This window comes from Phocoena sinus, chromosome 4, assembly GCF_008692025.1.
Source record: "Phocoena sinus isolate mPhoSin1 chromosome 4, mPhoSin1.pri, whole genome shotgun sequence".
Classification (NCBI taxonomy): Eukaryota; Metazoa; Chordata; class Mammalia; order Artiodactyla; family Phocoenidae; genus Phocoena; species Phocoena sinus.
This window is the reverse complement of record NC_045766.1, coordinates 78,352,476-78,640,833: the sequence shown is the minus strand read 5'-3', so window position 1 is coordinate 78,640,833 and position 288,358 is coordinate 78,352,476. Positions and strand designations below refer to the sequence as shown.

General features: G+C 41.6%; 3 protein-coding genes and 1 non-coding gene across 14 annotated transcripts; all 4 read right to left on the bottom strand.

Annotated features, from left to right (window-relative positions):
- Positions 1 to 48,989: 48,989 nt before the first annotated feature.
- GPR156 (G protein-coupled receptor 156) lies at positions 48,990 to 143,379 on the bottom strand. Of its 3 annotated transcripts, XM_032631654.1 has the most exons (10): positions 143,285 to 143,379; positions 109,034 to 109,511; positions 108,682 to 108,818; positions 74,295 to 74,430; positions 73,965 to 74,075; positions 68,801 to 68,926; positions 67,703 to 67,798; positions 64,125 to 64,361; positions 56,605 to 56,763; positions 48,990 to 52,091 (listed from the first exon to the last, which is right to left on the bottom strand). In XM_032631654.1, exons 2-10 carry the CDS (start codon positions 109,127 to 109,129, stop codon positions 50,742 to 50,744), a joined length of 2,448 nt encoding a protein of 815 aa, XP_032487545.1. In that variant the 5' UTR covers positions 109,130 to 109,511; positions 143,285 to 143,379; the 3' UTR covers positions 48,990 to 50,741. The 3 variants fall into 3 exon arrangements, with proteins under 3 accessions (XP_032487545.1, XP_032487546.1, XP_032487547.1); XM_032631655.1 differs by lacking the exon at positions 73,965 to 74,075; XM_032631656.1 differs by lacking the exons at positions 64,125 to 64,361; positions 67,703 to 67,798; positions 68,801 to 68,926.
- TRNAG-CCC lies at positions 87,258 to 87,330 on the bottom strand. The gene has a single exon. It is a non-coding gene; the product is annotated as a tRNA-Gly (tRNA).
- A 22,251-nt stretch (positions 143,380 to 165,630) lies between the features above and the next one.
- LRRC58 (leucine rich repeat containing 58) lies at positions 165,631 to 187,949 on the bottom strand. 2 transcript variants are annotated; one of them, XM_032631079.1, is made up of 4 exons: positions 187,366 to 187,949; positions 176,609 to 176,737; positions 174,949 to 175,226; positions 165,631 to 171,858 (listed from the first exon to the last, which is right to left on the bottom strand). In XM_032631079.1, the coding sequence occupies exons 1-4, from the start codon at positions 187,863 to 187,865 to the stop codon at positions 171,650 to 171,652; spliced, it is 1,116 nt and encodes a 371-aa protein (XP_032486970.1). In that variant the 5' UTR covers positions 187,866 to 187,949; the 3' UTR covers positions 165,631 to 171,649. The 2 variants fall into 2 exon arrangements, with proteins under 2 accessions (XP_032486970.1, XP_032486971.1); XM_032631080.1 differs by lacking the exon at positions 176,609 to 176,737 and having other exon boundaries at positions 187,366 to 187,913.
- A 24,411-nt stretch (positions 187,950 to 212,360) lies between these two features.
- FSTL1 (follistatin like 1) lies at positions 212,361 to 263,176 on the bottom strand. 8 transcript variants are annotated; one of them, XR_004349586.1, is made up of 13 exons: positions 263,034 to 263,149; positions 249,225 to 262,872; positions 248,760 to 248,875; positions 248,453 to 248,525; positions 229,995 to 230,099; positions 227,185 to 227,314; positions 226,317 to 226,349; positions 224,901 to 225,031; positions 221,204 to 221,322; positions 219,777 to 219,889; positions 219,343 to 219,453; positions 218,342 to 218,418; positions 212,361 to 215,071 (listed from the first exon to the last, which is right to left on the bottom strand). XR_004349586.1 is itself a non-coding variant. In XM_032629732.1 (11 exons), the coding sequence occupies exons 1-11, from the start codon at positions 263,034 to 263,036 to the stop codon at positions 215,027 to 215,029; spliced, it is 924 nt and encodes a 307-aa protein (XP_032485623.1). In that variant the 5' UTR covers positions 263,037 to 263,176; the 3' UTR covers positions 212,361 to 215,026. The 8 variants fall into 8 exon arrangements, 3 of the variants coding, with proteins under 3 accessions (XP_032485623.1, XP_032485622.1, XP_032485620.1); XR_004349584.1 differs by having other exon boundaries at positions 248,760 to 262,872; XR_004349585.1 differs by lacking the exon at positions 248,453 to 248,525.
- Between the last annotated feature and the right edge of the window lie 25,182 nt (positions 263,177 to 288,358).

Here is a 288,358-nt window from a genome sequence, read left to right as displayed (position 1 = left end):
TCAACTTTACCACATTGATCAGTAAATATTTACTGAGCAGTCACGGTTATATGGCATTCCACTATGTTCTTGGAATATATTTTTTTAAAGGCATGAAGGTATGCTCTGAGCAGGCAAGAGAAGTCTCTCATAAAATGAAAGTAGCTTACAATGTGACATCGTTTTAAAAATTTTTTTCATGGGCCTTCTTTTTCTCATTGGTCTATTTACTCCCTTTATATGGTATAGTAATTGGTGTTTAATAACTGCATTAAAATAAACAGACCCCTTGAAAACAAATACTGTTGGAGTACAGAACACTATTCATGGCATCTACCATATGAATCAGAGATTTTTTTTTTTAAAAAAGATGTACATATAGAGTCCCACCAGATTTGAAATACGGTTGCAACTGGAGTTTAACTAGTGAACACACTGAATACTTATTATGTGCAAAGTGGTGTTCCTTTTTTTTTTTTTTTTTTTTTTTGGTTTGCGGGTCTCTCACTGTTGTGGCCTCTCCCGTTGCGGAGCACAGGCTCCAGATGCGTAGGCTCAGCGGCCATGGCTCACGGGCACAGCCGCTCCGCGACATGTGGGATCTTCCCGGACCGGGGCACAAACCCATGTCCCCTGCATCGGCAGGCGGATTCTCAACCACTGCGCCACCAGGGAAGCCCCAAAGTGGTGTTCTTAATGAGAGTGAATCAAAAAAGAATATGAGACATGATCACTGCCCTTAATTTTTTTATAAATTTGTTTATTTTGGCTGCGTTGGGTCTTCATTGTTGCGCGCGGGCTTTCTCTGGTTGCAGCGAGTGGGGGCTACTCTTCATTGCAGTGCACGGGCTTCTCATTGCGGTGGCTTCTCTTGTTGCAGAGTATGGGCTCTGGGCGCATGGGCTTCAGTAGTTGTGGCTTGCGGGCTCTAGAGCGCAGGCTCAGTAGTTGTGGCGCACGGGCTTAGTTGCTCCACGGCATGTGGGATCTTCCTGGACAAGGGTTTGAACCCGTGTCCCCTGCATTGGCAGGCAGATTCTTAACCACTGCGCCACCAGGAAAGCCCTTACCCTTAATAATTTCTAATCTGTGTAGGAAGGGATAAGACAGATATATTGAAAATAAACAAACAGTCCTACTGTATAGCAGAGGGAACTATATTCAGTATCCTGTAAAAAACCATAATGGAAAAGAATATGAAAAAGAATATATTAAAAAACTGAATCATTTTGCTGTATATCAGAAACTAACACACAAAAAAAGCCTCAATAAATATTTGTTGAATGAATAAATAGATGGCTAACTATAATAGTTCATTATTGGTCCATAGTAGCATATGATAAATACCAAGAAAATGAGAGAATGTCTATATATAGATTGGCGTTCAGGTGATAGTTGGAATAGAGAATGGAATACTCTACTGGTCAGACCCATCTTGCATACTCACTCCTGCACATAGAGTAATGTCCCCACAAGAAAAAGAGGAATTCTGTTACAAAAAAAATTTTAAGGTGAAAGGCTGGGACAGCACACTGACAAAACTAAAGTTACCCCTGGCCACTATAGGCCTATTTAGTTTAAATTTTTCAGTAGGATATTTGCCATACCCAGAAAGCAGCAAGAGGTGCAAGGCCAGTGCCTAGAAGAAAATCTGGAGCTATATCAAGAGAACAAGGGATTATCCACTAACTCTGTAGGATGAATGAAGCATCTAAGAAACAGTGGAATTTAGAGAACAGAGTTGAGATGTTGACTCCCTCATTTTTAAGGATTGCAAAGGTATGGAAATAGTAGAAAGAATGGTTCGAGAGGGTAAGCAGTGGACCATTATATCAATTTTTTTAAAAGACTGCAAAATGATATTATATATATCATTAGGAAGTCATTAGAGTCCTCTATAACTATGTAGAGTCAGAATTATGAAGGTGAGGTCAGGTTGCAGATCAATTCTGAATAGCCAAAAGAATAATTCAGCTGAAGAAACCAGGAATTACAGGTAAGTAAGAGTATACTAAGAAGATATGCGGATACTAATGTTTATCTTGGAAGCAAAACAGAAATTGTTCTGATACCAGTAGTGTCTTGGAGGAGCAACTTGAGGTCAGTATGATGATCACTCTAGAATCCAAGAGTTGGCACAGAGACAGGTATTCTTCTAAGTTAAGATTTGCATTACTTGGTCATACAATGGAAAATTGAGCTTAGTCTGGAATCTCCTTCATGGAAAAAGTACAATTTGAGATAATCCACGTTGATGTTTTATACATTTACAGGGAACTTGGTACTCTATAGGATTTTGGAAAAGACACACTAAAATTTATCTCCAAAGTGAATGAGTCCAAAGTTGCAAATTTCAGAGACTGGCTAAAGCTTCATCAAGCAATTTGATAAGATTTTTTTTTTCTTTTAGAAAGTGGCTCAGGACCCAGTGAATCTGGGGACACTCTTGAGTACTTCTGCCAGGTGCCCATTTAAAAGACTGATCTCTGGGACTTCCCTGGTGGCACAGTGGTTAAGGATCCACCTGCCAATGCAGGGGACATGTGTTCGATCCCTGGTCCGGAAGATCCCACATGCCACGGAGCAACTACTGAGCCTGCGCTCTAGAGCCCATGAGCCACAACTACTGAGCCTGCGTGCCACAACTACTGAAGCCCGCACGCCTAGAGCCTGTGCTCCGCAACAAGAAAAGCCACCACAACGAGAAGCCCGCGCACCACAACAAAGAGTAGCCTCCGCTCACCGCAACTAGAGAAAGCCTCCATGCAGTGAAGACCCAACGCAGCCAAAAATTAATTAATTAATTAATTTAAAACAAATAAAGACTGATCCCTCTCCTTGAACTTTAACGTTGAGGCCATAACCTATTGGCATTCAGATGACAATTTATGAAAGAGGCCTCATCATGCTCCCAAAAGAAACAACTTGTTCCCTGCCAAAATTAGGATTACTTTGCTTTAGGAAGCGGGTGCATACTATGCTGACAGCCAAATGATGATTTGCCAAAAATATCAAACTGCCATAGTGGATGGCAAAGGAGCTTCATATAACCCAGAAGGGAGAGGGTATTAGGGATGGCCTTCCAGGCAGTTGATGAGGGACCTGCTGAAGTCTGTGCTGAAAGCAAAATAGTCATAATTGGGCATGGCACTAACTTAATGAGCTGGCAAATCGGAAACCACATTGGTAAAGGTAAATCACTGGGTAGGGGTTTTAAGCCCTAAGTGTTAAGGCTTAGGGCAGGCATAGCAAAAATGAGGACCTGTGGCACCATTTATTCCATTTCTATGCACGTAGAGACATGGATGACAGATAACTCAGTCTCAGGGTCCTTCTCAAATCAACACAGCATTTTAAGTAGGCACTGCCTATTAGTGGGATCCGTCAGGTCGTTCGAAACCTATTTCCTTGCCTGTGAACTGCTCCCATATGACAGATGCCTGGTCTACCCTTAGGTGAGAGGATAATGGTCCTGAAGAAAAGGACTTGGCTGTGGGAGGGGCTTTCATCTCACAAGAGGTTGGGCAACACAACTAAGTGAATGTCCACTCATGAGGATGTCCAGGAGCTCAGGGATCCACTTGCATTCAGCTTACCCCCGGAGGTGGACTGCCATGCTTCATTACTCACGGCCCACTGCCCAAGAGTACCTGATCTGAGTAGACATCAGCTAAGCAAACTTTTCCATAAAGAGATGCTAATGCAGCCAGGCTGCCTGTGGTTGGTTGCTTCTTGGCCTTGGCTTAGGACTGTTTCTGCTGTTGGAAAATACTTGGTTTTTGAGGAGATGTAATGAGATAACACCTGTGAAAATTGTTCGAAATCTTTAAAGGCCTGTACTCATGTAGGGGATATGGGTGAGGATGATTATTGGGAGATAACAAAGATTTAAGCCCAGAATTTTTCCTTAGGCTTACAATTCCTTATTTAATTAGTTCTTTTCCATAATACTGGAGTGGAATATTTTCCCCTCTGGGAGGCAAAAATAATGAGATGAATGCTTGACTTTGTTATTATTGTATATGTATAACATCCTTACCACTCCAACACATCCTACACACTTGTCAAATTAACTCTCACACCACTGTCATCACTTCACCCAGCTGCTCAGGAACCTAAATTGATTCCCCTGTCTGTTGTAGAAAATGTAAGCTCTTCTGTCTTGCATTCAAAGTTGTCCTTCAAACATCACTAATCATTAGAGAAATGCAAATCAAAACTACAATGAGATATCACCTCACACCAGTCAGAATGGCCATCATCAAAAAATCTACAAACAATAAATGCTGGAGAGGGTGTGGAGCAAAGAGAACCCTCCTACAATGTTGGTGGGAATATAAGTCAGCAGAGCCACTATGGAGAACAGTATGGAGGTTGATTAAAAAACTAAAAATAGAACTATCATATGACCCAGCAATCCCACTCCTAGGCATATACCTGGAGACAACCATAATTTGAAAAGATACATGCACCCCAGTGTTCATTGCAGCAATATTTACAATAGCCAGGACATGGAAGCAACCTAAATGTCCATCAACAGAGGAATGGATAAAGAAGATGTGGTACATATATACAATGGAATATTACTCAGCCATAAAAAAGAACAAAATAATGCCATTTTCAGCAACATGGTTGGACCTAGAGATTGTCATACCGAGTGAAGTAAGTGAGACACAGAAAGACAAATATTATATGATATCACTTATATGTGGAATCTAAAAAAATATGATACAAATGAACTTATTTACAAAACAGAAACAGACTCATAGACTTTGAAAACAAACTTACAGTTACTAAAGGGGAAAGGTGGGGGAAGGGATAAATCAGAAGTTTGGGATTAACGTATACACACTACTATATATAAAATAGACAATCAACAAGCACTGACTGTATAGTACAGGGAACTCTACTCAACACTCTGTAATGGCCTATATGGAAAAGAATCTAAAAAAAGAGTGGCTAGGGGCTTCCCTGGTGGCGCAGTGGTTGAGAGTCCGCCTGCCGATGCAGGGGATGCGGGTTCATGCCCCGGTCCAGGAAGATCCCACATGCCGCGGAGCGGCTGGGCCTGTGAGCCATGGCTGCTAAGCCTGCGCGTCAGAGCCTGTGCTCCGCAACGGGAGAGGCCACAGCAGTGAGAGGCCCACGTACCACAAAAAAAAAAAAAAAAAGAGTGGATATATGTATATGTACAACTGATTCACTTTGCTGTACACCTGAAACTAACACAACATTGTAAATCAACTATACGCCAAAAATTTTTTTTTAATTAAAAAAAAAACAAACCAAAGTCCTCATTCAACTATACACTGCTTCCACTCACCCACCAACCTCCACCACCTTTCCAGTCTCACCTCTTCCTGCTTCACATTGTAGAAGCAGGTACTGTTGGAACTGGCAATCATCAAAAAGATGGTGCTCCCAATGTTCATAGCAGCACTATTTACAAGTGCCAAGATATGAAAGCAACCTGTGTTCATCAACAGATGAATGGATAAAGAAAATGTGGTATATATATACAATGGAATACTATTCAGCCATAAAAAGAATGAAATTTTTCCATTTGCAGCAACATGGATGGACTTAGAGGGCATTATGCTAAGTGAAATAAGTCAGACAGAGAAAGATAGGTATGATATCATTTATACGTGGACTCTAAAAATATAACAAACTAGTGAACATAACAAAAAAGAAGCAGAGTCACAGATATAGAGAACAAACTAGTGCTTACCAGTGGGGAGAGGGAAGGGGAGGGGCAATAGGGGTAGGGGAGTAAGAAGTACAAACTATTATGTATAAAATAAGCTACAAGGATATACTGTACAACACAGGGACTACAGCCAATATTTTATAACTATAAATGGAGTATATACCCTTTAAAAATTGTGAATCACTGTATTGTACACATAACATGTAATATTGCACATCAACTATACTTCAATAATTTAAAAAAGATGGTGCTCATCCAATCTTCGTATTTTATAGTTGGGGAAACTAAAGCCCAGAGAGGTGAGGTGATATTCCCAAGGCCATACACAACCCCTCCACTGTAGCCAAGACAACATGCTTTCCATTCCCCACACAACTTGTTCCTCTGGTCCTAAGCACTGGGATAGGATGGGTAGAACCCGTACCTAGGGAACAGCGTGGCATGGGATAAATGATGCATAAAGCAATATTGAGAATTAAAAACCCAATGTGCCTTCAACATACTGTGTTTGCAGCAAATGTCCTTTATGTAGAATTTGCCACCCTCTTAATAGGGAATTCACTAAAGGTGGAAATTAATCTGCAAAACTTTTGTTCTACTGGCTTTGGAAGGAATATTTGTGACAATTGTCCTCTATCTAAATAGAATGAATTGTTCAGGTCTAGAAATGATTAAAGATATGTCAGGGTTTCCCTGGGGAATGGCCCATTGAGTTATTATTTGCCCAGTTTTTTCTCTGAATTGAAGCTAATAAGGTCATTTCAAGGGTAACTGTATTGAGGAACCTCGGTACAATCACCCTGTTACAACTTGCCCAGCTAGAAGCTAGGAAACCACACCTTCTTTAGAAGGTTTATGTGGTTGAAAATGGGAGGTGGGTAGTGATTTAAACCTTACTGATTATCATGAATGGCAGGAAGAGGAAAAAAGTGAAGGAAAAGCCTTGATTATAAAAATATTGTTCAAGAAAATCAAAGGAAGTTTTATAAATGTTCAAATACATAATGTAATTCAAAGTGAGACTGATCAACTTTCTACATCTGCTTTGATGAGTAGATAAGAATACTTACAATTCATGTATTAAGTATTTGAATATAAATTTCTCCTTATAAAGTATTTGAGAGTGTTTTTTAATAAGTTTTCTTTACTACTTAAATCATCGCCATGGAACTTAAAAAAATAAAATATTTCTCATCATCATTTTTACATATATATAGACTATAATACTTATTCAGATTATTAAAAATTCCAAATAAATGGAGCCTGAATTAATGAAGTTTTAATATGCCTACAAGTAAGGGCATTAGTCTGAGTGTCTTGGTCAAGATATAGTACTTTTCACATTTTACCACTAACAAAAATATCTCTATTCCACTAGGACCTGCCCACAACAAAGCCCAAAGAAGCAGACTGTCTTCTACAACTCTTTCTATTTTCTACAAAATAGAAAATGGTTGTTTTAGTATAAAAATTCACCCTTCACCCCTGCTTACACACACACACACACAAATCCTCAAGTAATTGACTCCTCAGGAAGCTGCTTCATTTCGGCCATGGCTTCCCTCTATCCTGGCATGTGGCAGAGGAGCCCTCCATGACCCAGGGTGAGAAGCAGGGTGTGATTGATCTATATTTAGGAAGACTTGACAAGTCAGGTCATCTAATTTGAGTGGGGAAGAGTGGTCACACTTTGCATAAGCTAAATCTCAGTAAATGTTTATTAACTGGAATATTGTTGACTATTGAGAACTTTTTGTAGCTGAGAAACTCTATTTAGATATAACGTATTAATAATATAAAGATCAATATTAGCCAATCAGTCTCTTGGTACATAATTCTTTTAAGCTCATGACTCAAGAAAAACAGCAAGATGTGCTTTACCACTTCTCCTCTTAGGTGGGCTCCAGTCTCTTCTGTTTATTCTCACATCTGCAATTGAACACCATTCCCCTGCTTGAGATCAAAGTAACTTTACCTCTTTTCAATGTTTTCTTAACACCACACCACTTCTCAAAGAGCAAGGAGGTGAGGGCTATGCTTCCTGATTTTTGCTTCTTGCTCCAAGCATAGATTGAAAATCCTTTTATTTTATTATTATTATTTTTTTGGCCATGCCAGGCAGCATGTGGGATCTTAGTTTCCAGACCAGGGATGGAACCCGTGCCCCCTGCAGTGGAAGGGCAGAGTCTTAACCACTTGACCACCAGGGAAGTCCAAAAATCCTTTTATTTTAAATTGAAGTATAGTTGATTTACAATGTTGCATTAGTTTCAGGTGTACAGAAAAGTGATTCCATTTATATACATATTCTTTTTCAGATTCTTTTCCATTATAGGTTATTAGAAGATACTGAATGTAGTTCCCTGTGCCATAGAGTAGGTCTTTGTTGTTTATCTATTTTATATATAATATCTGTTAATCCCAAGTTCCTAATTTATCCCTCCCTCCCCTTTCCTGTTTGGTAACAGTAGGTTTGTTTTCGATGTCTGTGAGTCTATTTCTATTTTGTAAATAAGTTCATAAAAATTCTTTTTTGCTTGGCTTTGGCATTATGGGTACATCTTGATCCATTCCAGGGTTTGTCTTCCTGACACACCAGATGCAGAATGGTGTAGTGCTGTCTTTCTTCTCCTGGGTTAAATGCACATCAGACAGGCCTCAGATCCTCCTTGCCATGCGCACAGCCTTTCACAGAGGGAGCCCTAGATAACCTTCACCTGCAGGCCCCAGCCTGCCTGAGCCGTGAGTCGGTTCTCCCTAAGGCCGGAAGAATATCAGCAGCCTCTGCCCTAACAGTCAAATTAGGCTTGCTGCCCACAGAATGCTAGCAGTGAAGAATTGGGGCCTGTGAGGCTTTAGAGTAACATCATCTCTAATCTGTGTTGACTTCATTCATGTAGCTGGGAGGCAGCAGGGTGCAGTGGAAAGAGCAGTGGCTAAGGAGCCAGGCAGACCTGGAATGTTAAAGTGAGTCTGCCCCTTCTGACCCTTAGCTGTGTGACCTTGGACAAGTCACTGAACCTCTCTGAACCGTCTGCTTCTTTTCCATAAAGAGGAGGTTGTCTCTAATGCCCATCCCATAGGGGCTCTTGCTGGTAACTATATTTAGTTTTTCTATTACGCTATTTAACAATTCAATACAAGTAGAGGCTTCCTTCTTAACTTTATATCTCAAATTATCTTTGCCTGATAGGATGATGGAAATTTTCCCTAATATAAAATTAATATTTAAATCCTTTAAACCATAAAACTATTGGAGGGCAGGATGCCTAACCTTAATAATAATAATTGCTAATATTTAGTGAGGGCTTATTATGTGGTAGGTACTGACCTAGGCATGGACTGTGGTACTTAATCCTTGCAAAAATCTTAGAAGCAGGTACTATTATTCTTGCCATTTTATAGATGAAGAAACTGAGGCATGAAGATGTTAGGCAACATGCTCATCATAGCTAGTAGGTAGAGAAGGATACAGCAGAGATTGGGAGGGAAAGTTATTAGCTAAACCAATAGGTTATTCATTTTCTACTTAAAGCAATCTAATTCACTCCAAGTAATAATGAGTACATATATTGCCTACTGTCACATTTGTTTGTTGAATATCTTCTGGGTGCAAAGCAATGACTAGGAGGTTTGCACTCTGGAACATTATAAAAAGAGAAATATATGGTTCCTTCCCTCAAGAAAATCAGAAGCTAATAGGGAAGCAGACTGAGAAATAGTGAACTCCAATACAGGTAAAATACAGTAAGTACTTTAATAGTGCTGCAAGCCAAGAGCCACTGGGCCCAGAGCAGAGAACGACATATTTCAGTGGTATCCAAAATGCTTGATTACAAAGTTTATCTTTGAGTTGAGACTTGACGGACAAAGAGAATTTTGAGAGGCAGAGAAGTGAGAGAAAGACATTCCAGGCAAAGAAACCACATGGGCAAATACTCACACGGAGTCACTGTTGACTCACCAACCTCAGTGCAGGGCTTGTTCCTGGAATAGCAAGGAGTTTGGGGTTCCTATGCCTTAGGTTATCTATGAGGAAGTCCTAATTTGGTAGATGATAGTAGAACCGTAAAATCTTGGAGTTGAAGAGTCCCCTAAGGTCATCTAATCCAATAAATCATCCAATGGCTAAACCTCTTCTAAAATCCTCCTGCCAAGTGATCATAAAATCTAGGCTCATACCATCCTAGCAAAAGATAATTATCTCCTAAGGCAGCTGATTCTATCACTATCTGAAATTGTATTACTCAGTTATTTGTTTACTCGCTTATTTTCTGTCAGACCAGAACTCAAATTCCAACAGGGTAGGGACTGTCTTGCCCATCAGTGCCTAGCACAGAGTAGGCATACAATAAATATTTGTTGAAATGAATGCATTCAATTTCAGGACAACTCTGACATTCATAAAGTTTTCAGGTGATTTCCACAAGATGGTCTTTTACATATATGAAAACAACTATAATAACTCCCTTGTATTTTCTCCAAGCTAAATATCTCCAGTTGGGCAGCAATTCTTCATGAGGTCTTACTTTAGGGCCCTTCGCTATCCTAGTTACTCTCTCAAATAAACTCTACTTTATCCCTTTATTTTAATGTGTTGTTCAAAGAACAAAAGACAGTAGTCTAACTATGTGACACCCTCCAACTAAAGAGGTCCGCTCACCTCTCATTCTAGGTCTTACAGCGTGACCTAAGTTGGCCTAACTTTGTTGAGGTCCACTTCACACTGCTGTCTCATTTTTCTAACCGCCAGCTAAGCACACTCCTTCCCACTCCCTCTACCCCTACTATGTTCTGTTGCTTTCTCACATCAATCCTGTTTTAACTTGTTCAGGTAGATTTTGAAAATCAAGCCCAAGGCCTTACGTTTAGCAGGCTATTACAATAATTCAGGAGAAAAGGCACAAGGCACTGAACCAGTGCAGTGTGGCCAGAAAGGAACAGTCAAAAGAGAAACATACTTGAGGCATTATCAACGGTACTTGCAATCCACCGATTTAGCGACTGTTAGCACACTTTCTCAATGGGTGCCTCTCCCTCCAGACCATTTATGAATTAGGAATTAATTCCCAGTTTCTCCCTCCCTCACTGTCTCTGAAGCAAGCATACTACTCTTTATAAGGCCTTAATATATTTTTTCCTAGTTACTATATAGAAGCATGTTGGAAAAAGTCAAAGGCAGCAAGATTTCTAGCCTAGATGAACTAAGGCTAGATAATCCCATTAACAGAGTTAGGAAAATTCAGGGGGCAGACTTTAAGGTGATAGTGAAGCTTTTGGTTTGGAACATGTAGAATTTGAACATGGATATCTAGAAGCAGATAGACATTATTTTTAGTACTTTGGCTTGGAGCACAGAGCTAAAGTGTAGGTTTACTAGTCATCAACAGAGATGCTAGAAGCTTTCCCCAGAGAATAAGAATGTTGATCATCTAGACCAGGGGCCCCCAACCCCCGGGACGCAATTAACGCACATATGGTCGCCTTATCTTTGATAAAGGAGGCAAGAATATACAATGGAGAAAAGACAGCCTCTTAATAAGTGGTGTTGGGAAAACTGGACAGCTACATGGAAAAGAATGAAATTAGAACACTTCCTAACACCATACATAAAAATAAACTCCAAATGGATTAAAGACTTAAATGTAAGACCAGACACTATAAAACTCTTAGAGGAAAACATAGGAAAAGCACTCTTTGACATAAACCACAGCAAGATCTTTTTTGACCCACCTCCTAGAGTAATGGAAATTAAAACAAAACAAAAAAAACAAATGGGACTTAATTAAACTTAAAAGCTTTTGAGCAGCAAAGGAAACCATAAACAAGACAAAAAGACAACCCTCAGAATGGGAGAAGATATTTGCAAATGAAACAAGAGACAAAGGATTAATCTACAAAATATACAAACAGCTCATGGAGCTCAATATCTAAAAAACAAACAATTCAGTTAAAAAATGGGCAGAAGACCTAAACAGACATTTCATCAAGGAAGACATACAGATGGCCAAGAGGCACATGAAAAGATGCTCAACATCACTAATTATTAGAGAAATGAAAATCAAAACTACAATGAGGTATCATCTCACACCAGTCAGAATGGCCATTATCAAAAAATCTAGAAACAGTAAATGCTGGAAAGGGTTTGGTGAAAAGGGAACCCTCCTGCACTGTTAGTGGGAATGTAAATTGATACAACCACTATGGAAAACAGTATGGAGGTTCCTTAAAAAACTAAAAATAGAACTACCATATGACCCAGCAATCTCACTACTGGGCATATACCCTGAGAAAACCATAATTCAAAAAGAGTCATGTACCAAAATATTCATTGCAGCTCTATTTACAATAGCCAGGAGATGGAAACAACCTAAGTGTCCATCATTGGATGAATGGATAAAGAAGATGTGGCACATATATACACTGGAATATTACTCAGCCATAAAAAGAAACGAAATTGAGTTATTTGTAGTGAGGTGGATGGACCTAGAGTCTGTCATACAGAGTGAAGTAGGTCAGAAAGAGAAAGACAAATACCGTATGCTAACACATATATATGGAACCTAAGAAAAAAAAATGTCATGAAGAACCTAGGGGTAAGAGGGGAATAAAGACACAGACCTACTAGAGAATGGACTTGGGGATATGGGGAGGGGGAGGGGTGAGCTGTGACCGGGTGAGAGAGTGGCATGGACATGTATACACTACCAAACGTAAGGTAGATAGCTAGTGGGAAGCAGCTGCATAGCACAGGGAGATCAGCTTGGTGGTTTGTGACCACCTAGAGGGGTGGGATGGGGAGGGTGGGAGGGAGAGAGATGCAAGAGGGAAGAGATACGGGAACATATGTATATGTATAACTGATTCACTTTGTTATAAAGCAGAAACTAACATACCATTTTAAAGCAATTATACTCCAATAAAGATGTAAAAGAAAAAAAAAGACACAATTGGGCCTCCCTGGTGGTGCAGTGGTTAAGAATCTGCCTGCCAATGCAGAGGACATGGGTTCAAGCCCTGGTCCAGGAAGATCCCATATGCCATGGAGCAACTAAGCCCATGCGCCACAGCTACTGAGCCTGCGCTCTAGAGCCTGCGAGCCACTACTACTGGGCCAACATGCCACAACTACTGAAGCCCACGCACCTAGATCCTGTGCTCTGCAACAAGAGAAGCCACTGCAATGAGAAGCCTGCACACCACAACGAAGAGTAGCCCCCACTTGCTAAAACTAGAGAAAGCCGGTGCACAGCAACAAAGACCCAATGCAGCCAAAAATATATAAATAAATTTATTAAAAAAAAAATAAAGAGAGACGTATGACAATGTTCATTGCAGCACTATTTACAACAGCCAGGACATGGAACCAACCTAAATGTCCAATGACAGATGAATGGATAAAGAAGATGTGGCACATATATACAATGGAATATTACTAATCCATAAAAAGAAATGAAATTGAGTTATGTGTAGTGAGGTGGATAGACCCAGAGTCTGTCATACGGAGTGAAGTAAATCAGAAAGAGAAAAACAAATACTGTATGCTAACACATATATATGGAATGTAAAAAATAAACAAAAAAACTGGTACTGATGAACCTAGTTGCAGGGCAGGAATAAAGAGATAGACATAGAAAATGGACTTGAGGACATGTGGTGGAAGGGCGAAGCTGGGGCAAGGTGACAGTAGCATCAACATACATACACTATTGAATGTAAAATAGTTGGCTGGTGGGAAGCAGCAGCACAGCACAGGGAGATTAGCTCGGTGCTTTGTGATACCTGGAAGGGTGGGATAGGGAGTAGGGGAGGGAGGCTCAAGAGGGAGGGAATATGGGGACACGTGTATGCATATGGCTGATTCGCTTTGTTGTGCAACAGAAACTAACATGGTATTGTGAAGCAATTATACTCCAATATGGATCTATTAAATAAATATATATATATATAAAATGGAAAAAAAAAGTTAAATCTATTGAAAATTGTTCTTTAAACTATACTAATTCCAGGCAACCATACAGAAGGATGAAAAAAGTCATCAATTTGTCAACTTCCTACTACAAGCAAGTAAATACTTCAAGAAAATCCCAGGAAATCATTTAAAGAATCAATAAAATGAACCGGCAGTTTTCACTAATAGATAAACAGTTGATGCCATTCATCAACAGAAAAGAGAAGAGAATCTGGAATTTCATTCCACCCACTACTCTTTATTGATTTTTAAAAAAGGCACTTGATTCCATCAACCATAACTCAGTTCTTTCAGCATTACTGGAAAAAAGAACTGCCAATAGTAATGTATGATTTAGAAACTCAACATGTAAACCACAAAAGAACCCTAAATTACAGAATATTCTAGTATCCAAGAGAATGAGCTGATGAACAGTAATAATTAAGAAATGTTTCCCCTTGTATGGAGAAATTACATAGGGGTGTGTGTGTGGGTGGGTGTGTAGTGTGTTTTCACATCATTATTATTCTCAATGTCTGGAATCCAATAAAAATTACCAGGCATGAAAAAAAGCAGGCTATTTTAACCTATTGTGAAAAGATGTATCAAACAATCAAAACCAACCCAGGATTGACATATATTTTAGAATTACTGGATAAAGATATTAAAATGGTATTCAGTAGGTTCAAAACTTAAATTGAGACAAGAAAGTTATTTTTAAATTTTTATTTATTTATTTTTTTTGCAGTATGCAGGCCTGTCACTGTTGTGGCCTAGCCCATTGCGGAGCACAGGCTCCGGATGCGCAGGCTCAGCGGCCATGGCTCACGGGCCCAGCCACTCCACAGCATGTCGGATCTTCCCAGACCAGGGCACAAACCCATGTCCCCTGCATCGGCAGGCGGACTCTCAACCACTGCGCCACCAGGGAAGCCCATGAAAGTTATTTTAAAAAGATTAAGTCAAACTTTTAAATATCAGAAGTACAATGTCTGAGAAGAAAACTACCATGGATGTGATTAACAACTGATTAGACATTGCAAAAGAAAAGATAAGTAAACTTAAAGACAGCAATCGATGCTACCCAAAATAAAAAGAGAAAAATGAATTGAAAAATAAATATGATGGAGCATCAGTGAGCTGTAAGACAACTTCAGCAGTAATTGGACTTCCTGAAGGAGAGAAGGAGGGTGGACAGAAAAGTATTTGAAAAAACAATGGCCAATATTTTGATGAAAATCATAAACTACTTCTCCAAAAAGTGTGGCAAACCCCAAGCACAAGACACATGAAGAAAATGACATGAAGACACATAATAAGTTGTTCAAAACTAGTGGTAAGGATAAAAGCTTAAAAGAAGTCAGACATGTTTTTTTTTTTTTTTCAGTACACGGGCCTCTCATTGTTGTGGCCTCTCCCGTTGTGGAGCACAGGCTCCGGACGCGCAGGCTCAGCAGCCATGGCCCGTGGGCCCAGCCGCTCCACGGCATGTGGGATCCTCCCGGACCGGGGCACGAACCCGTGTCCCCTGCATCGGCAGGTGGACTCTCAACCACTGCGCCACCAGGGAAGCCTGAAGTCAGACATGTTTTAAAGAGAGAAACAAAGATAAGAATGACAGGAAATTTCCGTTGGAAACAATATAAGTGAAAGGACAGTATAACAATATCTTTAAGATACTGAAAGGGAATAAATAACTGTCAACCTAGAATTCTGTATCAGGGAAAACATCTTTCAAAAACAAAGATAGATAAAGAATTTTTCAAACATATAAAAGCTGAAAGTTGAAAGAATTCATCATCAGCACACATTCATTATAAGAAATAAGGAAATTTTTATTTCTACCTTTCCAATCCAAATGCTTTTATTTCTTTTCTTGTCATATTGCACTGGCTAGAAGTGCTAATACAATGTTGAATACAGAATGGACATCCTTGTCTCATTCCTGATCCTAAAGGGAAAGGCATCTTTGTAAATGGTCCTTTTAACAAACTCTTTAGTCATCGATTTTGAACATACCATCTATTTCCTATCAAGATCATATCAATTTTTTTTTCTCTAGGTAGAAGGTAAGTAAGAATCACAGGGCAGAAATTACAGAAGACAGAAAGTGACTTGACATTAAAAAAAACAAAGCAAAACAAAAAACAAAAACCACTTTCTAATAGTGAGAACCATTAAGAAACGGAAATGGTTGCCTTGGGAGAGAAAGTATCTGTCTAGAAGTTCCAGAGGACCCCATGCTATGAATAGTGTGGCACTGAATTTAATCCTTCACTGAAGAAGAAACTAGTTGAATTCTTCAGTTTTCTTATGGCTGTGATGATTCTGTGATAATCTGAGGCTATGAGATGTTTCTTCATAAAAGGGAAATTATAAGCAAACTATGTATTTAAATGCTTATGGATAGTGTTACATACAGGCAATCCAATATATCACTATTTTTCCAAGCTTTTTTATAGTTTATTAAACCCAAAATTTTCTGTAGTTTCGTTTCTCATCTTATTAACTAGATTCTGTCTTTTTTTTTTAAGAGTAGTTTTAGGTTCACAGCAAAATTGAGAGGAAGGTACAGAGATTTCCCATGTACTCTCTATCCCCCACAGGCATTGCCTCCACATTATCAACATCCCCTACAAGGGTTGTACATTTGTTTCAACTGATGAACCTACACTGACACATCATAATAACCAAGGTCTATAGTTTACATTAGGGTTTACTCTTGACGTTTGCTGTACCTTCTGTGAGCTTGGATACACCATTTTACACAGATATATGTTATGTTCAAATTATGTTTTAAATGCCCTCTTGAAATCTTTTGCAGGGAATCTTTAGAAGTCAGTTCATTGTAAACCCCCAACACTTCATGGCTCAATAAAGAAGTTCCATTGTTCCATTGCACAGAAGTATTTGTACCTGGTAGGATTCATGAAGCTTGCTAGAAGAAATTCTGGCTGTCAAAAGAAATTCCTGATTGGATGAGACCATAAGAAAAGATGGTGCCGAGTGTTCTGATGGTACTGGACTCTGAGGTGTGTTTGTTTGTTTGCTTTGATGGGTGTCTCTCTGACCTCATTAGGTCAGTGGAAAGAGAACAAAGGCCTCTTCTCTTGCTGATTACACCACCAGGAAGCCCCAGGTAGTTGAAATGAGAATGCTTCAAAATACAGGAATAGATATATTCCCAGAGAGAAAATAGGACAAACAACTAATTAAGAGCTGAACACGAGCAGAAAGACCAACAGAACAGCCCTAGAAACCAAAGCAGTGACGTGAAAGAGGCCTGCAAAAGATCTGTAGTTGAGTGCCAAACTCAGATCTGGGTTGACACCCCAGAAAATCTGGCAGATTGGGACTCCATTTGAACCTAATTAGTCCTATTTTATTATTTAAGAGTTAATAAATGAAAGTGTGTAGAGCAAAGTCAATCTACTCTTTTACCTAATCACTGTAACCTCAATCAACCAAGTCCGGTTCCCAGAGGCAACTTCTGTTACCAGTTCGTGGTGTCTCCTTCCACATATAATCTATGAACATACAAACTGGGGAAGTGGGGGAGGCATAACCCTAACACAATGGACACACTGTTCTGTATCTCACATTTATCTTTTAACAATATATCTTTGAAACATTTTCTATATGTACATAGAGTTCTGCTTCATTTTTTTAAACAGCAGCATAGTTTTCCATTGTGTGAAAGTACAATTATTTATTTGACCAGTCTGAAAATGATGAATATTTAGATTGCTTCTAGGCTTTTGCTAGCATTTTCTTCTGCTTTTTAAACAGTAGGCACCTTGATGGTGCCTTTTAATGAATATGCTCAGTAAACACATCGGCTAGGAAATAACCCTTCATACTTAACAAATTAGCTAAAATAAAAGATTTTATTTTAGGGGTTATGGAAAACAGGCATATATATATATATATATATATATATATATATATATCAAGTATCATTGCAATTATTCTCAAACATAGCTGTTTATCAGAATTTCCTTAGAGTTTTTTCTCAAAATACAGATGAGGCTTGGGTCACTTTTGTGGCAATTCTGATTTAGAAAGACTGAATTAAGTTTTCTACACCTAGGAGCAGGGTTGAAAGAACCTCTCTACAATCTTAACCCCAAGCTTGGATGTGTAAATACATATTGGCAGGTACCAACACTCTAGAATAGGTTCTTAAAGGAAATGACCTTTATAGACCTTGCTTCATGAATTCAGCCTTATTAAGGGATGATACACATCACTGTCCCTGTTATTACACATTTTAAAAAATTTTATGGAAATAAAGCACAAAGATTTTATTGTGCTAACAGAGCTAACTATTTATATAAATCTCTTGGTCCTTATTTGTCATAGCAAAAGTATAATATAGTTTTAATGTCTGTGTACATATTAGTTTGGTTCTTTTTCCACATAGGTTTATTTCATATGCACGTTCAGATACACAAATATAGATCACCAAGTTATCATTTTAATAGTTATATGCTTACATTATTTTACTTTATATTTTGCAAAACCAGTCGTCAAATCAGGACATTTGTGTTGTGCCCAGTTTTTTCCTGTTGTTAATGGTGCAGATATAAATAGCATTATTCAAACGACTTTTTTGTTTTAAATTATTTCCTCAAGCATTACTAAAAGAAGTTGTACATCAAAAGACAAACAGTTTTAATACTTTTACCTGTATAGGCTGCTCTACAGAAAGATTCTAAGTCACTGTGTTCTGAGGAATGGACAGTGTGCCTGTTTCCCTGTTGCCTCTCCAGCAAGGGGTTTTATTGCTTTTATTTTAATCTGATAAATATTGTTTAATCTCCTTCCTGATGAATTTCTTAAACATTTATTAAAAGGCATTATAATGGTTTAAGTTGACTGCCAGGGTTCAAATTCTTGCTCAGATATAGGACTTTCATTAAGTTATGTACTTTCTTTCTGCCTCAGTACCCTATGTTTAAAATGGCAACAATAATGGTACTTACCTCAAAAGTATATTGTGAGGATAAAATGAGTTAAGCCCTTAGAACTCTTCTTGGCATTTGGTAACCACCATGTAACAGAGGCCATTATGAGTGCCCATGAGTGCCAGGAACAGTGCTAGACTCCAGAGATAAAACTGTAAATACAACAGACACAGAAAGAGTTTCTGCACTCACAAAGCTCACAGACTAGTTGAAGATACAGGCAATTCCAATCTGTATGGCAGGCATATGGCAAGGGAACATGTTGGGAAGAATGTCTGACGCGGATATTTGACTTTTGTATTACAGAAGCTACGTAAATGTTCTAAATGTTGGTTGGAGGTTCTATTTCTTCTCACATGAGTTCGTCATAGCCATTGTCTACTTGCCTATGGAGTCTAAGTATTTATTACGTATGTGTATATCAATATTTTTCGATATATGAAAGCAATGCTTATTCTGTTACAGCCACACTGGCCTTTGCTGTTCCTTTAACAACCCATTCTCCTTCCACAGAGTGATTGATTCACTGTTCCCTCTGCCTGGAAAGCTCTTCTCCCAGTATTCACATGGCCTGTTCCCTCTCCTCTTTCAGTCTCTCTCCTATTTAAAATTGCAAACTTCATCGCCCAAGACTCTTTACTCTCCTTCCCCGATGTATTTTTCTCAATTGTACATTTCACTTCTATACTAGGAAACATTTATTTTGCTTCAGTCTCCACCATTAGAACTTAAGACCCATAGAATCAGGAGTTTTGTCAGTTTCATTCTTCGCTAGATCTCCAATAGTTAAAATAGTGTTCAGCACTTAGTAGCTGCTCGATAAATATCTGTTGAATAAATAAATTGTCACTCATACAAAATTGATATAACATACATATTCTGGAACTTACTTTCTCATTGAAGGATATATCTTAGATATATTTTCATATTGGTACATACAGATCTCCCTCATTCTTTTTAACTACTATATAATTCTCCAAAGTGGTATGAACCCTAGTTTATTTAGTTTTTCGTTAATAGACATTTGAATCATTTCCAATTTGTTGCTGTTAGCAACAATAACATGTAACAGCATATCTATCTTCATGTAATTGTGGTTTTCTTATAGGACTTAAAATTTATTTTGAGATTTGTCCACTATATTTATTGCAAATATTTGTTTATTGCTTATACTTTCACTTTCTGAATGTGTTAAAACTTCAAACTGAAAATACATCTCTCTTTCCATCTCCCACTGCCCCTTTACTTACATATCTCAGAGATAGTGCATATAAAGCTTATGTAACGGAATCAAAAGTTTCATAAAACATACCCTTTACTACATTCCATATACTTTGATACCTTCTGTTCTATTCTATTCTATGCATTTCATTTCATTAAAAAATGCTTGTAGAGACCCTCTAAATTGATATCAAATCACTAGTTCATTGAAACCCACGGTTTGAAAAGCTCTGCCCTCTTCTCCACTACCCTGGGATGAACTAATCTATAGAAGCAGGCACCCATTTGAGTTTCCCTGTCTGGCAAGCTGGTAGCCTGTTAAAACTGGAGACCTACCATGTACCTCAGCCCAATTAAGTAAGGTCTAGCTCTTATCCATCTTTTTTCCAAGAGTTGAGACCCAGCTACTATACCTGCCAAGATTGAACAGATGGTGTCAAACTAAACCACTGCTACAGATGGCAACCACCTGACTTGGAATGTCAGTGTTTGCTGCCATACCTTACCTACCAGGTTGGTATTAGCCCCACTCACACCCCATCTGCCTAGATAAACAGGGATATCATTTTAAGACTGTTTGCTCACTTCCATGTTGATACTTAAGGGAGGTCACTCTGTCAGATGGGAATTGTTTCCAGGCAATGCTAGCACTTAAAGTCAGGAAGGGACAGGATCATAACTTTCCAAGTTCACTTTATTCAAATCCCTGCCCAGCCTGAGTCTGGGAGTGCAGGGTGGCAGCGGTATGGGAATGCGCTGCTGGGATCCAGGTAAAGAGTTGGGACTCTAGCCAAAGGGACCAGAATCCAGGGCAGAAATCTGGGCAAACAAGAGGAGGTCAAGTACAGACGACTAAGCATGGCATGTTGGGGTATGCGGTAGCATAGTTACACTTGGGTTGCTAAGGCCCACTTGAGACTCACAACAAATGACACGATTGTGTCTAGGCCCCACCAGCTGATGGAGCTAGGCTCCTGCCTTGATCAAGATCAGCTCAGGAACAGGGTGACCCTTAGCATGTATATTAGGGGCATCCAGGCCTTGAACTGAGAGTGACAGGTCAGGCAGGGACTCAGGAAATAATAAGAAAGATTCCTTGACTTCTACATTAAAGCTGGGAAAATAACTCCTCTCCTGGGCATTTGACTCAGGACCTGTGAGGTGATCATACTGGGTAAACAATTTTAAATGCAAATTGATATGATCAGGATTGGAAGAGCAGATCAGATCAGATTTCTCAATTAGGAAAAGAAGGAAAGAAACATGTTCTATTCTTGGAAAGAATTTTCTGATGGGTAAGTTTACTCATTCACTCACTCACCCACCCATTCATTTATTTATCATGTGGGACACACTTTGCTTTCATTCACTTTTGCACTGTCGGATATGCACACTTTCATATTTTCTCAGTCTCTCTGGACGTTACGGGCAGATGGGCAGGTATAAGGTACTTGCCCAACTTAAATATGCAGATTTCTCAGGCAGCATTATTTGAGTTTAGTGTCAGTGGGCCCCTGAAGACAATTGAAAAGTGCTCAAAAGTCAGTTCTCATGAGAAGTAAATTTGTTTAATTGTGTTTTTCTCTGTTGGGTAGGTAACTCCTTTTACGGCAGCAAAATACAGATAGCGATAAATGACAAGCTCCTGAAAGTAGATTGTAGGAGATGAAAATATTCAACACCTAAACCCAGATGTCAGCAGAGATGACATATGTCCTTCAAGATGTAAGAAAGGGCCGGGCCCTTACTCCACTTCCTGCCTGCATTCTGAGGAGGCCGCACTGCACCCTGCCATCCTCAGGTAGCAGGGGCAGGAAGCTCATATTGTCATGCTCACGGCTTCAGTTCTCGTTTCCAATGTGTTGTTTTCATCTCCCCTTTGGCAGCTCTTTCCTCCCTGTGTTGTTCTGTCCGACCCAATATGGAGCTCACTTCTCTTGCTCTCTCTCTCTCCTTCTCTCCTCCACCTCCCAAATCTCACATGAGACATTTGAGTATACGGTAGAGTCCACTGCAGACTTATCCTACATCCCTTCTTCCTCTACCTTTTGGCTCCCCAACTAAAACTCATGGACCTTCAGTCTGTGGGTGGGGGAGATGTTGGTGTTTGCTTGGTCTCATTAAAGCTCCCTAAAAGCTAAAAGAGAGTGGCCCTTTCTGCAATTAACAGCACCCAGTAACTGGTAGATGTTTTGACCTCTCAATCTTTCTTTCTTTCTCTTCCTATATCAATTAGAACAATTCATGCCACCCCATAAAAGGGGAAAAAATGGTCAGTTGGGTTTAAAACATACTTTAAAAATCATTATGCTAATAATATGGACAAACCCTATTTAGCTGTCAATGGATTGGATGTGGTCATAGTTATAATACTGTTTAAAAATACATAAAATTTTAGTATAGACAACTGCAAAGAAGAAAACAAAAATTGGTGCATAAATTTCCCAGATTGCCTCTGTTGATATAATACCCAGATTTTGATGATTTTTCTGCTACTTTCCTGTTCCAAGCTTGCTGGAATTATAGGGTACTCATTGGTACAAGGAGAAATGACACTTTGACCAAGAACCCTGACCAGGATCTGTCAATGGGACCCAAAACACCAAATCACAAGTCAGGAGCTGGCTAAGGTAAGGCAACAGAATAATTGAAGGTAGAAAGTCTATGAGGAAAGAGTGAAATTAAAGGTGGTCCAGGACCAGAATTCAAGACAACCATAGAAGATGCCAGGCCCAAGAAAGGACAAGCATGGGAATCAAGATCCACTTGAAACTCTTAGATCTGAGCAGGAAGACTTGCAAAGAGACTAGGGAGGAGAACCAGAGTGGGTGTTACAGATCCAGATGTTGTGGCAGGAAGCGGTTGTCACGGCAGAGCTCTACTAGAGGCCCTCAGGTTTTCCCTATGGGTGAGCCTCTGCTGGTCCACAAAGCTTGGGCCTTGGTAGACAGCTTGCTGGTGCTACATTCAGTCAGGAGGCAGTCACTGTGGTTAGTGGAGTCCAGGATCTCCTGGCTCTATGAAATGATATTGGTAGATTTATAATAGGATCAGGCCAGCCTGGATCATTAAGGGTGGCTAGGAGGTCAGTCTGTATTCTTCAGTCTTTGAGGCCTAGGTGAGGTTGAAGGTCAGGAAGCCAAGAATAGCAACTGTTATAGACAATTTGAGTTGAAGTTTCTGTTACTTGCATCTAAAAGCACCTTAACTAATCGTGTGTGTGAACACATGTGCATATGTGTATTTTAATGTATATAGATGTATGAAACACATTCTGAATGGCTTTAGAAATGTTAAAGGATGTTATCATAAACGAGATTATGAGTGATTTTATTTTTTGCCTTTTCTCTCTCTTCTTTTTCTTTTTAATCTTTTTTTTTTTTTTTTTTTTTTTTTTGGGTACGAGGGCCTCTCACCGGTGCGGCCTCTCCCGTTGCGGAGCACAGGCTCCGGACGCGCAGGCTCAGCGGCCGTGGCTCACGGGCCCAGCCGCTCCGCGGCACGTGGGATCCTCCCGGACCGGGGCACGAACCCGTGTCCCCTGCATCGGCAGGCGGACTCTGAACCACTGCGCCACCAGGGAAGCCCTCTTTTTAATCTTTTTAAACAATGAACTTATATATATCAGCCAAGGTTCCTACAAACAATAGAGGCTAACCGACTCTGATGTAAGTGGAAAAGGAACTTATTTAAAGGATATTGAGAACTCACAGAACCACCTGGCAGTCTGTAAAACCAAGTTTAGGAGGAAGGCAATAACCAGGGACCCCAAACTGCACCTGGAACCATTCTGGTAAGGACACTGCTGTTGCTGCCACTAACTCCTGGCCACCAAAGCTCACAGAGCTGCCCAGCTTTAAGTGCTGGATACCACTGCTGCTGACTAGAAGCTCTTCCGCCTTCACCTGTCACCAAAATGGACACATGCCTCTTTGTGACAATAACCGCTGCTTCAAAGTCCAGGGAGTTCACATTTGTTTGACATTTGTTTGATCTTAGAGCACTGTCCCATGCTCAAGGACAAAGAAGCTGGAAAGTGAGAATCTGCACTTCCACTTTCTATAGTGGAAGGCAAGATTTGCTCCCATCAAGACTCATAGGTAGGGAAAATATAGAAAGCAAAAAGTAATAAAGCAAAACAAAGCGAAAAACCCAACCCATACCAAACCAAAGCAAACCAAACCAAAATAAAAGTCTAACATCAATGTAAGCACTTTAAGAAATACCACTATTTTTGTAAATAGGAAAACTAGATGCACAACATATTTTACACATTTGAGGAAAAAATTTATGAAGTCATCTGAATTTATGTACCTTTCATATTTGAAACACATTTATCTCACATTTTCTGGTTTTCTAACCAAAAGTTCAATTCAGAATACCTGCCATTTTTACAATCTCTCTGATGAATTTATTGTTACTAGAAGCTATTTATTCTAATGTACCAATAGGTAAATTATATATAGTCTGATGTTTTAAGCAGCTGAGCTTCCTATAAGCATGGTTAAGGGAATCACAAAGAGTGCTTCTCTACTCAGTATTTTTTTTTAACATCTTTATTGGAGTATAATTTCTTTACAATGGTGTGTTAGTTTCTGCCTTATAACAAAGTGAATCAGCTATACATATACATATATCCCCATATCTCCTCCCTCTTGCATCTCCCTCCCACCCTCCCTATCTCACCCCTCTAGGTGGTCACAAAGCACCGAGCTGATCTCCCTGTGCTATGTGGATGCTTCCCACTAGCTATCTATTTTACGTTTGGTAGTGTATATATGTCCATGTCACTCTCTCACTTTGTCCAGGCTTACCCTTCTCCCTCCCCATGTCCTCAAGTCCAATCTCTACAGCTGTGTCTTTATTCCTGTCCTGCACCTAGGCTCTTCAGAATTTTTTTTTTTTTAGATTCCATATATATGTGTTAGCATATGGTATTTGTTTTTCTCTTTCTGATTTACTTCACTCTGTAGGACAGACTCTAGGTCCATCACTCAGTATTTTTTTTTTGCCATCAAAAATATAAATTTTTTAATTGTCAAGAAAATATGTACTTGGTACATTCACTAGAATTAGCAATAACTATATTTAAACAAGCAATTTAGAACAAGATTCAAATAAATCAAGTTGGACTTATTCCAGGGATGCAAGTGTGATTCAACATTCGCAAATCAATCAGTGTGCAACACCACATTAACAAAAGGAAGGATAAAATTAACACAATCAATTCAATAGATGCAGAAAAAGCATCTGACAAAATTCAACATCCATTCATGATAAAAGCTCTCATCAAAGTTTGTATAGAGGGAACATATCTCAACGTAATAAGGCCATTTATAACAAACCCACAGCCAACATCACACTCAATGGTGAAAAGCTAAAAGCCTTTCCTCTAAATTCAGGAACAAGACAAGGATGCCCACTCTTACCACTTCTATTTAACATAGTATTAGAAGTCCTAGCCACAGCAATCAGACAAGAAAAAGAAATAAAAAGTGTACAAATTGGAAGCAAAGAACTAATTGTCACTATTTGCAGATGACCTGATACTTTATATAGAAAACCCTAAAGTCTCCACCCTGAAACTATTAGAACTAATAAACAAATTCAGTAAAGTTTCAGAATACAAGATTAATATAGAGAAATCTGTCACATTTCTATACACTAATAATGGACTATCAGAAAGAGAAAGTTAAGGGGAATTCCCTGGTGGTCCAGTGGTTAGGACTTGACGCTTTCACTGCCAGGGCTTGGGTTTAATCTCTGGTTGGGGAACTAAGATCCCCAAGCTGTGTGGTGCAACCAAAAAAAAAGAAAGAAAAAGTTTAAAAAAACTAAAAATGGAATTACTATATGATCCAGCAATTCCAATTCTGAGTAGAAATCTAGAAAAAAATGAAAACACTATTTCAAAAAAATACTTGCACCCCAATCTACATAGCAGCACCATTTATAGTAGCCAAGATATGGAAGCAACCTAAATGCCCATCAACAGACTGAATGGATAAAGAAGATGTGTGTACACACACACACACACACACACACACACACTGGAATGTTAGCCATAAAAAAGAATGAAATTCTGCCATTTGCAGCAACATGGATGGACCTAGAGAATATTATGCTTAGTGAAATAAGACAAAGAAAGACAAACATCATACAATGTCACTTATATGTGGAATCTAGAAAATAAAATAAACAAGCATAAATAACAAAACAGAAACAGCCTCACTGATACAGAAAACAAACCAGTGGTTACCAAAGGGGAGAGAGAAGGGGGAGGGGTAAATTAGGGGTATGGGATCAAGAGATACAGACTACTCTGTGTAAAATAGGTAAGTAACCAGGATATATTGTATAGCACGGGGAACTATAGCCATTATCTTACAATAACTTTTTTTTTTTTTTTTTTTTTTTTTTGCGGTACGCGGGCCTCTCACTGTTGTGGCCTCTCCCGTTGCGGAGCACAGGCTCCGGACGCGCAGGCTCAGCGGCCATGGCTCACAGGCCCAGCCGCTCTTCGGCATGTGGGATCTTCCCGGACCGGGGCATGAACCCGTGTCCCCTGCATCGGCAGGCAGACTCTCAACCACTGCACCACTAGGGAAGCCCTACAATAACTTTTTTTTTTTTTTTTTTGCGCTATGCGGGCCTCTCACTGCTGTGGCCTCTCCCGTTGCGGAGCACAGGCTCCGGACGCGCAGGCTCAGCAGCCATGGCTCACGGGCCAGCCACTCCGCGGCACGCGGGATCCTCCCGGACCGGGGCACGAACCCGCGTCCCCTGCATCGGCAGGCGGACTCTCAACCACTGCGCCACCAGGGAAGCCCCTTACAATAACTTTTAATGGAATATAATCTGTAAAAATACTGAATCACTATGCTGTACACTTGAAACTAATACAATATTGTAAATCAGCTATACTTTAATAAATAGCATTTTAAAATTTATCAAGAACATTACAGGGGACTTCGCTGGTGGTCCTATGGTTAAGACTGCCTTCCAATGCAGGGGGTACAGGTTTGATCCCTGGTTGGGGAGCTAAGATCCCACACGCCTCACCGCCAAAAAACCAAAACGTAAAACAGAAGCAATATTGTAGCAAATAAAATAAAGATTTAAAAAATGGTCCACATCAAAAAAATCTTTAAGAAAATATGTATTCAATATTCACTAAAATTAGCAATAACTATATTTAAACAAGCAATTTAAATCAAGATTCAAAGAAATCCAAAGACCTAGGTACAATATTTGTCTTTATCTGCTTCAGATTTTCTCTCCTATATTTTCTGAATACAAACACCAGAACAATTTTCTTTAAAATGCCAATTTCATCATGTCATTCATGTGCACAAAATCTTTCAATATCTCTCTGTGCCTTTAGGAAAAATCCAGACTCCTGAGCTGGCATTAAGACTTCTCTTCAATGTGGCAGTCCCAATCTATCTTTCCAGCTGTATCTCCCACTTCCATAGTTAAAGCCAAACGAGCCAATGAACAAGCCTTATGCTTTCCTGCCTCCAGGCTCTGTTCATACAGTCTTCTCCATACACTAAGCTTTCACCAGCTCTTCCTACCCATATCAATTTTACTTATCTCTAAAAACCGGGCTCATACCTCATGTTCTGTGCAGAGACCTCTCTGACTCTCAGATTAGTTGAATCAATACTTTGAATTCCTATAGCAAAAACCATCCAACTATCCAGTTTAAAATTTTAATTAATTTATGGCTGCATTGGGTGTTCGTTGCTGCACGCAGGCTTTCTCTAGTTGCAGCGAGTGGGGGCTACTCGTTGTTGCGGTGCACAGGCTTCTCATTGCAGTGGCTTCTCCTGTTGCAGAGCACAGGCTCTAGGTGTGTGGGCTTCAGTAGCTGTGGCTCATGGGCTCTAGAGCACAGGCTCAGTAGTTGTGGCGCACGGGCTTAGTTGCGCCGTGGCATGTGGGATCTTCCCGGACCAGGGCTCAAACCTGTGTCCCGTGCATTGGCAGGCAGATTCTTAACCACTGCGCCACCAGGGAAGTCCCAGCTTTCCATTTCTTAATGGTGATGTCAGGTTGTATCGCCATTTGTTACCACTAAGCATCAAAGCAGGAGATTGTAAATTTTAAAATAATTAACTGAAGCAATTTTAAGATTCTCTCCCACATTAACACCACCCTCCATCACTTGAGTCCCAATAGGCTTTCTAGATGGGGAGCTACCTTTCTGCACTGGTGATTACACATAACCATGGGTCTGCCCAGGTGTGTGCCTCACTGTATGATTCTAAGTGTGGTATCCCATCATTCACTCAGCCTGCCTTTTCACCTAGTACTCAGGGATCATGTTGGAGGCCCAGAGGCTTGTAAGACATTGAGAGCCCCATGCAGAGATAAAGGCATGAGGGGGGGGCCTTTGAGATGACTCTAAATCTATAATGGGCATAGTTACCTATGGGGTGGAGATACTGGGGAAGGAGTTACAGTTTGTATGTAGAGACATGCAGGAGGTAACACCAAAACTTTCAGAACAGATAGGGGTAGAAGGATGGATGGGAAAGATCACTCTGTAACAGAAAAAACCTTGTTTGGGAAAACACAAGAGACCACCTCCACCCCAATCCTAGCTTAGGGACTCCCAGAAATAGGTGGGTGGACTTTGAGAGTGGTCAGATTTCTCAAAATTGAAGGTGACAGCAAAGCCTGAGAAATGCCATTTTTACCATTACTGTGACTCTATTTTATTTCAGACAGGTGTGGCCTGGGACAACATGGGTTATATTCAGATATGTTTGTCATTTTAAGGCACACAGGAATGATAGAGAGATAAAAATACCTGTATTTAGGTGAAGGGGTTATGGGTAATTTTTGTGGTTTTACAACAAAGTTTAAATAAAGAATAAAAAGTTTAATAACAACTATATATAGTTATTATTAAGCTGTTACCACACAATAAATATTAAAAATTAAAATGTTATTAAACTGTTACCCTAAAATTTTACATATAAAATATACATATTCATATATATGTATGTATGTAAAATGTATACACATTGTTCACATTGGTCTGGGAACAGTTTCTGACAGGACACTTCATGGGTCAGTGACAGCTTCCACACGAGGGACTGTTGGCAGATTCTGTCAGGAAAGCCAATGGGGTTGGAGACAGAGGAAGAAAGGGTTCTATTAGGACCTGAGTGGGAGAAAAGGGGCAAGCAGTCACTTCCTGCATACCAAGAGAAAGATAAAAAGGAGAAAGGAAACAATACAAGCTCTCTACACTCAAGGTCAGCTCAGGGTAAAATTGGGTTGTAAACAGAATAGGTCTTCAGTTCCAAACCCATTCTATTTTTATCTCCTTGGATCTCATTTTCTTCCACTTCTACTTTGTATCTTTATTAAAACTTATGAAAGTATGCTTCCTTTCTTTGCCCCACTTAGTTCTGTTTCTTTGAACTTGCTTAGCACAACAGCTCATTCTCTGCCTGTCTCCTGAGGACAGTTCTGGCTTTATTGTCAAGTCTGCACAATGCCTTGCAGGCCCTCAGGAGAGTCCTCACATTAAGCTGGCCATGAACAACACACTGGCTGCCTAACCCCCAGGCTGCCACCTGCTGTCCTGCCCTATAGATGTTCCTTTACCAGGGATGCACCCTGGCAATCTGTATACTTTCATGAATGGCATGGCCTCCTTTCCCAGGTGGACTCAATTCCTATCATCCCTGAGAACATGTTCTGCTCTGACCCCTTACTCATCTGACCTCCAGAAGGCCTGGGAACAGTGTGTTGCCCCAATTACAGAAAGCAGAGTGTGGTTGAGGTCAGCCCCAGGCCATCCTTGCTGGACTACTACCCTGTGGAGGATTCCTGGGGTTGACCACGGTTTAGTTAGGGGCCTCTTCAGACTCCATGAATATCACTCAAGTAAGCCCAGGCTGTAACTCTCCACAGGTCCCATGACTCCCTCACTCCCACCCCAAGTGGCCTGCTAATTCTCAGACCTGTTTGATACAGTTACTGAGAAAACCTCACCTGGACTGCAGTGGTTCTTCAATGCCTGTGAGAAAACCTTCATTTTGTCTTTACCTGGTCTATATGCTATGCCAGGTGACCACAGGTATCATGGCCTGGTTAATGTTGAAGAATATTCTGAAAGCCTGACAGAGACCATGGTCTGGGGTACAGGTTGCCACCAGTTGGGGCTTTATAGTTAACTCCTAATAAACTAAAGAAGTGTCCCGGCTGTTTAATGTCTGAACATTGCCAAATAACGGGCTTTCTGTTAAACACCTAAAGCGTGCAGAATTTGACTAACCCCACTGTGACCCTGACTTTTTGCGATGAGACAGAGCACCCCAGAGTTTACACAGACACCACGCCCACTATGAAATACTGTGGCCTCAAGGTATGCTGTAGATCAGTCTTCTTACACTTTATTGTGCATGTAAATCACCTGGGGATTTTTGTAGAAATGTAGATTCTGATCCAGCAGAACTGGGTGGGGCCTGAGATTCTGCATTTCTAGCAAGTTTCCAGGTGATATTAATACTGCTGCTCTGAGGACTATACTTTGAGTAACAAGACTCTGAAGGAAGCAGAGCAGGTGGAAAATATTCTAGGACATAATTCCAAATTGTGTCCTTCTATGGACAATTTTCTTGCAGCTAGAAAGGAAGTCAGCTTTGAGACAGACGGAAATGGCCTTCGTCCACTTGGCCACTTCTCCCAGACAGATGACATTTCCTTGTAAGCAAGCAGAGATAAGGGAACTGATTAGCGTCCAAAAGGAACCCAGCCATATGTCAGCATTTCCACACCACAGCGCATATACCTCCTCAAATCCTCACCTAAACACACCCCATTCCTCACCCACCCACCTAGTGATTCAGTTCTTTAGGCCCTAGGACAGGGCAGAAGAGATGACATGAAATTGCCCAGTGACTGGATAATGCTTAGTTCTGATAGCTGGGATTTTCAGAGAAGGTAACAGGGTTCTCTTCTCTTCAGTCTCCATCTGCTGTCCAGGTGGTGGTTGGCAGTTCGCTGGGCTGGGCACGATGAAAATCAGAAATGAATAAAACCTTGTCCCTGCTCTCTAGACACTTGCCATCGAGTAAGGAAGACACATGGGCAAATAATGATGGAATGATGAGTTAACGCTTTATAAGTCTTATGACAAGTAACTGTTTTGAACATATCTGGTGAAAGGGTGGGTCTAAGGTTTGGGAAAGGATGTAGAAAAGGCTTCACAGAAGAGGGGCATGGGAGCTAGGACTTTTCCAGGTGGAGAAGGAGGCACGGGAGGGTAGCCTAACCGGAGTATCCTGACAGGGCTCCTTGAGAGGAAGGCTGGGAAGAGAGAGCAGCTCCAAAGAGGAGTCCCTGGGACCAAAGTTTTCCAAAGCACACAACATAAGGAAGGCTCCTGCTTACTTATCTCCTACTGAGGTATAAGTGTTTTCTCTTTTCATTTTTAATGTTTCTCTGATTTTAGAAGTATTTCTAGTAAAGTTAAGGTAGATAAGAAAGAGTTGATTGCTGTAATGAAAGGGTGTTTATGAGCTTCTCAAAGATCTTTGTCCCAGAAAGACATGCAAGTCAGACTGCAGTGCTCCAGGAACAGGCCTGTTATCCAGGGCTACCTGCAACAGTGGAGAGGGGTATAATTGCCATGTAGTGGCCCAAACCCACACGTGTGAGCTCCATTCGAGGCATCTGTAGTCTCTTCAGGTGTGGAATCATTATGGCCTCTACAAGTCATTTAGCATAACTTCCTCTATCCTCTTCCAGGGCCTAGCCCCTTAGTTTGCTTACTGGAGAATATTGATTCAACTATGAAAATATCAAATGGGCAGTATACACAAGAAATTAATTCATACTAAAGTGTAAAGAATTACTGAAAACATGTCAAGCGGCGGATGCTGCGCCCATGCCTAATTTGATGGAGGAGAGGAATTGATGGCCAAACCGTGGAGGGTAGGAAAAGCGGTGGGGTGGGGATGGGGGAATGGGTCCTCCCTGAGAGAAGAAACAAATACAGGAAGAGGCTGCTGGAGCAGCAGCTGCCTTTGATTTTACTTGTTTACCTTCTCCTGGGAAGGGGCAAATAGAAGCTACTCATGATACTATTTTTAGAGCTATTTTCAAACAGTGTGGCTAGAAAGGGTTGCTGTGCTCTTTGGCTATGAAGAATGTTTAGCATGCCTAATTTTCTTCCAGAAGGGCTTTGTCCCCGGGTGCACCAGCAACGTTAAACACTCTGAAGTGTTTAATCCATATCAGTGCCCCCGAATGATGTGAGGTGTCTCCTTTGGCACCGCGAGGGGCCCTGGCATGGCCTTCTTCTGGTGCCAGCAGGGGGTGGTCTAAATTACTGTTTTCCCCAGACTCCACTTCTTCAGGGTCCCTTACTATTTGCCAAATCCTTACATTACTCAGAGAGAGACTAAGGGCTCCTTTTAGCCTCCGAAGAAGGTCATTTCGGATGAGGACGCTATAGCGAGGTAGAGCCGTTACAGAGTAGGTGAGAGAGAGGCCAGGGAGGCTACGACAAGGAAGCAGAAGGGGCAGGGACCAGGGATTTGACAGCCAGACATCCTGGCTTCTTAGGACCTGCGCGACCATTTAGGCAACTTAGCTCATCTCCCCGGCCGGCCTTAGTTTCCTCTTCTACAAAATGGAGGTTAAAAACAATTAGTGTTATTGTGAAGATTTAAAGGAGAAGAAGAAAGTTAAAGCAGAGAGTCTGGCACCTAGTAGGTGCTCCATCATTTCCTTTCAATGCCTACCTTCAAATCTCCCTTCTAGTCACCGCATTTCCTCCGCCGCTTCTCTTTACTTCTTGTTGGAAGGGTACCTCAGTCTCCAGTGTTGAGCCAAGATCCCCGCCTTCTAGGAGTTCTCATTTGGTGCTAAACAAAAGGATGTGCTACTGCTGAGACTTTGGCGCGCCGCCAGGGGGCGGGGCCTTCTTTCAGAATGTCCAGCTCTGGCTTTGGAATCACTTCCTCCCTCCCAGGCTCTGGGGCTGTCAGGGGCCCCTTACCAAAAGGGGTGGGTGGCTCAGTCTGAGCGAGAGATGCTCTTTCCTGGGGCACTGATTCTTTGGTGCCCTTTCCAAAGGGGGTCTTTTCACCTTCTGAGCGTTAAAACCTCGGAGGTCTAGGTTAAGCATCTAGGCTTGAGGGGAAGATCCCAGAGAGATCCTCAGCTGCTCTTAGTTTGGGCTGGGATTTCTCATATTTAAGTAAGGTAGAGACCTCTCTCTCTTTTTAATTTGGTAAAATAGAAATAACATAAAATCTACCATTTTAACCATTTTAAGTGTTAAATTCAGTGGCAGTAAGTGCATTCATATTGTTGGGTAACCATCATCACATCTCTCTCCAGAAATCTTTCATCATCCCAAACTGAAATTCCACACCCATTAAATAATAACTCCCCATTCCCCCTTCCCCACAACCCCTAGTAACACTATTCTACTTTCTGTCTCTATAAATTTGACTATTCTAGGTACCTCACATAAATAGGATTATAAAATATTTGTCCATTTGTGTATGTACAGGCCTCTTTTTTTTTTTTAAAGCGGTACGCTGGCCTCCCAGTGCCGCGGCCCCTCCCGTTGCTCCGGACGTGCAGGCCCAGCGGCCATGGCCCACGGGCCCAGCCGCTCCGCGGTACGTGAGATCCTCCCGGACTGGAGCACGAACCCACGTCCCCTGCATCGGCAGGCGGACCCTCAACCACTGTGCCACCAGGGAAGCCCTGTACAGGCCTCTTTTAAAGGAAAAATTATACATTACAGATAAACTCGGTTGCCTATTCTGATGTTGCACACACAGATGCACACATACACATATGTATATGTAAAAGTAGGTATAGAATCCTATGTGTACAGCTCTGTTTACAGGTTAGGCAATTAGAAAACCAAATCATCAAACTGAACCTAAAAATCCACAAAATTCTATGTAATTATTATTATTTTTTTTTTTTCGGTACGCGGGCCTCTCACTGCTGTGGTCTCTCGGGTTGCGGAGCACAGGCTCCAGACGCGCAGGCTCTGCGACCATGGCTCACGGGCCCAGCCGCTCCGCGGCATGTGGGATCTTCCCGGACCGGGGCACAAACCCATGCTCCCTGCATCGGCAGGCGGACTCTCAACCACTGTGCCACCAGGGAAGCCCTATATAATTAAGTTTAATGTGAGAGATGATATTTTGTTTTAGCAAAACAAAAGTTTTAGACCCAAAGTTGTTTAAAAATAGAAAACGTTTTGGTTCTGGGTCCATGTTTAGTTTTTGTCTGCATTTTGACTTCATTTTAATGCAGAGAATAACTGTTTGCATAAGTATGTTATAGGGAATGTCACTAGTATCATCAAAGCTTGGTTTGATAGTTCAGAATAATCAGACCACACACTTAACCATAATGATGCCAGCAAGCAAGTCTTGAAGACCAATTTTAAAGAAGTTTTACTAGATAATAATGTAAAATTATCTTTGTTTACAGATAAGATTAGCATTGTGATGTTATTGAAATCTGAATTAAAGGAGGCATCTAATCTAACCCTTACAGCGTTGGGAATGAAAAAAAATCCTTTATTGTAATTACTTACTATACTTGCTGCTAATGAACTGTTGCAAGTTGGTACATACAAAGATAAACTCTGAGCATTAGAATCTGAATATGAAATCATCTGCTATGGCAAGGTCTTCTTGAATCCAGCATGCTTATAAAACTGTTTGAATCATCTATTGCTATGAAATAAGCCATCCCAAAATTAGTGGCTTAAGACAGCAACATTTGTTTTGCTCAGAAATCTTTGATTTGGGTTGAGGCTTGGTGGTGACAGCTTGTGTCTGCACCCTAGGACTTACCTGGGGTGGCTTGAAGACCAGGGGCTGGAATCATCTAATGCAGAGGTTGGTAAACTTTTTCTGTAAAAGATGAGATAGTAAATTATTTTTGCCTTTGCAGACCATATAGTTTCTGTTGCAACTACTAAACTCTGCATTATAGCACAAAAGAAGCCATAGACAAAAAAATGGGTGTGGTTGTATTCCAATAAAACTTATAAAAACAGGCAATAAGTCAGATTTGGCCTACAGGTAAAAATCTGCTAACCCCTGATCTAAAAGCTTGTTCACTCATGTGCCTGGCAGTTGACGCTGGCTTCTGACCCTTATCTGGGTCTTCCAGCCAGAATACCCACGTGTGGCCTCTCCATGGGGCCTGAGCTGTGTTCCAAGGGCAAGTGTTCATAGAGAAAGAGCCAGGAGGAAGCTCTATCTTTTTCATGACCTAGCCTGAGAAGCTATGCAGCATCACTTCAACCACGTTCTATTTGTTGAAGCAGTCACAAAGGCCCACTGAGGTTAAAGGGGAGGAAATATAGACTCTACCTCTTAAGGGGATAGTGACAAGGTTCTGGAACAGCATTTAGACCAGGAATATCGCTGAGCCCATTTTTGGACAATACAATCGTCTACATTTACTATCTGCCATGTGATGATTCAATTCTCCCACTAGTTTTTTTACATTCAAACCATTTCAAAATCCTCGCTTATACAGCAAGCCCTGACGTCATTTGAGCTTCATTTATTATGAAAACATTCACAAGCACAACCTTTGGTACTGAAGTTTCATGGAACATTCTAAAAGTCATCCAGATGATTCAAAACAAGCTAAAATTTGCTTTTATATTATCACTAAAATAAAAAGCCAAATTTCAAAAAAATCTCAAAGAGATCTTGAAAATATCTTCTCCATTTGAGAAACACTAATTCAAGCCTTAGGCCACAGGGGAAAACAAATTCCTTCCGGCCTTTACAGGATCCAGTCCAACTTCCCGGAGTGAAGGTCGAAAGTCCTGTAATTATAAGCTGTGTGCATTTGCTGCCAGAGTCCTCTCCCCAGAGCTCCTGGGGGAAGCTGTAGTCCAAGGATTTGGTCTCATTCCCTCAGAGACACTACTAACAGCCCCTCATTGTTTTTAACCATTTTCACTTGCACTGTGGTTCTTCGGCAGCCTCTTCACAGCAGTGAAAATGTTCTCTCCTTTATTATTGGCTGGAGTTTGGATTGATATGCCTTAGCTTTCTGGATCATCTTCCAAAAGTTTCTCTTAGGGTTTTGCTTGGTGTCCAACCTGGAGAACTGAACATCTGCTATAGATGGAAGAGAAAGCATGGGAACTCTTTCCTGTGTAACCATCTGACTTCTTTTTTTTGATTATCTGAACAAACAGATCTTAAGAATGCTGCCCCACTTTGACAAAGCCTTGCTAAGATCTTCATTCAACACTTTTAGTGGTGAAAAAAGACATGGGAAGCATGTCTTCAGGTCTGGAATACCCCCAATTCAGAGAATCTGAGGTGGTTGGACAGAGATGCCGTATCTGAAGTCTGTAGGGAACGGTGTAAGCGCATAATAGAGCTCAGTGAGCGTCAGGCAGGATGGAGGTAACGGCTCACACCTCTCACATCCATGTGTCTTGTTTCTGCGTTGTTGGATGTTGAGCTTTTCACAGTTGGTCCAGGGACTGAGGGCGGGTGACTCAGCTGGTGTGGAGCTTTGGAGACCTTTATTGAGCAGCTGGAAGGGAAGTAGCAGCATATCCTGAAGGTGGGAAGACACTTGGTTAAAGCTAATTGCTGTTTCTATTGCATTTGGTAACTGAGAGGCTGAGCTGTGGGCCCTCCTTTTCTCCTGTACATCTTGGTAAGGGGTCTCTATCTTAAGATGCTCTCCCTCTTTCCTGCTGTTCATTCCCCTACTGAGAGCCAGACCTTCTCTCTGTGACTCATGTAGTTGCTGTAGAGATAATTCTGATGTCAGAAAAAGGAGGCCATTGATGTGAGAGGAAGAAAGTAATGACTATTCAGAAACAAGTCTCCTCTCATCATGCAAATACCCCTAATTAAGAAATCTAGACAGATTCTGTGTCATGGAAACATAATTTCCATTGACTCAGAGAATTCCAGGAATTGCTGTAGGCTATCAACCTTTCTTGATTTCCTGAGTTAAATGGCTTTGCCTTCACTCTGGGTTTTCTTGAATAAAAGTGAATTCAATCTGACATTTGTGAAATATCTTGCATGTGCCAGGAATGGTCCTAGTAACCTGAGAGATAGGTATGAACAAAGAGTTCCTGCCCTCAAGGAGCTTACAACTGAACAAAATAATCTTTAAGTGGTAAACTCTGTGGATCCTGATAGAAAGGTGAAATCTTTGTTTGGACACTGTAATGGGTTGAATTGTGTTCCTCCAAAATTTGTATGTTGAAGCCCTAACCCCCGTACCTCAAATGTGACCTTAACTGGAGATAGGGTCTTTACAGAGGGAATTAAGTTACAGGGAGGTCATTAGGGTACACACTAGGGAGAGAGGCCTGGAACAGATCCCTCACAACTCTCAGAAGGAATCTTGCTGACATCTTGATTTAGACTTCTAGTCTCTAGAACTGAGATAATAAATTTCTGTTGTTTAAGTCACCCAGTATGTGGTGTTACCACAGCCCTAGCAAAATAATATAGACACTCAGTGGCCCACTTCTGCTTTTGTACAAGCTGGTGAGGAAAACCCTGGGTGGATGTAAATTAAATGTTTGTGGAATTTGCATTTACTAGACATTTGATAAATTCACTCATTGATTTATTTATTCATCCATTTCCTATCTCTTTACCCTGGTTTAATTATTTTTTATTACACTTACCACTATCTGGGAAATTTTATCTTTTACTTACTTGTTCACTGTTTCTCCACCTGCTTTATGATAGAAGTGCAATAAATATTTGTTGTATAAGAATTTATCCTCTCTCATTCCCTTCCCTCTCTCTCTCTATTAATATTTAAGCACCTCTTATGTCTATTGTGTACACAGCATTCCATGCTTATCCCTGTCAGAGCATAAAGACATTCAAAGAATGGCTCTTGGACTTCCCTGGTGGCGCAGTGGTTAAGAATCTGCCTGCCAATGCAGGGGACACAGTTTCGATCCCTGGTCGGGGAAGATCCCACATGCCGCAGAGCAACTAAGCCCGTGCACCACAACTACTGAGCCCAAGAGCCACAGCAACTGAGCCTGCATGCCACAACTACTGAAGCCCTCGCGCCTAGAGCCCATGCTCTGCAACAAGAGAAGCCACAGCAATGAGAAGCCCGTGCACTGCAATGAAGAGTAGCCCCCACTCACCACAACTAGAGAAAGCCCACGTGCAGCAACGAAGACCCAAAGCAGCCAAAAATAAATTAATTAATTAATTTTAAAAAATGGCCATCTCTCAAACCACTAAAATTAAAAAAAAGAATGTCTCCGAGGAGTTTGTCATTTCGGGAGAGGGATGAATATCCATGTGAGGGGCTGCACGCCTCACATGAGTGAGTGTGTGCTGGGCAGCTGTTGGATCATTACTGTTGCAGAGGGAGGGCGAAGTGGGCTGAGGTGTGCGGGAAAGGGTCATGGAGGAAGAGGGACCTACACCTGAGATGAAGGGAGAGAAGTGAAGAGAGTAAGGGGAGAATAGAATGTTTATAATCCACCTACCTTCCTAACCCCTGCGGTCTATGCTTAGGAAGGGGTAGGATTGCTCCAGGCCAGGAGTTGGGCAAAGCGTAGGGATGGAGATGGTGGCAGGACCCAGAAGCTTCATTCTGGTGTCCCAGGAGATCAGAGCCAAAGCCCAGGGGCTCTCAACTCTGGCTGCACATGAAAATCACTTTGGGAACTTAAAATACTAATGTAAAGACCCTACCTTGATCTGGGATGTCCTGGAAATTATAGGCAGGACTTCAGATGGAAGAAAGTTTTTAGCATGTGGCTTGAGAGCAGTGGCTTCTGTATGCAAGACTCAGGCCACTCTGGGCTAGTCGTGAGACTCCTGTAGTTCCAGAGTGACAGGGATAACTGTTGGAAATAAGACATCTGGCTGCATTCCACTGGTACAGCCCGGCCTCCTTTTCCTGAGTGTAAAAGTGCCTGCTTGTGACATCAGAAGAATGTGTTGACAGATCGGTATCCTGTGTCCGACTCTCCATTATATTTTATGGTGGGAGCAGTAGCAACAACAGCAGAAACAGCCTGGTGTCTCTTTTTTTAAGGATCCTTCAGCTTTCTCTAGGTGTTCATAGATGGGAACAATCCAGAGGAGTGGCTTTCACCGCTGCTGATTTTTATTTGTTTGTTTTTGAGGATGTTGGGGAAATTGGGTCCAGAGTTTTAGGGATCTTACTACTTGGGTCCTGTTAGCTTGATTTCTTCCGGCATTATCTGCAAGCCTCTATCATAATGCTTAGCATGTAATGGACTCTCAACTAATGAGACAGCAGAGATCCTCTGAAATGCTATACTTCAAGTACAGTCTGAGAGAAAAACACTGCAAACTCCTGTTTGTTTGCTCAAGACCCACTTGGTACAAACAGAAAGGTGGGAACAAAGAGAGAGTTGGTCAGTCTTCAAAATAAACCTAGAAATGTTGATTGAGATCTATGAGGCATCAGGCACTGCGCAAGATATTGTGGACGTGCAATGATAAATTGGACATGGCTTTTGACCTCTAGTCCCTAATAATCTAGTAGGAGAAGCAAGAAATGAACATGTGAAAAGTTAACAATGAAGGACTTATATAACAGCTCAAGATAATAAATTCCGAGACCAGTTGAAACTGGTCAGAGGAACGCAAGGTCACTTTAGGCTGGGGTGGTTAGAGGGAGGGAGGGGCTGGTGTGAACAAAAGTGAGAGCCTGAGGTGGGTGCTGGCATGCTCTGCATAACGTACTGTAAACCCATTTGGCAGGAACCAGGAGGGGAGTTTTAGGCAAGTTGAGAATGGGGGAGGGTTGAGATCCATAAGCGAGGGCCTCGAATCCGAAACCAAGGTGACAGTTCATCCTGCAGGAAGTGGGAACAATGAAAGTTTTTCAGCAATGTAGAGACTTGGGTGGAAGAGATTCTATGGCCCTCCCCCAGTCTCTGCAGAAGCCCTGTGGTCTGCACCACTTCTAGTCATCATGGGGTCTTCTGGGACCCTTGCCTAGCATCATCTTTTTCTCCCACTTAAAGGGCATGACACTTGAGAAAACACTTTCAGCTTGGAGGACTTGGTTTTGTCTTTTTAAACAAGGGACTTGCTTGTTTTCAATATCCCGTGTGTTTGGCATTAACTTCCTGAAGGGGGCAGGAGTGACTGGGTAGCTTTAGAAAGTTCCCTTCCAGGGAGTGGCAGGACGTATTTAAAGTGATGAAAGGGAAAAAACCTACAACCAAGATTACTCTACCCAGCAAGGATCACATTCAGATTTGATAGAGAAATTAAAACCTTTACAGACAAGCAAAAGCCAAGAGAATTCAGCACCACCAAACCAGCTTTACAACAAATGCTAAAGGAACTACTCTAGGCAGGAAACATGAGAAAAGGAAAAGAACTACAGTAACAAACCCAAAACAATTAAGAAATGGTAATAAGAACATACATATTGGGGCTTCCCTGGTGGCGCAGTGGTTGAGAGTCCGCCTGCCGATGCAGGGGACTCGGGTTCGTGCCCCGGTCTGGGAGGATCCCACGTGCCGCGGAGCGGCTGGGCCCGTGAGCCATGGCCGCTGAGCCTGCGCGTCCGGAGCCTGCGCTCCGCAAGCGGGAGAGGCCACAACAGTGAGAGGGCTGTGTACCGCAAAAAAAAAAAAAAAAAAAAAAAAAAAAAGAACATACATATTGATAACTAATGTAAATGTAAATGGATTAAAAGCTCCAACCAAAAGACATAGACTGGCTGAATGGATACAAAAACAGACACATATATATGCTGTCTACAAGACCCACTTTAGACCTAGGGACACATACAGACTGAAAGTGAGGGGATGGAAAAAGATATTCCATGCAAATGGAAATCAAAAGAAAGCTGGAGTAGCCATTCTCATATCAGACAAAATAGACTTTAAAATAAAGACTGTTACAAGAGATAAGGAGGGACACTACATAATGATCAAAGGATCAATCCAAGAAAAAGATATAACAATTATGAATGTTTATGCACCCAACATAGGAGCACCTCAATACATAAGGCAAATGCTAACCATGAAAGGAGAAATTGACAGCAACACAATAATAGTAGGAGACTTTAACACCCCACTTACACCCATGGACAGATCATCCAAACAGGAAATAAATAAGGAAACACAAGCTTTAAATGACACAATAGACCAGATAGATCTAATTGATATTTATAGAACATTTCACCCAAAAGTGGCAGAATACACTTTCTTCTCAACTGCACATGGAACATTCTCCAGGACAGATCACATCTTGGGTCACAAATCAAGCCTTGGTAAATTTAAGAAAATTGAAATTGTATCAAGTATCTTTTCTGACCACAATGCTATGAGACTAGATATCAATTACAGGAAAAAAATCTGTAAAAAATACAAACACATGGAGGCTAAACAATACAGTACTAAATAACCAAGAGACCACTGAAGAAATCAAAGAGGAAATCAAAAATACCTAGAAACAAATGACAATGAAAACATGACAACCCAAAACCTATGGGATGCAGCAAAAGCAGTTCTAAGAGGGAAGTTGATAGCAATACAATCCTACCTCAAGAAACACGAAACATCTCAAATAAACAACCTAACCTTATACCTAAAGCAATGAGAGAAAGAAGAACAAAAAACCCCCAAAGTTAGCAGAAGGAAAGAAATCATAAAAATCAGATCAGAAATAAATGAAAAAGAAATGAAGGAAATGATAACAAAGATCAATAAAACTAAAAGCTGGTTCTTTGAGAAGATAAACAAATTGATAAACCACTAGCCAGACTCATCAAGAAAAAAAGGGAGAAGACTCAAATCAATAGAATTACAAATGAAAAGGAGAAGCAACAACTGACACTGCAGAAATAAAAAGGATCATGAGAGATTACTACAAGCAAACTATATGCCAATAAAATGGATACCTAGAAGAAATAGACAAATTCTTAAAAAAGCACAACCTTCCAAGACTGAAACAGGAAGAAATAGAATATAGAAACAGACCAATCACAAGCACTGAAATTGAGACTGTGATTAAAAATAATCTTCCAACAAACAAAAGCCCAGGACCAGATGGCTTCACAGGAGAATTCTATCAAAATTTAGAGAAGAGCTAACACCTATCCTTCTCAAACCCTTCCAAAATACAGCAGAGGGAGGAACACTCCCAAACTCATTCTACGAGGCCACCATCACCCTGATACCAAAACCAGACAAAGATGTCACAAAGAAAGAAAACTGCAGGCCAGGGCTTCCCTGGCGGCGCAGTGGTTGAGAGTCCGCCTGCCGATGCAGGGGTCACAGGTTTGTGCCCCGGTCTGGGAAGATCCCACATGCCACGGAGTGGCTGGGCCCGTGAGAGCCATGGCTGCTGAGCCTGCACGTCTGGAGCCTGTGCTCCACAACGGGAGAGGCCACAAACAGTGAGAGGCCTGCATACCACAAAAAAAACACAAAAAACTGCAGGCCAGTATCACTGATGAACATAGATTAAAAATCCTCAACAAAATACTAGCAAACAGAATCCAACAGCACATTAAAAGAATCATACACCATGATTAAATGGTGTTTATCCCAGGAATGAAAGGATTCTTCAATATATGCAAATCAATCAATGTGATAAACCATTTTAACAAATTGAAGGAGAAAAACCATATGATCAACTCAATAGATGCAGAAAAAGCTTTTGACAAAATTCAACACCCATTTATGATAAAAACCCTCCAGAGAGTAGGCATAGAGGGAACTTACCTCAACATAATAAAGGTCATTTATGACAAACCCACAGCCAATATCGTTCTCAATGGTGAAAAACTGAAACCATTTCCTCTAAGATCAGGAAAAAGACAAGGTTGTCCACTCTCGCCACTATTTTTTTTTTTTTTTTTTGCGGTACACGGCCTCTCACTGTTGTGGCCTCTCCTGCTGTGGGGCGCAGGCTCCGGATGCGCAGGCTCAGCGGCCATGGCTCACGGGCGCAGTTGCCCCGCGGCATGTGGGATCTTCCCAGACCAGGGTGCGAACCTGTGTCCCCTGAATCGGCAGGCGGACTCTCAACAACTGCGCCACCAGGGAAGCCCCTCACCACTATTATTCGACATAGTTTTGGAAGTTTTAGCCACAGCAATCAGAGAAGAAAAAGAAATAAAAGGAATCCAAATTGGAAAAGAAGAAGTAAAGCTGTCACTGTTTGCAGATGACATGATACTATACATAGAGAATCCTAAAGATGCTACCAGAAAACTACTGGAGCTAATCAATGAATTTCGTGAAGTAGCAGGATACAAAATTAATGCACAGAAATCTCTTGCATTCCTATACACTAATGATGAAAAATCTGAAAGAAAAATTAAGGAAACACTCCCATTTACCACTGCAACAAAAAGAATAAAATACCTAGGAATAAACCTACCTAAGGAGACAAAAGACCTGTATGCAGAAAACTATAAGACACTGATGAAAGAAATTAAAGATGATACAAACAGATGGAGAGATATATCATGTTCTTGGATTGGAAGAATCAACGTTCTGAAAATGACTATGCTACCCAAAGCAATCTACAGATTCAGTGCAATCCCTATCAAACTACTGATGGCATTTTTCACAGAATTAGAAAAAAATACATCACAATTTGTATGGAAACACAAAAGATGCCGAATAGCCAAAGCAATCTTGAGAAAGAAAAATGGAGCTGGAGGAATCAGACTCCTGGACTTCAGATTATATTACAAAGCTACAGTAATCAAGACAGTATGGTACTGGCACAAAAACAGAAATATAGATCAGTGGGACAGGATAGAAAGCCCAGAGATAAACCCACGCACCTATGGTCACCTTATTTTTGATAAAGGAGGCAAGAATATACAATGGAGAAAAGACAGCCTCTTCAATAAGTGGTGCTGGGAAAACTGGACAGCTACATGTAAAAGAATGAAATTAGGACCACTCCCTAACACCATGCACAAAAATAAACTCAAAATGGGTTAAGACCTAAAGGTAAGGCCAGACACTATAAAACTCTTAGAGGAAAACATAAGCAGAACACTCTACGACATAAATCACAGCAAGATCCTTTTTGACCCACCTCCTAGAGAAACAAAAATAAAAACAAAAATAAACAAATGGGACCTAATGAAACTTCAAACCTTCTGCACAGCAAAGGGAACCATAAACAAGACGAAAAGACAGCCCTCAGAATGGGAGAAAATATGTGCAAATGAAGCAAGTGACAAAGGATTAATCTCCAAAATTTACAAGCAGCTCATGCAGCTTAATATCAAAGAAACAAACAACCCAATCCAAAAATGCACAGAAGACCTAAACAGACATTTCTCCAAAGAAGATATACAGATTGCCAACAAACACATGAAAGGATGCTCAACATCACTAATCATTAGAGAAATGCAAATCAAAAGTACAATGAGGTATCACCTCACACCAGTCAGAATGGCCATATCAAAAAATCTACAGACAATAAATGCTGGAGAGGGTGTCAAGAAAAGAGAGACCTTTTGCACTGTTGGTGGGAATGTAAATTGATACAGCTACCATGGAGAACAGTATGGAGGTTCCTTAAAAAACTAAAATAGAACTACCATACGAGCCAGCAATCCCACTACTGGGCATATACCTTGAGAAAACCATAATTCAAAAAGATTCATGTACACAACGGTCATTGCAGCACTATTTACAATAGCCAGGACATGGAAGCAACCTGGGCGTCCACTGACAGATGAATGGATAAAGAAGATGTGGCACATATATACAATGGAATATTAGTCATAAAAAGAAACGAAATTGAGTTTTTTGTAGTGTGGTGGATGGACCCAGAGTCTGTCATACAGAGTGAAGTCAGTCAGAAAGAGAAAGACAAATACCGTATGCTAACACATATATATGGAATCTAAAAAAAAAAGGTTCTGAAGAACCTAGAGGCAGGACAGGAATAAAGACGCCAACGTAGAGAATGGACTTGAGGACATGGGGAGCGGGAACGGTAAGCTGGGATGAAGTGAGAGAGTGGCATGGACACATATACACTACCAAATGTAAAACAGATAGCTAGTGGAAAGCAGCCGCATAGCACAGGGAGATCAGCTCGGTGCTTTGTGACCACCTAGAGGGGTGGGATAGGGAAGGTGGGAGGGAGACGCAAGAGGGAGGAGATATGGGGATATATGTATACGTATAGCTGATTCACTCTGTTATAAAGCAGAAACTAACACACCATTGTAAAGCAATTTTACTCCAATAAAGATGTGAAAAAAAAGAAAGCTCCCTTCCAGCCGTGAACATGCTGTTCAGTGACTCAGCAATGGAGGGTTTTGCAATAGGCTTACAGAACCGGACCGGCTTGCTTTTCCTAAGGAAACCTTGGTGTCCTGAGAAAACCTCAGTCTGGGTCCCTGCCCTGCCAGGTTGAAATTCCTTCTGTCTTCTGGTAGCACGCCTGTAGCACATGCTCTGGAACCAGCGTTGGGGTGTCCTAAAAGGGCTTTGGAATCAAGTCAGATTTCAGTTAAACTTTGGCTCTGCCTCTAACGAGTTGTGTGACTTTGGGCCAGTTACCCAACCTCTCCCAGTTCCAGTTTCCTCATCTGTAAAACAGAAATAACTACCTTGTGGGGTTGTTTTAAGTCTCGAATAAGACAAGTATTAAGTGGCACATAGTAGGTACCCTATATATTTTTGTCTATTATAAAGTGCATAATATTTCTGTAAAGGAAAATAGTTGTCTTTGGCTCCACCCTAAAAAATCAGATTTCCTGACTTTCAACTGTACTTTTCCCTAGGCCTGCCCTAATATTTGAGTCCTACAGGTGGATGTTCACCCCACAGTAAGTGAACCTGACCTAGAAGGGGTTCAGGGAGAAATTTCTGCTGTCCTAGAAGTGGGCTGAAGGGGTTCAGGGAGAAATTTCTGCTGTACTACAAGCGGGCCATCCTCACGTTACCAGATCTGTTTAGAAGACCCTTCCATCAGGAACAAATTGAACACAGGAATGGGAAATTTGGAATAAAGCAAGAAAACATAAAGAGGCTTTTAAAATATAAAGCTGTGTTTCCCAAACAACTTTCTAAGACAAACACTTATATACTGTTTACTATGTGCCAGGCAGAGTTCAAATCAATAATTAATATTAACTTATTTAACCCTCATATCTGTATGAGGTAGGTGTTATTATCCCAGTTTACAGTTGGGGAAACTGAGCTACAAAGAGGTTATGCAACTTGCTGAAAGTCACACAGTCACATGAGTGACTCTAAGCCCTGGCAGTTCATGGGGAAAATTACTGTACAAAATTTAGTGGAGAAGAGAGCCCATCTGAAATGCCTTCTTTTGAGAAAGGGTCCGGGCACTATCACAGAGCATTTAAACTTCAGTGAATCAACAGCACTGTAGTTCAGTCCGCGATGAGACATCTAAGCCCTGCTTCCCAGGTGACCTCAGCTCTTATGAGTGGCCTCCCTGGGGTCCCCCTTGAGACAGTTCTGGCGAGGCCACTCTTTTCTTGATTTCTTTTGACAAACATCTGCTGAGCATCAACCCATGCACCAAGCACAGTGCTGGGTGCTGGGGACACCCAGATAATTATAACAAGTTGCAGGCTCAAGAAGCTCACGGTCTAGCGGCAAAGTAGATAAATGAACCAATGGTTACATATACACTAAAGAAAGGGCTCTGCAAGGGTTTCCCTGCCCTTCTTCATAGAAGTGAGCCCCACTTTCTCTCAGCTCAGACCGGAACCAGCACATTCATTTACAAGAGAGGCAATGTCCACGGACAAAGCTAAGCAGGGTGCCTTTGGTTCTCTGTCTTCCTCCTTCACCCCATCTCCCTCATCTCTCTCTCAGTTTTCTGCACTTCTTGCCCTCCTTCCCTCCTTTTTCCATGCCCTCTTGCTTTTCTCGTAGTCACCCACAGACCTTTCCAGGGCCCTTCCCAAGCACTTATTCTCTGAACCTACATGTCTATTTAGACATCCAAAGGTAAGTCAAAGAATGAAAAGGGTTGGGAAGCATTGACCCCAGATCTTGTCAAACTCGTAACAGGTTATTTTGCCTCATGACACTGGCATTTCTTTTCTCTTTGTGACCTTGATAGTGAACCGAACATTCTAAGATGTTCCCTTATTCAAATGCAGTTCGGCTGGGGATGCTAACATCAGAAACAATTCACGGAGGAAGAGATCAGAGTGGGTACCAGATGTGAGGAAGAGCAAAGCTTGAGGACAAGTAACCTCTCTCCTGCTTTCAGTCCTAAAGCTGCCATCTCTGCATTAAGACCTCCCTTAACAAAGCCCAGAGGCTGTCACTGGGAGACATGCAGCAGCCAGAGGGAACAGAGACAACTGTTTTGTTTGGGGCTCTGGGAAAGGGGACTCAGGAAGATGATGGTGAGAAAGATGAACAGACTGTCCTCCTGCTAGTACTGCTGGCTACTTAGTTACAAGCCTGTGAGGAAAGCATCTTTAAGAGAACACCTTTAACACAGTAACTTTGTTTCTCTTCCAGTAACTCTGTCACTCTACCTCACCTCCCTCTAAGAGACGTAAAGTACTGTCTTTTTCAGAATTCAGTTACTTCTGGGTTCTTCAGTGATGTTGTTTCTTGCTCTTACCTCATTGAAAGGCAGTGAAGCCAGATGGCTCTGCCTCCCTTTTTGCTGCATTACAGGTTCTCTGCCTTCCTTTGTTTGTCTTCCTCTGTTTCACCCACTTATCTGCCCAGAAATCCATCCATCAAACATTTACTGGGCTCATACTCTGTGCAAAGCTCTCTGATGGCTACTCTTGAGGATACAAAGATGCAGAAGACACACTCAGTGCTTTCAGGAACTTGCAATCTGTGAAGGAGACACATCTAAATATAATAAAATAAATATAGACACAGAAGAGATTTTTGTGGAATGTGCATTGACTTTTCTCTTTACCGTTTTCAAAGTGAAATGGTTCGTTAAAAACATGCCTCCTACATCTGATGCTCTTTTCTCCTGAGCTCCGGGGAGGCCAAGTTGATCCTTTAAGGAAAGAGAGTTTGACCCGGGCCAGAGACAGGGGCAGACTTTGGGATCAGGATGGACACCTCCAACCCTAAGATTTCAATCAGCAAAGCAATATATACTTGGGTAAGAAGCAGGCTGGGCTTCATGCCAGACCTTACGACCAACAAAGACAGGCATAGCCCCGATGACAACAGCAGAGGCAATGTTTACTTCTCTAGGATTTCTTTGCACCAAGTTTCTGCCCTTTCTTCAAGAGCGTAACAATCAAGAGCAGGCCAGAAGTCATGGCATACTCATCCTTCCAAGAATTTCATCACTGGATTAGCTGGTCTTGAGTAAAAGATCTAGGGAAGAAGCTGGTGAGGAGTGGGTGCGGAGGTAGTACACAGCAATAGATTTGGAGACAGTTTTCTGGGGCAGGAAGTTGTGGTGCTTGGCATACAGTTTTCAAACCAAATGATAAATAAGGAAAATATAGGGTAGATTCTCCATCTTTTCAACAAAGTCTAGCAAGTGTTACAAAGTTATTCTAGGAAAAATGGATGCTAGAAGCTTCTATACAACTAAGTGTGAAGCATGGTCCCCAAAACATCTTTCTTCATTTAACTAGGGGATGTCATTTTTACCTGGGAATGCTCTACCTGAGCCTTGAGGGATGAGTCATTCACAAGATGCACAAAGAGGGGAAAGAAAGTCTAGATAGAAGAGAGATGGAGATGTGGAAGGGCTGGGATGAGGGAACTGAGGGTGTAGGAGCAGAGGGAGTGAGAGAAGCACTGCCAGGTTTAGAGCCTGCATATTCCACACTACTGAACAGTAGGCTGCTAGCGGTGACATACTGGGAGGAAAGGAGCTGAAGGAGGTGAAGCCCGACCACAGGATCCCCAGTGGGTGGGAAGAATTGAGGGTCTCCAGAGTTTCCTCTACCCACTGGGGCAGGTGTTTCTGGGATAGGAAGCTGCACGGGGAGACCACAGAAGAATCTGTTACAAATGGAGGTGTGGTAGAAGATACACCTGGAACCCAGGGTAAGCCAGCAGCAACTCTAATGGCTGCTGCATTTCCACTCCTTTGGGTGCTTCAGTCTTGTCTGTGCCCCTCCTCCCCAGCCCCAAACTACAATTTCTCTAGAGACTTGCCTTGAGAGCCATTTCTTTTATTAAGGTCTCACTTGGACAGCATACAAACGGCACAAGCAGAAACTACAAGCCCACACGCAGAATAAATTATGATATTTGTATTTAAAAGTAGACAACAGAAGAAGCTGTGTTACCAGGAGGGCCTCTTGGTCCAGTGTCTGGAGATTTACAAGGTGTCAGCAGCCACCAAGAGTCTGTGATACATCTTCTGTGAGACATTTAAAGCCATGTGCTCCCCTCCAGACATACCTAATGAGGCCCAAACTCCTGCACACAAGCATGTGTACACACACACATGCACGCACAAGTGAACGGGCAGGGAACAGCCTGTAAACAACAACTAGCTCAGCAACAAGTGAAGTGGACCCAGCTGTGTTCTCCGTGTGGCTCTGGCAGCAGATGAGATCCTGGCACTTATCTTTCACCAACTCCCCGGCTGCCGTGGGAGGCGTGAGTGGGCCCGAGGCAGTGAGGCAGTGGAGGGCTGCTTCCCGAGGTGAGGGGCCCAGTTTTGTCATCCTGGACTGCAGGGTGAGTGCACTGCAGCTTCCTACACTACCCCTGCTTTGCTGTCTGGCCTGCCATGCTCTGCCCGCCACTCCCAGAAGAACAAGGGAAGAGATGTGCCCCAGGGAAGTCTATCCACTTGGAGTCCTGTGAGCTGTGGCCAAGTCTCACATGGGCCTCTCCATGGGCCCCTCTCCAGCAATGTGACGCTGGGGAAGCTACCTCAGTTCTCTAAGCCTCATCATCTCCATCTGTAAAAGTGGGAACGAGAGTATCTACTTCATGGGGTCATCATAAGGAATTACCAGTACTTGATATTTCCAAGTACCATGCTAGACTCAAGGTAAATGTTCAAAACCTGTTTTCTTTCCTACCTTCTCCCCCATTTCTTCCTTTCTATTTTCCCATTTTCTGTTTTTAGGTTTATGTAGCCATCAGTGGTCATGTAGCCCTAGTTGGCCTCCTCTTGACCAATAGGGCCTCCCCAACCTCAACAGAGATTGTCAGCGCGTGCTTCCTGCTATTGCAAAACTGCACCACTGACAAAGTCAACGCGGTGGGCCTCCGGTGCCATCTGAGCCCAGGAGAGAGATCTGCGTCACCTGTGGCCCCATGGACACCTGACTGTCTCAGGGATGATGCTGAGGTGCCACAATGGTATAAAGACATGAACACCAAATAGAGGTGTACAGTTGGCTCTGAGCTGAGTCTGGCTGGAAGCTGGGACCTAGGGGTGGTGCTCTTCACAAAGCTGAGCAGAAACAAAACAACCCCCTGCCAAGAGTGGGCCACCCAAAGACGCAGGAGATGTCTTCCTAGCAGGTCTGCCACCAAAAAGCCAGTCTGATGGATCACAGTTCACAACTCTGGTTCTGCAGAAATTTTCCTTCCATTTCTCCATCTGTCTGTCCACCCAGCCATCCATCTGGTATATATGAAGAGTTCTGTACATTATAGGCTGACCAGGACAGAAGACCCTCTGTGCTCATTTAGCACCTTTTATCCAAGGGTATCCTTTATGGGCACTCGGCTGGAGTCTTTTACAGGAATGCGGTGAGGTAGGAACAAGACAGGCAATACCCCTCTTTGTATAGATCGAGAAGTGCTCCAGGTACCACAGTGCTCAAGTGAGCATAGCTGAAACATGGTAAGGGCCGGTCCAATGCAAGGCACTGGTCTATTCCCCGAAGGCCACAACAGGCCATGGTATGGCTTGTCCCGGACAGAGCTCTATGTCCAGACTTGCTCTGCTGTTCACACCAGTGTGGGTTTCAAGTCATCTTTGAAGTTCACGACAGGCTTCGAGCGGGCCCACAGCTTTTCCCAGGAAGCCAGCCTCCCAGCGGGCTCAGGGTCGCTGTCTGACGAGCCACTGTCACTGGAATCAGAGGAGCTCTGGAAGCAGATTTCACAGTAGGGCCTGTGGCAGCGGCAGAAGAACTCATCCGAGCTGCTGGATTCTGTGTCGAGGTAGCTGTGTGGAGGAGACAGGGAAGGGCAGCCTGGGGGCGCTGGGGACCGCTGCAGCCGCTGCTCAGGCAGGTCCGGCGAGGCTCTGGCTTGGCGTGGGGCAGCTGGGCACAGCACCCGGCCAGGACCAGAAGGCTGGTGAGAAAGGGCTGCGCGGCTCCCTTCGGCTCCCTGGGGCTCTGTCTGGCACTGTTTGCTGCCCTCCGGGGAGTCTGCCTTGCCTTGAGGAGCTGGGAGCAGTAAAGGCTTCCCAGAAGAGGGTCTTGCTACTCTGGAATCTGCAGTTTGGGGGTCCAGGCAGGGGCTGTCCCTGTCCTGCACATTTCGCCCAGTGCGTGCCCCAGAATCAGCCCTGTTTACCCGACGCCCCACAGAGGAGGGCACAGAACCTGGCAAGTGCGAGCGAGCCCGCTGTGCCGCGCCCCTTCTCCTCACCATGTACGGGCTGAAGCCCAGCTCCTTGGAGAGGGGCATCTTCTGGGGGCTGCGGCAGGCACTGCTCTTCCAGGGCTGCTGGGGACAGGATGGGGGACAGGGGACGGGAGCCTCAGGGCTCAGGCCCAGATCTTGGAGGACTTCCTGAAGCTTCTCCCTGATCACTGAATTCACCCTTGACGGTCGCGCTTGGGGCGCCTCTGAGTTCTCCAACTGCCCCTGTCTCTGGGGAACAGAGCCTTCTCCACCTGGCGTGAGACCCTGCTGGAGGGCCATGGGTACCTGGTCTCTTCTCTCCACACCCTGGCTTTGCTCAGCCCGCGGCTTCTGGCTGCAGCCCAAATTTAAATGGTCAGGAAAGTCTTGGGAGGCAGCAATTTTCTCCTTCTGCCCCGGGGAGGGGCTGGTGTCCTCCACAGGCCCCTTGACGCCTTGTACACCTGAGGCGGGTGCTGAGGTACTCTGGGGGTCCTGGGTGGCCGGGCTGGTATCACTCAGAGAGTCAGGGAGACATTTCAAAGACCCTTGAGCTGCTAGGCTATGGGGAGGGGCTGCAGCCAGGATGTCCTTGCTGTGGGAAGAGGCAGACGGGACAGCCCCTTCGGGGGGGTCATAGGTGCACTCAGCTGACATCAGCCTCACCAGCTTCTCTTTGGCGTTGTTTACTTGTTCTTGCAGGCTTTCAATCACGGCATTTTTCTGTAAAACAAAAGCAAAACCATCAACAAAAGATGCTGCTGAGGGCTTTCACACTGTCTCCCATGGTGGAGAAAGGGTGGCATCAGAAGACGTTGGTTTAAATCCCAGTTTCTCCACGTATTAGCTGGTGATCTTAGGCTCTGAGGAGGTCCCTCCTTGAGGTGAAATGAGATGATGCATACGAAGCATTTGGCACAATAGCTGCCATGTGTGCTCAGTAACGGTTTACTATGATTCACTGTTGTGTGATCTTAGTCTCCCCATTCATCCCCAGACTGTGGCACTGTCTGCGAGAAGGGCGGTCAGGGGAGGCACAGTCCAGCTGCCTGCTGGCTGCTGCAGCACCCGCTCAACTCTGCTCAGAACACAGGGGCTCCGGTCACCCTGCAGGACACCAGTCAGAGCAGTGTTGGGGATGGCCCAACTCTGGGTATATCACACTTCTGCAAAATACAGATGACCCTGAGGCATCTCTGAAGGGGATGACGGAACAGGGAAACAAGCATTTTGCCACTTGCTAAATAAACAGCCTAGAAAATGGGAAGAACAAGAAGGATGGAGATTCCTGGGCCAAAGTGAAAAGACTGGAGCCAGGGGTGGGGGGTGCGGTTTAGTGGGGAATGAGAATCTCAGGTTGGTGTTATCACCTCCCTTGGCTGGAACTTGTGGGTAGGAGGCCAAAGCTACCAATGTGGCACTATCAGCTGTCGGTATCTCCCAAAGGAGTGCAGGCATCAGAATTACCGGAGAAGCTCAAAAAAAAAAAAAAAAAGGATTATTGGGCCTAAGTCCCTGATAGCTTGATTCAGTAGAACTAGAAGGGAGCCCAGAAGATAAATGAAGTTGGGCAGTTCTGCTAGTGAGCTGCCTACCTGCTGCATGGCTGTCAGTTGATAAACAGGCAGCGCCCGGGAGGCTGGCAGGTGACAGCTGCAGAGATGTGCCTGTTCTAACTGCAGGACCATGGGGCATGAAGTAGGAGGAAGAGTAACAGCAGTGGGTGTGCCCTGAGCATCCTTCGTCTGGTTTAGACCTGATGTCCACCTTCTGGAATTTCTGATGTTCAAAAGCAGTGGAGCAGGAGAGAGATCATCGTGGGGAGCTGATGGGTCTTGGGGCAGATGACACGGGGTCGAGAGTTTGGAGAAGATAGTAAGAAGTGCTTGTCCAAATACCAAAATGCTGCCTCTCTGCTGTCATCCTCTTTCGAAGCTGAGGATGAGCATTTGGGTGTCCATTTATTATGCCCTAGAAGTAAAAGGATGTTTCCCTCCTTTCGGATTCCTGACGCAACTTGCCTATGAATTGAATTTGTGGTTTCTTCTCAAGTAGATATGGAAGAGTTGCCCAGAAGTGAACCTTTGAGGGAACAGTAAACTAGGTAAACTAGTCCAGCAAGAGTCTTCTGGCAGCAACTCCAAGGCAAACCTACTGCTCCCTACTTATAAGCAGGAAGGTGATCTTTCTGATTATTGGTACTCCCAGTTTCATCCCGGTTTAGACTTCTCTTATCCTCAGGAGAGAGTTCCGAACCAGCGAGCCACTGGTGAATAAGCGGAAGGACTTGCAGCTGAGCACCTGCCCGCTCATTCTCCCTTTTCCTCAGCCACAGGGCGGTAAGGGCTGGGCGTTGCCGCGGAAGTGTAGGTGACTCAAGGACTCGCCAGGAGCAGAGTGGGTGAGTAACAGGAAGACATTCACTCAGGCTCTTCATGATATCTGGGTGGCGCCAGGTATCTCTCTGAGCATCTCACGGGGGTGACTGCGCTGGCTGCGCTGGAGGGACCCCACCTCTCTTCCTCCTCACCGCCCTTCCTCGTGAAGCCCACCTGGTACATTCTCACGCTGGCTTCAGGAGGCCCTACCGCCTCACAGAGCTGGGAGGGGGCCGTCAGCTGATGACAGCTACCCCAGCAAGTGAACTCTGAGTGCTGCCTTTTTTTCTTTTTTAAACATCTTTATTGGGGTATAATTGCTTTACAATGGTGTGTTAGTTTCTGCTTTATAACAAAGTGAATCAGTTATACATATGCATATGTTCCCATATCTCTTCCCTCTTGCATCTCCCTCCCTCCCACCCTCCCTATCCCACCCCTCCAGGCGGTCACAAAGCACCGAGCTGATCTCCCTGTACCCCCACTATGGAGAACAGTATGGAGGTTCCTTAAAAAACTACAGATAGAACTACCATATGAGTGCTGCCTTTTTGTGCCTTATCCACAAATTCCTTAGAGTATAGGAAAACAGTATAAACCTTGAGTTGGGAATACTACTCTTCTCTAGCAAACCAAACACCTGAAGCTGGCTGGTGACAGATTTAGAAACGTCAGCCTAAGCAGTAAATCTCCCTTCTTACAGAAGAGGAAGTGGGACTCTGTTTTCACCATGGCCGCATAGTAATCAGCGTGGTTGGCCACGGTGAGACCAAAATCCGACTGACCATGGCAGCTGCACTGAAACGAGCTTATTAATGATCACGTTGGGCACACCCAGGGAAGCAAAACATCCACAGGCATGTTTCCTAAGGTGCAGGCCACAGGGAGAAATGGAATCTCCCCCTCTTTCTGTGTTTCAAGGAAGAAAAGTAAAGGCGAGTTTCCTCTGCTGCAGAGCGTAGAAGGGAGGTTCTTCAAGATCTGGGAAGCTGGCCTCCACACAGCTGGGATGTCAGGGGTGGATGCTGCCCCAAACAGCCTTTGGGGACCATTGCCATGGGGAAAGGGAGGCAAGAATGAGAAGATGGACTGCCCAGATGGTGCGAAAGTAGGAGGAGGACACTGGGGCAGCAGAGGGGCTGCAGAGGAGGGAAATGCAGCCGAGAAGCTGGGGTTACGGAGGCAGGAGAGATCCTTGTGCTCATCCACTGGGCAGTGCTGGAGCTGGGGATTCAGATACCAGAAACTCTCTAGGCCTGCCGCAGGGCTCTGGGATGGGCTGCTCTGGGAAAGGTGTTCAGGTGTGGGGTGTCGGGGACAGGAGTCCAGCATTTTACTACCTAAGCATCTGCTCCCTATTAGGGCCCTGCCTCTGCAGACTCAAGGCATCTTTTTGGTAGAGCGGATTCAGTCACTGCATGGGAAACAGGGTAGCATGGCAGGGGTACAAAAAGAACGTCACAAATTACCATAAGGCTAAAGAGTCAGGCCACTTGGCTGTTCCAACATTAGCTGATTGTGAATGAAAACCATCCTGGGTGTTCTCGCCAAGTTTCTGGCCTTCTGTTTAGCTGAAAAAAAAAAATGTTTCTTTGAAGACTTCAGAGAGTATCAATGGCAATGCTACTCCCTTGCCAGGTGGGAAGAAATCTGGCTCTGAAAAAAGGTCCTGAATGCTTGATAAATAGTAAAGAAATAGTAAAGAAAGGACAAGTATTACTCTGATGGAAAATAAGGTCCAGAACCAAGGGAATGGTGCGAGGGACTGAGGGTGCTTGGGGAGCTGAATCCCTTCATTGGTTACGTTCCTTAGGTCCCCATCACACCATCCTTTCACATAGGGACTATTGGCACCCAGTGTCAGTCCAATATGAAAAAGCATAATTTCCCATATAGCACCTACTCAGGTATGTTCTCTACTAAAACAAAAATATGGAATATAATTTAGTTAGTATGAAAAAACTGGCTAATTCCTCTGGGCCCCATGCCTCCTCTCTGAGGCAGTGCAGCCTCAAGCTTTCCCATGTGCTTTCTTCAAGCCCACATCACTCTGTCCAGTTCTGGGAGAGGTGCCAAATCTGGCTGAAGAACAGAGAAGAAAGAGGACTGGGGGCTCCCTTGTCTCTGCCTTGGTGCTACTGCGATATTCAGAAGCTCTATTCATCCTTCCTCCCCATCTTTAGACACCTCTTAATTTTCTGGGCTGGTAGGATGACTGAGATTTCTAGTTAGCACCTGGAAAAGACAGTAAGGAGCCCCATAGGATCTTGGAAACAAGGGCACTACTCTATGTAAAGAAAGAATGTATCACACAGCAGAAGCTAGCATCCACTACTCCTCAGGGCCTTTACAATGCTGTTCCCCACACTTGGAATGCTTTTCCCTGCACTCTTTGCCTGGATAATTTGTAGTTAACCTTCAGCTCTCAGCTCAGAGAGTCTTTTCCGACCCCTCTAAATTAGGTTCCCTTGTCCTCACCACTCTTTCTTCCCACTCTGATTTTTCCCTTCATAATTCTTATCACCATTTGTAACTATATGGCTACTTGATCCGTATCTATTTCCTCCACTACACTGTGAGCTCCATGAAGGTAGGGACTCTGTTTGTTTTGTTCATCAGCACTTAGCACAATGCCTGGCACACATCTGTCCAATGAATGAATGAAGTGGGTGAGGGTCAGCAATGGGAGGGGCACTGGGGAAATGTTGAGGTTTTGCTTGCTGCTAAGGGAGACCAGAATGGCTAGGAATTGGGGAAATGGGAGGAGGAGAAAGAATGTTAGCAATGAGGCATATGGGGCCCACCAATGCATGACTGGAGTTCTTTATAGAGAATCCAGCAGGCAGGGTCTCGCTTACTTCTGTGAGGAGTCTCTCCATGGAGTTTTTCTCTCCTCTAACGTGGCAACTCTGCTCCTCACCATACTGGGTGTGCAAGCTTTTGCTGGGAGTGCTGAAATATTTGGCCATGCGTCTGATTGTTTGGTTTTCCTCTTCAAATGCCTTCCATTGCTTCAGCTGTTGGATAAAAGAACACATGTTATTTATTTAATTACACACCCAGAAACACATTCTCTCACTCTTCCTCAAAAACACCAAGGAATGACAGTATCACAGATAAATGCACAAACTATTCTCTCCTCAAAATGTACTTTACTCTGGAAAGTTCACAGACAGCAATGACAGAAGGTTTAGAGAATGTAAAGGTCATATCATTTAAAAAATGCCAAAGGAAGAAGATGACAGGTTGATGAAACAGAACCATCGGCTGGACCCATCTACCAACCCACTGCTGGACTGGGCAAAGAAAACCAGAGCTGAGGTGGACTTCTAGAGGCACATTCTCAAGCCAGAGTTTAGGAGCTGTAACAGGGTTAAGCGATCTAAACACTGTACTTCAGATGACGCTGGTTTTAGTTGTATGCAGCTGTTCTTAATTATTCTCATGTGTTGAGCGATGGTGTGCTTACTGCTACTGAAAGCCCAGGCCCGGGCATCCCTGGTGGTGCAGTGGTTGAGAGTCCGCCTGCCGATGCAGGGGAGGCGGGTTCGTGCCCCTGTCTGGGAAGATCCCACATGCCGCGGAGCAGCTGGGCCCGTGAGCCCTGGCCGCTGAGCCTGCGCGTCCGGAGCCTGCGCTCCGCAACGGGAGAGGCCACGACAGGTAGAGGCCCGTGTACCGCAAAAAAAAGAAAAAGAAAACCCAGTTCCTTCTAGAGGACTCTTTTTTTTTTTTACATTTAATTTAATTTATTTTTTTATACAGCAGGGTCCTATTAGTTATCTATTTTATACAAATTAGTGTATACCTGTCAATCCCAATCTCCCAGTTCATCCCACCCCCACCCCTGCCTTCCTTGCTTGTGTCCACACGTTTGTTCCCTCTAGAGGACTTCTAACCCAAGGCTCAGAGAAACAGAAAACCACAAATGTCAGCAAAAATGAATAAAAACGATAGAACATCAGGTCTGCGATCTGTCTTCTTTCCTTGACAAATGAGGAAAGACTCAGAAGCAGGATGATTTGTCTAGGTCCACATGGCTACTTAGCATCAGAGTCACAGCTGTAACGAGGGCACTGTGCCACACTGCACGTCCTCAACACAGCTGACGAGAGAGACTGTCAACTGTGAGGGTCCTAGGGAACGGTTTTCGGGAGATACTGGTTTTGAGAACCAGTCTATGGATGCACAGGCTGGTTTCGTTTAACAGGGATGGGACTGAACAGAGAACATTCACAAACAGGGACACGCTCCTGAGCCCGTGGGGTACTGTCTCCTCCTGGCGAATGCTAGGGACGTGATGCCAGGGGAGGCCACAGTGCTGAAGGCATCTTTTCCCTTAGGGATTCTCATAATTAAGAGCCCTAGTGATGGACGCTGGGCACTCTGGGACCTTAGCTCTAGAAATGATGCTGAGATACCTGTGGGGAACCTCACAGGGATCCTGGGATGTCTTTGTTCGCTCATCAAACATTTACTGAGCTCTGACTATGGAAAGTAACCTAAATTTGGTAAATCTCAGATAGGATTCTAAATCCTGCCACCAATTTCAATACCACATTCTGCCCAAGTCCTCTTGGGTCCTCTGTTAACTCAGCATGAGTCCTTCATGGTACCAGGAGTCTGTGTGACCTGTGCTGGGTCGGGCCAGGAACCGCCCTGTCAGATGCCCTTCTTGAAGGCCCCCTCCCCAGGGTGCTGTCCTCTCAACACCCTGCTCAGGAGCTACTGGAGCCCAGCACTACAGGGTCACTGTACAGCCATGGGTGGATGGCGCTGACCGCCAGCGCTGCTCTCCTAGCACTGGCCCTAGCAGTGTTGCACTATCTCTATGTCTCCTCAGGGCCACCTCATTTCCCTAGCAGCACAGCTTTTCCTTTCTCTCCCCCTACCACCTCCAGACCAAGCCCTCCCTGCAGAGCTGCTGGAGGAACTGCTCAACATTGGTGTAAGGGCACTTCCAAGGCTTTTCGTCTGTCTCACCCTAAGCTGGCTGGGTGGAGCCAGGGTGGCCCCTGACTAAAGCCCCCTGGCCCTCCAACCCCCTCCCCCTTAATTCCCCATTTGTGAAGGTCCTGGTCCTTAAGACTTGACTCTTCAGGATTTCTGGAATATGGCTAGAAATGACCCTTAGGTCATAATTTCAGGACCTCCCCACGGCCCTTCCTTCAGAAGGACAGGGCGTCTTATTTTCTCAGCATCTGGGTATGTGTGTGTAGCAGGCAGAAAATGGCCCCCCAAAGATGCTTCCCTCCCAATCCAGGAGCTTGTAAATATGTTACCTTACATGGCAGAAGGAATTCTGCATACGTTATTGAGTTTAAAACTGTGAGATGGGGAGATTATTCTGGATCATCCAGGTGGGCCCAGTGTCATCACAAGAGTCCCTATAAGAGGGAGGCAGGACGGGAGATGTGACAATGGAAAGAGAGGTCAGAAAGAGAGACTTGAAGATGCTGTGCTGCTGGCCCTGAACATGGAAGAAGGAGCCGTGGATCGAAGAAAATGCAGGAAAATGCACGGAAACAGATTCTGCCCCAAAGTCTCCGGAAGCAACGCAGACCTACTAACAACTTGATTTCAGCCAAATAAGACCCATGTTAGATCTCTGACCTCCAGAACTATAAGGCATTAAATGTGTATTGTTTTAAGGCACTCTGTTTGTGGGAATTTGTTATAGCAGCAATAGGAAACCAAGCAGTGGGATTAAGTCTCGGGTCTTTAATGGGGTGCACCGGGGCATTCAGAAGTTCACCCCATGTGCCTCTCTCACCTCCTGCCACTCTCCCCTTGTTTCAATTTGTGCTTCGAAAAGAGCAAAGGCTCATGGTGTTCCAAACACCTCTTCTTCTCTCTTATACCTCTCTGCCTCTGTCAGAGGGTTTCCCCCGTCGGAAATGCCACCCACAGCTCTTCCCCAGTCTGAGCTGTGAACATTTCTTACTCCTCATTCAAGGTGGGCCCAAGCACCTCGTTTTCTGAGACGGTTACCGAGTTCCCAGACAGGCTGGGGTACCCCTTCCTTGACATCGTGTAACATCCTCAAACACTATAACACAAGGGTTATAAATCCTTTCACGTCAGCTCCCAACTAGACCTAGAGTGAGGCCGTGTGTTTAACTGCCTGTTCCCAACAGTTAATATTTGGATGGACAGATACATGGACAAATGAAGGAAGCTTTCCTTTAGAAAGCTCATCTGTCTGGTAAGGTGCTGAGACATTTACAGAGGACTATAAGGCAGAGTAGAAAGTCATGAGTACCTTCCTGGAGGAGCAGATGAAACACTTTGCAGGTTTAGAGGATAAAATAATGTCCTACCTCAGGACCCACCTGCCTCTCAGAGGTGGAGGGAGGGGTGTGTGTGTGGGGGAGGATGGGTCACATCTAAGTCACAAAAGCAGAGGCTGGCTCACTACTGGTGATGACCTCAGCGTTTGGCGTAAACACTTAGGCATTTCCTGAGGGCCTGTGGAGAAGGCTACCTAGTCCACTTAGCTCTTCAGTCACATCGTCCATTTCACTCAGCTTTCCGGCACTGCCTACCTGCCCTTGAGGTGTCTGTGCCTTTGCTTTCATAAATCCCTCCCATCACAGTCCAGTTTGAAGGCTCAGTAGCAAGAAAGAAGCCTGCCTCCCTGCTCCCTTCCCTCTCCTTGTGGCTCTCCTCACACACTTCTCCAAATCTGCTCAGCTGTCCTACTGTCCTGGGAATATCCAGTCTCTGGTCTCACAGGGAGAATATTTCTTCAACCAAAGGCCACAGAGTCAGAGGGGAAAATCAATTCAGGGGCACACAGAAAACCTGAAAAACCTCAGTTACTTTTATATTTTGAAAAACAATTTACCTCCTACACCTAAAATACAATTGACTATAAAATATATTTTTTTGTTTCAGATCATGGTCAGTTCAAGAGGAGGAAAAGCACGAGAGAGAAAATAGAAAAGATACAGTATGAGAAAGGAAGCTCAAGACAGCTAGGAGAACTGAGATAGAGAGAAGGAAAGAGAAAGGCCAACACAGTCCATCTGCCCGGTTCCGGTACCCCAGCCCCAATAATTCCATTTCCACTCCCACTTCAACAAACCAAGTGCCTGTCCTTAGTTCAAACCCGGAAGACCGATTCCAAGATCAACTTCATCTCGTATTTTTATGTCTGTGTATAAGATGGAAGTGCCCCTGAATATCACTATGGTCCCAGGTCCTGAGGATTTAAACACGGAGGAAAGTGGAAATCTTGTGTGTGAGGCTTAGGATACAAGAGGGACAGAGGCGAGTGTGGGGGGAGAGAGGAAACCCAAGTAGGGCCACATCAGGGAGTTTACTGATTCACTCAATTTTCAGATGGAGGTCTTGTGTTAGATCAGGAAAGCTTTCTTCTAATAAATAGCTCCTTGGTGATTACTTCTGCTCTAAATTATCTTGTTCTCTTTCAGAGACTCCTATTAGCTTTATTTAAATCATATCCTTAGACCTGCTCTCCATATTTTCTAGTCTCTCATTTTTTTCCTGTGTCCTTGTTTTCTGTTTCCTTAAATTAACCCACTAATTCAGTATTTTGCCATGTCCAGCTGCCTATTCAATGCTTCTATTGGCGTTTTAAATTTAACACAATCTTTTTCATCCTTATTCAATATTTCATGATCTAAGATTATGTCGTTTTCATAATGGTTTGCTTTAGTCAAAGAGGGGCAATAACCTTTGAATCCTATTGATAAGACTAATCAGATACCTTCTAAAAACATTCTATTTTACTTCAGAGGAAGGTAGCTTCTCTAAATCTTCAGAAATTTGTGGTCCTTTTATTGTGAACTGCAGAATCTCTTCATAGATCCTTTCCCCCTGAATTTATAGTCTTACGTGGGAAAAGCTATAGTTTCCTGGTATATAATAAATACATTCTCTTGGCTTTTCCCTCATCATCACAAGACGGCTGCCATAACTTCAAGCATCAAAAACATTCAAGGTAGGAAGAAAGTAGAAGAGGCGATGCCAGCCACCCCCATAGCTTCTTTTTAGGAAAGCAAAAGCTTTCTCAGAAGCCTCCCAGAAAACCTTTGGTGTTCAAAACTGTGTTACGTGGGTACACCTAGCTATAAGGAAGGCTGGCAAAGCAAGTGTTTAGCTCTTTCAGACTATATAGTAGAGATGAATCGAGGAACAAAGGGTTTGGCAATGGGTGGATGGGTTACCAATCAACAATGTTGGCCCCAGGGCCTAAGGAGTGGGCTTCCCAAAAGTCTCCTCTCCACTCTCTTTTACCCATCTCCCAGGGAGGAACAGCCCTGGCATTTCATAGTCCTTTTCTGCTACATCCTAGACAAATAAGACTCAGCTCTCAAAGGCTTCCTTCAATCCAGTTCTTATAACATTAAGATTCAACAAAAATTCCTCTAGTTTCTGGCTCAGAGGCAATGCTCATCCTTGATTTTTTTTTTTTTTTTTTTTTTTTTGCAGTACGCGAGCCTCTCACTGCTGTGGCCTCTCCCATTGCAGAGCACAGGCTCCGGACACGCAGACTCAGCGGCCATGGCTCACGGGCCCAGCCGCATCACGGCATGTGGGATCTTCCCGGACCGGGGCACGAACCTGTGTCCCCTGCATCGGCAGGCAGACTCTCAACCACTGAGCCACCAGGGAAGCCCCCATCCTTGATTTTTAGTGCTGCTGCTACAGATTTTTCCATATCTGTTCATCCTCTTGAGTATTTTAATGAGAATTTATGAAAGGGAAAAAGAGTAAAGGGCCTCTGCCTGTGCCATACTATCGTGCCCCAAAGTGCACTCTTCACTTTTATAAATACACTGCCACCCTCCATCAGGCAACACTTTAATTACCGGCTAGCTCCCTCATGGAGAAGTCATACATGGTCAACTGGTAACTGCACTGGGAATAAGGAAAGGGTAGTGAGGGTGTCGTGGGATGAGGGAAGCCTCGGGAGGAAGAAAAAGAGAACTAGAAGGGACACAAAACACTGCTTAATGCCAAGCTCATTAACTTGGATGTATGTGGCTCAGTGGTACCCTGGGGCATAACGTGAATAATTTAACATCTCTTTCCTTTCAGAGCTTATGGATTCCTTCACCTTTCTCTCTGACTCCCTTTCTTTCTGTTTGCTGTCTGGATATTTCTCCTTCTATCTTCCTCCCTTGTTTGATTTTTTCTTAATCCTCATAATAAGAAATACATTTTATTTTATTTTTTTAACATCTTTATTGGAGTATAATTGCTTTACAATGGTGTGTTAGTTTCTGCTTTATAACAAAGTGAATCAGCTATACATATACATATATCCCCACATCCCCTCCTTCTTGAGTCTCCCTCCCACCCTTCCTATCCCACCCCTCTAGGTGGTCACAAAGCACGGAGCGGATCTCCCTGTGCTATGCAGCTGCTTCCCACTAGCTATCTATTTTACATTTGGTAGTATATGTATGTCCACGCCACTCTCTCACTTTGTCTCAGCTTACCCTTCCCCCTCCCCGTATCCTCAAGTCCATTCTCTACGTCGGCGTCTTTATTCCTGTCCTGCCCCTAGGTTCTTCAGAACCTTTTTTTTTTTTTAGATTCCATATATGTGTGTTAGCATACAGTATTTGTTTTTCTCTTTCTGACTTACTTCACTCTGTATGACAGACTCTAGGTCCATCCACCTCACTACAAATGACCCAATTTCATTCCTTTTTATGGCTGAGTAATATTACATTATATATATGTACCACATCTTCTTTATCCATTCATCTGTTGATGGACACTTAGGTTGCTTCCATGTCCTGGCTATTGTAAACAGTGCTGCAATGAACATTGTGGTACATGCCTCTTTTTGAATTATGGTTAAGAAATACATTTTAAATTTAGTTTTTAACTTTTTCCTTATTGTAAAAAGAAAAGGAAGGTTCTACATTTTCCTCTTTTTATTAAAAAGAAAGAAAAGGCATTTTAAATTTCATAAAGACCCAAATGCACTTTTCTCTGAATGTGCAATTGCAAACAGGAAAGAAGGAAAGGTTCCTCACTGCCAGGCTAGTACAAGAAATGACATTATCAGGATGAAGGGGGAACTGGGGATGCATGCAGCAGACTGGAGGGTGGGTAGAAAAGCAGGTCTGTGAGGCACCCACCTGGGCAGAAGCGGTGCCACTACTTGGCTACTCTGGTCAGCCCTCCTTACCGACCGGGAGCAGAGTGGCTCCTTCAGGACAGCGAGGAGGGAAGAACAGAGGGAGCCAGCTCACTAGGAACCCCACCTTCCTTCTGACTCTCTCATCAATGGCACCCAAAAGTCTCAGTAGGAAACAAAGTGAACAATTTATCACACCCAGCAAAGTCTGTGGAATGATGGGGTGGACTGGTCCTCCAAGTTCTCCCTAGAGCATACCTGGGGAATGAAGATGAAGCAGTTGATTGTGGTTGTGCAAACAAAGATACTTCCAGATGTGAGTCCATAGACCAGGTTGGGCCAGGAGTGCAAGTATCTGGTGACCACAAAAAGAAGCCCCGCAGCCAGCACCACGAGGTTGACCCCAACCATGATGGTTAAAGACTGATTCACAGGAGGAGAGCTGACATGGTCAGTCAAGCCAGCCAGGTAGGCCCCATAGAGCAGCAGCAGGCCCTGGACAAAGAGGAGAAGAACCAGAGGCTCAGAGAAGTGAAATATCAGGCTTGGGGTCCAAGAGCAGTAGGGCTGGGACCACTTTCCTTACCTGTAAAATAGGGATAATAATACCTACCTTAAAGGGTTGCTATGAGGAGGATTTACTAAGATAAGCACTTGGGACTACCCTTAGGGTCGTCCCCTTACACCTCATGTATGCGTGATAAATTTCATTTTCCTCTCCTCTGAGAATTAGTTTATCAGAGGTCAGCAAGTCAGCCATCAGAGAGGACTCTGCCAGGATGAGGTACAGGATAGGATGGTACATGCAGGTCGGAGCCCTACAGAAAGGACTGCCAGGCACTGGGAGGGCAAGGGGTGCACCATGCTGCTGGTGGTGAGGGCTTCCGCATCCACTGTGTGCTTCTGCACTGCATGGAGCTGAGGGGCATGCAGAAGCTGAAATAGCCCTGTGGTCCCCTTGTCAAGCCATGTGCCACGGCAGGGGAAGCACTGGAGGAAGGGGCTCTTTTTTCTAATGTTCCCAAAGGCACCATCTGCTTGCCAAGCCCTGCACCTGCAAGACTGCATCTGCCCAGAAGGGATGCCTTTTTCTAATTCACACAAAGGATCTCTATAGGCTAGCAGCAGCTCTGTGCCAGTGGGTGTTTATGGGAGACGAAGAGTGAAAAAAGAAGAGAACAAAGGCAGGCCGGGACCTGGACAGGACCGTGGGACAGGCACAGGCAGCAAAGGCCTCATCTATACCCTTCACCCTCTTTGTGACATTCCCTGCCCCGCCCCCCCAGAACCCAGGGCCCTATTCTTTCCTCTTTGTCATGAATGTAAACCCGCTCTCAGATTTCTCATTTGTACTACACAGAAAATGGCTCACAGCTTCTTAAAGTGCTGCCTCTCCTAGAAGGAGCTACATTTAAACAGAAATCAAAGCTTTAATCAATAATACATAATATATAGATTCAATGTATGTTCGCCTGATTCGGGGCAAAGCTCTGTGCTGGGGTAGGTGTAGGGCAGGAAGCAGTGTTGCCAAGTGGAAGTCATGGTTCTGGCTTTTAAGAAGCTCAGTCTGGTTGGGAAATTTAAGGCAAGCACCCAAATATCAATGTTTTATGACACAGGATATGAAGCTGCCACGGGGGATGAGGTGGGGTGGGAACTACAGGGACTCAGAGGGAGAACTAATAATAAAAGTAAGGTCAGGTATCAGCAGGGTACCTGCCAGTGGCCCTGAAATCACACAATCTGACCAACTCCATCTGCAGGGATGGCCCTTAAGACAACTGTTTGGAGGACTGGCTGTGCCTACAGTGAAGGAGTAAGCACAGCAGAGATGCTGTCTGGGTGCCCCGAATGCTCAGTGTCCCAAAGGGGGCCAAATGTGGCCGCCCTGAGATCTTCAATGACTAGAGGACATACAAGTCAGCAGGCCAGTGGGGCCTGACTTTTGGATAACTGACGCCATCAGGCGGCATTTGGCAGAGTTAGATCATTAGTAATTTAATCAAAGGCAAATAAAATTAATTCTATGATTCCGAAATGCTTAAACCTGATTCTATTAAAATGCTTTAACTCCATTAAAATTCTTTCCAAAAGTGAATCAGGTATGAGTAAAGCATCTATACATGCATGACTCGTGTCTGAGTGAATCACATCTGATATTTGTGTGTCATTCGCCCTCACTGCTGAGAAGCGTGGGGTGGCGGTCCGGGGACTTAATGTGCAGATTTGGGGTCCTCCTCAGGAGCTGCCCGAACAGGGAGCCCATGGGGGCCTGGCTCAGTCACCTTCCTGATGGCTCAGCACTCTTTCCCCTTTTTCTTTCTTTGTCCTATAGAAAGATATTGCAGTGAAATAAAATGGAAATGGGATTATATAAAAGGCAATGGAGAAAATAAATCAAGTTGACTTGCAGAGGGAGTTGCTATGGGGGAAGTGCTGAGTTTCTGTGCCGGGAAGGACGTGCTCTTCTACAGGGGCTCGAAGAATGGGAAAGGCACGGTGCTTTCAAAACTGTCTGGGGGCAGGGGTGGGCAGTGGAAGATTAATAATAAAAGCATCTAACATGTATTTAGCTCTTACTATGGGCCAGGAGTGAACGAAAACTCAACATGCATTAATCCTTTCAAAACTCAGACCCCTTCTGAGAGGATGTTATCATCATCCCCATTTCACGTATGAAGGAATCGAAGCTCAGGGAGGTCAAATGAGGTTCAGGGTCAGCTAGGAAGGGGCTGAGTCATTATTCAAACCCTGTTCTGTCATATTTTGAAACTCATTTTCTTAACCACTAGTAAGAAACTAGAGATCAAAAGCTATTCACTTCCTACCATTTTCTCTTAAAAATATTTCTATCAAAGTAATACATGCACATGGTTAAAAAGCAACATTTCCCTGTCCCAGCCCTGCCCATCCTCAGGCCTATTTCTCAGAAGCAACCACTTGAACACTTTCCTAGTGGTGAAGTGAGTAAAGTTTACCTTTAGAGGCCATCTATTTCTACAAGACCTCCTTTTCCTCTGCCAGCAATCAATCAACCAGGCCCCTCTCTCCTAATACTCAACAGGCAGCCTCCTGCCATGCAGGGCTCGCCTGTTCATTGAAACAGACCTGCCCTATGCCACTCCCCTCCTCCCTCGCCCCAAGCCAGATTCTCTGTCCCTCCAAGCTGAAAACCAGCTAACAGGATAGTTGGTTCTCCTTTAGTGCCCTGTATAGTATCCTGTACCCTCTGGAAACAATATCCTCCTTTTGCCATCTAACAGAGATAAATGAGTCGAATGATGGGAGATTCAGGGCCGTACAGGAGACACTTTGAGGCAGCTGGAACCACTCAAAGGACACCATGGATGTTGCCATTTGTCTTAGGGCCAACCATGCTTCCAATCAGAGCAAGAAAGTTAGGCAAGTGGAAGGCAGCAGGTTACCTTGACACAAATCTTGAAGAAGGACCCAAGAGGAGTAATAAGGGCACTTAAGAGAATAGGTTAAGCTGGCTAGAATGTCTCCTTATAATTCCCCTTGCAGGTAGTTGGGGAGAAAACTGGTATTGACAAATCAATGAAAAAAACAGACCAAGAAATGGGAGAAACAGTGGGTGAATTCCACATGATTTGGGGGAGGACTCAATGAGGGAGTCCAAAGATTTCGAAACGTGACCCTCAAAACAGAGTACAGAAATAATAAGGGTCATGGCTTTGAGATGTATGCATCAATAGAGGTCTCTTCTGATTTCAGTACTCTTTGCAGAAATCACCTCATTAATTCCTATAATTCCTCTTTATAACCATTTTGTTGGTAACAGAGAGATAGTATCCCCAGGAGATGAAGTTACCAACCTTGCATCCCAAAACGAGAGCAATCCAAACATCAGAGTACCGGGAAGCACAGAAGTGTGTGCTAGTCAGAGAGCAGGACACGTCTCTACCTGTCACCTAGAAGGGACACAGAGTCAGGAATGAGGGCACCCACAGTTACCAGGAACACACATACACAGCAGATCTTTGTAAACATTCTAGTTTGTGAAATCCTCTATAGCATATAATTTCTCCCTTAATATGTAAAAACTATAACATTTAGGTGACTCCATTAGAATCTAAATGAGAGTAACCATGAGTTGGAGGAAAAGATGACAAAGTTGGGCTGACATGTGGATTCTTGGTGCCAGCAGGGCTTACCCCTGTTATGTGCTTTGCTACCACAGTGATTCAAATTAGTGCATCAGCAAAATTACAAATTATTTCACATCCTCTTTCTGCTATTTGTTAACAGTTAAAACCTTCAATATTGAATCTGCACTGTCAAGATTCCCCTGTATTCCTCAGCTCCTTTGTTAGGCTGGAGATATAATGCTTCCTATTAACTGAACACTATATACTGGGCACAGTTGAGTCCTTTACCTGCATTGTTTCCCTTAATCTTCACCACAGCCCTATGAAATAGGTAGTATTATTATCTCCATTTTACCTATGAGGAAATAGAGACTTAGACAGGTTAAATAACTTTCCCAAGGCTGGTAAGTGGTAGAGCTTGGATTTGAATTGGGGTTGACTGACTCCAAAGAACACCTCAAAATACTACCTTTACCTTTCAACAGTTAGGGTAAAGAAGCTCTCTGTAGCTGAAAACTCTCATTACTGATAAGGTAGAAGCAGAGATAACTGCCAGGCAGATCTCTGTTTGCTGACATCTCAGCGGTTGCTGCTGGAAAACACTTGGGGCGGGAGGAGCAGTGGGAGTGGAGCAGACCCTGCAGACAAGAGGCAGGTGTTCATGGTGGCCACAGCTCCTGACTCGCCAGCCTCTTTGGGTCATTTATCTTCTCGTTGGGAGGATGTCCACACAGTGAATGCTACTGGGAGAATGACCCCCGTGTACCCACAGAAGCCAGTCCCTCCAGTTCAGGAACTAGATTCTCCAGGGATTGGGCCCCTCACCGTCATACTGACACTGAGAATCTGGAGGCACTGGATGGGATCAGTCAGCACCCACGTCATGAGCAGGACCACATCTGCTACCACCAGGGCTGCCACCAACCCCAGGAGCTGCAGGTCTTTGATTATCTGCAAAAGAGTCAAGGTCATAACTTTCCTTTGCTCACTGGCTATACAACACAGGGGCTAGAGAGTCCTCTGTGCTCTGAGATAGAGGCTCCAGGGTTAACCTTTCAAAGGGGCTTCAAATCCAGCCATCAAAGATGAAACAGACACTAAACACATGCAGTGATTTCTATGTGCATAGATTAGCACATTAAACATTTTCATTTGTTTGTCCCTTCCATATCCTGCCTTTTCCCACAAAGGAATTCAAGGGATATTATAAAATAAATACACTATTATTTCTATATATTTATATAGCACATAGATAGATGTGGAAAATTTTACATAAAACTATTAACAACCATTAATCTGGAGGGTCAGACTGAGAGATGATGGTGGTGGAGGAGAGATTACTAGCATTTTCTTTAAACATATGTGAAGCATTTGACTTAATACAAAAAGAATGTGTTATTTTTGTGGTTACAAAAATAAGATTTAAAAAAATGTATGCAGCAACAGGATGAAAAATATTAAGGAAAGAGACAATAAGGAGAATTATGATGAATGCTCAGGTGAGGAGAGCACATACCATTCAAGAATTGGGGCAGAAACATGGGTCTGCATTTTTGACAACCAATGAAAAGAAGGAAGCACAACTAATTACATGATTCATGGTGTTTGTAAGATAAAAACAAATCAGTTGCAGAACCAAAATGCTCCAAACCAGTGATAAGGAGAAAATCTTCAAATCAACTAGCAAAAAATGACACAGTACGTATAGCGGAACAAAGATAAGGAGGACATCAGATTTCTCATGAGATACAAGGACAAGTGAGAAAACAGTAGAGGGAAATCTTCAGCTAAAGAAAATATCAACCTAGAATCTTATATCCAGAAAAAATATCTTTCAAAAATAAAGGTGAAATAAGGACTTTTTCAGATAAACAAAAGCCAAAAGAATTCAGCATTAGCACACTTGCATGAGAATGTTAGATATCCTTGAAGTAAAAGGAAAATAATACCAGATGAATATAGGGATATATACGAGGAAATTAAGGGCTCTGGAAATGTTAACTTCATAGAAAAATATATGATTGATATTTACTATTTAAATATCTTTAAAATATAACTGATTGTTTAAACAAAAATTAATAACAATTGTGTGGGGCTTATAACATATGTAAAAGTAAAAACAACACAAAGATTGGAGAGTGGGGAACTGGAAGCACACTATTGTAAATGAAATACTTATGCCATAAGTAAATGACAATTATATAATTATACACAGACTCTTCCAGAAATTGAATTGGAGGGAATACTTCCCAATTCATTCTACAAGGCTGCCATTACCGTTAGAAAACCAGAAAAAGATTTTATAGGAAAAGAAAGCTGCAGAGCAACATACCTTAAGAACATGAGCACAAACATTACAAACAAAATTTTATGAAAATGAATCCAACAATATAAGAGGGTAATACATAATGACCAAGTGGAGTTTGTTTCAGGAATGCAAGGTTGGTTTGAGATCCTAAAATCATTTAATGTAATTCACCATATGAGCAAGCTAAAAATGAAAAATCATACGATTAACAGATACAGAAAACACATTTGATAAAACCCAACATTAATTCTTTATAGAAACTCAGTAAAATACGAATAGAAGGGAACTTCCACAATTAGATAAAGGGCATCTATGATAAAACTACAGCTAACATCATTCTTAGTTTTGACTAAGATAGGATGTTTTCCCCATATGATCAAGAACAACTCAAGGATGTCTGCTCTCAGCACTTCCATTGAACACTGTACTGGTGTTTCTAGCCAGTGACATCATACAAGATTGAAAAGAAAATTTCTTTTACAGAAGATATGAATCTATATAGAAAATCTGATGGAATCTGCACAAAAGCTACTAGAACTAATAAGTAGTTTTGCAAGATTGCAGCATGTAAGATCAGCTTACAAAAATCAATTGTATTTTTATATATTAGCAACAAAAAATTGGAAAGTGAAATAAAAAACAGTAACATGTATAACAGCATAAAAAATAAAGTACTTAGGAATAAATTTGATAAAAGATATGAAAGACCTCCACTGAAAACTACAAAAAAATTGCTGAGAGAAATTAGAAAAGACCTAAATATATGAAGAATAATACTGTGTTCATGGGTTAAAAGACACAACATTGTTAAGAAATCAGTTCTCCACAATTTGATCTACAGATTCAACACAACCTCAATCAAAATCTCAGCAAAAAATTCGCAGAAATTGGCAAACTGATTTAAAAATTCATATGGAAATTCAAAGGACCTAGATTAGCCAAAACAACACTGAAAGAGAAGAACTAATACTCCTTGACTCAAGATTTAACATAGGACTTCCCTGGTGGCACAGTGGTTAAGAATTCGCCTGCCAACGCAGGGGACACAGGTTTGAGCCCTGGTCTAGGAAGATCCCACATGCCACAGAGCAACTAAGCCCGTGCTCCACAACTACTGAGCCCACATGCCACAACTACTGAAGCCCATGCACCTAGAGCCCATGCTCCGCAACAAGAGAAGCCACCACAATGAGAAGCCTACGCACCACAATGAAGAGTAGCCCCCGCTTGCCACAGCTACAGAAAGCCCGTGCGTAGCAATGAAGACCCAACACAGCCAAAAAAAAAAAAAAAAAGATTTAACATAAAGCTACAGTAATATGGTATTGGTGTCAAAATAAACAATGACATCAATGAAACAGATTCAACAAAGGTGCAAAGGTAATTCAGTGAAGAAGGGACACTCTTTTCAACAAATGGTGCCAGAACAATTGGATATCCATATATTAAAAATGAACTTCAATCCACAGATCACATCATATTTCAAAATTAACTCAAAATAAATCATAGACCTAAATGTAAAAACAAAAACTCTTAAAACGTCTAGAAGTAAACATAGGAGAAAAACTTGGCGCCTTGGGTTAGGCAAAAGTTTCTTAGATCTGATACCAAACATGATCCATTAAAGAACAAAGTAGTAAACTGGACTTCATCAGAATTAGAAACATCTTCTTTGTGAAAGACATTCTTAAGTGAATGAAAAGTCACAAACTGGAAGAAAATCTTTGTTTGATAAAGGACTGTATCTGGAATATAAAAAGAACCCTCAAAACGCAATAATAAGAAAACAAACAACTAAGTTAAAAAATAGGTGAGAGATTTGAACAGATACTTCATCAAAGAAGGTATATGGATGGCAAATAAGCATATAAAAAGATGCTCAACACTGAATCAGGGAAATGCAAATTAAAACATAATGAGAATCTATCATACATACCTATTAGAATGACCAATGTGAAAACGACCAACAAAGTCTAATGTTGGGAAGGATGTGGAGGAAAGGGACTGACTCATACACTGTGGGTGGGAATGTAAAATGGTGCAACCACTTTGGAAAACAGACATGCAATTTCTTTAAAAGGTAAACATATACCTACCATATGATCCAATCATTCTATGCTTAGGTTTTGTTTTTTTGTTTGTTTGTTTGTTTGTTTTGCGGTACACAGGCCTCTCACTGTTGTGGCCTCTCCCGTTGCGGAGCACAGGCTCCGGACGTGCAGGCTCAGCGGCCATGGCTCACGGGCCCAGCCGCTCCGCGGCATGTGGGATCTTCCCAGACCAGGGCACAAACCCGTGTTCCCTGCATCGGCAGGCGGACTCTCAACCACTGCACCGCCAGGGAAGCCCCTACGCTTAGGTTTTTAACCAAGAGAAATGAAAGCATATGTCTACACAAAGACTTGTACACAAACATTCATAGCAGTTTTATTTTTAATAGCCCCAAACAACCATCAATAGGTGAATGTATAAACCAACTGTAGTTACATCTACACATTGGAAAATTACTTAGCAATAAAAAGAAAAGAACCACTGGTGCAAGTAACAACATAGATGAATCTCAAAATAATTATGCCAAGTAAAAGAAAGATAAAAAAAATACATACTATATAATTCCATTTATATAAAATTCTGGAAAATGCAAACTAATCTATAGTAACAGAAAGCAGGTCAATGGTTGCCTGGGGACAGGGACAGGGGATGTAAGAATTGGACAGGAGAGGGAGATGACAAGGGTGCATGAGGAAACTTGTAAATTATATCCCACATTTCACAGTGTATACATATGTCAAAACATATCAAACAGTAAATATGTGCAGTTCATTGGAGGTCAATTATACCTCAATAAAGCTATTTTTTAAAAAAGGAATTAGTGTTCTAGAGGGATGAATGAACTTACTGTCCTTTAGGCAAACTTTTTCATATGTATGGTTACTCACAGTGGAGCTTTTGATTCACCATAATTTAACAATGTTTGCTAAAAAAAAAGTCTTGTCAGTCCAGAGAAGTAAACTCCAACTGAGTGATATGTTAGGTCTGGGCAGGGCCTACATAGACAAAGGGTTTGATGATCTGGCTTTGAGGTGTGGGCAGCTCTATCAGGAAACCTGATAAAATGGGGGAATGTGGTTAGGATGACACCTGATGTCAGGCAAATGTAGGTGGTCTGGCTGCCACATAGCTTCTAGGGTTGATTCTATCTGCTGAAATGGGTATGCTCTTCCTTGCTCACTGCTCCAGGCTCATCCTTCTTAGTGCAGAGAATGGCCTTCTTAAATAGAAAAGAATCAGGCTCCAGAGAGGGAAATAACTGCTTATCTGCTATAGCTTCTCTGTAATCACTCTCCCTCTGTCCACTTTCAGCTCACACCTGTGCCAAGCAACAGCCTCTCTGGGCATCTTGCTCTCCCTCAAACTGGTGCCAGATATGGGCCAGCTCACACATCCCCCAGAGCAGTACCAGGGCCTGGGGTGCATATGAAGTAGAACCTTTGTTTAAAGACCTATATCCCAATAGCACTGACACCGGCCATGTGACTCCAAGGTTTGAAGTAAGGAGCAGGAACTTCAGATCATCATAAAAGGGCCAGACCCAGTAATCTGGCACAAGTTTCTCTAGCTTTTAATCAGTAGTAGAGCTGCTGTCTGTGATCAAGCACTGTGTACTTGTTGCCTACTCACCACTCTCTTGTCTGGAACCCTCTGGGTAAACACCTTGTAGAGTCGCCAGCTCTTTCCCAGAATGGGGCCAAACACAAGGGAGGTCCCAATGCACAACATGGACAGTCTTACCTATAGGCGGAAAGGGACAGAAGCAAGAGGCAGGAGAGAATCCTTTGTGGTTCTCCATACATTCTGATCTGTAAAGCCTCAGTCCACAGAGGACCTGGGGCAGAAAGTGGACCTCACTGACTCAACGTTCCAGGGATTGCCTCTGAAAGTGTCCACAGCAAGGATAAATGTAACCACCACCCGCATCATATTCAAAACAAAATTGAAGACTTCACCTACCTGAATGAGAGTTTCCATTGACCTTCCTGCTAAAGCACCTTGATGGTGAATCCCAAAGAGGTAAGCGCTACTGTAAGTCAGACAACTGCCCAATAAGGTCACAATGTTCAGATTGGGACTGGACATCTTCACAATCCTACAGGAAACCAGGAAGAAAGACACCTACAGTCATGTCATTTGCCCTGGGAGTGGGCCAGAATAATCTCCAATGCAGCCTCAGAGTAAAAGGCCATAGGGGAGAAACCACTTTACAAATCTGTAAATAAAATAAATAAAATAAAATAAAATTTTAAAAAAATTAAATAAATATGACTTATTTAAATTTATTTTCAAAAAGAACTAAATTCTGGTATTTCTTGCTTGTATAACTCCAAGTCTTTTAAAAGAAGGTCACTTCCTAAAAACAGGTGGTATCAGAGAAGAGTTAGCATTTTTCCATGAAGTTTATGGTTGCTAAGGGACTGCTCTATGCAGCCTAGTGAATAAATAACTAGCAGGTAGATACCTAAAGAGATGCAGTTTGGAGCCTTTAAAAATGCACTGTAAGGTAAACTACTAATTGAAAAAAACAGACAAAGATACCACAAAAAAAGAAAATTACAGGCCAATATCACTAATAAACATAGACGCAAAAATTCAACAAAACATTAGCAAATCGAATCCATCAATACTTTAAAAGGATCATACACCATGATCAAGGGGGATTTATCCCAGGGATTTTTCAATATCCGCAAATCCATCAGTGTGATACACCACACCAACAAACTGAAGAATAAAAACCATATGATCATCTTAATAGATGCAGAAGAAGCTTTTGATAAAATTCAACAGCCATTTATGATAAAAACTCTCCAGAAAGTGGGTATAGAGGGAACCTACCTCAACATAATAAAGGCCATATATGACAAACCCACAGCTAACATCATACTCAAGGGTGAAAAGCTGAAAGCATTTCCTCTAAGATCAGACAAGAATGGCCACTCTCACCACTTTTATTCAACATACTTTTGGAAGTCCTAGCCTCAGCAATCAGAGAAGAAAAACAAATAAAAGGAATCCAAGTTGGAAAAGAAGAAATAAAACTGTCACTATTTGCAGATGACATGTTACTCTACATAGAAAATCCTAAAGATACTACCAGAAAACTACTAGAGCTCATCAATGATTTTGGTAAAGTTGCAGGATACAGAATTAATACACAGAAATCTATTACATTTCTATACACGAACAACGAAAGATAAGAAAGAAAAATTAAGGAAACAATCCCATTTACCATTGCATCAAAAAGAATAAAATATCTAGGAATAAGCCTACCTAAGGAGGCAAAAGACATGTACTCCAAAAACTATAAGACACTGATGAAAGAAATCAAAGATGACACAAACAGATAGAAAGATGTACTGTGTTCTTGGACTGGCAGAATCAATATTGTCAAAATGACTATACTACCCAAGGCAATCTACAGATTTAATGCAATCCCTATCAAATCACCAATGGCATTTTTCACAGAACTAGAAAAAATTTTTTTTAATTTGTATGGAAACATGAAAGACCCTGAATAGCCAAAGCAATCTCGAGAAAGAAAAATGGAGCTGCAAGAATCAGGATCCCTGACTTTAGACCATACTACAAAGCTATGGTCCTCAAAACAGTATGATACTGGCACAAAAACAGAAATATAGATCAATGGGACAGGATAGAAAGCTCAGAAATAAACCCACACACATATGGTCAATTAATGACATGACAGAGGAGGCAAGAATATACAATGGATATACACCCTCTTCAATGGGTGATGCTAGGAAAACTGTACAGCTACATGTAAAAGAATGAAATTAGAACATTCTCTAACACGATACACAAAAATAAACTCAAAATGGATTAAAGACCTAAATGTAAAACCGAATATCATAAAACTCCTCAAGGAAAACATAGAACACTCTTTGACTTAAATCACAGCAATATCTTTTTCCATCCGTCTCCTAGAGTAATGGAAAGAAAAAGAAAAAGAAACAAATGGGATCAAATTAAACTTAAATGGTTTTTCACAACAAAGGAAACCATAAACAAAACAAAAAGACAACCTACAGAATGGGAGGAAATATTTGCACATGATACAACCAACAAGGGATTAATCTCCAAACTATACAAATACCTCATACAGATCAATAACAACAACAACAACAACAAAAACCAAACAACATAATCAAAAAATGGGCAGAAGATCTAAATAGACATTTCTCTACAGAAGACATACAGATGGCCAAAAGGCACGTGAAAAGATGCTCAACATCGCTAATTATTAGAGAAATGCAAATCAAACTACAATGAGGTTATCACCTCACACCAGTCAGAACGGCTATCATCAAAAAGTCTACAAATAATAAATGCTGGAGAGGGTATGGAGAAAAAGAAACCCTCCTACAGTTGTTGAGAATGTAAATTGATACAGCCACTATGGAGAACAGTATGGAGGTTCCTTAAAAAACTAAAAATAGAGCTACCATAAGATCCTGCAATACCACTCCTGGGCATATACCTGGAGAAAACCATAATTTGAGAAGATACATGCACCCCAGTGCTCACTGCAGCACTATTTACAATAGCCATGACATGGAAGCAACCTAAATTTCCATTGGCAGATGATTGGATAAAGAAGATGTGGTATGTATATACGATGGAATGTTAGTCAGCCATAAAAAAGAATGAAATAATGCCATTTGCAGCAACATGGCTGGACCTAGATGATCATACTAAGTGAAGTAAACCAGACAGAGAAAGACAAATATCATATGATATCACTTATATATGGAATCCAATTAAAAATGATGCAAACGAACTTATACACAAAACAGAAATAGACCCACAAACATAGAAAACAAATTTATGGCTACCAAAAGGGAAAGGTGGGGAGGGACGAATTAGGAGTTTGGGATTAGCATATACACACTACTATATATAAAACAGATAACCAACAAGGACCTACTGTATAGCATAGAGATCTATACTCAATATTTTGTGATAACCTATAAAGGAAAAGAATCTGAAAAAGAATATATATAATACATATATTAATATATACATGTATGTATAACTGAATCACTTTGCTGTATACCTGAAACTAACACAACATTGTAAATCAACTATACTTCAATAAAAAAAATAAAATTAAAAAATAAAATAAAATGAGCTGTAAGGTAAACTACTTTTTGACAAAACTTTGGGGAAATTTTCATCCACTATTTACTTTATTTGACGTGTAAATTGTTTTCCTCTCTCTGTTTGACCAAGAGAGGAAGAGAAAGCAGGGATTGAAAGCAGGAAATTTGGGAAGGGTTGTTTCTTAAGTGATTTTTAAATGAGGTTATAGAGCACTTTGAAGATTATAGGGAAATGTGGACAATCATGGTCTGACACAAATCCTGGGCACCAGTAGAGACCTGGGACAAGACAGAAATGTGTGAATTGGTTAACCTAAGGAGAAAAGCAGGTTTACATTGGACTGTGATTGATAACAATTAAGAAATAAAAATAACTAGTAACAGTTAAGAAGTAATGTAACTGTACTTAAGAGTTTTAGTCTAAATAGTGTATTCTGCATAAATGCAATACTTATACAACTAGTCATTTGGTAATTATACATTTATTTTTTTCTTAAACTCACCTACATTTTCTTTAATTAATTAATTATGGCTGCATTGGGTCTTTGTTGCTACGCGCGGGCTTTCTCTAGCTGCGGCAAGCGGGGGCTACTCTCCATTGCGGTGTGTGGGCTTCTCATCGCGGTGGCTTCTCTTGTTGCAGAGCACGGGCTCTAGGCGTGCGGGCTTCAGTAGTTGTGGCACACGAGCTCAGTAGTTGTGGCGCATAAGCTTAGTTGCTCCACAAGATCTAAGGGAAGATGTGGGATCTTCCTGGACCAGGGCTCGAACCTGTGTCCCCTGCACTGGCAGGCGGATTCTTAACCACTGCGTCACCAGGGAAGTTCCCTATATGTTTATTTTTAAATAGTAACAAAGGGGGAAAGCATTCTTATCTATGTACCTGGATTACCTGGCTGACCACCTTAAAGGCCAGAGCGAAGGCAAAACCAGCTACTTAGTACAGCCTACTTTAAAGACAGGCAACGTACATAGGAGGCATTAAACAAACAGTTTGGCAATGCTGTACTTAGAACCATCACAACCACCATCGGCCCAGCTTGATTACTTCATAGCCGGCAACATAATTACGTCCACACATACAAGAACACCAAACCTCTGTCTGCGACTCAGGCCCCAAGTACGGTCACCGTAAGCCAATGAGTCCAGCTGAGCCTTACCCAGTCTTGGAGCAAAAATCTTGACTTTTTTCTCTTCCTCTAAAAGTGAGAACAACTGCCTTGTAAAATGGGGATAATAATAATACACGCTCCCCTCCTGCCCAAACCAAAGAGTTGTGAGGATTCAAAGGGGCAATGTAGCCAAGTGTGTGGCACAGGGCCCAGCATGTAGCAAGCATGTTGCAAGCATGTTGCCAACACAGCTGATGATACTGTTAACCTCATCATCTTCCAGGCTTTAGAAACCTGGGAATCACCTTTTCCCTCTTCCTTTTCCTTCTCCACCTCTACCCAATCAATTGCCAATTTCTTTCACTTGTTATTTCAAAAGCTCTCTGAGCTATCCCTCACTCTCCATTCCTGCTACCACATTTATCCAGGATACAGTCGTGTTAGGAGAAATGGAACTGGAGTCGGTATGAGATGGGAATCCTGGCTCAGCCAGTCACAGCTGTGTGACTTTCATAGCCTCATTTAAGTAGTCTAGGTTCCTGCTTCCTCATTTGTGAAATGAAGATAATATCTTCTTTTGTATCCACCCACAGGGTACTGTGAGGATCAAATGAGGTGTGTGCTAAAACTCTTTGAATACTCTAAGGCGATGCCAAAATGTTAATCTTTAGATTTTTTGGTGTAAGCTTCAGCTCTCTGTAACACCAGTTTTTCCCTGTCCTAATACATCTTGCGTATTGCTTTCACACTTATTTTCTTAAAATACCACCTTCATCACTTACCAAGAGAGCTACATGTATAAAGAACAATTTTCTATTGTTTACCTTAAGTCTCCTGTATCCCCATTTAAGATTTAGCCCTATCCTACCTATCCACTTCTTCCTTCAGGATTGCTTCCTCAGTCATCATGTCTTCAAACTGTGGGCTTAGAGTAATCTTCCCTAGTTTCTTTGTCTCTTCCCATAAGAAGGGGGAATATGTGCTGAATATTGTATACCAAAATAACAATGATTATCAGCAGCTTTGCAAAGCATTTGTTAAGAAAAGTATACATTAGAGAGACCAGTGCTGACACTGATTTAGAAAAGAGGGCACCGCTGACCGGGACTGGCCACTCAGTGCAGCCAGAAGCTTGGGCGGTGGTAAAACCACTGGGTGGGATCCTGCAGGACCAAGAACTGAGGCTGTTCTTCCCCATGGCCTCTCACAAACTCCTAGGCATCAGCTATGAATATCTGATGAGGTTCTCACCAAGCAAATGCCCAGGTTTCACAGCCACACGTCTGTGTTGTCTAGATCACTGATGTACGGTAGGTTTCTTTCTCAACTCCTCTCTGGACCATTTTATTTGAACACCACTGTACAATCCGGTCTCCTTTGTGTAATTCAGTACTGCATGAATCCTGATTTAGAATTCCTCCCCCTCCTGATTTAGTTAGGAGGAACTCAATTTAGTTTTTTTAAAAAACAAAATATACATTACATAGTCTTCACATCTCAGAAGTTGATGCAAATTAATTTTCAAATGGACATGTTATGGACTTATATATGTATGTTTTGATATTTTTCCTAAACAATGATACTGAAAACCTGCCTCAGAAAAAAAAATGAATAGAAGATGATTTACCTATTGTGTTTGGCCAAGTTAACACCTGTGAAGTCACTGAAAGGTGAATCATCTCCAATTCAGCAGGTGAATTATGTAAGTCTGGAGAATGTCTTTGCTACTTTGATAGGAATTCAACCACCTATATCATTTATATTTTTCTATTGAACTAAAAGATGAAGACTGCATATGCTGAATATTTTAATAACCACAAACATAATTTCTACAAGGGAAGAAGATTTAAATATTATCTACTTATAAATAGCTAGGCCCATCTAGATTACTTGTGTTTCATTTATGAAGAGACAAAAAGCCCAGACTGGGTTACTGACAGTCAGAAACAAGGTGGCATTTTTTTTAAAAAAAGGATTTTATAGCTACCTCATTATCTTTTTTACTTCCTTTACTGATTGGCAATATAAGGCAAGAGTTTTCTTGATTTCTCTCTTCTCAAGTAAGGTTTCAACACATAGAGATAAATATCCATTTATATCTGCAGAACCTATATAAACCTGTATTATCATTTCAAAGTCTTTAATGAATTCAGGTGCATAAATGACATCTACCAGTATGATGTTTTAAAAATCTTTATCAAATATCAGTTTCTGAACTTGGTCTTTCATTATACTTGGAGTTATAGAGACACTGGTATCCTGTTGTTTCTTCTTAATGATGTTAAGGACAGAGTTTGGAAACATAGCCTGTGAATGGGGCTGAGGGTACTTCTTGGCTTGCTGTTACTATTAGAAAACTTTCCTAAAATGTCACAGGGCCATGCTTTCTAAAATGCTACATGAGTCGATATAAATAGTATCATTGAGCTTTAAACATATCTAAAAACATACCCAAAAAGCTTTTTAATAAAACAATTAAGATTAAATTGTGAAATTTATTGAATTTCTTTTTCAGTCCACTGTTTTTGATCCACGCTACAATGGGATTATAAATCTAATTCATCTGGATATGTTCCAAACGGTTTTACCATAATTTTGTCTGGTGTGTTTCAGCAAATGTGATCACTTATCATTTTGCTTATTTCTAATGTATTAAGTTCAATTCAAATTCTGAACACCTCAAACTAATATTTGTGTGACCTGTAGCTATTTATATTCAAACTTTGTATTTTAAGGGTGAGAGCAGCCTGGCGCTGCTTCTTCCTCTCCTGCCTGGGCCACCATCCTAGGAGACCGTCCTAGGAGATTTCATTAACCTTTCAACTTCCAGAGTTTAAATGCTTTAATCATAACAACTTCACTTTATTCCACTTTCAGACACCCTGGATCACACCCTGGGTCTTATGATCATTCAGAATGGTTCCACTTCAGAAAATTTAAACGCCAATATCTCTGATTTCAATGCATCCAAAATTTAACTCCTGGTCTCCCCCCTCAACCTGTTCTTACATCCTTCCTCAGTTCAGATAATGGCAACTTCATCTTTATATTTGCTTGGACCAAAAATCGTGGAGTCATACTTGACTCTAGCTCACCTCCCACATCCAATCTGTCATGAAATCCTATTGGCTCTAACCTTAAAACACATCCAGAATCCAACTACTTCTCACCACCTCTGCTGCCATCACCCTGATCAAAGTCTGACTTTGCATTTCTCATTTGGATTATTACACTAGCCTCCTAACTGGTCTCCCTGCTTCTACTCTGGACCCTCCCGACTTCTATTTTCAACATAGCAGCCACAGTGATCATGTCACTTCTCTGCTCAGAACCCTGCAATGGCTTTCTATCTCACTCGAAAAAAGCCAAAGTCTTTACCAGGGTCTACAGTGCTTACACATTTGGTCCCCGTTATCTCTCTACCTCATTTCCTACTTCTTCCCCTTGCCCACTCCACTCCACACACCTCCTTGCTATTTCATGAAAACACCAGGTGCTCTCACACTTCAAGGCTTTAAAGTGGCTGTGCTCCCTGCCTGGAATATTTTAATTCACATATGTGCATGGTTCATTCCCTCTCTCCCTTCGTATCTTTATTCAAATGTTACCCTCTCAACCAGGGCTATGATGACAATCCCACTTAAAATCACACTCTTCCACTAGATACTAAATCCTTATTACCCCACACTATTCTCTCCATCCCCATCCCACCATAGTACTTATTACCTCTAACATGTTACATAATTTACATATTTATTATTCTTGTTGTTTATTGTCTTCTCCTGCCAATTAGAATTGTTCATGATGTACTCCCAGCACTATAACACCACCTCACATATTAAAATCACTCAATAAATTTTGCTGTACAGCAGAAACTAACACAACATTGTAAAGCAACTATACTCCAATAAAAATTAATTTTTAAAATCACCCAATAAATACTTGATGAATGAATGAGTCTCCTATCCTCAGCCCTCTACTCTCATAGGCTTACATCTAATACACTTGCCCACTGACAACCTCCAGACCTTCAGTTCCTTGGTTCTTTAGCTTTCTCACAGTCTCTCTTCCTTCCTCTACTCAATTTCAAACCTCTGGTTGGTTATTGGGACTGTTCTCTCAACAACACCCAATTCCCTTTCCAAACAGGCCCTTTTGTTGCACCTGCTCGACAAAACTCGCATCAAAAGTTCAATCCATTGATGTTACTCAGCCATAAAAAGAATGAAGTATTGCCGTTTGCAGCAACGTGGGTGGACCTAGAGATTATCATACTAAGTGAAGTAAGTCAGAAAGACAAATATCATATAACACTTATATGTGGAATCCAAAAAAATAGTACAAATCAGGGCTTCCCTGGTGGCGCAGTGGTTGAGAGTCCGCCTGCCGATGCAGGGGATATGGGTTCCTGCCCTGGTCCAGGAAGATCCCACATGCCGTGGAGCGGCTGGGCCCGTGAGCCATGGCTGCTGAGCCTGCGCGTCGGGAGCCTGTGCTCCGCAACGGGAGAGGCCACAACAGTGAGAGGCCCGCGTACCGCAAAAAATAATAATACAAATCAACATATTTACAAAACAGACTCACAGACATAGAAAACTTATGGTTACCAAAGGGGAAGCGGGGGAGGGATAAATTAGGAGTATGGGATTAACAGATACACGCCACTATATACAAAACAGATAAACAAGGATTTACTGTACAGCATAGGGAACTGTATTCAGTATCTTGTAATAACCTGTAATGCAGAAGAATCTGTACACTGGAAACTATCATAAACTGTAAATCAACTACAGTAAATAAAAAAAAAAATTACAGTTCACTGTCTGCTTTTACATCCAGGCTGCTGACTGCTGTGGGGGAAGATTGTAAAACCTTGTAGACCGTTGCCACCAAAATCAATCAGTCAAGCTTACTGTACTACCAGTCAATCTTTTTATTTGTTCTATGAGTTATTTCTTCATATTTCCTTTGAGTGACTCACTTCATTGGATTCAAAGAAATAAGAGCATGTGTCTGTCTGGATGATGCTCTCAGTCTAGGCTTGGTGCCCTCCTCCACGTCCTTCTACTACCCCAGGGTATATGTGCATCAATACAATTGTGTTATATTACACGACAATTGTATTGATTTTGTTGTCCCACTAGACAATTTATACTCCTCAAAAGGCAGGATGTTTCTTATTTGTCTGTATTTCAGCCCCTAGCACAGGCTTTGGAAAATGGCAAGTGTTCCATAATCATTTGTTAGATGGATGAATGAATGAATGAATGAACTCATTAATGGACATGGAAGGCCCATTGTTTCTTCCTTTCTTTGTTGTCTTCCCTAATCTCATTTTTCCCTGGCAATGCTCTCCTCTGTTAGGTGGAGGAAGGAGGCTCTCATCCCTCCCAAAGTGTGCCAAATGGCCATAAAGTGGCAGAGATCCTTGACAGTCAGAGGGAGAGTCAAGAGCCGGTTCAATGGGTGCTAAGGCAAGAGGGGTACATTCTGGGTAATGGTAGGAGCTTTAGGAGGATCCCCTTGGTCCCTCTTAGAACGGCTGGAAACTCCCTGGCATTACTGAACACAAAAGGGCCAAGATATTTTACGTGCCGTGGACTTCCACAGACATAGGGTTTTAACCACCTGGCAAATCCCCAGCCCCCAAACCCTCACTGAAAAGCCGCGTCATCTGGGTGACCCCCTCCTCTGCTTCCTCTCTCAGCATGGTGCCTAGGGAGTCTAAAAATAAATGAGAGAAAGGATCCTAATGGGATGCTTGTGAAGCTTTTCGCTCTCCCATTCTTTGTTTCTAGGAAAGCGCAGCATCTTGGGGATGTGTATACTCACACAGGCACACATGCATATGTGTTCACTTGTCTCCAGTGAAATCAGGCCACTTGAAAGATTCCTTTCCATTGGCTGAATTCATCTTGGAGAATCCCCCCGGGAAATGCCTTTGTCGAATATGTCTCTTACATCATGTGTCGAGGGCCATGTAGGCCCAGTGACATGACTGTTGATGGATGAAACCTCATCTTCATGACCACATAGGCTACAGGGTCTCAGGTGACATCTGCTCAGAGGTTAACAACACGCATCCCATTCTGACTTCAGAAAATCCGCTGATCCTGATTTGCTGCTTGCAGCTAGGCTGCAACGCATGCCTTCTCTTTACATCCTTGCAGGCAGTAAATGATGTTTTGTCATGAACTAAAACACTAAGCCCTGCTTCTTGTCCTGAGTGGGCCTGGCCTCTCTAAATGTGCCTGCTTTCCTGTAGCCATTAAGCGCTTGCAGAGCCTTGTTTTACACGGAGAGACCAAGGTCCCTACCAACTATTCTGTCAATTCAGGCCTATAGCCCTGAAGCTGGGGAGGAACTAGATGAATAGGGACATTCTGCCTGCAGAAGAGCCAAATGGTTAGCAGTAGTTTGACTTGATGAAATCTAGGGCCCCTTCCAGCTCTTCCCTTCTCAACTTATTCCAGAAGCAAATTTCTTTTCCCTGCTCTGGTTTATTAATAAGCCAGTCACACTTTGCATTTCTTTTTTTCAAAAGATTTTTTTGGGGGGGGGGTGTATGGTTGTTTTACAATGTTGTGTTAGTTTCTACTGTGCAGTCCCTGTGCTATAGAGCAGGTTCTTGTTAGTCGTCTACTTTATACATATTAGTGTATATATGTCGCTTCCAGTCTCCCATTTCATCTCACCACCACCCCCCGCTTGCCCCCCTTGGACCCTTTGCATTTCTGCTTCTCTAACTTAAGCAGGAACAATAGGCTGACCTGGTTACCAGAGATGCATTCGAATTTATGTCTCAATCAATGCATCAAAATATTTAGCGATTAAGTGCAAAAGAAAACTTGGTATGCATCCTGCCCCTAAATTTCCCTTTAACAGATGATCTTCATGTCTCCATGTTTTATTCATTATTATCTTTTTAATAAACTTTCTGCATCAGACATTAATTCAACAATTCTTAAATATCTACTTGTCAAGGTATTAAGAAGAACTGGAGACAGGAAAGCAAATGAGATCTAATTTCTGTCCTCAGCTCATTAGGATTCTACCTCTCTGGTTTCTAATGTTTTCATGGCAAAGACAATTTGCTTATTCTGTCACCTTTTAAAATAGAATAAAAATTTAATTTAATATTACCAGTTATTTTCTCAGTATACACTGAGCACTTTAACAAAATCTATGTATATGAATGTATGTTTAATATGGATATTTTTATGTGACTATGAATATAAATTTCTAGTATACAAATTTCAAAAGGCACAGCTCTCACGGAATATAAAAAGGCCTAAGGATCAATTTTAAAATGCAGCCTTGCAAATATTTTTAAAGCTGAAATGGGAATATTTAGATATAAGACCCAATGCCCATTAATTACTTCATTATACCAGCTCAAGTTTAGGACAGTGGTGAAAAAGCATACTGATAGATTCAAGATAAGCTGGTGATGAGAGGGAAAAAGGGTACCCTTACTAGAAAGGAGCTTGTATGGTTTTAATTAGGAGTATTATGGCCACATTCCACACAGATTTTTAAAAAATTAGTTTCTATGTCTCATGCACTTGTAATATATTTTAAATGTGTTTTTAAATGCTGGTGAGGGGGAAACACTAGAAACACAAAAAGTCCTCTTCTGTCATATAACCTCAGACCCTAGAGGGTAGGCATGTGCTATAATTTATGAAGCAGTGATTTCAACTTCCTTTCTCCCCTTAGCTGTGGGAAAGGCCTTGAGCAATTCCTAGCAGGAGACTTGTAGCACTTCCCAAAGGACAGAGCAGATGCCCTGATTTTAAGTAGAGCATAAAGCACAGCACAATTGGCCACGTGAAACACCCCATCACAGGGCATCTGCTGTGAACCAGAATATTATCATTTACCAGGTGACATGTAAATTGATCTCTCTGAGGCACCAAAGACTGGCCTGCCATCTTGGGGAGGTTTCCTTTCCCTCTTTCCCTTCTTTCTCATCCTCAGGTTTGTGGTGTTAGAACTTTGGGCCTTAGTGAATCTGAGTGAAATCCCCAACAGCTACAACTGCTGGAATCATTCCCCACTGGGCCACAATCTGGGAATTCATGATGTTGGGACTGGGTTTTACTCAGCTTTGTCTCTATCAGCACCATCTACAGGGCCCTGAACCTGGTGGAAACCTATTAAATGTCTCTTATCCTGGATAAATCATGAGTCTTGGAAGAGTACTCCAAAGAGAAAAAGGGAGACTTCTAGAAAGACAGGACCTGCTTGCTCCCCACCACTCTGCCCCCCACAAATTACCTAGGACAGGCTTTGAGTCTTAGGGTTCTAAGGAACATGGCTTAAACCACTGAGTGAACCTGATTCCCTTATTTTAAGATGAAGGGACCAGTATGCAGTTTTACAGCCAGACAGGGACCACGTGGGGACAGCTAATGTAGATGTCCTGACTCCTGGTTCCTTCTGGTGTTCTCTCACTTCCCTCCAGTCTACCCCAGCCACCTGGGATCTGTGTCCATCCAACTGATCAACGAACTTCTGCTAGGGCCTTCCTGACCCTGGTTTCTAACGTCCTGCACTAGCTCTGGCAGGCCCAGGGTTTTCTTTTCTTTCTTTCTTTCTTTTTTAAAATATTTATTTGTTTATTTATTTGGCTGTGCTGGGTCTTAGTTGCGGCATGTGGGCTCTTCATTGCCACATGCAGAATCTAGTTCCCTGACCAGGGATCGAACCAGGGCCCCCTGCATTGGGAGTGCAGAGTCTTAACCACTGGACCACCAGGGAAATTCCAGGCTCAGGGTTTTCACCTCTGCCTTCTCACCTTTAGCTGGAATTTACCATCAAGAGGAGATAGAGAGGTAGTCTGAGTTCCCTGGAGTGCCTTCTGCTGGGCATTGCCTGCCTCTTCCAATTCTGATTGCCGGCCTGGACCTCAGACCTTGGCAGCGTTCCCTACGACTCCTGGCTCGACCTACTGGCTACAACCCCAGACTGAATTCTTGCTACAGCTGGCTTTGGGCTCTTGGTTTCCATCATTGTCTAGTGTTCAAGTCTTGGCCCCAGCAATGGCCTGGAAGTATCTGCCTTAGGCTGACAGGAGTTGCATATTCTGTCCTGTAATCTGATGTGAAAGGAACAAGTGTTAGTCTGTGTGTATGTTTAAGCAGCTTTCATGGATTAACACTGAGGTTAATACTGAGGTTAATACTGAGGTAACATAAAGTTGTGGAAAAGGCGTGGCTTTGAAATTGGACTGACTAGATTGACTAGCTGTGTGTGATGGGTGATCTGTCTCACCATGCCAAGGCGGTTTCTTCATCTCAGTTTATCCTCCTGAGTGCTATATGGGTTAGAGATAATGTACCTAAAGTAAAAAGCAGATAAGAAGCCTGTGATAGAAAGTAACAACTAGCACCTTTAAGTTAAATTGTCTGTGTGTACACATACAGGGACTAAGTGCTCATTTCATGATGTTTGAAGTAGTGAAGGATCCTGAAGTGCCTCTGGATCATCAAAAATTACATTATAGTCAGAATCATATGAATACATGTTTTCTATACTACTTAGAATATTGATAATTATACAGAATAATATTAAAAAGAGTAGGCAACATCAATTATATATTTAATATGTGCTAGGCTGTGCTCTACATAAACTACCTAATGCAATCTTCATAGCCTTCTGAGATACACAGTATCATTACTCCTATTAAAAAAAAATTTTTTTTTTAACTTATTTTTAGTTTTATTTTTGGCTGCATCACCCGGCATGCGGGATCTTAGTTCCCAACGAGGGATCGAACCTATGTCCCCCTGCAGTGGAAGTGCAAAGTCTTAACCACTGGGACTGCCAGCGAAGTCCCATTACTCCTATTTTTAAATAGAGAAGTGGGATTTAGCAAAGTTCATTAAAGTGATCAAGTCACATGCCTAATAAGTGATGGAGCTGGGATCTGAGGTGGAGTTTGATTCCAGAGCTTGAGTTCTTATGCCATTTAATCTTTCACTGGGCACACCTTTAACCTTGTTAAGGGATGTTAACTTTTTTTTTTTTTTTTTGGCCGGACCACACGGCATGCAGAACTTCCCTGACCAGGGTTGGAACCCATGTCCCCTGCAGTGGAAGCAGAATGTCTTAACCACTGGACCACCAGGGAAGTCCAGGATGGCAACATTTCTTAACCCCTCTTTCCATTTTCCCACCTAGGCCTACTGAGGAAAGGTTTTCCTCCCACTCTCCCCATGTGGGAAACTGCTGAGGAGGAAGCTTTCACCTCCCTCTCCACCCCAGTACTCACTCTTCCCCGAGCGAGCAGGAGCCTGCAGTCACACTGGAGAGAGGTAACAGGCCTGGGCCACGTCCTACCAAACAGTCTCCAAGACAGGAATTTCCACTCCACTTCCCTCCTTTCCCATCTCCACCGGGCAACGAACTCGTCTCCCTTCCTGGGGCCCATTTTAGAGTTGTGTCAAGCAGCGCTTTCTAATTTAGCTTTCACCAGAGATCCCTGTGCTTTCTTTTTCTCAAAAGACTTTTTCTTTTGAAATTATTTGACTCACAGGGAATTGCAAAACAGAACTGAGAGTTTCCGTGTACCCTTCGCCCAGCTTTCTCCAAAGATAACATGTTACATAACTAGAGTACATTATCAAAACCAGGAAATCAACACTGGTGCAATACTATCAACTAAACTATAGACCCTATTCGAATCTCACCAGTTTTTACATGCACTCTTTGTGTGTGTAGATCTATGAAATTTACCACATGTATAGATTAATGCATTGATAACTACCACCATAATCAGGATACGAAACTCTTCCATTATGCAAACAAAATAAAACCTCCCTCCAACTACCCGCTCCAAGTCACACCCTTCCCTCCAACTATAACCCCTGGCAACCTCTGATCTGTTCTTCATCACTATAAATTCATCTCCTGAGAATGCCATATAAATAGAATCATACAGTATGTAACCTCTTGAGACTGGCTTTCTTCCCTTGGCATAGTGCCCCAGCTTGTTCCCTTTTATTGCTGGGCAGTGTTCCACTATATAGATGTACCACAGTTTGTTTATCCATTCACCTATTGAAGGATGTTTGGATTGTTTCTAGATTTTGATTATTACAAATAAAGCTTCTATAAACATCTGTGTACAGTTTTTTTTTTTTTGGTGAAGATAAGTTTTGATTTCTCTAGGGTAAATACCCAGGAGTGTGATTGCTGAATTACACAGTGAGTGTATGTTTGACTTCGTACAAATCTGCCAAACTGTTTTCCAGAGTAGTGGTACCATTTTACCCACCAGCAATGTATGAGAGATCCAGCTTCTTTGTATCCTTGCTGACACTTGGTCTTGTCAGTATGTGTGCTTTTGGCTAGTGTGGCACATGTCAGCTTTTAAGAGTAGAAACCTTGGACACCTTCTGATTATCAGCGCTGTGTGTTTGTATGCACTCTGACTGGACCGAATCCTGGAGGGGAGTAGAGTGTGCTTAAGGTTCCAAATTCTTATCAAGCGTCTCCTGTATGCCAGACACTGGCAGGTGCTAGGAAATAAACAAATATATTGTATTTGAATTTGAAGACTCAATATGAGGCAGAGGAAATAGATAAGTGGATGGGTAAATATGATTATGAAACAATGGAGCAACTACCATGGTATATGCAAAGTGCTGTGGATACTGATAAAGGAATTGTGCCTTAGAACAGTGGTTCTTAAATTTTAGAATTGGTAAGAATCACCTGAAGAGCCTGTTAAAGTACAGATCTGGTCATCATCCTCCAAAGTGTCAGATTCAGTAGGGTCTACTGTAGGGCGCCAAGAATTTGTATTTCTAACAAGTTCCCAGATGCTACTGATGCTGCTGGTCCAGGGCCCACATTTTGATGGACAAGAGTTTGTCTTAAAGGATGAATAGGAGTTTATCAGGTGAAAAATGAGAAGAGTCATGAAACAAGGAAGAGCATGAGCAAAAGCTGGGCGATGAAAAGTGCATGGTATGCTCTAGGAATGGCCATTATCTTGTATGATGCAAGTACAACTTAATTTAAAGGGAATAAACAGAAATTGTAGATTAAGGCCAGACTACAAAAGATCTTAAGTGCTCACCTTAGGAGTTGGGTAGGCAATAGAAGTCTATGTTTGAAGAAAAAAATGCTGGCAAGAGGGCAAAGGCTGAACTGGAAATGGACAAGACCAGTTAGGGGGCTCCTGCAAGAATTCAGATGAAGAGTAGATCAGTACTACACTTGGGCAACAGAGGTGGATAATAGGAGAACAATTTTAGAGACATTTCAGAGATTAAATGTCTAAGACTTGGTGACTAACTGGATGTGTAGGGAGACAAGGAAATCCAGAATGAGAAATGTGGATGGTAGTGCTATTAATGGAGACAGGAAATACACAGAGGTAGAGAAAGATTAGTGGTAAGGTATGAGTCTGTTTTTTGGTCACCAAATCTGAACTGACTGAGGAACATCCATCTAACAATATCAACTATGAAGTTAGAATGTGGGATTTGAAAAAGGCAGGGCTTCAGGATATGTCACAGGAGGGATTAAGACCAGGTGATGGGTATAGTCTAAGAAGTGAATTAAGACTGGAACCAAAGATGATATCAACATGAAATGGGTAGGTGGAATACAGGAGCCAGTGAAAGCAGCTGGTAAGAAGCAAAGAGCTAAAACCAGGACAATCATGTATGGTAAAGTGAAGAACAGAGAAGTTTTCAGAAAGGAGGAACAGAGGAGATGGTTAAGTGTTAACGTGGCTTGAGGCTAAACAGGATGGCATCTAAAAAGAGATGAGTTGATTTAACGACGTTGTCAAAGGCCATTTCACTGGAATCAGGGCATGGGTTGAAGAATGCGCTGGAGATGAGGAAGTGGAGGTGGCTGAATACCACTCTTCTAAGAAGCTTGGTGGTAACAGGAAGGAGAGGGCCAGGGCAATAGCTTCAGAGAAAGGCATGACTAAGAGAAAAATTTCTTCTGGAGGCCTTCAAAAGTCTCAAGACGAATGTCAACAGTTTCCAGTGGCTAATCAATATTTGTCTACCTGACTTGAAATATGCAAAACAGAGAAAACTATTTGATCAACTACTACTGATTCATTCATAGGAGGCAATTTGAATGTGGTAATCACTCTGGTATCTTTCTCAAGAAATTCAGAGGCACATAATTAGTTTAGACTATTGTCTTTTGGTCTCTGAGCACTCCCTGTGCCCCACTATTAACAGCAAAAGATCCCACTGTTATTCTAAGCTTCTTCCTTTTAATAGATTTAAATAATCCCTTTATGTGTTTTGGACTCTCTTCAAAGGTGCTTCTCAAAGTCTTTTTTCCTATTTTGTACTTAACCTGACATACTCTGTGGACTCCCTGATCTCTTCTGGGTAGCTTTTTACAGTCTTTGAGAGATGTCTTTTTCCCACCACAATAACCATTGTGACTATCACATTTTTAAGTGCTTGGATTTTTTTCTTTTTTTAAAATTCTCAGTTACTCTTTTAACTGGAAGTACTCAGTTACTTCCAATAGAATCTCTTAAAACAGTCTCCAATCTTCTTATGACTTTCAAAGCCTATGTTTCAATTTTCTCCTAGCTAATACTCACATTTTGTCATAGTTTCCCTTTGAACACTGAATGACTGAGATAAATTTTCTGGGCTTATGGATTGAATGTGTCATGATAACTCACCTTAATTGGCTCACCCATGGTTACCTCCTAAGACCAATGCCTAGTCACAAGGCAAGAACCACAGCCAGGACATTTTTCTAACTGTAGGTGGTTTGAAACCTCCTGTTATAGGAAAGTTCATTCTATCAAAAATCTCTGTTAAAAAGCTCACCTCTACCTCTTGACCTGATTAGACTTTTTACAATTCACATTTAGTGCAAGTTTTAATACCTGGCATAATTTCTAAGTTTCCAAATCTTTAACATTTGTATATTGGTATCATCAGCTTGGTCATCTAGTCTAAGGCACTGGTTCTCAAACACTGGAATCACCTGGAAAGTTGGAAAAAACTGCTGCTATTGTCCCACTCCCAGACATTCTGATTTAACTGGTCTAGGGTGAAGCCTGGATATCAGGATTTTTAAAAGCTCCCTAGGAGATTCTAATATAAACCAAGTTTGAGATATCACTGGTTTATATTCCTAAGATAAATAATCTAATTTTTAAAATTGTGAAAGGATTTGAATAGACATTTCTCCAAAGAAGATGCACAAATGATCCATAAGTATGTGAAAAAATGCTCAACATTATCAGCCATCAGAGAAGTGCAAATCAAAACCACAAAACCACTTTATACACACTAGGATGGCTAGAATAAAGAAGACAGATAATAACAAGTGTCGGCAATTATGTGGAGGGAACCGGAACCCTCAAACATTGCTAGTGAGACTGTAAAATGCTAGAGCTATTTTGGAAAAGAGCTCAGCATTTATGTAAACACAGAGCCACCACATGACTCAGAAATTCCACTCCTAGACATACACCCAAGATAAAGGAAAACATAATGTACAACAAAAACTTATACATGAATGTTCATAGCAGCATATTATTCATAACAGACAAAAAAGGGGAAATAACCAAATATCTCTCAGCTGATAATTGGATAAACAAAATGTGGAATATTCACGCAACAGAACATGATTCAGCCATAAAAAGGAATGAAGTGCTGCTTCATACTACAACATGGATGAACCCTGTAATCATTATGCTAAGATTATGCTAAGTGAAAGAAGCCAGATACAAAGGGCCACATGTTGTATGACTTTATACATATTGTCCAGATAAGGCAAATTTATAGAGATGTTAGACTAGTAGTTGCTAGAGGCTGGGGGAGGGAAGAAATAGGGAGGGACTGCTAACAGGTATGAGGTTTCTTTTCAGAGTAATGAAATTATTCTGGAATTAGATAGTGATGATAACTGTCCAATCTTCTGAATTGTACACTTTAAAAAGATGAATTTCCGGGTTCTCTGGTGGCGCAGTGGTTAAGAATCTGCCTGCCAATGCAGGGGACACGGGTTCGAGCCCTGGTCCGGGAAGATCCCACATGCCTCAGAGCAACTAAGCCCATGAGACACAACTACTAAGCCTGCGCTCTAGAGCCCGCAAGCCACAACTACTGAGCCCATGTGCCACAACTACTGTAGTCTATATGCCTAGAGCCCGTGCTCCACAGCAAAAGAAGCCACCACAATGAGAAGTCCGTGCACCGCAACGAAGCGTAGTCCCCGCTCGCCACAACTAGAGAAAGCCCGCAAGCAGCAACGAACACCCAATGCAGCCAAAAATTAATTAATTAATTTAAAAAAGATGAATTTCATGGTGTGTGAATTATATCTCAAAAGAATAAGTATATTCTTATTGTTAACTTATGTGTCTGAGGAATTCTTACCCGTGGAGATTTGAGAAAGACTCTCCTTGCCAATAACTTTTCTATTTTACTACTGTTTGCTGTATATCTCACACAAAACTAGGCCACCTCCTTCCCTTTCTGGTAAGAATCTAAAGCCCAGGGTAAAGTATCACAATGTGCCAGAAGGAAACATCTGGCTTTCGTCACCTTTACTAAAGAAGGATATGAGGAAAATAAATAAATTCTGGAGAAGAAAAGCTGAGTGGCAGGGTCTCTAAAGAATGAGGACAAACCACTCTGCAGCCTGGAAAGGAGAAGCCCAATGGGGATGTCATAGAAACCTATTAAATCACAAAGAGATCTTGTGTATACTAGAAGGAAATCCTGGAATACTTGAAAGAGGTGATACCATTTAAAGGTTCAGAAATGTAAAGTTAGGACATGAAAAATAAAGTAACAACTTCACAAAACAGGTAATGATCTAAGGATGATCATTATCATTATTCCCCTGAAAGATAGTACAGGCAATAAAATACAGTTTTAAGGAAATGGCCCTATAGTAGAGTATTTTATCAAAATAAGTTACTACTAATAGGAGTTTTAATTTTTCTCTTTAAAATTTAAAACGATTTTAATTGTGGTAAAATAAAAATAAAATTACATACAATAAAACAACATAAAATTTACCATCTTAACCCTGTTTAAGTGTACAGTTCAGTAGTATTAATTATATTGACATTGTTGTGTAACCAATCTCCAGAACTTTTTCAACTTGCAAAACTGAAACTCTATACCCATTAAACAATAATTTCCCATTTCTCCCTCCCTCCCCTCAGCCCCTAGCAACAACCATTTTATTTTCTATTTCTATGAGTTTGACTACCCTTGATATCTCGTATAAATAGATGCATACAGTATTTGTCTTTTTGTGAGTGGCTTATTTCACTTAATGTCCTCAAGATACGTCCATGTTGTAACATATGTCAATTTCCTTCCCTTTTAAGGCTGAATAATATTCCATTGCATGTACATCTCACATTTTGTTTATCCATTCATCTGTCAATGGACACTTGGATAGCTTGTTTTTTGGGGGCAGGGGGGAAGATGGGACCAAATACTAAGGTTGATATCCAGAGGATTAACCTGTCTTCTCCTAATAAGGTGCTTGGTATCACTATCAGAGACAGAAAGCTGGTAAGAATTGGGGCTCAAATGGTGGCCAAAGAGGTTAGACCAGAATTCAGGAGTCTAGGCAGACTCATAGGATTAAGACACACAAACCAGATACTGGGAGCATGAAAGGAAGAAGAAGCAGTGGTAATTTAGGGATTGAACATGCAAGGATGTCTAAAACCAGGAGATCTTGGTACAACATTGTGAATCAACTATATTTCAATTAAAGAAAAGTAAAACCAGGACATCACTTTGAGGAAGAGAAATACAGAAGAAAGAGTCAACAAGGGACTTCCCTGTCAGTCCAGTGGTTAAGACTTTGCCTTCCAATGCAGGGGGTGTGGGTTCAATCCCTGGTCGGGGAGCTAAGATCCCACATGCCTCATGGACAAAAAACCAAAATATAAAACAGAAGCAATATTGTAACAAATTCAATAAAGACTTCAAAAAAAATTAAAAAAAAAAGAAAGAGTCAACAAAATAGTGAAGTATGAGTGAGAATCAAAGTCCGCCAAGCAGGGTCAGGAAGTACAGAAAATTAGCAGAGGACCCAGTGAGTGAGGGGTTGTACCAGAAAGGGAGGATATACTACAGGCTAGTGTAGGTATCTAAGGGAGAGGTCTAGGATTCTAGCAGGCAGTATGCCACCAGGAAAGGAAAGAACAGACTCTAAATAGACACTGGCTGCTCCACTCTGGCCTCTGCCCTAGGGCATGTTGATTTGATAAGAGAGAGGGGGAAAATGAAAATAGATAGGCCATCCAGAGAAAACTGTAATTCAAAAAGATACACGCACCCCAATGTTCACTGCAGTGCTATTCACAATAGCCAGGACATGGAAGCAACCTAAATGTCCATCAACAGAGGAATAGATAAAGAAGTTATGGTACATATACACAATGGAATATTACTCAGCCACAAAAAGAACAAAATAATGCCATTTGCAGCAACATGGATGGACCCAGAGATTCTCATACTGAGTGAAGTAAGTCGACAGAGAAAGACAAATATAAGATAGCGCTTATATGTGGAATCTAAAAAAAGACTACAAATGAACTTATCTACAAAACCGAAATAGATTTACAGATATAGAAAATAAACTTATGGGAGCTTCCCTGGTGGCACAGTGGTTAAGAATCCGCCTGCCAGTGCAAGGGACACAGGTTCAAGCCCTGGACCGGGAAGATCCCACATGCCGTGGAGCAACTAAGCCCACATGCCACAACTACTGAGCCGTGCTCTAGAGCCCGCAAGCCACAACTACTGAGCCTGCGTGCCACAACTAGCCCACATGCCTAGAGCCCTTGCTCCGCAACAAGAGAAGCCACCACCATGAGAAGCCTGTGCACCGCAACAAGAGTAGCCCCTGCTCGCTGCAACTAGAGAAAGCCCGCGAGCAACAATGAAGACCCAACGCAGCCAAAAATAAAATAAATAAATTTATTTTTAAAAAAAAAGAAAAGAAACTTATGGTTACCAGGGAGTGGGAAGGGGAGGGATAAATTGGAAGACTGGGATTGACGCATACACACTACCATATATAAAATAGATAACTAATAAGGACCTACTGTATAGCACAAGGAACTCTACTCAATACTCTGTAATGGCCTATATGGGAGAAGAATCTAAAAAAGAGTGTATATATGTATTTGTATAACAGATTCACTTTGCTGTAACCTGAAACTAACACAACATTGTAAATCAATTACACCCCAATAAAAAATTTTTTTTAAGTAAATAGATAGGCCAGATCTAGGAAATTTATACTGCATTCTGGAGCTGACTCTCAACATCCAAAATGGTGTGGCTACTTTGATTTCCATCCAGACTAGTGTCAATATTGGCATGGGTTGGATTTGGTGAGGCTGCAGGGATATCTACACAGCGGGGATGCCTGGGGTCCAGAGAGTGTTAGTTATAGTCTGAAAGTTGTTAGTGGGGCCTGCTATAATATGAATTTAGTGCTAATTTACACCACTTATTTTCTTGTGCCTACAGCCAAACTATGCCCAGATTCCAGGGGTGGGACCAAACTGATAGTTGAAAGTTAATGGGTGGGGGGGCGGATACAAAAAGAAGAAGGGTATAGAGGTTAGAAGACAATCAGTTCTTTGCAATCCTAGGCTATACAGTAATGTTACTGGTCCACTGTGAAATTTCTCAGGATGAGACATAACTGTTCAGATATTACATAAACAATATTACCAGTTTGTTTTTCTTTTCTCTCTTTCTTCTTCTTTTAAAGAGTTTAGAGTACATAAGTACGATGTGCAGGAAAAACATGTTTCTAGAAAATTATATTCACAGATAAGCTTCTCTGATTTGCCAGTTCTACTCTGCTGAGGCATGTTTTCCAGCAAACAAAATGCACTAATAAATCTATCAGGGACAGAAAGGCAGTGGGGGACAGCTGCAGCCGCAGCATCCAGGAGTGACAATGATTAATTCCTACATCTGCTCAGTCAGATAGAAGCAAAGGTCACTGTGCATAGATTAGCATCCTGATCACCACCTCCTCCTAACACACACACACACACACACACACACACGGGTGCGCGTGCATGCACGCACACAGGAATAGCATCTTCCTCCATTGATCACGGCAAAGTTCAGAATATGAGCTGAAATATGTCTACTGTCTGAAAACTTCCCTCCCCCCAGAAAGCAAGCTCTTTAGTGGGACAGAGATGGAAGAAGGAATAGAATAGGATCAGCAACTGATTAATGTCAGATTACTGTCTAACCTTGTTAACATCCAAATTAAGTGAAAATCTGATGCTCAGCTACATTTACGAAAGCCAAGGGAACAGGAAATTTAAGAACAAATCCTGATGCAGGAATCTGATCAAAGTAAGAAAGGCTATTATGGTGAAGCAGCTGAACACGTGGACATCTGGCATTATGTAAGGAAGGTATTTAGAAGCTGACTCTTTGTCCTCATGTTCAGCAGTCTCCTGAAGACATTGCCACTTCCTGTTCATGACTTCTACACTTATAGATACCTGAGAGGTTGACTTTTTAAAAAAATAATCTTGGACCAGGAAAGGTATTTTTTAAGTGCACAAATTATAAATGTTTAGCTCAGTGAATTATTACCAAGAAAACATCTATGTAACTATCATCCAAGTCAAGAAAAAGAACATTTCAATACCTCAAAACCTCCACTCATAATTATTACCCTTTCCTTCCTCCCTAAAGGTACACCACTATCTTGACTTTTTTTTTTCCACTAGCTTGACTTTTAACACTATACTTTAGTTATGCCTGCTTTTAAAATGTATTTAAGGGGAAGCATACAGTACATGTTCTTTTGTGGCTAGCTTTTAAAATTTGTTTATGAGATTTGGTCATGTTTCGGGGTTTTAATAACTTGTTCATTTTCATTGCTGAATAGTATTTCATTGCAAGAATGTACCATAACATTTATTCCTTCTACTGTTAAAGGACAGTTGGGGTGACTACAAATAATGCTAGTGTGAATATTCTTTATACAACTTTTGGTATAAATGTGCATACATTTCTCATGGGAATAATTTAGAAGTGGATTTGCTGGATCACAAGGTATATGAATTGTTAATTTTAGAAAATATGCCATATAAGAAAAATAACTACTAGGGATGTAATGTACAACATGGTAAATATAATTAACACTGCTGTATGTTACATATGAAAGTTGTTAATAGAGTGACTCCTAAGAGTTCTCATCACAAGGAAAAAGTTTTTTTCTATTTCTTTAATTTTGTATCTATACAAGATGATGGATGGTCACTAAACTTACTGTGATAATCATTTCACGATGTATGTAACAAATCATAATGCTGTACACCTTCAACTTATATAGTGTTATATGTCAATTATATCTCAATAAACCTGGGAGAAAAAAAATTTTCACAGGAAAAAAAAAGAAGATATACCAAATCACTTTCCAAAGTGGTTGTACCAATTTGCACTCTCACCATGAGCAGACAAGAATTTCACAGTTTTGCATCTTTATCTTTAAAAATTTAAGTCATTTGGTGTATATCTCATAGTATTAATTTGCTTTTCCCTAGTTATAGGTAACCACTAACCTACTTTCTGTCTTTATAGATTTGTCTATTCTAAGTATTTTAATAAATGGAATCATAAAATATATGGTCTTCTTCTCAAAAAGGGAAAGAAACCCAAACATAACACTAAAGATAGTCTTCAAATCAAAAGGGAAGAGAACAAAAGAAAAAAGGAACAAAAAAGAACTAAAAAAAACACAAAAGAGTTAACAAAATGGCAATAAGTACATACCTATCAATACTTTAAAGGAACATGGACTAAATGATCCAATCAAGCCGCACAGCACAGGGAGATCAGCTTGGTGCTTTGTGTTTGCCTAGAGGGGTGGGATAGGGAGGGTGGGAGGGAGATGCAAGAGGGAGGAGATATGGGGATATATGTATATGTGTAGCTGATTCACTTTGTTATAAAGCAGAAACTAACACACCATTGTAAAGCAATTATACTCCAATAAAGATGTTAAAAAAAATGATCCAATCAAAAGACATAGACTGGCTGAATGGATACAAAAACACCACCCATATATATGCTGCCTACAAGAGACTCACTTCAGATCTAAAGACACACAAAACTAAAAGCAAGGGGATGGAAAAAAGAACACTCCATGCAAATGGAAATCAAACAAAAGCTGGGGCAGCAATACTTATATGAGACGTAATAGATGTTAAAGCAAAAACTGTAGCAAGAAACAAAGGAGGTCATTACATAATAATCAAGGGATTGATACAAGAAGATACAGCAATTATAAATACATATGTGCTCAACATAGGAGCACATATAAAAAACTTTATATTTATATATATAATAAAACATTCCATCCCAAAGCAGCAGAATACACATTCTTTTCAAGTGCACATGGAATATTCTCCAGGATAGATCATTTGCTAGGCCACAAAACAAGTCTCGGGAAATTTAAGAAAACTGAAATCATATCAAGCATCTTTTCTGACCACAATACTATGAGACTAGAAATCAATTACAAGAAAATAACTGCAAAAAAACATAAACATGTGGAATCTAGACAATATGCTACTAAACAACCAATGGATCACTGAAGAAATCAAAGAAGAAATTTTTTTAAAATCTGAAGACAAAAGAAAATAAAAGCACAACAATCCAAAAACTATAGGATGCAGAAAAAGCAGTTCTAAGAGGGAAGTTTATAGCGATACAAGCTACTTTAAGAAACAGCAAAAAATCTCCAATAAACAACCTAACCTCATACCTAAAGAAGAACAAACAAAACCCAAAGTTAGTAGAAGGAAAAAAATCATAAAGATCATAGCAGAAATAAATGAAATATGGACTGAAAAACAACAGAAAAGATCAATGAAACTAACAGCTCGTTCTTTGAAAAGACAAACAAAAGTGATAAACATTCAGCCAGACTCATCAAGAAAAAAGGAGAGAGGGCCCAAATCAATAAAATCAGAAATGAAAAATGAGAAGTTACAACTGGCACCACAGAAGCACATTCTAGCTGGGTATGGCCACAGGCAAGGCCCTGACTGCTCCTTAACTAGACCATTTCTCAGGGCTGTGTTTGCAGTGAGCAACCTTGAGAGATGAGGCAACATACCCCACCCCCCAGACAAAGAATAGGCTTGTTACGATTCACTATAAAAGTGATGAATTCCCCAGGCTTAGGTTCCTTTCCTTTAATGGTAGCCCCCTGTGTGTGCAAGTATCATCCATCATGGGCCCTGCATCATCCCCATGGGACTGATGGCATGGGAACCAGCACAAACCCAACACGAAGCTCTGACTACTGCTTTCTACCATGAGTAATGAAGTACTTTGTTTCTGACCCAAGAGTCTTGTGTCTTTTGCTAGCATAAAACAGTAACAGGCTAAGTTGTTAACTTATAAGTAGGGCAAAATCTCATACCCTACACAATTCTTTTTTTTTTAATTTATTTATTTATTTATTTATTTTTGGCGGCATTGGGTCTTCATTGCTGCGTGCAGGCTTTCTCTGTGGTGGTGAATGGGGGCTACTCTTCGTTGCGATGTGCGGGCTTCTCATTGTGGTGGCTTCTCTTGCTGCAGAGCACAGGCTCTAGGTACACGGGCTTCAGTAGTTGCGGCACGCAGGCTTGGCAGTTGTGGCTCATGGGCTCTAGAGCACAGGCTCAGTAGTTGTGGCACACGGGCTTAGTTGCTCCGCAGCATGTGGGATCTTCCCGGACCAGGGCTCGAACCCGTGTCCCCTGCATTGGCAGGCAGATTCTTAACCACCGCGCCACTAGGGAAGCCCCCCTACACAATTCTTATTACTCAAACTTTTTGATTTCCCAGGTAGTAAAACCCCAGCTACTGGGGATTATTGTGGGAATGCTACTTTCAATTCTGAGAAGTAACAATATGTAAATAACTACCATCTAAATCATTATCACAAATGGCAGTGAGATAAGGTCTTAGAATAAAAGATAGTCCTTTAATTGAACAAGTTTATCTTCATGCAAAACTTATGACATTGCCCTTGTTTTGTGCATTTCAGAGGAGGCACCAGGAGAGCCTCCCTTTTGACATGAAAGGTCTACTTTGCTCCAAGAGTTAATTTGGTCCTTATTAAACTGCATGAGGAATCTAGGAAAAAAGAGTGCATTCTCCCATATCAGTCATTAATACCTAGCACACTTCACAGATGGGTTTTAGGTCACCTAGCAGGGCCCTTTGGAACAGGACACCAAATATGGTATACTTTTTCACTCATGAGAACCTTCTCAAAAAAATAAGAATGTTTATGGACTACATTTTTAATAGCTTTAATGAGTGTAACTGACATACAATAAACTGTATGATTTTTGAGGATTATATGATTAAGTTTTGATATATGTATATACCTGTGAAATATTCGCCACAATGAAGGTAATGAACCATCACCCCCAAAAGTTTCCACATGCCCCTTGGTCATCCCTCCTTCCTGCTCTTCTGTGTTACCCCCAACCTGCAGGCAACCACTCATCTGATCTCCATCACTACAGATTAGTTAACAATAGATTAATTTTCTAGAATTTGTATAATTGGTATTATATAGTATACAATCTTTTTTGCCTGTCTTCCTTCACTCAGCATAATTATTTTGATATCCATCCATGTTGTTCCAAATATTAATAATTATTTTAATGTTGAGTAGTATTTCATTGTACGGATATACCAAAATTTGTTTATCCATTCACTTGTTGATGGATATTTTTTATTTGCAGTTTTTGGCTATTACAAATAAAACTGTTATGAACATGGTATACAAGTATGGTATACGTATAGCTTAATTTCTCTGGGTAAAAACCTGAGAGCAGAATGACTGGATCATATGGTAGCCATATGTTGAACTTTTAAAGAAACATTCAGGCGGTTTTCCAAAGTGGTTGTACCATATTACATTCCCACCAGCAGTATATGCCAATTTAGCCAGTCTTTTAAAATTTCAACTATTCTAATAGGTGTGTAGTGGTATTTCATTGTGGTTTTAATATGCATTTCCCTATGACGAATGGTGTTGACTATCTTTTCACATGTTTATTTGCCATCCATATATCTTCTGTGGTGAAGTGTCTGTTCAAACCTTTCACTCATTTTTTTGTTGTTGTTGGATTGCTTCTTTTATTATCAATTTTTAGTATTATTTATATATTCTGGATACAAGTTGTTTATCAGATACATGACTTGCAGATATTTTCTTCCAGTATGTGGCTTTCTTTTCATTTTCTTAAGTTTCTCTTTAGAAGAGAAGATGCTTCTAATTTTGATGAAGTTCAACTCATCAATGCTTTGTTTTATGGATTTTACTTTTATTGTTGTACCTAATAAATCTTTGCTTATTATAAGGTCACAAAATTGTTATACTATGCTTTCTTTGAGAAGTTTTACAGTTTTAGATTTTTTTAGATTTAATAGATAGGTCTATGATCCATTTTCAGTTAATTTCTAAACATGGCACAAGATGTAGATCAAAGTTCATTTCTGCATATGGGTATCCAATTGTTCCAGCACCATTTGTTGAAAAGACTGACTGTCCCTTCTCCACTGAATTGCCTTTGCACCTTTGTTGAAAAGCAGTTTCTCATATATGCATAGGTTTATTTCTGGATTCTATCTGTTCTGTTGATGTATATGTCTATCTTTACCCAATACCAAACTGTCTTCATTACTGTAGCTTTGTTAACATCTTGAAATCAGGTGGTCCTAGTCCTCCAACTTTATTCTTCTTTAAAGTTGTTTTGGCTCTCCTAGGTGCTTCGTATTTCCATGTGAATCATAGAATCAGCTTGTCAATTTATACAAAAAAAGGCCAGCTGAATTGTGATTGTGATTGGGTTTAGTCTAAATCAATCAGATCATTAAGGGGAGAATTAACAATATTGAGTCTTCTAACCCATGAACACAATATGTCTCCATTTATTTAGAATTTCTTTAATATCTCTCAGCAATGTTTTGCAGTTTTCAGTGCACAAGTATTTCACATTGTTGGTTAGATTTATCCCTAAATATTTCATATTTTTTATGCTACTGTAAATGGCATTACTGTTAATTTCACTTTTCAATTGTTTTTACTATATAGAAATACAGTTGAGTTTTGTACATTGATTTTGTACCCTGCAAACTTGTTAAACTAATTTATTAGTTCTAATTGTTTTTTTTAAAAAATAGATTCCATTGAATTTTCTATATAGATCAGGTGACCTGAAGGTAAGCCATTTTAGTTCTTCCTTTCTAAGTCAGGTGACTTTTATTTCTCTTTGCATTGGCTAAAACCTTCACTGTTGAATAGAACTGGTGAGAGCAGACATCTTACTTCTGGTCACAATGGGAAAGCATTTAGTCTTCTACCATTAAAAATGGTAGGGAAGGGGCTTCCCTGGTGGCGCAGTGGTTGAGAGTCCGCCTGCTGATGCAGGGGACACGGGTTCGTGTCCCGGTCCGGGAAGATCCCACATGCCGCAGAGCGGCTAGGCCCGTGAGCCATGGCCACTGAGCCTGCGCGTCCGGAGCCTGTGCTCCACAACGGGAGAGGCCACAACGGTGAGAGGCCCGTGTACCGCAAAATAAATAAATAAATAAATAAAGGTAGGGAAGGCAGCTATGCTCACCACTATACCACCAACGCACACCAAACATAAAATAGGTAGCTAGTGGGAAGCAGCCGCATAGCACAGGGAGATCAGCTTGGTGCTTTGTGACCACCTCGAGGGGTGGGATAGGGAGGGTGGGAGGGAGGAAGAGGCAAGAGGGAAGAGATATGGGAACATATGTATATGTATAACTGATTCACTTTGTTATAAAGCAGAAACTAACACACCATTGTAAAGCAATTATACTCCAATAAAGATGTTTTAAAAAATGGTAGGGAGTTCTTTTCTATTTTACTTTGTTGAGATTTTATCAGGAATGGATGTTGAACCTTGTCAAATGCTCTTTCTATGCCTATTAAGATGATCATATGGTTTTCTTTTTTAGTTGGTAAACATGGTGTATTATATTGATTGATATATGGATGTTAAAACAACTTTGCATTCCTGGAATAAACTTCACTTTGTCATGATGAATTATCCTTTTGATATTGGTTGTACCCAATTTGTTAAAATTTTGTTTAGAATTTTGGATCTATGTTCATGAGCCTATAGTTTTTTTCTCTTCTAAATTCTTTGTTTCCTAACTTATTAGAGTAAGTTAGGAAATGCTTCCTTATTTTCAGTTTCTTAGAAGACTTTGTGTAGAACTAGTAACATTTCTACAATACAGGCACAGTTTAGCAGGGTGCCTCTAGCTCAGGGTCTCTCACAAGTATACCCCTTGGTGAGCCACGGCTGCAGTCCTCCAAGGCTCGACTGGGGGAAAATCTGCTTCCAAGCTTACTCACACTGCTCTTAGCAGGACTCAGAAGATCTATTTTGAAGCTCACTGACATGGCTGTTAATAAGCCTCAGGTCCTTGATGGCCACAGACTGGAAACATCAGCTCCTGGCCATGTGGGCCTCGCTGCAGGGCAGCTCACAAAATGGAAGGTGGCATCCCTCAGAGTGAGTGAGTGAAAGAGTGAGAGGGATCCAAGTTGGAAGCCATAGTCTTTTTGTAACCTTATCCCAAGTGACTAATAAGCAAATCAGTCAGTCTAGCCCATACTCAAGGAGAAGAGATTTCACAATATTGTGACTACCAGGAGGTAGGACTTATTGGAGAACAATTTTAGAGACTGCCTACCAAAGTTGTTCATGATATTAACTTATTTTCCTTCTAATATTTATAGAATCTTTAGTGATGACAGCTCTCTCTCCCTTACTTGGGTAGTTATATATTCTCTTTTTTTTTCCTGGTCACTTGGTCTAGAAGTTGGTCAATCTTATTGATCTTCATAAAGATTTTGGTTTTGCTGTTTTTATCTGTTGCTTTTCTGTTTTTCATTTTATAAGTTTCCACTTTGATTTTTATTATTCCTTTCTTCTGTTTATTTGGGGACTCATCTGCTCTTGTTTCCTGTTTTGTAAGGTGGTTCTTTCTTCTTTATAATATGGAGTTTAGTGCTCTAATTTCCCCTGAAGTACTGCTTCAATGGCATCCAAAATTTTTTGATATATTGTGTTTTCACCTTCATTCAGTTGAAAATACTTCCTAGTTTCCCTTCTGATTTCTTCTTTGACCATGGGTTATTTTAAAGTGTTCTATTTAGTTTCCAAATATTTCAGAATTTTCCAGAGATCTCTCTGTTATGGATTTCTAATTTAATTCCATTCTGGTCAGAGAACATACTTTGTATAATTTGAATCCTTTTAAATTTAATAAGATCTTCTCTATGGCCCAGAAGATGATCTATCTTGGTAAATGTTCTGTGTGTACTTGAAAAGAATGTGTATTCTGCTGCTGTTGGGTGTAGGATTATACAAATGTCAATTAGGTCAAGTTGGTTGATGGAGTTGTTCAAGTCTTCTGTATCTTTACTGATTTTCCCTTGTAGACTACATTTTAAAATGTTATCAAAAATGCAGTATTGGTGACTGAACTTGAACATTGCTACATTATTTTTATTTTATTAAAATGTTTTTCTTACTCTGGCACACACATGCATGTGTATGCACACACAGAGTCACATTCACAAATTTAGAGACCACAGAACTGGAGTGAAATGAGGCATCTAACTGTGATGCTGCACCTTTGAACAAATTTTACTATTTAAGAAAGCACTTTTGAAACTGGGTTATTTTATGTTTCCTTGTCTGACCTTGTAAGCTACTTAACTGCAAAATGTGTTTTTACTCACAGTGCCTCTTAATATGTTATTTTTTATGCCAAGTCATGCTCCCGCTGCAAGCAAGACAAGGAACAAAGTCTTTAGTAGAATGAAACAAATATAGGTGCTTCTACTATAATACTGTTTACAAGTGTTCAGACATATAAATGCTTTTAAAAAAACCTCGCATTCTACAAAATTGTGGATAAAAGTAATGGCTTATGGGAAAAATAATGTAGGGCCATAACATATGAAACACATTTAACTTTGTAACCAGAATACTAATAAAAAATAATAATTATCTCAATTAAAATACTAGTACTCAGTAAATGTCCACTACCACTTGTACCCAGGATCACAGCTGATTTTTACAGCCTTAAAGCTGCAAGACATAGGTCCTTAAGGGCATTCACCTCCAATAGATAACATTGTCATCAAAATCTAATTTGGATCTCTGTTTTCTTCAGCAATCAATTGTTTTTAAGTACGAGGGAAATGTCTTCATGTCTTCATCTACTCCTGCAACTTCATCAGATAGCGTCACATCGTAGGTAGAATACCAGTTCTTGAAGCCATTAAACCAGCTACTGCTTGCACTGCTATCACAGTATTCTTAGCTTAAGGCTTCCTTCTTTAACTGTAAGAAAGCTTGCCCCTGGATGCTTTAAACTATTGATTAGCTGGGGAAAAAATTACATATGAACCAATGATGTTATTTTCTTATTTGCCAATTGGGTACTAACTTGCATTATAGAAATGTGTTGTAACTGAAAATAGTATACTCCATAGTTTTCTAACCTTGGAATGTGTGATTTTCCTAGTCATTTTCTTGGCAGCAGCTACTGCTGGGATTTAAATCTCCTTACTCCCAGGATCACTGAAAACATATTTACTGAGCACTTACTACGTTCCAGTCTGTTCTAAATGCTGGAAACAGTGGTGAACATGACAGACAAGGTCCTTGTGTTCACAGACTTTACATTCTGGTGGGGAATGCAGACAATAAACAGGTAAATCAATAAATATGGTATTATCAGAGAGTGATACTTGCTATGAAGAAAATAAAACAGGGTGATGGGATATGGCATGAGACGTAGGGGGTTGGGTGGCCATTCTGTAGAGATGCTACCTTAGATAGGATGATCAGGGAAATCCTCCCTGAAGAGATGACAATTGAGACAAGACCTATCAGATGAGAAGGAACTAGTCATGGGACGATCTGGAGAAGACTGTCAGGCAGTGGGAACAGTAAAGTGACAGTAAATCAAAGGCCTTAAGATGGGAGTGGGCTTAGTGTATTTGAGGAACAGAATGAAAAGTGGCTGGGGAAGCTTCAGGGTGCACCCAGGGCCAAGTGCCACTCCTCACTGCCATGCTGAGGTTGACCCAGCAGATCAAGCCACTGCTGCCTAACAGTTCCATGTCCTCCAAGCCTCAGATGGCCAGTGGCACCCCAAAATGCCTGCAGACAAATCCAACTGACTGACCCTCATCTGAGTGCCAAACCCAGGCAACAGAGCGTAATACACTTGATCGCCACAAAGTTTCAGGCTGCTGTGGGGACAGGCGAGTTTGGCATCTCTGAGGGGGTTGTTGAAATCTGACATGGGCTGCATCCAGAAATCACCTGTAGACCAGGGAGAGAAGGCTGGAGCAGGGCTTCTCAGGAGGGAGCCTGGGATAGCCGGGGCAGGAGGATGGCACAGAGTGGGAGAGATGGGGTGGGCCTTGAGGGAAGGACTGGATACCAGTGAAGGAAAGATTCTGCAAGTCCCTTCAGAAAAAAAGCCATCACTTTGTTTCTTTTGTCAGTCCTGGGTGCCATACGCCCTTACCTGGATGAGCCAGCGACTTTCCAACCAGTCACAATTGCCTAGCAGAATAGCCAGGTAGTGGGGCTTCACTATCTTTACGGAAACCTTAGCTTACCCAGACTGGTTCCAATTGTGCGGCCATAAACTTTAATGTTGCCTTGGAATATTTCTCTGCGTGCTCTCTATTTTTAATACAAATACCTCATCGTCTCGGAAAGATCTCACCATCCTTTATGAGGAGAGACTCTTCATTCTCTTCTTTGGATATCCTTGTAGTAGTTAGCACAAGAGTGGGCCAGACCTTTCTCGTTCTCAAGAGGGAATTGTACTGCAAGGCCAGGCCTCCTTCAGGGACAGCTTCTCACATAGTTTAATGCCACAGTAGAACACAAGCTTTGCTGATACCAGCCAGCAGCTCATGCTGCCAAAATGACACTAACACTCTGGGTTTCATGTTTCAGGCAACGAGATATGAGAAACTAGGCATGGGGCTGCTTACCTGTTCTTCCTGCAGCGAATTGTGAAGCCAAGAAAGAAGGCTATCAGCAGAAGTCCACAGCTGAGGAAAGTCAAAACAACACCCAAGAGGACAGGAGATAATGAAGAAATGGTCTTACTGCTGTGGTGGGAAGAGGTCTGAGAACAGAATGAAGAGAAGCTGTTAGGAACGAAGGCTCTTCTATAGATCAAACATGAACTGCCCCCATCACCCCCAGAGCTGGGACATAATGTCCTGCATAAGCATTTCCTCCTCGTACTTCTCCCCCCTCCACCACCACTACCATCATCAACAATAATAACAACAACGTGTACATCTAAGCAGCCCTGACACCCCATGGCTGCTCACTTACAATTGTTGTCCTGCAGAGATCATGAAGGGGTCTCCGCTCCAGCTCCTGGCCAGGAAAACCATCACACAATTCAGAGCAGTTTATTTCAGGCTCCATGTCATCATATGCCCCTCTTGGTATGTGCTTATTCACAGTCTTGGTTACCCACCAGTAGATAACCAGAAGATCTTTGAGTAAAACAGAAGAGCAACTCAAATCTTTTCTTCAGAGGTGCCATTTTGAAGCTGGCTCCTGGTGCAGAATCTGGGATGAACAATCCATTCAGGTGGAAGTGGAGAGTTATTTCACTAAGCTCCTTCATCAGACACCCTCCAGGCTCTCCTCGTCCCCTGCTGCCAGTGCAGACCATGTGAGTCAAGAGTGGGCATCTTAGTAACCATGAAGTCACACACGGCGATGATTCTGGCTTGCCACCAGATGGCAGTCGCTGCTCCAAGTACTCTCACACAGGTCTCAAAGGAGAAGAAAGCAATTAAGCCTGTTAAAAAACAAATGTTATTTATATATAACACACACAAATAAACCCAAACACACACATATATGTAAATGGCTTATTACAGAGGTTTAAAATATTTTACACATTTTAACTATATATTTTTATTATATGTAGTTATATACATTATATATAACAAAGGTTTAAAATATAGTATATATTTAAATAAATATATTTCAAAACCTCTTTAATAAACAATACTTTAAAAACAAAGACAAAGCACACCTAACAATTTATAGATATACAGCTCTACAGTCCCTCTTCTGATCCCTTTTATGGTCCAGCACTACAAGAATTTTAGTTTCAATATGTGAACACATCTTCTTTTTTTCCCTAGTGGAAACCCCCCCTGCCCTTCAAAGATCTTTCTATGCAACTTAGGGATTAAGCTCTGTCTGATCCTGGGTGGTGGTAGGCTCAGGTGCCCCATACTGTTTGCATACATTGTCTGTCGGTTGGTCCTGTTCACTCCTGTTAGCTCAGTGAAGGGAGGAACATTCTATGCCCAGTCAGCTGGGATCTCAAAAGGATATGCAAGCCCTTTGCCAAGAGTTTTCTGTTTGTTTATTTTTTAACTGTTAGACTACTAGAAGTGGGGTAGGCTACTCAGGTAACAGGGAGAGAAACTGAGGGTTCTAAGAATTCCCACAGAGTGAGCAAGTGGCCAGAGGATGGTGTTATTTCTCTCAGAAGATGATTGCAATATGAATACTGTGATCTAAAAAAAAGCTCTACCTTGCAGAACAAAAGTAGAAATGCTCAAAAGTAGAGAGGCTTAAATTAACTCCAGCAGAAAAGGCAGACATGTCCCCAATACTTTGAAGCAATCTACCCCGTAACAGAGAAACAGATTTGAAATTTTACCAGTGGGAATTTAAAAAAGGATGCCACTTCTCCTTTGTGTTTCTGAAACAGCTTAGCACAGTTTTCTTTTATTGTGGAGGAAACTTGGAAGAGGAAAAAAATCAATTATTATTATTCCAATGGCCACTGAATACAGGACTTGTGTTTAAGTCAGAACAATAGTGACTGGTGTAGAATGCCATCTTTGGATTCTGCATGCTTAGACAGGAACAATATAGCACCAGGTGCTGCCCATATATTGGCCTCTCATATCTTCCTGAATTATTTACCAGGCTCATTACAATGAAATCCCAAGAGAACTAAAAGCCACTACCTCCTGTCAAGACATTTAAATTCTTGTGAAGTCTGATCAGATTACTGAATGCAAAATTAAGGAGTAAATATAAAAATCTGACTATTTGCATCTTAATTTAGTTGAAAATTTAATTGCTAAAAAGATAATTTTTTTTTCTTAAAAGTTAGACATCCCCTATTGTGCTTTCTAGCATACAGCAATACTGGAAGCCACAGGGAGGACTATATGATGGATTGAAAAATATATTTTTCCTATATTGCCCTTTTAATCATACTGGCAAATAAGTACACTTACATTTAAACCATTATTAAGTCCCTGTCTGTGTATCCTTACATCATATAGATGTGTGTGTGTATATATGTAAAACCTCATTTTGTTCTCACAACTGTGTCATGTGAGGTAAACAAGACATCTCCTCATTTTCACATAAGAAAACTGAAGAGCAGAAAAGTGAAGAATCTTGCTCCAAATCTGCAGAGGCGGGACTCAAATCCAGGAGTTTAACTGAAAGGTCAATGTCCTCCCAGTTAATACCCTGCATGGGGTAGACACCCTGGACTGACCTCACCCCAAGAAGACACCAATGGCCTGTTAGGTTTCTTCATGCTTAGTTCCCAGAGCTTCAATGGCCTGTTAGGTTTCTTCATGCTTAGTTCCCAGAGCTTCACATCTATGGGATCTCTGGAGTGTGGCCCACAACAGTATGTCTATATCAGTAACTCTCAACTGGGGCAATTTTGCACATCCAGAGGACATTTGGCAGTGTCTGGACACATTGTGGTTGTCAAAACTGAGAGGAAGGTGCTACTGACATGTGGTAGGTAGAGGCCAGGGATGCTGTTAAACATCCTGCAATTCACAGAATGGTCCAAATAACAAAGACTTACCCAGCCCCAAATGTCAGTAATGCTAAGGTAGAGAAACCCTGGTCAACACTGTGGATTTCAGAAGGGCTAACAACCTTAAGCCCAAATCATCTTTGGGAGATTCTGTGAACATGATAGGATTGTCCAGCTGAACATAAATTTCTGAGCACATTCTAAAGGTCACCTTGGACAGACTGAACTCACTGGCATGGAACTTTGAATGCTTAGGCACCCCTCCAGTCCATGGATATCCAGTGTAGGAACTTTATAAACCGTGATTCTAGGCTCTTCCACGGGGCAGGCATTCAATTATAACATTAGCACACATTTACAGAGATTCACACATGAAGAAGTGGTGAAACAAGTGAATGGCTTAGTTATTGAGAGGACAGAGTTGAATGATTTCAAAAAGTATTGAGTGATTGGGAAAGTGGGTGGGAAGTAGTGTGTCAGAGGGGATAATAGTGAGGCATTTGACCATGAGATAGATACAGAATCCAAGGCACGAAGAGAAAGGCCTGCCAGGCTCCTCCAAGAGCAATTCCTGCCCCCACCAAAGTCTAGAGGTCAACTGTCTAGTCCACAGACAGTAGCAGGCCCAAGAAGATGAAATGGTAGGGTTTACATTTTATTTGACAGAATCCTGCCTGGTGATTAGGATCAGCAAAACAGATACTGCATCAACTACACTGTTCCAAAGAGCAAGATGGTCCTTTACAGGTTCACAACTCTCAACAGCCCCCATATCTTTCCACAAAAATCTACCCTATTCTTCTACACATTATTTCTGGCTATTGAAAAGCTAGTCCTACAATTACTGTCTTTTAAAAATTTGTTTTGTAGTTGGTACAACTTCTGCTTCTGTTCATGAAGAATTAACTGCTACTGGAATTGCCGTCCTGCTGTAAACACCTCGAAAACCAGACAAAATATACAAAGCAACTCTTACCAGATATTGGATAACAGATTTCACAGGACTTTGGAAAACAAATGAGGTGAACCTACAGTTGACTGACAGATATAGAGTGAAATATAAATAAATAAATATATCCTTCCAGTGACAATAATTGATCCCCAGTTACTGCCTGAAGGCAGTTCCCAGGTCACAGCACAAGGAGGGAAACCCAAAGAGAGCCCAGAAGTCTTGCTGAGGTAAGGAGAATAGATTGCAGTTTAGGGACATCAGGCAAACAAATCTGTGAGGCAGAGTAATGAAGAAGATGGAGATACCAAGAAAGAGAGTGCTTTGGAAACCTGCAGGGGATCCTCTCAGTCTTTTTCTGAGTATTGATCTAGGCATGAGTGAGAGGAAACTACTTGAAGTGAAAGAAATAACCACTGGTAGGCAGTAGCTGAACATTTCCTGGAGTTCACACAGGGTTGGGAATACTTTGTGTTCCCACCAGCCAGAGTGGAGAGACCTGATAATATACAGGACATTGGACACAATTCTCAGAAAAAAATGGGACTAAATAAACCCTAGACTAGAAACTACTCTGGACCTTCCCTAATAATGCTCAAAAGTAAGCCTTAAAAGGATCAGATTGATCCACAAAAAGCTTAACTGCATTCCAGAACAAAATACAATGTTGGTTCAAGGAATACAAGAGCCAGCACTCAACAACATAAAATTCAAAATGTCCATCATCAATAAAAAATTACCAGGCATGCAAAGAAGCAAGAAATAACAATACACTTTAAAAATTCAATAAAAACATACAGAGGGACTTCCCTGACAATCCAGAGGTTAGGACACCGCACTTCCATGGCAGAGGGCATATATTTGATCCCTGGTCAGGGAATTAGGATCCTGCATCCTGTGCAGCGCAGCCAAAAAATAGAAAAAAAAATACAGAAATAATATAATTGGCACATGACGCCTTCTTTTTATTTATTTATTTATTTTTTTCAGTATGCGGGCCTCTCACTGTTGTGGCCTCTCCTGTTGTGGAGCACAGGCTCCGGACGTGCAGGCTCAGCGGCCATGGCTCACCAGCCCAGCCGCTCCACGGCATGTGGGATCTTCCTGGACCAGGGCATGAACCCACGTCCCCTGCATCAGCAGGCAGACTCTCAACCAGCAGCGCCACCAGGGAAGCCCACATAAGGACTTTAAAACAACTATTATAAATATGCTCAAAGATATAAAACAGAACATAAACAAAATGAAAGGAGAAATGGAGAATATATTTTAAAAACCCAAACAGAATTCTAGAGATTAAAATGCAATTACAAAATTAAAAATATAGTAGATTAGACACTCCAAAAATAAAATACTGGTGATCCACCAGAGGGGAGACAGCAGAAGCAAGAAGAACTACAATCCTGCAGCCTGTGGAACAAAAACCACATTCACAGAAAGACAGACAAGATGAAAAGGCAGAGGGCTATATGCCAGATGAAGGAACAAGATAAAACCCCAGAAAAACACCTAAATGCAGTGGAGATAGGCAACCTTCCAGAAAAAGAATTCAGAATAACGATAGTGAAGATGATCCAGGACCTCAGAAAAAGAATGGAGGCAAAGATCAAGAAGATGCAAGAAATGTTTAACAAAGACCTAGAAGAATTAAAACACAAACACCTAGAAGAATTAAAGAACAAACAAACAGAGATGAACAATACAATAACTGAAATGAAAAATATACTAGAAGGAATCAATAGCAGAATAACTGAGGCAGAAGAAAAGATTTTAAAAAATTAAAAAAAAAAGAAGAACAGATAAGTGACCTGGAAGACAGAATGGTGGAATTCACAGCCATGGAACAGAATAAAGAAAATAAGAATGAAAAGAAATGAAGACAGCCTAAGCAACCTCTGGGACAACATTAAACGCAACAATATTCGCATTACAGGGGTCCCAGAAGGAGAAGAGAGAGAGAAAGGACCCGAGAAAATATTTGAAGAGATTATAGTCAAAAACTTCCCTAATGTGGGAAAGGAAATAGCCACCCAAATCCAGGAAGTGCAGAGAGTCCCAGGCAGGATAAACCCAAGGAAAAACACACAAAGACGCATAGTAATCAAACTGGCAAAAATTAAAGACAAAGAAAAATTACTGAAAGCAGCAAGGGAAAATCAACAAATAACATATAAGGGAACTCCTTATATATATTTCTCAGCAGAAACTCTACAAGCCAGAAGGGAGTGGCATGATATATTTAAAGTGATGAAAGGGAAGAACCTACAACCAAGATTACTCAACCCAGCAAGGATCTCATTCAGATATGATGGAGAAATCAAAAGCTTTACAGACAAGCAAAAGCTAAGAGAATTCAGTACCATCAAACCAGCTCTACAACTAATGCTAAAGGAACTTTTCTACGTGAGAAACACAGGAGAAGAAAAGGACCTACAAAAACAAACCATAACAATTAAGAAAATGGTAACAGGAACATACATATCGATAATTACCTTAAACGTGAATGGATTAAATGCTCCAACCAAAAGACACAGGCTTGCTGAATGGATACAAAAACAAGACCCATATATATGCTGTCTACAAGAGACCCACTTCAGACCTAGGGACACATACAGACTGAAAGTGAGGGGATGGAAAAAGCTATTCCATGCAAATGTAAATCAAAAGAAAGCTGCAGTAGCAATACTCATATCAGATAAAATAGACTTTAAAATAAAGAATGTTACAAGAGACAAGGAAGGACACTACATAATGACCAAGGAATCAATCCAAGAAGAAGATATAACAATTATAAATATATATGCATCCAACATAGGAGCACCTCAATACATAAGGCAACTGCTAACAGCTATAAAAGAGGAAACCAACAGTAACACAAAAATAGTGGGGAACTTTTAACACCTCACTTACACCAGTGGACATATCATCCAAACAGAAAATTAATAAGGAAACACAAGCTTTAAATGACACAATAGACCACACAGATTTAATTGATACTTATAGGATATTCCATCCCAAAACAGCAGATTACACTTTCTTCTCAAGTGCACACGGAACATTCTCCAGGATAGATCACATCTTGTGTCACAAATCAAGCCTCAGTAAATTTAAGAAAATTGAAATCATATAAAGCATCTTTCTGACCACAACGCTATGAGATTAGAAATCAATTACAGGGGAAAAAACGTAAAGAACACAAACACATGGAGGCTAAACAATACATTAGTAAATAACCAAGAGATCACTGAAGAAATCAAAGAGGAAGTCAAAAAATACCTAGAGACAAATTACCATGAAAACATGATGATCCAAAACCTATGGGATGCAGCAAAAGCAGTTCTAAGAGGGAAGTTTATAGCTATACAAGCCTACCTCAACAAACAAGAAAAATCTCAAATAAACTATCTAACTTTACACCTAAAGGAACTAGAGAAAGAAGAACAAACAAAACCCAAAGTTAGTAGAAGGAAAGAAATCATAAAGATCAGAGCAGAAATAAACGAAACAGAAACAAAGAAAATAGCAAAGATCAATAAAACCAAAAGTTGGTTCTTTGAGAAGATAAACAAAATTGATAAACCATTAGCCAGACTGATCAAGAAAAAGAGGAGAGGACTCAAATCAATAAAATTAGAAATGAAAAATGAGAAGTTACAACAGACACTGCAGAAATACAAAACATCCTAAGAGAGTACTACAAGCAAACCTAGGCCAATAAAATGGACAACCTGGAAGAAGTGGACAAATTCTTAGAAAGGTATAACCTTCCAAGACTGAATCAGGAAGAAATAGAAAATATGAACAGACAAATCACAAGTAATGAAATTGAAAGTGTGATTAAAAATCACACTTCCAACAAACAGAAGTCCAGGACCAGATGGCTTCACAGGTGAATTCTATCAAACATATAGAGAAGAGCTAACACCCATCCTTCTCAAACTCTTCCAAAACTTGCAGAAGAAGGAACCTCCAAACTCATTCTATGAGGCCACCATCACCCTGATACCAAAACCAGACAAAGATGCTACAAAAAAAGAAAACTACAGACCAATATCACTGATGAATATAGATGCAAAAATCCTCAACGAAATACTAGCAAACAGAATCCAACAACACATTAAAAGAATCATACACCATGATCAAGTGGGATTTATCCCAACAATGCAAGGATTATTTAATATATGCAAATCTATCAATGTGATACACCATACTAACAAATTGAAGAATAAAAACCATATGATCATATCAATAGATGCAGAAAAAGCTTTTGACAAAATTCAACACCATTTATGATAAAAACTCTCCAGAAAATGGGCATAGAGGGAACCTACCTCAACATAATAAAGGTCATATATGACAAACACACAACAAACATCATTCTCAATGGTGAAAAACTGAAAGCATTTCCTCTAAGACCAGAAACAAGACAAGGATGTCCACTCTCGCCACTATTATTCAACATATTCTGGAAGTCCTAGCCTTGGCAATCAGAGAAGAAAAGGAAATAAAAGGAATACACATTGGAAAAGAAGAAGTAAAACTGTCACTGTTTGCAGATGACATGATGCTATACATAGAGAATCCGAAAGATGTCACCAGAAAACTACTAGAGCTAATCAATGAATTTGGTAAAGCTGCAGGATACAAAATTAATGCACAGAAATCTCTTGCATTCCTATACACTAATGATGAAAAATCTGAAAGAGAAATTAAGGAAACACTCCCATTTACCACTGCAACAAAAAGAATAAAATACCTAGGAATAAAACTACCTAGGGAGACAAAAGACCTGTATGCAGAAAACTATTAAGACACTGATGAAAGAAATTAAAGATGATACAAACAGATGGAGAGATATACCATTTTGTTGGATTGGAAGTATCAATATTGTGAAAATGACTATACTACCCAAAGCAGTCTACAGATTCAATGCAATCCCTATGAAATTACTAATGGCATTTTTTACAGAACAAGAATAAAAATCTTAAAATCTGTATGGAGACACAAAAGACCCCGAATAGCCAAAGCAGTCTTGAGGGAAAAAAACGGAGCTGGAGGAATCAGGCTCCCTGACTTCAGACTATACTACAAAGCTACAGTAATCAAGACAGTATGGTACTGGCACAAAAACAGAACTATAGATCAATGGAACAGGATAGAAAGCCCAGAGATAAACCCACGAACCTATGGTCAACCAATCTATGACAAAGGAGGCAATGATATACAATGGAGAAAAGACAGTCTCTTCAATAAGTGGTGCTGGGAAAACTGGACAGCTACATTTAAAGAATGAAATTAGAACACTCCTTAACACCATACACAAAAATAAACTCAAAATGGATTAAAGACCTAAATGTAACACCGGACACAGTAAAACTCTTAGAGGAAAACATAGGAAGAACACTCTTTGACATAAATCACAGCAAGATCTTTTTTGATCCACCTCCTAGAGTAATGGAAATAAAAACAAAAATAAACAAATGGGACCTAATGAAACTTAAAAGCTTTTGCAAAGCAAAGGAAACTACAAACAAGATGAAAAGACAACCTTCAGAATGGGAGAAAATATTTGCAAACAAATCAATGGACAAAGGATTAATCTCCAAAATATATAAACAGCTCATACAGCTCAATATTAAAAAAAAAACCAACCCCATCAAAAAATGGGCAGAAGACCTAAACAAATATTTCTCCAGAGAAGACATACAGATGGCCAAGAGGCACATGAAAAGCTGCTCAACATCACTAATTATTAAAGAAATGCAAATCAAAACTACAATGAGATATCACCTCACACCAGTTAGAATGGGCATCAACAGAAAGTCTACAAACAACAAATGCTGGAGAGGGTGTGGAGAAAATGGAACCCTCTTACATTGTTGGTGGGAATGTAAATTGATACAGCCACTATGGAGAACAGTATGGAAGGTCTTTATAAAACTAAAAATAGAATTACCATATGACCCAGCAATCCCACTACTGGGCATATACCCAGAGAAAACCATAATTCAAAAAGACACATGCACCCCAATGTTCATTGCAGCACTATTTGCAATAGCCAGGTCATGGAGGCAACCTAAATGCCCATCGACAGTCAAATGGATAAAGAAAATGTGGTACGTATATACAATGGAATATTACTCAGCCATAAAAGGGAACAAAATTGGGTCATTTGTAGAGACGTGGATGGATCTAGAGACTGTCATACAGAGTGAAGTCAGAAAAAGAAAAGCAAACATCGTATATTAACGCATATATGTGGAACCTAGAAAAATGGTACAGATGAACTGGTTTGCAGGGCAGAAACAGAGACACAGATATAGAGAAAAAAGTATGGACACCAAGGGGGGAAAGTGGCAGGGGTGGTGGTGGTGGTGTGATGAATTGGGAGATGGGGATTGACATGTATACACTAATATGTATAAAATGGATAACTAATAAGAACCTGCTATATAAAAAATAAATAAAATAAAATTCAAAACTTCAAAAAAAACAAAATTAAATCAAAGAGAAAATAAATATCTAAAAATTAGAAAGCAAGCTGAAACAAATTATTATCATCAAGTTAATGACATAACCACATAGAGAATTATTATTTTAAGTAATTTGATTATATACCCGAAAGACAAAAAATAACCACAAAGAAATCTTAAATGGCATTAAGTGGGTATTGTCCTTATTTTATATAGATGGATATAAATACATATACACATACACACATCTACCTATTAGATAAAGCAAATAGGTAATTATGTTCATGTCAATGGGAACTAAGAATTTCAAAGTAAGAGAAAAAAATATGCATATAAAATAAAATAAGTTAAAAATCTCTCAATCTTTTATTTAAATGGGAAATATCAGTATGGACTCAAAATTTTTCTTTTCCTAAAATATTCATATTTCCTAGTCTGTTAACTGAAGTTTGGAAGTAAGTACAACACAGCAACAATAAGCACTCCAAGTGCCCAGATTGTAGTGTCTAAAACCATTTTTCACTAAAAGGAATCAGGTTTCTTTAGTGAAATAGTCAATTTAAGTTATGGAGCTGGAAATATATGAGATGAAACTGGGACATTTTGTCATACTAGAGCATGAAAAATTATCAGACTACAGAGAGTACAGAATCATGTCAAAGGGATGCAGGAGTCAACAGGCTTCCACTGGTCAATGACAGGATAATTTGAGCATCAAAAAGAACAATAACTGTAACGCACTGAAACATATATGGCACATAGTAGGCATGCAATAAATGATTGTTGAATAAATGAACAAAATTAGCATTGTAGGTATTAGTAAAATATTGTCGAAGGTGTGGTCTACAACACTGACTTAGTGGCTCCTCCATGAGGACAGATGGTGGAAATTTCTCTTCCTTTCAAATACCAGGAAAAGTTGTCTTTTTCTGGAACATTTTCATGTCATGAGTAGTACATTTCTTTCTCTTTTGGCTGCTGGGAAGCTTGGAATCAAATATGTGGTTCACTTATAGCAACTGTGCAGTGTTAGGTATTTCTGGCTCGTTTTATTATCCTATGACTATTTTCCTTTTTTCTGGATTTCCTTATTCCTTCATTTTTCAACCCAATACATGCTTTATATTAAAAGCAGAAGGGACAGCTGAAGTAATACCAATGTTTCTACCCAATGTGAGCAAATAGATACATTGTTTGAAGTATCTCAGCCTCAGGTTATCCATGAAGAAGAGGTAAGTCAGAACCACATGCAAATTAATAAAAAATATATCTATTCAAACCACCACCAATAGCACTGACTAGATACTAACGTTCCTTCTGGCATTAGTATTGTCTCAAGTGTTACCTCCACATTAACTATGTTAATATAGGCAGCAGATACATGGATAATTATAAACAGCAGGGAATGTAAAATGCATTTTAATTGTTTTTGAATGCACTGTGTTATGCTCTGGTAGCAGATTTACAAACATGCTGCATATGGGTCACTTATACTAACAGTAAAATTCATGTCTCTTGCCTAAGCATACACTGCTCTTTGTGGAGGCAGCAGACAAGTACACACAGGGCAGAGGGGATTAAACCTCCCCTAACAACCACCCACCACAGAGATCCTCAACACAGAAGATGGCTTACAGCTGTAAATTCTTTCTAAGAGAGGATAAGCATGAGATTAGGGTGGAAAAGTACTGTGTGTCTATGAACAAGACAGTTCAGTCAGGAAAGTACGTGAAGTCACAGAATATTGGAGATGGAAGCAACCTCAGATATAATCAAGTCCAGTCTCCATTTTATGGGTCAGAAAACTGCCCCACAGAGGTTGGGAGGTTCAGGGATCACATGGTGAGCCTAGGAAGAGAATCTTGGTGTCCCAAGTTCAGTGCTCTTTCTATACTACTTTAAAGGTCCTTTAAAGGAAGTTATGATTGGCCTTTCACGCACTTGAAACATCTGGGGCAAAGGCCTGGGCTTGGGGAAGGGAAGATGGAGACGGTGTGTGTGTACAGGGGAGTGCCGGATGGGAATAGTGACCAGCAGGAAGGCAAGTTTGATATGAATACACAGAATGTGTGCAGGGCCAGTGGAGGCAACTGGAGAGAGCAGGGCCATAGGGGTAACAGCTCTAAGGCTGTAGTTAGAAGTTTGTGGAGGAGGTCCGAGAGAAAAAAGGAACACTGTGGAAGGGGAAAGAATATTCTCTTGGAAGAGTATAAGTTTTGGAACTTGTACATTTTCTCCCCAACAATGTAAAGTGTACTGAATTAATCTGCTTCTCAGAACCTCAGATTTGCCTTATAAAAGAGGGAGAAATGATAAAAGTTCTCTTTTAAAGCCTCTGAAGTGCCTCCAGTTAAGTTTTCCACATACTTTCATGGTTTCTGAATAATCATCCCCAGGACCCTGGAGCAGGGCTCGTGCAGGGAATCTTGATTCACCGGAGGGAAGATCAAGGGGAGGAGAGACAGCTGCTCCAAATACTTCCCTCTTAGGGGAGTTTAGAAGCAGAAGGGAATCACTGTCCCTTGACAGGGTTGGGAAGAGGACAGGGTGGGGTGAAGGAGAGTGGACTTGATTCACCACTTTAATGTGAGTCTTAGAGAAAACGAACCTTTCGGATCCTTGGGCTCTGTATGAATTCTTGGATTATCCCACCATTCTTTCCTAATCCCTGTGTTCTAAAGCCTCTCCTCTCCAGAGCTTCCCAGCGCACAGTCAGTGATTTTTTTCTGCAATCTGTAGGACATTTTTGTTCAACATTACAGAAGGCCATACTCAACCTTTTGATATTACTTGTAAATTTTCTTCTATGAAATCTGACTTCTCCCTCTGCTTACAGTGTTTAAATATTTCTGGCTGCTTGGTAGAATTAAAGTGAATCAGACTGTCTATTGGAGTGGGTCCCCCACAGGATCTGAACAACAGTGTTGTAAGCAGTAGATTTACTGTAAACAGTAGATCAACTGAACACAGGGCACACCTCAGGGTCCCGGGGTCAATTCAGCCTCCATCCCAGTACATGGAGTTTGGCTTCATTTCACACATCCTAGGACCATTGGGTATAATGAGTGATACTGCAATGGACAAAGCCCAGGCTGAATTTAACTCTCAGCTCCATCATTTTATATCTGTGGTGTCTTAGGTTAGTCCCTTAACTTCTCCAATTCTTAGCTGCCTCCTCAGTGAAATGAGGATAATACTATCTACACCTCACAGGTTTTGTTATGATTAAATCATATGATGTCCAGGATGCATGCACATGGAACTGATATACTAGATCGTCAATAAATATTGGCTTCTTTCATTTCCACAATAGAGAAGGGTCGTCTATACAAAAGACTTGGATCATATAGCCAAGGTTATCTATCTTGTTTCTCTAAAGTTTCTAACAGAATCCCAAGTTCTAAATCATTGTTTCTTCTAACATATAGAGTAACAGTCTTTATATTGTATTTAAAATCAGATTTTGTAAGGATACTGAATTATAGATCCCTGGTGGTAGAGACCATGATCGTTAATTCAATAAATGTTGACTGACCAACTATTATGGGCTGGTCACTAAGACCTAGGGATGCAGCAGGGAACAAGACAACGTGGTCTTGCTCTACCACCTCGCACAGGGCCTGGTGATCAGTACATATTTGGTGAAGTGAACCCAGAGATGTTTAGAAAACATTATATAGGATAGGAGTCCTATACTCCTGGGAACAATCCTCAGGACAGTGAGATACTCCTATAACTCAGCAGAAACAGGAGATTTGATTTATAAAGGAGGGCTGGAAAATCCCCCTGACTACTGTGGGAGCATCTCCTACTTTCAGAGACCTGCCCTGATGTGTTTTGTGACCCTCTGTACTCTCAGGTATAAACTGGCACAACCACACGAACTGGGCTGTGAGCCACTACTGCCTTATAGACGGATCCTAGAGACATGTGAATATTCCACACTACTGCCAGGGATTGGAGTTGGGAATTAAACACACAAAAAAACAAAAAACTCCAGCAACATACAAAAACCCTCACCAACTTCTCAGAGTTGCACTTAGGTACTATCATGCAAATTATATATGCATGATTTCCATAAAAACCAGTCACAAATGTCAATTAGTGTTCATTAATATGCAGTAAAATTCTCACTTGAAAATTATGAAGAGCCAAGAATGAATTCCACTTGGCTGCCCTCCTTTAATGAGAACTGCTGTGAAGTGCTCTGTGCTATTTCTCATCAGCGAAACAGTAAGGTGTCACGACAAATCAAGCTTCAGGCAACAGAAGGACCAGAGAGAATGATTATTTGAAGGTTTCAGAGGCTGCTTTTGGACAGCTCAGGTTTTAGGCTGCTATAGCTGAGCCCTCAGTCCTGTTGGATACCCAGAACATAGGCTGAGTGAATTCATTAATCTACCTTTGCCAACGGAGCCATGGTGATACTGAGTACTTCTTTAAAGGATGCTTGTGAGGATGCCGTACAGCTAGAAAAAGGTAAATAACACTTCGTTCCTGAGGTTCAGTCTGTTGAGGAAACAATGTTCTACTCCTCGAAAGCAGCAGTGATCCAAGGCCCTTGGAATTAATGGGACTCATTCCCGAAAAGCCTTCTGGTTCGAATTTTTATGAGTGAACTCACACGCTGTGTCTGCAAATTCCAGTTTTATCTGGACATTGGATTTCTGTGAACTGTTGCTCAGTGTTGCTGTGCAACCCAAGACACTGTGTGACAGTGATTCAGGCTCTTTGAGGATAAAGAGATGGAAAATATAAGCTATTGACACTGGACTGTTCATTCTGCAGCCACTTCCTTATCAAAATGTCCTAAACTTGGCCTGAAAGCAGGGGGTACGAAATAGACTTTTCTAAGAATAGTTTCACCCAGTGGTTTCCAAACTTTAGTGCACATCAAACTCACCTGGAGAATGCCTTAAAAAATACTGATTGCAGGCCCTTTACTGCCAGAGTTTCTGATTCAGTAGGGCCTGAGAAAGTCCATTTCTAGTAAGTTCCCAGGTGATGCTGCACCTGTTGATCTGAGAATCATTCCATGAGAACCTGAGTCTACTTAAGGAAACATAACGCTTTCATCAGATTGTGTGGAACCACACAATCCTTGGAATAACCTTTAACTTGCTACTCCAAGCTACTGTGATGAGGCTCATGTACATACATACAGATCACATCACTTGAATCATTCACTAGAAATTAATTTCAGAGAAGTACTAAGAAATTAGACACCTAGAATATACAATGGAAGAAAGACAGTCTCTTCAATAAGTGGTGCTGGGAAAACTGGACAGCTACATGTAAAAGAATGAAATTAGAACACTCCTTAACACCATACACAAAAATAAACTCCAAATGGAATAAAGACCTAAATGTAAGACCGGACACAGTAAAACTCTTAGAGGAAAACATAGGAAGAACACTCTTTGACATAAATCACAGCAAGATCTTTTGTGATCCACCTCCTAGAGTAATGGAAATGAAAACAAAAATAAACAAATGGGACCAAATGAAACTTAAAAGCTTTTGCACAGCAAAGGAAACTATAAACAAGGCATTAAGACAACCCTCACAATGGGAGAAACTATTGGCAAACAAATCAATGGACAAAGGATTAATCTCCAAAATATATAAACAGCTTATGCAGCGCAATATCAGAAAACCGAACAACCCAATTAAAAAATGGGCAGAAGACCTAAATAAACATTTCTCCAAAGAAGACATACAGATGGCCAAGAAGCACATGAAAAGCTGCTCAACATCACTAATTATTAGAGAAATGCAAATCAAAACTACAATGAGGTATCACCTCACACCAGTTAGAATGGGCATCATCCGAATATCTACAAACAACAAATGCTGGAGAGAGTGTGGAGAAAAGGGAACCCTCCTGCACTGTTGGTGGGAATGTAAATTGATACAGCCACTATGGAGAACAGTATGGAGGTTCCTTAAAAAACTAAAAATAGAATTACCATATGACCCAGCAATCCCACTACTGGGCATATACCCAGAGAAAACCATAATTCAAAAAAACACATGCACCCCAATGTTCATTGCAGCACTATTTACAGTAGACAGGTCATGGAAGCAACCTCAATGTCCATTGACAGACGAATGGATAAAGAAGATGTGGTACATATATATAATGTAATATTACTCAGCCATAAAAAGGAACGAAATTGGGTCATTTGTAGAGACGTGGATGAACCTAGAGACTGTCATACAGAGTGAAGTAAGTCAGAAGGAGAAAAACAAATATTGTATATTAACGCATACATGTGGAATCTAGAAAAATGATACAGATGAACCAGTTTGCAAGGCAGAAATAGAGACAGATATAGAGAACAAACATATGGACACCAAGGGGGGAAAGCGGGTTGGGGGGATAAACTGGGAGATCGGGATTGACATATATATACTACTATGTATAAAATAGATAACCAATAAAAACCTGCTGTATAAAAAAAAAGAAAAGAAATTAGACACCTAGTGCAGCACCCAATTTATTCATTCTTCAAACCACGATTCTTAAATAGTTTTTTGGACATGAAATACTGATGAAAACTACTGATCCTCTCCTGAAAAACATATATAAATATGTAATACTTTACATACGGAATCAGGAGGGGGGAATCATAGCCCACCCATTAACCCCTCCTACAAACCCCACTCATGTCAAGTGAAGAGGCTCATTTCAAACCACAACTCAGGTGAAGCTAGGGATAAAATTTTTTTAAATTAAGGTTTCTCTTTATATTGGTCTCATAAATCAAACATTTCTTTGTGGCTACCCACAAGTAAAGCATGGTGCATTAAAATGATGAAGGCTGGGCTTCCGTGGTGGCGCAGTGGTTGAGAGTCCGCCTGCCAATGCAGGGGACACGGGTTTGTGCCCCGGTCCAGGAGGATCCCACATGCCGCGGAGCGGCTAGGCCCGTGAGCCACGGCCGCTGAGCCTGCGCGTCCGGAGCCTGTGCTCTGCAACGGGAGAGGCCACAACAGTGAGAGGCCCGCGTACCACAAAAAAAAAAAAAAAAAAAATGATGAAGGCTATGAAAAACTCTGTCACCAATTATAACATTTTAATAATCCTTTTTAATATGTCTGTTCTTTATCTAGTACAATAATCTTTGTCTTTTAATTGGAGTATTCTATTCGTTCTTTTTTTTAAACATCTTTATTGGAGTATAATTGCTCTACAATGGTGTGTTAGTTTCTGCTTTATAACAAAGTGAATTAGCCATACATATATGTATATCCCCATATCTCCTCCCTCTTGCGTCTCCCTCCCACCCTCCCTATCCCACCCCTCTAGGTGATCACAAAGCACCGAGCTGATCTCCCTGTGCTATGTGGCTGTTTCCCACTAGCTATCGATTTTATATTTGGTAGCGTATATGTGTTCTGGAGTATTCTATTTATTCTTAAGATAATTACTGATATAAATGAGTTAAAATCTATTATGTTACTATTTGTTTTACTTTCTCAATCTGTCCTATGGGTTTTTTGGGGTATTTTAGAATATTTTGTATTTGTATTTTATCCCATTTTCCTAGTAGGCTTTTAAATAAACGGCTCTATTGAGGTATAAATTATACACCATAAACTGCACATATTTAAAGTGTCAATTTGATAAGTTTTGACATATGCATAAACCTCTGAAAACACTCTTGCATTCAAAATAACGAACAGAGAGCAATAATCCTCCAACTTTGTTCCTTTTTTGAAAGCTGTTTTGGCTATTCTAGATACTGCACATTTTCCCATGAATTTTAAAGTGAGGTTATCATTTTTACAAGAAGGTCATCTGGGATTCTGATTGGGATTGTATTGAATCAATTAGGAGAGAATTAACATCTTAACAATATTGAACCTTCTAACCCATTGTCTTTCAGCTCACCTGCTATAACAAAATACCATAGACTAAGTGGCTTATAAACAACATAAATTTATTTCTCACAGTTCTGAAGACTAGAAGTTCAAGATAATGGTGCCAGCATGATCATGGTCTGGTGACAGTCCTCTTCCAGTCTGCAGATGGCTGACTTCTTGTTATATCCTAACATGATGGAAAGAGAGCTACCTAGCTCTCTGGCCTCTTTTTATAAGGGCACTAATCTCATTCATGAAGGCTTCCCCCTCATGACCTAATCATCTCCCAAAGGCCCTGTCTCCAAATACCATTACACTGAGGACAAGATTTCAACATATAAATTTTGGGGAGGACATAAACATTCAATCAATAGCACCCATGAACAAGGTATATCTCTCCATTTATTTAGGTCTTCTTAAATTGCTCTCAATAAGGTTTTGTAATTCTCAGTATATAGGTCTTGCACAATTTTTATCAGATTTATCCCTGAGTATTTCATATTTTTGATGCTATTATTTTTTTAACTTCCAAATTTGATTGTTCAACATTGGTATTTATATGCACAAATGATGTCTGTATATTGATACTGTATTTTTATGCTCAACTCATTCATTAGTTCTAGTGGCTCTTCTGTAGATTCCATTTAATACTCTAAATAGATGATCAGGTCTTGTGCAAATAAAGACAGTTTTACTTCTTCCTTTCCAAACTGGATGCCTTTCATTTCTTTTTCTTACTTTACTGCACTGGCTAGGACCTCCAGAACAGTGTTGAATAGAATTGGTGACAGTGGACATCTTTGTCTCGTTCTTGATCTTAGGAGCAAGGTCTTTTACTATTAAATATGATGTTACATGTAGGTTTTCCATAGATTCCCTTTATCAGGTTAAGGAAATTCTCTTCTAGTTTGCTAAGACTTTTTCTTTAATAGATGTGGGCTTTCACGAACTCTAAGACATATTTAATAAACTTTGGTAGTTTGTGTCTTTCAAGGTATTTGTTCTTTTCATCTAAGTTGATGGAATTATTAGAAGAAAGCTGTTTATAATATTTATAGAATTTGTAGTGTTGTCACCTCTTTAATTCATGGCGTTAGTAAATTGTATCTGTTCTCTTTTTATCTTGATCAGGCTCACTAGAGGCTTACTGATTTCACTGATATTCTCAATAAATCAGCATTCACTTTGATTTTTTCTACTTTTTTGTGTATCTATTTTATTGATTTCTGCTCTGATATTTTTTTTTTTTTTTTTTTTTTTTTTTTTTTTGCGGTACGCGGGCCTCTCACTGTTGTGGCCTCTCCCGCTGTGGAGCACAGGCTCCGGACGCGCAGACTCAGCGGCCAAGGCCCACGGGCCCAGCCGCTCCGCGGCACGTGGGATCCTCCCGGACCGGGGCACAAACCCATGTCCCCTGCATCGGCAGGCGTACTCTCAACCACTGCGCCACCAGGGAAGCCCTGCTCTGATATTTATTATTTCCTTTCTTCTGCTTACTTTGGGTCTCATTTACTCTTTTTTGTTCTAGTTGCTTGGGATGGAAGTTGAGGACATTGAGACTTTTCTTCTTGTAAGTCCTCAGCACTATAAATTTCCACCTAAGTACAGGCATACCTCAGAGATACTGAGAGTTCAGTTCCAGACTATGACAATAAAGTGAATATTACAACAAAGTGAGTCAAATGAATTTTTTGATTTCCCAGCACATATAAAAGTTATGTTTACATTATACTATAGTCAACTGAGTGTGCAATAGAATTATGTCTTAAAAAACCAACGTATATACCTTAATTTAAAAATACTTTATTGCTAAAAAATGTTAACCATCATCTGAACCTTCAGCAAGATGTACTCTTTTTGCAATTGTAACATCAAACACCACTGATCACAGATCACCATAACAAATATACTAATAATGAAAAAGTTTGAAATATTGCAAGAATTACCAAAATGTGACACAGAGACACTAAGTGAGCAAATGCCATTGGAAAAATAGCACCAATGGACTTGCTCAAGGCAGGGTTGCCACAAACCTTCAATTTGTAAAAAACTCAATATCTGCCAAATGCAATAAAATGAGGTATACCTATACTGCTTTTTACATGTAACTTTTCATTCAGTCCAAACTAATTTCTCATTTCCCTTTTGATTTCTTCTTTGCCTTAAGAGCTATTTTGAAATGCATTACTGTTTTCAAATATTTGAAGATTGTTATTATTGATTTCTTAATTAATTCTACTGTGGTCAAGAACATACTTTGTACGACTAGAATCCTTTTAACTGTATCAAGACTTGTCCTACAGCCCAGAATACGGTCTCTCTTGATAAATGTTCCGTGTGTACTTGAAATGAATGAATATTTTGCTGTCAATAGGTAAAATGCTCTATATCAATATCTAGAGTTCTATATCTAGATCAATGAGGTCGAGCTGATTATGTTGTTTCCTTCTTCTATATCCTTAATTATTTTGTCTTCTTGCTACATGCATTAAAGAAAGCTAACGAAATTTTGGACCACAATTATGGATTTGTCTACTTCTCCTTGAAGTCATATCATCTCTACTTCATGTATTTTGGAGCTCTGTGATTAGGTGTATAATATTCTTTGCTCTGCGATCTACTTTATCTGATACTAATATGCTACTCATCTATATTTTGATTGGTGTTAACACGGTTAAACGTTTCCACCCTTTTAATTTATTTTTGTCTTGATATGTAAAGTCTGTTTCTCAAACATAGTATATAATTAGCTTTGCTTTTTTATCCTATCTGGAAATTCCTGCCTTTTAGTTGAGGTGTTGAGATCCTTTATATCTAAAGTAGTTATTGGTATATTGGTATTTTTAGGTTTAAATGTATCATATTGGGGCTTCCCTGGTGGCGCAGTGGTTGAGAGTCCGCCTGCTGATGCAGGGGACATGGGTTCGTGCCCCGGTCCGGGAAGATCCCACATGCCGTGGAGCGGCTGGACCCGTGAGCTGTGGCCGCTGAGCCTGTGCGTCTGGAGCCTGTGCTCCGCAATGGGAGAGGCCACAGCAGTGAGAGGCCCACGTACAACAAAAAAAAAAAAAAAAAAAAAAAAAAAATGTATCATATTGTATTGTTTTTTATTCTTCTTTCCCTTTTCCTCTTTTGCCTTTTTTAAAGTGAATTATTTTTTATTTTTTTTTTTGCGGTACGCGGGCCTTTCACTGTTGTGGCCTCTCCTGTTGCAGAGCACAGGCTCCAGACATGCAGGCTCAGCGGCCATGGCTCACGGGCCCAGCCGCTCCGCGGCATGTGGGATCTTCCCGGACCGGGGCACGAACCCATGTTCCCTGCAACAGCAGGCGGACTCTCAAACACTGCGCCACCAGGGAAGCCCTGAATTGAGTATTTTTTATGATTCCATTTTATCTCTCTTTTGGCTTATTAGTTATACTTTTTCGTGACTGTTTTTGTGTTTATAGATACATCTTTAACCTATTGCAGTCTACCTTCAAGTGATATCACATGACTTCACATGTAGTATAAGAATGTGACCAAGAATATATTTCCATGTTTCCACTAACAGCCTCTGTACAGTCATTGTCATACATTTCCTTTTAAATATGTTATAAACCCCACAATACATTGTTTTTATTTTTCTTTAAACTGTCAATTTTACTTAAAAGAAGTTTAAATAATAAAAATCTTACATATTTTCCCATGTAGTTACCATGTCTGGTGCTCTTCACTTTTTTGTATATACCCATATTCCCTCCTTGTATCATTTTCCTTCTGCTGAAAGCACTTCCTTTAACATTTCTTGTAGTGAACATCTGCCAGTAAAGAATTCTTTCAGCTTTTATATATCTGAAAAAGTTTTTTGCCTTTGTTTTGAAAGATATTTTCACTCAGCATAGAATTCTAGGTTGAAGGGTTTTTTTTGTTTTTTGTCTTTCCAGTACTTTAAAGATGTTGTTCCATTGTCTTTTTGCTTGCACTTTTTCCTGATGAAATCTCTATTCCCAGCCCTGTGTGACTGGCAAGTACTGGTTCCTCTAATCCTTTTGAGTGGTTCTTCTTCCCTCCCTAGGTAGCTTCCTCACACTCATGTGCTCATTAGTACTCAGCTTTGTACTTGAGGTATACTCTGTGAGAATCTCTGGAGTTCTTTCTGAGCAGCTTTCTCCTCTTCAATACTCCGTTTTGCAAACTCCAGCTGCCTTTGGTCTCCCTAGACTTGAAACTGTCTTCTCAGCTCAGGGACTCTACATTCTCCCTTTCTGCACCGTATTCTGGAAAGAATATTTTGGTATGCCCCCTTTTGTTTTGTTTTGTTTTATTTCACTTAATATCAGAGACCATATGTTAAGAATACAGAAGCTCTGGATCATTTTCTCTTTTCCAAAGGATATGTTTTTAGCTTCTGTTAGGGTGTTAGAATAAAACTGATTATCTTTTTTTTTTGCGGTATGCAGGCCTCTCACTGTTGTGGTCTCTCCCGTTGCGGAGCACAGGCTCCAGACGCGCAGGCTCAGCGGCCATGGCTCACGGGCCTAGCCGCTCTGCGGCATGTGGGATCTTCCCGGACCGGGGCATGAACCCGTGTCCCCTGCATTGGCAGGCGGACTCTCAACCACTGTGCCACAAGGGAAGCCCCTATCTTTTTTTTTTTTTTTAGTTGTAAGAAAATGTTTATTTCATAAAAAGGTATGAAGGTAGAAAACCAGTGAGAATAGGGAAAGGAGAACTTAACAAGTGGGGGATTTTGAGGCAACTAGGAAGTGATTTGGACAAAACTTTCATTGGCAAGAGAGCTTCATATACCATAACCACTACACTGAAAGGCATCTAATAACCAGCCAATTTTATTTGTATCAGTAGTACTAAGAACAATTCTCTACACTTCCACCTTTACTAAGGAAAATGTAATCAGTTAAGACCTAGTTGGCTTTAATATTTTCAGTGTGTCTCGAGTTATCAAAGATTAACTGTAAGAGAGTAGGATGAAGTAGAAACCTGCATTTTTGTGTTGAGAAAATATTAACCTTTAATTGTGCAACTTAATTATTGGGTATGCCTTTGCTGTTTGATTTTTCTTTATTCTTCCCTACAACATTAGCATGATGGAAGTATAATTACTTGGTCACCACTTAACATTTCAGTTCTGTTTTTCAACATGTAACCAAAGGTACAATTAATTTAAACACTTTTAACAGTAAACAATTGTGTATGTGGTAAAATAAGTTGGCTTTTTTCAAATTTAAAGGGCATAGTATCAACTGAAACTAACTCCACTCAAGAAATAATTGAGTGTCTTCTATTAAGCAGGCACAGTGCTGGTGGTATTACGTGAATATTACCTCCTACCAATCATTCTAAGAACTTTAGAAAAGACTTGTGAAACCAGAGAACTACCAGAGGACTAACTGTAACCCTTCACACCCTGTGGTCTATTTTTCTTGCCATTACAAGAAGTAACATGAAGTATGGCCACTTTGTAAAACCAGAGAGATAAAATCACTGTCATATGGCTAGAAAGTAGCAGACACTATAACATGAACCCAAGGCCTTGATTCCAAGATCAACTCTTTTATACTGCCATTATGATGCCTTTATACAATTCTTTAGCAGACAGTTTTCTCCACCTGGCAGTCATTTACTTACTTTAATTTTTTATAAGGAAAACATTGTGAAGAAGCAAAGTAAAAAACTGATTTAATCCTTGGCAGTACAGTGGCAATTAAATAGCTGTTTTTAAAAAAGTGTTTTGAGAACATGCCCAGGATTTTTGAGAACATTTCTACTGGACACCTTTGCTCCAAGCTTATCTTCCATTGAGAGAGGGAGGGGACCGTATTTAAAAACAAGAATAGGGTGGTTCAGTGGTTAAGACTCCATGCTCCCAATTCAGGGGGCCGGGGTTCGATCCCTGGTCCGGGAACTAGATCCTGCAACAAAGGGCAAGGTCATTAAATGAGTGCAGTGCAAGGACACACGGTTTGATAGGGTTTGCCTTCCACAATGTGGGTGGGCCACATCCAATCAGTTGAAGGCCTTCAGAGCAAAAAACAGAGGTTTCCTGGAGGGCTCTGGCCGAGGGGCCAGGCGAGGGGGTTGGGGGTTGTGCAAGAAGGCCACCGGGCCACCCACCGCGGCCCCCACGCTCCTGCGCCCACTCCAGCCGGAGCCAAAACTGATCATGTTAATCCAGTCAGTGGCTAATCTGATTGGGGACTGGATTTCAATTGTTTATAAGATCAGGTCTATTTCTGGGCTAACTCCTCAGGCACAGTCCTTCAGGAGTCCCAACCAAAAGCTTAGGGTATTTGTACTAGTCAGGGTCCTCCAGAGAAACAGAAGTAATATTTTATATATAAATTAAAAAGATTTATTACAAGGTTCTGGCTCACACAATTAATTATGAAGGCTGAGAAGTCCCATGATCTGTCATCCACAAGCTGGAGACACAGGAAAGCCAGTGGTGTAGTTCAAAGGCCTGAGAGCCAGAGAGCTGATGGTGTAGGTGCCAGTCTGTGTCCGAAAGCCTGAAAACCAGGAGTGCCAAGGGCAAGAGAAGATCGATGTCCCAGCTCAGTAGTCAGGCAGAGAAATTTCAACCTTCCTCAGCCATTTTGCTCTATGCAGGCCTTCAACAGACTGGGTGATGTCCATCCACATTGAGGAAGGCCAACTGCTTTACTTAGTTCCCTAATTCAAATGCTAATCTCTTCCAGAAACACCCCACAGATACACCCCAAAATAATGTTTAACCAGATATCTGGTCATCCTGTGGCCGACACAAATAGACACATAAAATTAATTGTTGCAGTGTTTTTCAGGCCCTTCCACTTTGGTGGGCCTAACACTCCCATTTTAATCTCCCCAGCACAGTAAGACTGTAATAGCTCTGGTTACCTTAGCTTTTCAGCACCTGCTTTCTGTTTGGCTTTCTTACCTCTTGGTCTGTGCTACTTATACATTAGTGAATGACTTATAAGGAAAATGGTTCAAACTTATCGGGCTGATTCCTCTGTGCCTCTTTTCTTTCCATGAGCATGGCCTCTTACGTCCCGGCTCACTTAGTATCCTTGAATTCCCCCTTTTTTCCTTCCCCAGCCCTATCAGGCTGCAGAATGTTCTGCTCAGCTTCTCTGAGTCTTAGCAGCTGCTTTTTGCTTGTGTTCTTAGCTTCTCCACACATGCTACTTACTAAATGGTAAATGTCTCAAGGAAAAATGCAACCTAGAATGTAGGGCACTCAATGAATTTCTCTTCTTTCTAAGGTCTTAGCTCTCGAGCACTGGCTGCCTTGGTAGGTCTTTTACGCCTTCAAATAGATTTTTGAAATCCAGCTTTTCTAGATGTCCCCTCTGGGAGCAATTGTCTACTTACCAGGTGGACCATTATGGCCAGAAGCAGATGCTTAATGTCTTGTAATATGTTTAACCTTAAATTATTTTTACTGTCAAGACCAAACTGTTTAAAGATAATCTTTACAGATGCAAATCACAGTGCAAACAGTATAAGACATAACTATCCTTACTATTACCTGTGAGACCAGTTAAGATACATTATAGAATCCCTAAGTTATAAGAGACAAACCTATAATAGGGATTGGTTTAACTATCATTATTTTACTCCATCAGTGCATACTTGAAAATAAAAGCTGATGTTAAAAGTATTAACACAAAAGATGATGCTTATGCTTCAGGTTTATATATGTCCAACCTAAAGTTAAAATTTCTCCTTAGAAATTAATCACAATAACTTCTATTCTGGTTTTCATTTCTTTCTTTAGTTTTCAATCTAGGACATAAAAATCCATTTCAAAGCTACTGAGCAAAAACTGCAGCATGTGTTATAGAAGCCAACAGCAAAATGTCTGCCACAGGACTTCATGATTTTATTCCCTCCACTTAGCTTATGTTTGCATTCTGAACACAGAATCACAACTGGGTTTGTAATATAGATTAGAGATCACAGATTTCCATAGGGTGTCCATGAACTCACAGGCCTACACAGCAGCCTTCAGCTGAGGATTTAAAAATCTCATACTTCTTGCTACTTTGTCAGTTCACCATTTATATTTCACTTGTTCATACTCACCAGCTTCCCTTAATGCTTCTCTGATATTTTCTCCAGCCCTGGTATGGTGAGGAATCCCACTCCTCTCCAGTCTTATGGGCTAGACTGAATTTTTACATGCAAACAAGAGCAAAAATAAAAATGAAAGCCAAGTAGTCCTGGGAAGCTCACTACTAATACCAGGTTGAGTAAAATCATTTGTTTAAAAATGTTCGCATCTGTTGCTTGGCACTGATCCTTAAGCTCCGAGACCCCTACCTTTTCAACTAATTATCCTCATGTCAAGTAATCAATTGTAGTTGATTGACTATATACTCATAAAAATCCCCAGATCCCAAATCCCTCAAAATAGAGGGAGAATACCGGGATGGAATCAAAGAACTTTTCTCAATCCAACTATTTAGGGAAGGACATAACAAAAACATTAGCAGATACCGCGTTGTGAGAAAGCATTGTAACAGCTTATTCTCTCTGAAAGCGGCCCCCTCCCCACTGATCATGCTGCTCCTGCCACAGATGAAGACCATGTATAATTCCTCAGCATGGAATAAATGAGCGAGGGGAATTGTAAACAGTCTGGCCAACCAGAAGCAATAGAGACACAATGCAACCAAGACACTACAGACCCTGCTCCCCACTGAGCTGATATAATCCACACTTGGCAAGGATGAGGTCTCACTGCAGGGCCCTCCTGCCTAAATACACAGGCTCCCCTGGAGAAAGGCGGTGGGAGAGGGGAGAGCAAGACAGAAGGAGGGAGGGAAACAACTGCTGTAGGGGAAACCCACAGTGAGCAGTAAAATTGGGTATGTTCCCTTTGACCCAGAAATGCCAATTTGGGGGATTTTCCTATGGAAATAAAAACCAAAATGTAAGGATATATGTAGAATGTTTACTGTGGCATAGTTTGTTGTGTAAAAAAACAAAACAGAAAAACACTGGAGGAAAATGCAGAATATCAATACAAAAATAATGGGAAAAATTACGGAACTTTTCTGCAAAGGAATATTATAAATGAATAAAGGAATATAATAAAATGAAACAGAATAATTTGTATTATATGATCCCATTTACATATGAAATAGAAAATGACTCTACCTATGTTTGTTTGAAAATAGAAAAGGGGTGAAGAAGTGGTTTTGTCAGGAAGACGGAAAGGAAAGTAGGTGGAGATTAGTAACATTTTCTTTCTATACTGCTATTTACTAGACTTGTTATAATGAGTGTGTATTACTTTTATAATTTGAAAAAGTAATAAATTAAAAATATAAAAAGGATTTATTGAGACTGTAATATTACAAGTAATGCCAGACCCCAGAGTTCAGTGGGGTATATAGTTCTCTGGCATTTGCTTTAAATTGATCCTGGTGGGTAAAGGTAGACAGCAACTTCTGCTCCCGGACAGAGGCCTCACCACGTGTCCCTTAGTAGAAGCCAATTAAAGCACAGACTCAACAGTGCCTCTAGAAAAGGCCAGTGGTTGTGAAATGAAAACTACATCTACCTCTCCAAAGGCTCAGCTGCAGACCTTCCCAAGGGGTTGCCTGAGCCACTGAGCAGCAGGCAGAGGCGTGGATGAGAATAGAACAGGGTTTTGTCTGGGAAAATCCCATTACTCCAACTACAGACAGCTTTTGTTGGTCCCTGTTCCATATTCCAGAGATGAGATGCACAAGGCTGGCCTGGCCATTGCAGGAATAAATATTAAACTCTGTGGAAAAGATGCTGCCGCCCAGGTTGAAGTGTTCTATGTTAGCACCTTGGTCGACATCTGTAAGCCAGTTGTGGGACTTCCAATTGTCACCCACAGGATTGCATTAAGGCCTTGGAGGTACGACACTTGGCTTAGTATTTGCAATTTGGTTTCATGCTGATAGAAGCTTCCAGATCCTTGGGGCAGGGGGCAGGAGATATGATATTCAATAATGAACAAAAAAATATGCAGAAGTTAGCAGCCTGAAAAGAATTAACTGTTTTGTTCATTCATCTTCCAACATTTTTTTTTCTATTCTTGTACAATCCTACTGTCCTCCATCTATGCCTCTTCTTCTTTCTCCCTACTTAGACCCTTAAAAGATTTTTTTACTTAATGTTTTGCTGATTATCATAGAAATCCATACTTATAACAGCAATCATGGAAAATAGGGATAAGTTTTAAAAACAGAAAAGGAATCATTTATAATCCCACTGCTGGTAATATTTTAGAATAGTTTCTTTTTATCTTTATACTTACTTTATAAAGTCAGTCTGCATTTGTGTATCTTTGCAAGTACAGCTGAAATGTCTCACATACATAACTAATATTATGAATGAATATGAGAGAATGTGATGGAAGCGCGAAGGGGGTTTGGACACTGTATTACTGCTGGGATCTGCACGGTTGTGGTGTGGCTATGTGTTCTGGTGTGTCAAGCCTGTATTAATATTCCTCAAACTGACTGAAAGCAGCCTCATGTCTCCACCCTTCTTTTCTCCTCACAGCTGCCTTGGAAGGCAGCAATATTTGCACATAAAGATTCCCATGGGTGGTTATTTGATGTTCTTTCATCCCAGTCTTTCATTTGCAGATAACTGGCTGCCTAGGACCCCAGCAGGTCACTACTCTCTTCCCTTTCCTGTCTCCTGCCATCATCTTTCTTGCTTCCTCTTCACTCCAATCTCCTGGGTTTATCTAAACAGCATCCAAAAGCAGGCAACCATCACCAGCCAGGACACAACACAGAATCACTGAAATGTCCATTTGGAAAAGGCACTCAATTAAGGATGTACATTGTTCACCTGTTCAGAGGAAATACTACAGCTAATGTGGCCCTTGGAAGATTCCACTTCATGCAAAAAATCAGGAATGTCTTAAATAAGAACCAAGAAGGACGTTGTTGGTCCAGAGTCTTGCCATTTCCCTAGTTAAGACTTTCGCTTCTGCCTCCTCTCCCAAGGTCTCCCCAGTCACCCTTGGAAAAATCAGGATGATGAGCTGACAGTGCTGATCGATAGTCTGACATTGCAGCATAGACAGACGGCAGTGCGAAGGCTCAGAGAATTCTTTCTTGGGTGTTCCCAATGTCACTCTAGAACAGGTACCCACAGCAGCAAGAGAGCAGTTCCAAATAGCAAGGTCCTGGGTAGAATCATGAAGTTTCTCTAAGAGGTCCTCCCATGCCTTATTCTGTCCTCACACCAAGAAATCGCTTCTCCCCATCAGAACTCCAGAGCTCTCCAGCTAATCTACACATATGCAAAGTTCCTCACCACAGCACTGAAGACTGACTATCCCCAGACCATCACGTCTACAATTCTCTCTTCCTTATCACAAACACCATAAAGTGGAGATGACCGAGAGGTTTCACACCCCTCCTGACCTCCTTATTTTTATTACGGATTAAAAATAAACATCCTGAGGCACTTTTGAATAGGAATCTGTGATCTGACGGGAGAACACATGTGGAAGGTGGCCGAGCAGTCCTGTCTATGGTTTGTCAATCTGCATGGCCTCAACCCTCTACTGCCAGTTGCCTCTCTAGTCACAGCCCAGGAACTGGGTTGAAGTAGGCCTTAATCTTGCAGAGATGGTCTGCCGGCCTCATCGCTTGGTCCTCTGTTGCTTGGCAACCCAGCCTGAAGTATACTGACCCAGATATAGGTTCAGGTGTTAAAGGGGTACTTAGACCCTCTCAATTCCCTCCCATTGAGGCAAAGTGGCCATGAAAGAGATCAGAGGATGCAGCATACAGCCCATGAATTCAGTTTGACTTGGAGCATTCTGAGTATTTGTGTGATGGGTGAGATCTGTCTCTGGTTAATCCCAGGAGTATACTGAATGAATCTGACCTTCTCTTGTTTACATCCCTTAGAGTAGATTGTACAAAGTCTCTAGACTGGATTGGACACAGGAGAATATTCTGGAAATGCCTTGGACATAAACAGACCTCAAGGCCTTGCTTGGGCTGGAGGCACTGCCCCAAGAATTGCTCAAAATCCGACCCAATCAAAAGTTACATGGCTCCCTACAACGAACAGACTAAAGTCCAGGCCCCTGTGTCCTTTACCATTGGCCTTTAGCTCTCCTTCTCTACCTCTTACTGCAACCTGCCCTACCCCTCCCTGACCCCCGTCTTCACCTCACTCAAAGCCACACCAGCACTTTGGCCCTGACTCAAATGTCTGCTTAAGTTACTCTGTCTGTCTGGAAATGCCCTTCCACACCACAGCTGCCAGTCAGAGAGCCACACCTCCTTCAAAACTTGACTCAAAAGGCACTTCTTCCTTGGATGAAAATAACAACTCCTCCTGAAATAGCTAGTTTTCTCCCCCGGCCCCCCCACCCCTGGAAACTCTGGCTAGTCTCCACTCCTTCTCCCATATTTTCATAGCAGGTGTGATAATTATAGCACTCAGCACAGCTGCCTTATACAGGCCTTGTCTACATTGCTGTCAAAGGAACTGTGCCCTTTAAAGGCTGATTTCTTTATTCTTCTATTTGGAACGAATGCATTCCATCTTAATTAATCCCTCCTCACGCTGACAAGCTCTTTTCCACCATCCCCTCTGGACTCACACCCTCAGGGGCACTCCATTAACAGGCCCTGCTTTTCCCAAGTCATTGTTGTCAGTCTTTCTCCCGATCCAGATATTATTAATGCTCATTCTTCTGAAGCCTCATTTGTCCCCATCCCTAGAAAGCAAGGTGGGTTCAGTATTACCAATGTTCTCTGGCTGTATCATCTGTCTCTGTCTGAGCAGCTCATGATTATGACAAGTGTCTCCAAAAAAAACACCTTGAGAAGTCTAGATGGAAACCAATGCCCCATGGAAACACATAAATATTTTATCAGGCTCTGAACAAGACTCTTACTCATAAATATTTAAACCCCTCGAGAACAGAATGCTCGATGGCTAATTAGAGTCAACTTGTACTGGGATGGGGAGCTGAGAGGAGGAGGTGAATACAACAGCAATAGCGGCAGGCGTTCTACAGTCTCTTTTAAGGATCTAGAAACACTGAAAGTGCACCGGAGGGCTCCCCAGTTTGCCTGCGCACTCCTTTTCCAAGTGCTTTCCCTCTGCAGTGGAAGTCAGCACCCAGTGGGGCTGTCTAGGAAGGGCACTGTTGGGCTGCAGGCAGGCTGCCACATCGGTCATAGCCACCATAACCTTGCCATACTTCTCTCAGCACTGGTGGCACAAAGATTTTCAAAGAAGTACATAGAAGCCAAAATGAGGCAGACTCTATAAGAATGTTCATGGCAGCTTTATTCAAAGTAGCTCCAAACTGGAAACAACCCAAGTGTCCATCAATAAGAGAATGGATAAATAGAAGGTAGATATTCATATTGTGGAATACTATCTTGAAATAAAAATAAACAACTTTTATACTCAACCACATGGCTGAATCTCACAGACATTGTGCCAAGCAAAAAGAAGCCAGACACAAAAGTACATACTGTGTGAATGCGTTTATATGTTCAGGAACCAGCAAGACTAATCTATGATAAAAGAAATCATAACAAAAGTTGCTTCTGGGGATTGGGAGTAACTAGAAAGGGGCAAGGGGTAAATTTCTAGGATTGAAATTTTTTATATCTTGTTTGGGATAAGGGTTTGTCAAAACTAGCCCAGCTTCTAACACAGGATTCAGCTTCAAAGCACTGTGGAGATAAGAGTGGCCACTGATCTCTAGGATCACCATCTACCTATAAAATATTGATTAACCTGAATTACTTACAAGGACTTCTAATATTTTACCAAGGGTTCTGTAACCCTTATGGCAGGCAATGTCTTGTCTGTGTCATTTAATTATCTAATTAGTTCAACAATTATTTATTAATTGCCTACAATATGCCAAACAGGAACATAGCCATGAATAAAACAAAAAATTTCGTGTCCTTACTGAAGCTTACATTTGAGTGGGGGCTATATGGATGATTAATAAAGAAACAGATATACTATTTAATGCTGGGTAATGGTAAGTACAGTGAAGAAAGCTAAAGCAGGGTCAGAGGACAGGGAGTGACAAAGTGAAGTTTGGGATCAGGTGGTCAAGGAAGACCTGATGCAGGAGGTCACATTTGAAAAGAACCCTAAATGAACTGAGGAAAGAAGCACTGCCAGTATTTGAGGGAAGAGTGTTCAGGCAAAGAAAAGCAAGGAAGACAGTAAAGTGAGGGGAGAGTGACAGAATAGAAGGGCAAAGAGGACAGATCACATAGGGCTTTGCTAAGTCCTGGTAGAGAGTTGGATTTTCTTCCAAGTGTGAGGGATTTTATTCCATTGGAGGGTGTTAAGCAGGGGAGTGAGATCATCCAACTGATGTTTTAAGAATGGGAAAAAGGAAGCAATGAAGAGATGTGCCTAGGATTCTTAGGGAAGAGTCAGAAGAATAAGATCCTCCCCCCACCCCGAAATGTCAATATCTTTCACTCATCTATTTCTTAACCACCTTCTGATTCGAGTTCTGTACGTCTGAAATTTTTCACAATAAAATGCTGGAGAAAAAAAAGAGAGGTAGGAACTTAGATCCTTTATCAGGCAAAGCTCATCAGTAACTAAAGGTAAGTGTTATGGTTCTCAATGCCTTTCTGCAAAATAAAGGCTCTGATTTTTAACTAAATGTGGAACATTCGTTTCAACTTTCAAATCCACCTTCTGGGCCCAAGTCAGTCCACGTTCCATTGTCTCTGTGGAAAGGCAGAGCCTCAGTGCTTCTTTCTTCTCTCTCTCCCTGCCCTCACTTACTCTCTGAAAACCTACAAAGGAGTTGAAAGAAATACAAATTTGGGAAAAGGAGGGACTTTTCAAAGAAGTTCTATACTCTCCCAACTCCATCTGGAAATGCCCTTATGGTCAAACAACAAAAAGGAAATAGTAAAACCCTCAGCAGGAAACAAACTCTCTAGCACCTACTGTCCTCCCCAGAGAATCTCTTTCCCTCCATCATTACCCTCCCACTCTTTTGAGAGCCTTCTAGGCTGCAAGTCTAGGCTGGAAGTTGCTTCACCCCACCCACCCCGAGTCTCCCCTAGGCCACAACTCTGCTTTCACCAGACTTGGAAGTTCTCTATCCCCAGGTCACCATAACTCTGCCTCTGCCAAGCTCATTACTAGCCTTTACTGGGGAACAGGGAAAAGCTAAAAGCTGGAGGGGTAAGAGAAAGGGGAATACAGGGAGCACTCCAGAGACAGTGGTGGCCCTGAAGTGGAATTAGGTTGGCAAAATGGGGACCAGAGAGGCACCAGTCCCCTCCCAAGAGATCCCTAACTCAAGCAAAGGCTGCCAAGGCATTTTCTTCTCCAGACTCAAACTGCCTTACACTATGTACAACCACTTCCTCAGCCATTTATCTCCATTTATTTAGCCATTTACACATTTGCTACAACTGCAGCAGGGGAAGAAGCTACTGTTTTGCAAGGCTGGCTGCTACCCAGCCTGCAGGGAGGCCTTCTATGCTGCATTTAGCCATTGGTGGAGAAAAATTAGTTTTCCTTTGCAGGCCTTGCTGCCTCATACAATTATATCAACAAATTTCCCAGCTTTTAATCCCCACCTGAAAATCTTTCACTTAGGGGTGCGATAATTTAATGTTGCCCTCCATATCCTGGTTAAAGGACTACACCAGCAAAGACATTTCATTATAGGCTAGGACATAATTTGCCTATTATTCATGCACGCATGTACCTGGGAAACCAACAAAGGGAAGAGTAAGAGAGCAAGTAATGACGTCTCTCCCCCACAGATTCCTATTCGAAAATGTTAACAACAAATCTCAATTTTAAAGAAAAACCTCACGGTTCATATTCCGCAGTGTAGCACGTACAACTAGACATACACCATCCAAGTTCTAACAAGTGGCCTCTAGTTTCGGAGACAGCTACAAGGATGCGGCAGCTCCCGGGCGACTCTCCTCTGCCCAGAACAAGGCAGCTCGACAGACCGCAGTACAATAAAACTTTCTCTGTTCAGGACCTCACAGTGCCCGTGAGGGAGTCCACCCTATCCGCCACCCGGCACCCTGGGGTGCACGTGCCCCCGCCCTCCGCCACCAGGCAGGTTTGGGGACAAGCTCGGTGAGGAGGCTCTGGGAGGTCTACACGCTGTTCCCGGATCCCTCCGATTCAGCAGACTGTCGTTCGTTTAACAAAACAAACAGCCGTAGCCCCTCTTCCCGACAAATACCAGTAACCCTTCTCTTCTCAGGAAGCTGCCACGGGCATCCCTGGTCAGGGACCCCGGCTCGCCTCCAATTTCTAAGATAGTTTCTTTACCGTTTCCAAAGAAGCTGCCCAGATTCTGGAGAGGAGAGAACGCCCTTTCCCCCTTTCCACTTTAGAATTTAAGTGTTTAATGTTTTGTGGATATATCGTGTCCACAGAGAGGTCCTGCAAACTCCCGAATTTGGGATCCTCCAGGGCGCGCTGCTCACCTCACCAGGTCCCGGACCGCCGAGGAGCGCCAAGCCCGCGGCCGGCGGCGGGACGCCCGGGGTGCCCGGGTCTCTCGCGGGTTCGCGGGGCCGGAAGGGACGGGGAGGGGCGGGGGCAGCACCAAAGGGCGCCGCGCCCATCTCCGAGCCTGGAGCCGGGAGGCGGGCGCTGAGGCGGTGGGACGGCGGCGCCGGGCCCTGAGATCCGCACTGGGTGCACAGTGCCTTCGGGGCCGCCCCTGGCCGGCTAGGGCGGGGCCGGGCCTCCTGCCCCTCCCCTGGCACCGCCCCGCGCGCCTCGCCGGACCCGGCGCTGTGGCCGGGAGGGCGGGTCGGCCCCGTGTGGCCCCGTACGGCTCGGGGCCGCGCGGACTCGTGCGCCGCGCCGGGCTGCGTGTGAGCGGGGCTTCCCCTGGGGACTCCGCGGCGGAGCGGGGAGGAGGACGCTTAGGCTCTATTTCCCAGGAGCAGGAATTATGTCCGAGATTTTATCCAGGACTCTTCCCAGATCTCTCATTCGATACGGCCAGGCCCTTTCATTTGGAACATGCGGACAGTGAACGGAACCAATTTGATCCTCCTCCTTGGGGGCTGCTTTAGTTAAGAAGGCACGTGGGTTTATCTTCTCCTTAGGACAGCTGACTTAAGAGACCAGAACCAGGGCTTCACTTCCGTGGTTCAGATTGAGGATTTGTCCTTCCCATCTCTGTGGGGCTTTTATTTTTCCTCAGAATTTCTCCTTGCTTTTTAGCCCATTATTCTCACCATATTCTGCAAGATATTGGAATTTTTCTTCCAACGTGGTCCCCACCTTCAGTCCCAGTGTTCTTTTTCTCAAATTGAAGTATCCCCAAGCCCTCAGTTGGCCAGGCGCAGAAGGTTTTCCATCTTCCACCAAGGCCTGCCCTATTTACCTCAGAAATGTTTCTGGAACCTTTCCCCTCCTCTGCATTCCCATATTGCTGCTCCTGTTAGACTTTGATTACCTTGGCCCGAATCATTTTAAGTTTCCTTGCCTCCTGTCTCTCCCCACTCCCAAAACAGAACTAAGAATGTTGCTCTCCTGACAAAATAAGCAAAACATACCTCCCCTCCTGTGCCACAGACCTGCAGTAAACCCCCTCTGCAATTGGAATACAGTCCAAACTACTTTCCCAATTGGAAACCAGCTTACCTTTCCAACCTTCGGTCCACTCAACACCTGTGTTCCAGTTATACTGAGTTGCACCAATTGCCATTCTTTGAATATACCCTGGTTGTTTAATGCCCCTGTGTGTTTTGGTCACTCTGTTCCCTTATCCTGGATTTCTCGTTATCCCCTTCTTTACCTGCTGAATTGCTCCCAAGCCTTCAAGACCCGACTGCCTTCTCCTTTAACGAAGTTCTTCCAGATCTTCCCAGTCAGATCTGGGAGATCAAATAATTCCCTTTCCCAGCACTCTGTGCTTCTGTTACAGCACTCACTAAGTTGGTCTGTATGCTACAGCTGGCCGTTGTCTTCTTGTCTCCCCACTGTCAGAGCTTGCAAGGCAGGAGGTGTTTCTGACTCAACTTCATCCCCCATGGCGATTGGCCACACACGTTTTAAAATAAATAACCATTCTTTGGTTGTATATAAACTGTGCTTGTTGTAAAAATTCAAATACTTAAATGTATAAGGAAGGAAGTTAACCCGCAACACACTGAAATAACCACTGTTAATGTTTTGATGATCGTATTTTCATGAATATCTTTATGCATATGTCCCTCCACCATATATGCACAAATGGAATGATTTCATGTATGCTATGTTTAGGACACCCTCTGTTTTAGTTTTCTCCCCTCACTACTCTCCCTTATTCTCAACTATTTAAAAAGTTAAGCATGCTAATATAACCATATATATTGATATCTATCTATATATTTTACAAAGTAATTATACTGTAAACATTTCTCTGCTTCTTGCTTTTCTCATTAAACAATGTTATATAAATCCTTCCAGTTCAACTGGTATAGCTCTGATTCGTTCTTTTATTTTAGAGACTGCATAATGTTCCACAGTATGGATGTACCAAAATTTATTCAAGTTTCCCTATTCATGACATTCAAATTCTTTTTAAAAAAATTGTCACTGCCACCAACATTTCAATAAACATCCTTCTGTGTATATCCAAATGCCCTGGTACTTTAATTTCTGAGGGACTGATTCCCAGGTATGAGATTGGTCTATTTAAAATGTTAATAGATTGCCTTCTTAAAGACTGTAACAATGTAGTTTGCGTAATTTAGCCATTCTGGTAAGTGAATAGTGATAATTTGTTGTTCCTTTAATTTTTATTTTACTGACTACTAGTGAAGCTGTTCATGTTTTCTCTTTCTTTCCCCTTTTGGATTTTCTGTTCTGTAAATTGCTTAATCATATACTTAGTTCACTTTTCTTTTTGAGTTACTGGTCTTTTCAAAGTGTAAGAATTTCTTGTATATTATAGATAGTAATCCTGTATATGTTGTATGTTAATATGTTGTATGTTTTGCAAGTATTGTACTTTCCCCAATCTCTCATTTACCTTTTAACTTTGTTTGGAATTTAAAAACCGACTACAACTAATTCCAGTTGGTGTCAAGTTAATATCACATGTCTTATAACAAGTCAACATAGCACTTAGGAAACTAAAATAGATTTTGCTGTTTCAAACTTCCTTGGGAAACCAATCTTCTATTTCAGTATTTAAAAAATTTGACATACCATCCTACTCTGTAATCCCATACTCAGTCACTATTAATCACATTGCCCCATTCACAAATATACTTCTGTTTATAGTATAATATAAATTTGCTATATATTATTATCTGGCAGAGTCACATTAAATAGACCATTTTGATTCACTAAAATTATGGTTAACAAAATGTTAACTCATTTAGTGGTCACCACTTATTTATTTATTTTTGCCCAAACCTACTTATTTGGGAAAATGCCTCCCATGTAATTCTAGAGGTCTGCCAATCTTGCAACCCCACTCTTTTGAACATAATAGTGGGCATGACCCACACTAGAACAGATAGACTCTATGTCCCAGGAATTTGAATCTTGAATTTTATTTTTTATTTTATTTATTTTTTGAATCTTGAATTTTAGATTGACACTCTCTTAAAATAACTGTCCTTAATCCCAGCCACTAAAATCCTCAGATTTGCCTTGCTTCTTTCAATTGTATGTATTCAGTAATTTTCTTAGTGGGTGCCCTGGCATTGTAGTTAACATCTGTGCTTAAAATAATCTAATTTGGAGTAAGACCAACTTAATTTCAATAGCATACAAAGTTTTCCTCCAGTATAGCTCCATTCCCACTTTTGTGATATTATTTTCACACAAGTTATTTGTATCCTTTTTGTACTATAAGCTCATCAACACAGTTTTAAAATTAATTACTTTTTTCATGCAGTTTATTTAAAAATCAAATAGGAAAAGAGAGTTACAAACAAAAATATATTTATACTGTCTTTTGTTTTTATTTGTGTAGTATGTTTACCAGTGCTCTTTATTTCTCCGTGTGGATTTGAGCTACTGTCTAGTGTCCTTTTATTATAGCCTGAAGGACTTCTTTTAGCATTTGTTGAGGTCAGATCTGCTAACCACAAACTCTTTCAGTTTTTGTTTTCTTGGAATGATTGAATTTCTCCTTCACTTTTAAGGACAGTTTTGCTGGATATAGAATTTTTGGTTGACAGTTTTTTCCTTTTATTACTTTGAATATGTTATCCCACTTCCTTCTGGTCTCCATAGTTTCTGATGAAAAGTCAGCTGTTAATTTTTATTGAGGATCCCTTGGATGTGAAGAGCCATTTTTCTCTTTCTGCTTTAAAGATTCTATCTTTGGTTTTCTAAAGTTTGACTATGATGTGTCCAGGTATGGATCTCTTTGTGTTTATCCTACTTACAGTGTGTTGATCCTCTTGGACGTGTAGGTTAATTCTTTTCATCAGATTTGGGAAGTTTTAAGCCATCATTTCTTCAAATATTTTTTTTGCCCTTTTTCTCCCTCTCCTCTCCTTCTGGAACTCCCATTATGCTTATGTTGGTACACTTGATGGTGTCACACAAGTCTTTGAGGCTTTCTTCATTTTTCTCTTTTCTTCTTTCTGTTCTTCAGATTGCATTATCTCAAGTGACTTATCTTCAAGTGTGCTGACTCTTTCTTCTACCTATTAAATCTGCTGTTAAGCCCCTCTAATTTGTTATTTCATTTGTAATTTTCAACTTCAGAATTTTAACTTGGTTCTTTTATTTTAATAACTTCTGTCTCCTTATTGATATTCTAGGTTTTGTGAGACATCATCCTCATTCTTTTTTTTAAATCTTTATGTGTGATTTCTTTTAATTCTTTGAACATATTTATAATAGCTGACTTGAAAATTTTGTCTAGTAAATCCAAAATGGATTAAAGTTAGCACTGGAACTCTGACCAAGTTAAGCCCCTAAAGGTTCCCCTTCCTGTCGTTCATGCTAATCCTTCTTAAGAAAAAGATACCCTCCATACTTCACCCTCTCAGCTCCTCATCTTGACTCCCTTTTAATTTTGTTCCACAAGGAATTTAAAATAAGGTCCCAGAATTTTTACCTTGAAATTGACTTGAAAGCCACCAGAATTTCCAGGCTTCCCACACTTTAACCAACTAGTAGCATCAAGAATTACGACTCAGAAAAAAAAAAAAAAAGAATTAAGACTCAGCATCCAGCTCAGTTCCCTAAGATGCTCCCTGCCTGACCTCAAATTGACCTCCAAGGGTTGGCTCCAATTTGCACTACCATGTAGAGGGCTGTGGCTGGTTTGTGAATGGTACATTCTAAAAATGGACTATTATCAGAATGGCATGCATACTTTTTTTTTTTTGCAGTATGCAGGCCTCTCGCTCTTGTGGCCTCTCCCGTTGCAGAGCATGGGCTCTGGACATGCAGGCTTAGCAGCCATGGCTCATGGGCCCAGCCACTCTGCGGTATGTGGGATCTTCGCGGACTGGGGCATGAACCCATGTCCTCTGCATCGGCAGGTGGACTCTCAACCACTGCACCACCAGGGAAGCCCCATGCATACTTTTGTTATTATTTTTTCAACAACTACCTATCAAGTGTAGGAGATTACAGCCTCTCCCTTTCTGTAACTTCTTGCCTTGGTCCAAAACATAGTTCTGCTCTCTCAGAAGTGTTAAGGAGAAAGTGTCAATCCTTTGCTCTTTCACCTCCCACTTGTTTCTTACGGGAAATACGATGATTTGTGTGATTATTTTAGTAAAAGGATCTTTGCATTTACATAGCCAAGTCCTTCTTTGACTTTCTGTGGAATGATCCTGCTCACAGGAGGTATACGTTCTTCTTCATATGGTAGACTAACTAGAACAGACCCTGCTTCTTTAGATGGCCTGTGTTTGTACAAGTTCTGCCTGTGCTTGGGTGGTTCAGTTCAGTTTGGGAGGAAGGAGTGTGAAACACATTTTGATTTCTAATCCAGGCTGTGTTCTCCAATCTAACATTACCATAAAAAGCTGATATTTGGGGAATTTCCTGGCGGTCCAGTGGTTAGGGCTCCACACGTTCACTGCCGAGGGCCTGGGTTCGATCTCTGGTTGGGAAACTAAGATCCCACAAGCTGCACAGCACAGCCAAAAAAAAAAAAAAAAAAGCTGATATTTGAATTATAGTCTGGTTCCTGGATTTATATTTCTATTTTTCAGAACTCAGAGGCAAAAGGGATATGATTCTCCTTCTAGCACTCCAATTATTGGTGTTCATTTTGTACAATATATTGCTAGGAGCTATGAGGAATTCAAAGGATTATGTACATGGTCCCTGCCCTTTAAGAAATTTGTAGTTTTGTAGTACTGTAGATCTAAGACATAAACAAATAATAACAATTCAAATGAGAATATCATCATAAAATATTTTGGATTCATTTTCTGGTTTAAAGTTTTGTGATAGGTACTAAGGATACAGATATGTTATGGTTTCTGCTTTCAAAGACCACACAGAGCAATCTTCACAGAGAAAAGGGAATTTGACCTCATTTAAGAAGGATAAGATTTCAAAGAGCAGAGATGGGAGAAGATATGCCAGGTAGAGGAAATAACATGAGCACGAACTCAGAGGCAGGAATCAAGGCAAGCAGTCCATTTTTGTTAAAACTGGAGGGATATTTGAGCAAAGCAATGGAAGATAACTAGACAGGTAATTGGAACTAGATTGTGTGGTTTCTTGATTTCTGGCCTAATCAGAGGCATTAGAGCCTAATGGTTAAGTGTCAGTGGCTCCAGGTAGAAAGAAAGGCTCCCAATAGAGGCTCTAAATGTCTTAAGAGGAGGAAGATGTCCCCCAAATAAATACTTTCCTCTACAATTTACTTGGTACACAGTTATAGAATATCAAAACTGGCAATGACTTTAGAAATGTGCTAGTTCAACATTCTCATTTTTAAAATGAATAAAGAAGCTCAGAGAGATGAAGTAAATATTCATACCTAAAAAACTTAAAGATGATGCTGATGTCAGAAATCTATCCCAAGAAATAAAACCAGCAACAGCATCATTATTGAAAAAGAAGGGCAGATGCTCTCCAGAATTCCAATAACACAACAGGTAAGAACTGTTTCAGGAACACAACTTGAATGATTTCCTATAAAGCAAGTGGGAAGATTTCTGGTCCTTATATTTGTGGATACTGGTCTTGTGTGAACCAGAGGGACTGAGTCACAGTAATTAGTAGATTATTTTTAGTTTTTTTTTTTTCATGTTATAGTCATGCCCCTAAATGACTCTTAGGTTAACTTTTCAATCTCCAGTAAGCCTTTAAAAGGTAATAGACATCTTTTGTTGGTGCTTGCTGGGATGATGGGTGGCCATTGGAAAGGGTTGCCATTATAAGTCTTAGCAGGGAACCTGTCTCCTAGGCGTTACTTGTCAAACAGTCAGTTCTGTGGAACAGGCAGGAACAAGATACAGAGAGGAACACCTGTGGGAAACAGAAGTAAACACTATATTAAGAATAATTAAATTAATAAAATGGACATTCTGCAAACTACTTTTGTCACCAAATGTTTAATGCACTGTGGCCCCACATAGCCAGAGGGAGAGTTTTAATAAGCATAATAAGACTCCTTGAAACTAGATGTCCAGAATCCAACACAGCTGACGCAAGCTGCCAGTCCTTTGAGGCTGAGAAGCTTTCTGGTTGTCCAGCACTTCTTGGGGATAGAAGTTGAGAAGGGCTCATCCTTAGTGCTCTTAGGCAAATGTCTTTTTTGCTTTTTTAAAAAACAAATTTATTAATTCACATAACATACAATTTACCCATTCAAGCTTTACAGTTCGGTAGTTTTTAGTATATCCACAGATCTGTACAACCATCATATCATCATAGTCAATTTTAGAATAATTTTATTACCTCAGAAAGAAACCCTAGATGATGAGAATGAAATGTAGAATTACTATATGATCCAGCAATTGCAATTCTGTGTATATGTCCAAATGAATTGAAATCAGGAACTCGAACAGGTATTTGTATATTCGTGTTCATACTAGCATTATTCACATGAGGCAAAATGTGGAAGCAACCTAAATGTCCATCAGCAGATGAATGGATAAACAAAATATTGTATACACATACAACAGAATATTATTCAGCCTTATAAAAGAATAAAAGTCTGATACATGCTACAACATGGATGAAAATATTATGCTAAGGGAAATAAGCCAGTTACAAAATGACAAATATTGTGTGATTTTACTTATATGCAGGATCTAGCATAGTCAAGTTCATAGAGACAGAAGTAGAATGATGATAGGTGCTTGTGGTAAGGTTACAGAAACAGTATGGAAATATAAAATTTAGAATGTATTTCATAATTCCTCCATACAGATATATCTTCACTTAAGAATATATCATGACATTTTTCATGTTAGCTCACAAGAATTTATTTCATTGTTTTTAACAGTTGCTCAGTACTGTAGTCCATTATATGAATGTGCCATTATTTGTTTTAGCATTCTCCATTGATAAAATTTGTGTAGCTTCTACTTTTTCACTGAAATGACACAATCAAGATATTTACACGGGGCTTCCCTGGTGGCGCAGTGGTTGAGAGTCTGCCTGCTGATGCAGGGGATGCGGGTTCGTGCCCCGGTCTGGGAAGATCCCACATGCCACGGAGCGGCTGGGCCCGTGAGCCATGGCCGCTGAGCCTGCACGTCCGGAGCCTGTGCTCCGCAATGGGAGAGGCCACAGCAGTGAGAGGCCCGTGTACCACAAAAAAAAAAAAAAAAAAAAGATATTTACACTGTTTCTTTGTGCTAGTGTTTCCTGGAAGTAGGATTTCTGAGTCAAAGGTTATGGAAATACAGTGTTGTGTAACCTGCTTTTTTTAAAAAACCTATTAATATATTATGATCCTCTTTTCAGGTCATTAAATATTTAATTTAGCTGCCTAATATAATTTATGGATGTATTAAATTTTATTTTTCCGATCTCCTAACATTAGAAATTGAGTGATTTCTAGATCTTCACTGGATTGTTTGATTATAAAAAACTTTGCTTTAGGAGCTTCCCTGGTGGCGCAGTGGTTGAGAGTCCGCCTGCCGATGCAGGGGACACGGGTTCGTGCCCCGGTCCGGGAAGATCCCACATGCCGCGGAGCGGCTAGGCCTGTGAGCCGTGGCCGCTGAGCCTGCGCGTCCGGAGCCTGTGCTCCGCAACGGGAGAGACCACAACAGTGAGAGGCCCGCGTGCCAAAAAAAACAAAAAAAAAAAACAAAAAAAAACCCAGCTTTGCTTTAAACATTACTTTAGCTAAATCTTTGCACGCAGCTTAAAATTATACTCTTAAGATGAATTCTTAGGTATAGAATTGCTCATTCAAGGAGTATGTACACTACAGAAATAATACATAGTCATTCTAGATTAGAAAAATATAGATAGGCAAGAAAATCAAACATGCATAACCTCATCACCCAGAGGTAACCATTGGTAATGATGTGGAGGTAACCACTGGTAACTGTTTTGTCTGCATACTTTTTCTTTACACAAATGCAAATAGAGTATATGCTGCTTTGAACTACCTATGATAAGCATGCTTTCATTTATCTGCATTACCACTTTTAACATCTGCACAGTGTTCTAGCTTATAAATGGGCCAAAATGTATTTGCACAGTCCTTACTGCTGGGCATTTAGGCTCTTAATGTACATATTTTGAAAACTTTTCAGGTGAATGCAGTACACACAGGGGCAATCATCTCACTGTCAAGAAGCTCTGAACAAAATGTCCCTGCCTTTTTGTGGATCTGTGAGCCAGGGGGAAGGAGAGAGAGAGAAGGGCTAGTAGTGCAAAGGTACTGACTCGAAGTAGAGAAAAGTGCTTCAGCCAAGGCCCCCAACAAGGAGGACTCTGAATGGAGACATCTGGGTTAGGAATGTAGATATGTGTATGACCATGGCTGGTTGGATTAGGCAGAAGGAAGGCTGAGTCCTTGACCACAACCCCTCCAGAAAATTGCAATGGATTGGCAGTGCATCAAGTCTGGTGTGGGGAGGGCAGCTTCGCCCCGTGAGGCCTGCCAGGTAAAGCCCTGTAATTTTCAATGATCAGTTCTAAACTATCACACATACGATTTTGGCCTGGAGCTGGACTCTTCAATAAATAATGACAAACTGCCGAAACTTGTCCAGTATTCCTTCCCACCAGAGTATGCGAGAGTGCCAGTAGAAATGGTAGTTTGTCAGGGACCCAGTAGAGAAGACTGAAATGATTTCTTTTGGGGTGTATAAACTGACATCTGAGGGCAGGACAAAGAGTTCCAGCATGACTGGGCAATGGAATGAGGCCAAGAATCCTAAGCAGGCTGAACCAGGATCTGATGTAATGGGTCCACTCCTTTTGGGAGATGAGACTGAGTCATCTCCATTGTCCACTCAGCAGAGGGCTCTACTTTTGGAGTGAATTCTAAGCACATGTTGTGTGAATGCTTGGCTCTGCTCCGTGACCTTAGAAAGTTATGATAAATTTCCTAAATTTTAATTTTTCTTAAGAAGAACGTAGGGGCAGGACAGGAATAAAGACACAGATGTAGAGAATGGACTTGAGGACATGGGGAGGGGGAAGGGTAAGCTGGGACGAAGTGAGAGAGTGGCAAGGACATATATACACTACCAAATGTAAAACAGATGGCTAGTGGGAAGCAGCCACATAGCACAGGGAGATCAGTTCCGTGCTTTGTGACAACCTAGAGGGGTGGGATAGGGAGGGTTGGAGGGAGATGCAAGAGGGAGGAGATATGGGGATATAAGCAGAAACTAACACACCATAGTAAAACAATTATACTCCAATAAAGATGTTTAAAAAAAATAAAACAGACAATCAACAAGTATCTACTGTTGTAGAGTTCCTCCCTATGAACTCTATTCAGTATTCTGTAATAACCTACATGGGAAAAGAATCTGAAAAAGAATGGATATATGTATATGTATATGTATAACTGAATCACTTTGCTGTACACCTGAAACTAACACAGCATTGTAAATCAACTATAGCCCAATATAAAATAAAAATTAAGTTAAAAAATAAGAAATAAAAGAAATAATCTATTTTGGTTTGTCCCTCTTAAGTTTCCTCTAAACCTTATAGATATTTTTAGCTTGCACTATTTCACTGAGTAATGGATTCTCTCATTCCATTTCCCACTGTGTATACTTCATGCTTTCAATTTTTCTGCTTCAAGCTTTAAATACTTTGAAATGTAATGGAGAGTAAGCATTGTCTGGTTATAATGGAGAGTAAGCATTGTTTGATTATCTCATCCACAGCCTTCATGATTTCATAAACATTTTATCACATCTCCTTTCAGTCTTCATTGTTTTGGCCTGGTCTATTCCTTTTTTTTTTTTTTTTAATTTATTTTTTATCTTTTGGCCAAGCTGTGTGGCATGTGGTATCTTAGTTCCCCGACCAGGGATTGAACCCATGCCATCTGCCGTGCAAGTGTGGAGTCTAGCCAGTGGACCACCAGAGAAGCCCCTATTTCTTTTTTTTTTTTTTTTTTTTTTTTTTTGCGGTACGCGGGCCTCTCACTGCTGTGGCCTCTCCCGTTGCCGAGCACAGGCTCCGGACGCGCAGGCTCAGCGGCCATGGCTCACGGGCCCAGCCGCTCCGCGGCACGTGGGATCCTCCCAGACCAGGGCACGAACCCGTGTCCCCTGCATCGGCAGGCAGACTCTCAACCACTGCACCACCAGGGAAGCCCCCCTATTTCTTTTTAACCCATTAGATGGATGATTCTCAAGCCCTCTGGCTACCAGAGGTGGACCTTCCTGTTTCACTAAATTATTATTACCAACACTATTATTATTTTAAGTATCTATCATAGGGAAGCACCACTGTAGGTTCTCAGAGAGGGACACATAGTTCAATAACTTATGATCCCTGATGAACCTACTATTCTCTTTGCTTGGCCTGTAGAAGTAGCCCCCTGGGCCAAGTGTTTAGAGCAGAGATAAAAGAAGACATTCTAGGCAGATAATCTCTTTGCTAGGCCACAGAGCTGTTTGACTCTTTAGTAATGAACATAAATAGAAATTAATTTTCTTAACTCTTTTTGTCATGGAAGTAGATTCTCTGCAAGGGTGAGGGTTGTTAGACCTCACAGTTCCTAGTTTTGCCTAGAGATTCTCCCTCGGTGTACGGAGTTCTGACACCAACTACCTAGAGTTAGTGCAAACCTCACAGGTTAAGGGTACAGTCCCCCATAAGACTGTCTTTACTACAAACACCAGCTGCAAATTGGTGTTCATTAGCATAAACTATCAGGTATGATCTGGGGAGCCAACCACAAATAACAAAGACACTTTTATCACTCTGAAAATTTCAAGGATTTGGAGGTGGATTCCCAGGACTTGGGGAAAAAGGCCAGTTAAATTTTAAAAAATACAACCCCCATGGGGGTCTCTCCCTAGGCAACTAAACATTAGCCTCAAGGGGTGCTAGCTTCTCCTCTACCCTCCAGGCTCAGTATTCACAACAGATCCACTGCCTTCTGTTAGTACCTGTTCTCAGGGCTGACAGAGGCAAGACATTACTCTGTAGCTAATTATTAGAGGTCAAGTATATCCACATAAAATAGTCCAACATCTACACAGCAAATACTCATATGATAGCAGGGGAATTGGGGCTGTGTATTCCCACTCCGATTTCTTTTTCTTCCTGCTCCTGCAGAAGACAAAGTAAACTGAGAAGTTTGGTTCTACCAAGAGTTTTGGTCTTCAAAGATGTTGAAGGGAGTATTAGGGAGGGTTTGGTAAACAGGCATTCCCATTTGCTATTGACTGTAGTGTAGATCAATATAACCTTTTTGGAGAGTAATTTGTAAGTAGCTAAATGCATGTAACAAGAAATTGAGAGGGACTTTTTCTCTTCCTAAATTGCATTTAAAACTGTAAGCTTACACTATTAGACACTAGATAAGAAAAACTATATCTATATATATATATACATTTTTAAGACAGCCATCAACTGATTACCTTAAGATGGGGTCAAATACCTCCCTAGGGCTTCTGGAAGGAAGCAAAACTGGCAATACTATCATCAACACACCAGTTTGTGAGTCACCCACCAAGAATGGAGTCACCACCATTCTTCCTCTGCTTCTCTCATTGAAGGAGCCCTACAAAGTATCTCAAGGAAAACGGAGAGCTTTGAATCAACTTTGAAGTTTTAAATGGACTGGAAAGTTATGGAATCTGCTCAAGATGCCTTAAAAGCCTGAAGGGTATTCAAAATAACACAGTTGAAAATGATGGTTTGAGAAGCAAAACCATTTCACGTTTAGACTCTACAAAGAAGAGAGTCTTTTAAATAAACCAGTTACATGCATATGCTCTTTGATTCTGGAATTCCACAGTTAGGAATTGAGACTAAAGATATAGTAGCTAATGTATGACACATTATATATACAAGGATGGTTACTGCAGCATTATTTGTAATAGCAAAGACAGCAGTAACAAAAAGAAAAAAACAATAGCAACAAAAAACTAGAAACAATATGATGCTATCAATTGGATACTGGTGAGAGAAGACAATGTGAGGATGAAAGGAGAGGTCAGAGTGATGTGGCATCACAGGCAACCTCTAGAAGTGAGAAAAGGCAAGGAAATGGACTCTCTCCCGGAGATTCCAGCCCTGCCAACCTGGTCTCATGTTCTGACATCCAGACATTAAAATAATAAATTAGTGAAAAAAAAATCCTACCAAGATTGGTTCAAGATAGCGGAGTAGAAGGATGTGCTCTCACCCCCTCCTGTGAGAACACCAGAATCACAACTAACTGCTGAACAATCATCGACAGGAAGACATTCGAACTCACCAAAGAAAGATACCCCACATCCAAAGACAAAGGAGAAGCCACAATGAGACGGTAGGAGGGGGGCAACCACAAGAAAATCAAATCCCATAACTGCTGCGTGGGTGACTCACAAACTGGAGAACATTTATACCACAGAAGTCCACCCACTGGAATGAAGGTTCTGAGCCACACGTAAGGCATCCCAATTTGGGGGTCCGGCAGTGGGAGTAGGAATTCCTAAAGAATCAGACTTTGAAGGCTAGTGGGACTTGACTGCAGGACTTCGACAGGACTGGGGGAAACAGAGACTGCATTCTAGGAGGGGACACACAAAGTAGTGTGCGCATCAGGACCCAGGGGAAGGAGCAGTGACCCCATAGGAGACTGAATCAGACCTACCTACTGGTGTTAGAGGGTCTCCTGAGGAGGCAGGGGGTGGCTGTCTCTCACTGTGGGGACGAGGACACTGGCAGCAGAGGTTCTGGGAGGTACTCCTTGGCGTGAGCCGTCAGAGAGTCCACCATTAGCCCCACCAGGGAGCCCGGGTAGGCTCCAGTGTTGGGTCGCCTCAGGCCAAACAACCAACAGGGAGGGAACCCAGCCCCACCCATCAGCAGACAAGTGGATTCAAGTTTTACTGAGCACTGCCCACCAAAGCAACAGCCAGCTCTACCCACCAACAGTCCCTCCATCAGGAAAATTGCATAAGCTTCTTAGATAGCCTCATCCACCAGAGGACAGACAGCAGAAGCAAGAAGAACTACAATCCTGCAGCCTGTGGAACAAAAACCACATTCACAGAAAGATAGACGAGATGAAAAGGCAGAGCGCTATGTACCAGATGAAGGAACAAGATAAAACCCCAGAAAAACAACTAAATGAAGTGGAGATAGGCAACCTTCAGGAAAAAGAATTCAGAATAATGATAGTGAAGATGATCCAGGACCTTGGAAAAAGAACGGAGGCAAAGGTTGAGAAGTTGCAAGCAAAGTTTAACAAAGATCTAGAAGAATTCAAGAACAAACAAACAGAGATGAACAACACAATAACTGAAATGAAAAATAGACTAGAAGGAATCAATAGCAGAATAACTGAGGCAGAAGAATGGATAAGTGACCTGGAAGACAGAATGGTGGAATTCACTGCTGCAGAACGGAATAAAGAAAAAAGAATGAAAAGAAATGAAGACAGCCTAAGAGACTTCTGGGACAACATTAAATGCAACAACATTCGCATTTTGGGGTCCCAGAAGGAGAAGAGAGAGAGAAAGGACCCAAGAAAATATTTGAAGAGATTATAGTCAAAATTTCCCTAACATGGGAAAGGAAATAGCCACCCAAGTCCAGGAAGTGCAGAGACTCCCATACAGGACAAACCCAAGGAGAAACACACCAAGACACATAGTAATCAAATTGGCAAAAATTAAAGACAAAGATCAATTATTGAAAACAACAAGGGAAAAATGACAAATAACATACAAGGGAACTCCCATAAGGTTAACAGCTGATTTCTCAGCAGAAACTCTACAAGCCAGAAAGGAGTGGCATGATATACTTAAAGTGATGAAAGGGAAGAACCTACAACCAAGATTACTCTACCCAGCAAGAATCTCATTCAGATATGATGGAGAAATCAAAAGCTTTACAGACAAGCAAAAGCTAAGAGAATTCAGCACCACCAAACCAACTCTACAACAAATGTTAAAAGGAACTTCTCTAAGTGGGAAACACAAGAGAAGAAAAGGATCTACAAAAACAAACCCATAACAATTAAGAAAATGGGAATAGGAACATATCGATAATTACCTTAAACATGAATGGATTAAATGCTCCAACCAAAAGACACAGGCTTGCTGAATGGATACAAAAACAAGACCCATATATATGCTGTCTACAAGAGACCCACTTCAGATCTAGGGACACATACAGACTGAAAGTGAGGGGATGGAAAAATATATTCCATGCAAATGGAAATCAAAAGAAAGCTGGAGTAGCAATACTCATATCAGATAAAGTAGACTTTAAAGTAAAGAATATTACAAGAGACAAGGAATGACACTACATAATGATCAAGGGATCAATCCAAGAAGAAGATATAAGAATTATAAATATATATGCATCCAACATAGGAGCACCTCAATACATAAGGCAACTGCTAGCAACTATAAAAGAGGAAATCAACAGTAACACAGTAATAGTGGGTGACTTTAACACCTCACTTACACCAATGGACATATCATCCAAACAGAAAATTAATAAGGAAACACAAGCTTTAAATGACACAATAGACCACACAGATTTAACTGATATTTATAGGACATTCCATCCAAAAACAGCAGATTACACTTTCTTCTCAAGTGCACGTGGAACATTCTCCAGGATAGATCACATCTTGTGTCACAAATCAAGCCTCAGTAAATTTAAGAAAATTGAAATCGGACCAAGCATCTTTTCTGACTACAACACTATGAGATTAGAAATCAATTACAGGGAAAAAACTGTAAAAAACATAACCACATGAAGGCTAAACAATACGTTACTAAATAATCAAGAGATCACTGAAGAAATCAAAGAGGAAATCAAAAAATACCTGGAGACAATGAAAACACGATGATCCAAAACCTATGGGATGCAGCAAAAGCAGTTCTAAGAGGGAAGTTTATAGATATACAAGCTTACCTCAAGAAACAAGAAAAATCTCAAATAAACAATCTAACCTTACCTAAAGGAACTAGAGAAAGAAGAACAAACAAAACCCAAAGTGAGCAGAAGGAAAGAAATCATAAAGATCAGAGCACAAAAAAGTGAAATAAAAACAAAGAAAAGAATAGCAACGATCAATAAAACTAAAAGCTGGTTCTTTGAGAAGATAACAAAATTGATAAACCATTAGCCAGACTGATCAAGAAAAAGAGGGAGAGGACTCAAATCAATAAAATTAGAAATGAAACAGAAGTTACAACAGACACCACAGAAATACAAAGCATCCTAAGAGACTACTACAAACAACTCTATGCCAATAAAATGGACAAGTTGGAAGAAATGGAAAAATTCTTAGAAAAGTATTACCTTTCAAGACTGAACCAAGAAGAAATAGAAAATATGAACAGATCAATCAGAAGTAATGAAATTGAAACTTTGATTAAAAATCTCTCAACAAACAATAGTTCAGGACCAGATGGCTTCACAGGTGAATTCTATCAAACATTTAGAGAAGAGCTAACACCCATTTTTCTCAAACTCTTCCAAAAAAATGCAAAGGAAGGAACACTCCCAAACTCATTCTACGAGGCCACCATCACCCTGATACCACAACCAGAAAAATATATCACAAGAAAAGAAAATTATAGACCAATATCACTGATGAACATAGATACAAAAATCCTCAACAAAATAGTAGCAAACAGAATCCAACAACACATTAAAAGGATCATATACCATGATCAAGTGGGAGTTATCCCAGGGATGCAAGGATTCTTCAATATATGCAAATCAATCAATGTGATAAACCATTTTAACAAACTGAAGGAGAAAAACCATATGATCATTTCAATAGATGTAGAAAAAGCTTTTGCCAAAATTCAACACCCGTTTATGATAAAAACTCTCCAGAAAGTGGGCATAGAGGGAACCTACCTCAACATAATAAAGGTCATATATGACAAACCCACAGCCAACATCATTCTCAATGGTGAAAAACTGAAAGCATTTCCTCTAAAATCAGGAACAAGACAAGGATGTCCATTCTCACCACTATTATTCAACATAGTTTTGGAAGTCCTAGCCATGGCAATCAGAGAAGAAAAAGAAATAAAAGGAATATAAATTAGAAAAGAAGAAGTAAAACTGTCACTGTTTGCAGATGATGTGATGCTATACATAGAGAATCCTAAAGATGTCACCAGAAAACTACTAGAGCTAATCAATGAATTTGGTAAAGCTGCAGGATACAAAATTAATGCACAGAAATCTCTTGCATTCCTATACACTAATGATGAAAAATCTGAAAGAGAAATTAAGGAAACACTCCCATTTACCATTGCAACAAAAAGAATAAAGTACCTAGGAATAAACCTACCTAGGGAGACAAAAGACCTATGCAGAAAACTATAAGACACTGTGGAAAGAAATTAAAGATGATACCAACAGATGGAGAGATATACCAAGTTCGTGGACTGGAAGAATCAATACTGTGGAAATGACTATAATACCCAAAGCAATCCACAGATTCAATGCAATCCCTATCAAATTTCCAATGGCATTTTTTTACAGAACTAGAACAGAAAATCTTAAAATTTGTATGGAGACACAAAAGACCCCGAATAGCCAAAGCAGTCTTGAGGGAAAAAAACAGAGCTGGAGGAATCAGGCTCCCTGACTTCTGACTATACTACAAAGCTACAGTAATCAAGACAATATGTTACTGGCACAGAAACAGAACTATAGATCAATGGAACAGGATAGAAAGCCCAGAGATAAACCCACGCACCTATGGTCAACTAATCTGTGACAAAGGAGGCAAGGATATACAATGGAGAAAAGACAGTCTCTTCAATAAGTGGTGCTGGGGAAACTGGACAGCTACATGTAAAAGAATGAAATTAGAACACTCCTTAACACCATACACAAAAATAAACTCCAAATGGATTAGAGACCTAAATGTAAGGCCAGACACTATAAAACTCTTAGAGGAAAACATAGGAAGAACACTCTTTGACATAAATCACAGCAAGATCTTTTGTGATCCACCTCCTAGAGTAATGGAAATAAAAACAAAAATAAACACATGGGACCTAATGAAACTTAAAAGCTTTTGCACAGCAAAGGAAACCATAAACAAGACGAAAAGACAACCCTCAGAATGGGAGAAACTATTTACAAATGAATCAATGGACAAAGGATTAATTTCCAAAATATATAAACAGCTCATGCAGCTCAATATTAAAAAACAAACAACCCAATCCAAAAATGGGCAGAATACCTAAATAGACATTTCTCCAAAGAGGACATACAGATGGCCAAGAAGCACATGAAAAGCTGCTCAACATCACTAATTATTAGAGAAATGCAAATCAAAACTACCATGAGGTATCACCTCACACCGATTAGAATGGGCATCATCAGAAAATCTACAAACCACAAATGTTGGAGAGGGTGTGGAGAAAAGGGAACCCTCTTGCACTGCTGGTGGGAATGTAAATTGATACAGCCACTATGGAGAACAGTCGGAGGTTCCTTAAAAAACTAAAAATAGAATTACCATATGACCCAGCAATCCCACTACTGGGCATATACCCAGAGAAAACCATAATTCAAAAAGACACATGCACCCCAATGTTCATTGCAGCACTATTTGCAATAGCCAGGTCATGGAAGCAACCTAAATGCCCATCGACAGCCGAATGGATAAAGAAGATGTGGTACGGGCTTCCCTGGTGAGGTTATCCAGGACTTCATCCTTGTTCTGCCAGAAGTAGGTCTGAAGGATGGTCATCTTCTCCTGAGTGTCCTTCTCCACTTCAGTGCTGCAACTGCCGTGGGATCCCAGAGCTGCAGCTTCCTTGGCCTTGAACTCCTTCTCCCTCTGCAGGCGGTACTGTTCAATTTCAGCCAGGGTTAAAAATGTAATTACAGTCATACCAAAGCTTGTCATAGGTATCTAGCAATCATCTGATTCATTTTTATCCATTGGTCATTTACACACATCTTTCTTTTATGAGATGCTGCCCTCAGCAGAAATAAAAAACAGATAGTTTGTTTCAAAGCTGCCTATTGACTTATCCACTACAACGAACCCCTCGAAGTAATCTAAAGGGTAGAATTTTAATTGCAGATTCAGGGGCAAAGTTCTCATTATTCCACTAACACTGCCCCTGGCTGCTTGTGCACTGGTTTAGGAGGAAAGATTAAAAGACCCAAATAGAGGTGATTAAAAAGGGTGGGGTGAGTGAAGCCAAGAACTTATAAATATTTGAGAGCTACAAAAATGCAAAGGAGTTTTGAACACAGATAATTGTAGACTCAAAGTAAGGAAAAAACTCAGAGATCATTGTTGAGTTTACAAACAGGTTAAAATTACAAATAATGACAAAATTCTAAAATTGTAGAAGCTTTCTAGCTGTTACATAAGCTTAATTTCCAAGAAGTTAAACTTATTTCACAGATCTTTATTTAATTCAGCTTAAAAAAAACCCAAAGCAACATTAAATCCTGTCTTTATTCATAGAAAGAAAATACCCATAGTAACATTTTAAGAATATTTTTTCTTTGAGTTTCCATGGCATCATGACCAAGTTTACTTTTCCATTTAAGTCTTCCATGTATTTACAGAGGTCTTAAGATTGCATTACTATTCAGATTTAAGCAATGAAATAATCATGTAATCTTATAGCTAGACCTAAAAGAAACTGGGGTAGAAATTATGCATAGTGCTTATAAAAATGTGTAGTTGAATTGAGCTTTTCTTACTGTTTCTTAGCAAGAGAATCTATGTTTATGGATGAACTATAGTGTTTTCTTCTAGGCAGATGTCTACATGTTCTTATCTTTCGTGGTAATGTCAACTTGTTCATCACCGCTGCTTAGGATGTTAGCCATTTGTTTACCTGTGGTCAAAAGAAGCAGTGTATAGCGACTTGATGAGGTTTTCCTCACCCATGGAAAGGCTGTCTCCTGCCTTGTGGCTTTATCCTGAAATATTTGACCAAGCCATCCTTTTACGAATGTTTCTAGTCACGTTGATCTGTTTTGCTGCTTTTGTGCTCCATGATTCGGCAGGTACTCCAATTTAGTTGAAGCTGGCTTCAATACAGCCAATTCAGTATTCCACTTGAATATACCATCTTATGTCCAGCAAACGTACATCCATCTTACATTTTGGTTCAAGAAAAGGTAACTGACAGGGAGAAGCAAAGAACATTGGATTAGTAATCAGCGCCTGGTCTGAAGTAGGCATTCAATTAAAAAAAATTATTTTTTAAAAATAGATGAATGGATTATAGCTCCAGCTCTGTCACGATTTACCTTAAGAGAACCTGGGCAAGTCACTTAATCACTTTGGGCCCATTTCTTCATCTGTAAAAATCCTACTTCACTGACCTCAAGTTATCATGAAGGGATTTTCACAAAAGAATCATCATCCTTGCTGGGTAACTGAGTCACAGAGAAGAGCTCAGTGGGCATCAATAATTATTGATGCCCAGACTCCACCTCTAGAGATCAGGTTTCAATTGGTCTGGGGATGGGCCCAACTTTTGTATATTTTGAAAGCTCCCATAGTGATTCTAAAGTGCAACCAGGGTTGAGAACAGCTGCCCAGAAGAAATCTTTTTAGATCTTTTTCCACCCTGTGGGAGAAATACTAATTGGGCAGCACTACAAGGCTTAAGATTTGACTTGACCTCCTTTGGATCTGTGGTGTGTTAGGGTCAGTCTTGTGAAATGCTGTCTGGGAGTAGAGGGAGTCTGATTTTGGTTGGTAATACTCAATTTACATAGAAGTTCAATTTGGATTTGATAAAGCTGATATTTATATCCTTTTCTCAAATCTGTGTCAATTTCTTAATTGATTTCAAACTCAGAGGAGGGGAAAGGGTGTGACAAAACCACACCAACAAATTTCACCAAGTCTAGTCCTACCTCAGTGTCATGACGATTAAATAAGGTAGACTCTTGAGTATGCTTTGTAAACATAACGAGCTACCCAGATATTTACTCTTATCTAAGGTTTCCCACTAGATGTAAAGTTCTGAAGAGATGGTGCGGACAGCATCACTTTGATGCCCGTTGGCAAATTACGATGCGGTACCCATGCTGTTACTGATTTCCTGTCACATGACAGAGTATTAAAGAAAGCAGCATACTGTAGTGGAGACAGCACTGACCAATCCAGAGGCTTGGATTCAAGATTCCACCATGTGAAGTCTTTTCTTTTTAACATCTTTATTGGAGTATAATTGCTTTACAATGGTGTGTTAGTTTCTGCTCTATGACAAAGTGAACCGGTTATACGCATACATATATCCCCATATCTCCTCCCTCTTACGTCTTCCTCCCACCCTCCCTATCCCACCGCTCTAGTCCACCATGTGAAGTCTTGAACACATCTCTCTGGGCTTAAATTTTTTCATCTCTCAAACATGAGTTACCTTCAGACCTTTGAGGTTTCCTTAAGCTCTAACATTTTAGGGCATGCTGATGGAACTGCTCATGAAGCTGGCAATGACTGATGTTATGAACGGGACACATCCAAGTCTTACATAGCCCCTGAAATGTTCTGGCGTCCCATGTAGTATTCTACAGAGTTAGACAAGCCATTAAAGAAGTTTCTTCCAACACTTGTTCTAAGGAGAACATCCACAACAGGGCAGGTTAGGGAGCAGTTTTATTCTCAGGAAAGATCAGTTACACCCAATGTTTCTTCTCCTCTGCCCTCAAATTTCTGAGCCCATCTTCACCAAGAGGACTTCCTATATACCAACCAGGGAAGTGCTGAGCTTTTTCCATTTCAGCAATTCTGAAACATCAGCTGTTTTGCAGAGTGTGTCTTTCCTACCCACTCTGTTTACCTCAACTCATAACCAACCATGATATTCTTCCAAATTCTGGAATCTAGAAATATGTCAAGTGTTCTAGGGTCACCAAAATAATGGCACTAATTAAGTACTGCAATATCAACGTGCTCAGTTAATACTATACTACTTTGCATCAAGATTGTATGATTCTGGACTAAATGCAAGAAGTAACTGACCCTCAGTAGCAATGTGACCTCACCAATTTTTTTTTAGAGTATGCATCCGTAAGTCTGTTAAGACTGTGGAAGCAGAAGGAACTATGGTAGAAAGGATCTGGTCTAGTTCATCTTTCATCCTTTGCATCTAGCACAGAGAGTATAAATACTAATACACGCTTAATGCATTATTCATGTATTGAAAAAATTCAATGAATAGATGAGCAATGGTATAGCAAGTAATCAGGCAAAAACCAAACAGTATAAGGATTTTAGATTTTTTAAGTAAATGCTTGTCAATTCAAACTAAAATACTTTTGCTTTTCCAGAATACAGAATTAGATTCCAACAAAACACTTTTAATAAAATAAGGCACAATGTTTGATAAGGCAAAATTCACACAGAGGGTTAATATTAAATCACATTCTTCTGTGTGTCCTGGGGGGAAAAAAAGGAGGTATAGAATTGAAGTAGCTTAAATACTCTTTTTAGAGCATTTACCATTACAAGGTAATACATAAATTTGATGCAATAAACTATATCTTGTCCCTAAAATAAAATGTAATTGAGTCACACTGTTGAATTACATTTATTGTTACGGTTGTTTTAAATATATATATATATATATATATATACCTACAGATACAGATATTAAGTCACAAGAATGCAAATACAGAAAATTAAGAAATCAGGTAATAAAAAATAATTTGACTAAAGTAAAAGTACATATATTTTTGATATCCTTTGTTGATAAAGTCTCAAACTTTATAAAAAGTTAAAATACTGGTTAAAATATTTCTCCCATTATATTTTTGTTTCTCATGAATACAAAGTGGGCTCAGAAATGCAACAGACACCAATTGCAGGCACACCATTTGCTCCATAATTGTTGTAAAGTGATTGTTGAGGTTAATAATCCTTCTCAGTAACACATCATTGTCAACCATTTAAGTTAGTGAAAGGATTCTCTTAAAACACCAGTTGTAGACAGAAGAATTAACCAATTTAGTAATGCTTTTGTAGTGCCAGCAATAGTGATGTCAAGCTTATCCCCAGTTTCTTCCCATAACTGGAATTGAAAATAAAAGTTTTACCCAATTTATTCACAGCAAAAGGAAGAAAGTAACTTCTGTTGAATGCAGATAGTCCCTCCAACCATGGCTTTCTAGTATAATGGTATATAAATAATCTTCATACTAACAAATTTTAATATTAACTAGATTGAATACTGTCCCTTACGATAAACTGAGACTGACCAGCAAGTGCTAGGTAAAAGTCTAGTAGCACCCAAATCAATATTACCCTGTGAGTGTTCAATAATGTGTCATGTTTGTTGTTAGTGAACTGTTATTTTCTACATCAATTCTTAGCAAATATGAACCAAGTAGAGACATAAAAAGAATGGGGATACTTACATGCAAAAATATTAAACCATACCCCCTTTTTAACCTGGTATTACAAAGAAAGCACAAAACGTGCTAGGCTTCATGGCAATAATATCTTTATATGATGCTATTAATATGAATTCGTTAGGAACTTGTCATCCCTTAGTGGTAGCAGATATATTTTCTTTATATGAAAGAGAATATACTTTTTCACTGATTTTATTTCAGGGACTCTGATCTTTCTATGACAGTATGTATGATTGGGATTCCTTCTCCAAAAGCCCTAGACTCAGAGACATTAGGTCTAGTTTTAGTGGAAGGAGTCCTTCAGGATCACAGTCATTCTCCTTCAACTCAAAGCAAAGCGTCATGAGGCTGTCACACACAACTTATTAAATGACATAGTTCCCCAAACTTTGGCTCCAGCGAGGAAGATTTAAGGCACATACTTTCAAAGCACAACTGAAGGCACTGCTACCTTTAAAAAGATCATGACTATAAAATACAAAATTGGATGCTATTAAATTCATCAGATTAATGTTACATAGTGCTTAATACAGGAACAGTGAAGGTCAAATACTTCTTTTCTGTACAGCGGGGATCAGAACTATGAATTCCAGGTCACGTTGCCTAAAACCTATACAGCAGCCTTTACTGTTGTTAAATGCTCAACACAACTTCAAAACTGACTATTTTGGACTAAATGGGGAGTGATAGTTATACTGTCATAATGAAATCTCTACTTTGGATGAGAATAAAGGGAGTCATTTAGGTAAAAATTAGGTATTTCTAAATAAATGCAGCTTAACTAATTTTATATACTATATATACATATTATAACTGATAAAAAATTCTGCCCACTAAGGGTCTTATTTAGAATAACTTTCTTTTCATAAATAGCTACTGCTAAAATGTTTTTTAAGATCAAACTTAATTTGCAGTAATCATTTGCTTAGTATTTTTTCTCTTTTACATAGTGAAAAGGTAAACATTAACCAAAGGTGTACCACAAATTCCAGGTTAATGAGGTATTACTTTCTCCCTTTGGAAAGAGCAAGGCTGGGTGTAAGAAAATCCAATGATTTGCTAGCCCTTCATTATGGAGGGATGTGGACAATCTCCCACTAGCAGAAACTGAAGAAATTTAGTGATAAACAGGCTTTCAGATGGTAGTTAGTGGGCCACTTAATTTCAAAACAATTCAGTATTACTTTAAAAAACTTTCTTGGCTCAGGGATCTCCTTGGGTGTCTGGTGACTTCTCTTTCCCTGCCTTTTGTGGGTTTTAAAGATTTATTTCATTTTACACTCCAGCCATCAGCCTTTCCCTTGTCTTCTTTTGTTTAAATTGGTATTTACAATGTTTGGTAGAACTGGTCTGCAGTATTACCCTGCACTAGTGTGGACTGCTTTTAACTTTACATTGGTACAAAAATTTCTCAAGTTTGAGGTACAGTTTATAATACAAGTCTTTACTTTTACATTTGTTAACTTTAAGTTCCAAATATCAAGAATTTTAGAGTAAGAGACTCCCCCAGGAAGCATTTAGAAGTAAAATATGAACAGTAACCCTCAGATCTACCTCTACTACACAAATACAGAGAATGCTGAGAACCCTGACTAGCTTATCTTCAGGTCAGCCAATCCCTGGCACCATGTAAGCAAAACGTTATAGTAGCTAATCTTCCTATTTCCTAAAATCCTAGGACCATTTCACCGACTCAGTTTGGTGACACTGAGAGAATTGGATTCTAGGAATAAAGATTACTAAGAATGTTCAAGGTATCCATTTCAATTCCAAATATTAGCACTGAAGAATTCCATTCTAAACACATTTATGCTTTGGTTAAGTAGTTTTATCCACAGAAGTTTTGGTCACTAAAATTGTCCAAGTAGAGCAGTATCAAAAACTTACACACAAACAAGTGACTCAGCAACTAGAGAGACTTTCAATTTAAATACATAGTTAGCTATATGACTCTGGAACTGTAACTCACTTCTGGTTAATTTCTACAGTCACCAGTTATGAAAACAGGGAAGGTAGAGAAAAGAAACGGGAAAGCTTAGAAATTATTAGCAGCTCTTATAAAAGGTTAGGTCAAAGATTAAAAAAAAGATAAAACTAACAGCTAAAATGTAGACTTCAGTAAAAGTCACCAAAGAGAGCTGCATACTGATCAGAGATTTTCAAATGTACATATAGAGAAGCATAACAAACATTTTGTTGAAAGACATTTTGCTGTATACAATGTATATATCTACATTACACAGCAAAGGCTAGAAACTGTTTCTGGTTGGATCTATTTACATCTGTAAAAGATCAATCAGTGTATCTTCTGGCAAGGTTAAGCATCTATTTACATATCTACCTGTTTATTTCACAAAGACTAACTCTTAGAAGATTACCCAAGCTGTTTCTTAGATCAAACTGGTAATTAATTAGGAAGTAAACCGAGGAGTTTAAGCCAGAAAAATTTGGTCCTATCAATTTATTTTACTATGAATACATTATTTATTTTCTATGAAAATATTTTATGTATCTTACCTAAATCACTTACTTACAAAACACTTTGGGCTTTGTCATTTAGGTACTGCCTAAATCATCTTTTATCTTTTATAATTTTGTAATACACAGCCTGCTGTGGCTCAAATGGAGAAGTAAACAAAGACTTTTTATTACTTCCATTTTATGATATAATCACCCATGTACTACTTTGCTAGGCAGTAGAAAGATACTACATTACTTCTACAGTCAGAAAATTTCTGGATCAAAAGGAGAAAAGAATCTTATTACAAGAGTGAAGGGATTCACTCTATAGCAGCGTTTCACAACTGCAGTCATGAAACTCTCATGATGTTTCATGAATTAACATATAATAAACAAACAAACTATCCTACAGTATATTTTCTTCTAAAATAAAAAATATATGTGACAAAAACCTAACATATGTACATATCATTATTATACAACTTGCTTTTAGGAAATGGTGTGCCCCAGTCATGAATGCCAGAAGTCAGAAGGGAGATCATCTGATGTTCCAATGTGTTTCTGACCTTTGTATTACTCTACAGGTAGTATTTACCAACAAACCATTACGTTATTACATATTAGTTAGCTAACGATTGCTAATGTGTGCTATGTATTTTATTTTACAATGTCAACTTACAGTTGTACTGTTACTCAATTTTTACTACATACTAGTTAGTAAACATTTGTCATTTCTACTGGCAATTTGTGAAACCATTTTTCTGCTGTACTTTAAGGGTATATTTAATACATTTAAAATATTTTATCAATATATTATTTTCAAAAACTACTCCATGGTTAAACTTGTTTTGGAAACTCTTCTATTGTGTAAAAACACAATGACTGCTGTGCCCAATTTTATTTCACTTGTAATGTTTCTCTAGTTTTTCTTTAAAATTAGAGGAAGTTACAGTTCAGTACACACAGGCAAAGGAGTCATACTGGACTGCTAAAACCTTTAAAATCATTTTCCCACTCCTTTAACGCAAGACATAAAGAAGTTTCCTATCTTACATCTCTTTTCTGTTAAAAGAAATCTGACAGATTTTTCCATTAAAAACTATTATTCTGGGCTTCCCTGGTGGCGCAGTGGTTGAGAGTCTGCATGCCGATGCAGGGAACACGGGTTCGTGCCCTGGTCCGGGAAGATCCCACACGCCGCGGAGCGGCTAGGCCCGTGAGCCATGGCCGCTGAGCCTGCGCGTCTGGAGCCTGTGCTCCGCAATGGGAGAGGCCACAACAGTGAGAGGCCCGCATACCACAAAAACAAAACAAAACAAAACTATTATTCTGTCTTATGATGAACAGACTGATCAAGATCGTGGCCTCCCATTAATTATAAAAGTGATTTGTGGGCTTCCCTGGTGGCGCAGTGGTTGAGAGTCCGCCTGCCGATGCAGGGGATGAGGGTTCGCGCCCCGGTGTGGGAGGATCCCACATGCCGTGGAGCGGCTGGGCCCGTGAGCCATGGCTGCTGAGCCTGCGCGTCCGGAGCCTGTGCTCCGCAACGGGAGAGGCCACAACAGTGAGAGGCCCGCGTACCGCAAAAAAAAAAAAAAAGTGATTTGTTTAAACAAAAAATGAAGTTAAGGTGGCTATGAGCTCAGATGTCAGATATACAGCTGTTTACCTAGTCCCGTTAAAGCATATTTTAAAGTGTTCTGCATAGTATGTCAGGTTATAGGCTGCTCTGGTATCATTTCTTGAATAAATTTCTAAATCCTTGTTATGATTAAGGCACTATTACAGTCATTGCTGGATTATACAAGGGTAACAACAATCATATAGAACAAAGGAGCAGAAGTGAAGAGTTTTAAAACCCCACATGAAAGTTATATCCCTTACTTTACCAGTCAGTAACTGAGAAAGGTTTAGGTCCTATGTAACCATCTGTGAGCTTATCTGAATAACTCTGTAATCTAGACATATGGGCAATACAAGAATGTAGGGCTAATCCTGTTACGGTATAGTGTTCAACCTAAACTCAAGGACAACTCTGGTAAAGATGACATCTTTGATCATTTCTATCTTCATATCAACTATCACAAGTTAACACTCATGGTTTATTATAGCACTGTTCTTCAGGATGTTCCATTCTGCTGTGTGATTCATGCAAAACTTGAGTGAAAACTGCAAACAATCAGCTAAATCTGAAACTGCCATTCAGAGTGAATTATATTAAAAGAATCCAAACATGGAACTGGACTCATTCCTGCTGAATGGCTAGAAACACAAAATCTTTTACACCATCACCAACTCCGTCATGGACATTTAAGATGAAGGTACGGTTTCTAGTGAACTTCCAAGTCTATTCTCTTTTCTAACCACCTCTGCTCAGTCTTTTAGTGTTTCACACCACCCTGCTTCCCTTTTCAACCAAGAAGAACCTTCTGCATTCTGTGTGCAGCCACACTGGCTTCATCTTCTGAGTCAGATTCGCTCTGGGATGTGGAGCTGTGAGAGGCAGAGCTGCAAGGGGAAGAGCATTCCGGTGAACACAGGTAGTGCATCAGGGGGAGACGGTATTTCCCACAGAAGTCCACAAATTTAATTTGTCTGACGCAGCAATCAAAGTAGACTCCTGGAGAGAAGAAGGAATAAGGACAAAGTAATCATTACAAAGCAAAGACCCACATTTTCTTTTTCAACCCTATCTCCAGCATTCTGAAGAAATGTCTTATAGTCTTCTCTTTTGAGAATCTTAAGCAGAGGTAGTGGCTGCTCCCATAATTGTTTATAGAAGTACTGGAAGGTCTTAGGGATGGACTACAAAGAGAAGGCTAGGAGATTTATCTCAAAGAGAGCTGGCGTTAAAAGGACACTATTGGGCTTCCCTGGTGGCGCAGTGGTTGAGAGTCCGCCTGCTGATGCAGGGGACACAGGTTCGTGCGCCAGTCCAGGAAGATCCCACATGCCGTGGAGCGGCTAGGCCCGTGAACCATGGCTGCTGAGCCTGCGCGTCCGGAGCCTGTGCTCCGCAACGGGAGAGGCCACAACAGTGAGAGGCCTGCGTACTGCAAAAAACAAAAAACAAACAAACAAAAAGGACACTATTTACTTGGCTTGTTTTCTCTGGGTGACTTGGTGGACAGTGGTTGATGGAGATTACAGGATACCTAAAGTGCCCTGTCTCTATCCCCCAAGCCCTTCCTTGGTACTACCCTAGAGTCTTGATAATGATCTTAAAGAATTAGTTGTTATACCCAAAATTTGCAGAAAGGAGACGACTTTTAGTACCCCTGTCTTTATGTATTGGGAAGGAAAAATTAAAAGTAACAAAATGTCATCCTATTTCCACAGGGTCTAAAATCTACAGCTTCAAAGCTGTTTCACTACTGATCACACTTGACTTTCATGCAATTATATATTGCTAAGTAAACTGAAACTAGTATTCAGCTCTTCTGAGTCCTAATTTAGTGCTCCTGAACTGTGGTCCTTCAGCTAAGTAAAAATACAGCTAGAGATGACAGGAAAGCAGAGGTTGCTGTTTCGTGGGCTTCTAGCTGCTCCTCCTACTAGATATTGCACATCTCTAACCCATGAAGGCTGTCACAATGGTTGCAGTATAACCGGAACTGCTAGAACCCTGCGTCCCATCACCTCTCTGGAGAAGAATCTCAACGTTTATACTCTACCTAGGACTCCTCTGGCACCAACTACTCTGTATATCACATAAGGGACCAAAATAAAAAGATGTGGTCCAAGCAAAGGAGAAACAATTTTTCTCCCATTAAATTTTTTTCTGTTACTTCTCCATTAACTTTCTAATTTTTTGATCCTGTAGTAAGTATAATTCATAGTTTAAAAAGGGAAATTCATGGTATGTTACTTTGAACAATTCAGAAAAGTAGACAGATTCAGTTAACTGATCAATCATTAACAATAAATCCCCCCAAATGAGTTAGCTTTCTGAAACAAATGGAAGTAATAAAATAATTATAGTTACCAAGAGCTAAAATAGTATAATACTATCTTGTCATCTGTAAGATCTCACACTATACAAAGGCAATATCTCACAAAATAGAAAATTACTTTTGTTTAACTTAGAGTTCAGTAACTAGGGAATCTGAGGGGGAAAATGTCAATGGTTCACTTCAGATATTATCTCAAAATTTTAAGCTAATAATTTAAAAAGTATTTTTGTTCCTAAGACAAATAACACGGCAGTATACTAAAGAACTCATTAAGAAACCATTTAAGAGAGAAAAGAGACTTCCTGTAGAGGTTTATTTCTAGAAAAGGATAGATTCCAAGAGATTAGATACAGACTATGAAGCCTGAAGGTCTGGTGTGAGTGTTGTCTCTTGCCACTGCTAAAGCCAACTTCATGAGAGTTCACAGAGAAAATCTAAGTACTTCTAACTTGGCACGGCAGTCTCTACTTCTAAAAGTAAGTGGCCAGAAATGGCTCAGAGTAGTGTCATTTTTCTTTTTTAAACTAGTAGTAACTTTTTTACCTTTTAATATTCTTTGAGAAACTTAAATCACCTTCTCTCTGTTTAACATTATAACTGTTTTCAAGGCCTGACGGGACATCTGGGGAAAACCTCAGCTGGCTCTGATCGTATTTATGCAGCATTTCCCTGGCACCTACAATTATCCTACAATAATAAAAACCTTTCTGTACCCCCATTAAATTGGATTTTTAAAAAAGTAGTCTTTTATGAGAGAGCCAAAATAAAATGACCTGCTATCATTCACCAACTCCCCTCCACACACTGGCACTTCAGGCCCTTCACAATCTGGCCTCAATGTATCTTTTACTCTTCTCTCATTACTCCCTTAACTGTACATTTGAACCAAATTATTACTCATCCAACATTCTGCCCCATATTGTTTTGTTTCCAACTTTACTCTCTCCATCTGAAAAGTTTTCTATCCTCAATCAAACCATATCAAAATTCAACTCATACTTCAAGAATTGTCTCATCTTTTCTAGATCTAATAAATGTGCTCTCTCCCTCCTTTGGTTTCCAACAGTATTTTGGATTCCTACTTTACACTGTCTTACATTATATTATTTGTTTAGCTCTCTCTAAATGCTCTAAACTCAAGAAATTTTGAAGCATGGATTTAAAAGAATAGAGAATTCCAGGGTACATTCTGAAACTGGCACACATTCAGCCTATTCTCGTACACCTTGAATTGTACTCTATAAAGGTACCTGATACTCAGAATGGTGAGTCTAAGAAAATGTCCTTCAAATAAATATGAAAGGTGGCCAAACATTTTAGAGACTCTTCTAAAGCAATTAGAACTGTTTATGCTTTCTGTTTCCTCTCATGTTACCAATTTACCTTATCCTATGACAGTTCCAAGAAAGATGAGACTTTCTGGGTATTTTCCCTGTGTATGAATCCTGAAGTACCATGAAAATAAGAAATAAGGAAAGAAAGAAGAAAAGGAGGGAGGGAGGGAAGGAAGGAGGGAGGGAGGGAGGGAGGGAGGGAGGGAGGGAGGAAGGGAGGAAGGGAGGAAGGGAGGAAGGAAGGAAGGAAGGAAGGAAGGAAGGAAGGAAGGATGGAAGGAAGGAAGGAAGGTAAAAGGGTGAAATAAGGCAAACAAACAAACTGCCTTTCTCTGAAAGAAGACAGCTAATTAAAACAACATTTAGATCATTAATTTAAAAGTAACTAAATGAATGGGAAACAAGGACACTGAATTAACTTACCTCCACACTTTGGGTTTGGGCAATTGCTGGCTAAACTCAAGTATCTAAGAAGATTCCCAGGAAGATCATAGGGAGTATAGGAAATATTTCGAATTTTAATGGTCCGTGCAGCTAACTCCAGGAGAGTTGGAGGATCATACGTTAAATCTCTAACAAAACGAACAACCAATGGATTTCCTCGCAAACTCAATTCTTCCAAATGAATAAGGTTGAGGATCTCTCGAGGCAGGTATGTCAGCAAGTTATTGTGAAGACTGAGGGAACGAAGTGAATGCAACCTAGAATGAATGCAATACAAAAATCAACCACCATAAGCAAGAAAACTACTCAGAAAGTTAAGGGAAGGACTCAATTTCCTCGCAAGAATGAGCAATTAAGATTAAGGTCAATGGAAGTAAAATTAAAAGGTGCTGAAACTAAATTAGAGCCCATACTTGTATATGTCATGAAGGACTTTTGCCCATGGAATCTTAGAGAGCTTAAAATACTTAGAGAGTATTCTGATGTGTTAGCTGATTTAAATGCTAGATTTAAAGCGTTTTATTTTTGGCATGCTTTATCATTCAGATACCTAAAGAAGGAAAGATTTTAAATGCAACAGGAATAAAGATCCTTCACATTATCTCATTAGGATAGGAATGCTTCATATCAAATATAAATCAATAAAATCCCATAAAACCTTGGGGAATCTATGCCAAAGTAATACTCTATTTTTGATTACAGAAAAGAGGCTCAACAACTATGGAAAACAGTATGGAGGTTCCTCAAAAAACTAAAAATAGAGTTGCCATATGATCCAACAATCACACTCCTGAACATATATTCAGACAAAACTATAATTCAAAAAGATACATGCACCTCTATGTTCATAGCAGCACTATTTGCAATAGCCAAGACATGGAAACAACCTAAATGTCCATCAACAGATGACTGGATAAAGATGATGTGGTATATATACACAATGGAATACTACTCAGCCCTATAAAAGAATGAAATAATGCCATTTGCAGCAACATGGATGGACGTGGACATTATCATACTAAGTGAAGTAAGACAAACAGAAAGACAAACACCATATGGTATCACTTATATGTGGAATCTAAAATAGGACACAAATGAACCTATCTACAAAACAGAAACAGACTCACAGACAGAGAACAGACTTCTGGTTGCCAAGGGGAAGGAGGGGTGAGGGAGGGAAGGATTGGGAGTTTGGGATTAGCAGATGCAAACTATTATATATAGGATGGATAAACAACAAAGTCATACTGTATAGCACAGGGAGCTATATTCAATATTCTGTGATAAACCATAACAGAACAGAATATGAAAAAAAATGTATGTATAACTGAATCACTTTACTGTACAGCAGAAATTAATACAACATTGTAAATCAACTATATGTCAATAAAATTTTTAAAAGATAATAAAAAAAAAGAAAAGAGGCTCAACGATTTTGAGGAATATATCAGAGCATTTAGAAGTAAAATTAAAAATAAGCCACCCAATTCATAACACACCTCAGAACTTTCATTCTCATGTATCATTTACTTTGAGAACACTTAATTCTTTTCCACATACAAATCATGTGGGTGAATGCAGGATGATAATTCCTAAGCATGTATCTCTGTGTGTACATAAACTGCCTGAAAATACTCACTGTGAAAGCTGAGGAGGCACACTTTGGATTTTGTTGTCACATAATACCAAGTAATTTAGAGAAGGTAAATTTCCTAATTCTGGCGGGATTTCTTTGATGAAGTTTCCTCCAAGATATAAACACTCTAAACTGCAAAAATAAATGAAAAAAAACAAAAAAACCAAAATTTGAACAAGTACCCCATTATCTTTATTACAATGAACATATATCGTTTATTCATTCCGCAAATGTTTTACTCAGGCTTTCTATGTGCTATACGGTCTCTGGAGGAATAATGCAATCTTCAGGGAGCTTATATTATAGGTAAGCAGAAAAGACACACATTTATAATTAAATGCAAAACAAGATCCCAAATAAGCATAACATGATTAAAATACCAAAATAAGCAGAACAATCCATAAATGATATAGGAGTTTAAAAAGTAGAGATATTAAAAAAAAAAGACATTAGTTCTGATTGGAAAGGCTCCCAAAAGTGTTGTGATTTCAGCTGGACTATGAATTTAGCCCATTTAGGGTAGGAGGAAAGAGGACCTCCAGGTCGGAAGAAGGGTTTTTATGGGATAATGAGTATACCTTTTAACACATAAGAAGAGAATTCATGTTGAGGAACCCAGAGATACAGCTGGATAAAGGCCAAATTACAGGAGCCCTGTATTCGCGCTGGTGGGTTTGGATTCAACGCATTACTAGGCAATGGGAAGGGGAAAACCACTAGCTTTTTCTTTTGAAGAGTAGAAAAACACAGCTGAAGTTTATGTTTCTTCTTTGCTCTTATTATGGCAAATGCAGTCTTCAGGAGGTTAACTAAATTATGTAAAACTGACCACTATTATGAAATTAACGTTCTAGATAATTATCCTGTTTTCTAATAATAAGTTAACAACATTTTAGACATAGCATATATTGCACCAAAATGTACTGCTGCTCCTTGTGGTGATGACTGCAGAAAGTCTCTCCAAAAGATTTTTTCAGTTGATGGGGGGGGGGTGTGTGGCAGAATCAGTTCTTACTATATAAATATCAATGAAATGTATACATATAGATCTTACCCATAACTATGTTACTTTTGTCTTCCTGTTAAATCTGCTCAGTAGACATTATCATTCTTTTAAGACACCTTTAAATGCAGGGAAAAACAGCCTACTAAACTGTTACCCAAACTTCCAGGATAAGAACTAACTGGGATACTTTTAAAGCTACAAAATCTAGGCCCTGCTCAGATCCAGTAAATCAGAGTTCCAGGGGAAGGGCCTGAGAAGTGGCAGATTTTAGGGTACAAGCTGTAATGTTAAAAGAAAAAGCCAAATTACCCTGCAGTTATAGCTAATTACAACCCACAATTAGCATTTACGAGCACTCTTTACCCTACAGCCCTGCCAACACTTAATATCATCACCTGCTTTAACGTTTTTATTCTACTTTTTACTATTTAGCTGGTGTGAAAAATGATACCATTCTGTACTAGTAATCTCTAATTATTAGTGACGTTTAGCATCTTTTTATGTTTTGACCATTCGTACATCTTTAGAGAATTGCGTTTCTATCCTTTACCCCTTTTTCTCATGGGTTATACGGCTTTCTCTTAGCTTGTTGAGAGCTTTGTTGTTGTTAAACATATGTTCTGCATAACCTTGTTCCTCTGTGGTCTAGAGCATGGTCTATTTTTGTTCACATTTTATAGGTGTAAAAAGAATGTGTAGTTATTAGGATTGAGCCTGTTAGCTGTGCAATTCAAATTTTTTATAGTGTCTCATTATTTCACCTTCTTACTCTGGTGGTTAGTTTCCTACCTGAACCATGGTTTTCCCTTTATAGTTCTGTCAATTTTTGCTCTCTTTCTCCTCAAAATATGGAAGCTATATTGAAGATACATTCAGGTTCATGATGGTTAAACCTTCTTGTTGCATCGTTCCTTAATTCACATGAAGCATTTCTCATTCTTCCTTCTAATCCATTTTGCCGTAAAATCTATCGCCTCTGATTATCAATACTGCCTACCTGTTTTTGTTAGTATTTATTTAATCCTAGCTCCACCATTTACCAGTACGAGAACTTGGGCCCATTACTAAATCTCATTATGCCCCAGTTTCCTCTTCTTTAAAATTGAATAACATTACTATATATCATATAGTCAATAAATATGAACTAGGCACCGACCATGTGCCAGGCACTATTCCAGGGAATATAATGTAAATAAGACCAAGTTCTTGACCTTAAGAAGCCTACATTTTAGTGAGAGAGACAGTAAGTCAATGAATGTATATATATTATGCCAGACAGCTTTAAGTGCTACAAAGGAAAACAGGTAATCAGATGTTGATGGAAGTGATACTGTAGATAGGGTGGTCAGAAAAGGTTTCTCTTAGGAGATGACACTTTAACAGAGATCTGAATGGAATGACTGAGTGAGTACAAATCCCTGCAGTGGAAAAAAGCTTGGTGTGCTGTGAAAGAGCAACACAGCCAGTGTGGGTACATCAGGGTGACAGAGGTGGGGAGAGTGGTGGTCAGAGAAGTCAGAAAGGTAGCCTGGGAAAGCCAGATCACAGAGGGCCCTTCAGGCCTTAGCAAGGATTCTGAATTTATCCTAGGTAGAAGGGGTTTGAACAAAGGCCAGTTGTGTAACTTGACTTACACTTTAGAAGGATCACTTTGGTTATTGTTTGAAAAACAGCAGGAGAAGTGGCAGGGACAGGCGAGTGCAATGGGAGGAGTGGAAGCAGGAAGACCAGACTGGAGCCTAAGGCAGTTGAGTCCAGGTATGAAATGATAGAGATTTGCTTCGTACATCTTTTTCTACACCTTAACTTTAAACATATTGGGGTATTTCAAGTGTAACTCTTGTAAACAGTGCACAACCTGACTGTTGATACATTTGCACTTGTGTTTTCTTTACCATGGTATATCTCAATATCTTTTTCTCTTCTGTCTGCCTTCTGCTGTGTTCAAGTTTCCTTTTGTCCCACTCCATTATTTTGAATTGCACATGCTACATGTATTCTGCTAGTAGTTGCCCCTTCAATTTCCTTTGCTCTCCCTCTCACTCCCAAATATACAACCATGCTCACTTCTCTGTCATCTTCATATCAGCATCCATGATTAGTTCTACCTTGATTTGAAAATAAATTGAAATTTATTTATTCCCAATCAATAATTACTCAGTCATTAATATGTTTTACCAATTTCTCTGCTCACCACTGTTCTGGGCACTTGCTATTTCTTTTCAAGTTCATTTTTCTTCAAGTACAGCCTGTAGAAGTTCTTTCAGTAAGGACTCACAGTTGTTAATGTTTGAGTGCTTTGTCTCTGATTTCTTATTTTTTCCCTTCACACCTGAGTAATAGCTTGGCTGGGCATAAAATTCTAGGTTGACAGTTACTTTTCCTTACCAGGAGGAAGATACTGTTCTACTATCTTATTACAGCCCATATTCCTTTGTAGGTAATCTGTTTTTTTTCTTATTAGGAATTTTTAGGGTCTTTTTTCTTTATCCTTCTTGTCCTACAGTTTTATTATGATGTGTCAAGATACCAGTTCAGAGTGCTCTCTTTCTTTAATCGTGGGAAATTCTCAGCTACTATTACTTCTGGCATTGTCTTTCCTACATTCTCTCTATTCTCTTTCTGGAATTCCTAGCAAACAGCACTTTGAACTTCAGAGTCTATTTTCCATTTCTCTTAACATTTCTTTCATATGTTCCGTTTCTTTATTTTTTTGTGCTGCATTCCAGAATGCCTCAGTAAGATCTTTTAGCTTACTGATTCACTACGCATCAGCTGACTCCAGTCTACCATTCAGCCCACTGAGTTCCTAATTATGTATTTTTATTTCTAGAAATTCCGATTGGGGTTTTCATAGTTGTCAGTTTTAAAACTTCTTATTCTTCTTTCACTGATGAAGTTCCCTCCTTTATCTCTCTGAAGTTAGGAAACAAACTTATTTTAAAGTCCTTTACAGATGGCCTTTATACATAGTTTCTCAGATACAATTTCTTCCATTTGTTGACTTTCTTATCTGTATTTCATAATCTCAGCCTTCCTTGATGTGTGGTGATTCAAAAAGCCAATTTGAATCTGAAGTTTTGTCATTCTAAAAATATATTAATGAAAAAAATAAAAATATATTAATGCTACTATTTCTTATTGTGTAAATCTTTTCAAGACTGCATTTCTCTCTTTAGATTTACAATGCTCAGTAAAAGTAAGCAGAACACTTAACCCTGATAGGCTATTTTTTTCTCCTTTAAGGATTACCTTGTGGCAAAAATCAATGGTCTGGATACAAAACTGAATTCCCCTACATATAAGTGTTTAAACACTGGTGAAAAAGGTTCCTAGGCAGGATTTTTTGAGCTTACAGATTATAAGTTACTACTCAGTTACTGAGAAATTTCTATTTTTCAATGATGAGAGCTACTAGAATAGAACAGAATAGAGTAGAAAAGAATATTTGGAGTCCAAAACAGAAACTTCTCTGGAAAAAGAACAATTTTAATGAGACAGTTGGGAAAAATTTTTAGCAAACTTGGAAGTTCTTTTATAAAGGATTCAATAGTTACATAACAACTTGCAATTTAGTCTAGTGAGGGAGAAAAGTAAGGAAAGTGATGAAAGGGAAGAGTGAGTCTGAGAGCAAATATAAATATTGCCCTTCCTATATGGTTAAGTCAGGAACCAAGAGAAATTAGTGTCTGGTAGTCAGTCACTACTCAATGTCTTCTCTCAGTGTTCTGGAGTTGGTGGGGAGGTAAACAGACAGAAAGGACGCCAAACCTTAGTTGTTACTGTGACTTTGGCAGAGAAAGATCTGATGTTCTAAAATATAACCAAGTTCATGACTTCAAAACCATATAAATCTCGTTTGCAACTGATGGGTATCATTAATTAGAGTATACAACCAGCATATTAAATTTACATTTTCAGGCTTATGTACCACTTTGAAACTCAAATAATTTCCAAAGTTCTTGGACTTAAAGCCTTTCAATGATTTGTGGGAATTAAATTTCTAAAACACGCTCTACTGTTTCCAAACATGCTTTTCTATAAAGAGAAATGAAACTATTGTTGAATTTAAAGCAAAACCGTAGTGTTTAAAAGTTCTTGTATTTGTCAAAATTACACCTCTGTTAATCAGACGTGAAACAATTCTATTCTTTTGATGTTTGACAAATACAAAAAACATGAAAATCATTTACAAAATTTAGAGAAGAATTCTTCCTTTCTTTTTTGTCTAAGGTTAACAGACCAACCTTAAATTTGTTTCCTGAAAAGTATTTCACCTCTCCAATCCTTAGGGATACTGAAGTGGGTACCTTTCCTATAGGAAGGGCCAGTGACCCACTGGAAAAATACACTAGGGTCCACTTAGTGCCAATCAACTTAACCACAGGTGTAAGGAGGAAATGTTTTGCTTCTCCACCCAAACAAAAATGACATTCAATATAACAAAAATATACATATACATTAGTCCCACGTTATGATTGGTTAAAGGGAGATGGAATTAAAGTGAGACAGGTTTGTACCTAAAGAGGCAGAAAATAGAAAATTAGAGAAACACAGAAAGATAAGAACCATACGTCTGTGGATAAAGAAAGTAGTTTTCTTGAGACAGCATCCCCATACTAAATCATTTTCAAATATACTCACTACAGGATTTTAAAGTCCTTTATATGTTCAAAAGTAGAAGCACAAATGGAGGAATCATCTCTTGGTTCTTGCCCCACACTAAGGCATTGAAAGAAGTCAGAAGGAAGAATTGAGAGCCAGAAAAAAACTCAATATGACTCTAAATGGGGAAAAGAGTTTTTATTTAAACTTTACTGCTGCATTCTATTTATCATCTGGTTGAGTCGTCTCTTTTGTAAGATATCAACCTATTGCACACTAGCTTCAAAACAGTCCAGGACATTAATATTTAGCTTTTATTTCCATCACAATTCTCATATCTTTAATTTCTAAAACCACATCAGGCAGACAGTGAAAGAGGCATCATGAACAGAAAAAGGAAGGAAATCTTTTCTTACCTGAGAAGAAAAGACTGTGGGGAATGGAGCCAACGAAACTCACTTGTGCTCAAACCTACTCTCCCAGTGTCTAGCATCCTGGATGCCAAAGAATCCTGGAGCTTTTGTTTTCTTTAACAAAGTCTATTACCCGTTGGGTGATAAGTTATTAAGCTCTTCCTCAGTTAATGTCTGAGCTAGTTGAGAGGAATAAAAGTTAAGAGTTCAGAAAAAGAAACAGGTCAAAATATGAATTACACCTACTTTTCCAACACTGTAAGACAAAACCAAGTTTGTCCATCGACTAGCAAGTTATTATACCTACTTGTTGAAGAAGAACCTCATATTTTGATGGAAAGAATCTACACCCACAACCTCATGATTCACACTGAGCCTAATTTACTCCAGAGGAATGAAGTTAATCATAAAAGTAAGATTTTCACCATCTACTTATTTGTTATACTTTAAAATCATCTTTCAAAAACCACTTTTCAAAAATTTTACCACCAGGGAAAAGGATCAACAGAATACAGAAAATATACATGAAAATACCCTGCTAAATCTGGAGGATCAAATACACCAATTAAGCTAGGAGTATTTATTTGTTATTCCCTCCTGGAAGGATGGAGGGTGGGGAGAAAGGGGACCTCTATATGGATTATATACTCTGCATTATTTTTTAAACTTCCGTTAAAGAGGGTAGATAGATTCCAAATGCCCAGAAACACCTCACTTGGTTTTAAAAGCAACATGGCATAGTAAACAATATACATCAATGTTACCAATGAGGTCTAGGGAGTCCACGTATATTCTAAGAGAAGATGGTGTTCTTGGGCAGGTACCTTAGGGTTTGAGTAACTGAACCTCTACCTCTACATTTTTGAAGCTTTAATGTATTATTTTAGTAGTAAGTAGTAAGCAACCTTTGAGGGTTGAAGCACATGAATCTCCCTGTCGCTATCTGGCCTCAAGCAAGTCACTGATACTAAATCTCAGTATCTTCATCTGTAAAAAGAAGGGGGTGACTCAGGCCAAGTGCCTAGGCTGTCTCTACTTCTAAGAGTATATTCCTACATGACCCTTTCAGACTACATTCAACTAGAGTTTATATTTGGAGCATATAACCTAAACCTTTACTGATTCTTATCAGTAAAGAGAAATAGAGCAGACAACTGAAGAATGAAAACAATGACATAAAAGAGCCTACATACAGTTGGAGACAAAGGTACAATGACCAAAAACCACAGTAAACAGCCCAGAAAATCAGGTCAATCAGGAAAATGGCTTTAGCCAATCCTCCTGATCACATATTCAACAGAACAGAAGTCAGAAGAATTAGGTTCTAGCCCTTACTCTGTCACTGTGGAAAATTCATGGGTTTGAAGTCAGAGATCCAGTTTGATCCAAAGGTCAAATCCAGTTCTACCACTCATTGGCTTTGTGATCTTAAGACTTTACTTCTTAGGGCTTCAGTTTCTTCTTCTCATGTCACAGAGTCATTGTGAAAATTAAAAAGCATATTTAGAGGACCTACCACAGGGCTTACTGCATTGTAAGGATTCAATAAATGGGATTTTTGCCTACCTTTCTCCCCATGTGATGGTAATATTTGCTCTAAGTTTTTCTTAGTATATTAAAAAAATTCAAATGAGAATGCTGGAATTAACATCAAAATTAGAAGGAACTAAGGCTTGACAATTTTACATCTAAATCTCTCTCCAACCCTTCTATCAATATTTCTTACTATCTCTCCTAGCATCACCGTGGTATAAGCTACCATCATCTCTCATTCTACTAGAATAGCCTCCTTCCATCCAGCCTTCAAAATGTCTTCTCATCTCTCCACCTGCTCCCCGCTCCATTCTTGCACAGCAACAAGACAGATGTGCTTTTTAAAAACTCTTCCATGTGTACTTAGAATAAAATTCAAGCTTTACCATGGCCTTCAAGATATGACATGGCCTGGGATCTGGTCCAAATTTATATTTGCCACTTTCCCTGTTGGTCACTTCCTCACTATGCTCTAGTACAATGTCCTCCTTTCAAAATTTTGGCCTTCAGTCCTTCTTGTCTCTGGGTTTTCATGCATGCTGTTCCTTCAATCTGGACTGATCCCATCCCACCCTCTCCTGGTTAATTCTTACTCTTCCTTTAAAAGCTCAATTCAAATGTTACTTGCTCAAAGACCAAACTAAGTTACTTTGTTTCAAGGCACTCTGTACTTCTTCACAGAACTTATAACAACTGTAATTAAATAATGAAGTTAACACGTGTTTAATGTCTCCTCTGTTAGAATGCTCCATAAGGGCAGGATCCTGTTCACCACTGTATCCCCACCCCAGCACCTAGGACAGTGCCTGACACTGGGTAGGTACTCAATAAAAATCTGTTGGTGAGTAAACAAAGGGACATCTTGTCCAAATGCCTAATTTAGCTGATTAGGAAGCTGTAGTCAGGATATGTTAAAGTGACTTGCATAAGGCTGGGACACCAAGAGTTCTTTTTTTTTTTTTTAACAATAATAAACATTTATTTAGTGCTTATTACATGTCAAGCATAGATTTAGGCTCATTACTTTTTTTTAACATCTTTATTGGAGTATAATTGCTTTAAAATGGTATGTTAGTTTCTACTTTATAACAAAGTGAATCAGTTATACATATACATATGTTCCCATATCTCTTCCCTCTTGCGTCTCCCTCCCTCCCACCCTCCCTATCCCACCCCTCTAGGTGGTCACAAAGCACCGAGCTGATCTCCCTGTGCTACGTGGCTGCTTCCCACTTGCTATCTATTTTACGTTTGGTAGTGTATATATGTCCATGCTACTCTCTCACTTTGTCACAGCTTACCCTTCCCCCTCCCCATATCCTCAAGTCCATTCTCTAGTAGGTCTGTGTCTTTAATCCCGTCTTGCCCCTAGGTTCTTCAAGACCTTTTTTTTTTTTTTAGATTCCATATATATGTGTTAGCATACGGTATTTGTTTTCTCTTTCTAACTTACTTCACTCTGTATGACAGACTCTAGGTCCATCCACCTCATTACAAATAACTCAATTCGTTTCTTTTTATGGCTGAGTAATATTCCATTGTATATATGTGCCACATCTTCTTTATCCATTTATATGTTGATGGACACTTACGTTGCTTCCATGTCCTGGCTATTGTAAACAGAGCTGCAATGAACATTTTGGTACATGACTCTTTGAATTATGGTTTTCTCAGGGTATACGCCCACTAGTGGGAATGCTGGGTCGTATGGTAGTTCTATTTTTAGTTTTTTAAGGACCTCCATACTGTTCTCCATAGTGGCTGTATCAATTTGCATTCCCACCAACAGTGCAAGAGGGTCCCCCTTTCTCCACACCCTCTCCAGCATTTACTGTTTGTAGATTTTTTGATGATGGCCATTCTGACCTGTGTGAGATGATATCTCATTGTAGTTTTGATTTGCATTTCTCTAATGATTAATGATGTTGAGCATTCTTTCATGTGTTTGTTGGCAATCTGTATATCTTCTTTGGAGAAATGTCTATTTAGGTCTTCTGCCGATTTTTTGATTGGGTTGTTTTTTTGATATTGAGCTGCATAAGCTGCTTGTAAATTTTGGAGATTAATCCTTTGTCAGTTGCTTCATTTGCAAATATTTTCTCCCATTCTGAGGGTTGTCTTTTTGTCTTGTTTATGGTTTCCTTTGCTCTTATTCTCAGGTTAATGTTCTTTTCACTACACTTAACTCTGAGGTCCCTTTCAGCTCTAATATTCTGTTATCTCAGAAAATTCAATAAAGGATGTGAAAATATTTTACAGATAGAAGATTCTTTTTTTTCACTTTGGACAATACACTTGCTCTTACTTTATTTCTCACTCCCCTGCAGGGCACCTTTAGGGGACTTTTGTTACCCTGCTTCTCTGCTTCCTTCTTCCATTTAATTCAACATATATTTACCGAACAATCTAGTAGATGAGGCAGAGCTGTAGGCAATAATTATAATCAATAAGTGCAATGGCAGGGTGAAGGAGGTACAGAAGAAGTACAGTTTAGGCAATAATTAACTGTTGTCCAAGAAGCAGTAAAGAAAGGAAACAAAGAAATGACACTCAAAACAGGTTTTGAAGGATGAACACGAGTTTGCCAGATGCAAGCAACATTCCAGACAAAGGGAACAGCAACACAGAGGCATTGTATCCATTCAACATATATTTAGTCAGTGCTTATAAGGTGCCGGTAAAGTTCACAGCTCAGTGAATTCCACAAATAGTTTTGCTGATATCGCTACAGAGAAGATGGAGCAGGAAATGTAGTGGAAAGCAAGATCAGATCGGAGTACCTTGTCTGTCACGCTGCAAGACATAAATTTGATCTACAGGCATGGAAAACCACCCAAGACTTCGGAGCAAGGAAGGAACCTTCGGAGCAAGGTTGCAAGAGGCAACCTCAGACTTACATTTGTTTGAGTATGTACTCAGTTGGGATCACTCCCCCAGACCCCAGAAGACGACAGAAAAACTGCCTGGAAGATCTGCACAGGACAAACACAACAAACCAAATGCTGTCACGACCACGATCTTATTAGATCTTCACTACAACTCCCTGAGTTGGCAGGGCAATACTCACAGCCAAAGAGTTGAAGAAGAGCCTAGACTAAGACAGGTACATGACAACCGAACGGCGCCCCACGACCTGGCGCGGGGCCCCGGGGCTCCCGGACACCGCCCCGGGCCTCCCTACTCTCAGGCAGGTACCCGCTCACCTCCTCAAGTTCTCGATCTCGGCTGGGATGTTCTGAAGCTGGTTGCCACCGAGGCTGAGGGTGTGCAGCGCGCGCAGGTCCAGCAGCGAGGCTGGAACCTCTTGGAAGCAGTTCCCGCTAAGGTTGAGCACGTGGAGGCTGCGGCAGAGCGGCGACTGGGCCAGGCCCTTGGGCAGCGAGCCGGGCCCGCCGAGCCGGTTGTTCTTGGCCAGCAGCGTGCGCAGGCCGCGCAGCGCCAGCAGCTCCGGCCCCAACGCGGTCAGCGCGTTGCCGCTCACGTCCAACAGCTGGAGGTGCGGAAAGCCGCTGCCCAGCGCCCGCGGCAGCGACACCAGACGGTTGTGTGGCAGCAGCAGCCGCAGCAGCGCCTCCCGCGCGCCGCGCCGCTCCTCGCCCCGCGCCTCCAGCTCCGACTCCAGGGTCTCGGGGGACACGGTGAGGCGGGACAAGTTTAGTTCGGACTCCCCGGCCGTGGCCACGACCGCTCCAGCCTCCTCCATCCCGGCCGCCGCAGAGCGCCGCGCGCTACCCACAGGCCGGGAGCTCGGCGGCGCCCCGGAACCTGAACCAAGCGCTGCGTCGGAAGTGGCGTGGGTGGGCGGGCGGACGCGCGCGCGCGCTAAGCCCGCGCGCCCCCGCCGAGTCACGCGACGCAAAGCGGCGGGGTGCGCGCGCCGCTCGGGGGCCGGGCTGCGCCGCTCGGGGGCTGGGCTCCGCCTCACGCGGCCCGCGGCGCGGACAGGGCTTGCCGGCGGGGGCGGAGACCAGGCGGCCCCCAGTTACCCTCTGAACGCGGCCGGGTTTGGGCAGCTGCGGCTTTTGGTCCCTGGAGTCGGTCCCTGGAGTCTGGTGACCTGTCCCCGGAGTCCAGGACCGCCTCGGTAAACAGCCCGAGGACAGTTTTGCTATTTGGCTTTGAGGATTCGCGCGTCACGGTGCCCCGCCCTCTTGGTTTCCAGTTTAGGAGTGGGGCCCCTGGTCTGAGGGATTAAGCAAGAACACAGGAATTTAGTGGTGATTCAACTCCATGACAGCAAGCCCCAGGAATTTCAAGTCCCGGGATTAACCAAGCCGACTTTCAAGTGCGAAGGCAGCTGGACTAGAAATCAGAACTCTTGTATCTTACCTCGGGTTCAGCTGTTAAATAGCCTTGTTTCCTCGGATATGGGATTTGATTTCAGTTTCTCCATCCATAAAATATGGATAATCGTTGCCCTGCTTGCCCTACAGCATTTTTTTTTAAAAAAAAACCGTTTTAAAAGGAGGTGTCAAATAAGGACGTTTCGCCATTTTAGCTGTAGAAGCACTTCTGTGGTTTTTAGGTTTGTTTTAGTGGCTAGAAATGAATTGGGGGGCCATGGAGAAGTTTTCGTTAATTTGAGATAGCTCAGATTAATTGATCAGTTTAAGAAGGCAGAAAGCATTGAGATTTTAGTTTAGGTTAAAACTACAATGTAACTGGGAAAATCCACACTCTGGCTTTAACTCAGTACTTCTAATTAACATATTTTTTGCCTTGCCCTAAATTCAGTCTTTTCTGAAATTACTTTTTATAATTTTGAAAAGTCATTAATAGAAATGAAAATATTCAGCGTATTTTTTACAAAGTCATGCACAAAAACGTTAAAAGATTGTGTATAACCGATGCCATTAAATTGCTTTCTTCCTAAAAAGGAGGATAAAGTAACTTTTTTCTTTCCAGTTAGTGTGAGAAACTTTATGCTTCTTACCGCCCCCCACCCCCTGCCAAACTTCACCTTAATTTCTGATTGAGTTATAGCTGTGGGAGGTTACACATTGTGAGTTTAAACCAGGGATGGAATGTTTTTAAAACCGCTGGAGTGTCCTGAATTTGAAGCCTGTTTTGAAAGGGCCCTTTTAAAAATGAGACCTTCCTTATTTTGGGTCAAGATTACATTCTGGCAGGAACCTAATATGTGAAAATTGCAAATGTGTAAATTAATATAGTTTTATGCTTTTTTTTTTTTTTTTTTTTTTGCGGTACGCGGGCCTCTCACTGTTGTGGCCTCTCCAGTTGCGGAGCACAGGCTCCGGACGCGCAGGCCCAGCGGCCATGGCTCACGGGCCCAGCCGCTCCACGGCATGTGGGATCTTCCCGGACCGGGGCACGAACCCGTGTCCCCTGCATCGGTAGGTGGACTCTCAACCACTGCGCCACCAAGGAAGACCCAGTTTTATGCTTTTAAAAATGTGTATGTGTCTGTGATAAAAATAAACTGATGGGAATGTAATGTAAAGTGAGAAAACATAATTCAAATATGATTCATAAATAGAGTTAAGGTCACAAATTGGTGAAATTAAGGGGGAAGAGATAGAAATAGTCTCAGTATTAGAGAATAAAGCTACCTGGTAGAACGTTTTGGAGATATGTTGAGAGTGATGGGAGGATTCCCCCGCCCCCATTGCTCATTATAAGAACTCTATCTCAGCTACCATGGGTGCATCTCTTTGTTGAAGCCAGGTGGGTCTAAATAAAGCAGCATCCCTCAACACTACAGTGGGCCTTGAAACTGTCCAGTGAGCTTGGAGAGTTTTGAAAACTCCCTGGGAGGTGAAGGAGCTTTGGTGGCTTGTGAACCTTCACAGTGATGGATGCAGTTGGGGCACCAGAAAGTGTAAAGGGAAAAGGAGACATGATGAGTTATCTAGGGAAAGGGAGATGGATTACAGGGAGTTGGGAAGAAACATGGCATACTTGCACACTTATCAAAACTTCACCATTGAGTCACTTTTGGGTCAAACTGACTGTTTCAGGATAAGTCTCCTGACTAGAGTGTTACTGAAAAAAAGGGAGACCAAATGAAGAGCAGGTCCTCCTTCAGCCACCCTGTCCAGGTTTCCTGAGGGCAGGAGCTGTGTCTATTTACCTTGGCACCGCCCCTGAGGCATAACAGACACTCAGTAAACAGTAAGTGAAGAAAATAAATGCATGAATAGGCTTTGGTATACCTGACTAGGATGGCCACTATTGCCCAATTGACTGCAGAAGAAACAAGAATAAGCTGAGTGAAGAATCCTTTCATAAACCATACTAGCCAGGAGGCAGTGTACTAAGTATATAAAGTGTGGGCTTTGGCTTTTATCAGATACAGGTTTCAAATCCCACCTCTGGAAATCAAATTTCTCTTATTTAATCTTGATTTTGTTACTTAATCTCTTTAAGCCTTGATCTCATTATCTGATTATTGTCTGTTTGGTGGGGTCATTATATGGGTTAAATCTAAAGAGTTTAGCTTAGTATGTATGTAGCATGAAGTAAATAATCCATAAGTAGTGACTATTATTAGCAATAATAGTAATAGCAGTTATTGTTATAACTATTACCCTCTCCCCCTTTTTAGATCATGATCAGGGTAAAGATGAACAAAGTTGAGAACAAACTTTACTATGATGGCACAATTTACTGCATAAACCATGGTTTTCTGTTCTGGGCCAAGCAATGTTTGGGGGATTAGAATTTGAGAGGTTGGTGTGAACTCTCCTTGCCCTTGGTCTTGACATCTAAGATTTATGCCTATTACCCTGTCTATCTTCAAGTTATATATCATGACCTCATCCCTCCTAAACTGGACTCCTACCTCCATTCCAGCTACCTCTGATGAAGCACTGCTTTTATTATTTCAAGCTATCTCTCTCCTACCTCTCCTAACCCCATGTCTCTTCATTATCAGATGAAGGACAATTGCTTAGCCTGGCATGCAGGGTTTTGGATTATTACTATTGCTGAGTCACTCTCAGAGTGGCTTATCCAGTCTGGCCTGGGATGGTTTAAAGTTCTGCCATCTTCCTACCAGCTGTAGTCCAAATATCAAACAAGTTCCTCTCTGTTCCAGGCAGCATTGAAGGCAGAGGGAGCTGTAATCTTTCAATCCATCATGAGGAGGAGTCCGCCTCTATGTTTACAGGAGCCTAGAGTGAATCTGCAGACAGTTTTGTAATTTAAGGTCTACAGTTCGGTTATTAGCAGGTTCCTTCCTCTGCTCCAGTGTATTCTTGCTATAGAATTGATAGATCAGTATTAATTGGTAGATTAAGCTTTCCTCAATACCTTTCCCCAAATGAGTCTTTACTGAAGTATGGGCTCTCTTTATTTTGAAGATTCAAATAATGACATGACATTTTTGGATCTGGGTGTCTTTCAGTGAGAGATATAAAAGCATCCTCATGACTACTTCCATTGAATTCACTTCATGTAGGGGTTTTCTCACACCAGTTGAGGTGTTTTCCTTGGTGATTGTTTTGGGAATTTGAGTAGCTATGCATCTTTTATTTATTTTTAACATCTTTATTGGAGTATAATTGCTTTACAATGGTGTGTTAGTTTCCGCTGTATAACAAAGTGAATCAGCTATACATATACATATATCCCCATATCTCCTCCCTCTTGCGTCTCCATCCCATCCTCCCTATCCCACCCCTCTAGGTGGTCACAAAGCACAGAGCTAATCTCCCTGTGCTATGCAGCTGCTTCCTACTAGCTATCTATTTTACCTTTGGTAGTATATATACATCTTTTAAATTTTATCCACTTGTTCAGCCTATGTTCCATAATTGGGTTGTTTTACCTTTTCATAGATAGCTGGTCATAACAACAACTATAAACAAGCTAAAATACTTCTAGTCCCCAATTTATTCATCTGTAAATACTTATTGAGCACGTCTTATGTGTAAGAAGCTGAACTATGCATTAAAGATGTATATCCAAAAATAATGGCTAACATTTATTGAGTGTTTTCTCAGTGCCAGGCACTGTCCTAGAGGCTTTGTAGTCATTATTTTATTTAATTCTCATACTCATTCTGTAAGGTATTATCCCCATTTTACAGACAAGAAAACTGAGGTGTGGAAAAATTAAGTAACTTGCCATGTCACAGTTATGAAGGGGCTGGATACCAGCATAGTAGAATATGACTCCAAAGTTTATGATTTTGTTGAAATACAATCACTGCCTTCGAGGGATTTATAGTATAGTAACAGAGTAAACATGAACCCATAAAATCCCAAATAATCCAATTTAAAATTGGGCAAAAAATCTACAGACATTTCTCCAAAGAAGATTTGCAGATAGCCAATAAGTACATGAAAAGATGCTCAATATCATTAGCAAATGCAAATCAAAACTGAAACAGGAGGGAAGGGGGCAGGGCATTGAAAGAATGACATAGCCCAAGGACATGACATAAACTGATTAGAACCAAATGGGTCCAAGATGGCAGACAAGTCAACTTCCACTAGATCTTGAGCCTCAGTATACCTCACTGTAACACATCAGCACACTAAATGACCCACAGGCACCATGACAGTTCCAAGACCAACCTTGATCAAAGAGTGGGCGGTGGCCCAATTCCTGGAAATTCTCGCCTCTTCCCAAAATAGCTGGAATACTCTTCTCACTCATTAGCCTATGAGATTACCCATCCCTATGAAAACTGAAAACCCCATACCCTGGTGCCTTTCTCACCTTCTGAGGTGGCCCACACTCTGTCTGTGGAGTGTGTTTCTATCTAAATAAATTCACTTCTTACCTATCACTTTGTGTCTCACCGAATTCTTTCTGCAATGAGACATCAAGAGCCTGAGCTTCATTAAGTCCTGAAACCAGGTGTGTGATCTCAGTTGGAAGACTGTGAGTTTTGGCCGGGTTCAAGTCCCAGCACATGGGTTCAAGTCCCAATCTGACGTGCACAGTTTCAAAACCACAAAGAGATACCACTCACAGTTATTAGGATGGCTAAAACCAAAAGATAGATAATGAGTGCTCACAAGGATGTGGAGAAATTGGAACCCTCATACACTGCTGGTGGGGATGTAAAATGGAGCAGCCACTTTGGAAAACAGTCTGATAGTTCCTCAAAAGGTTAAAAAAATAGAATTACTGTATGACCCAGCAATCCCACTCTTACGTATGTATCCCAGAGAACTGAAAAAAATATATCCAACAAAAACTTGTGCACAAATGTTCATAGCAGCATTATTCATCATAGCCAAAAAGTGGAAACAACCCAAATTTCTATCAACTGATGAATGGACTAAAAAAGTGTTTATCCATAAAATAGAATATTATTTAGCAATAAACATGAAGTACTGATATGTGTTACAACATGGGTAAATCTTGAAAACATTATGAGAGAACACATAAGTGGAAGAAACCAGTCACAAAAGACCACATGATGTATGATTCCATTTAAATGAAATGTCCAAAATAGGCAAATCTATAGAAACAAAAAATAGATTAATGTTTGTCAGGGGCTGGAGAGAGGGGGGCATGTGGAGTGACTGGTACAGAGTTTCTTTCTGGGGTGATAAAAATATTCTAAAGTTGATTGTGATGGTGGTCGTACAACTCTGTAAATATACTAAAACCACTGAATTCTACACTTTAACTAGATGAATTGTATGATATGTGGATTTTATCTCAATAAAGCTGTTATAAACCCAAAGCAATTAAAATATTAAGTAGCATTTGGTAACTGTCGAATAGAGGCATAAACAAATACTATGAAAATTCAGAGGAAAGAGACTATTTCAGGCTCCTGCAGTTAGGAAAGCCTTCACTGGGTGGTGGGGTTTTGGTAGAGATGGGATGTGGCATACGAAATTGGAGAGAAAGAAATGAAGAATATTTCTTGAGAAAGAATGGCAAAAACAAGAAGGAAAGCTTATGTCTGGGAAACGGTGAAGGGTCTGACGGCTGAGGTGCTTGGTGCTGGTTGTTTCGATAGCCTGGTATTGGTGCACTTTGGAGAATAATGGGAGAAAATATTTTAAATTGTAACTTTGCCCCCCAAATCTAAGGTGTACTGTTGTTATTTCATATAAAGGAAGGGTAATGCTTGAAATGATAAGCTGGTCTAGATCATGGTGGGAGAGGTGTGAATACCAGGTGAAGAGAGCATCTCTAGTTCTTTTCTTACTGGAAGCTTGAAATCCCATTTCCTTATTAGCTTGTGTAGACATGCATGAAAAACTCCCAGGCTTGGGGGAGTCTATGGAGTGTGGCACCTGTAGAAAGAGCTTTATATATGAAGACAAAGTATTCTTCCCCATTTCTCAAGACTGTAGCAACATCAGGATGTTTCTCCTCTGCCGCAGAGGGGAAATCAAATGTATTGGGTTGGCCGAAAAGTTCGTTCATTTTTTCCGTAAGATGGCTCTAGTAGCACTTAGTTGTCTTTAACTTCATTCAAAACAATTTTGTTAGATTGTATGTGACAGCTGTCATATCAACGTGCATTTAAAAAAAGACATCAAAATTGGTGAAGTTTTGTGTAGCCATTTTCATTTTGAAAATGGAAGATAAAAAGCAACAATTTCAGCATATTACGCTTTATTATTTCAACAAAGGTAAAAATGAAACCAAAATGCAAAAAAAGATTTGTGCAGTGTATGGAGAAGGTGCTGTAACTGATCGAATGTGTCAAAAGTGGTTTGTGAAGTTTCATGCTGGAGATTTAGGGTAGACCAGTTGAAGTTGATAGTGATCAAATCAAGACATTAATTGAGAACAATCAATGTTATACCATGTGAGAGATAGCTGACATACTCAAAATATCCTATCCAAATCAAGTGCTGAAAATCATTTGCACCAGCTTGGTTATGTTAATCGCTTTGATGTTTGGGTTCCACATAAGTGAAAAAAACCTATTTGACTGTACTTCCGAGGGCGATTCTCTACTGAAATGTAAAGAAAACGTTCCATTTTTAAAACAAATGTGTGATGGGCAATGAAAAGTGGATACTGTACAATAATGTGGAACAGAAAAGATCGTGGGGCAAGCGAAATGAACCACTACCAACCACACCAAAGGCAGTCTTCATCCAAAGAAGGTGATGTGTAAATAAATGGTGGGATTGGAAGGGAGTCCTCTATTATGAGCTCCTTCCAGAAAACCAAATGATTAATTCCAACAAGTACTGCTCCCAATTAGACCAACTGAAAGCAGCACTCAACGAAAAGCATCCAGAATTAGTCAAGAGAAAACACATAATCTTCCATCAGCAAAACACAAGACCGCATGTTTCTTTGATGATCAGGCAAAAACTGTTACAGCTTGGCTGGGAAGTTCTGATTCATCTGCCATATTCACCAGACATTGCACCTTCGGATTTCCATTTACTTCAGTCTTTACAAAATTTTGTTAATGGAAAAATTTCAATTCCCTGGAAGACTGTAAAAGGCACCTGGGACAGTTCTTTGCTCAAAAAGGTAAAAAGTTTTGGGAAGATGGAATTATGAAGTTGCCTGAAAAATGGCAGAAGGTAGTGAAACAAAAGGGTGAATATGTTGTTCAATAAAGTTCTTGGTGAAAATGAAAAATGTGTCTTTTACTTTTACTTAAAAACCGAAGGCACTTTTTGGCCAGCCCAATAGACCAAGCCTCAAGCCCCATAACAGGAATTAGAGAAGTGATATGAACTGATCACAATTATTTCATTCCATTATGTTCCATTCCACGGTTATTTTATTGAGCAACTGCGTAAAAACTCTATGTTAGATGTTGTAGGAGCTTTCAAAAAAATAAAAAACGACATTCTTCAACAGTTCATGTTTGTGGGTGTAGCTTTAAGTTCACTTCGACATTTCATGGGTGTTGCCTTCACTCAACCACTAAAGATGATTAGAACTGAGAGGTTCTGGAGATGCAAAGGGTGGAACTGCTTCATTAGCAGTCAGAAGAGGTCAGGGATCCAGATGCCTCTGGCACTGATCCCCAGCAGGAGACCTCCTGTTTATGTCTTTATCTTACTTGCCAAGGGTTCCCTCAAACCCTTGTCTGTAGTTCACCTGGGTTGCATGCTGAGTGTAAGAACTAGGGCAATCCAGTTGAGACCCAGACCCAGTAATTCATTTGCTGTGGTGATGGGAGAGGGAAAGGCACCCTAATAAAGAGCTGGCCACCACTGAACTTGAGTTTAAAGGTTAATCAAAAAGGTTTTAAACAGGAGACACAAGCTGTACTCATCCCTTAAGAGGAAGAGAATAGAGAATAAATCTCATTTGCTCTCCTTCCTGTACCCTCACTCTCTGAACCGCATTATGTGTGTAAGTTCTGTCTGTCCATTTCATTATTTTTTCCAGTTATAAAGTATTTATTGTAATGTAAATGTAAAAGGTCATTACAGAAAATTCAGAGCTGTGTTAATGAAAACAACTAAAATCACACATAATCTGACCATTCAGAAGTAGCCACTGCTGATGTTTTGGTGTATTTCCTCCCTTTTCTATATGCACATATTTTTTCCCACAAAGTTGAAATTATGCATGTGTATAAACATATAATAAGTTTTGTATTTTGATTTTTCTCACTAAAAATTGTATAGTGAGCATTTTCCGTGTTATTATTCTCCAAAAATGTGATTTTTAAAAACTGCGTGTAGAAGGATTCTCCAATATTGGACATTATGGTGTTCTACTAGTTCCGCTCTTCAGCCATAATGCCTTGCAAGCACTTTTTAGCCAACAAATATAGCCATTAGAAATATTAAATCTCACAAAGTTCTTTGCTGAGCTTTTGCTGCAACAGCTTGGTAATAACAGAATCACCAAGCCTTGTCTCTGGGGGCTGCCACACAACCATCCCTCTGAAAGACATGCTGACTCCACCTCACTTGCTTCTCACCTGGCTGATCAGAGGGACCAGCTGTGATACAGGTAAGCTCTTTCAATAAATAGACTATTTGCGAGAAACTGTTGGCCTTGATTGTGAACTGGAGAGTCAAATGTTGGATAATGTGACTGAAGTATTTAGGTATCTACTCCAACTGTATGTGGTCCCTTTACACATGTGCCTCTATATCAAGCTAGTTCATAGTCTTCTCATAGTTTTTCTGTAGACGAGAGGTGAAAAGGGTACAAGCCCTGGAGACAATACCGGGCTGCACTGCTGGATTTTCTGCTTTGGCATAGTTGATGCTCATCTTTAGTAGTGTATGAATTTCTTCTTTTTTTTCATTTTTCTGTTATAGAGTGAAAATTTGTAAGAATGTTACACCAAATTAAATTTAATTTAGTTAATGCAATAAACACGTATTGGGCCTCTACGACATATGGAACACAACGATGAACATATGGAAGACAAAGAGGACCTAGGCAGGCCCTTAGGGAACTTACAGTCTAGTAGGCATGATAAGATATGCACACACATAACTATAAAACAGAGTAGACCAGATTATAGGGATATTTTTAATGATGAAGAAATGTTCACAAAACAGTGTCAAGAGGAAAATTAAACTGGACACTAAACTGTATACAAATTTAGTTCTCTTAAAAAGTACACATACTGGGCTTCCCTGGTGGTGCAGTGGTTGAGAGTCCACCTGCCAATGCAGGGGACGCGGGTTCGTGCCCCGGTCTGGGAAGATCCCACATGCCGCGGAGCGGCTGGGCCCGTGAGCCATGGCCACTGAGCCTGTGCGTCCGGAGCCTGTGCTCCGCAACGGGAGAGGCCACAACAGTGAGAGGCCCGCGTACCGCAAAAAAAAAAAAAAAAAAAAAAAAAAATTACACATACTGAGTATGTGTACGTACTACCAAAATGGTAGCAGTGGTTGTCTGGATGGACTTAAAAGTGGTTGTAGTATTCTTCTTTATTCTTTTCCATTTTTCTAACATTTTAAAACAATGAATATGTGTTACTACTAGAATCATTAAAAAATACGCTCTATTAAATGGGTGAGAGTACTGCAAAATACAGTGGAAAAATACAGTGGAATTATGGAGGAGCAAAGATTATATATCTCACTGAGGTGGGGGAATTGGGAAGGCTTTATGTCTTTAATAATGATGCAAAACTTTCAATCTTGGAAATAGATAATGAAATTTCATTGAGTTGAAAAGGCATTTTATATTCCTACAACTTTTATCTCTATGACATTTGACTACAGTCTCTCTCTATTGACTATCTGTAGCTCTAGTAGCTGCTATCTGGCATATTACCTTTTATATTTTTTATTATTTTAGATATGTCTTTAAAATTTTTTCCTACATATACCACAGAGAAATATTTTCTAAATCAGTAGTTGTTGTCAATCACTAGTCATATTCCTAGTCAGAGTATATATTTTTGGCAAAGAATCTTTCCACTTGTTCCAATGACCCCAGAAATGCTTTACTTGGACATCTGCTGGCAGGGGCTCCTCTATCCTCTTGTTCTTCTGAAGAATTCTGTATCTGTTAATATTCAACCCACAGAGCACATATTCTCCAGGGTCCAATAGGCCTCTAGGAAAGAGACTTATTGTAATATTCCACAAGCCATCTGCTTCATCGGCCAGGAGCTTCCTGTTCTTCTGGTGGGCACCCTGGGTGATGGGACTTCCCATGGTATGTGGCGACAGTGCAGGGGTTTGTCAAGACAGAATTTAGGTGACGTGACAGGCTTCGGCTAACCTGAAAGATGAGTGTCTTTGTTCTGTGTGCCCCTGATGAATTATTTACCCTCTCTATGCCTTATTTTCCTCACTTATAAAATGGAGATAGTAAAAAAGAGAAAAAATGGAGATAATAATATTGCCCATTTTATAGGCTTATTTTGAAGATTAAACTTGGCATTTGTTAACATTTGATATATAGTAGCTATTATTATAATGTATCACAGACCTGGGGGATTGTGGAGTTTTATTTTTCTCCTTAACAGATTATAGGAAGAGGCAGAATTTTGAATGTTAAGTGAGTAATGGAGGGCAGGTGAGGGCGGTCATGATGGGGGATGTGCCAGGCAAAGAGGCTTTGAACAGCACCATGACTCAGGGATGGCACTGGTGGAACTTGAGGTGTGGGGGAGTAGTGAGAGATGAGACCAGAGAGGGAGGCAGCATCCAGACCGTAAGATTGCCTTTATCTGCTGTAGATGTACATTTATGTCAGAGCTTCTTAAAGGGGCTGACTGTTCCCTGATACCTTTCTCCCACCGCCTCCAGAGATGTCCCAGGCTTGTTAGTACCATTTCCATTAATGTGCAGCCCTGGCAGGGCAGACGTGTTTAGTACTGTCTCTTGGTTATTCTTCTCTGTTTGGGGAAGCATCGCTCCATAACTTCCCAGATACATCTGTTTATCTACTAGTTATATCTCCCCCACTGCTGACTTTCCCCAAGCAACATCCAGAAAGATCAATGACAATTGCTTGGGAAGCTGTCACTGATCCCTCAAACATCATTTCAGGGCTAACTCTGATCCAGATGAATTCAAATGTGACTCACCTCTAGAGATAGATTTGCATATTACAGAAATAGAGCTCTAGGTTCAAATAGCCAGTCAAACAAATCTGCATAGAATCAGCCTGGGTGAACTTGACTCAGTGGACAATCCCACACAGAATGTTGAAGTGCTGGAAGCCTCTGTCTGCTAAGAGTGCATCTGGTGGGCGTGGAGTCTGGTGGTGGTGCCTGTTGGTGGGGCCTTCCTTGGACCCAGCAGGGATCTGCTGCTTCACACTGTTTCTCAGCTGAAGCAAATTTTCTCCCTTTCTTTTTGTTCCTTACAGAATGTCTTTCTTTTTGGTGACTGTCAACATACTTCTACTTATTCATAATGTAGATGAGTCACTTTTCAAAAAATCTTTGTGGGTATTTCTGAGAAAACTTTGGGGATAGTGAGGGAAATAGTGATTTGGAGATTAAAAAAAAACAAGCAAATTACTTAATCTCTCTGAACCTCAGTCTTTTCATTTTTTTTAGATGGGAGTAACAATGTTATATGTGTTTAACAGGAAATGGTGAAGACAGATGGGCAAATATAACAGACCCAAATTGTAAAGCATTCTTGTTTATTCTATTTTCATGTTTTTAAATGAGAAAAGCCTTCCCACCCCCACTGCCAATCTGAATTGCCCATCTGAGGCCATATCTGGATAGCTACACCTATTCACATCTATAATTTGAACTCCCCCAATTAAAAAAAAATCTAGACAGTCCTCCCCACTTCAAGTGCCTGATAAGTGCGGATTCAGAGTGTAGCATCACCGAATATTTGAGATCAGGTCTGTCCTGAAAAATCTGGATGGGCAGTCCACACAGAGTTTGTATAATTTTTATACTCATTTCTTCAAAAATGTTGAGATGAATAGTATATAGATGTTGATAATGTTAATGTAATTCAGCTAGCCAAAAATATGTATGCAAAAATTTCTTTAAAAAAACATATATCCCAAACCTGCAATATAACTACTCAAAAAGTGGTCAAACACATTAATCCGTTTTAGGTATATGCAGTGTCTCAGGGACCTACGGCAGTTCTGCCAGTCTCTTAAAGCTGGCAGAAGCTGGAAGGCATCCTCAGGAGATGCATCCAGAGATCTACTTAGGAGTTAGTGCAAGGCCTGGTCCACCCAGATTATATTTACTGGCTCTTTTCTTTTGATGCTTGGTTCCTCTGTGTGTGTGTGTGTGTGTGTGTGTGTGTGTGTGTGTGTGCAGAAGGGAGCAGTAAGGCAAAGTGAGATGGTAATCCACTCATAGTTAGGAACAACCCAACCAAACAGATTAAAGGAATGGGTATATATGTAAGTGAGAAAGAGAAAGCTGTGTTAGTTCTAATAATATCTTATATTTTATAGAAATAGTGACAACCTAATACTAGGTGCTAGGTACTATATTAGGTGCTTTAGATGTAGTATCTTTCTATAGTTTTCAAAGTGTTTTCCCATATTATTAACTTTTTGCTGAGCTTTTGCCTCAGCTTCTTAGGCCTTGGGAAGCTAAAGATACAAAGGTCTAGAAATAATACAGATTGAAATAGACAAAAGAGTTATTCAGATTCAAGTAGGACCATCTGCAGACACATCACTCAGAAGTTGGCTTTTATATTAACAATTACATCATTGGCAGATCCTGTTTCATGATTCATTGGCTAGAGCCTTTGGATTCCTGAGTCTGAGACCCTTTCCCTTGGGGACAGAAAGTGTACAGCTGTAGAAGACCTCCTGGATATAAACTGAAAAGCTAGAATCAAGGACCTCTCATATTTTTATGAGAGATTTTGGGAAGAGGGGCAGTTTACTAAGGTATCCACCCATCTGGTCCACTCCTTCTGTCCCTCTGGAAAATGACTAAACCATGTCATATAAAAACAATCCCTAAGATCCCAAGGTATTTCATAACAGCCCTGGGGCAGGTGTTCTTACCCTAATTATACATAAGGAAACTGTAACATAAGAGAGGTTAAGTGACTTGCCCAATTCCAAATGACTAATAAAGAAAACTTAGAACTAGAACTTGGATTTACAAATCTACCAAGATTTTTTTGTACTTGTAATCCACTGCTTCTTGATTATAACCACGTCAGACAAATAACAATCTGAGCAGGAAAGCACTTAGTTTTTTTGGTATGCAAATCCATCCTTCCAAAGGGTAGACAAGTTGTTTCTCCCTGCCTCCTTTTTTTCCATTGTCATCTGTCTTCTTTATATTCATTCAGTCATTTATTTCATCAGTCGTTTTTTCATTCATCAAACTTAGAACGAGTGCCTACTGTTAGAAGACAGAACCCAGTTCAGATGGAGGGCTCTGGAGCCAAACTGCCTGGGTTTGAATCATAGCCCTATTTCTCACTAGCCGTGTGTCCCTGAACAACTTACTTCACCTCACTCACTGTGCCTTAGTTTTCCCAGTAGTACATTGAGAATAACAGCAGTACCTACCTCGGTGTTATATACAGATTAAATGAATTAGTTCAGGAAAAGCTCTTTGAATACGCCTAGGACATTGAAAAACTTAAATGTTACCCAACATATTAGTTAGAGTTCTCCAGAGAAACAGAACAAATAAAATCTATATAAAGAGATCAAGTGATTATGGAGGTGAGAAGTCCCTAGAACTACAGTGGTCAAGCTGGAGACCCAGGAAAGCCCATGGTATATTTCCGGTGCAAGTCCGAAGGCTCACGACCCAAGAAGAGCCTATATTTCAGTTCAAGTCTGAGCAGGAAAGGACCAAAGTCTCAGTTCAAACAGCTGGGCAGGAAGAGTTCCCTATTACTCAAGGGAGGGCTGGTCTTTTTGTTCTTTTCAGACCTTTAACTGATTGGATGAGGGCCCCCCACATTGGAGAGAACAGTCAACTTTACTCAGTCTACTGATTCAAATGTTAATCTCATCTAAAAACACCCTCACAGACATGCCCAGAATAATGTTTGACCAAATATCTGGGTACCCAGTGGCCCAGTCAAGTTGACATAAAATTTACCATTACACCTGATGTTTTTCTACTGTGTCAAGTCCTGTGCTAGGCACTGGTGAAACAGGGTGGTTAAGATATGGTCTCTGCCCTCTGTGTACAGTCTATACCCAGCGCCATCATCAGCCATGTGGTTGCCACTGCTGAAATGAGCAGATTGCATCTATTATTCAGCTGGAATGTCCCCTACCAGATGTCTCTCTGGCTGCTCTTTGCTGGGCTGATGGCTTAAAAGCTCCCTTGCCTATTAACTTTCACCATTTGGGTTTTCCTTGGTGCCTCATGTATTTCTTTCTTCTATTTGATCTCACTTCATTATATCAAACAATATCCTTACTTAGGCTTATATGACAAGTTCTTCCTTTATGATGCTTCTTACTTGCATAGTGTCTCTAGGAGAAAAAAGAGATGGAGTCCCTACTTTCATAATGCAGAAGTTTCATTATTCTGTCTTACTCAAGTTGGGAATTTAATAAGTCTTTTAGGCTCAAAAGTTTGAAAACTATGACCCAAAAGGTTCTTTTTAAATTCTGAGACGTCTTGTTTCTTTCTGTTGTGCTAACAGTATCTTACTTTGTGACCCCAAGCAACTTTGCTCCCTGGGTTTCAATTTTGTCTTTTAGTAGCAGAGACACTTGACAGAAGAATTCTTACTTGGAAGCCCCATTTATAAATTAAATTATAGAGGGATTTTTCTGATTGAAGTGATAAAGGAATGCAGATCTCACTGATTTGGTCTTTCACCTGGCTGTCAATGAGGTGGGCTTTGGGGAAAATAGTTTGGAAAGATTGAATCAGATGACCTCTAAGCTTTCTTTCAGCTCTAACATATCAGGATTCTATTCTAGGTCATGGTTCTATGAATGGTACATAGTGCATGGCTATATTCCCCATAGCCCTCAGCCCCTTCTGTTGATAACTCTGCCCAGACCAGTAGACATTTGTGGCAGGTAGAATAGACTGACTTACTGAAATTCTATTTTTGCCTTTTTAACCTGCCTTCCTGAGCTGCTGAGACTACAGAGTAAAAAACTGTATTTCCAAGATTCCTTTGTATTTTGGGTTCTGGAAATGACGTAGGCTCTGCCAATCAGATACATTTGCTAAAGGACCAAGTTAGCCACTGATTTAAGTGAGGAGAACGGTGATAGTGCATGAGGCATCCTTTCTGTTCCCAGTGTGAATCTAGCAGGTGCAGTTTGACTCTGGAGCCAATACCTGCAGTGACAACTTCCTGATTTACCAGCTTCCTGATATGGCAGAGGCAGCAGTTCCACTGGCAGACCAGCTCAGCCTGTTGTTCTGAGCATAATTCAGGGAAGGACTTAACACATAAGACATTGCATGTCTTACCTTCCGTGCCCTTCTTTGGGCTCATTCCTCTAGGCTTCCAATGATTTTGTAAATGTCTAATTCCCTGTACTAAATCTCTTTCTGTTTGACATAGCTAGAGTGATTTATTTTATCTGTTATTAAACCCTACCTGATGCAGTGTTCACTGGCCTTTACAAATACTTTGCTGACTTCATTTCTTCTTTGACATCCTCAGTGTCTACAGAAGAGTTGCGGGCCCATCCTTTCACTGATGTTACCCTTTCCTGTCATTTCTCCTTTGTGGAGGGCACAGAAAAGCTTGAGTTTCCTTGGAAGGGAGAAGACATAAGACAGGAGTATGAGGTAGAGGATGATAAAGAATATTACCAATTTTTTAGGTACTATGATTTTTTGGAAGTTTTCTCGAAGCTGGTTTACCAGTTTAGCAGTAACACAGAGCAACTAGAGGACCAAAACTCCTTGTATGAGGGAAAAGTCTCCGTGGATCGGGAGGAAATTTCTGAGTGGACTCTATCACTCTTATTAAGAAATGTGGATTTCATGGATGAAGCTATCTACAAATGCTCAGCCATCACACCAAATGGAAGAGGCAAAAGTACAATTAAGCTAATAGGAGAAGGTAAGGGAATTTATTGGATTAACTTGGTTTCAAGCTCTGTTTCTGTTCACAAAGATAAACTACATGTTTTCTCTTCTTGTGTTCTCACTTTTTCTCTTCTACTCAAATCATTATAGGTACTTCTTATTCCCATTATGAGAGTCAGGTATTTGGCATGTCAATTCATCTTAGCTAAAAATATTGCTCTGAACCAAAGGTGTTAATCTGTACCTGACTACATCATTCATTCATTCAAACAAGCAAACAAAACATAAAAAAAAACCCCAAAATCCAAAACCCTGGTCCCATCCCAAACTTACTAAACAAATTGTAAGACTGAAAAACCAAAATGTTGCAAAAGACTCCTACATGAAAACTCTGAGATATGTTGTGTGATTTGGTGAGAAGAGAGCCCTGTGCTGGGAGTCAGGAAGCCCAGGTTCTAATTGTGTGACTCTGGACAAACCATTTAGATTTTCCAGGTTTCATTTTCTCACTATTAAAATGTAAGATTGGACTGGACCAGTGGATCTCCATAGTGCCCCAAGGATCCTCACCCTTTTCAGGATTACATGGAGAGTGGTCTTTTCCTCATCAGAGATCTCACAAAGGTGGAGGGAGGCATGGCAGAATTCCTCTGGGTAGGAGTTGGAAGAGATGCCAGGGTGGTGCTGAGAGTCATTTATCTTCTATGATCCTCAGCAGGGCTATCTGAGTGCAGCAGAGAGTCTGAAATGAACCCCCTCATGTAGAGGAAGGTTCCAAAAATAAAGACAGCAGTGGTAGATGAGACCTGGAGGGCAGGCACATGTGTGTATCCTGATATTCTCTCGCTGTGCCTGGATCAAAACTTTAACTACGGTGAACCTCAAGATGTGTTGCCTACATAAGGGTTAATGTAAAAACTCAGGGCAAGATTTCTGCTAGCCTGATCCTCTTGGGGCTGGAATTAAAAAAGGAACTAATTGTTTTGTTATTTTTTCCAACCAGACTCTGAAACGCCCCAGGTGCGGTTTGATAAGATCAATGATGAGGATGTGGCCACGTGCGTCTCCAGGGGCTGGTACCTCACGCCCAATGTGACCTGGCTGGACCGGGCAGAGAGGGACCTGAGCAACCACAGTACCGTGGAGGTCCTGGAGGAGCAGATGAATAGCTTCTACCGGGTGTTCTCTGTCCTGAAATACCCGGCCAAGTTAAATGAGAAATATGTCTGCCACATAACAGAGACAGATGTGAACAACCAGCCTTTCAGAATCATCTGCAAGTACCCAAGTAAGTGAGTTAAAGCAGGGTGTATTTCCCCACAAAGAAGTCATTATTCAGTAATATTTACCAAATGCCAAATATATCAGGCACTTCTGGGCACTTTGGAGATTTAAAGAAACTCAGGAAGAGAAGGTTGTAGCTTGGGGCAAGAGAAGGTGGGGAGGTGGGAGTTTCTCTGTGTTTGAAAAAAGACCACACTTCAGGAACTTACAGCTTTCATCCCGATCGATGTGTCTGTTCCTATTGGTAAGGCTTCTCTCCCTCTGCTACGGGCGTCAGCTTTATGATGTGACAGGCTGAATAAGCACAGCTGCCCTTTATCAGTCTCTTACCATGTGCCTGGCACTTTACATATGTCATTTTAAATCCTTGCCTCAACCCTGCAAGGTAGCTGTTATTGCTGTCCCCCTCCTGTGTGAGGGAAGCAAGACGGCAAAGAATGTGACCAAGGACATGGCTAATAAGCACGTGAGTTAGAATTCAAATCCGTTCTTTCTGAATCCAAAGCTCATATACTTTATTTTCTTACACCACCCAGCATTTATGTATCTAAGATTATACACTCCATGAACAGATTTAAGTCATCTAAGTCTTGTCCCAAGACTGCGAATCCCTCACAAGCAGGAGCCATGTTCCTCTATCCCTCTTTTCTGGCTCCTGATACACAGTAGGCTCTTGGAATAGGTGGTGTTAGCTCTTAGTTTTTGAGTCTCATCGTCATGGCCCCAGAGATGCAAAATAACCTTGACTCTTGAAATGGAAACGCACAACTCTGTTGTTCCTTTTCTCAGGACACATCAGGAGCATCTTCCTCCCTCCTCCCCCTGCAGGCTCAGATCTAATAGGCAGACTCTGCAGTCATTCCTTGGCCTGGGATGTATTCTTTCCGGTGTATACTGGAATGCGGTGGGATCTGGTGACTGATGGTATCAGTTCCTCTGACATGTATCTCAGTCCCACAAACCTAACAGACACAGTAGTATAGTATATTCCGAAGCCCTGGGCCTATTTTGCTTCTGTATCTCCCCTCTCTCTGAAAGTTGGTGGGAAATATCCCATTCACTTCCCTTTTCTCTTTTTGCTTCTGTCATTGTTCCCCTAACAATAGTGTTGAATTAATGAATGAGTAAACCAGGATTTTGCCTTAAAAATGAAGGAGAGTTACTAATGGTGAATGAGTTATTTGAGGGCTACTGCTCTTAGGAGGAACAAAGAGAACTCATTTTTCACGACTGTTCCTTCCTGTGTGACTTTCAGGAATGCACTGTAGCTGAATGCAGGGTTTGCCTCTAATATAAAACTCCAGCCTTCCATGCCTGCTTTCTTTTTTACAGGGAGAAAGTATCCCCGTACATATGACTACTATTAAGAGATTTGAATAATATCTGTCCGAGGACCAAACTGTCTTGCCTTTAGCCACTGGAGCTCCTGGTTTTCTCTTGTGGACTATATTCTCTTTGTCCTAGGCACCTACCTGTCATAAACCTAAAAGATAAGGAGGTAACAGGTCCAGTGTACTGGATGTTGACTAAAACTATAGGAGCGCCCCTATTTTGTCTTTCTTAGGTCTGTATATTTATAAAGTCTTGTTTCTTTATCTCTAATTCTCTTATTTATAAAATTTACTTTTATTTGACCTCATGCCTCTCATATGTCAAGTTCTCTGAATAAAATTTTAAAATCTTTACTGTGAGATGAAAGATGACCAAAAACCTGATGAACTTTCTACTCTGTGTATGTTTCATTGATGTGGTGCTGCAGTGACAGATGATTTGTTGGAGACTTCAGGGCAGAGCAGGATTTCTCTAAGCCAGATTTTTTGGGTTTTGGTACCGATATTATCACATGGGCACTTTGCTGATACGAAGTTGAGAGCGAGACATCTTCCTAAAACTGATTATGAATGGGAATCACTATATCTGTAAAAGCCTTCTTTTACATAGCATAACTGAGCAAAGGCTATGGAAATCTTGGAAAGTCAAAGAAGGTGAGACTCACTCTTGAACGTTTCTGATTTGCCCAACTGATTTCAGAGTCTTTATTATTCCTAAAACTCACCTTCCAAATCTCTCCTATCTCTATGCTTTCTGTACAGAATCTCCTTCTTTGTTCCTTTTGGAAGGGGATGGGGGTGATATCCGTCCTGGGCCTTGTAGGAATCAAGCTTAGGTTATGGGAGAGAGGAGAAAAAGGCATGTAAGAGAAAAGGGAATTCAGAAAATCATCCAGGAACCAGAGATTTTAATTGGGTTAAAACCCAAAGTTTTTGAATTACTGGACTCAGGTGATAAAATAATTTTGATGGAGATAAGACACATATCTGCTTCTAAAACGTCCATATAGAATGTCACAAAAAGAAGGCACCTCAGAGAGGTTTACTGGGCCAAACCTCTGAGGTGTATGCTGGAGGTTGCTGGGGTCCCACACTGGCTGGCATGACTCCTGGATGCATCGTTTCTGGGGAAACCAAGTTGGATTGTGGATCACGCCTCGGGGAACTTCAGAGGCCCAGCCTGATCCGCACTCACTTAAGAGTGAGAAGACGTGCAGACAGTTATTAGAACTAAATGAAAAAACTTATTAATTGCTTATACGTGCTCAGCAGTTACATAATTAGAGAACACGAATGAGGAATTAATGGCTCATGTGGATGTAATAATTTTTAAAATAAAGGGAAAGACAGTGGCAAAGTAGAAAGAGTATGAGAGGGACCCGGGTTTGAATCCTGACTCTGTTCTTTGCACATTGTGTGGTATTACATAAATTCCTTAAACTTTACAAACTGTCTGTTCCCTATCTGTAAAATATCTTTTTCACCAAGTCATTGTGAGAATTATAAGAATGTATAATAGAAACTAATTGGTGATAATTTGACATTTACACAGCACTTTCTATGTGCCAGAGACTATTTGAAAAAATTATATACATTAGCTCATTGAATCCTCAAAAAAAGAACAAAATGAGGTAGGTACTCTTGTTATGCCACTTTTAAGGAGGAAACTGAGGGACTTCCCTGGTGGTCCAGTGGTAAAGAATCTGCCTTCTAATGCAGGGGAGGTGGGTTTGATCCCTGGTCAGGGAACTAAGATCCCACATGCCACGGGGCAACTAAGCCCATGCACCACAACTACTGAGCCCACGCTCCTCAACTAGAGAGCCCGTGTGCCACAAACTACAGAGCCCGCACACCACAACTAGAGAGAGAAAACCCGCACGCCACAACTAGAGAGAGAAAACCCGCACGCCACAACTCGAAAGAGAAAACCCACACGCCACAACTAGAGAGAGAAAAGCCGCACGCCACAACTCGAGAGACAAGTGTGTGCCGCAATGAAGAACCTGTGTGCCGCAACAAAAGATCCTGCATGCCTCAACGAATATCCCACGTGCTGCAACTAAGACCTGATGAAGGCAAAAAAATTAAAAAAAAAAAAAAAAAGGAAACTGAGACACAGAGAGATCAAATAACTCCTGGAATATAAAGGGCAGAGGCAGAACCAGGATATAAACTCAGGAAGCCTGGTTGTTAAACATTACATGATATCGTCTCTCAGTAAGTTATCAGTCACAATAAGAACAATGTTATGATACAGATAAATTAGAAAGAAGTTGAAACATGAAACTAAGAATGGCATTTATGAAAGACAAAGAATATATGAAGTTATAAATATTACTGGTTGCCAGCTTTAACTATGGAGTCTAGTGGAAGGATTTTGGAGCAAGCATTTTGTTTTGAGTTGTCACTGCTCCTTGGAAAATGACAAATTCTGCTAACTTATATAATTTAAAATGAGGCAAGGCACTAGAAGGATAAAGTCCCTTCTCTTTTGGCGGCAGAAATTTCCTTTCATCATCCTCTTGACAATTTTATACAGGTTTCCTGGTTAAATATTTTATTCTTATCCATTAACAATCTTGCCTCTTATTTTCCTGGCAATATATTATTTTTACAGACCCTAACACTGTCAAGTTTCCTAAGTTTCTTATCTGACCACATCAGGTCAGTTAAGACCTGTGCATTCCAGTGATCATGATCAGGGTGCATTTCCTGTTCCTTTCTCCTAAATTCATTTAACCCGTTTTCCAGCAAGTTGTATTACTCCATTCCACACATTCATGGTGTTTCCTTCTCAGTTTTGACCTCTCTATAGAATCCATGGTACCATTTCCCAGCTGAACTCTCTACATGCTGTTTTCATCTATGAATCCAACCCATTATACCATTTTTCTAACTGTGTACACTGTTTGTTAACGATGCCACAAGGAAGCAGGAGAAATACACGTACCCAGAGTTTCTCAAAAAGGTTCTCTGTCTTTATTATGGACCTTCCCAACTCAACATTTTCTTTTTTTTCTCACTTGATATATTCTCCATAGGCCATCTTGTCTACACAAAGGAACACTATCTCTATACTGTCTATTCCAAGATCTTTATCTCCAGCCCAGATCTCTTCCAAAACCTTCCTATCCAACTACTCATACCTCCAAACTCAGATTCAACCTGTGAAAAACTGAATTCATCATCTCCCATTCCTTCCTCCTTTCCCCAGCCAACTGGTTTCTCCTGCTCTCTTACCAACGCTAGAAAACAGCACCATTATCTACCAAGTCATCCAAGCTGGAACTTTAGGGTCATTCATGACCATTACCTCCTCCTTAACTCCCATAGCTAGTCATTAGCCAGCTCTTGTCAATGTTACCTCATTAACCTTCTATTAATCCCCACTGCCATTATCTTAAAATTCAAGTCACCACTATTTCTCACCTCATTCCTGAAGTAGCCTTCTATCTGGTCCACTACTGCCAGATCTTGCCACCCTCATGACAAAGGGCTAATAATAATACATGAAGAACTATTATAAACCAGTAAGCAAAGGCCAACAACCAACAGAAAATGAACAAAGGTAATGGAAGAAAAGAACAAGGACCAATAATTCACGAAAAGATGCTCAATCTCACATAAGGAATAATAAAATAATTAAAAATAAGTCAATGAGTTACCATTTTTCCTCTGTTAGACACCCCAAAGTTTGAAGACACAGTGCTTGCAAAAATTTGGGAAAATAGATATGCTCAGTGTATGTATTTTTGGTGCAATTGTAGGTAAATGCATGCAACCTCTTTGAAGGACAAGTGGCAATTATAAGCAAATTTATTAAGTGTACACACCCTCTAAGAGGATGAATTTTTTTCACTGTATTTTCTTTGATACAATTTGAATTTTTTCTTTTACCATGTGCATGTATTAGTTTATCAATAAGAAATGTGTTAAATAATTTTTAAAAGTGAACTCCTATTGACAGGAAGACCTCTCATTCAGACAGCAACATGATACTTCCTAGTTACTTCATGAATCAGCCTTCAGCAGCAGTAGCCCAGGGTTTACGTTCTTCATGTCTTCCACCTATGCTACATTTACTCCAGGGCTCTGAGGGCATCTGCTTAGATCTACTCGTTCAATAGACATTTTTTACTCCCTCCTCCCCATTATTTCAGAAGTAATTTAAGAGGACTGTTGGGGACTTGACACAGGCACTCCAAAACTAAAGTTAATCACAGTAATTTGTTCTAATTTACAGAGCTCATAATGTTACACTTTGATTATAGGAAACTTACCTTCTAAATTATGTTTCTTTCAGGCTCCTTTAATTCATTTTCATTTCCTGAACACATGCATACTGTAATAGCAGGAGAAGTGCTCCCAGAGCATGGTAGAAGGTTGGGAGAGGCCAGCCAGCATTTAAAAGTGGTTGTGGACAAGGTACCCTTCAAATTGGGTTTAAGAATTCTGAGAATGAAAGTTTAAAGAATCAAACGGTGATTAATGGGATCAGTAATTTGTAGCAATAACACAACCAGAGATGACATTTTAATATCCGATTAGCATTTGAATAACACTCCAAATCCAATCAAGGTGACCTGGCTATAATTTGAGAGAAGCAAGACTTCTATACATTATGACTAAAATTAAGAAAGCTTAAACCAACTGTAATGAGTTCTCTTGGAAGACAGAATTAATTGTTGCTGGTGGGGAGTACATGATATCTGTAAGAATCACTTGGACAGGGAGATGGAGAACTAGTATTGGTCATGTGTCTCCAAGATAGAGCAAAGCAGAGGGTCTTAACTAGCCAACATTCAGTCCACTTGGAAATGCTTATCCCTATGGTATACACGTGTACCTGGTAAACAGCCACTAAGATTATCCTACCAGATCTTCACATGCTCCCTGTGCCACCTTCCCAGGTTTGTTTGGCTTCTCATACAGGTTTACCTGCAGCCAGCCTCACCCGATGCCATTCAGTCTCATAAGGTCCATGGCAGTTTTTGGAGTCATTTAGTTTAACCTCTACCCAATACTGTTTCCTGACTTCTCATTACTTCCTACCCAGACCCACCATTGGTGATTCTTTTAAATAAACTTGTTCTATCAGTCCTTGAGTAAACCTTTCCCCCTGCAGCTGCAGTCCCGAGATTAGGAGAAACTTTTCAGGCCTTTTTTAAGCCTCCTGAAACTCAAATCTACTTTTATGAGGTAAATGGTTAATGTTCTTGCAACTTTATTTGGCCTTAATTTGGGGGAAAGAAAACAATACAACTATTATTTTAATTTCTTTATTTATCAATAGTATCCAAAAAAAAAAAAATCAAGAGTTAACAAAAAACAAGTTAAATGCAATAAGGAAGCCTACTAAATACAAATACATTTCACAAATACACAGGCAACAGAAACCTGTCCAAATTGCTTCTTGGAATTTGACTGTTTAAAAACACAAGTATAAAGGGAAGACATTCAGACTGGTCCACATGGGCTTATTAGCAGGTGGAGGAGCCCTGCTTTCCAAAAGCAGTGATGGAGTCCAGAGTCATGGCATGTGAGAAGGTTTCCATGGACACTGAATCTTTTTTTTTTTTTTTTTTTTTTTTGGACACTGAATCTTAACAGATGCTGTAATATGTTTATAAAAACCATACACACACAGAGAAAGCCCAAGGAAGCTTGCAGTCTAAGCCCTGTGCTTTTAGAGAGCTGGAGGAACTGAACCCAATTGAATCCTGTTTATTTGCTCCATGCAAAGCTTCATGCAAGACTCCCCAGACTAGGCTATTTAGCAGCTTTCCGTGAATGATTGTCAGATCACATGATCCTATGGTGCAGACAGCAGCTTCCCTATTTACAGGAGGAATGCAGATTTTGCTCTTGGGAATTCAATGTTGCAGGGGAGGGTCGTCTTGGATAGCAACCACTGACCTAAATGTAACTGGTGAGGAGACACTCTGCCTTCTTGCTTTAAACAGACTGGTACTCCTGCCCTCTCTTCCATAGTGTCCAAGGGCTGGCAAATCTTGATCAAGGCGTGCTGTTGGGAGTTCTCCAAGGCACTTTGACAGGGAGGTACATTGCAGACCACACAAGTTGGGTTGGAAGACAGCTTTTAAGTGGGATGATTTACAAAAGCTCAGAATTCTAAACAAAGTGGAATGTTTTCAAAGGAGAAAAAGGAAACCTGTTTAGAAGGAATTCCATTTTCAGCACAACTGTCTCAGAGTTGCCTGTGCAGTATAGCCTACATCATTTCCCTTTGGTGGTCTGTAATCTGCTCTCTGAAAATGAGATCTTATGTCAAGTTTTTAATTTTGTTATTCCAAATGCATCCTAAACATTGTATCGAGTGGAGTTAATTATCACAGAGGCCGAAAGACACAGGAATGACTGACTTCTCCCCAGTCACAGTTTTAAGATTCAATGTCCATTTTTTTCCCTCTCGAAATGTGAAACCTTCTTTCATCCTCATCTCTAAAGGGAAAGCCATTTCTGTTCCCACGAAGGTTAAAGATGAAATGCAAAAGTGAAGAAGACAAAGTGAAGTGGTTCTCTTTCCCACTCTCTTCCTGGGCAGGCTTTACCAGAAGGCTCTACATCACAGCACAACCCGTGGGGCCATTCAGACCGAGGTCAGATTTGGTCAGCTTGTTTTTGGCTGTCTGACTCTTATATAACAACAAGGTTTCATTTATCTTAAAGCAGAAGGAGGAAAATCACATTGTCTCCTTCTGGACCAATTATCAGAACCACAGAATTTACAATTTCTCAAGTCAAAAGTTTAATGCATTCCTACCTGCTGAGGAAACTGAGGCCCAGAAATAGGAAGAGACAGGGACAGAGTCACTCTCCTAGTTAGTGGAGGATCAGTGAGCATATTGATAGGCTGGGACATCTAAGCCTTGCTTAGCTGCACTGGTCTCAATCCTTTGGAATACTGATTTGCATGGATCTATGAGAATGGATGAAAACAAATTAGCTTTTTGGATCTTAAAAGCTTTGTATGGAGACACTTCTCCTGGCTGCTGTCTGAGGTACTCCCTGATCCTCTGACAGACTGCTGACCCACTGGGAGCCAGGGGGCAAACTCTGGGCTGCATCTAGTATGTGGCAGGGCTGGGGGGGAGTCCGGGTGATAGCAGTCCCTGCACAAGGAAGAACCCCAAACTCTCCCACCTCTGAAATGGCAGGACTAATGAAAAATAATTACAAAAGCTTAATTTCTAGTCAAGAAAATAAAATATTAAACAACAACAACAATAATATAATGATAATAACTGAAGAATGAAATCAACTTGCCAAAAAAGTTTACAGAAAAATAGCACCTTTGGTAAAAAGTATTTTAAAAATTTGGTTAGGTCTCTAAGGGGCTCAAAGTCTACAAGTATCTGCATCATTTGGGTGCACCCTCCCAGACACTGGGTAACTAGGAGGATGGCCGTGTATCTAGAGCCAGTGGCTGGGGCCACGAGGAGAAGCACAGATGCTAGAGGTCTGTTATGCTGATGGCAGCAGGAAGGGCTGGAAGCCGAATGCAGTCTTCTCCACTGAGCTTCCCAAATCCCCCCTCTGGGGACAGCCTGCTAAGCTCTTTCTCACTGCCTGCACCCCCCGCAGCATGTTCACAGCTGTGGTAGACTCAGAAGTGTTCCAGATCTGGGTACACTCTCCCAACACCGATGCAGTTTCCCTCCAGCCCCCGAGCACCATTTACAGTTTCTCTCAAAGTACTCCTAGAAATGAAGGCTATGGCCCTTCCCCTCCTAGCCAGCCACCCCCATTTCCTTTACTGCAAAACAAATAGACAAAATAAAACTCATTGCTATACAAGCAAATACTGGTGATTTGGCGATTGTAGCAGACACTTGCGTATACTGGACTCAGCGCTGAAGTGGAAGAGAAGGTGCCAGGCTCTGGACACCTTTCCCAGATGCCTCCTCATTAGATCTCTTTGGTGCTCACTCTCTTGGTCTTTTCAGCTGTTTCCTTTGAGAAGCAAGAGAAAATAAGCATTATGGAATAAAAAAAAAATATTGGCATTTATCTAGTCTTCAAGACTTTACATAGCATGACAGATACATGCTTATGCCGAGTTCTGTTTACTTGTCTATCTCCTCTGTGGATGCTGAACAACTTGAGGACAAGGATCATGTCTTACTCGTGACACGGCTGTATAGGGACTGTTGCTAAATTAAGAGCTGACCCCATTTAAACTCCTATGAAACAATAACGTCAGACATTATTATATTCATGAAGAAATGAAGAAAAGGATGCTAAATGGAGGTGCTACAAAATGTTCTGAATCCAAGTTGGGAGAAGCATTAAAAGTAACAGGCTCGGGACTTCCCTGGTGGCGCAGTGGTTAAGAATCCATCTGCCAACTCAGGGGACATGGGTTTGAGCCCTGGTCCGGCAAGATCCCACATGCTGCGGAGCAACTAAGCCCATGAGCCACTACTAAGCCCACGTGCCACAACTACTGAAGCCCATGCTCTGCAACAAGAGAAGCCACTGCAATGAGAAGCCCTGAGAAGCCTGCGCACCGCAACGAAGAGTAGCCCTCGCTCACAGCAACTAGAGAAAGCCCACAGGCAGCAACGAAGACCTAATGCAGCCCAAAAAACAAACACACACACACGCACACACACACACACACACAAAAGAGCAACAGGCTCTGGAGGCAGATTGCCTGAGCTTGAATCATGGCTGTGTGACTTTCTGGGGGACTTTGGGCATATTATGAAATCTTCTGTCTCAATGTCTTCAACTACAAAATGAGTACTACCTCTTATACCAGTAGCCCATTTCTCCAAAGAAGACATTCTTACTTATAGCCAAAAAGCACACGAGAAGATGCTCAACATCTTTAGTCATTAGGGAGATGAAAATCAAAACTACAATGAGATGCCACTTCACACCCACTAGGATGGCTAATAAAAAATAACGACCATGACAAATGTTGGTGAGTTTGTGGAGGAATTGGAAGAGTGCTGGTGAGGATATAAAATGGTACAGTCACTTTGGAAAATGGTCTGGAAGTTCCTCAAAAGATTAAACACAAAGTTTCCATATGATCCAGCAAATCTCACTCCTAGGTATATACCCAATAGAGCTGAAAACATAAGTCCACACAGAAACTTGTAGAAGAATGTTCATAGCAGAATTGCTTATCATAGCCAAAAAGTAGAAACAACCTAAATATACATCAACTGATGAATGGATATATAAAATGTGGTATATCCAAACCATGAAATGTTATTTCGCCATAAAAAGGAATGAAGTCCTGATTCATGCTGCAACAAGGATAAACCTTGAAAACGTTACACTAAATGAAAAAAGTCAGACAGAAAACGCCATATATCATATGATTCCATTTATATGTGTCCATAATAGGCAAATCTATAGAAATAGAAAGTAGATTAGTGGCTGCCAGGGGCTGGGGGAGGGGAGAATGTAAGTGACTTCAAATGGGTATGGGGTTTCTTTTAGGGAAGATGAAAATGCTCTGGAATTAGACAGTGGTGATGGTTGACAATCTTGTGAATAAATTAAAAACCATTGGATTGTATACTTTAAATGGGTGAGTTTTATGGTATGTGAATTACATCTCAATAAAAAAATTAAATAGGGAATAAAAAACAAGTGTCTGGCATCTAGTACACACTGTCGGTGCCCCATCCATAGCCCGTGCCTTTAACGTTTCAGTACACTGGCCTGGCTTCTTACTGCCAGCAGCTGCATCTCTTTGCCTGAGGCTTTCTCTGGCTGCTGGAGCCTGCTCTGCCCACACATGCTGACAGGGCAGAAATGCCAGGGAATTCATGTTTGCCGGTGGCTGCTCTCAGCCAATGGCTGACGGGAGTTCACACAGGCATAGCCCAGCTCCCTGCTCCCTTGTGCACAGTAACTATTCCTGGAGTTCTGCAACAGGACTAAGCTCCACTTGCTCCCAGTGGTAACGTGCCTGGATACGCACTCTTTATTGTTTCCTTCCCTTCCTGGGCTCTCTTCCCAACTCCCCTTCTGGTGTTTCCTGGGACTGCCTCCCAAATAAACTATTTGTACTTGAGTCCTTGCCTTGGCGTCTGCTTCCGAGGCAACTCACATAAAACAGAGACGCTAAAAAATGTTAGCTATTATCATTCACTCCCCACTGTCTACTCTGATCATTTCTCCACCCTAGATGAAAGGAATTCCTATTAAGTTCTTTCTGCTTTTAAGGGTTTATACTCATCTGGAGGCTCAAGGCTGCTGAAATATGGAAAAACAAAGGGCTAGGAGCTTCTGCATTTGTTTTAAAAAATGACATGAGGTTTCTACACTATCAGTGACAATAATGACAATGCATATGAAAAAGCATCAATAAATATTGGAATTTATTATTAATACTAATAATTCTTGACTTTCAATTCAAATATTTCATGTCAATAGTTCTTGTGACCATTATACTCCTTTAAAACTTATATGTCAGAGAGAAGGCCCATATTACCAGACCCAGTTTACAGACAGATGATTCAAGGAGCAACATCCTCTGTTAAAACTACAGGTAAACCAGTGGAAAGACAGGCTCAGAAGTCCAGCATATCCATGTTTTCTCCCTAGGCCCTCAGAAAAATATGTCAGTGGATCACTATTCTGCTAAGAACCTTTTCGCCAAGAAGGTCTTCAACTTAATGACATAGAATACTGATTTATTATTTTCTCAAGTCTCTAGGAAGCAGAATCTCTAAGTTTCCAGGCTATGTTCTAGCTAGCTTGGCATTTAACTTAAATCCTTTCTGCTGTGGCCCAAATCCACTAATTTCATGCTCATTGAGAGCCAACTGTACACCAGACCCTGTGCTAAATGCAGGGCTACAATGGTGAGCAAGTCATAGAGCCTGCCCTCAAGAGGCTCACAGTCTTTGGGTCTGGGCACTGGTGGTGAAAAGAAATAGGAGGTTTTTTAGACTATGCTCATTTGCAAACCACTTCCAACACATTTGCAAACCACCACTCAGCTGATTCTAACTTATAAAGCAATGTACCAAGTTGTAACCTACATCTGTTGGGGCATACTGGCCCCACGAGGACTCCGTCAGGGAGCTATATGTATCATGGTTTGCGTAATACAGGTATACAGGTATATCGTTCGGGACCTAATGTATGGGACAGAGCACATCTCCTTGGTCACCTGGGGAGTTAGGCAGTGTCTGAGTGGTGGAAGGGCCTGGTGGCAACAGGGATACCTGAACCAGCGTGGAGGCTGCAACTCACCTGGTGCTTTTGGAGCTCCTCAACATATCTGGTCATTTCCTCCTCTGTATGGGTCTGGGCCCCCTTCTGATTCTTTCCTGTAAGAAGAACCAAGGCTCAGAGCAGTGGTGGCTGAGGGAGGCCAGTTAGGGATCCCCACTAACATCTACCTTTTAGGCTCTCAATTTCATTTCCCATTTACCATATGGAAGGCGAGGTGAATTACCCACATTTCTCTAACTATAAAGTGTCCCAGTGCAATGGACACCTCCAAAGTAATGTACGTGGTAGTAAGTGACTGGGCCAGGGCCCAAATCCAGGCCAAGGGGAGACGGATGGAGCTGGGGTTCTAGAAAACTTTTCTGAAACATCTCTTTGTAGAAGGGTGATAGTGGTGATGCTGGCTTGTGCACGGCCCCCTCCTCCCCAAACTCTCCCTGACATCTCTATCTCCCAACCCACCCTGCCCATGTCTCAACTATCTCAACTTTCTCTTTTTTGGGGGACCCAATGCTGTTAATTCAAACATGTCTATGAACATGCCTCCTTCTCCTGCTTGGCATGGATGGCAAGCAAGAGTCATTTTGTCTTCCAACCACCTAAGTCTTTGACATACAGGATTTCCTAAGCTGTCATAAGGATTAAGTGGGTTAATATGTAAAGTGCTTAGAAGAAATGCATGTAGTTCTCACTCTTATGCATTTGCTTTCTTTATTATTATGACCATTCTAATCTCTTATCAACATTTGATCTTGTCCTGGGTCTCGAACCTCTCTTGTTCCAAACCTCTGGAGTGACTTTCCAACATAATGCATCTGGCATAAGTGCTTTGCCCTCAATGCTGCCCCGTGAGAGCTCTGACATTACAAGTATGAGCCAGTCTCTTGCTCCCCAGTTTGCTTGCTGGGACCCAGCCACTGCATTCTTCCCCACCATCCCCACCCTGACTTCTCTCATGGTGATTTCACGACGGAAGTTGTCTCCGTGCCGTCCCTTCTTTCTGCGTGAGGCGCACAGCTCACCGTCACAGGTCATGGCTGTGCAGACCCAGTTTCCACAGGCACACACACAGCGGTTACAGTCCACCTCGGTCTCAGCTCCATCAGCATATGTTTCGTCCTCCAGAGCACACTCTGTGGGACCAGAAATAAGAGGCAAGAGTTTAGGGCGAGGGTGGAACAGGACGTCTTGGCTATAGTCTGTGCATGTTACCCCTTTCCCAGACAAGACCTGCTTGTCCCTCAGAGGCACCATATCTGAGCAAACGCCACCAACAACCTGAAGATTTTTGGACCTGAATCTCAGCTCGGAGATGCTGGGCTGGCGCCCAGTCCAGAATCGTGGAAGGGAATTTTCTTAGTAAGCTCTGCAGAGTTCCACGATCCCCTCTATCTTGGCCCCCTCTAAATGTCCCCACTCCCTACAACCCCCTCCCTATTTCTTAGCTTAGGCATACTCTTTTCCGGAGGGTTGAAGGCTGGATTGAGACACTTGAGGAACTCTTGGAAGCTGAGTTTCCAGTCAGCATTTTCATCAGACAGTTCAATGAGAGCATCGATACAGAGTCCTCTGAAATGAAACACAGGAGAAACGTGTCAGCAAGACCTCAGCTTCAGTCCCAAAGAAAGGAATTAATAAGCATCAGGATTACACAGACCTAGGCCTCCACAGGCGGCCAAGGGGACTATTTAAAGAGAACATTTCTACACTGACCTCCTACAACCATTATGCGACCCGACTCCTGTAAGCATCCAACCTTTAGTTTATTACATGGGATGTCAGATCACTCAAGCTGTTCAAATATGCCCAAGATGACTAGAGTTTCCTGGATGGTTTCGTCCACTTGGATTGGCAAATGTTTCACCACCTGCATACCTTCCACTAGCAGTTGCCTTTTCCCATGCTATGCATGTCAAGTCAACCCAACTAGAAAAATCAAACAGAAGTGGTAGGAACAGATGATATGAAATGCATGTGTGATTTGAAAGAACATGAGTTGAAGCCAGCATCACCACTATCACCCCTCTGCAAAGAGATCTTTCAGAAAAGTTTTCTAGAACTCCAGCTCCCTCCGTCTCCCCTTGGCCTGGATTTGAGTCCTGGCTCAACCACTTACAGCCCAAATGGCCTTGGGCTAGTTATTCAACCTTCCCGCACCTGTTTTCTCATCTGTAAACTGGGAATGAGGAGCCCTCCTTCACTGGGATATTATGGGGATCAGATGTTGAACTTGTAAAATATTACCTCATTTCAGGTTATCAAAATATGAAGGATTTACAGATATTATACTTTAAGGTCATGGGCTATTATTAGGAAAGAATCCTAGAATCTGGGTTTCATGCTTTGAAATCTTTTGAACAAATAGGTGCTTTTCCTATTTTTAATTCTTACCAGTATACTGGAACCACACCAGAAGTTTCTTAGGGGTTAATTTTTATTAATATTTACTCTGGAATAATACCAGAAAAGGAGAGGAACGTGCTTACATTTGTAACAATTAGAGTCCTCTACATGAAATAGCACTGGTTATCTTACAATCAGGACTAAAGCTATTTTAGACCTATCGTTAAATAGAACATTAAAGTAATTCCTTAAGAAAATTAAACATCACCCATGACACTCAGAAACAACTTTGGTCTGATGTGATCATTTATCTTAAAATTACATTCTTCCATTCCTTGCAATTTCTGGCCAAAAACAGTAACTACTTGATCAGATATCATAACGTTCACAGAAGAGACCAGGACAGAATCCCTATTTTGCTTTTTATTTCACATTGACTTTGACACTGGTGGCTCCTGTGCAGGTAGGAAGGGGTTCAAATCTCTCCTCTTATCCAGCCTTCCCTCGTGGGCCTCTCCCTTACCCGCTCACTCCACTCACCTAAGCAGCTTGTTGTTCCCCTGGTCTGCATAGGTAGTGATGTTGATGGCAGTTTCATTTTGCTCCACAAATTTCAAAAATTCGCTGGAGTCCAAGCGAGAGTCACCATTATCAAAGTTCTAGAAAGGGGACAAGGTGATCTTTCAGAAATGTTTTGTAAAACCCCAGCTCTATCATTCCCCCATTCAGCTTGACCCATCTCTGGTTCATCTTGTTCTTGACACTGTCCAACCCTGCTCTGCCCTTTGAGCAAAAAAAGGTTCAAAGCCCTGGGGCACCCAGAGAAGGAAGGCACCTGTGCCCCAAGATGAGAGAGTCAAAGTGTCTGGGCAGAGGTCACTGAGGGCCTTTCAATCCTAGACCCTGCTCAGGATGGCAGCCTGAACCTAGGCCTGCACTGTCCAAGGAGCCTGGGGGTGCTTAAGAGGTCTCTGTAGCCGCGTCCCTGACCCTGTTCCAGACATTCTTGACTTCACTCCACCACTCCATGTTCTCAAACCCTAATGATCATGGAACAAACTTGTGACTCAGAATCTGTGTCGGAGCCCAGGATGTGTATTTCTAACAAGCTGCTTGGGAACAATGGTGCAGGTGACCCTCAGAGCTCACTTTGGGAATCACAGGACCATTTCTTGCTGCTTGAATTCCAGCCTCCCTGGCCTGCTCTCAGTGCTTACTTCTTACACTGGTACACCGAGCTGAACTCATCAGTGAGGAGTCAAAGGCAAAGGCCCCTGCATGTTATTTGCATTGATAACCTGCCCGTGGAGGTGGTGCAAGCCCCCTACCCCTCCACCCTATGCTGCAGGCTACACTGTAGATGGTGCAGCCTGTCCTCATGACCCAGCTCACACGCCATGAGCACAAGGCAAGGGTGTAGGGAGCTCAGTACTGTCCTCCCTTTGGCAAGATGCTAAACTGAGACCTTAGCCATCTGGGACAATTCAGGATGCCCAGGCCCTAGCTGCAGGAGGAGGGTGGCAATTTCAAGGCTCTGATCAAAGTCCAAGTTGGATAACTGCTGCTCTCCTAAATAGTTCTAGTGGAAAAATTTTTTTTTCAAAGTTCTTTCTCTAGGCTGCCTCATATTGCTACCCTGGGAAATAATCTGCACCCCCATGTTACTTTCAAAGTGGCTCCCAGGCGGTGGAAGGGATTCTGGAAGAAAAGTCTGACCAGGTGGAAGGGAAAGATACAGCTACTGACTCTCCTTGCATGACTCATGTGTCATGTGCATTCTACACTAAGGTTGTAAATCTTTCCGTGGTATGTATGACGGGTACATATAAAACAACCCTGTAGGCCTTTGCTTAATCCCTAGTTATCATTCTCATCCTAATTCCTAGGAAAAGGTCTCAGATCTCTGGTCACTATACTTATACCCTGGCTCCAATTTCAGCCGTGGCCACCAGGAATTCAGGGTGTGTGTGTGTGTGACACGGTCATAAAAGGCTCTTTCTACCCGGTCTTCCCCTCTTCACTCTGTTATGCTTTTGTCTAAAAATTGTGACCGAAACACCAGTTGAGATGAGAGTCTGATTCTGGTCTTATCCAAATTCCGACTAGATTTGTTTTGCAACTGATTTTGAGGTAAGGAATGCCGACTGGGCTAGAGGGCAATTCACTGGTTTAGAAACAGTCTCTGTGAGATACTGATCTCTCAGCAACAGGCAGCTGTCTGCCTAGTGGGAGGAAGCCTCCCTTTGAAGATTGCACCATAGGGTTCTTTGATAATCATCAACAAGTAGATAGTGAAAACCCTGTTTTCTCGGAAGACGCTGGGGAGAGTGAGCGTTTGTTTGTCAGTCAGGAGTAAGCTTTCTTGGTTAGCATGAGAATGCCCTACAGAAAAGCTACTTTCTCAAGTGGCCTTGCAGTGTTTAGATGGGAGCCTATTAGAGAGAGTTACTGCCAGAGGAGGTGGAGATGTGTGGAGGGGGTGTGTGGCCCTGGTCCTTGAGAATCAAATTAACAGCAGCTGCCAGTGATGCCCACGGCAGGGTGCCATCAAGGGGCCACCAGAACGGTTACAAGGTTCCAGGAGGTCTCCTGGAAAGAGCGTCCTGGGCCCCACGGCTCCTGGGTTGTAATGACCATGGCAAAGTCACTGCTCACGACCGACCCAGCAGGTGCTGTTCACTTGGCTTTTGAAAAATCATTTTCTTTTAAGTAACCTTCTGCTCCTGTCTGACTCTCCTGGCTCCTTTCTGTAGACAAGGAAACGCCCCTGCCCCCAGGGCTCTCTAATGTGGGAGTAGTTGAGAGAGAAGACAGAGTGAGAGGCTGTGCTTTCTCTTCTCAAACACTTGGAATCCAGAGAGATTTACTTTCTGTCACAGAGAGAAACTTCTACCTAAGGACGGTAACGCAAATGAAGTCCTAAATGACCAATATCCTACTTCAACCCAACCTGGTATGTTTCCATCTGTGGGGTCCATGATGCCAGTTAGAAAGAGGAAGCCACAGACTAGGCAGGTGTTGACCACATTCAGTGGCCACAGAGGTGCCAAGAAGTCCCTTGTGTGTGTGTGCATTGCCCCCGCGTCCGGGCTGGCTAGGCCTGCGACATACCCTGGGGGCATGTGAGGGCGTCCGTCTGGGGATGAGCCTCCAAGGGCATCTACCCAGAGATGTGTGTGTCTGTAAGTGAGGGGGTCTTTTGTGCAGGTGTGGGAATGAGGGCACCTGAACGTGTGTGTAGGATGTGTCTCTGTGTGGCATGCACATCTCTGTATGTGGTGTGTGTACGTCTGTGTTTCTGTGTGTGGTATGTTTATGAGTGTGATGTACCTATGTGTGCGACTATGTCCTTATCAGTCAGCAGGAAGAGCGCCATTAACTGCTTCTTCCAACAACTGTCTCAAGCTCTCTGAAAGATCTCCACATCATGGCAGCCTTACTCATTGCTAAACACTATTCCCTCCCTCGTTTTCCTCTTTTAAAGCAGCATCTTTCCTCCCTCCAACTGGAACGATCTGTTTCTTCAGCTAAACACAATGGGAACAGCAATATCTAGGTTCATGAAGAATTCTGAACCCATGAAACACCAGTCCATTGACTCTCCTCAGATGAAGAGAAACTCTGCAGGCCATGGATGGTCAAGTTAAAGACTTAGAGAAGGGCTTGCAGTGGTTGAGAGTCCGCCTGCCGATGCAGGGGACATGGGTTTGTGCCCCGGTCCGGGAAGATCCCACATGCCTCGGAGTGGCTGGGCCCGTGGGCCATGGCCGCTGGGGCTGCGCGTCCGGGGCCTATGCTCCGCAACAGGAGGGGCCACGGCGGTGAGAGGCCCGCGTACCGCAAAAGAAAGAAAAAAAAAAAAAAAAGACTTAGAGAAAAGCCAAACTGGGTGGGAAAGAGGCTGAAGTGGCCTGGGTCTGGGTATTGGCAGGCAGCTCTACAAGGTGTCATATGGAGGATGGGGATACAGCCTGGCCATATTTTTCATGGACAGGCTCTCCAAGACCTTTGTGGCTTTAATTGCCCAAAGGGAGCAGCCCATGTGTGTTAGATCCCAAAGGCTGGACTCCTGGAGTCCCACTGTCTGTCACAGCTTCATGGAATGATCTATGAAGAAACTTAGGGACTCTAGGCAGGTTTATGTTTCCTTGTGGTCTGGGAAGATGTGATCAGGTAATGGGAGAGGAAGACTCTCTTTCTCTGGGCTGAACAGTCTTTGACTCCAACTCTGGTTTACCTTAAAGTACTTGTCTAGGATTTCACTGTAGTTGCTGCCTTTAGAGAACCAGCCATCTGGGATGATCTCCGCTTCCAGCCACTGGATGATGCGACGCCGGAGATCATCGCGGTTGGACTGATAGCAAACGACTGCAGGAAAGGGGAGGGAGGTCAGCCGAGCAGTGAGGACCCCAATGTCACCCAGCACCGCGCACGTGGGGACTCAGTGCCCAGGAATCTGCATGTGTCATCTCACTGAATTCTCACAGCAATCCAGGGAGAAAGGATTATCACACACATTTACAGAGGAGTCAGCCCAGGGTACACACTAGAGAGTATCTAACCCAGGATTCAAGCTCATGTCTAAAATATAAAGTTTGAGAATGTTGAAACAGAGATTATGTTGCTAAGGCGAGAAAAAAGAAAGAAAAACAAAGGACATTTTCATTAACTTTAGGAAGCTGAGGGGAAAAAAAAAAATCAATCAATCAATAGAACAGCTCTCTTGGCTCAAAAATGAGCTGAAATAATAAACGAATAAGTGAAAACATTACAATTCTTTATGCACTGGATTTCTGATTCTTTCTATATAGCTTTTCGTCTCTCTCACTTAAAAACTTCTCCCACTTAAAATTTTATACTTTATTATGAACAACAGAAAATGAGGCCAAGGAAGGGCACATTGAAGCCCTGCTCTGGACAGCTGTTCATTGTAAGCCACATGGCAACAACAGGTGGGGCTGAGAGTCCAGTGGATGGGGAAGCAGAGAAGGGAAAGCTTTGGCAAAAGGGAATTCCTGGAGGCAACACATGTTGGGATGTTAAAAGGGCACTGAGCCAGGGAAATGAAACTATGGGCACTTTCCCCCACTCTGCCACTTCCTAGCTGTGTGACTCAGGGAAATTTACTTAACTTCTCTGAGCCTAGATTTCCTCATCTATAAGGTAATTATAGTAAAAGCTACTTCACAAGGTTATTGTGAGGATCTAAGGAAAAGTGTATGCTGAAGGAGTCTGGTAACTATAAATCATGAGGAAATTTTAAATTTGTATTCATAGAAAACCATGGAAAGAGTCTCACTGTCATTTCCAATCACCCCTTTCAAAACGAGTGTCCTATCTGATTCTCCTTGTTCTGTGACACCCGCAGGTCTCACAGAGCACTGAAGGAGGGACTTGGTGGCTTTCCCATCCTTGCAGTTCAATCATTACTCAGCAAAAATGGAAAACACAGCCAACATTCTGACCCAACCAGCTGTTTCCCATGACAAGCACAAAAAAATGCAGTTTTGCAGCTTTTGTGAGCTATGTTGAGGAGTGACCAGTTCTGGGTCACAAGTTCTGACACACTGAAGATCTTGTGAGCTTTGGCAGGGATTGTGGAACATGGGATTTCCTCCCTAAGATGCACACCGTAGAAGAAACAGGCACTCACCTGGGCTGGCAGATGGACTTACAGATTTCTTCTCTGCAAGACAAAAGGAGAAAATGCATAATGCAAAGTGAAGAAAAAAGAAATTTCTGTGTATTGCTAGGATTAAAACTGCCCACATTAAGGGGGCCACTTATATCTTTCCATCACTTCGTCTTGAGTCCTTATATCCTCTCCTTCCAGGTCCCACGTTTGGGGATCTTTGCTTCCCTGCTTTGTTTGACATTTTGAGGCCACTGAGTTACCCTCCTGATATCACACCTCCTATTGTTAGCTTGCGGGGGGCGCGGTGCTGCTGGGGGTTTGAGAATTCATACAGAATCATTATGGACAAAGAAATGGAGACCAACATGTGGGAAACAGCTTCTTATTTCTCCAAGGAAGTTCAAGGCTGGCCAGGCGGCTGGTGTCTCGGTAGCAACAAGCTTGGGACCCCTTCCCTCTTACCTTAATAGCAATGGTTTGAGTGTGAATTAGAGGAAATATAATATTATCAGGGCTGAGAGGTGCCCAAATTTAAAAAGCATAGGATATGTGAAATTTATCTGCTTTCTAAAAAGGTACAGAATTCAGTTAAATGCTACCATATTATTGACTGTTGATGTGGTTCCCTATCCACTATCCATCTCCAGACAGCACTGAAAGCCACATTGGGAATCTGATGCAGGAAGCACAGGGCAGAGGCCTGGGCCACCCAGGGCAAACCCAGCAGGCTCATGAGCACCAAGGGGGTGCCTCTCCAAGCAACTGGGTGGTCTCCACAGCTTTGGGCACTATGCTCAGGGTGGAAAGGACTCCAGGAAGCCAGACACTGCTCCGTTCCATGGCTCCCCAGCTGGAGCTGTGATGTGGTGATGAGAGCACTCTTTACCTTTGCAGTGTCCATCGTAATCGACCTGGATTTTGGATCCAGTGAGGCAGGCATCTCTATGCAGCTCGCAGTGGTTGAGGTAGGTCTTGCTGTTGCTGCCACACACAGGCCTCTTGTGAGGTTTGCATTGCTGAAACAGACCGCGGAGGACGTTGGTGCAGTTAGGGCTGAGTTGTGTGTGCACACGTGCACACACGCACACGCACACAGAGCCATCTTGTGAGGGGAGTCCCCACCAGCAGAGATGCCTTCTAATCCGCCAGGGCAACAGGGAGCCTCAGCTCTGGCATCAGTGACCTTACCTCACTCATTGTTAGCAGGACCACAGCACCTTGCAGCCCCTCGTGGTGCTCTGTGCTGATCCTGGCCCAGGGTCATCTCTTCTTCTCAATGAAAAGAAATAAATCCCCCCTACTCCAACCCTATCAAATTAGCAGGAAGGGCATTTTATTCGAAGTCAGGAATCTGGATTATTTATCACTCTATCATTTTGTAGAAAGTCAATCAATGTCTCTGGATGATCTAAGATCCCTTAAAATTCCAACATTCTTTTTTCTTTTGGCACGCGGGCCTCTCACTGTTGTGGTCTCTCCCGTTGCGGAGCACAGGCTCCGGACGCGCAGGCTCAGCGGCCACGGCTCACAGGCCTAGCCGCTCCGCGGCATGTGGGATCTTCCCGGACCGGGGCACGAACCCGTGTCCCCTGCATCGGCAGGCGGACTCTCAACCACTGCGCCACCGGGTAAGCCCTAAATTCCAACATTCTACGACACAAAACAGCCAGAGCTGGGAATGTGGAGAGACTGAGCACATACAGCTCCCTACCCCCATCACCCCAATTCTTCACTTATTCCAGGGTCTAGCTACAAGAATCTTTGCTCTCTGGCTTTATTTAGTATTTTGTTTTTCTCCTAATCTCACAACAGTTGCTGTGAGGCAGGGGCAGGGGGTGCCTGGGTCTTTGTGAAGTACTACATAGTAAATGAACTAAGGTTCACTTGGCAACCTGATTCTACTTGGCTATACTATATAAAGTAAAGTGCCATTGTGACAGGCAAGCTCAGTTTCTTTAGACTTCATGATTTTTTTTTAGTTTCTTTTAAATTCATTTAATTTAATTTATTTATTTATTATTTTTGGCTGTGCACGGGCTTTCTCTAGTTGCAGCAAGCGGGGGCTACTCTTTGTTGTGGTGCGTGGGCGGTGGCTTCTCCTGCTGTGGAGCACGGGCTCTAGGCGGGCGGGCTTCAGTAGTTGTGGCACGTGAGCTCAGTAGTTGTGATTCGTGGGCTCTAGAGTGCAGGCTCAGTAGCTGTCGTACACGAGCTTAGTTGCTCCGCGGCATGTGGGAGCCTCCCGGACCAGGGCTCGAACCCGTGTCCCCTGCATTGGCAGGAGGGAAGCCCGAGACTTCCATGGTTTTTGAAAGGGGTAAGGGGGGAGCAAGTTCTGCTCAGACCTAATAAAGGCACTAAAGTAAAAATGAGCAGCTGTGGTAAAAGAACACAGAACCCCGGAACTGGAAAGTAGCCCAACCTTTCCAACTTATAGACCAGAATACCAAAGCCCAGAAAGACAAACTTCTTTTAACCAATACTTACCACTGGGTTCTTACCATGTGCTGGCCCTGAGCAAAGCCAAACATGGTCTGTCTTTATGGCATCCAGTGGCAACTAATTTGTTTAAAATCACACAATGATATATGGCTGAGCTGAGGCTAGACACCAGGTTTCTGGACCCTAAATGGCCACGTAGTGGCCAGGAACACCACTAGTGAGGACATCCCAGAGTCCCCAGCAGATTTGGTTTGCAGGTTTCTGAGTTGGGGACTTCCTTTCTGGGACAATGGGTCAGGATCTTTCAACAGGGGACTAAGGTGGATGTATTTACTTGTAGAATTACAGATGAATTTCCAGTCTTGGGTTCATTTGACAGAAAGGGGAAAAAAGGGCATACATCCAGGTTATTTATGCTTGCCAAGAGCAAGAATCCTGCCTACAAAAGAAGTATTTCTTAAAAGGTCACTTTGTTTTTTAAACTTCATTAAAAACAAAACCAAACCTGAGAAATCTGCATTCCATCTAGTATTTTAAAATATGCATATCCTTTGACCTAGCACGCCCCAGTGGGACTCTTTATCCTACAGAGATAAAGCCAGCAGCATGTAAGAACGTTTATAGAAAGATGTCATTGTTTGTAGTGGTAAACAACCCATGAAACAACCTAAATGTCCATCTATAGGAAAATGATTACATAAATCTGGTTCCTGTACATCACTAAATATTGAGCTATTAAAAAATGAGTTAGAACTATATATGCTGACCTAGAGGGTTGTTGTTATATATTAATGAGTATAAGATACAAGTTGCATATATCTAGATCTGTCTATATTACGATCCCATTTTTGTATAAAATAGGGGGAAACCCTATATGTTTATAGCTGCATAGAAAACAAACCCATGTGGAACAAATATACACCAAACTGTTTACACTGGTTATTTCAGACTAATGGGATTTGAGGGTTATGGGGAAGATTATTAATTTTATGTTTGCATAAACGTCTGTACTACTTGACTTATAAAAAGCAATTGTTAATTTTGTAATTTAAAACTCTTATAAAGCTAAACGTTTTTTAAAAGGAAAAATATCCCTACATTCACATCTGATTTTTAACTTCTGAGATAAAAATTTCACTTCTCTCAGATAGACAAGGTGTGCTTTTATAAAGATGATGAAATCGTTGGCACTGCTCTGCAGACTGGTAGCTCCAGCGAGATAACCACACTCTGGCTCCCACCCTCGGGACTTACCTCAATGCAGAGGCAGGTGGGCTCTCCCTTCTCTGTGACTGCACATTCCCGGCCGGCTCCACAAAACACATTGGCACAGATCTTGGATTTGCTCCTTGGTTCCTCCTAAAACACAAAACCATCAAGGAAACCCTTGTGTCAGTGAGATGAGCCCATCTCCGGATGAGCCAATGGTGGTGATTATCTCTCAGGCTCGGGCCGTGGCCTAGAGTCGAGGCTCATGGTGCTGAAGGGTCCTAAACAGCCAGAAGTTCTCCCCAACAGCCAGCATCCGTCTTGCTGGCACTGCTCCTTCTCAGGCCCAGCTCCCTATGAATCTCTAAGATTGTTTCTCAAAGAGCAAGAGCTTCTTTCTTGCAGGCTTCCTTTCTTCTAAAACGTTTATTGAGCACCCAATAAATGCCAATACTAGGCTAAGGACTGGAGATAAAAAGGCATAGTCCCTGTCCTCAAGAAGCTCCATGGCTATCCAAGGAAACAGAATAAAGAGACCTCTAGAAAGCAATGAGGAAGTGTTAACAACAGGAAGGTGAGACTCAAACAAGACTTTCTGAAGATAAGATGCCTTAACTGACTCCTACAGGATGAGAAGAGTAAGCTAGGCAGAAGTGGAAATGCTTGAGAGAAATACAGATACCTGAAGGACCAAAATCTCACTGAGCAGTGTTCAAGGCACTGCCATCTCAAAAGGCAAAAGAAGGATGGCTAAATCATTGGCAACATGGATCTGCTATTATTCGACATGGTCTTATGCAGCCCCTGCCCATATCTGCCTCTGGCTTCAAGACCAAGAGGGCCAAAGAATCACATGACAGACAGAACTGTTCTCAAACCACTTGTGGTCAGACATTAGTGTTCAGACATGTGCAGCAGGGAATGACAAGGCAGGGAATGACAAGGCAGGGAATGGTCCCAGTCTGTGCCACTGACAATGTGGGTGTTCACAGGCACTAATCTGTCAGTGACACAGTCCTTCCCTCCTATTAATTGGTGGCAGAAAGCTAGCCCCACCTCATCTGCCACTCAGGTCAGCAGTAGTGGAGGCTGAACGACGGAGAATGTGATTTCTTGAGCCCTTTTCTTGACTGCATGGGTAGGCAGTCACCAGTGCCTCCAGGCTTCTGCCCACTGGGGTAGCATTGGTCGTGGAAGAACCAGCAAAGATGGCAGAGGCTGGGATGGGGTCGTGGGACTGACTATACTAAAGATGGGGGATGGAACCTAAGATTCCATCCTTCAGGCCATGTCTGCCGTGTCATGCAGAAAACTCACACCCACAAAGCTTGTAACTGTAAAATTCTTATAGTCGGTAAATGTTTTACATCCAAGAAAAGGTCAAAGAAAGCAATAAACAAAGTGGATGTTGAGGGCTGAGAGGGTATGGCCAATACAAGTTGGTCTGCTGCCACCCGGAGGCTGCTTTGCAAACTCTAGGTTATTTTCTCTCTGAGCCAGCTTGCCCGTCATGCAGGGCTCCCATTGGTCTAGAAACCCTTGCCATGCTCACATTTCATTGGTTCACAAGCTGTTGCTAAACCCATTCTCTTTTGGATGTTGCTAAGGCGAATTCAATAAAGCTGGCAGGGAGCAAAGAAAGAGGAAGTAATTCCCAGCAGGCTGGGGGTACTGGAGAGCTGTTGTTTCCTAAACCAGGACTGGAGATAAAATCGACTATATTCTCCAGGCAGGGCCCTCTTGGAAACTCCCTGGGAATGGCAAGCAGCTCTAAAAATGAAGAGGAAAAGGCTATTGCTGACCAGTGTAAAAAAAAATCTCACATAAGACTACCTTCTCCTCTCCCCCTTCATGAAACAACATGCTGAGGGCTACAGCCAAATATATACCCCCAGTGAGTGTGTCATGTGAGTTAAAGACACACTACTGCATAAAAAAGCATGCTCAGACATATGCCTACACTCAAAGACACACCAGCAGACAGTCCCACAAGCCTCTACCACTTACTAGCTGTATGTCCATAATTAGTCACTTCAATTCTCTGAGCCTTGCTTTCTTCACCTGTAAAATAGGGGTAAATACCTGCCCTACCTTGTGAAGATAAAATGAGATAATATATTTGGAACTGCATCATAAACTGTAAAGCAAGCTGCTTGCTAAGTATTATTCATTTTAATGATTATAGAGTTTCCTGAAGAATAACCTGTGGCATTTACAGAGCCTATTTTCATCTTATGTTTGTTTCTAGTGAGTATTAAAAATAAAAGCTTTTACTGATAGGTCGAACTCAACCCAAGTCATTTTTCAGAAATAATTCTCAAAAACCCATTTAAAGAAACAGATACCCTTTACATAAAATATAATGACTAATAATTGAATAGTACTATTAAAATTTACAAAGCGTTTTCATACATACAATTTCATCTTACTGTGGACAGCCCTGCAAAAACATGCGTATTATTAACCACATTTTATAGATGAGGAAACAAAATGGGAAGGTCGAGTAACTTGCCCAAGGTCCCACAGCTAAAAATGAGGAGCTAGGATTCCAACCCAGATCTTCAGACAATAGATGACTAATCTCCTATTATAAATGCCTGGCGCCCTGCTAAGTGAATTTCATTTTACAGGATCTTATTTAAGCTCTACGACAACACCATAAATCAGACATCATAACTATCCCCATTTTATAGATGAGCGAGCTAAGCCTTAAGAGCTTAAATAAGTAGAAAGTGGCAGAGTTAGGGTTCTACCCAACCAAAGGGAAAACTATTCTTTTATATTTGATTTATTTTCATATCTATAAGATTGAAAATTAAAGAAATTATGATGGGGATTTGATTTGCATAATTAGCAAATGTCAGGAGAAAGTGCTTAAGGCTATGACAGAGTTAGATTTGATGTCCACCTCCCACCTCTGCTCCTTACTTGCCATGGTTGTGGGCAAGGTACTCTCTTTAAACCTCAGTTTCTAGTGTGTAAAATGGGAACACTAATCCCTATGAGGACTGTGGGAGGGTTATATGAGAGGTACTGCATGCAGCACAGTGCCTGCCACACAACAGGAAGCGGCCGTTATTACAGAGGGCAACTGATTTTCATACAATTTTCCCACCGTGATGCTGTCATCACCTTGGGCTGTCAAGTCCCCAACCATCCTTCCTTACACTGAATGATAATACTGAGAGCAGCACTGACCGAATGGAAAAAACCAAGGGCCTAACAACCCTGTTATCCTGTCTGAAGACCACAGAGAAATGCTAGCTAAACAGCATTCCTCTTTGCAGGTGGCACATCTGTCAATAGGGGGCAATCTCTCTCTTTGTCTTACGGAGCTTGGAGCTGCAATGCAGAAGCGCAGCTTTGGCTTCAGCAGCTCCTCCCAGCTCTGTCCTCCCAATCGAGATGTGACAAAGCGGGGTGGGAGAATGGGCGGGTGCCCTGAGGGCATCAGGACACCAAGAACCAGGGATTTGCTGACTTGGGAAAAAACATCTAACATGAAGCCCTCACAGCACACCAGCCCCCTATTCTGCCCATTCACAGGCATGCCGTCATGTAGAAATCAATAAGGAAGAAAAATTTCTTTGTGTCATTGAAAGCCCTTCTCCAAGCCCTATGTTCTCTGGGAGCAGGGATGTCAGGAGCATCCCTGAGGCTCCTGAGAAGTTCCTCAGAGCGGTAGGTGCTCTTACCCGTCTGCTGAGTGACTGATTCTGAGTGGGGGAGAACATCTTGAGAGGGGATAAACATGGCAGGAACATGCTCAAGGTACAGGACAATGGCTGCCTGGTGTGTGAGTGGTAGAAGAGAGAGATGAGGTGGGGGCTCGCAGGTGGCAGGGGGCGGGTCAGGCCAGGTGATCCAAGGGGCTCTCCATGGATCTGATGCACAGTGAAGACCCTGGGAAGTTTGGGACGGGGCAGGTGACATGATGAAGGTGTTGCTTTCGAATATTGCGTCTGGTCCCTTCCAGCTTGGAAATACCGACTCAAAGTGCAGGGCAGCCTGGAGAGAGGCTGGAGACAAAAACCTGCCAGGTGTAAGGCCGCAATCTTGTGGGGGGTGACCAGGGCCTAGGGCTAGTATTAATCAGGGCACCTACAACTGAGTGAGGCTCTTCACAGATCTCTTTGTCCTCACAACGTCTGTGTAGGTTTCCATATTTTTAGTTCCATGTAACAGACAGGGAGGAATTATAAGATTCAGAAAAGCTCTGTGATGTGCAGAATCCACATAACTAGTGAGAGCGGCGTCAGAACCGGAACACAGATCAGCCTGACCCCAGAGTCCTGATAATCCCTTATGGGGAACAGTCAAATGAGCTGCAGGGAGAGGGTACAGCTACGAGGGCTGGTACAGGGAGGAGTCACAGGCGCAGTGCAGTTCTCACAATGGAAAGAAAATTGTCTGCTTTACTACCATAACAATTTTAGGAATTAGGTCCCAAAGCTGTATGAGAATTTCATCTACGTAGAGATGACGACGTTGGCATCTGAATATTCTCTGGGAGCGTGAGGTCGCAGGTATGTGAACCGGTTGTCTGAATATACCTGTGTGACTGAGTGGAGAGAGGGAATGTGTTCTGGAAGTGAGGCCACCATGATATATTGAGAAAAATCAACAAAATACTTGCTCCCTATGGAGAAACATCAAGTTTCTAGCTTTATCCTTCTACATCCTCTCCTTGACTTGCTTTTATGTTGTTTTCATTATGTGTTGCAAGCCATGCTCTGGGGGTTTGGTCTCATGTTACTCTGCACACTTCAAATTCCCCTTGGTAAAAGACGACCGGGAACATTGCTGACTTTTACCAGGGAAAAACGTCCTCTCTGAGCCACTGCATGGTGATAATGATACTTTCTGTTTGAATAGCAATTTTGACGAGTCTGTAATTTTTACTGTTACTTTTATTTTCCAAACCTTTTAGGATAGGCAGGCAGGGGTTACTTCTAAGGTCCCTCCAGATGTAACATCCTGTGATAAAGAAGAAATGGAGGCTCACAGCTGTATTGACTGGTCCAAGACTTCATGGGTACAGACCTGGGTCCTGGCCCAAGGTCTCCAGACTTTATTTCCAGTCCTCTTTCCACTAAACCACTTTGCCTCTCTACAAATCAGAGCTAGAAAAGGTATTGTCTTGGATCCAAGGTCTAAAAAAAAACAAAACAAAACAGAAATTATCTTTGCACTTGAAAAAGGTCCTTTGCAAGCCATGGGAAAACCAGTTATTTGCAAAACCACCAGTAGAGGTGACAGGGTGTCTGAGTCTCTGGGCTGACCAGCACTAAGCCTGAACATAAAATATGCTTTGAATGTTTAAAAGAAGTCTTCTGAAGTAAAACAATTTCTGGAAGAACAGTGTGCTTTGGCAGGGGAGGAAGCTTATAAGCAAAGCCATAAAACTGTCAGCTTAATATACCATCATCATTTCACTAATGTGAACTGGGTTGGCTCTGTCCCCTCCATCCCTTTTCTCCTTCCCAACTTTCTTTTTGAAAAAAAACAGCCCTACGTATGCCAAGGTGGAATTTTGGCTCCCCTTGCCACTATTCTGTGACAGAGCGGCTTTGCTGACATGAGAAAGGCTCTCCTTGCTTTGCCAGAATTAGTCATGGAAACTTCACAGGAACACCAGGGCCCCTCAGATATGCTGAGCACCAGAGCTGGGGACAAAGGAATTCACAGAACTGGGGAGAGCAGGAGACCTGGGTGGGGCACAGGCTGGGACGGCCGTTCTGGAATGGAACCCAGTAGCACAGGCTTGAGAAAGCCAGGAAGAAAGCAAGGCCACTTCAGGACCCTGAAATATGGCTGGAGCATCAGGTGACCTTGCTCAATTCTCTGATTCTTTTTCTCTGAAGGGTGTGTTGCTGCGTCCTACATATTCCAGGAAAGAGGAGGAAGGAGTGACTTCTAGCAGCTGCTCTGATGCGCTTGGCAATAGGCACTGTGTTTGTCCCTCCCTCGTGGGTGCTCACAGCCAATCCCTCATCTTAAGGTTTAGGCACCAGGGCCAGACCCAGGTTTTGTGGGGCCTGAAGCTTAAACAAGTTGAGGGGCCCCCCTTAAGCAAAAGAATACACCACTGTGACTGCAAAATTGGGCACAGGGCTTTGGAAGTGGGCCTTACAAGTAAAAGGACCGAAAATGAAGCTTAATTAGCTTCTCAGTCAATCTGACTCACCATAAACAAGAAGGCTTTGAGGCCTTTAGTCTGTTAGTCAGAGCCCTATTTAATATTTTATGCACACAAAGTATATCTCAAGTAGACTAAACGCCTGCACATTTTGGCTTCCCACAGACTCACCACATTGTCTTGCCAGAGAAAAATGCTCAGTAAACGTTTTTTACATTAAATGTCATTTGGGGTTCTTCAGGTTGGTGTCAGTGTCAGTGGCCAGCGACAATGCACTCAGGATGTTTGGGGTAAGGCATGGCTAAGCTTCATGATATCAAAATAAGGGCTGCATCACCCCCCAAATGTATTGTGTGCATGGAAATGCCTACTTTCAAATTTCAAATGGGACAAAGCTGTTTACCTTAACCACTGTCTTTGTTATTTTACAGATTCTGTCACATTCTCTTAAGTGCTGGCCCTGTCACACAAGGATCTACACTGCCATCTTCATATGGAAGCCCTTTCACCTTCCCAGCTGCTCATCTGCCATCTCTGGAATGCCTCCCCCTCCATATGTTAGGACTTTTTTGAGGTGGCCCAGTTAGAGCATGGCAGACTGGATGCTTGGTTTCTATATAATGGTAAGTTCAGTTTTCTGCAGTGGTCTTGTCCAGTCATAGCATAAACAAATAGTGGCATTTAGTAAGCACAGAGTTAGCAATATGTTAGGCCCTTTCACATGGACTGAAAATAATCTCACAAGGGTCTATGAGGGTGGAGTATTCATCCCTGTTGGCAGTGAGGAGGCTGTAACTCTGAGCTGTTTGTGAGGCAGGTAGGCATTTCTGCTCCCATGCCTTCAGGTCATGGTCCACAGCAATGAGCTGGGTGTCTTCCTGTGGAGTGCCATGCTATCTCCCCAACTCAGGCACATGCAATGATGTCACTCTGACAGGGGCTCCTGGGCTCCCCACTATCTGTCAACAGTCTTCAGAGTGACCCCTGGGAATTCCCAAGATAGCGTGGCAGTCTTCCTAAAGGGTGCTTTTTGTAAGTTCCCTGGTTTCACAATTTCACCCTTCAGTTTCATCAGAACCCTGAATGGAAACTTTTAAGCCAGACCACTCTCCACCCTGAATTAGTCTGTTAGGTGTGAGCATGGTATCATTTTCTGTTTTCCAACCATCTGCCTGAGACTTGCCCATTTTAAAGGACAAAGTAGAGGGTATGGATAGTCCTCTAGTCTTCTTCAGTGAAAGCCAAAGCAAGGAGTTTAAACCTCTCAGAAAGCGTATTTGATAATGCCTATAACAACAAACAAGAAGGATAACAGGGGCTTCCCTGGTGGCGCAGTGGTTAAAATTCTTCCTGCCAATGCAGGGGACACGGGTTCGAGCCCTGGTCTGGGAAGATCCCATATGCCGTGGAGCAACTAAGCCCGTGTACCATAACTACTGAGCCTGCACTCTAGAGCCCGTGAGCCACGACTACTGAGCCCGCGTGCTACAACTACTGAAGCCTGCGTGCCTAGAGCCCGTGCTGTGCAATAAGAGAAGCCACCACAATAAGAAGCCCGTGCACCGCAACGAAGAGTAGCCCCTGCTTGCTGCACCTAGAGAAAGCCTGCGCACAGCAACGAAGACCCAACGCAGCCAAAAATAAATAAATAAAATAAATAAATTTATTTTAAAAAAAAGAAAAGAGGATAACAGCCTGTGACCAGCATGGTACAAGTCCTGTGGCATATACTCTAAAAGAGTACAGGATATGGCCTCTGCCTTCACAGAAGTTTCTAACGTAGTCTGGGAGACGAAACTAACACACACAGACCAATGCAGTCCTGAAGTCAATGGGGCTGACCTTAGGAGATGGGTGTCATGGACGAGGTGGGACTTGTCCTGAAGAATGGTAGGATCTGGACAGAAAATCTGTAAGTTTCTGAGCAGGAGGGTTTTTTTTTTTTTTTGTGGTACGCAGGCCTCTCACTGTTGTGGCCTCTCCCGTTGCGGAGCACAGGCTCCGGACGCGCAGGCTCAGCGGCCATGGCTCACGGGCCCAGCCGCTCCACGGCATGTGGATCTTCCCGGACCAGGGCTTGAACCCGTGTCCCCTACATCGGCAGGCGGACTCTCAACCACTGCGCCACCAGGGAAACCCTAGCAGGAGGGTTTTAAGAACAGTTGGGTGGTGGTATGTGGGAAGAAATAGGTCAGGAGGAATTGGGGGCACAAGGAAACCAGCTAGAAAGAGTCTGGGGTGATAAGTCTCATGGAAGGCAGTGACATGGATTCAGAGAAAGGAAGAAATCCAAGAGCAATCTCTAAAGAACAAGGGGATCTGGCAACATACCAGACAGAAGAGAGGAAGGAGAAAATCCAGGGAGCTGCCAAGATCTTTGGCTTTGAAGGCCTGGAAGGCTGCTGGTGTGTCTGTCAGAGTGGAGCCCTGGGAAGGGGCTGAATGAAAGAGGGGCAGGCGATGATGAGTTAGTTATGGACATTAGTCTAAAGGGACAGTAAAACATCCCACGAAGTTGAAAATAAAGGATTGGAGATGCACATCTGGACATCATCTGTGTAGATGATGAGAACAAATGAGCTCAGGAGGAAAGGGTAGGAATGGAGGGCTGAGGGCAACTGAGACAAAGGGACAAGATGAGCACAGAGAGCAGCAGAAAGGAAGGCAGGTTGCCCATGGGGTCCTTGTGCAAATCAGAAAACGTGTCTTCCCCTTTGGGCAGATGCAACACCGGGCCAGGTTACAGGGCTTGGCAAGCAGAGTGCAGGCTGGATTTCAGCCGCCCTCACCTCCTTGTGCAGTGAAGAGCCTGCACAACTGTATGGGGGCTGTGAAGGCAGGACCAGCCAAGAAAGCAGAGTAGGCACACTCAGAAAACTGGGAGCAAAACCAGGAAGTCCAGAGAGCTCCTAGAAATGGAAGATGAATGGCACTGCATGAGAAATGCTCTGGCAAACATTGGGAAGTAGGCAAAAAAAAAAAAAAACCCACAAAAAAACTTTTAAACCTCTGCTAAAACCTGAATCAGTAACCCAGGCGTCAGACCAGGCAGAGGCAGTGAGGTCCTATGTAAAGAGAATTGGTGCAAGAGCCTGGAGAGAGGCCTTGGACATGTCTCTGCTTCTAACACACTGTGTGACTTAGGGCAAGGTGCTTGACCTCTCTGGGCCTCAGATTCCCCATCTATAAAATGTAAGTGTTGTTGATGATGCCAAAGTCCCTTAAACTGTTAGAATTCTCTTACCTAGGAAGCACAGGAATTTACCATTTCAGATGTTCCTGAGTATCAAACTTTAATCTCCCAAGGAAACTAACCTAAACTAAACTAAAGATGTTGGTTATGTATAGACCCTCTTGAGGGTGTTTCACGGTTTTTGCCGGGCTTTGGTGGGGGAATTAAAGTTGGATTTCATAGTCAAAGGATTTTCATAAGCAATGCTTTTTCATTCCCTCCTGGATCATGGCAGAGGAAATCAGGGGAGCAGTAATGGGACCCCAACTGAGTGGCCTGATTTCACTCTTAACTGGTTGGAACCCTCTACTCCCCTAGAATGCCATTAATAACATTTTTATTCTATTTGTGTTTGCCTTGCAAGAAAAAAAAAGGAAGAAAAGAAGGGAGAGAATGGCTAAAGGAAATTCACATGAGATTCACAATTCTTCATTCCTGCCAAGAACCTGTCACTGAAGTATGTCTGGGACTGCCAGGACTTACATTTACTCAGCATTCATGCTCTAATTATTTCCACATGTAGTTCAAGGAAAATGGTTGATTAAAGGTTAAAAAAAAAAACGCACACACCTAAGTCCCAATTCCCTCAACTAAAGAAGGGAGACAGCTCTAGGGCAGCTGTGGAAGAGTTCTGAGAGCCAGTTTTAGAAGTGTCCCCTGCAGTGCTGGCCACATCTGGACCAACATCCCCACACATTCCCGGCACTCCTTCCCAAGCAAGCCAACCCTCCACCTCCCCAGGCTTCCCAAGCCCTGAACAAAAGAGAATTCACATTCTTTGGACTTCTGAGTGGAATACAGGATTTATTCCCCTGCTTTGGTGGAAGGCAGAAGAGACATGAATACAGGCTAAGAGCTACAAGTTCTCCTCACCAGCCCTTTTGGCCTGGGCTCTTCTCAATTTAGGTAGCTCCTGATATCACATAACTCCTAAGGAAGGAATCCAATGTGGCAGAGAACTTGGGTACCTTCCTTGAACTGGGGGATAACCATTTGTGGCTCCTTTCCATCATCCCAGTTTGCACATGGCTCTCCCTAAAACTGAAAGGCAATCCACTGCTCTCCAAGGTGGTTCACATGATCTGGCACCAATGCCAACACTGTCACCTACTTGGCCACATTTAACCAGGTCTTTGGCACGTGGCTCAGCCTTCTTCCTCTCTTCTGAGTGACTTCATTGTTTACTTGGCCTTCTCACCTCCAGGAATCCTCATTTCTCAGGTCCTCTGGCTATAGGCACTTCAGGAGGTGTCTGTGAGTAGAGCAGGTGGCCAAAGCAGACTAAAATAAAGGGTATGGGGCAACTGAGGTACTACGTTTGAAAAGAAAACTCATTACCCTTTGAAAATGTCAGCACCATGAGGTATTGTTATCTGCTTCTTTAACCTTCAGATGGGCAAAGAACGTCCCACAGGACCAGCTAAAAAAATAATGTCACCGGGCTTCCCTGGTGGCGCAGTGGTTGAGAGTCCGCCTGCCGATGTAGGGGACACGGGTTCGTGCCCCGGTCCGGGAGATCCCACATGCTGCAGAGCGGCTGGGCCTGTGAGCCATGGCCGCTGAGCCTGTGCGTCTGGAGCCTGTGCTCCGCAAAGGGAGAGGCCACAACAGTGAGAGGGGAAGTCTGATTTATCGTCTGGATTGCCCCAATTCTTCCTGTCCTTCAAAGCTTAGCTCAAGTTACACCACTCCATCCTCAGTGACTTTTTCCTTTTGATTGGTATGAATTCCTCCTTCCTTCTCTGAACGTTCATCCCTCTCTGTATGAACTCCTTTTGATCACTTTTAAAAAACTTTTAATTGTGCAGATTTTGTCTTCCCAGCTGAACTATAAGTTTCTAAAGGACAAGGATTATGTTTTAGAGTTCTGTCACAGGTCCTGGCATAGCACCCTGTGACACTCAGTCAACCTTCGTTGAAAGTATGAAAGGGGGACTGAACCCCACTGCCCTAAGGACTTGGAGCAGGGGCAGAAAGCCAGCCCTTGTGCCAGCTTCCCTCCTGGGGCTGCCCCCTTCCAGGACCAGTCTTTTTGGGGAAATAGGATCAAGACCCAACTCTTCCACTAGGCCATAAATATTTAGCTTGGAATTTCACTAATTAGAGATTGCCTTAGACCCACAGAAAGACATTGGGGTGCACATGTATGTGTGTTTTGATAAAGTGGACAGGAGAACAATGGGGGACTGAAATGACTTTCAGACATGTCCTTGTTCACAATTAATGTATAACCTAGCTGATACGCTGAGGGAATGAGAATTTGGTGGAGGGAGGGAGGGTGGAAGATGAGGTGATGCGGGAATATGAGGTCCCTCAGGGAGGGCAAAATTGGGTGGGACTTCAGAGTGTAGCGTACAGGCCACCCAAGAGCAGCCCAACAAGGTGGCCTATAAAAGGGAGAAGTGGACATGAAGAGAAGCACGTGAGAAGAGGCCAAGAGAAATTGTGCAAATGGGCTTATTATCAAGGCAGCTGTTTTGTGTTACCTCTTCTCAGGAACCCCACCCGACACTGCCCTATGGGTAGAAGGAAGGCAAGATGGTCAGTCTTCCTACATGAGAAAAAGAGGCTTCTTGCCTTGTTCTTCCCCTCCTCCAGTCTGAGAATATCTCTAGCCACTCCCCTCTGGCTCATCCACTAGGCTGACCTTGCAGTGGGCTGGAATACACTGAAATGAGTTGCCAGGGCAGGGCAAAGACTTAGCTGTGCCCGTGTGATTTATTTCCCCTGGTGCTTGGGGAAAAGGAATTGTGATGTCCAACCAAGAGCTGAGACCATTTGACAGAATGGAGCGGGCAAGAGGGTGGGGGGAAAGCCAAGAAGGCAGGGTTGACTGGAACAAAATAGAACAGAGAGACCCAGAGACCCAGCATAGCAGAGCAGCCTAAGTCTCCTCTTTAAAGACATAGACAAAGCCCTGGGAATCTTTTGGGGTAGTGGAGCTGAAAAGCATCTGTCAAGTTTGCAGCATCCTGGCAATTATTCTCCAGCCCAGGGAATGCAGAAGGGGTTAAAACCCAGCAAGAAACTCTGGACTAAATGAAGTCTCCATATGTGTGGCTCGGTATGGTTCTAGGAGAAATAGACAGATGTAATTAGAAGTGCTCAGACATTGTGTTGTCATGGCAACTGCCAGACAGGGGCAGGGGGAGGGGGGCACTGGGGGGGGAAGTAGGGGGAAAACCTGGAGTCTGAGGAATACAATCTTCCAACGAAATGCCAGAGGCAGGTGGCGGTCATCACCCTCAGGCTCCACAAGCAGGGTCTGTTTCTCTAGCCTACCCACTCCCAGACTCTTGAGGACTCTCCCTACCCAGTTCCTCCTCACTTCCCACCGGCTGGGTACATACCCAGAGCAATTCCACATGCAAATGAAGGGCTACTTTCAGATGGCATCCAAAGGAAGTTGATTCTTGGGGAAGAGTTTGTGCAGGTGATATTGTTCTCTGGGCGGTCTCTGGCCCCAGGAGCTTTCTGGATCTGAGTCTGAGGACCAGTGAAGGAGGCTGCAGGTTTAATTTATATATCACTATGGAGCCTAGCTCCTCTATGAGGGGGATGCTGGATGAGTGCTGAGGGCAAGTAGGGGTATGTGAGCTTGAGTGGGGGAACACGTGCTCATAGTAGGACTATGATACATTTTATCAGCCAAACTGGGACATTTTTGAGAGTAAAAGGGGGAACTTTCAAATAGATTACTTGGACAACAGGCATTAACTGTGACACATGGTCACCTTAATTATTAGGCTGCCCAAGTGGAAAATGCTTATTTTCATTTATAATGTGGGAATTCTTACCTGGTGTCTATGAGACCCTAGAAACCCAGCTATAGATTTTGGTACTCGGTTTTCCTAGGGCATAACCTAGGAAAGATGAAAAACCCAAAGAAAGTACTATTTTGGGCCTGAGCTGCCTCTTGTAGCTTTAATCTCCCTTGATTCAACTGCCACATGAGGATATCCATGGGGTTCTGCTGCTGCAAAGCTGGGGAACCTGGGCAGATGAGACCATTGTTACTTCAGAATCTTTGTCATTACAAATCCTTCTAACTACTTCTCTAAAGAGACAATCATTAATTTCACGCATCGTTGCCAAAGGGAGCCGGTCCTAATAAATTTACGGCAATAATGTGGTCAATGGAGTGGGATCATTCCACAGCAGTGAGACCTAATAAATCTCCCCCTGAAGAGGGGAGGTTTCCAAAGGTGCATTATTAAATATTCCTTAACAACAGAACCAAAAGCAGTGGCTCAGGGATCCTCTGGTCACAAAACCCAGCGAAAGGTCAGACTCTCCCAGGCAACCAGCAGAAATGACTGTATTTTAAGTATAATACAGCCAGCCTAGAAATTATAAGCATGTGGTCCAGCCACAACCTCAGTTACAAAATTGTAGGATGTTTAAAGGGTAAGGCCACCCAGGGTGCATCCCCTAGTATTTTCTCAGGGACTCTGGAAATCACAACCATCTGGTCAGAGTTCCTGGCAGTTACTTAGCAATCACGGCTGGTCGCAGCCCTCTCTTCTCAACCCTGGTTCAAGGTTGGCAGCCACTGGGGCCAATGTGCCTTATTTACCTGGACCTATACCCCGACAGGTTCTGGAAAATGGGGCTCAAAATCTCTGAGCTTAATGTAGAGCTTCCCCAAGATTTTTAGGTGGCAATTATGACCCTTAATCATCAATTAACACTGCTGCTCTCTGCTGGGCAGGAGTGTCAGGAAATTCCAGCACCCACTGCATGTTTCCTGGGTTTTAATAGTCCAGTTTAGAGGAATGTTAATCTTTCTGGAATGAATTAAGAATTACATAAAATCAATCCTTTTGAAAAAAGCTACACTCCAAACACAATTTAATCTGCACTTCCTTATCATTGTCCAGAGTGGAATTGGACAAAACCTATTTTGGAAAAAGTCAGCAAAATATGGAATAATCAAGCAACAAAATATCAAATATCATGCTAGATGCTAGGGACTCAAGGAACAATAAAGCATAGTCCATGTCCCTAAGCTGGTGACAGTTCAGGTGAGAAGATGGAATTTTAAATAACAGAACAACACAATCTAATAAGAGCTAAGGCAAGACAATGTGTGGCTAAATGCAACATATGGTTAGGTGACAACTGTCTAGAGCAGTGCTGTCCAACAGAAATATAACACCAGGCTCATAAATGAGTTAAAATTTTCTAGTAGCCATATTTTAAATAGCCAAATGAAACAGATAAAATTATTTTAATAATTTGTTTTATTAAGCCAATATAGCCAAAAGATTACCATTTCAGCATGTAATAATTATTAATGAGACATTTTACACTCCTTTTTTTCATACTAAATCTTTGAAATCCGGCATGTATTCTATACTTACAGCACATCTTAATGGGACTGGCCACATTTCAAGTGCTCAAGAGCCACCTGTGGCTAGTGCTTTTCCTACTGAACAGCACAGTTCTAAACAGTAAGTTCTGAATTCTGACATTACTGAGAGCTGAATAGAGGAGGAGAGTTTAGATAGAGAGATTAAGACTTTAACTGGGAATGTTTTAGAAGTGGTGTGTATTACAGAAGTCAACAGATATTATCTGATCCCGCGGGGAAGGCAGCGTGCTGGGCTGCGTCTGAGACCAGGAAACTGAAAGAGTACCTAGTCCTTTGAAAATGGACAGGCATCCTGGGCGCTTAAGCCTAATTCTGACTCAGCTTTCAATGCCTGTGGACAAGGCACTTCACCCTTCTGGTCTCCTCTATAAGGAAGATAAAATGTTTGCTACCTCCTACTTTAGGACTGTATGGCTTATCTCATGAAACAGTGTTAAAGGGCTAATTAAACTACATATTTTGAGCCTTCTCTTTACTTAAATACGCTTTTTTTTCTGCATAGAAGTCCATGGACAACTTTCACAATGAGGTGGATATTTCTCAAAACTCTTTTTTTCATTTTTCCGCTCTACTGATATATTTACTGTTGCCATCAGCTTTCAATAATATCACACACACACACACACACACACACACATTTTTAGTGCCTTGAGATTAAAGTCAATGAAAACATGCACATTCTATTCTTCTTGAGATACTCCTGCCTTGCATTCTTTCCTTGGAGCAGTTGGGAAGCCACAGCTTGCGGAAAAGGAGCTGCAAAACCTACTTGTGCTGGCCAATCAGGCCTTAGCCGACAGGAGGCCCACTAGTGGGAATGTGCCAGGTATCCTGCTCCATTGTAGCAAACTCCCTATTTTTGCAGAGATTAAAATCCTGTGAGACCCTTAAGCTATACCAACAATGCACAAAGACCTCCTTTTCTGTTCATTTTGTTTTCCCTAAGGACTGCATTAGAAACTCTACCCCAAACCCACTAGCTCAGTAACTACACACAGATTATCATTTGCGGTAAAAACATTCCCAAGTATTATCTGGCGGTATAGTTCTTAAAGCTCTGTTCTCCTTCATTTTTAACTGACTGAACACGAGAGAAATGCCACACACTGAAATGACTTCACTGAAAAGTGGAGCAAGATGCAGCGGAAGTCGGGAACGTGGTCTGTGGGTCAATGGCAGAAGAGTTTAGAGAGTAAAACTGCAGATAAGGGGCTGGTCTGTTCCCTGGGACTCCACTCACTACTGGCCACTGTGCCTCTGGTGGAACTTTCCCCAGGAGAGAAGACTTCTCTGAGATCTAATGTGGAAATCCAGATACATTGTTTTACCCATACTGGGGACATCACAGGTGCCATTCAAATGAAACAGAAGAAAGAACAAAAGCAGAAAGCCTCCCAAAAAGTAAAGGTCTCAGCAAATGGTGAGGTCAGAAGACAAAATGACCAGAGGCCTTGGGGCAAAGAATCACTGAAAACAGAATTTAATGCTTTATTTTACATTCCTTGGGACATATGCTTACTCTGGGAATAAGGCCCAGTTAAATCAGAATTGCTGATCATGGAAAGAAAGAATAAAAATATTTACTATTCAGCTAGTGTCTGTGTAAATTCCAACTTTACCTGGACCTGAGAAATCAGAATCCAGGTTTCAGACTAAGCAAGCCCAGCATTACTACCATGTCCAAGGTTAAGCAAGGTGTTGATGGACACGTACTATCAACCACCTTCCCAGGTGCACAATATACTTGCAGAATCTGGCACAGAAATGATTGAGGTGGGCAGGATACTATGCATCTTCTCATATTGCAGATGAGATATTTGAGTGCATTGATCAATACATTTGGCCAGTGGATTAATTCCACAAATTATTTACTGAGCACCTACTATATGCTAAGCTCAGTTCCAGGTGCTGGGGATTCATTGGTAAAGGAGAAAGAAGGGCTCTGTCCTGAAGGAGTACATATTCTAGAGGGAGGACAGTGAGTAAACACAAATAACAAGATCATTTCAGATTGTGATGAATGTTTAGAAGAGTACAGAGTATGTTTGACAGAGAAATCTGGGAGAGAGGTCACCACTTAGATCGAGTGGTTAGGAAACACTCTTTCGAGCCGAGACCTGAGGGATGAATGGAGCAATTCAGACAGAAGGAAAGTGTGAAGGTTCTGAAGCAGGGTGGAATTTGTCATGTTCCTGGACCAGAAGAAAGGTCACTGTGGCTGTGACACAGGGCCCAACAGGGAGAGCAATGAGAGGTGAGCTAGAAAAAGCAAGCAAGGGCTTGAGCATGTAGGGCCCTGTAGGCATGGGTAAGAAGTTTATATTTTATTCTTAATGAGATGAGGGCTAGTGGAGGGTTTTACATAGAAGAGTGACGTGATTATATAAGTGCTTTATGAAGATCGCTCAGGTTGCTGTGCAGAGAAGTAGATGGAGAAAGCTAGAGGGCAAAGGGGTAGAGCAGCTAGGATGCTACTGCAATAGCCCAAGTACAAAATGATGGCGGCATGGACTAAGGTGGTGGTCATGGAGACGGAACAGTCAATAGAGAGGTGATATACTCTGACAGCAGAGCCGACAGAATTTGCTGATGGACTGACTGGGTACGGATGGGGCAAGTGAAAAATCAAAAGGAAGATTCCTGGATACTTCAAGCTGATAATAAAAAACCCCAGCCAGTTCTAGGTAGGTATAGACATGGACATGCCAATGGCCCAGTCTAGAGTCAGGCTCAGAAGAATCTTCTGTCAGACTGGCCCTGGGATCCCGATGAGTCCCAAGCCTTCTTCACGAAATTGAATTATAGTTTAGGAAGTGAGTTCACCAAGCTCACTAAGACCTGGGGTAAACAGACTCTGCTTATGGAAATCTGTCTAGAATTGACCCATACTTCCAAACTGTTCCACTAGCCTTTAAATATTTATGGTATTTTTCAAAATGGTTTTCTGTGGTGAAATGTCTGGAAAACATTGCTTATAGTACTTTCTTTTAGAGAGGAAGATAAATAATGCACAGGAACGTTATAAGGGTCTGAAGTCTTGCAACTAAAAGACCATTTAACCAAGCACATATATTAACATCACTCAGTACTCAGTTTGAGAAACATGGGTTTAGGCTCTGTATGTCTCCCCCTGTAGTTCTACTCTCCCCTGGAATTCAAGCAACAAGAGAATAGCAGCTACTATTTATTGAGCACTTACCTTACATAAGGTACTTTGTACCATTATCTCCCTTGCTATACACACTATATACACGCACTGTTTTAATTTACATCTTGTGCATTATCATTTGCTGTTGTGAGTTTTGCTTATGGTCCACACATTCATTTAGTAAAAAGTCACCTTTCTTTTCTGATCGTATGTATCAGCAGAGTTCACTCACAGTATTTCCTCACAAAGCATTTAAGATAAAAGCCAGATATTCTTCACTTTATCACCCCTTCTTCCTTTACGTACCCAACTATAGCTAACAGTGAGCGTCTCCCACGCCCATCACCGCCTCCTTCCTCTCCCTGCAGTCTTCCCCAACACTACTTTCCTTCTTCCTATTTACTCCACGCATTTCTAAACAAGAAACTGTTTTAGGACAGTTCCATGCCTTGAACACCCTTGGCCTTAGAATCCTTTGTCTCTCCCTCAAAGGGAATGTCATGACTTTCTGAATATGGCTGTTGTCACATGTAAATCCACAGACTGGTAATGTAGACACACACACACACACACACACACACACACACACACACGCGCTCACTTCACCAACCTGGTTAGAGAGAAGACTTTCCTGGAGTTAAACAGATCATTGGGGAATGAGGAGGTCTTTGCACTCCAGGCCACTGTAATGTGAGTAATTATGGTCACTAAATGACAATGCTATTTACCCTAGGCCAAATAATGATAGCATTACTTAGAAAAATAACCCAATCACCAACTCAAATATAGCCCCCAGGGAGGAACCCAGCTTGCTCTCTAATTCACACAGCAATTCAATGAAACAACTTAGGCAAGAAATGAAGAGCCTTCTGTTTGATCAGATGTGTAAAGGGAATTTAGAGGGAAAATGCAATTACCTAAGCTGTCAAATGACCAACATAGCAGGGTTAATAATCCTCAAGCGCTGGTTGTTCTTACAGGATTTCATATCACCTTCATGGTTTCTTTATTTTTATGTAAAAAAAGAGAAAGCCTAGATAGGGCATATAACAAACAAAAAAATACAGTTTCTTATTATCATCCAGGTTATATTATACCCGTTCTTTTACAGAAAACAAAGAAAAACACAGACTCTTTTCCAGTTGTATTTCTCAGAGAGAAAACTGTTAACTTTTTAACTGCCCTTTAAACGATACGGCCCACAGACAGCTTAGAAAATTTTATTAAGAAATAAGTCTGCAGTGAGTACTGAATTTATTTTACCCAACATTTAGCAAAGACTTGAATGTCTGGCCTCTGCTCAAAACACTTCCCAATCCCATTCTCCCTTCTAGTCCCATCCCCCAGGAAAGGAAATTGAGAAATCCCAAACAAACTCCTACCTGAAGTGGATATCCTTGTGCTGGGGTTTTCTTTGATCATTAGCCAGCCCTTGATGCCACGCAGAAAATTACTCTTTTGTTCAACATGATACAGACACCAATTAATGCATAAAGTGAAAGGCTTTACCCTTAAAATAAAGAGCTAAACTAGGGAAGTCTGCTTCTCTGCATGTGGCTGCTGGCAAGGCCAAGGCCACACAGGCTAAGAAATGAAAGAAAATGCCAAGGACAGAAGACTAGAGGAGGGGTAGGGGGGACAAAGCACAAACGAACAGATTCCTGAAAGATCCTAAGGACTCTAAGGAGAAGCCAGGTGAATTTCCTGCTTCTGATGTAGACCTCAGCCTGCTCCAATTAATTGTAGCATTGTAATCACAGCATATGGTGAAGACCCAAGGATGGGAATGCCCTTGGAAAAGTGAAGCTGACTGTTCTGAGCATTTGTGAATTCTGCCACCGTTCCCAAGAAGGTGTTGCGAGCTGGGTTGGGCCCCCCAGAAGCCACACCTGGGTCCTCCTGATAGGGACCCTGACAATGACGGGAACTCTGGTATGTCTGAGTCTGGGCTCAGTGCAGGCATCTGGAATTCTGCTTCAAAGGTTGTAGCTGCTCTAATAGGAATTCCACACTCGTGTGTCAATTTCACATTAAAATCTAGATGAGCCAGGTATGGTGGTGAGTCATCAGGAATTTTAAGTTCTCCATCCATTTTATTTTTCTCTGTTGCAACTGTTATGCCATAAACTTGAGTCCTTTACCAAAATGGAAAATGTCTATTTAGCGTGACCCTAACAAAAACTAGTAGGACATGCTAGCCATAGAATTTGAGAAGAAAAACATACTTCTTATTCTTGGAATGAGGTAGGGAATGAATGAATGAATGAATGACATACATTGATTAAGTTAACAAGCAAACTTCACAACCACAAAAATAAACACTGATCTATATCATTAGGCTCAGAAAGAAATCAGGACATTATAACAGAAGTTAAGTACCAAACTAGATTAAACACAACAATCAAATTAAGGGAAATTTAATAACATATATGCTTCTCTTCTTTAGTTTCCACAGGAATTTGTTTTTGTGAGGGGAGTGTATTTGTGAGGGGAGTGTATTGTAGTCTATTAGTAGATGGTCACATTCTCCAAGTAGTGAAACTTAAGTCAGTTAAGTAGTAAAATTTATGGGTGTCTCTGTGTATATAGTCTACCCTGGAGAACAGCCAATTTGAATTCAATTCTGACACTGTACAAGTGGCCTTATTAGGAAAGCCACAGACAGCACTGGGCTGGCCCCCCAATTCAGAACCAAAGGTCAGCAGAGTTTAGCATACTGGGATTGTCTAGTGGGATTCAGGAACTAGAGTGCAGTTGAGGTACCAAGCATTAAACAGGACTAAAACATCTGTGCTGGCCTCTGCTTCCTTACTGCATTCACCCTCTCAAGTCACTTGATTTAACCACTGAGGTCAAGGCCAAAGAGCAGTGCCTTCAGCTGTAACAAGAGCCCTGAACCGATTTAGAGAGAAGGCATGGGGACCAGGGCAGGAACTTCATCAATTCCTGTTGAGGAAACCCAGGATCCTGGTCATGGGCCAGGCCACATGGTGAGAAGGCAAGAAGAGTTCTGGAAAACAAAATAGGGTCCATGCAACGCTTTCAGACAACGATTTTTGTAAGCTGTTTCAATATTGCATCATTATTTTGAAAAGAAAATGTGAACATTTACAAAGGTCAGAAGAAAGTTTTGTTTTTGTTTTTTTGTAAGTTCAGTAAAAGCTCAAGTTGCACGTTTTGGAATCTTGGGTTGTCTTCTTTTTTAAAAAAAGATTCCTTGCTCAACCCCAAGAAGACCCAGCATCCTTAATTTCTTGCCCAGTGTTGTGGATTAGCTGCTTTCTAAAGTGGAAAAATCAAGTGATTCCTTTCTGTAGAATAGACAGCAACTGGGATTTCTGGGCATGAAGACTGTTCGGGTGCCACGTGACGTACCGTTTATATTTCATTCAATGCACACAGGAGAAAGCAAGGGACACAAAACGCCTCCTGCTTTTTACTCGTTCTCTGTTCCCATTCCTGGGCCAGCTTCTCTTTCAAACTGCTCCTCCTTGGGCCGTCAATTAAGACAAGAGCTAATCAAACATCTTAACTCCATTAAGTAGAATACTTTGACAATCCAACCTAAAATGTCTGCCTCCTTTTATATGGATAGGATTTCAGAGCGGGTTTGAGAGCTCCCCTACTCTAACCCCCATATTTTGCAGATGAGGGGCCCAGTGACTTGCCCAAGTTCACTCCACCAAGGACCGCACAAGGCTCATTACCCGGGTGCCACTGCCTGTCCTGGGTTCCCTCCAGCCCATCTCTGGCCAATAAATGGAGGCTTGTTGGAAGCTGGCTCACATCACGGAATCTCTGTAAACTCAGCCACAGCTGCAGCCAGCACTGCTGATATTTTCTCAACTCTGAACCTCTCAAGACAGCTGAATCCTGACGGTCTCATAACTTCATTCACCTGCTTCTTACATGTGAGGCTCATGCCAGTCCCCTGAGACAGTTTAAGGCTAAGAAAGCGGGGGCGAGGGGGCAGGGAATGAGTGAAGAGAGGCAACCCAAGTCAGAGCTGCAGAACTGTGCAGACTGTGCTGAAAAGGCTCACTGCCAAGCAGACACTGTCTAGACTTTAACCGGCCTCTCCAGAGGGGGGTGTGGGGAGGAGGGGGAGTAAGGCCAGAAAGCCTGCTTGCTTTTTATTCAGCTAAGGCAAACACATGACACAACCTCTGACAGGCTCCAGGCTGGGAGTTCACTCTGTCTAAGACGTTTCTTCCTCGGCGCTGGAATTCAGCTGTGGGCTGAGGGAAGTTGTGCTAATCCAGCAATCCAGGGGAAGCTAGGAATGCTTTTCTCAATTCCTGGGGAATCATAGTTCCCAAACTAAATTGAGTTGGGCAAGAGCCAAAAGTAGCACATTTCTGGTTGTAAAAGGACAGATTTTTTAAAATTTCCATTTGTATCATCTTAGGTAATCCATGAGGAAAATCCACAAAAATACAGAACTGGCTTTTGGTGGAGGCCTGTTATGAAAGCTTTCTAAGACTCTGAATGATATCAATTTATAAAATGTACAGAGGAGAAATGGCCACCATAGTCAAATAAGCATCTTTTATCTGAGAGAAAATGTTGGGTCTGGGAAGCTCTGCACCATCAGTTAGAAAAAAGGTGGTTCTCCCTCTGGGTGGGCAGACAAGGCCCAGGATAGGGCAGAGAGACTGGTAAGCAGAGTGCAGGACGGAGTCAGCCCAGGTGGCTCCCTTGGCCAGCCACTTTTGTGCAGTCGACAGTCTGAACAACCATACCTAGACACTTAGCTGGAGTCTTAGAGCTGTCTTGCAGTTTGGTCTTATTCAACGTGGAATCGTTGTGAATACATCTGAAGGACAAAGAAACTGTTTTAAAGCAGCTCCTGAGTCACTGACCATTATGAGGCAAGTGCTCTGATGGAACAACTATACTGTACTTCAATGTGGGTCAAAGAAGCACCTGGACCCGAACCAAGGTGAGGCCATGCCCATGTCGATGTGGCCAGAATGACCATGACCAGGCCTCAAGTATTGATCCAGGCACTTGCAGCTGATAGAGCATGAAGAGTTAAATGACAGAGCCTGTGCAGTTGTTTTTGAGTCCATATAACCTAGAGAGAAAAGGTCTTTGTTTTCAAAGTCACATTCAGAAATAAGACTCAGTGGACCTTAAGCACACTTGAACACAGGGTATTTGCCTTCCTTGAGAGTTGGAAGTCCTGGGTTTGTATCCTGGCTTTACGATTTACTAGGTGACTGATTTGGGGTAACTAACGATCTCCTGAGCCATGGTTTCTTCACTGATAAATGAAGATTATAGTAACAGCATCATCATGTTGTGAGAGTTAGATAAGGCTCCTTCCCTCTCCCTGCTGTTGTCTGGCTAACACCACTCATACTTGGGGCTCAGCTTGGGGGCACACCCTCTGTGAGGCCTTCCCGCGACCCCCAGTGCTGGGTTACGTTGTCAGCCCTGTCCTAGCACTTACCATGCTGGGTCACTCCGCCCTGTGTGCCTCCCTCAGTGGACCGCAAGCTCCTTGGGGACAGGTCTGTGTCTTAGTCACCAGCATTAACTCAGTGCCTGATAGAGAACAGGAAACCTTTCCTTCCTCGAGTTTACTTGGAGAACTGTTACTTTGTCCCAGATGGTTGAAGCAAAATAACGCGTCAAGATTTTGTGTAGCTTTCTCTCTGCATGAAATGTGAACCTGGTGCTCTGTGTATGTTTTGGCAGCTCCGAAAATGCAGCCCAAACACTCCACGATGACCTCTTTGTTATGGTGGAGGAAGGAGATGAGAAAGAAAAGGAAAGACAAGAAGGCAGAGGGAAAAGATGAAGAGAGCAACGTAGGGAGCAATAAAGAAACCAGGCTCCGGGGCCTGGGAATTGGTGGCCACGTGACGCTGCAGTCAGGGCTGGCTGCCAGACACAGCAGCGCCCAGCAGAGGACTCAAATTTGTGTGCAAAATACCCGAAGCACTGCCTTGGTTCCCAAACGGACAAATCAGCCTGCTCCAGGGATACTGTCTTTGACAGAAGGTCTTTATTTTTCTTTCTTTCTTTTTTTTTTTGCGGTACGCAGGCCTCTCACTGTTGTGGCCTCTCCTGTTGCGGAGCACAGGCTCCGGACGCACAGTCTCAGCGGCCATGGCTCACGGGCCCAGCCGCTCCGCGGCACGTGGGATCCTCCTGGACCGGGGCACGAACCCGCGTCCCCTGCATCGGCAGGCGGACTCTCAACCACTGCGCCACCAGGGAAGCCCGGTATTTATTTTTCAAACAGTGAAAGCAAAGAGTTCTATTCCTTTGCCTGATCATTATTTTCTAAACCCCAAATTGAGTATTTGTGGCACAGGGACAGGCTGTGCTACAGGGACTACAGCAAGAATATGCAAATGACAAATCCCACAAAAAATCCAAGATATCTGGTGGCCACCTCCATGTGTAAGAAGGGTGGACACAGGAGAAAAACTGAATCTGGAAAAATTCCAGGGGAGTTTTATCACCTCTCTTTTTTGCCTTTTCTCACTCTTCTTCCCTTTCCAGTTCTCTGCCTTGTTCACTCAGTCTTCAGGAAAAACCTATGCTGGCTTACAACATGCACTGCCTGTGCCAGGAAGGTGCTCAATGAGTCCTTAACTCTTTTCCCGGAGGAATGACAGAGCTGTGGCTTCACAGAGGAAATGCTGGAAGTTTGAAGGCAAGATTGGCTCAGTAGAGGCAAGGGTTCTGGTATGAATTCTGGGCGTCAAAGCATCCACTGAAATAAATATTCTAGTTGTCTTTTGAAAGGTGATCCTTAATCTCTGGAGAGAATAAAGGAAGCAAGGGGAGTTCTGCCAGCCATGAGCACATGCGAGTGTGCAAACACACACACACACACACACCATAGCTTTTGGAGCTCTTCCAATAAGTAGAGATGCCACAAGCTTGATAATAATAGCTAACATTTACTGTACTCTGTGTGCCAAACCACTCTTCTAATTGCTTTACATGGAATAGCTTACTTGATTCTCACAACTAACTTATGGGGTAAATATTCCATATTAAGCCCATTTTATAGATGAGGAAACAGACCCAGAGAGGTTAAGTATTTTCCCCAAGTTCACAGGGCTAATAAGGGCTACGCTAGGATTTAAACTCAGGTAATATAGCTTCAAGGCCTGAGTGCTAAACCATTACGCTATACTTCCTCTCAACGATAAATCAGTGAACAGAACAACAACCTGAGCCAGTGCACAGGTTGTACAAATACAGACAATGCCTAGTGAATGTTAATGTGTAAACTGAGAATTCTCTTGTTGAAATCATTAGAGTTAAAAACATTCTTTATCAGTGCCCAGGAGGGACTCTTAAGATGCACTTCTTTTTTGCAAGTGTTTGGTGTTGGCTGTGTGCTATGAGGAGAAGAGGCTTTTCTATTATCTAATTGGATTGATAGGCAAGAGAGACGTCTAGCCATTATTCATTTTACAAATGGAGAAAGTAAGCTCAGGGAGGTAAAGTAATTTGCTCATGGTTTCACAGCTCGACAAGGCCAGAATTCAAAACTATTCATTACCCCAAAGCCCTTGCTCTTAACTGAGGCTGCAAGTCAGAGATATTAATTAGGTGGCTTTAAAAAGGTAACATTAGCAAGAAAGGGAAAGAGCAGGACTTCTAAATCAAGGACTCTTTCACTATGTTCTTCTTAATAAGAAAGTTCTGTAACAGGGTCCATGTAAAAGGTAAGACTTGGAAACACCCAGATATGAGAACAAGAGAAGAGAATGAAGAAAGGAACTCAGTAGAAGGCTTGAGTGACATGAAAACAAGAAATAAGAGAAAAGCGCTAGCACTCCAGGAACAGACACAATTTCAGATGAAGTTCCACACAAAAAGCTGCCACCTACTGGACAGACTGGTCAAGTGGTCAAGGTGAACAGCCTGAAAATGGCCCCAGCAGCTCCCTTGGAGCCTCTCAAATTCTGAGAAGGCATCCATCCCACAGCTGCATTTCAGGGATTTCTGCACCAGCAGCAAGAGGTGAGGAAGCGGGTGGTAATTTCTGTGAATGCCAAAGATTTGGTCCCCTAACGGCCAGGTCCATTTGAGCTGTACAGTAGCTAAGGTGGTAGCAGCTACTTCAGAATAGGGACCAACATGGTACTGCTTTTAGTTCCACACTATTCTTAATAGCAGTATATGTGCAGAGTGATTGGTATAACTGGAACTGCTGTAGATCAATAAATTACATTCATTTACTATCACTGAGGGACAGAATGACAGACTGTGGAATAAGACAAATTTTGCCTCAGACACAGGATTTTAAATCTTGAATACGATAAAAAGTAGTAAAAGACATTTTCCCTACCTCAAGCCAACATCCCATGCCACACATACGTATAAACCGGGCCTGCAACATATCATGCTTTTGCCATGTGTCACATGACTTGTTTTGGCAACAGCTTAGTTGGTCACAAATAGTGTCTGGGATTATACAGGAAACATTTTAAAGGTCATAAATTCAGACAATCCTGGGAATAGCTTACTAGTGATGGCTTCCAAATGAGCATATAAAAAGTCTGCAAAGAGATTACATGGAAATCCTCCAACCACAGCAGAAAATGCAGATTTACAGGATATATTTTGTACTCCAACTACCCAGAGAGCTTTCCATTTAGCAGTTTCTTGCCAGGCGGCTGCTAATGCAGAAGCTGTTATCTATGACAGCAGCAGCTCTTAGAGCCTTAGCAAGAACAACTATTTACTCCAGCAGAAGAGCCAAGAAAATTCTCATATTTTTGTTGATGGCCAGTATTAGAGAGTTTGGCTTACACGGTTAAGGTGGTCGAACTCATCTAGAGAACTTAGAAGCTTGAGCCAGGAACAAACTGCTGTTTTCTCGACATTTTCATCCATTTGCTACCCTAGTTCCATCACCTATTACCCCATGTTGTTGTTGTTTCACATAGTCCCAAACTCTGCCTTCTAATCATCTTAATTCTGGCTAAAGATATACCAATGTCTGTCAAATTGGATTGACTTTTCCAGCAGAAAAGGCAAAATGTCTTTTATCTCACACACAGAGTAACTGCTAGTGGCTGTCTACAGCATTGCTGAGAAGGGTTTTCTAACCTCCTAAAGGCTCAGAAGGAAGAATTCTGATTGATTAGTGAGGTCTGCCATGGGTAAGGGAGAGGGTAGTGGTGACATGCACACCATGTTTGTTCCATCTCTGCAGGCGATTTATCATAGTGTTGGGAGGCACCAATTTTCACTGCTTACAGTGTCTAGTAGGCATATCACATACATCTGTTAATTGATTTTGATAATTTCTCTGAAAGGAGGGATGAAGGGCTAGTTTATCTTTAGGTGGTAGAATTATGGGCAACTTTATTCGTTGCTCTAGTTTTTTCTATATTCTCTGAGCTTTTTATGAACATATTTAATTTCCATATTTTATCAGAAAATAGCACTTTCTTATTTAAATAAAATAGCATATATTAGAAGGATAAATTCCTCTCGAAAAAGGTGAGATGTCACAAGAATCCTCATGATGGATTTTAAGACATTTTGTCATACTTCTCTATAAATTGTTACATAGTTGTGAGGATAGGCATTGGAGTGGGGGGGGTGTTCTGCTTTTTAATTTAAATGATAATCATTTGCCGGAGCCTTAAATTTTTTGTAAACATAACTTTTAGTGGAATATATTGCTGTTAACTCTTAACTCTTTTCCTCTTGTTAGGTATGTAGTAGGCTTTAAGTTTTTAGCTTTCATAATGTGATAGGCATCTTATGTAGAGTCCCTTTAAAAGTAATAATGACCAGGGCAAAGTGGTCAAACAGAATTATCTGAGTTTTTCTTTCCTTGATTTGGTTTCTCAGCGTAGATTATATGGAGCCCTGAAATATCCATCAGCAAAACAGTCAAGTCAGCTATACAAAGTTTGCTAAAATGAATTCATGTCAATAAAGACTGTATTTAACTGTGTTTGCTATGTTTTTGTAGCTAACAAGGAAAACAATTTTCTACTGCAAGCACTGTTAACTACAAGTTAAAAACGCTTAAAATAATATCCAAAGTGCAAGTCTCACATGGAGAGGGTTCATTTACCTTTTCATGAATTATTAAAGGTTCATTATTGTTAAATCATGAACTAAAAGCTTGCCAAATGTTAGTAGGGACAGACATCAAGAGACTGGACTAATTAAATGATAATTAATGATCATCAAGTGATGAAACGTAACCTCGATCATATCTATACCTCACTTTTTTTTCATTTTAACTGTTTCCACACACCCTGAGTTCACAGCCTCCCTACTGTACCAGCTCCCTCAGTCTTGATTGGGTGGTGGCTACATGGGTATATTCACATGTGAAAGTTCATCAAACTATACATTAAAGATTTGTGCATTGTACTAATGTAAAATAACTTTAAAAATCAGGGGAAGTCCCTGTTAATGTAAAAAAAAGCAATAATAATAATGAAGATGGTTGTTCATCATGTAGTTATAATAATATACGTTATAGCTGCCACAGTTTAAATCTAACGGCCCACCATTAGATTGTAAGCAACCTGAGGGCAGAGACCATGTCTTGCTATGACTCTGACATAGCTATGCTTGCTATGACATCCATGACTCTGCCCTGTGTAGGGCATGCTCAGCCTACATCAGGGAATACTGACTGATGGGCACCGTGAAGTGAAGGCCTGTGCTGTTAATGACTCACTCTTGGAGAAAGCACCCCATGCCAAAGTCACAAGTGACAGAAGATGGAACCTTAGAGAAAAGTATGCATTTGACCTACAGGACATCAGTCACATAGCTTACAAAATGAACCCATCTAAGTATAAGTTGTTTTTCAGTCCTATAATATCTGGTGTCCTTAAGCTAATACTATTTGTGGCTACTAGAAATTTCTGTCTGGATGTCCATTTATTTGAAAAGGAGCAGGAAAAAGACACCATGATGTTTTCAATCCTCCATGTGTGACCACTGGCATTTACAGCTCATCCTTTCCCTGTTCTCCTGGAAACATGTGTCTTCCTACCTCACTGACTTTGAAGACTTTATTTTCTTCTTTGCGACATTACATTCATAGCAGCCCATGCCCCCACCTCACAGCTCTTCCCAAACTCATTCCTCTGAGCCTGAGAATGGACTCCTGCTTTCCATTACCCAATCCAGAGATGTCTATGGGAATTGTGACAGGTCCTTTCTAAAGACAGTCTCAACATCCAGGGCCTCAATTTGCAGGGTGCTTGTCCATCTGTTTTGGCTATTCAGCAGAGTCACTGCCATGTTTTAACATCCCAATTTCTAACAATGGTCTCCAGAATCACAGCAAGGAGTTTATTTGCCAAAGGATAAACAAACAAGAGATAGTGGTTAATGTACAAGATGGATATTAAAATCCTAGTTTTTTCCGTAGCTTCAAGAAGCAGTCAGAGGATGTGGGGAAAATCAAGGCAAAATGGGAAAATCACACTCTAGGCCTTCCTGAATCCACTATTAGAATAATTCTAAAGAATAAAGAGGAGACCCCACATCTGCCAATAATACCCCTGGTGGTTGCTTAACCGTATGTTGATAACAGGGTATAAATGAGGTTATGAAACCTGGCTTCAGAGGGACAATGCCCTAGGAATCTTCTTGCCTATCTGTATAATTGTTATTGTTCTTGCTGCTATTATCTTAAATGATGCACTCACAGTTCATAGGTTAAGTATTCCCTTACTGGAATGAGTGTTCTGATTTGTGAATCAGTCTCCTGTACTTGTGACTTATCATGATGAATTTATAGACCTTGAATGTTGGAAATCAGAGTGCCAGCAGAGATAACCACCAACGGAGAGTGGAGTGTGCTTGGACACTTGCCAACGCTGCCTTTTGGTGTTAAAGTAGACTCATACCCACCACCTCCTGAGACTCAAGGGCACATGGCAACCTTTCCCAGCCTCCACTATCCACACCTCGCAGTGAACTGCAGTAATTCTCAATGGGAGGGGGATGGGTGAAGGAAGAGTGAGCAGGCCCACCTAGCCCCCTCTCAAAATATTCTGAAACAAGGTAGCTTGCTCTGCCGCTGCAACCCCCCATTCCTTGTCCATTGCAGATACTAATATATGCTCATCAAGAGATATGTGCCAACACCCCGTTTCAAGCAGACTCTAAAGAGTACATGGCTGTGAGCTCAAGTGGATGGGATGGAATTTTGATGGAGGCTGCCTTAAGTATTAAGACAAAAAGAAAGAAAAAGAGGAAGCAGTCAAAAAATCAACCCTGAGGTGCCAAGAGACCATGAAAAACATTAAAAATATAACACTTTCCTTAATGAGATTTGTTAATAGTTTCTTGAATCTAACCAAACAGGATTTACAGACTGGCACTAATAATGACGACAACCACCTTCTCTCAAGCTAGGGACACCTGATTCTAGAGGTCTACTACTATTCCAAAGACTTGGCTTCTTCAACTATCAGCATAATTTGTTGTGCAATCACATACTTTAAAAATATGCTGAATTGAATCCTTGTGCTTGTATTAAATCAAAAAGCACCAAGAAAACTAAGTTTGTTTTTTAAATTTCATTTTAAAAGTTCAACAATATTTGTACGATTTCAGCCCTAAAGTCTACTAAAGTGAATTCATGTCAATAAAAACAGTAAATACCATTACTTGGCTTTGTTTGCTATATGTTGTTGCAGCTAACAAGGAAAAAAATTCCACTGCAAAAGCACCATTAACTACACGATAAAATGCTGAAAGTAATATCCAAATTGCTAGGGCTAATCTACCTTTTCATTTATTATTATTAAAACACTGATTAAAAACTTGCCAAATGTTACCAGGGTCAGATACCAAGAGATTGTATTGATAAAAAAAATAATCCTTAATAATATGGAGTCATGAAATGAAAGCTACATCATACCTACTCCTCACATACCCTGAGTTCACAACCTTCTTTCTGCACCACTTCCTCCGTTTTCATGCCTCAGCACTTCTTGATTTTGCCTCTTTCCCTACGATTTTGTCTTGGGAATTCTGTGAGAGTACTTTCTGCTCTTCCACCTCAAGCAGGAAATTGCTGCTGGGGGAACTTCCTATGAGGGCTAAGCTTTTCCCTGCAATGCACTGGGGGTGGGGGGTGGGGGGGTGTATAGTACAAACAGCTTGGGAGAATAGATCCCAGACCTTGGGCTACAGAGCCTTGCGGTGAGTGAACCTATGGCATCCTCACTCCTCAAATGTGCACTCCAGTTCACAGAGCGATTTCACACACTAGCTGGCAATTCCTAAACCTGCAGTAAAACAAACCAGGGATTCACCTCGTCCATCAACGGACTACAGCAGCCTTTTGAGGGCAACAGCAGGGATGGAAGGCTGTTTCTCAGCCAGGACTAAATCAGCCAGTGAAGGATCCTCCCTCAAACTCAAACCCTGGAGAACAAAATGCATTAGAAGCAGATCTGGAGTTCAAGATGAGCTCCACCAGTGGAAGGAGCTGGGTTCAGATCCTTCCTAAGAACTAGCTGTGAGACCTCGGGCAGGTTACCTAGTCTCCGGAACCTGTTTCTTCCTCTGTAAATTGTGGATAAAAAACTGACCCTACAAGGTTCTGGGAAGCTTTAAAAGAAATGAGGCATGCAGCCCAACCAATGTCTGCTATATAAGAAGTACATAGCAAATATGAAGTCCTTGTGTGAGACAGTGGTTAAGAGCCTGGGGTGCGATGCCTGACTGTGTTCAAATCCCAATCCTACCATTTAACAACTTAGGACACTAGGTAAATTACATGACCTTTCTGACTTAGTTTCCCCATCACTCAAATGGAGTTTTATTACAACACAAAGTAGATATCCAAAAAATATTAGCTATTTTTATTTCATTGTGAGTAAAAACAGCACGTGTTTCCAGATCAACCAAAAGTGTGGTAGTGAATTAAATGAGAGTTCAGTATAATGTGTATTTTTTTTTTTTAATCGGGAAGACCTTGCAGGCTTTTATGACTTTTCTGGGCAGTCAAGCTGTGATACTAAGGGTGGGGCTAAACTGTAATATGAAGAAAAAAAATTCAAAGAGGGAGAATAACCACCCACCAGGGAGCTATTTCTTTTGTAATGTACATTCCATTTCTTCTCCCTCATGCTTTTTAATTCCTTCCACATTTCCTGCCATAATTATCAAATGTTTGGTTTCTGACCTCACTTTTCTGGAGACTAGAGCCCAGGGAATTTATAATTGTTTATTTTCTGTCCATAAACCTTTGAGTTAATGGAGGGGCTTGTGAGCGAAGGGTTTGTTGGTTTGTTTGTAGTGTCTCAGGAAGGTCACTGGAGTTGAAAAGAAAACATTACCCAAAAGGCGCTGAAATACTTTGACTGGAAACGCAGAGCCCTCAGAGAGCAGAGCAATGGATCACTCATACTTGCGCAACGCCAGTTTAAGAAAAAAATTGAGATTTTAAAAGGCCGTTATTTGGCTCTGATAATAACGCAAAATCCGAGGGCACTTTACAAAAAAAGAAAAAAAAACCCCAGAGAGTCATCATTTTACTTTATAAAAGAAAAAAAATATCCCGCCCTAAAGAAAGAGTCTCTTGCGATCCCCCGACCCCCCTCCCCCAGGAGACAGACTCGGAAGGGAAAAGTCTCCAACTATTCTCAATTTCCTCTTAAGTGAAGGAAAGAACTCAGGCGCCTTTTTAAACTCGGCTCCTGCTCTTGTTGCCGCCTGCATCCCAATCGGCCCTGCTCGTCCTCTCTCCCCCTCCCCACTCTCCCTCCATATTAGCCGCGGGGGGGTTCCCGCTGACGGCCCAAACTACTTTTCCTGATTTTTAGGTTTAAGTTTTGTAAGCAGCATTTCTGCTCCGAGCGCCCCCCTCACCCGGCAGATGGAAACTCCCAGTCCTACCCGGGGAGAGCATCCCCTGGACGCACGCACCGCCCGCGCGACGCGCAGACCCCAGCGGCCCCGGCGCCTGAGTTCGGACCTCCTCAGAGGCTCACCTACCTCGGCGTGGACCCAGGCGACCGCCACCAGCGCGAGCGCGAGCCAGCGTGTCCACATCTGCGGAAAAGACAAGAGCGAGAGTGAAGGCACCGGGCCCCGTGTCGACCTCGGAAACTTCCTCGTGCCTCGGAGGCTCGCTCCCTCCGCCCGGCCACCCTCGGCCGCCCAGAGGGGTCGGGCCAGTGCGCTCGGCTCCGCGCAGCAAACCCCGCTCTCACCATGGTCCCGTTCCGGTCTCCGGAGGGCGCGGGGGCAGGCGGATGCAGCGAGCTCTAAGGGAAGGTGGGAGCTTCGCCGATCGCCAGCCTCAGAGGAAATCCGACCTGGCCTCGCCGCCCCTTAAGACCCCTCCTTCCCCGACAGCCTGCCCCCCAGCTCCTCCCCATTCTCCTCCCCCTTCTGCAGCAGCGGCCCCCGCGGCTCAGGGTTCCGCTCCCTCCTCCCAGCCCCTCGCTACGTCCTGGAGCCCGCGAGCGTCCTGGCGCCGCCGAACCCCTTTCCCGAAACCCAGGCCCCTAGTTTAGCCCCCAGGACGTGGAAGCCGAGGCACAGAGGGGGTGGTCCTGGGGGACACTGCAACAAAGGCGGAGGGGGTGTGGGTGTGGGAGCCGAAACCCCACCCCCGGGAGGGGCCGCTGGCTTGCTGCAGCTCGGGCAGGCTGCGAGTGCGGGCTGCGGCGGTGGCCAGGTGGGGCGGTAATGCTGGGGGCCCTGGCTCGCCCTGGGGCGGGAACCTGGGGGGAAAGGCCCTGCGGCGTGGGGAGCTGAAGTCGCCCCCTACGGCTGATAGAGAGAGGGCCAGAGGTGCAGAGGGACCCCCGCAGCTCCGGGTCCAGGGCATCACTGTCGCCAGAGCGCGAGGAAGGGGGGCGCGGGGCCCAGAAGACCAGCCAGCCTGAGGAAAGCTGCTTTGGGTTCAACTGTGGATTTCCTGGCGAGGGGGGTGGGAGGCGGAGGCCATCCTCCTCTGCTGAGAAGATCCTGATTCTAGCGTTTGCCTGCAGCCTCATCCCGTCCTTCCCTCAAGCCCAGGAGCGACCGGGGTCCCCCTGCTCTCCTCCTCCCAGCTTCACCTGTGTCCCTACTCCCACCCCGGTCATCCCGGGCACCCTCTATGTTCATACTTCACATCTCCACCAACTTCTTCCCAGAGGTCCTCAAATGCGTGATGCGTCTTTGACAGCGTTGACTCCGCAAACTGCTCCCACTGTAGCTTTTTTCCTACTGTGCGCCCGGTGTCCCTGGTGCGGAGAGCAAACCAACTTGACACCTCAGATTTAATGTGCCCAAGGCTGAGACCCACTTCCCACCAGTTCCGGGCCTGCTCATCCACCTCCCTGAAAAACGTTATCTCTATTTCTCAGACCCCAGTTGTGACCGTATACTGAGAGTTTTTCCTTCGAGATCTCCTGTTCATCCTTTCACCCCCATTCACATTTCCACTTCCCTAGGCCAGACCTTCATCCTCTTTCACTTAGGAACTATAGAAACCACCTCTGGTTCCCTCCAGCTCCAAGTTCTCCCCTGCCAGTCTCCACTGCAGCGCACTGCTGTATTATCTCTACATAAACACGGTCTTCCTCGTGCTCTTCCCCTGCTCAGAAACTTAAGCACTCTTCCCACGTCAAATCCAAAAGCCTTTCTTGTAAGTCATCCATCTAACCTTACTTAAGCTACTTATATGTCCTCTGCTCACATCAGGCCATCTTCTCATTGTCCTCTGAATTTGTCACATTCACTCTTTTACCATGGTTTATTGAGTGCCGACGGTTGTGGTCTTAGGGGGCTTTCAAATAACACCCATATCGCCCATGCAAGTTCAGAATCCATTGAGATAGCTGCAGGAGTCAGACTGGTGGAAAGCAAAATGTCAGCCTGTCCCTGGTAAAAACTGGAATGGTGGCAGTGGCTTTAGATCTGCAGGGACAAGGACCTGCTTGTACTTCACCCCAGAATTGAACATATCCCACCAGCCACAAACAGAGTTGGAAAGTCTGCTTGTATAAAACTGACTGCAGTTTTACAGTTTCTGGAAAAGCAGAAAATACATGCTTCCTGAGGCAGGCCTGCTTCCCGAAATTGAGGGGTCAGAGGGACACATCCCTAGTTCCTCCTTCAAGCTTCCCAGTCAGAAAATGCACTCCTGCTTCCTCATTATGGAAGTAAGAGAAGTAGGGAATAGGCATTCCCCCACCAGCTACCCATCCCAATCTCTGTGCTGGGACTGAAGGGCACTATGTTGTACAAGTTTTGCTTCTGCCCTGTAACTTACAGTACTTTTCATCCCTGGCCCATGCACTGCACCCTCTCAGAATCTGGCATGGTCTCCTCTCCTCCTTCTTCCTCTTGTCTATTCAAATTCTGTCTTTTTAAAAAAATTTTCAGGATCCAAGTAAAGTTTCATTGCTTTTCTGGTACCTTTTCTGGCAATAACTTGGCATAGTGGAAAGCACATGAGGTTTGAGGTCAAATGAACCTGGCTTTCAATCTTGTTGCCACCTTTTACTGGCTGTGTGACTTTGTCAGATTACTGAAGCTCTCTGAACCTAGGTTTCTGCATCTGACAATAATGCCTTGCAGGGGGTTGTGAAATTTAAATATGGTATCTTATAGAAAGTGCCAGGCAGGTAGCAGCCCTCCATAAATGGTAGCCATTATTATTTCATTAATCTGCTTTGCATCTGAATTGCAGTTGGTATCATATGCCAGGCACTAACCACAAGAGCCAGGTCTTTTTAATTTAATTATCACAACAAACTGAAAAGTATTTTTTTATTGTGTCCACTTTCCAAGTAAAAAAAATTGGGGTACTTTTCCGAGGTTAATAGTTGATTACATAGACTTACAACTTGGCATCTTATTGCATATTGTTATATGGTGTCTGACACTTGTTCATAATAGTTGTTAGTCTTGATTCTTCAGCCAGATTTTAAGTTGCTGAGGGCATAAACATTGTTTTTCATGTCTTCGTTCTCTCCACATCTGGAGCACAATTGATCAATTTGATTATATCAAAATTAAAGATTCCTGTTAAACAAGGGCACCACAGAAAAGTGATAGATTAGAACGAGATGTGTAATATCTAAAATGGACATAACTGCAATATATATGTGACCCCTGCAAATCAATAAGAAAAAGACAGGAAACTCAGTAGAAAAATGGTCAAAGGGTATGAACAGACAGTTTCTCAAAAAAAGGAATCCTGAATGGCCAACAAGTAGAGAAAAGATGTTCACAGTCACTGGCATTATTTAAACTACACAACAACCCTATAAAATCAGTATTATTTTATTACCTCCATTTTACAGGTAAGGAAACTTAGACACAGAGAGTTTAAGTAACTTGCCCAAAGTTACATAAGAAATGGTAAATATTACTTTACACTTATTACAGTGGCAGAAATTAGAGAGTTGGACAATGCCAAATGTTAGTATGTGCAGAGTGTAGTCTTTCTGGTATACTGTAGTGATTAAGAGCATGGGTTTAGGAGCCGGGTTACCTTGGTTCAAATTTGCCTTGGTAGTAAATCTTGGCTTTATTACTTACTGAGTAACCTTGGGCAAGTTACTTACCTCTGGTCTCAGTTTCCTCATTTGTAAAACAGGGATAATAATAATAGTAACTCCATAGGATTGTTCTGCAGATTATATGTGTTAATATATGTAAATTACTTAGAACAGTGCCTGGTACATAAGCTTATAATTAATGTGTGCTGCTAGGGGAATAATTCAATGGAAGGACCTCGCAGATACTGATGATAATTCTGTGCTACAGACTATGGTTAACTTGACTCTCTATAATAAACACAAAACAAAACAAAATGAACCGACAACAATAACAACAAAACAAAGGAGTTGATAGCTGTATCACTGATGAATTTTTTGGTTGCAGATGACAAAGAGGCCAACTTAAATTGCTTATGCAATTAAACAGAATTTATTCACCTAGTAGCTGAGAGATCCAGGGGTAAGTCTGGCTTCAGGAAAGCCTTCATCCGGACTGCAAATAAGGTCAGCAAGGATCCTGTTTCTTGCCGTCTCTCCTCTTTACCTTCAGTAATCTTTATTCATCCCTGGGTTCCATATGGTGGCTTCTGAGAGTTCCAGTTTATGCTCTCAGGGTGGTAAACTGGTTTCAGTGCCAGCCTCATCACGCCCTTGGACTACCCCATCTGGGTGAGGGAGAGAGCCTCTTTTGGGAGCTGCTACAAAATCTTAGGGTTCACTTTTTAAAAAAGAAAGCATAAATTGAATTTCTTGACATCTCCATACCAGTCACTTTGATTGGAGGCTGGGCTGGGCTAATTTGAGCCAATGAAGACTCACCCAAAAGAAAATAAGGGTAATGTTGACAGGAAAAGCAGGAATGAATGCTGGGACCAAGCCAAGAATGTCCGCTGCAGCAACGAATCACCAACCTACACTGTGAAACCAGTACTCTCCAAAGTTGGGGTGCAGGGTCCCCCGAGGACATGGGAAAAAATATTAGAATGTCTATTTTTACTTATTTCCAATCTAAAAATAGAAATTAACTTTGCAAATATGTAGACAGACTCTGTTGCCCATATTTAGTCCCGATGTCAGACAGTCACGAGTTATGTCCTGTTGCCAAACACCATGAGGAAAGAGTGGGCCTTCTCCCCACAAAGGGATGACGGCATCGTTTCCTTTAACATATTGTGTTATACTGCAGTGTGCCCACTTAAATGGATTTACATATTATATGATCTAGTTTTAACTGAGCTAGATAAAAAACATTTTAGGGGGCTTCCCTGGTGGCACAGTGGTTGGGAGTCTGCCTGCCGATGCAGGGGACACGGGTTCGTGCCCCGGTCCGGGAAGATCCCACATGCCGCAGAGCGGCTGGGCCGGTGAGCCATGGCCGCTGAGCCTGCGTGTACGGGAGAGGCCACAACAGTGAGAGGCCCGCGTACCGCAAAACAAAAAAACATTTTAGGAACAGAACCATAAATTGAGGATAAACCTTCTTCCTATTAATAAGAAAAGGTCAGAGCTGACATGTTTCCTACTTCTGAAAAGAGCTCGCTGACTGACACATTAACAAGATAAAAACAAACGACTTAATTAGATCTGACAATGAGTCAAACACAAAAGTAACAATAAGACTATGTGAAATATGGATTCACTTTCATTATTATTAGTGATATCCTCATGCCTAGTATGCTTTGAGTTATTTGTTAGGAATGTTGTACTTAGGATTACCAAGAACTTTAGAAACCAGGTATCTGGAACATAAAGACATTGAGACAGATACCTATCATTTTTGGGGGGTGGGGTGGGGTGATGTTCGAAGATATGCAGTACTCAATTCAGTACTTTAGAAAATTTCACTCAATTTGATATTAAATATTTAGAGACACTCTTTTGGGTTTCTTACATAATAGCAAAAGACATACCTTGAGGGGGAACAATTACTGATCTAATCAGGAATAGTAGAAATAGTACATGGAAAACAATACAATAACAAGTTAAAATGCATTTTTTGGTCAGCACACACCACTGGAATTGGCAAAAAAAATTCAAAAAGCCACGCACACACACACTCCTGAAGATCAGCAGGAAAAACAATTATTAGAGCAAATTACACCATCCATAGTTGCTATATAGTGATGAAAATATGGATGCCTCAAATGTTTCATTGCTTATTAAAGATTGGCTAGATTCTGTTTCAATAATGAAATCAACAAAGAACTGCTTTTTGTGTGTGAGCAACTACAGAAAGCTATAGTGCTGGAAAAGATACATTCTTAATATTAAATGACTTCTTTAATGAAAGCAACATCTTCTGGAAGAACTGTGTATGTGAAGCCACAGAAGAGCGGCTGCTTTGAACAGAGTGGAAGAAGGATTCAGGGTAAGGTTCCACGGCTACCCTCACAGGGGGAATCTGTGCTGCACAATTCACAGATGAGCTCCTGCAGCAAAGAGACTGAGGCCAGCGCTGCACAGCATATGCTGTAGAAAGTCACGGATGCGGTTTCTTTTATAAATTAACAGAGCAGAATATTTTAATATTTAGTAATGATATGGGAAATGACTATGAAAGCATTTTATACTACATTGAGGCTCACAGATTACCTTGGGGCAGAGGCCATAAATGTTGTCGAACTTGAAAACTCAAACCTTTGTCTGATACAAAGACAGCTGTTCTAGGATAGAAAGCCCAGAGATAAACCCACACACATATGGTCACCTTATCTTTGATAAAGGAGGCAGGAATGTACAGTGGAGAAAGGACAGCCTCTTCAATAAGTGGTGCTGGGAAAACTGGACAGGTACATGTAAAAGTATGAGATTAGATCACTCCCTAACACCATACACAAAAATAAGCTCAAAATGGATTAAAGGCCTAAATGTAAGGCCAGAAACTATCAAACTCTTAGAGGAAAACACAGGCAGAACACTCTATGACATAAATCTCAGCAAGATCCTTTTTGACCCACCTCCTAGAGAAATGGAAATAAAAACAAAAATAAACAAATGGGACCTAATGAAACTTCAAAGCTTTTGCACAGCAAAGGAAACCATAAACAAGACCAAAAGACAACCCTCAGAATGGGAGAAAATATTTGCAAATGAAGCAACTGACAAAGGATTCATCTCCAAAATTTACAAGCAGCTCATGCAGCTCAATAACAAAAAAACAAACAACCCAATCCAAAAATGGGCAGAAGACCTAAATAGACATTTCTCCAAAGAAGATATACAGACTGCCAACAAACACATGAAAGAATGCTCAACATCACTAATCATTAGAGAAATGCAAATCAAAATTACAATGAGATATCATCTCACACCAGTCAGAATGGCCATGATCAAAAAATCTAGAAACAATAAATGCTGGAGAGGGTGTGGAGAAAAGGGAACACTCTTGCACTGCTGGTGGGAATGTGAATTGGTTCAGCCACTATGGAGAACAGTATGGAGGTTCCTTAAAAAAGTACAAATAGAACTACCATATGACCCAGCAATCCTACTACTGGGCATATACCCTGAGAAAACCATAATTCAAAAAGAGTCATGTACCAAACTGTTCATTGCAGCTCTATTTACAATAGCCCGGAGATGGAAACAACCTAAGTGTCCATCATCAGATGAATGGATAAAGAAAATGTGGCACATATGTACAATGGAATATTACTCAGCCATAAAAAGAAACGAAATTGAGCTATTTGTAATGAGGTGGATAGACCTAGAGTCTGTCATACAGAGTGAAGTAAGTCAGAAAGAGAAAGACAAATACCGTATGCTAACACATATATATGGAATTTAAGAAAAAAAAATGCCATGAAGAACCTAGGGGTAAGAGAGGAATAAAGACACAGACCTACTAGAGAACGAACTTGAGGATACGGGGAGGGGGAAGGGTGAGCTGTGACAAAGCGAGAGAGAGGCATGGACATATATACACTACCAAATGTAAGGTAGATAGCTAGTGGGAAGCAGCCGCATAGCACAGGGAGATCAGCTCGGTGCTTTGTGACTGCCTGGAGGGGTGGGATAGGGAGAGTGGGAGGGAGGGAAGAGATATGGGAACATATGTATATGTATAACTGATTCACTTTGTTATAAAGCAGAAACTAACACACCATTGTAAAGCAATTATACCCCAATAAAGATGTTTAAAAAAAGACAGCTGTTCTAAATTTGTTGTCTTATTATGTGATAACAAGGTTACCTATCATGTTAATCATGTTAAAAAAAAGAATCCACACACAATCTACCATTTCGTGGAAAATTTGTGATGCTAATAATGAGTGAGAAAGTAATTGCTCTTAAAAACAAACTTGTGGGCTTCCCTGGTGGCGCAGTGGTTGAGAGTCCGCCTGCCGATGCAGTGGACACTGGTTCGTGCCCCGGTCCGGGAAGATCCCACATGCCGCAGGGCAGCTGGGCCCGTGAGCCATGGCCGCTGAGCCTGCGCGTCCGGAGCCTGTGCTCCGCAACGGGAGAGGCCACCACAGTGAGAGGCCCGCGTACCACAAAAAAACAAAAACAAAAACAAACTTGTGCTATGGAGAAAATACTTTGAAATCGGATATTTGGAAATGTTTCATTGTTAGGTGATTTTGTTGTCCCAAACAAAAAAGGTGTGGCACCATAAAAAACTCTCATGTATGCACATTTAAAAAACTTTAAGCATTGACATACATACACCACCAAACGTAAAACAGATAGATAGTGGGAAGCAGCTACATAGCACAGGGAGATCAGCTCAGTGCTTTGTGACCACCTAGAAGGGTAGGTTAGGGAGGGTGGGAGGGAGACGCAAAAGGGAAACGATATGGGAATATATGTATACATATAGCTGATTCACTTTGTTATACAGCAGAAACTAACACAACATTGTAAAGCAATTATACTCCAATAAAGATGTTTAAAAATAAATAAATAAATTCAACAAAATTTTCTAACCTGTTTAAAAAATCTTCCAGCAAAGAGTTTTGATAGTTTATCTACTCACTTGTGAAAAGTTTAAATATGTAACAACTTTCAATTAATTTGAAGAACAAATGATTTCTGGAGCAGATGGAAATTTACTAGCCAAATTTAGACGAAACTTTTGCATGACTGATTTATAACACTGTCATAATTTTGCCAGTGGGCCACTGATGCACATCTCCCATTTGATCTATGAACATTTGGAGTGCATGAGTCTGCTAGGGCTGCTGTAACAGAATACCACAAAGTGGGTGGCTTACCGAACAAAAATTTATTTTCTCACAGTTCTGGAGGCTAGAAGTGCAAGATCAAGGCACTGACAGGATTGGTTTCCGGTGAGGTCTCTCTCCTTGGCTTGCAGATGGGCACCTCCTTGATGTGTCCTCACATGACACATCTTATTGAGACACCAGTCCTATTGGATTTGGACTCCACCCTTCTTACTTCTTTTAACCTTAATTACCTCCTTAAAGGCTCTATTTCCAAATACAGCCACATTGGGGGTTCAACATATAAATTCTGGGTAAACACAATTTTGTCTATAAAAATGAGTTATCTTTTTCATCTTTCACGGTCATCAAACCAAGTATCAAAATAAACTGGACTTAGGATTAGACCTTCAACTGTCTCTGTCACAAAACGTTAAGTAAATATTTTCTAAATAAAATAAAAACACCACTCTCACTAAATTTATTATTATTATTTTTCCAATGAGAGCATAAAAGTTTTTCAACCATTAATAAGTAAAATGATGTGTTTTTTAAATGTTGATTATTTTGTCTTTAACTCATCTCCTTATTTTATATTTTGTGTATGTTTTATAATGTATATATTTAGTCCATTGTTATTGCTGGAGGTATGTCACCATAAAGTTTGAAGACCACTGCTACAGAAAACTAAATCTCACACTCAAGCCAAAAGAACATTTCTAGAATTGAATGCAATATTTATTATTGTTAATCACGTTCATTGTGACATTAATCAAATCATTGTGACATTTTGTTTAATCATTGAGAGCACCTGTGACAAGACGCTTTCATCACCAACTTAGGGAAATATTACATATTTATGTGTTTATTTACATACACAGAACAATGTGTAATTTATATGTATGCCTATTCTACCCTGTCTAGAGGTGCTAGATTCACACAATCTTCTCCAAGTTAATTTCTGAAAATTCTGTGAATTGGTAGTATAAATTATCATATTGTGTTCACAAAACTATGATTTATGATATTTATCATGAGCTTGACAGGCCTATTCATTTGAAAAAATAAAGGAATTTATATCATAAAATCTCTGATATTAAGTACACATCTATTCCTTTTGCAGCCAGCATGCTTTCACCCCACTTCAGGTAACCATATTGCATATCCCTCTAGAATACCATTCCTCTTCCACTCTTCATCCTTGTGTTCTAGTCCACTCTAGAGCTAAAGCAATGATCTCTAGGGTAAGGTAATGCCTTTCATTCGCTTGGCCACAGTTCAGCAGTAGACATCTGACAGAAGTCAAACCAATAGGGCCAATGAGATCCAATTTCAAGATTTCTGTTCTACCCATCAGGGAAGGCTACTTTCTCTTCCACTGGCCAGGGTACAAGATGATGTGAGTTTGAAGCTGCAAGGGGCCGCTTCCTGGGACCTGAGATACTGCCAATTGTAAAGGGACAGAGCTAAGAGATGGAGCACAATAATATCATCAGAGCCTCAAACTGAGCTGTACCTGATTAGCCCCAGATTTTTTAGCTTTGTTGTCTGCTTGGTTTTGCTCAAGCCTCTTAGGTTGAGTTTTTTGATCATAATTGAAAAAAGTCCCTGATCATCAAAAAACTGATCATCAGGCCATAAATATAAGTACAGAGTGTTTAAAACAAAATAGTTAGCATATGCAAATGCAACAGTCCTTTAAACCTAATCTTTGTAAGAGGTGTGAAGTATCAAAGCTGGGAAAAGGAAATGGTTTTCGCAAACACTTGCAGAAGAGCAGATGTTCTGTCCACTGCACTAGGCTGCTTCCTCCGTGTTTTTCCCAGCTTGCTGCAGACATGGGGATGTGTATCACTTAAGATACCTTTAACACAAGTGATTAAACTCAACTTATACTAGCCTAAGACAAGAAGGAACTTATTGGCAAGAAATAAGGTCTCAGAGACTTGAATGGGACTTGTGGTAGGCTAAAAAAATGCTCCCCCCCCCCAACTCCCACAAAGATTTATTTACTTCCTAATCTCTGGAACCTGCAAATGTTACCTTTTAGGCAAAAAAGTGAATATTACTTATATGGCAAAGATGTGATTAAGTTGAAGATCTCGGGAGGAGGATCTTATCCTTGATTTTCCAGGTGGGCCCTAAATGCAATCGCATGCATTCTTATAAGAGATAGGCAGAGGGATAGTCAACACAGACAAAGGAGAAGAGACACACAGAGAAGGCCATGGGAAGTGGAGATGGGAGATGGTACAGTCACAGGCCAAGGAACACCAGGGAATGCTGGCAGCTACCAGAAGCTGGAAGAGGCAAGGAACAGATTCTCCCCCCAGAGCCTGCAGAGGGAGCACTGCCCTGCCCACACCTTGATTTCAGTCTTCTGGTCTCCAGAACTGGGAGAGAAGAAATTTCTGTTCTTTTGAGCCACCAAGGTTGTGGTAATTTTTTATGGTAGCCCCAGGAAATGAATACAGTATTCAATGCTATAAGTACTTGCTCGCTCTCTCTCTTTCTCTCATCAGACTCTCAGCTTATTCTGCAGTTTTAGTTTCTCCATATGGCTGACAAGATGGCTAGTGCAAGTCCCCAAATTGCATCCTCCTCCCAGCTTTGGTACCACAGCAAGAAGAGAGTGTGTATTTTCCCAAGGTCGTGTGCATCCAACCCAGGGAAGGATTCTCATTGGTCCTGTTTGTGTCATGTTCCCCCCACCGCTACCATGTGCTTGGACAAAGCATATTGTCAAGGGATTGGTCCTGTGCTAGGCTGTATTTGGGTCATGATACCATCCCTATAGCAGGCAGCACATTCTGATTAACAGCTTCCCAAAACACATGGTATGGGGCAGGGGTTTCTTCCCAAGAAAGGACACTGGGCGGACTAAAACAACAAATATCCACCACAAGGTAGTCGGCCAGATTCCTGGGCTCTTTCCCAGCTTGGGACACCATGAGGACGTGTAGGGTTATGGGCAGAGGAACAACAGACTTGTCTCTGGGACATGGGACCTTGGATATTCCCTCCCCTAATCCAGATGAAGGAGTAAACAACTGCCTTTGGAATTTATGTGGAGACTGGAAAAGCTGCGTGTTTGATCAGAATGATGGGCCCACCCTCCTACATGTTCCAGTCAGAGTGGGCCTGGTCTAGGCTGGATGAGAGGGTGGCCTCGGTGGTGCCACGAAGTTAATTGGCAGTCGCCGGTTATGGATAGGTTGGGACTCTCCTGAGAGGACCCCTAGGGACAGGACATTTTCATGGCCAGAGCTCAAGGCTGAAGAGAGCCCTTCCTCATTCTCTGGCAATTTCATTTCCCTCTCTTTTCCCCCTTTTAACCTCCCTCCCTCTACTACCCTCCCTCCCTCTTTTTTCTCTCTTCTTCTCTCCTAACTCCCACCCTTGGGGTAAGAAGCAGGATGCTAACGCACCAGCCATGGGCTTTGTAGAAAGCAGTTTATGATATTTTTTTCCCCACTGAAAAGCAATGCCTTCCCCTGCCTAGTGTTGGTGGAACAGTCTATAATCAGCATAACCACTGACATTTATCATAAAACCTCACAGACTGAGATTCTTCCAGGGTCTGGGCTACTCCCCGGGAGTAAATCAGGTATTTTGAGCAATGACAGGGCTTCTTTCAGATCCTTAGGTATTATTTTTAATGCACCAGCAAAACCTAAAAATGGAAGTGAATAAATGCAGCTGGTTAAAGGAACTGACCTGCACATGAAGGTCATGCAGTAGAAGAACTTGGTTCATTTAGGATGTGTGAACGTGGCAGAAAATGTTCATTTTTACTGGCTTTTCATGGTAAACAGAAATGCTGCCAGTAGCCTCCTGAATACGACTCAGAGTGAACCTACCAGAGATGCTGCCTGGAAGCCCCCTCCAGCTGGGTCTGCCCCCTTGATGCTTCTTCTTTGCCCTCATTAAATTTTTAGGCACTTATGGCTTCTTCCAAAGAAAGCTGACTCTTTCAAGTTACTGACTTAAATAGCTGTAATGGGTGTATGGGGGAGGGGAAGGAGGAGAATGTAATATCTCTTCCTTGCAGATAGACGTACAGTTTATTTTTTAATGTGAGGAAATGGTGCTACTTCAGTATGAATGGAAATCTGTGGACCAGATTGACTGTGCGTTGGGGGATCCCCAAGATTACTCCCAGTTCCATGATTTGCTAGGATGACTAACAGGACTGGCCACATAGTTGTGTTCACAGCTATGATTTATTATAGTGAAAGGATGCAAAGCAAAATCAGCAAAGGGGGAAAAAGCACATGGGACAAAGACCAGAAGAAACCAGGTGCAGCCTTCTAAGAGTCTATTGCCAGTGGAGTCACTCAGAATGCACGGAATTCTTCCAGCCCCAAATTGGCACAAGTGTGAAATATTGTCTACCAGGGAAGCTTATTAAGACTCGCAACCAGGGCTTTTATTGGGAGCTGGTCATATAGGCACACGCTGCTTGGTCCTACCAGAATTCCAGAGTTTTAAAAGGAAAGCAAGTGTTCAGCATAAGCCATACTGTTTGCACAGATTAGGCACAATGAACCACTCTCATCGTTTCTGGGAATGGTGGGAACCCTCCTGAAATCCAAGTTTCCTGATGCCAGCCATGGACCAAACTTGCAATCAGGACTTTCTAAGGATAGCAGTCTCAGGCCTGCTATGTTAACCCTTTAATCTCCACAATTTGCCAGTGTCTGTAGTTTTTCCTGCTTTAAGGAAAACTTGAGGTTATAAAACAGAACTTATTAAATATAAATTGGGAGATACACCATGAAGCCTCAAATGTCTGTCATGCTCCCACCTTTCTTTCAAATTGGATTTATTTATCATGTGTTTATCCTGCTATCCTGGCCATAAATGATGAAACAAGAGATTTCTCCTTGAGCCAAAAGCTGCGAAGTGCAGTTGGACAGGATCTAGACCAAGAGTCACAGAGTGTGACCAATAAGGGGAGCACTAGGGTGGGGCATGACAAAATGATCCCATCCATGGTCTTTGGAAGAATAAATGCTAGATGGAGAAAGGGAAAGTGGGTGACTAGAGCTCAGACTGAATGTGAGCAATGTTGAGTTGTTGTTCCAGGTCTTTGTGAAGCCTGGTGTGCTCCTCAGTTTTGGAAGTCTACGGTCAAGATGGAGAGGATGCCTCCTGGCTCACATTCTCATGTATCCTTGCAATGAATTCCTTTACCAGTAAGGGTGTGTTTTTCCCAAGCAGCCTGAAAGAGCCTAGCAGACAAGGGGGTAAATTTTCCCTTTACAAAGAGATTTGGCAACTAAAATTAAAAGAGTTGTACTAGAGAGCATCCAAGGAAAACCTGAAAGAGTACAATTTAGGTCAATAACAGGAAGTAGTAACTTACACTGCAAAAAGGAAGTTTCAGAACACATTCCACTCCCTCAAAATTAGAAAACATAAGTAGGCTTAAGAAAATTTTAAAACTTATCTGTGTGGTTGAGTCATAGGACTTATTGGGAAAAGCTCAATATGTTGGGACTATTTCCTCTTCTATGAGATGGATGTCAGGAAAGAGAGTGATGATCTCCTATGGCATAACTGTGGCGTCCCGGGCAGGACCAACCCAGGACGGCCTGAAGCAAGGGTTCCTCTTGATAAGGCTGCCAGCAGGGGCTGTGAAGTTGAGAATGGCCTCTGAGGACATGAGCCCCAGAAGCCCTAAACCAGACCTGAGCAGTGAGCTGAACCATTGTGATGGGCTCAGTGGGAGGCAACATTCAACCCCTGCATTCAAAGCAGGCCCAGAGGCAGGAATATAGTGTATTTATCAATTTGTCTGTGGACTAAATATATCGAGTCAACATTTTGGGTCTCTGCAAGGATGAGGGTAATTAGAAGTATACTCCATGGACACACTGCCTAGCCCAGAATGTTCTTGTGAAAGGCCCTCACAACAGATAGTGTGGGAGACACAGTGCCTGCCACCTGGCTAAGCACTTCAGAGACTCCCATTGACATGTTGTGGGCTGAGGCAGGACTGTGATTAGAAAGGATGGTTTCATTCCAACACCACGGCGTTCTTAAGAAAAGGATAACCTCTCTTTAACTGGCATGTGACCTTTTAGTTGAACTTGGAGTATTTGGGGCTGTTCAGAGATAGTGCTAAATGGCACAAGAATACTTACTCTGTGATGATTGTTCCCTGGTGAGCTTCCTGCAGTAAAAATGATAAGGGTTGTCTGAGACTACCCAGTTTTAGTATTGGGGCCATTTCCATCCTTTGTTATTAAAAAATGGACTCAAGTTTTCTTTCTCTATGGGGGAGGGGAAAATTAATAGTTTCCTTAGGCATTCAGGGCACAGTTATGCTTTTGAATACAAAGCAGTGGTTAAGACTACAGATTCCAGTGTATGAGAGACCTGCAGCTTACTAGCTGATTGGGCCAGTTACCTAAGCTCTTTGCTCTTCAGTTTCATCTGTAAAACGTGACGAATAATAATATCACACAGCGTTTTTATGAGGATGGAACTGGATAATGTATGTAAAACACTTAGTGCCTAGCACAGAGTGAGTTCTTAATTACTACTTAGCTATTTATTTAACTATTTTATTTTTTCATAGGTACTGAACCTGCATACAAGTACTTTATTCCAGAACCTTCCAATATCAGAATTCCATCGCTGGAAATGGTCTAGAGCAGAATGTTTTACAGACATTTAGCAGGGACAGATTTGAGCCATTTGTAAAATGATGTAGACCTTTGTCATTCGTGGATTTCAGTTTTGTGGTTTCAGCTATTCATAGACAATCTCAAGGGTTCGTGACGTGGTATATATATTTTATATATATATATAAAATATATATCACCTTAATCTAAAAGGGATAAGAATTAGTGAGGATGCAGTAGAATCATTTTGAGTACCCACCCAGTCATGCTCTCCTCTGAGAACTTCCCCCCCAACAAAAGAGATGGACCCCCAGAGCTGGCTTGTGACCCCTCACCACAACTGATGGGACACCTGACCCAGGGAGAGCTGATTTGGTGCTTGAGGCAACCTAATTTTCTCTCCCGGATTGTTCTTATTTTCTGGAGATACATGAAGAAGAAATTGGGAATCACATCTCATGATAGACATAATTTATTTTCAAACGGTTCAGGAAAAAAGTGTATATATGTGTATATATTATACAGAGAGAGAAAGCAAACATCACAGAGTTATAGCAATTAATAAATCTAACTGAAGGGTATACAAATGTACATTGTACTATTATTTCAGTTTTTCTTTGGTTTAAAATTTTAAACACTGGAAAAGATTGTAGTGGAAAATGAAAAGCCCCTTTAAAAAGATTAAAACAAAACTCCTTGAGTTACAATGAGCTCCTGAGCCTCCAGGCATCTCTCCTAGGCTCTGAGCTGAGAAACTGCACGTTAATCTTGGGTGGAGGGGCCAAGCATACACAGAAGAGAAAGCTGTACTTCAGAGAGAGATAAGAGAAGCAAAGGTACAGAAACATGCAGAGGGGAGAGAGTCTGAGATCCCTGGGAAATGGGGAGCATGTGGTGCGTTCCTGATCTCTTGGTTCTGGGTCCAGAGGCCTGGTTCTAGTGTAAGGTCTACCTCTTCTTTCTGTCTCTGAGGTTCATGGAATACCCTGGTAGCCTTCCAATAAATTCTTCTTCTTCTTATTATTATTTTGCTTAAGCTATCTTGAGTTGTTCTGGCCCTTTTGAAAAAATGGGCTCCAATGAAGCCCCCTGGCCAGTCTGTGGTAACCGGTGCAGTGGGGGCATGTACGAGCCTCCTCCTATGAGCTGAGATCGGGAAGAGTGGCTTAACTGGAGAACGTGCCTTGCAGACTGCTAGCTTCTGCATCTCAATGGAGTCGAGGCGGAATAAAAGTATTAACTGGAAGCATAATTTTCAATTGTACTTTACAGCTTTTGGAAGGGTAAACCACATGTGCAGTGGGAACATATTCTTCAGGCCACAAACTCAGGTGTGGGCTAGGGCCTAGGGGAGTAACATTTGTGCTTTTTCGATGCTGAATTTAATTCCTATCTTCAGCCTTCCTCTTACCTGGTAGCAGAGTCTGAGTTTGCTCCCCGGGTTCAGTGTTTTCATTCTTCCCCGCTGGGGGAACGCACTGGTGAGGATGGGCTATAACCCTGGGTCATCACCACTGATGCATGCCTGGCATCTCCAATAATCTCCCTCACCCTCTGGTCCTCCTGGCCCTCCTGCTCTTGGGGTCCAGACCTGCTGCCTCCGTGCATAGGGACTCTCTGAGGTAGATTCTGGCCTCTCAGCCCACACCTTCTCTAGGGCCAGACCCTGCAATTGCTCCACTGCCCACAGGGGTAGAGTCTTGCCCCTCCCTGGGCTCAGATTTCCCCAGCAGGATTCTGAGTGGTCTGTTCATTTTCCTTCCTGGCTTAGCTTGTGGAAGGGCACAAGGGCCTTTCTCAAGTTACTAGCTGACATTCTTTCTCTTTCCTCTTGTGCAACCCTGGGATGGTGGACTGGATCATAGACCCTCCCCTGGAAGTCTTCTTAGCCTCTTGTTTATGGCACATTTTCTTTTAAAACATAGTGTTTTATTCTTACTAGAGTACCTATACAGAAATAGCTTATTTGGTTGTTTTCTTTAATTACAAAATAACCAGAACTAACAAAGAGAGTCTTTCTATATTGCTCTCCTAGAAACATGGGATTCACAATTTAATAATATATAATTTGATATGATTTTATGCCCTGAATTTTTTTTGTTATTAGCTTTTGATATCTAAAGGCCAAGCCTTGGGATCTCAAACCCCTTTTTTCTTGCAAAGCCTATTTGAAACCCCAAAGCTAAGAACTGACTTGTTATTTGCATTTTGTTGTAACAAATCTACCCTGAGACAATGACAACTTCAGGTCTAGGTCAAATGCAGATTGGACAAAGGATAGCAGAAAGTGTGTGGGTGGGTAGGAGGAGAAGACATTGGGTCACAGTATCCACTCTGTATGCCAGTGAAGTATTCATGAATTGGGGGATTTAAATAGAGCCCTGTGTTCCCCTTGCCAAGCTCAAGGTTTTCCTCTGTGGAAAGAGGAAAAGATTTTCCCTTGCAAAGGTTCTACTATATGGTGACATCTCTTCTACCTGAAACTTGGATTGGACTTAATCAAAACACAGCTAGGGATAGGAAGTAGCAAAGTCTCAGAGTCACGAAAACAGGTTTCACAGAAGACATACACCAAAGAGTCCGTTCATAGGCAAGCCCCTTAAAGCCTTCAATAAAGCTTATTTGTTCTTGTTACATATTCAAACACACCCAAGTTATCAAGTTTCTAGGCTAGATTGGGGTTGGTAAGTGACAGGAGGATCTAGCTGTATATTGCAAACAGTAAGAAAAAGTGCTGTTAGCATGATAGCAACAGAAGAGTCAGAAATACAACAAAAATCAGATATAAACATTTAAAACATCAGTGCTGTCTAGGGACATCAGTGTAAAGACAGCATGTCTTAAATTTCTCTTTTGTTTCTGTAACCAGAGCTGTAATTGATCAGTGTCTTAGAGCTCAGTGGAAATTCAGAGGAATCTAATCCAAGTATGAAATATGGGATTCATAATTTAATAATATGACATAATAATAACAGTGTGACATGATTTTATGCCCTAAATCTTTTGGTGCATTAGCATTTGATAACTAAAAGGCAAGATTTTAGATCTCAAAACTTTTTTTTTCTTTTTTGCAAAGATTATTATGGGCTGAATTGTGTCTCCCCCAAACTCATATGTTGAAGTCTCAACCTCCAGTACCTTAGAATGTAACTGTCTTCTGAGAAAGGGCCTTTAAAGAGGTGATTAAGCTAAAATTAGGCTATTAGGGTGCGCCCTAGTCCAATCTGACTGGTGTCCTTATAAGGGGAGATGAGGACACACAGAGACACCCAGTGATGCACACACACAGAGAAAAGGTCACATGAGGCCATGGAGAGAAGGCAGCTATCTGCAAGCAAAGGAGAGAGACCTCAGATGAAACCAAACCTGCCAACACTTTGATCTTGGATTTCCAGGCTCCAAAACGGTGAGAAAATAACTTTCTGTTGTTTAAGCCACCCAGTCTGTAGTATTCTGCTATGGCAGCCCTAGCAAAATAATATGAAGACTATTTTGAAACACAGAAGCCAAGAACTGACTTCTCTGTTATCTGCTTTCTACTGAAAAAAGTCTACCTAAGGTTTTGTAGTTTAGTCACAGAGCAGACCACGGGTTTTTCCAAATCTCCAGGAAGGTACAGAATTGAACCCAGCGCTCCCCAACCCAACCTCCTGCCCACCAGGCAGCAGCTTGGTGTAGCAGAAAGAACCTAAGGCTTTAGGTTCAAATACAGGGCCCTGCCACTTAGAAGGTGGGCTGCAGTTTACAATCTCCTTCACTTCTCTGAGCCTCAGTTTGCCCATTTACAAAACACAGATGAGGTATGCAAATTATATGAGATTACATTCAGGTTATATGGGCAAAACACCTAGCACAGACCTGGCACATAATAGGCAGAAAACAAATATAGTTCTATTATTATTTCTACTCACCATATGATGACCTTAAGTCATCAATAAAAGATTAAACTCTGTATGTTATTTTCTGTTGAAGAAGGGGGGGTATGTTATTTTTAAAACAGATTTTTAGCCTTATGTGATAAGATTCAAATGTCTTGATGGTTAAAGGGATGAGCATTAGGTATTCAGAATGCTGGATTATCCAGAACTATTCTCCAAAGATGTCAATAGTTGAGACTTCAGTGTAAATATTTTGTGACCTCTGAACAGTTTTTAATTCCTATTCTCCTTTTTAATTTTTTACTCCAAGAATCCCAGTTGTCTCATAAATGCCCCATGGCTTCTCAGAACCCCCTCAGAACTTTTTTTTTATTACTATATTTTATTCTTTTCTGTATTCCCCCAAATGTCTATAATGACTGTGTATTAATTTTAAACCAAGACAAAAACCATCATAAAACCTTCCAAGAGATCAGGTAAGAGAGTACAAAATAAATTTGATTATTTGGTCATTGCTGACCTTAGTGGAAGGTGTTAGGTGAGTGACAGTGACAGATGCCAGTATGCACAGGTGGAGGAGTGACTGAAAAGTGATGAAGTGAAGATATGTGTGGATGAGAGCATGAAAAGGGAGCTGGATTTGGGGAACCCTTTTTTCAGATGGGAGAAGACTTGGATATATTTTTGGTGGATAGGAAGTAGCTCTTGGAGAGGGTGAGATTATAAAAATATAGACAAAAGAGCAAGGCCTGGGGAGAGGCAGGAGGGATTGGGTTGAGGCTCAGGGAGGTGAGGACGTTAGCCTGAGATAGGAGGACTGAAATCTCTTCCTCTGGGCCAGGCAGGAAGGAGGAAAGTTGTGGCCACGATAGGTGAGTTTAGAGGAAGAGGAAAGAGAAATCGAGGGGTTCCGATCTGATGGCCCATTTTCTTTGTGACAAATTATCTCAACTGCTGAGATTGAGGGGGATAGGCTGGAGAAAGAGCTGTGGAAGGTGTGTGGAGTCGCCAACACAGAGAATGAGAAAGGGCATTTAGTAAAGACAAGTGAAATCACTGCTGGTCAGGGCTGAGGGCCTGGTCAAAGTTGAGAGAAAATAGGGTTATAGAGACAACAGTGAGTTACTAAAAGTTTTTGAGGAGAGGAGCAATGTGATGACAAATGTGTTTCAGGGATTTTATAAAGTGCTGGTATACCAGATGGTGCAGGTAAGCTTTGTCAAGTTCTAGGCTGACTAGTAATGGGACTGAAGGAGGGACGGTGAGCAGGGTCCTCTTGAAGGAAAACCATCTAGACCTTTATAATAAGACAGATGTCTTCAAGCCACACTTCTCCTTGACTGGCTGGCTCCCTGTGACCCTGACAGTAGGGGATACTAAAGGGAGACTGGAAGGCTGGAGGGGATTCTTGGAACTGTTCTGCTTTCTGTTCCTGTCAGTGTCACCCCAGGAAGTGGTGTTCACCATGTCGATGACAATGGGTTCTGGTTTCCATATTTTTCACACTTTTGAACCATCCCCCTGGAGATGCCAGCCCCAGCCACTGGCCCCATCTCCTCAGAGATGAGTTCCAGCTTGGCGGGTCCTTCCTCTGAGCTCCAGAGGCACCAGCACTAACAGGCAGCCCCCATGTCTGAACCCCAGCTCAGCAGGGCCACTCTTCTAAGCTTCTAGATTCTGATAACCCATTTCCTCTTGCCCTAGGATGGTAGCTGCTTCCTGAATTCTCTTTTACCTTTCAGTCTGCAATACCTGCTTAATCAGTTTCTTCAGTTAAATTCTTTCTGTAAAAATAACTGATGTGGATTTTGTTTTCTTGATTAAATCCTTACTATAGATTCACCATATTAGTTTGCTAGGGTTGCTGTTATAAACTACCAAAACCTGGGTGGCTTGAGCAACAGACATTTATTATCTTGCAGATCTGGAAGCTGGAAGTCTGCAAGCAAGGTGTTGGCAGGGTTGGTTCCTTCTGAGGGTCATGAGGGAAGGATCTGTTCCGTGCTTCTATCCTTACTTCAAATGGCCATCTTCTCCCTATGTCTCTTCACACCATCTTCCCTCTATGTGCATCTGTTTCCAAATTTCCCCTTTTTAGAAGAACATCAGTCATACTGGATTAGAACTCATCCTAATGACCTCACTTTAACTTGATTACCTCTATAAAGACCCTATCTCCAAATAAGGTTACATTCTGAGGTACCAGGGGTTAGGACTTCAACATATGGAGGGCCACAGAATTCAACCCATAACTGTTGCCTTCAGCATAATGAACAGCAATTAGAGAAAACTGTGTGTTTAAGCTTTGCTTAGCCCACTTTCAGCTCTATATCCTTGCACAAGTAGCTTAATCTCTCAAAGCCTCAATTTTTGTCTTCTATAAAATGGATATAGTAATTCCTACTTCAAAGATTCAATTAGATAATATAAAGATATCCCAATTCTCCTTTCCTTTTTACATTTTGTAGAAGATAAATGTGTTTCCCCCACCCCTACCCCGCTCACTCCATTATTCTCATCCTGTTTAGATGGAAAGATGAATTTTTTAAAAAAATTAATTAATTAAGTTTTGGCTGCATTGGGTCTTTGATACTGTGTGCGGGCTTTCTCTAGTTGGCGACGAGCAGGGGCTACTCTTTGTTGTGGTGCGTGGGCTTCTTATTACGGTGGCTTCTCTTGTTGTGGAGCACAGGCTCTAGTTGTGCGGGCTTCAGTAGTTGTCGCATGCTGGCTCAGTAGTTGTGGCTTGTGGGCTCTACAGAGCAGGCTCAGTAGTTGTGGTGCACAGGCTTAGTTGCTCTGTGGCATGTGGGATCTTCCCAGACCAGGGCTCGAACCTGTGTCCCCTGCATTGGCAGGTAAATTCTTAACCACTGCGCCACCAAGGAAGTCCAAAAAGATGAAGTTTTGCTGCTCACAACCGACTTTGAGACTTGACTGACAGACTATACTGACCACTGGAAATTCAGACCTCCACCAACAGCTCTCTGAAGTCCTTCATTCTAATTCAAGTAGAGTCGCCAGGGCTGCCTCCCAGCCTTTCTTTGCTCTGTAACTCATTTCTCTGCTCCCTTTGGCACCATCTGGGTGTGTCTCTGTTAGAGACCCCACTTTCCCAAACAAGTTTTGGCCAAGTTTCTGGTAGCTAACCACACCCCTGCCTCTCAGGGGAAAGTGCTTTTCCACACACTACTTTGTTTAGAAATCCTTGTCCTTGGAAGCTAACAAGCTGTGAGTTGCTTAAAATGTAATGGTTACCTATGAGCAGCACAGCTAAATATAGTCACAAAAAATGCAGTATTTTGAAAAAGAAGAGCATTGTTTAAACAGGATTTTTGAATAGTTTCTTCCATGTAGGGATACAGTTAGAGGGCTTAGTGAAGCCTGAATTATATACTTTGAAAGCAAATGGAATTTTTTTTTTTTTTTTGCGGTACGCGGGCCTCTCATTGCTGTGGCCTCTCCCGTTGCGGAGCACAGGCTCCAGACGTGCAGGCCCAGCGGCCATGGCTCACGGGCCTAGCCGCTCTGCGGCATGTGGGATCTTCCTGGACTGGGGCATGAACCCGTGTCCCCTGCATCGGCAGGTGGACTCCCAACCACTGCACCACCAGGGAAGCCCTGGAATTTTTAAAGTGGTATGAAAGTTAATTCTGTCTATCAACTTGACTGGGCCATGGGTGCCCAAACATTTGGTCAAGCATTATTCTGGGTGTTTCTGTGAGGGTGTTTTTGGATGCGATTAGCATTTGAATCTGTAGATAGAGTAAAGAAGAGCGCTCTCCCTAACGTGGGCTGGCCTCATCCAAATCAGTTGAAGGCTTGAATAGACCAAAAATGCTGACTTCCTCCTGAGTGCGAGAATTCCTCCTGCCTGACAGGCTTTGAACTGGGACATCAGCTTTTTCCTGCTTTTGGACTAGAACTAAAACATCGGTTCTTCCTGGGTCTTGGGCCTGCTAGCCTTCAGACTGGAACTACACCATCGGCTCTGCAGGTCTCCAGCTTGTGGACTCACCCCACAGATCTTGGGACTTGTCAGCCTCCATAATCATGTGAACCAATTCCTTATAATAAATCTCTTTCTATAAATACATTGTACTTCCTATTGGTTCTGTTTTTCTGGAGAACATTGACAAATTCAGGCTGGAAGGAATTTTAGCAGTGCATCTTAAACTTTAATATGAATACGAATCACCTCGGATCTTGTTTAAATGCAGATTCTGATTCGAGAGGTCTGGGATGGGGCCTAAGATTCTGCAGTTCTGAGAAGTTCATCCGTGATGCTAATACTGTTTGTCTACCAGCCACACTTTGAATAACAAAGCTTTAGTGATCATAAAACAGAGGTCCTCAATCGTGGTTGCACATTACAATTATTTGGAGTGCTTTTAACAAACACTAGTTCCTGGTTCACCACCGCCCCTGCCCCGCCCCCACCCAGAGTTTCTGATTTAACTGGTATGTGTTTGGACTCAGGCATCAGTGTCTTTTTTCAAAACATCCCAGGTGATGCTAATGTGCAGCCAGGGTTGAGAATCACTGGTCTAGTCAGGGCTGCTCAAAATAGGTACAGGAATCACCTGGGAATCTTGTTAAGATGCATTTTCTCAGCCTGGTGCCTGAGATTCTGCATTTCTAAAGAGCTTCTAGGTCACATCAAGGTTGCTGGTCCACTGAATACACTCTGAGTAGGAATGGTCTAGTTCAGTGTTCCTCAACTTTGGCACTACTGACATTTTGGGCAAAGATAATTCTTTGTTTTAGGAGACTATGCTGGGCATTGTAAGATGTTTAGCAGCATTCTCGGCCTCTGCCTACTAGATGCCAGTAGCACTCCCATACATACTTGTGACTACTAAAAATGTCTTCAGGGGACTTCCCTGGTGGCGCAGTGGTTGGGAGTCCGCCTGCCGATGCAGGGGACACGGGTTCGTGCCCCGGTCCGCGAAGATCCCACGTGCTGCGGAGCGGCTGGGCCCGTGAGCCATGGCCGCTGGGCCTGCGCGCCCGGAGCCTGTGCTCCGCGGCGGGAGAGGCCACAACAGTGAGAGGCCCGCGTACCGCAAAAAAAAAAAAAAAAAAAAAAAGTCTTCAGACATTGTCAAGTATCCCCTGGGGGGCAAAACCACCACTGCTACCACCACTGCCCACCATGTTAGCGTAATCCAACCTTCTCATTTTATTGCAAACTGAAGTCCTGTTACAATGCCCACATCTTCTAGGCTCTCAGAACCTCTAGATAATTGAAAGCTGACAGATTACAAAAAGATGACTGCCTCAAACATAGAATGGTAGGTAAATAATGGCCTTGCGGAGATGTTCAAGTTCTCATTCTTGAAATCTGTGAATGTGTTACATTACATGGTAGGAGAGGCTTTGCAGTTATGATTAAGGACCTTGAGATAAAGGATTATTCTGGGTTATCCAAGTTGGCTCAATGTAATCACTAGGGAATAGGAGATGTGATGATGAAAGCAAGGTCAGATAGAGAGAGAGATTAGAAGATGCTATGCTGTTGGCTTTGAAGATGAAGGAAGAGGCCACAAGCTAAGGAATGTGGGTAGCTTCTTGAAGCTGGAAAAGGCCAGGGAATGAATTCTCCCCTAGAGCCTCCAGAAGGCATGCACCCTTGCCTACACCTTGATGATAGCCCAGTGAAACCCATTTCAGATTCTGAACTTCAGAACTGTAAGAGAATAAATGTGTGTTGTTTTAGGCCAGTAAGTTTGTGGTAAATTGCTACAGCAGTCATGAACTAATACACAGGGGAACACAATAAGCAGATAAACAGTCCTTTGCTGTGGGGGAAGCAGAAGTAAGTTTGCACTTGGGTAGAATGGTTGCGGAGGAAACTGAAGAGACTCTGTTTTGGGGGGGAAATCAATAACACTGTTCCAAGTCGAGCATTATGAATGGACAATTCTGTGTTAGCCCAGGCAGGACTACTGGAAACAGATGGAAAAGGCACACACCTGGCAGATTTGGGCAGAGTGCAGGTGTGGGGTCATAGAAATCAGATCACTGCTTCTGTGCTGTGGGCCCAGCAGGTGTGGATTGGCTTTGTGGTCCTCAGAATTTGCTGCATATTAGAATCACCTGGAAAGATTTAAAAACTCCTGCTGCTCAGGCTGTATCCTATACTAATTAAGTAAGAATCTCTGGGGACATTAGTAGTTTTTTTAAAACTTCATGTTATTCAAATATGAAGGCACACTTGAGAACTACTTTAGAAGGGGAAACAGGTGAGAGACAGACCAATAAATGCAATGAACTCTATCAACTTGTTTCTGGAACAATAGACCTTTGGTAATTTGAGGTGCTACATTCTTGAGGGGAATGATGCAGGTGAGAAACCTGGT

Bases quoted from the DNA above. Each gene is read 5' to 3' on its own strand.
- GPR156 (XM_032631654.1), bottom strand. From the start codon at position 109,129: ATGGAGCCTGAAATAAACTGCTCTGAATTGTGTGATGGTTTTCCTGGC. The intron at 108,819-109,033 runs GTAAGTGAGCAG...TTCTGTTCTCAG, and splicing joins ATCTCTGCAGGACAACAATT to ACCTCTTCCCACCACAGCAG. The intron at 64,362-67,702 runs GTTGGTAACTTC...CTCTTTGTCCAG, and splicing joins CTCTCGTTTTGGGATGCAAG to GGCCTGCTGCTGCTCTATGG.
- LRRC58 (XM_032631079.1), bottom strand. From the start codon at position 187,865: ATGGAGGAGGCTGGAGCGGTCGTGGCCACGGCCGGGGAGTCCGAACTA. The intron at 175,227-176,608 runs GTGAGTATTTTC...CATTCATTCTAG, and splicing joins GTGCCTCCTCAGCTTTCACA to GTTGCATTCACTTCGTTCCC. The intron at 171,859-174,948 runs GTAAGTTAATTC...TCTTCTCTCCAG, and splicing joins CCCAAACCCAAAGTGTGGAG to GAGTCTACTTTGATTGCTGC.
- FSTL1 (XM_032629729.1), bottom strand. The intron at 227,315-229,994 runs GTAAGTCCCGAG...GGTCTGTTTCAG, and splicing joins CCACCTGCCTCTGCATTGAG to CAATGCAAACCTCACAAGAG. The intron at 226,350-227,184 runs GTAAAGAGTGCT...TTTGTCTTGCAG, and splicing joins TTACGATGGACACTGCAAAG to AGAAGAAATCTGTAAGTCCA.